General features: G+C 40.3%; 5 protein-coding genes and 1 non-coding gene across 9 annotated transcripts; 5 read left to right on the top strand and 1 right to left on the bottom strand.

Annotated features, from left to right (window-relative positions):
* Positions 1-3151: 3151 nt before the first annotated feature.
* On the top strand, positions 3152-8600 carry lipg (lipase, endothelial). 2 transcript variants are annotated; one of them, XM_058637021.1, is made up of 10 exons: positions 3152-3457; positions 4509-4699; positions 4877-5056; positions 6000-6111; positions 6208-6426; positions 6534-6776; positions 6988-7108; positions 7316-7543; positions 7670-7774; positions 7893-8600. In XM_058637021.1, exons 1-10 carry the CDS (start codon positions 3367-3369, stop codon positions 7903-7905), a joined length of 1503 nt encoding a protein of 500 aa, XP_058493004.1. In that variant the 5' UTR covers positions 3152-3366; the 3' UTR covers positions 7906-8600. The 2 variants fall into 2 exon arrangements, with proteins under 2 accessions (XP_058493004.1, XP_058493005.1); XM_058637022.1 differs by lacking the exon at positions 3152-3457 and adding an exon at positions 3609-4071.
* A 35211-nt stretch (positions 8601-43811) lies between these two features.
* On the top strand, positions 43812-48571 carry si:dkey-193c22.1 (uncharacterized protein LOC567837 homolog). Of its 2 annotated transcripts, none has more exons than XM_058636426.1 (9): positions 43812-43973; positions 45027-45054; positions 45151-45300; positions 45391-45511; positions 45801-46007; positions 46182-46265; positions 47664-47805; positions 47896-48058; positions 48183-48571. In XM_058636426.1, coding segments are annotated over exons 2-9 (1104 nt in total). In that variant the 5' UTR covers positions 43812-43973; positions 45027-45052; the 3' UTR covers positions 48418-48571. The 2 variants fall into 2 exon arrangements, with proteins under 2 accessions (XP_058492409.1, XP_058492410.1); XM_058636427.1 differs by having other exon boundaries at positions 43815-43899.
* Positions 46921-46993, top strand: trnak-uuu (transfer RNA lysine (anticodon UUU)). Its single transcript has one exon. It is a non-coding gene; the product is annotated as a tRNA-Lys (tRNA).
* A 1327-nt stretch (positions 48572-49898) lies between the features above and the next one.
* Positions 49899-80955, top strand: cspg4ba (chondroitin sulfate proteoglycan 4ba). The gene is made up of 10 exons (XM_058636627.1): positions 49899-50165; positions 55551-55714; positions 57797-61369; positions 61821-62294; positions 62961-63137; positions 67082-67280; positions 70385-70516; positions 75357-75529; positions 75995-76178; positions 77200-80955. Exons 1-10 carry the CDS (start codon positions 50075-50077, stop codon positions 79257-79259), a joined length of 7227 nt encoding a protein of 2408 aa, XP_058492610.1. The 5' UTR covers positions 49899-50074; the 3' UTR covers positions 79260-80955.
* Positions 80956-94795: 13840 nt separating this feature from the next.
* Positions 94796-106705, bottom strand: snx18a (sorting nexin 18a). Its single transcript, XM_058635978.1, has 2 exons — positions 104795-106705; positions 94796-96088 (listed from the first exon to the last, which is right to left on the bottom strand). Exons 1-2 carry the CDS (start codon positions 106326-106328, stop codon positions 95835-95837), a joined length of 1788 nt encoding a protein of 595 aa, XP_058491961.1. The 5' UTR covers positions 106329-106705; the 3' UTR covers positions 94796-95834.
* A 5432-nt stretch (positions 106706-112137) lies between these two features.
* arl15a (ADP-ribosylation factor-like 15a) lies at positions 112138-206751 on the top strand. Of its 2 annotated transcripts, none has more exons than XM_058635980.1 (5): positions 112138-112535; positions 149438-149582; positions 150902-150961; positions 163237-163445; positions 204821-206751. In XM_058635980.1, exons 1-5 carry the CDS (start codon positions 112524-112526, stop codon positions 204971-204973), a joined length of 579 nt encoding a protein of 192 aa, XP_058491963.1. In that variant the 5' UTR covers positions 112138-112523; the 3' UTR covers positions 204974-206751. The 2 variants fall into 2 exon arrangements, with proteins under 2 accessions (XP_058491963.1, XP_058491962.1); XM_058635979.1 differs by lacking the exon at positions 112138-112535 and adding an exon at positions 121280-121348.
* Positions 206752-207932: the final 1181 nt, after the last annotated feature.

Genomic DNA, 207932 nt, shown 5'->3' with positions numbered 1-207932 from the left:
CATATAATACAAAACAGCTCAGTCTGTTATGCTAAGTGCTACATTGGGAGGTTAAATCTGAAATATGTATCTGTAATGGTTAATACATCTATATGTAGAAGCTCTTTAACCAAAATGTTATTTTTAATGCTAAAATATAATTATTGTTATACATTAATTTTCAAATGTACTGTTGTACAAAAAAAGAGTATAGCACATTATTATTTCTTGATTAAGATGTCAAATTAAAGTTATTTACTTTAAACATTAGTTTTAGTGGTTTAGTGAATGTTACGCTTGATTAATTTCTGACTTCTCTGAGAAGAAATTTGGGTATCAAAAGGTGAATTCAGTTTGTTATTTGCCAAATCATTACAATAACGTTTTTACTTTTAAACTACTTTTTGAAAGATTTCTAAAATATTTATGTTTTTATCACAGGTGGTCTAATAAATGTGTCAAGCACTGTATCTACATGCGGACTTATCCCCATATCCTGTTGTCACAGATTGTCTCTTATTCTGGCTAAATTAAATTAAATTCTAAACGTATTGCTGTCCATGTAAACATAGTGTTAAACAAGGTCCCCATAGAGGAGTGAAGGTTTTTAAATCACGCTCTTTTGCCTGCATTGGTCAACTTGGTTGTTGTCGTATTTCACTGTACCTCTCTGTTGGGTCTTGACAGGCAGATCTTATAGTGCAAAGTCAGGACATCTCAGCACAGTGCAGAATCAAACTGGCCCACACACTGGCCCACACCTGGCTGAGGACTGTGGATGGAAAGAATAACTATTCTACCCTGCATAAGAAGTGACTTTGAATTAAATATAACATCCAATGTCTGGGTTCAGGTCAGTTCTTGAGCACGAGCTTCAAACAGCAGCGAGAAATCTAATAAGCTAAAAATATATTTGTCTCAAAACATAATCTAGGTCTATTTAAAGCATTTGACTTTACAAAGTTATTGTTATTTATTAGTGATGTTTCATGTCTGTCTGACACTAGAAGTTTGAAAGAGCCACAATGTGTCCATTTTCCCAGACATTGCAGTTGGGAATGCTGAGTTCTCTCATTGTCTGTGTGTCTGTAGTTCTTCATCTTCATCCTCCAGTAAGTCTACATTGAGTTCTTATGCCCGTGCCTTAGATCTGTGAACGATCAACCTTTGCATCCCTTTGATCTTCCCTTAAATGAATACCCTTTGGTAGAAACATATTTTCAAAAAGCATTAAAAACCGGGAATATGCAGAAAACTGCACTTCTTTTAAAATAATTACGAAAAACTGCATTCATGGCTGTTACTCTCAAGTAATGGTGCCAGATTTGTGGGGTATTTTTCCTCATGATAACTTTTAATCTTTGGTCTGGAACAGATGTTTCAAACATCTGGTATAACACACCCTGAAGTGCAACGATGGCATCGCTGATGTCCATGAACAAATCATTATCATCTCGTCAAATGAACTCCAGCGCCCTCAAGAGATGCAGCATTTCCATTTCCCCTCATACACATTACGCATCTTCTGCATGTGTTCTTGTGAGAGGATGGTTATTTATACACACTCACTGGCCTTTGAAGTCATTCCTCTTTTAAATATTATGCAGGTTTTTAGAAAAGATCCCTTAAAGGTCCAGCGTGTGAGAATTAGATGAAATCATTTCCATTTGGCAGAAATTGAATATAAAATATTTATATATTTATTTGGAGTGTACATCACCTGGGTGTTTGAATTGTCGTTTTATTACCTAGGAGTAGGTCCAGCCATTTTTATTCTTCTTTTTAAAAAAATTTAAACACCTTTCTACTTTTAATGATAACTTATGACTACCGTAGGTTTCCCTACATGCTTTGAAGTGAAGGGTGAGTTGAGAGATTTTCACCTGCAGTGTACAACTTCACCAACAGATGCTGCTAGATCCTACACACTGCACCTTTAAAGTTCTAGTTCTGTCAGTTGAAGTCACTCATGGAAGAGACAGTATAGAGACTGCATTTTGACCGGACACAGGCACAGTGTCACAATGTGTCACAATTTTAACAGAAAATAGATCAAATACATATGGATTCATAGATATATAGATAGATGGTGGATGAATAATGGATAGACGGTGGTGGGTGGATGGACAGATGTTACACTTTGTAAATAAATAATTTAACTACGCACACGGTTTTCCACTTCAACATTATTTATTCATTTTGATATGTACTTATTTTCAAATAATTATCATGAGGGTTAGAGTTAGGGTTGGGGGGGTGTCCTTATGTCGAGCATTTGAGTCTCTGCCCCCTGAAATGTCTGTGAACACCACTGATAGATGGATTCTCTGAATAGTCACTGGTTTTGTGGCAGTGACCTGTGTAACTCACAGACCCACTGCTTGGTTGTAACCAGCAGCACAGGCTTTTTGTTTGCACAGAGATGCGTAACTGCACTGTGGACTCCAGGAACCTGCCACCTTCCCACTGTATATAATGCTTGATGCTTTTTCCTCAACAGAGTGGTGTTATTGTAGCAGGGAGCCTCGTGTGGGTGCGCCTATTCTTCTGCATTATCAATTGAAACTGGTTGGTGAGCTAACGGATGGTTTGGCAGCGCGCCAGGCGGAGGGGAGGATGTTTTGGTGGGGGAGGGAGCCTCGGTGTTCCTCCCCCACCAACACTGCTGCTCCCAGCCCTTTAGACGTTCTATAGACGAGCTTAGAGGCGTTTCCCACTCATTGTGATACGCGGAGGGAGTTCATAATAACAATAATAATAATAATGATAATAATAATAATAATAATGATGATAATAATAATAATAATAATGAATAGTATTATTATTGTTATTATTGTGAGGATAAATAACCATGTGTAGGAACACAGATCCCCATCGCCACTCATTGGCTCATTGACTCTTTCATGATCAATTTCCCCACATTGTTTGAATGAATTCGGGCAACAAAGGTGAATGACCTGTAGTAAGCTACACTGGATACACTATAGGTCTGCTTGCGTCACCCCACACAGAAACCACGCGCATCACAAGACGCCTACTACGACTTCATTCAGTTCGCCACGCCTCCAGTGTGTACAAAATGGGGGCTTGACCAATGAGATTCGCGAGACATCAGCCGATGATCAGGTGACTAGAAATGGGAACTATTTAAAACTCTAATGACACTCTTGTGCGAGTTTATACATCTCCTGAGCGGCGTAACCACTGCAGGCAGGCGCGCACCAGAACGCACCGGCAGCCCACTTGCTCTTTGTCACCACTGGATCTGAACTCATTCACCCTTTCACCACCACGCCGCCACCATCAGCAGCAGCAGTCGATTACACAAAGACACTTCAAGTATCAAGGAGCCTTTCATTTCCCCTCATACACGTCTGGGAGTGAGAAATGAATCATAAAACCCTTTTATTGTGGATTTCCCTTCAGTGTGCTGCTGCGCTCCTCTCCTCTGCTCTCGGGGAAAACGCTGTTTTAAAAGGTAAGAAAGGAAACCGCCTTGATCCATTCATCACTATTTGTAATCGTTTCGTGTTCACCTCGCGATTAAAGACTTAAAAGAAATGTAACCCCGCATTGCAAGGACAAAGTGGGTCACACCATGCGCGCGTCATGAAAAATCATGAAGTAACGTGAAACGTCACACATCACTCGCTGCTTAGTCGCCTCCTGTGCGATAAGGCTGACTTTCAAACACGAGCAAGTGTCGCGGGCAGAGTGTGAGTGGAGCTGTTTCAAAGACGAGACTGCGACGTGTCCTTTTTTGGGAGAGCGACAGGAGCAGATTGGTGTTCATGTGCTGGGCGCACAACGCCACGTCTGTGTCTGTCTGTGTCTGTCTGTGTGTGTGAGTGTGAGAGAGACACAGAACTGTTTGCAATGATTCACTGCCGGATCCGCGCTTTAATTACCACGCAGGCTCACCGCTGCTGTCACTGTCAGCAGCTGGACTCGGGTTTTTTTTTGTCAGTACGACTCATTCTTTACCAAAGACAAAGAAAGAGAGATATGAGTTCATTTTAATCCAGACCTGACATTTCTGCGCTGCGCGGTGGAGTTCAATTAGGCAAAACCCAAGTCAGCCATTCATTTCCCGTAAGTGTCACACCAAGTGTTTTACAGCTTGTAAAATGAACACAGGCTGCAGCTTTTTTTTTTTATTTGTCTGCGCAAACGAATACCAGCATATTCCGAGCTCTTTGCCCAAGGCTTCAGCCAAGAGCTTCATTTCATTTGTACAGTTTCAGTCTAGTAAAGAAACCACAATGTGTTTACAGTTTTTCCTGCTGTGAGAGAGTTTGAAGTCAAAGTAACACAAGATGCCAGTGGTATTATTGCAGTAGATGTTGATTGTCAGTGCCTCAGTGTGGGGCATTGCACTGGCTGAGTGGTTTCTGAATACATATTTGAAAGTGAATCATTTGTATGGATCAGAGCTTATTCTTTCTCCTTTTGATGAAAAGTTGAGTTGCATTTTAAAGCTTTCCTTTTACTCAGTCTTTGTCTTAACGTTCATGGTTGTTTTCCCTCAGGTGAAGACGGTGGATTCAATGAATTATCAACAGACGGCAAGGACTCGGATGGCGTTATCAAGTACAACATGAGGAAGAGTTTAGATCTAGAACAGGAGGGATGCTATCTGCAGGCCGGCAACAAGGACTGTCTGAAGGAATGTAGCTTCAACGCCACAGCCAAGACTATCTTCATCATCCATGGCTGGACGGTACATATATGAATCATTTTACATAACCCTGTCTTGTCATAGGTCACTCCTGCTTTATCAGGGTTGCAGTTGGAAGAATATCCCGTCATCGAGGAGCTCAAGTCTTGAATGAATGCTTTTAAATAACATAGCAGTCTGCCTGACTGCCCCCTCTCTCTTTGTTTCCCTTTTTTTTAGATGAGTGGGATGTTTGAAAGTTGGATGCACAAGCTGGTGTCTGCAGTGATGCAGCGTGAGAGTGGGGCCAATGTTGTGGTTGTTGATTGGCTCTCGCTGGCGCAGCAGCTGTACCCAGATGCAGTCAACCACACCCAGGGTGTAGGCCTCGATATCGCCGCCCTGTTAAACTGGCTTCAGGTGTGTATTATTCTGCATGTACACTTGTGTTTCCACCTTATGAATCATGGTTGAGTGATCACGGCGCTAGGTAGGAAAATCTGTGTGGAGTTAGCATGTTTTTTCCCCACGTAGCCTACTCCGGTTTCCTCCCACAGTCCAAAATCATGCAATTTGGCGATTCATCCAAAATTGACGGTAGCCGAGATTGGCTCCACTTCCCCGCCACCTTCATGTGGAGGGTAAAGTGTTAGAAAATGGATGTATTGATCACTCTGCTACATCATGCATGTAGTATATAAGTGTCTTTTAGAGAATTTGTGTTAATAGATCAGTTTGTGCTCTACAGATACATGATAGTGTAGTGTGCTTTGAGCTGGGCCATGTTGGCAGATAGGTGAGTAATGCTGAGGGACAAAAGAGCAACTAATTACCTACAAAGTCTACAAAACCTGTTTCCCCTCTGTTTTTGTTTGAGCTGATTCAAAGGATCGCTGCCTTTTCTGTGTGTGTGTGTGTGTGTGTGTGTGTGTGTGAAAGAACTGCCTAAATGTGTTTGGAAAGTGAAATGGTATGCTAATGATCCATTTTGGATTTCCAAACAACGACGCATCAGTACGACAAAGTTTGCATCAAGGCAGCAGCTCCGCTTGTTTCTCTTGGTGCGGCGCTTCTTTAGTCCCATTAGCACTCGGTAGAGAATCTAATGAGGATTACTGTCTATTTAGCGCCAAGACAAAAACAACAAATCCCATTCAGCATGACGGTCACGAATTGGACGAGTTCACAAATGGCTAGTGAGGAAGGATTCAGGCATCCTGCCATGTACTTGAAAACACAGAGTATTTCATGCAGACCAACTCTTGGATTAACACAACTTGGCTCAGCTGCAGACACGATTGATGATCACTGGCCTGTTCGGTGTGGCAGCTGCTGATGTGAGATAAACTTCTCTCCCAAACAGGATGAGCTGCAGCTGCCTCTGGAGAATGTGCACCTTATTGGCTACAGTCTGGGCGCTCATGTAGCCGGGTACGCAGGAACACATGTACGAGGGACAGTCGGCAGAATAACTGGTAAGTTAACTGTAAAAATGAGTCCGCAGTGAACAATACTCAAAGGTGTTGTTGTTTAATTATCCTGACCTGATGTCTTATGTGTTTTTATAATAGGTCTGGACCCAGCAGGACCAATGTTTGAGGGTGTAGAGGAACAGAATCGCCTCTCTCCAGATGACGCTGACTTTGTGGATGTCCTGCACACTTACACCAGAGAGGCTTTGGGTGTGAGCATCGGTATCCAGCAGCCTATTGGGGACATCGACATCTACCCCAATGGCGGTGATGTGCAGCCTGGCTGTGCACTGGGTGACGTGCTGGCAGTGGCTGGAAGTAAGTGCTTAAGAAGTGGCAGCCAGTTTTGTTATTTGTTTGTAGACATATACCATACAGTTTATATTCTATGTAATGATAATGTACCCTTTTTGTTTTTTTTGCAGATTTCATGGAGGTGATGAAGTGTGAGCACGAGCGTGCTGTGCACTTGTTTGTGGACTCCTTGATGAGCAAGGAACACATGAGCTTTGCCTTCCAGTGCACCGACCCCGATCGCTTCAAGAAGGGCATCTGCCTCAGCTGCCGCAAAAATCGCTGCAACAACATCGGCTACAATGCCAGGAAGATGCGCAAGAGGCGCAACAGCAAAATGTACCTGAAGACGCGAGCACACACTCCCTTCGGTGGTGAGTTTACACTGCAGACACGACCTGCAAATGTATTGTCAGTTTTTATCTTCTACTACTGCAGACAGTAAAACTGATAAGCAACTGTACTAAGATATGGCTGAAGTCTATATCTTACATTTACAACAACAGTCCCCTGTGTAAACCACTACTGTACACATGTGCGCACAAGGTTGCAGAACCTTAACCGTCTTGGGTTTTCCTTTTTAAGGCTACCACTATCAGATGAAGATGCACGTGTTCAACAGGAAACACGCCGACAACGCAGATCCCACCTTCTACGTCAAGTTGTACGGCGCCAATAATGATACGGCCCAAATGTTTGTTGATGTGTAAGTACAAAATGGAAGTCCATAAAACCTTGGTTTCTGACTATTATGTACAGTCTGGTAGCTCTTCTTCCTTCACTGTTGACGCACACGAATCGCCAAAACCAATTATTGTGCAATTGTATAGTTTTTTGAGGCTAGAGCAAGAATAACTGTAACTTTTTTAGGCATTTCAGTTTTTTCTAACATTATTTTCTTGCCATCGTCCAGCCATGATGGCGTCGTCGGCCTGAATCTGACCAACACCTTCCTGGTTTTTACTGAGGATGAAATTGGTGACCTGCTGAAGATCCACTTGAGCTGGGAAGGTGAAGCAGAATCCTGGTCCTCCGTCTGGAAGAACATCAGAAAATCATTCTGGACCTGGAACACTAAACCTCCCAAGCCTGTCCTGCAAGTCCGTCGAATTCGCGTGAAGGCAGGAGAAACGCAGAAGAAGTAAGTTCAAAGGGCGGAAAGCTCAGGATTTATCACAAACTTATGATTGTGCATAATTAAAATTGGCTACACAGGTTTAATGATTATTAAGGCATTGATTATTATTTCTTCTTCTTTATTTTCCAGGTTTACATTCTGTGCCGAAGATCCCTCAAAAACTGAAATTTCACCAGGAGAATCCATCACTTATGTGAAATGCCGTGACGGCTGGGAATATAAACCTAGAAAAAGGTAAGAGACATTAAGGTTAAAATACATATTAAACAAAATAATTGTGAATTAAATGTATGAATCCTGTACAGTCTGTAGCATAGAGTATGTAAATATTGTTCTGTTTTTTTATCTACAGGGTGCCCATGTAACTTCTTGGCACTTTCAACAACCGATGCGCCGTCACCACAGGGGACCCACCAAGGAACAGCGAGAGGCACTGCCTTCTCTTTATTTGAGCACTTTTTGATGAAGGAGGATTGATCAGCACACAGTGGGGAGGGGCCTCAGACTCTGGAAGGTTTGCTGTGGTCCCTGGAAACATGATGGACTGGGCTCTGTCCACCATGTGATGCTTCCAGGCTAGAATTGGAGGCAATCCTAAAAAAATGACATTTTCCCTGGAGTTTCAGACGGTTACAATACACATTCTGTGCCAGGGGAAATGCACCAGCAAACCTAATCACTGTACTGTACATTTTTAAATATTTTCTATTTATGAAAGAAAAAAAAAGCACTGCAAGACCAATGTTATTTATCGGAGCACATCCCAGATGCAGTATTTGTGTGCGTGTTTGTATGTGTGCGCGTGCGCGCGCGCATTTGTTTGTTTTTTAAAATATGTGGGTGATTGTGTGTCTCTAGTCTAGTCATGTGCCTTTCTGCTGAGAGAGATTACTGATACACTGTTCAAATGAAGGAAATACCTCACAATCTCACCACACAATCTGCCTGAGGTTTTGTGTGTAGCGTTACTGTCTCTGTATGTGGCTTTTTTTTGGGTCGTGTTCATGTATATAATGTAAATAACTCTTTTTGGAAAAATAAATTCACTTATTTGTAGAAACGGTTGCCGTTGCCTTCTTCCTCCCAACTGCCAAAAGTCTTTTGAAAGACATTCTTTGTTGCCACCTGCCTCATTAAGGATTCCGCTGTGGTCCTCAGAGATTCAGGAAAACCCAGAGTTTTTACTGCTAATCCTAGGCTTCACAAATTTTGACATTGTACAAGCTATGATTAGCGTCATAAGATCGTTTTTTTTTTTATTATTTTTTTTACCCTGTACATTTTGAGTTTGCATGATCCTACAAGGGCCACGCTGGACTTAATGGTATCTGCAGAATTCAAGTGCCAGTCCTTTGTAAAAAAAATGTGCCAAAGCCACCACTTATTTGTATAAGCTGAGCAAGAGAACAATTAAAACAAAAGACATCAGATAAAAGGAGGCAGAGAATGTGAAAGAGCAAAGGGGAGGGGAAAAAAAAAAAGAGACCACTTTAACCAGCGATTAAAGAAATAAGCTCAGCTCTTGCATTGGTCAAATGCAATTGACTGTTTTCAGGGGCCCCTTCTCAGCTCCCTGTATCCTAAGCTGAGAAGGGGCCCCTGAAAACAGTCAATTGCATTTAAATTGTAAATTCTGTAAATCTATGGTCAGAAACCTGTAAGAAGGCCATAAACCAGTGATGCGTGGTTGTTGTTGGTTTGATTTTGGTCCCCGTGGGTCCCATTTGCTCACAAGGATGATTTTAAAAGTCCTCTTTTTCTTTCATAAATATCATCCATCCATTCTCTACCGCTTTATCCTCAACATGAGTGTTACGGGGGGGAGCTGTGTCAATCTCAGCTGACATAGGGACGTGCACTCTCACACTCTTTTGCAATTATGTATCAGGATTATCAATTTTATTATGGTAAATTTAAATTTATTCTTCTGTGTTTGAATTCAAATTTGTTTTATATCAAATTAATTTTGCTCCCATAGGGCCCTAGGTCAGATTACAGTTAATAATCTCATTTATCCTGCCTTATGAATTATGAATACAAACAAAAAACACGACTAACTAAACACTACTAACCAAACTATTTTAACTTAGCTAGTAGTACTGGGAGCAAGTGCAGTAACTGTTACAACATGAACTTATCTTTCAACGTAACACGAAGTTTCCTTGTAACTCACAGTTTGGACTGTGAATGGTAATAAATCAAGAATGCCACACACATTCCAAAACTGTAATGACACAACAGCATATGCTGGTGCATGTACCAGCTGAGTGACAGCATTCTGCAGAAGTTTGTTTTTCCCACTCCTGTTGCTTCAACTTAAATTCCTGAAAAACTAGATCACAGAATAGCAAATATTTGACACCTCTGATGTTTCAGCGACGTGCCTGGAAGACGAGTAAAACACCGACTGCATGCTTCACTTCACATCTGGCAGTTGTGTCACGTCCTGGACGTCCAGTCACATTCGGAGGAGCTTTTGTGTTTCGTTCTCGATTGAAATCTCGTTTTCCCCAGACGACCTCCAGTAACCCCGACATGGACCTGTGAAGCAGGCAACTCCACTACAGGAGTCCTGCTCACCGCTTTAAACGCATTTCATCATAATCATTGCCATACTATAATAACATTTACCTTGACGACAGTGATAACATCTGATCTAGACATTGATATTTTCCTCTGCTTTCCCACAAACACCGTCTTCAATTTTTACACACTTTCTATAACACACAATATTAAGCACAACCACATGTTTAGCCTTAATTTCCCTCATGCATTTTATTCTTCAGGCTGATTTTTCTCCCTCCTGAGGTTGTGGATTCTTCTTGGTCTGTGAAAGCTCAGGTTTACCTAACCCACTGTTAGGGTTAAGGGTGACTCACTTCAGATTAGAGTCATAGAGTATCTTAATCCCCTTAATAGCATCTGCCTACCACACACCTCTTACTGCTGTCGTCACTGTCTGGTCACTCACTAAAGTTCCTTTTGAGTGTTTAATTGGAACATCTGTGTGTCTGACACTGGTCACACTGTAAAAAAAGCAAACCATAGTGATTAAAGTGGCGAACTTGTTGACAGAAATTGTAATGAACAAAACTTTTACTGCTGCGTACATCAGTGGACGGAGGACATTTTGTCTGGGCCTCACAACTTTAAAGGGGCTTTTTAAGGGTTTAGACCTGGTTTTAGGGTTAGGGTGAGAATCGGGTTTAGATCAAAATAAAAATAAAATAAAAGAAGCCTTGTTTTCGGAAAATTGTTCTTAGCTTTTGCCTAAAAAGAAAAAAATAGTCTTACCATGCAAGTTCTGCACTAGAAGATTACCTAATTTTAAGAAAAAAATTTCCAACTTTGTCTCAATCAAAGCTTTAATTACCAGTAACAAGCTGAAACAATGGTTAATGGTTTGCATAAACCATTTTAACTTGATCGCGTGAAGGAAGACTCTTTTTAAGTAAACTGACCAGTTTTATCTTGTTTTTTTGCCTCTTTTTACAGTCTGAAACTGGCAAGATTTACACGCTAGTAGTAGTAAAAAAAATTTATTAAAAATGATTTAAGAATATTTGTCTTATTTCAAATAGGGCAGTTTTTGCAGTGTAGGCACTTAGTTGTGGTGGTTAAGGTTAGAGTAAGAGGCTATAGGGAATGCAGTATGTCTACAAGGGTCCTCATTATGGATGAAGAGCAAACGTGTGTGTGTGTGTGTGGGCAAACACATCATCATCACAGGTTAACATACCCTTTAGCAATGAATACAAATAGCATTGTTGCTCTTTCACTGGCCACTCAACACTGTCGTGAAAATGGTGGTGTTTTATTCGTTGGTGTTCTTTCATCTCTTGCCAGTTTACTGTTCTTCAAATGCGTTTTTGGTAAATGTGCTTATTTGCTCTCTTGGTAAGACTTAGTTTAGATGTTCGTTGATTCTCTTGTTCCATGCCAAATATGAAGCTGAACTGACCGACCAGTAAAGTTGAACAGTAAACCAACAAATTCTCTATCCAACATAAATACAGTATATGACATATGTGCTGAAAAGTAGAATAGTTGTAATAGTTGATTTCAAATATGCTCATCCCAATGGTATAATGCACACACGACTCTATGTTAAATGCCTAAAAAGACACTTTGCTCCACATGGACCTCCATCTCCTTTTCGATTTGCTTGACAAGGTGCATCTATAAACTGATAAGGCACAGTTCTGAGGAAGGTGGAATGTTCAAGTTGAAGGCAATAGACATAGTGAACTTTCACAACACATCTGTAAACAATGTGGCCGCTCTGGTTCAGAGGAACTCCACTTTCAAAAACAGCGTTTCATCAGCACCATTGCTTTTCATTGGAAAAGGGAACAACGTATTTATAGATAGGCTGCTGATGTGTCTTTGATGTAATTCTGAGAAGAGGCTGCGGATGCTGCCACAAACTCAAACAACTGGACCGTTAATTCCTCTTCGCAAGCCTAAGACGAGCACATTTTAAACAATCAAAACAATGTGACTGCAAACGTGCTTGTTTTCATGCAACAGTGTCTGTTATCGCTTCCAGATCGTTTGGCACGACTTGTCATGTGCAGGTCTGTGTTGTTGCCTTCCAGATCAAAAGGGCCGTGATGAACACCAGCATTCGCCCTGTAGATCGACAGCCAAGAGAAGTACAAATACTTCACGTATCTGTACTTTACTTTGTTATTTGTATTTCTGGCAACTTTATTCCACTACATTCCCTCTATCAGAAGAAGAAGAGTTTTTCTAGTCTTGATGAGCTGCTTTACACTACAGTTCAGTGACATTCACACGCTTCAACATGGGGTTAAGTGTCTTGCTCATGGACACATAGACAAGCAGAGCCAGGAATTGAACTCACAACCTTCCAGCTTAAAGACCACTCGCCCTACCACTGGGCGACCATTGCTCAATCTTAACCTTTTACTACATTTTATATCAGAAAATGACTTTTGATACTAAAGTACAGTACATGTCATATATACAAAGCGACTTCAACTTCTACCAAAGTCATTTTCTGGTAAGATAATTGCAATTTTACTATATTCAAGACTGGACTAGTCTAGAATATAGTTGCTCACTCTGTAATTCAGAGTGAGCAGAGAGAGACGTGTCATGACTTCACAGTGGTCAGTGTGGAAACACAGCTGTCTGTTGTCCTCCCCACACCCACTACATGTACGACACTCACTGTGATGCCAGTTCAGTGGTTGTGGCAGACCAGTCTGTGTCTGGCTGAAGTTGAAAGCACTGAGGTCATTTGGTCTCTCTGCGTTTACAAGTACGAAATCCTCCCAAAAGCAAATAGAACAATGCTAATTGTCATAGTGTGGCATTAGTGAAGATGTTTTGCTGTCCATTGCTTTACCTGACAGAAACATGGCACATTTGTTTGCAGTTGTGTTTCCCTACTGTCCATTTTTGTGCGTTGCCCTGTGTATAAGGGTGTGTCCTCCCACATTATCTTGTCCCTTTTTGATGTGATACGTCAGAGAAGAAGTATGTGACTTTTTCGTCCCTCATGTTTTCCGCTGTATCGTCCCTATTTCATTATATGTTGTCATCGTGTGAAGTTATTTTTATTATTTCATTTATTCATGGACTCCACATGTGTCTGACTAGTGTTTTTTTTGCCTCCCAAAGATTTTGTGTGTGGCCCCACCTGTTACACAAAGTTGGACATTACTTTAGTTTTCAAAGAAATGATATGAGACAATGTTTTTGCTGATAATAAAAGACAGGTTTATTCTATGCGTCTTTTTAATGAGAAGCTTCATGTTTATTTGTCTTTTCTCGCTCCCCTCCTTTTTGCAGTAAAAAGAAAGTGTGTCATCTATTTTCTGTTTCTGACGTCAGTCACATGCTTTTGCTTTGAGGGAAATTGGCTGTCTTTAATTATATTGAATCGAATAAGATTATAAACAGATCTCCCCTTCTCATATCTCCTTGTTCCCACCAGTACAAACAGGAAACTTGAGTCAAGGGCTACATGTTCCAATCAGCTGACTCACTGTCTCCAACCTTGTTCACTTCACATCATCATAAGTGTTTGAGATAAATAATAACAATGATGACACAACTTACACAGGATCTGCCTTTAAATGTGGCTTTAAAGACCTTTTGGGACTGATTTGGTCTTTTAGACCTGATATTTGCTTACTGAGTGCTGTGTTTTAGTTTCAGTATTTCTAATTTCCAATTAATTCCACTCATGTTCTAAAGAGGTTGTGGGCTTGAGTTTCGTGTCCTCTTTCTCTACATGCTAATGTGTTCCTGTGCAGCACACTTAATCCCAAACTTCTGCTGGTGGCTGAGATACAATGAGCACCGTACAGAAGATGCTCTGTATGAATGTGTTTGTGAGTGGGTGATTGGCAGTGGTGAGTGAGTGGTTGTCCAGATTAGTTAAAGGAGGGCTTACTGCTTAAACTGTTGCTTTAAAGACCTTTTTGGATATTTTGGTTTCTTTTTGGACTTTCTTTTTGGATTTGCAGTGGTACTGATTTGATCTCCTAGGCCTGACTGAGTGCTATATTTCAAATCAGTATTTCTAATTTCCACTCATGTTCTAATGAGGTTGTGGGCTTGATTTTCGGTTGTGGGCTTGAGTTTCGTGTCCTCTTTCTCTACATATTGTGGTTGTCCAGATGAGTAAAATGCTATATAAATACCATTTGTCGTGTTTTATAGTTTCCTTAATGTTGTCAGGTGTCACTTCCTGGTTTCTCCCCAGTGTGTGTCATGTCTTGGCTTTTACTTCCTGTCTTTCTCTCGTTTGTCTCGGCCCCGCCCTGATGTGTTGCACCTGTGTTCAGTTGGGGCCCTGTGCACCTGAGTCTCCTCATCCAGTTCTTCTTGTTTCAACGCTAACACAAGTCAGGATGTCACCACAAACCAGTAGGATTTTATAAAACCATGAATATGCCTCCACCAAAATGAAATGGAAACGGAAATATTGCAGTCTGGATGCTGTTGGATAAAGTGACCAGTCTACATTGTTTTTCATGCACCTGCATCATTTGAATTCAAATGCAACTAGAACACCAGCTACTGCAACATTTGGAAATACCCGCCGGATGATGTCCATACCATGTGAGCTGTGAAGACGTCAAAAGGAAAGTATGGAACAGTGCACCCATGACAGTAAATAATTTACCTTTCTAGGTGAGGTACACACTCCGCAGTGGTACACACACTCTCTCTGAGGGTCATTGTTTATGTTTTGACGGAACACATGATGTTTGTCTATTATTACACTGTCATCTGTCCTCTGTACTTGAGTGTTTGAGTGGTCGTGTGAGGGCAGACACTTTTCCATACATCTCCTCAGCCTCTATTGGTGCACACATCACCACCTGACACCGCTACTGCTGCTGCTGCCGCTGCCGTGGTGTCACATGTGCTGCCTTTTGTTTTGGAACATGTGCGTATGTCGATCGATGCAGTGTTATACAATGTTGTGAGAGGTGCGTCACGGCTTCAGCTGTTATTAGGGGCAACATGTGTTTTTACAACTTCCAAGGAAACATTCCTCAGGCCAAGTTTGTAATCTGGGGTCCAAGGGGAAACATCTTTCACATTTTAGCACTGTGAAGGACACAAGGCTCTTAAGCTCTTCCATGTTTAGTTTATCATTGGTTACTGATGCAACTGTACTTCATTTTAGGGTCAGGGGAATGTTACATCGTAATATCATTAAGAATTATTTCACAATAATGAAAATGATAACAGGGCCACACGGTTGGTGTTGTGCAGGAGTGGCCTTTTTTAGACGAGGGCCAGATTTGATAATAGATTGATAAAGATTTCTGGCGGCCAATTACCTTTTTTTAGACAGTAAAAGTTTCATATAAATGCATTGTCTTATAATAATTTAATTTTCATTGTCACCGTTATCATTTTTAAATGGCAGTGTAAACAAATCTAAGCCACGCAGGAGTGAAAAAGTGAATATAAATAAATAAATCTGTCTTTCACATCTGGAGTCGCATAACATAACAGGAAGTGAGTGCATGAATCTGTCTGTCAAAGGTGGGTTTCACACCTGGGACCCTGGTTTAAAAGCACAACTTCTTACCAGATGAGCTAACAGGGTTGACGAATGAATTGGGCCCATTTTCTGTACCAGTCTGTCCCGGGCCATAAATAATACATTATAAAACCGAAGCTGTGGGCTGTACAAAATCTAACCGAGGGCTGTGATTGGCCTGCAGCCCAGACTGTGGACATGCCTGGAGTAGTGGTTAGCACTCTTTGTCTTTGCAGCAAGAAGACCTGGTCGGAACAAGGGTCTTTCTGCATGTTTGCATGTTCTCCCCGTGTGTGCAGGGGTTTTCTCAGACTTCTCTGGTTTCCTCCCACAGTCCAAAAACATGCAGTATCGGAATTAAGCGAATTGGACATTCTATATTGACCGGATGGTTGTTTGTCTCTATATGTGTCCCTGTGATGGACCGGCAGCCTGTCCAGTGTGAACTGCGCGCCTATCACCCTATGTCCCCCCCGCGACCCTCATGTGGAGGACAAAGCGGTAGAAAATGGATGGATAATGATAATAATTATTACTACATCTAAGTATCGCTATTACAATAATAATTCATCACTTGTAGAACTGTTTGTGGTGTGCTTTGGTTTTCTCTCCCTCTCCATCATCTCCTCTCTGTCCCATTTCCTCCTCGTGTACTGGACCAGTGTGGTTTTTGCTGAAGGTTCTTTGTGAGAAACGAGAGTTTCGTGCTTACTTCATTGTGGGAACTGTTGGGTTTCAACATTGCATAATAGTAAAGTGCTTCAAGATGTATTGCCATCTAGCACTGTACAACTAAAACTGAACTGAAACTGAATTGAATCCCTTTCTTTAGAAAGTGGCAGGAACTGAGCCTATAGGAAGTGCGGTGTGTCTCTGATCCTTTGATTATTAGTATTTAGCATATTTATTTGGAGTACCATGTTTCTACTAGATAAAATCCAGCAGTCACAGCTGACAGTTAACAAAACACCACGTACACTCACTGGCCAATTCTTAAGGCATTGAGTGTACCTAATAAAGTGGCCTGTGTGGTCTTCTGTTGCTACAGCCCATCTTTTCCAGCATCAGAGATGGTCTTCTGCATCACTTGGTTGTATCGAGTGGTTGTTTGAGTTACTGTGTCCTTTGAACCAGATCTTTAATTCCCCTCTGATCTCTGACATCAAGACTTTTTCACACAGAGACCCAAACTACTGCTTATTTATTTCACTTTCTTGGACCATTCTCTGTAAACTCTGATGGTTGTGTCAAGTTTCTGAAACATCCGTGCCATGTTCAGAATCCTTTAAATCACATTTCTTCCCCATTTTAACGTAAACAGATTTTCTTAAATATTTTCCCATCTGAGAAAATTGAGACAAAGACTCATAGTTTTTGTCTCAATTTTGTCCAAAAACAGGGCACAAAATGGAAACTATGTCCAGGTTTTTTTCCAACTCTCCCCTCTCTGGTGTCAAAGATGCTGAATCGCCAGCTTCCTGCGAGTGGAATTACTATAATAACCACATGTTGGCAAGTGCAACTTCTTAACTTTCAGAAATCATTGGAATTTTTCCAATAGCACAAACCGTCATGTAATTATGGGAATGTAAAGTGGGCTTGTGCAAACGTGTCGTCTGCGATATGCTCGGTGTTAAACGGTTAAGTGTTTCACTGAATAGTTAGCATCACTGTTCGTGATAACTCGGTGTGACAGTTGTGTATTCATTTCAGGGAATGAGTCAAAGTTTTAGCTTGGAGGTTTTGGATAAGTTCTCACGACACCAATAAAAGAGCTTTATTTCTTGAATTCAAAGCTCATTTCTCAAACAAAAAGGGTTAGAGGTCAAGTGAGGCTGGGGGCTGTTGTTCCATCGTAAAGCTCCAGCTGGACCTTTGCCTAGCGGAGCTGCCCCACTCTTTGCTGCTCTCTGTCTCGATCCACCCCTCGGCAGGAAGTCACTGTATCACACCATATTAAGCAATGATCACACTCCGACCAGAGAGTGCCAACGAATGCACAACTGGAGAGACAAGTGAGCCAGTGATGGAAACCCAGATGACCCGGTCAGCTGTGAGCCAGACTCCGAATCAGTTCTCATCACTTTCGCTCTGGGATTTTTTTTTTCTTCTATAAAAATATTACTGGCTGTGACTGAATAACACTTAAGTTTGATCATTTTCAGTTTCCATAAGCGGAGGCTCTCTGATACCTGATGGCGTTCACGTGCAAAGCTCGGTTGAGGACTTCCAACTGATTTGTTTTTCAACCATGTTTTTCTTCTTTCACATAGGCTACACTGCCATTACCAGGCTGAAATGACTGGAAATGTCCTTTTTTTCAGTTAAAGTAACTTGAATCTCATCACAACACAGAAATCTGATCACCAGCCCCAATTTTCCAATCTGATCTACTGTATGTCACTTCAGTTTGTGGTCCTCGTTTAGACAGTCTTGTGTAAAAGTACAAGTATCTTACCAGAAAATTATTTTGGTAGAAGTTGAAGTCACTTTTTATAATATTACTTATAATAGTATAAGTATATGAAACTTACTGTAAGTGTGAAAAGTTATTTTCTGATATAAAATGTACTTAAAAAGTGAGGAGTAAAGAGTAACTCTGAATCTTGATGGGTAGTGTTCTTGGAGCTGTGGGTGATGCGCAGGTTACAGAGTTAATACCGACATGGCAGGACAGTTCCAACGTTCTACTTTTAGTCACACGACACGTGCATCGCACAACACACACATACAGACACACACTCCATCGCCGCAATCTCTCCCACCTGACGACACAAACATGAGGGTTGTAAATAAAACATAAATACACATTAAAATAATCACCCATATAATTTATATACACATACAGTAGGTATATATCAGTTTACTAATCGATACGTTAGATATTTCTATGTGTGTTCTATATAATATGCAAGTCACATAACTATTATATTTAATAGCCTATAAGAAGATATAATAAACTTAATATGCAATTATGTGCAACTGAAAAAGCAACATAAATCAATATAAATACAAAACTGTATATACCGTAACCAAGAATACAGTAGTATTAGTAGTATTTTGTTATTTTAAACATTTTAGGAAAGAATAAAGCTAAAAGCTATGAGACAGGAACCTGGCTTGTTCTCTTCAAAGTTCAAAAATGTGCTTACTAGTATTTGTAAAAAGGCACCAACTATGTTACATTTACATTTCATATTTAGATTGTAGGTTTATGATCGTGTTTGTGAACCTGAGAGAGAGCCGGGCTATTTTCCTATACGTCCAGGATTTATGAAAATATCTTCTTTTAAACCAGATTAGAATAATATAAAAGCTAATTTATTGCTTATAATGTTGAACTATTAATTAACTAGTAAGTCTTGTTTATTCCCAGTGTTTGTGTGTTTGTGTGTGACAGTCAAGTGTAGCCAGAGGAGTGGGCCTTAAATTGAACAGCATAGTTTTGGTTTAAAGATAGCTGACCGCACAGTGACGTGCGTCACTGTTCAGAGTCAATATTAGATGACCTCACTGATTCGGTTACTCGGTGACAAACCCGTCCACAATGTGTTCAAGATAAAGGTAAATATGACAACATGATGTTTGTGTGCCTGTAACTTTAACAGCACTCAGAAGAACTAAATGTAGTGACTGAATTGTTTACTGGTCTTTACTGTTCTCTGTTGTTTTCTATCAGGTATAATTATGCAGCTCATTTTAAGTATATAGTAGGGCAGAAATTGAATATAAGTATGTGTGTATAATAGCTTTAAAATAAAAAAATAAGTTGTTTTTTTTTAGCCTTAGAATAAGAATAGAACGGCACCACCCATATAAACCCAATGCATAAACCAATACAAATAAAATCACTAATGGCAATTATTTCCGTACGATTCTTATTTGCAAACATTTCAGCCAATGTCATTCATTTTTAGCGTAGTCTGACTAAGACAAGCAATTGGACCACTTGTTTTATTGGCCGTGCGCCTGACTCCGCCTCCGTAGGTAGCGTTGCATCTCTCTATAGACTAGTGCGTATTGGATCAGTTTCCCGTTTGACCTTTACGTCAGAGAAAAGCAAACAGCGAAGGATGAGGTAGACGGGGAGATGGATAGTGCTGTGTATGTTTTTGTACCTGCTGTACATGTTAATCATGACACAAATGAGATCGAGTCCTGGTTGCTGTGTTGTCAGAAGAAAGACGTCACCCGCGTTTGATTTCCAGCAGCAGTACTGCAGTTTATACGTCGTCGTCGTCTCCTTCTACTTTCAGGTCAAAGACCAGGGAGTCTGACTCCAGTCCAACTAAGCTTATACATATAGGAGTAATCAGACTATGAATTGCATTATCCAGGAATGCAAGTCCGACTAAGACTAGCATGATTTAAGTCGGACTGACGTGTTTATATGACATTAAGAAAACTGAATGATTGTCTTAGTCCGACTGAAATCGGACTTTCAACATGCATGGCACTTTATAATCCTAATACCAAATGCACAAAAAAATCAGAAGTTGTAATTTTAAAGTCTGTAATCGATCTTCAAGAACACGAAAACAGAAGCTTTCCCACAGAGCCACAGAGAACTTCACTCTTCAAGGGAAAGTATTGGATTGAACCCCAGTCGGCTACAGCACAGACCCACACAGACAAACAGCCTTTGACGCTGTTCGTCAGAGCATTGTCATTTCTTCTGTGGCTGTTTCATGGTTTCAGAAATGTAGGCTGACACTTTCTCATGGGAACAAGTCAGACATGAATGAGGAATGCAAAGAAATGCCCTTCTAACAGAAGAGAAAGGCAGAAAGAAAGAAAGAAAGAAAGGAAGTCGGGGGAAAAAACATAATCTGCTGAGAAAGGGATTTATGTAATTGTCACGTGTCACGAAAGAATACATGCTGGTCTTTGTCCGTGGTGAATTTCTAACTATACTCACTGATTTCTCACATTAAACTGTTTGAAATCCGCTTATGTTTTTTGGCAAATCGTCACACACTGTTAATTAACACATGATGTAGCTACACCTTTTATGTATATACATTTATATACCGTCACTGTGTTGACATGATTTTAATATTCTTACGCATTCATTTTTTTTCTCTGCCCGGCCTTTAAGATACATTTTAGTTAGTATCTTCCGTAACATTATGGGAAGTGGGTGTGACTTCATGTAGAACTGATATGACTTTGACTTTGACTTGCCTCCGTGGGTGTGGATGTACGTTTAATCATTATCAACTCTCTAACTGTTGGTTTTTCCACACTCACATTTTTAAATTACCATGAAACTCAAGGCACATACCATTCAAAACCAGTCACTTCTTTGATTATCTGCTCAGTATGTGGCCAGTTTACTGCTTACATGAGGCTGTTTTGACTGCAATCACAGTCTAACCTGCGTGTTCCTCGGCTGAATTTGTTTCAATAACACACTGACCGATGTGTTATGAGAGCACAAACATTACCCTGCAAATTCAGGTCTTTTTCTTTGACAGTAATCCATGAAATGAGTTTGACTTTGAAGTCATATTGTTTGATTTATATGATTTTCTTACAGTAGATCAACCACTGTGGATTGTCTATAGAGTGCAGCAGCAGCAGCAGCAGCAGCAGCAGCGGCGGCGGCAGCAGCAGACAGATCCTTCCTCAAAGGGAACTTCACTTTTCATCAGGGCTACAGTAGTGTGGAAGGAGGATTTAGTGTTTAATCTCTTAATACCCGCAGCCTGTATCAAAGACGGCGAAAAAGGTGCAGTCATAGTTGCTCAGAGGTCATACACTCATCACAAATTTATATCCTCTACATGTGGTGACCTACAATAAGAATTCAATAACACTTTGCACTTTCCTTTAAACAATTACTGGAGGTGCATTTGCTGTAGAAAACATTTTTGGAAAACTTCGATCATACCCACTCACAAGACAATAAAAAAAAATATCAGATAAATATAAACCTATGATAATGATTTTATTTTTCCTCACATAAACACTCTAAATAAGCATCATAAAAATGAGTTTCCATTATCTGTGTGCTTGTATATCCTCTTACTGTTTGGGATATTTTAATTTAATTTACCCATACAGCCATTTGCATACTGTTTTGGACTTTCAGTTTAAATGGATGAAAACTAATTTCATTAATTTTTTTGCTTGATTAATTTAGTTCGTAGAACATAATAGAAAGTTTTTGAGCGTATTTAACAACTGCAGTATTACATTTGGTGAGCTGAGAACCTGCTATTAAAAACATGTTTGACATCATAGTTAAGGTTCCACACTTCATACAGTATGTATTAGTTTCAAATGTTTTATTGTGGGCTTAGCGTTCTGAATATGAAAATATGTTCCACCCTGTGTTGCGGCCTTCCAGAATGAGTCATCGGTGTGAGCACAGTGAGACACACCCCTGTCAGGTAATAGAGTTTGGCTTATAACCATGGGAACTCCATATTCTGTCTTCAAGCAATACTTCTTGGCTCCATGGATCAAACAGAGTTAACAAATTGAATTTCTGAAGTTGTTTATTTAGAGACGCATGAATCCGTGCCCAAAATTTGATGAAAATGACAACATGTGACGTGAAAATTGCCAGCTTTATGGAGTTTATCATCTTCATTATATTCATAGTTTTGGTACTATATGGACTCAAACTTTTGGATAGATTCATGGTGCTGGGAAAGACAACTCAGACTTAAAGAGAACTACACCCATGAACTGATGCAATACTTTTTTTTTGCCAGTAAAAGGACTCACTATAGCATCACTATATTGCGTTCTTGTTGCTCTTTCTGCAGACTAAAAGCTTTTTGTATCCTGAAGCCTGAGAATTTTTCCAACGGAGACCAAAAACAGAGCTAAACGAGTTGGTATCGTTAATAAATTGCTGTTGATGTTATTCAGTCACGACCCTGACAGTGGCTCAAGTGTCTGTAACCAAGTGTGCATGACAATACCAACTCCAGTCTGCACATAAAAGGAATATACTCGCATAACCACTAATTTCATTTAAGTCACAAGTGAATATTTTGGATGTCGTGCAAATACACAACGTGGAGTTGTAATTTCAGCTCAGATTTCTCGATGTCAAACAGTTTAATCGAGCTAAGGCCGTAGTCCTAAGACAGGCAATCGGACAACTTGCCAAGGAGAAGAAAATGTATTGGCAGTGTACATCTGACTCCGCCTCCGTAGGTGGCGCTCTATCTCTATATCTATTATAAGCTAGTGCATGTTAAATCAGTTTCCTGTTGACTTTTACGTCACAGAAAAACAAAGATGGATCGTCCATCAAATCCGACTGCGGTCCGACTCCAGTCTGACTCAGCGTATACATGCAAGAGTAATTGGACTATTATTAACTTGCTTTGGCGACATACACGGTATATTTAATTAAACCATTCCATTTCTCCAACTTGTCATTTTATTGTTGTCTCTGTCAACTCTTCATATGCAGCGTCTCTTTTATTATTAATAATAATAATAATAATAATAATAATAATAATAATAATAATAATAATAATAACTTAGATTTATAAAGCGCCTTTCACGAAACCCAAGGTCACTGTACAGTTGAAAACATAAAAAAACAGATCAAACTCTAGGAAGGAACAGGTGTCGCAGTGATTTAAATGACTCCTGGCAAATATTTTGACCTTTTCATTCCTCTTCCCATCACTAACATTTCCCCGAAATTCAAAGATTTCCTCGTGAAGCAGTTTTGTGTTACTTTCCTGCAAAAATCTCCTCAAAACCAAACAGACTTGTTATGAAGAGCTCGCCTTTCAACCTTCCTATGCTCCCGATGTATGAAACATGACCCCTCTGCTCGACTGTATGTAATGGTATTCTGTGGGAATCAGTTGGGTAAGAGATAGAAACAGCCATGTTCCGACTTGTCATAGCTTATGCAATCCCTGAAGACAGATGATGCCGTTCCCACCTCAAATTACGCTCACGACGGGACATCTGCACAAATACCTGAGCGCACGTACACATACGAACATAATCACACACGTCTCTGCACCTGACTGCAACCTCTGTGAAGAGGACGGGGGGATAAAGGTCGCTATGAATGGGAAGCGCTTCTCTTTAGTGCAAACACAGACACGTACTCATGAGCAGAATGGATTTGGGGGGGGTGAGAGATTTCCCTTGGGACTGTGTATTTTGTGAATGAATGAGCAGCACACAATGGCGTGGCAGACACGCAATACAAGGACCAAAAACTGACTGACTAGTGCACACAAACAAATGGTAACCACCTCTTCCTGTAGCTGTTGGGTGTTCATCATGACATAGTATTAAAGAAAGAATGAAAAGGAGCCGGGGAAACGAAAAGAGAGACCACGGAAAAGGGGTGGGGGGTGGGGGGGGAAAGCACAAACGTGTTGATTGGCTCAGGCAGTGTGCCTGATTCTAGGCCTATTGTGATTGGCTGGGTGGTATGGCCTCACCTTAAAAGAGGGTTACTCCAGTTCAGTGACACTGAGCTTTCCATACATGCGTGTATCCGTCGGTGCGGCTGAAAACTGACATTCACCACAAAGACATGCCATTCAAATCAGCGGCATGTGTGGGCATTGATCTGCGAATTTCTGATCACGGCAAATCCACAGGGAACAATGACACGTTTGTTTTAGTCATCGTCAGACAATTCCTGCGGGATGTTGACGCGCTCTTCACAAGAAAACACGATTAATCCGTAAATGTTTTCAATTGAGGATCAAAGATATGGTATATGTGTCACATTACCATACATTCCTTCTCTGTCACACCATGCAGGCGCATACATGTTAAACGGGCCACTGTAATCAGGAATGCCACAGAAAGCAACCTCACAAAGTCTGAGCTTCAACTATAATTTTGTAGTTTGTAGGCATTTAAACATTTCAAACTATGTCGTGGAGCCAACCCCCGATGCCATATCCAACCCTTTTCTCACTCTCTTGCACCAAACCTTTAAACTGACCCTAATCCATAGACTGTGACCCTATGGTTTCTTTGAATGTTAACCATTGAAGGCATGACTGGCCAAACAAAGGGACTTTGTATCAAATCCAACTCGGGCACTCGAGAAAAAAACACACACACAGAGAGGAGTGATGACCCACTTAAAGAAGAAAATAGCAAACTATACATAGTACAGCTATGACCTGTGGAAAATGTTCAAAAATCATTTTTCTGTTTTCTTTTCTTTTTTAAAATGTGACCTCTAACCTCACGGCCATCTCTAAGTTTTACCAACTACTGTCAATGAAAAGTCACTGATGTCAGCCTGAAAAGATGCTAGGTATCACTCGGTATCAACTACATTTAAATTCCTTTTTTTACCGTATAGTTTTCAGTAAAACGGACATGATCTTAGCCATTACTGTAATTTCCAAAATATCAAAACTGGGTGTGATCATGTGTCATTGTAAATCTATCTACGATCACACGAATCCTGTTGCTTAATTCTAACTTCCGCATAAAAGGCTAAATCAAACATGGGAATTTTTTATTTTTCGTATTCTGGTTGTGAATGTAAGAGGAGCTTCAGGAGAATTTAATGTCGGCCAAAGGAAGCACAGACTGAGCTCGCAGGCTTTCGCAAGACAGCTGGACAACACATGAACCTGCAGCTGTCCTCATCTGCACACACACACACACACACACACAGTGGACACAGCTCGGTGGAAGATGATAAAATAAATATTAAAAAGTTAACACAGCGTTCACTGTTTGAGTCTTTAGGTGCTCATCCTACGATTTCTCCGTGAACAAAATGTCAAATATTTAAATTCTAATCAACCTTTACAGTCAGACACCAGTCTCCATTGTAGACCTAAAAACCACCACCTCTCAAAATAAAAACATTGTATTTATCTTTATTTAAAGTAAATTAAAAATGATAATTATTTGACTATAAAACCTTCACAGCGCCTTTGGTACATGGACTCAGCGGGGAGAATTTGAAATGGAAGGGATCTGGCCAGAGTCCAGACACTGCTGATGATGATTTGGAGGATGAAGACGGATGAACGTGATGATAGTGTAAACACCAAGCAGGGATGGAGACGTAGACATGTACACATCAGAGAGATTATGAATAGACAGCAGTGAGAGGACAGGTTAACAGGGACGGTGTGCTGCGACGCGATTGGACAGAAGAGATCATCAGATGAACAGCTGATCTCACCAGCGACAGCCCCAGGAAATGACAGCGTGCGTGAGAAGAATGGAAAACAGGATGACACCAAACCACAACCAAACCACAACTAAGGTGTTCACAGAGCGTCATCTGTGCTCTACATGTAAATGGGTTTCCGCTCGCTTCTTTTGCGATACATGCAGAAGTACATTGAGATAATGAAAATGACCTGAGGCTAAAAGACAATAAACCTTCAGCAGGCAGCTGCAGATGAGTATTAACTGGAATAACATGCTTCACATTTACATCATTTGCAAGCTTCTTTAAACATTCACACCTGATCGCACCAAGTCAGGCTAAGTTAAACACAAATCCAGGTGCAACTCAGCATATAAAGCTCTCCGAGTCCTTTTTAAATGTAATTGGAGGGTGTGGGATTTCAATGTCAGGTGTTGAATCGCTGCTTGTTGCTCCGTGCACTATTATGTGCAACTACATCCTCATGATGCTGATATACAAAGACTTAATTCACACTAATACCAGCACTTTGAGCGAGTGAGGAGAGCAGGAGAGGCCCTTAATTGTAATTACACGGTGAACACACAACCTGTCTGTGTCTGGTTAAAGGAAGGACTTGACATATATTTAAAAGCTGTTGCAGTGACCAGAGACGGACACTGTGCAGTTGCTTCAGGTTTGCATAAAGCATCCTTCCTATAGTCATATAGTCCTATTGTCAAAGCACAGCCGAGTGGCTCCGACATCCTTTTCCCCTCACAACTTCCTCATGACTTCCTGGGGAGACACAAAACAAACAATGGAGAAGGAGAAAAGGGGGATAGGAAATCCAGGATAAGACCATCAGGAGTTATGTTGGAATAATGTGGTGCGTTTCAAATGAAAAATATGTCCAAACAGGTTATTAGCGACAGCTTGAAGAGCAAAAAAAAAAAGGAAATGGTTTTGTTCGAATGCACATTATGTCGAAAGTCACATCAGTTCCAGTTCCCAAATTTGTAATTTATCTTTACAAACCAGTAATATAATATAAACCATGTCATTTATCTACAGCTGGTAACCATGGAAACATTTGTTCTGCTTTTGAAATGAGTGAAATTTATGTCATTCAAATTCAAATCGGGGCCACAGGTGCACGTGGCTCCTCGCGTGTTATCCCCTTGTGTTTGTCGGGACGTTCTAAATACCCTGTAGGTGTGAGTATTCCTAGTGTCCATCACATGGTGACCCCCTACTTCAGCCCGGATCGGCTTCAGCAGCACCACGACCCTCATGTGGAGGATAAAGCTGTAGACAATGGATGGATGGAAATTTGAAACTGCTTAAAAGCAACATTTAAATCTTCTTAGACTCTTGTTAGAGTCTCCCACAAGCTCAGGATGGTAACGATGTTGTCAGAAACTGTGTGGTACCCTGCATTAACCTGGGTGTAAGTGAATGTGTGCCTGCCCATTCACACTCGTATTTCACAGCCCAGACCAGGGACTTTTGTTGCACGTCATCCCTGATCTGTCCCTCTCGTTATTATCTGTCGTATGTCTACAGCTGAGGGCCACACGGTTGGTGTAGTGGTTAGCACTCTTGCCTTTGCAGCAAGAACACCCAGGTTTGAGCCCCGGTTGGAATAAGGGCCTTTCTGCATGGAGTTTGCATGTTCTCCCCGTGTGTGTGTGTGCGTGGGTTTTCTCCGGGTTCTCCGGTTTCCTCCCACAGTCCAAAAACATGCAATATGGGGATCAGGTAAATTAGGTAAATCACTCTAAATTTGTCATAGGTGTGAATATGAGAGTGAATGGTTGTTTGTCTCTATGTGTGACCCTGCGATGGACTGGATGAACTGTCCTGTCCCCGCCTATCGCCCTATGTCAGCTGAGATTGGCACAGCATCCCGAGCAAGGCATCTTACCACAAACACAGTTGTTACCGTTACAGTACAGAGTGCTGACTTTAATTCCGTGATATGACACAGCAATTGCACACCTGTGATATAAAGATTCTTCTAGAGAAGAAACTTATTCGAGTGGAAAGAAAATGTTCTGAGAAAGTCACACAGCACTAAGACTTTTGCTGCAGACTCGAGTTGCCAGGAGTACTGAGGTTGTCACAGCGAGCGTGTTTTTGGACGTGTTCACCGATCTGAAAGATGGACTGAAATCCATCACTCTGTCTGTCTGTCTGTCTGACTGTCTGTCTCCATTTCTCTCCGTTTTTAAAAATGTAAAAACAATCCTGCTGAATATTTGAATATTTGTCATCACATTGACATTTTTGTGTTATTCATCATTCTTTATTTGTTCATACTATTGCCTCCAGGTGCTGCACTATTCATTATTTTGAAACTTTCCCTCTGTCATATAACATCTGCCATATTTGTTCCACTGTGTACATTGTATGTGTTTAACATGGCCCCTGGGAGTGTAGAATTAACACACGTTACTTAACATTACTACTAATTATGTGTGTACTTTTGGGAATTGCCCAATTTTTCTAGGTTTTGTATACGAACTTGTCTTTATTGTTTCTTGACTGGTAAAAAGCATTGTTGCTGATATGGTTGCTATGGAAACCAGGTTTTGTCGAGGAGTGTTGTCTGTCAACACATTGACAGACAACAATGGTTATACGGTGCCTGCAGACAATGCTGAACAGTCTGAATGGACAGAAAAGATTCCTGCAACGCTGTGACACTGTTACAAACATGGATCCAGGCCTCCGGTTACACTCACTAATGTTGAACAATCATGATTTAATTCCAGAAGATTTGATTTTCTTTACCCCATGTCACCGATAAACAATCAACCAGTATCTCGGGGGGGGAGTTATGAAGGAAAATCCTTGAAAGGAAGTAACCGCAAAAGAAGGAGGGGGCAAAGAAACCGGAGACGCCAATAAAGTCGTAAAAACTGCTGGATTGGCAATAAACTTTTCAGGTCATTCTGGACATTAGGTCAACAGGTAATAAACATGCATTTGTGTCACCTGAGGTGAGATAGTGAATAAAGGTTGCAGGTATATTGCGTTGTATGACTGAACGTGTTCAATGTTGCACAGTTAAGTGGAGCTATGGTTGTGTCCTTGTCACTGGCAGCCCATTGATTTATTGACTGTAGTGTTCCTGTGTCTACTACATTAGGTATTAGGCAGTTTCCTGGTTTAGCTGATGGCTAGTTGTTATTGTTGAGTCCCACTTTCAGTCTTCCCACCATCCATTCATTTTAAAACATTCAATTCTTCAAGTAGGGTAGGGTAAGGGTTAGGGTTAGCATACAATCTGGGTTTGAGTTGGGGGTGAGAACTGTGGTGTGTGTGTGTGTGTGTGCGCGCACGCGTGTGTGTGTGTGTATAAGGTGCCAAGAACAGACTGACTCTGACTCCAGTCCGACTGAAGGTAGACATGCAGAAGTAGTTTGATTCCCAACTGCATTATTTGAGTGTAGTTGTGTTTCCATTACAGTTTCTTTGCAAAATAAAAGCGGCATTTCTAAAAGTTTCGACAAAGCCTAATTGCTACTTGCAGAACTCTGTCCACACCCTCCTTTGTTTCCATCAGGGCTTACTTTAGTAAATGTAATACCAGTCAAAATGAACACTGTACTGAAATAATGGCAATACTGGGGGGGTATATGACACATTTTCCCTCTGACAACTATTATTTTTTGCCTTTCATGAAATTATACTGCAATAGCAGCAAATGATTTTGCATCATTTATTGACTGTAATATATTACAGCATTAATTATGTTGTATATACATGGTCGGTGTCACAGCGTCTCATCTTGTATGAGGTCAGGTTACAGGATTCAGGATGCAATATCAGGGGATTGTTCGACGCAAACAGACGCAGTAGAACAATGGACCAAATGGGTGCTTCAAAGTGACTCATGATACACTGGGGAGGATACAAGTGACAGGTGGTGCCTCACGAGGGAAGGAGAGACTGTACAGGAGGTGTGTGTAAAGGGAGGGGCAGGATCAGGTGATGAACTGAGGTGGGAATGCAGGAGGACACTTCCAGCCCAAACAGGTATTCTTTACTGTAAGTATTAAGAGGAAATGCACAATATGCATGGGACCAAATGTCACTATGGACTGACTTCCAAAAGATTTAATATTAATATTTGTCATAGAACAAAAGCCAAGAGCTGACTCCTCATCCTCACCACCATTGTGTCATACATATTTTACCCTTTGAGAGTTATTTGTTTCAGCTGATTTGCTCCCCTGTGCATTGTATTCTGAGGCATTATTAAGATAGAGAACACAGGTGTGTTTAAAATATTATAATATTACTATTTTCCCTGTTTTGCTCCCTTTTTCTTTTTTTTCCTTTTTTTACTGTTTCAGGCGTTTGTTTTTGAATTATGAGAAATCAGAAAAAAAAAATCACCTACATCAGAAGCTTTCTGAGAGTTTGAAAGAGTCTTAAATTAGATGGATCAGTTAAAGCTTTACTTCTCAATTTTAGTTCTCAGTTTCTGCGTTTACCACTCTAAGGGGTAGCTTCCTGATTTAAATAAAAGAACCGTAAGAAGAGGAAGTGAGGGCATGTATGCAGGGAAATACTGAAGCAATTCTCAGCAGGCACAGGTTGCATGAAGGGTGTTGAGGCTGTAATGAGAATGATTTAAGTGGTGCATACTCTGACAGAGGACAAATAGTTCCAACAATGTTGGTGACATACATTTAGTTCTCCACTTTGACTCAGTTTCCTGAAATGTTACAACACAATTTGTCAGAGTTCGCTAAATGTGATGTTAACAGAAACCTTTTTGTGGACTCGGAGGCAAAGACTGATTATCAAGATGACTTCCAGATCATCACATGTATCGTATTTATGTATATGCTCACCTGACAAACTCTACGCCTCCAAAGAAAGGCCCTTCAAGCACCTTCTTGGTATTTTCTTTTCTTTTCTTTTTTAATTTCTCTACTGACATTCAACACCGGGACACCTGCAGCGCACGCTATCAGTGTCCATGTCTTATCTGACACAGCTTTATTGCTCACATCCGCTGCTTCAAAGGGGTCAGTTCTAGTTTGTTCACGACGGCCGTCTCAGAAAATCTGAATTTTTTAGGAAACACATCCCATCAGCGAGCATCAAGGAGATGAAACTTCACCAGATGAAACTAGGGATCTTTTTTGTTTTATTTGACTTCTATTGAACCCGGTGAGGTGCCCAATTTCTTCCAGAGACGCTCATTCTTACGGTGGCCCAGAATGGACAAACAAACCACTCTAGAATTGTTCGTTTGTGAGAAGAAGAAGAATAAGAAGCAACTCACCAGTAGATGCCACAGAATCTTTCACACTACACCTTTAATTGACTGTGTGTTCTGCTGATTGGGTTGAGTGAGAATGAGAGAGGAGAGGAAAAGATGTGTTAAAGGAGCTTGAGTAGATTACAACCCTCAACCTTCTTATTTATTTAACCTTTATTAAACCAGGAAAAAAATAAACACATTGAGATTAAAAATCTTGTTAAAACATAACTTGCTGTCCCACTAATCCTCCACCGCACCCATATATATAATAAAGTATTAGTTTTTAGACTGTAAAAAAAAGGGAGCGGGGTTATATCCTCTGTATATCCATTCCTGTCTGTGAGGTTTTTGAGATGCTATTAACGGAGTCTTACAGTACATCTCATTTTACATTGGCTTTTTTTAGGCCTATAGCTGACGCACGACCAGAGCGACTTGAAGTGAGTGTGCAAGAGAAGGACTAGTGTGTCGCAGAGGGCCACAGGAGTTCATTCATCGAGCAAAAAAATTAATTCAAATCAGCAAAAACATGTAGCTGATTGACGGTGTGAACAATTCTTGAATGTTCGTGGCACAAAACATTCTGCCTTTTATCAGTGGCTGGTTAATTTGACTTGTCTACAGTTATTCAAATTGCAAGGACGGCACAATAATATTGTTTCCGCTGACTTGCACTGATCTTTTTGTCCCTGACAACTGATTAGGGTTCAGTTCTGGACGTAGAAGACTGTGCAAATATTGCAAAAATGGCACGCACATGCTGTAGATGCCAAACGGTTTGTCCTGTTTGTATTTGCAGGTTGTGCAAAGACCACAAAATGCAGACCAACATAGTTTGGATGAGACACTGGATGAATGTGTGCAATTTGGACTGTTTTTTTTTTTTTGCTTAAAAGTAACTTCTCTGGCCATGCAACTGGTCACAGATTTGACCTATATCAAAATATACACCACATAATTCTATCTTGTAATTCTTTATGTGGTCCCAAGCCTGAAGGTCTGGGGACCATGATCCCTAGCCCTACATTTACAGTCGAATGACTTTAACTAAATTATAACCTCTAATTTTGACCCAGAACGTTAAGTGTCGGCAAGGAGGAAACAGATATAGAGTAAAAATAAAACTCTTTGGTGGTGAGACACCATATGGACCCCTGTATCTCTGGAAGATACAATAAACCATAACAGTGAGACAACACGTAGAACCTTGAAGGGCAGATGTTTCTGTATCAGTGACTCTGATGTTCTCATGCAGCTAGAAGGACCGTTTTTCAGCCCTGGGTTTGATACAGTAACTATCAAGAGTCTGACTTTTTGGAAGGTTTCGTTAATATTTCATCCAGCACATATCAGCAACAAGGCCCCTGGAGCCGCGGATGAACTCTCACTTGTACAACCTGCTCATTTGCAGATTACTTATACAACAATATGTGGGAAAATTTTTGCTCATCTGGATCTCATATCTCCAAACGCTGAAGTGAACTAAATGTTTTATTGTTTGGTGTTGTATAACCAATCCCTGAGCAGTTTTAAAGAATCACCATCCTTGCAAATATTCAAAGGACTGGAGGAGGAACACTGAGTTCACAGTCAGGTGTAACGTGGCTAAAGGACAGTGAGTGTGTGGACTTGTGTAATTTCTTTTTTTTCTCTGGGTAAAATTCCAAAGCTGTGACAAACCTAAGATGTTTCACAAAGAGTTTTTTGTCTCTCCGGATTACAGAATGACCTGTATTTAAAGGTTTTGCAAGGTTCTTATGAGAGACTGTTGCGTGTTCATTTCAGTGTTGTAATGTAACAAAGTACAAGTACAAAATGTACATACTTTCACTTTTACGCCACTACATTTCCTACGACTATCTTTGTTACTCGTTACTACCAAATAAAATCAGAAGAACAAGAGTTGATAATGGTTTGTATTTATATAGAGCTTTTCTAGTCTTGATGAGCTGCTTTATACTACAGTTGTTCAATTCACCCACTGCAACATGGGGTTAAGTGTCTTGCTCAAGGACAATATAGACTAGCAGAGCCAGGAATTCAACCCACAACTTGTCGTACCACTGATCTAACATGGCTCAATCCTTTTTTAATACTTTTACTTCTAAAACTTAAGTACGTATTACGTAAGTATTAGGGCCACATTGAGAATTCCCAGACTTCGTAAATTTATGAGAATAAAATCATAATATTCTAACCTGTTGTTTTAGAAGAGGAGAGTTGTTAAAATTTCGTGGAATTGTACTTCAGAATAGGTTTCACAAACAAGGAGATATTTTTGGCACATCAGCATCACATTGTCATAAGTATTAGGACTTTGAAAAGTAACTTGCTGCTTTTGTGGGGGGAGAAATAGCTGGAACTTCTTTAATAATACTTAACCTGTTTCAAACAGGCTACACTATTGTTTATATATGTTGTTATATATGCACAGCTGTGCTTTGTTGAGCAAAAAATATAAACTAAACCTAAATAAATGGTTGATGGGGTTTAGTTAAAAGTACACACTTTTGTTCACGCATATCACCATTCGAACAAAAAAAAAATCGAGATATGACTTTTGGTCCATATCGCCCAGCCCTAGTTTGAATAAATGTTTTCCCCTAGAGGCAAGAAAGAGAATTGTACAATGGTCATTCTAATCTGTGTTAGATTATGGTGATGTGATTTACATGCATGCAGCTTGCTGGACTCTGTATCTGTAGGTTGGTTGTCTCTTATATTTTGTTTTTTCTTACTATCAAGGCCTTGTTAGGTAAACTTCCTATATATATTATATATATCTAAACTCTTATCACAACAGAAACTACATAACCAGGTCTACCGCTCGACTTTTCCTAAATTTTCCCAGAATGAACTCATAATTCTGCTTTCTCCTTTTATGCACAACATCATTCCACGACACCTACCTTCTTTAAAAAAAAAAAAATCAAATAAAAGCACCTTCAAAGGTTGTTTTATGGGCCTTCATGAAAGACACATGTTGTTGTTTTTCAGGGGTTTGTATTCAGTGGATTCAGGATCTTGTTGGTATGGTCTTGTATACGTCACTTTTATTATATCTCTCTTTTTACTCTCCTTTAACGAGTTCCTTTTAGCTTTTATATTCCATTGTGAGTTGTATATCTGAAATTGTGTTCTGTCTCTGTATCTCTTCGTACCATTTGTGCTACAGGACTCTCTGGAAGAAGAGATCTTGTACCTCAATGGGACCTTCCTGGCTAAATAAAGGATAAATAAAATAAAAGAATAAATCATTCTCTCATCTTAACAGCCACTCTGCGGCACAGGCCACATTCACACACTGATTTGTACAATACATTCAGACGGTGGGAGAACATCATGCCGGGGCTTCCCTATTGTGCACCAAGGACACTTTGACATAAAGGAGGGTTTGTGGTTAAACCACTGAACTTTCCTCTGATAAGTGGAGCATGCGCTGCACCTCTTGAGCCATGCTCACCTACAGAGAGACTCTCTAGCCCGTTGGATAATATTTGGCAGATTGAGTCAGCCCTTGGCTCAACTACTGCTCACATAATCTTTCGGACAGTTCAATCTTTTATTCAGGGACTCATGAGTGTGATTGACCTATAGATTATAAAATAGTTATCATGTATTTTTCCCAGCTGGAAAACAAAGCCTTGTTTATTCTTGTCTTTTGTATCTGGCCTCATAAATTCTTCCTTTAGAGATGAGCGTAATAAGGATAAACCTCTCCTGTCTTTGTAGACCCCTGAGTCCACTGATTTCTGTTGTTGACCTGCTCTCTTTGTGGCCTCCCTGCCTGACCTGACCTGATTTCTCATTATCTTATGAGACAGGTTTAACCCTTTCAGCACAACCTATAGACAATCTGATGACATGATTATAATTATTATTTTCTTTTTACATTTTCACCAACTATATAAACACATCTGTGCATGTATATGTATACAGTATGTAAGTATATATATATATATATATATATATATATATATGTGTGTATACAGTATGTGTATATATATATACATACATATATACACATATATATTTATATATATAAACATATACTGTATATATGTATAAATATATACATACATATATACACACACATACAGTATATGTATACAGTATGTATGTATGTATATATATATATATATATATATATAAACATATACTGTATATATGTATAAATATACACATACATATACACACACACACACATATATATATATATATATATATATAGCCTGAAGATGTGACCTATAAACACCTCCCCCCAGGATGTCCATATAAGGAGTTGCGTGTTATTCCCACGGCAAATTACCAAGGGTGCACCTGCGGCACAGATCTGGGACCACAGAGGGTTAATGATATAATTCCCTATGCCACATGGTTTTAGCGATGCCAGTGTCGTTAATGATGGCATGGATGTTCCAGCACTTTCATTATTTTTTTTTTTCCATCCCATTTAGCAGACACTGTATCTTGTGTGTTGAGACAGAGTGAGTCTCCCGTTAATTTTGCACCGGAGGTATTTCGTGCACCTAAATGTCAGCATTCCTGCAGTACAGTCTCAGTCTCTCATTGTTAGCCTTTACAGTGAGCGCTCCATGACGATGGAGATCAAAGAGTACAGTGAGCGCCATGAGCTTGTCCTCCGTTGCCCACTCCAGTGACTCTTTTTTACCCATGGAGTTTTGTAAAGGAATCTAGTTGCTGGGCAAACAAAGAGTCTGGGTAGTTTGAAAGCCAAGCCCAAATAGTTTGGTGAGAGAAACACCAGTATTTATGCTGGACCTGACCTTTTTTGTCTAAAGATGTATGTATATATATATATATAAATATATATATAATACATTGCCTTGCTTCAATTTAAAATGGAATGTTTTTGTATGCTGGTTCCCAAGTATTTGATACTCGTGCCGGCTGTGGAAAGAAAATCTTGAATCTTAGCTGTGAACACTGCACGCACAGAGCTGGAAAGCAAACAAAAGGTACTGAATTAAAACATAACAGGCGATCTCTCATATTACTGTTAATACTGTTGAGTGTGTGTGTGTGTGTGTGTGTGGGTCAGTGTGAGCAAGCGAGGGAAGCAAAAACACTCTCAAACACTGGTAATGTTTCTTGGAAGACTGGTGTAAGATTCCCAGCATCTATGATAGAAAAAAGTGAGGACATACTGGATCCATGGCTACACCTGTCTTTCATGTTCACCTGTGTTTACACTGAAATCAGTTCACTTTTCTTGGAGTTGGATTACTGGAGAGCATCACAGACAATGGTGAGAATATTTTCAACAGACAAAGGCCTAAACCAGTCAAGCCAAATCCTTCTTGATGCAAGTATGACTGGATTAACCTGCTGAAAGTCTAGAGGGATTAAAAAAAGTGACCCTGTTTAGCCTTCATACTGTACACTTTCTCCACTTTATGTACTGTATGTTTTTTTTTTTTTTCATGCATCTATTTTGCTGCATGGTAAATTTAAAGGCGACATAGAATGCTTGTATCACACATATATGTTAGTTATGGAGGTCTACTTACATATATTAACTTGTTTTCATGATTAAAAACCTCCTAATCGCTGCAAACGAGCCGATCAAAATATCTCCTCACTGACGCTGTCGTCAGCCGCGCTGTTTCAGACCAAACAGTTGCTGTGATTGGCCAGCCAACGAGAGCTTTCCTACTGTCCTGTGATTGGCCAGGTACCTGGAAGTGACGTAATAGATAAGCCAGCTCTCAGATACACAGCTCCCCCTCTGGCACGGTGGATGCTCTGCATCTCAGCAGCTACAACGAGACTAGTTCTTCTTCTTCTTCTGCGGTTGAATGTACGCAACCGGATGTGCCCAGACTAGTGCCCGCACCGGGAGGCGCTACGGTGGTGAGGATTTCTGATGACGACATCAAATTAAGGAAGTGTCGATCCGCTTCGCAGAGCCCAGGAAAACAATACAACACTATTTTCTCAGCAGTGGCTGAACTGTTTGTTCTGAAACTTTAGGGTTTCATAAACGAGGTAATGACGCAGATACACACACAAACGCAGCGTTAATTGGAGCTTCCGGTCTATGTCACCTTTAAGCATTTGTAATTGATCTACAGGATCTATAGAATCAGATGTCTTTTTCTTCCATCATGGGATGGGGCAGGTTTTCCCCAAAGCTGGAACCAGAGATCAGAGAAGCTGCAGAAGATTTGTTCTCTCCAAGATCACTTCATTTACATAGAGTCAGAGAGACAAGAGTCAGTGATAGCTCATCAATAGGGGGGCGCTAGGGTGCCCCACTACATGGCCGCATTTATTCCATATCAGTTTCTTTTATTAGTCAGCTTTTAGACAAACTAGTGGCCATTTGGACCAATTATAAGGTTCAACGTCTTACGAGTTAACTAGTCAGCTGCAAAAACCCTGACTCGTGAAGTAACTAGTAACCTACAATGTTGTGCACTAGTTAACAGTGGGAACTGACATTTTCAAATGCACTATTTGAACTAGTAGGAGCCAAAAAAAAAAGCGTACTAGTCAACTAGTGAGAAGGGCAGTGTTTACTGGGTGAACTAGTAGGAGCCCAAATGCTCTCATTCAGACTAGGTGATGTGTTTTTGACGTTTCAAGTTAACTAGTGAGGCAAAAAGTGTGTACTTGTTAAACTAGCGAGTGATGACAATAGTTGGGGCACACCCCTCCTGTATGTGTCGACTGGTTAGCAGCTTTGTCAAAGACTGACTGGGTAACTGGTGCAGTGACTTGACCTTGTTAAACAAATGTTGCACACGTTGCTCACACTAGTTATGAGCAAAGCAAAGACACGGCCCAACGTGTAGTAAACATTTCCAACATGTGTGAGGAAAAATGTCTTCCACAGGTTAACTAGTGACACTTTTGGAACCAAACACGTTAACTACAAAGCATTTAAGCCTTACTAGTTAACTAGTTAACAGGCAGAGAGAGAGAGAGAGAGGGAGTGAGGAGGAGAAGAGAGAACAGCTGCAGACTGCAGAGGTGTACGAGCAGAGGAGAGCTTTATGATCTGGTGCCTCTTGCTGTGCGAGATGCCATTGTTCTTTATAAATTCCGGAGCTGTTGGGAGTCGTGTTGTTTCACGTGCACCAATGTACAGAAGTAAAGAAGATTGTGTACGTGCTCTATCAAGACATGAATGACTCACTCATCATCTGCTTTGCTTGCTGCTGCTGCTGCTGCTGCTGCTGCTGCTGCTGCTGCTGCTGTGGAGAACCCACGCGTCTGTGCCATGGATGGATGCATGTGCCAGATTTGCAGCCGCACACAAGCGCAAAAAAATATTATGCCCCAGTAGTTCAAGGGACATTTACATGTGTGAACAACGGTTAATACTGGCATATCCCAGCTATTGTATTTGGGTTATTATTGCCGCAATAAGTGTAATGCAATTACACATGCAAATACATGAGCCACGGGCTAGTTACTGGAATATTTAACTTGCATTTTGCATTTAAGTACTGCATTAAAGTACTCGGTTCAGGGGGATGGTTTTTGAATGACAGCCTTGTAGACAGTGTCATGTGATTGTCCAGTGATGCAGAAAGAGAATACAGTTAAATGCTGTTTGAGAGGAGAAAACTGCAATAATGAAAGCTATGAGTGAAAAATACTTATATACTGTAGAAGGAAAATATCGACTGTTTTCTTGCTGTTTTTTTATTGTTGTATGTCATTCAGACTGGGTCAAGACACAAGGAAAAGGTTCAGTCTTTTACCCATAATTCATTTATGAAACATACAATACACATATTTCTTCAAAATGCTTGGTTTATCTGTTCAAAAATAATAGTTTGGTGCCATTTCCGTAAACATATGCAGAATTGTTTTGTGTCATATTATGTAGACATTTGCTGTTGTAGTGATGTATGTTTTTAATTGGGTCATGTTTAAAAGGTGGTCCCCTGAATTAAAAGTGTGGGAAACACTGTCATAAAGTATGTTGTCGTAAATGAAGAATAGGTTTTGTTGGGCTCATTGTGTGAGTGTTTAATAAAGGTCATTCTAATGTTGAAGTTGTAGGGTTTTTTTTTTGCAGAAAAGCAATATCTGGCAACCATTGTTCCACACAGAGTATTTTAGATGAAGTGAGTACACTTGTGTGATGCACCAATAGCCTGCTTTGGCACATCATACAGATACATGGTCATAGCACATCTGGAAACTGATTTTTAAACACTGTGACCCCTCCAATAAAAAAAAGAAAGAATGAATAAATAAATATCGCATTAGTAGGGATGGAAAATCGGTATCAGTCAGTATCTGTATCGGTCCTATACTGATCAAAATCACTGGATGGGATATCAGACATAAAAAAATACTTCACTATGCAGAGACTGCAAACATGTAGATCAGCATTTTAGCTGAGTCATATTTGGGCTGCTTAAAGAACTATGTGTCTGAAATGACTCAGCACAAATGCGTCGTTAACAGCTTCATCATTCATAAACGGTCTTAAGTGACTCGGCATCTTGTGTGTGAACCTGTGAGAGTCTTAAATGACTGTATCGGACTTCTATCGCTATCGTTAGATACTCGATACTCGGACACAAAAAAGTGGCATCGTCCCATAGTCCCGCTCACCAGCCACCACTGGAAATAGTCACAGCAAAAATATCCTGTGTCCTCCACCTTTAAGCTGATATGTTTGATTTAATGCTGGATATTCCCGAACAAAATCACAACAACAACACAAACAAGCACTTTGCTGCTTGGTAAGTGGCTCACTCAGTCACACTGGCATGTTCGTGTCATAACAACTTGCACTTGTGTGGAGCACACAGTAGATGTTAAGTAACACATTCCTACATGCAGGCGCATATTCTTTTTGTCACTCTGTAAGGTGACCAGTCAGCTCTAACCTTATATTGACTCAGTCGGTATTGGAAGGAGACATGATGCACAGAAACCTAATCCCCGTGGACTATATAAAGATGAAACTGTTGCAGGGAGGTACCACTGCACCCTCTGAACATGTACATGCACGTACTGTACATATACAATACATGTATACATGTACTTTTATTACTTAGCCAGTTTCCCAATCAACGACTTTATCTGGCCAAACCTCTCGAGCATTTTCCTTAAGAATGCACTTGGAGCATCCTCGCAGGCTCCTTAGCATTCATCCTTTTGCATGTGACAAAGAAAGGCCACACTGTTTCTCTCCAATCAGTCAGCGGGCCCCCCTGAAAACCGCATCACCCTCTGAACGCACAGCACCTCTGTCTTTGCTGCTCTGCTGGCGACTGCAGGGCTGTGGGTGGGATTCTGGGCACGGGGATCGCTAGAAACTGGGCCCTGTGGTCAGTCAGTGCCATGGTTTCCATGGTTTCCCCCTGTCAAAAGGAGGTTCTTTCTGGACCGGCCGTGTTTCAGAAGGCTCTGTGTCCCGAGGTGCCGAGCTCACTGAGAGCAGAATTCCACGGTGACTCTGGCTGAGTCGGGGGTCGTGCAGCACAGTGGTTGGAAGGGGAAGAAAACAGCATGTTTGTGTCCGGGCTCTGTGCCAGGCACCAGTTAGGAACTCTGGCGAGTGGGTCCCAGTGGGGGAGAGAAGTAAAAAGACCAGTATGTACACATTTACACCAGCCAACACGCTGCAAAGACACACAAAATGTCCTCCGATCTTACACTTGGAACATAAACCATAATGACTCATATTTTGGAATAAAGAATGTCACAGTGTCGTTTGCATAATACTTATTTTGGGAACACCCTCTCACACATGACAGCAAACACGGCAAAGTTCTATGAATACATACAAGTGTGAGCCTTTGCCCACAGTGACTCACCGGAAGGAGCGTGTTAGGGTAAGCCCTTTGATAAATAAAGACAATAGCGCTCCAGACCGGCTCTCCCAGTAACTTGTGAACGACAAAAACCAGTGTGAAGAATTTAAGACTGTGTTTCAGTCAGAGAAGTCTCTCTCTCTCGGGTACAAATGGAATTTTCTGCACCTGAAATGAGTATCAGGAGAGAACAGAAGCACGATACAAACTTCATAATGTTTTGGGTCGATCGTAACAATTATATTCTCTACACAGTCAAAAGTGTTCTTTGTTTGCTTTAAATGTTATGCTATCTCAATGAAAACTATATCATCAGTAGTCTGTGTGTATGTGTGTGGTTTCACAGCTGCAGTGATTCAGCTTTTTGCTGTGAGAGTCCACTGTAAAGATAACATACTTGTGTGTCGGCAATAATTTCCAACAAGTCGTCACACCTTTTATCACGTCCCAGCAGATGCATACTGAACATAGTTGTGTTGTGACGTGTTGTCATTGTTTCACTCTGACCACCATAAAAAAGAACTGCTTTTTGGTGTGATTGATTGGTCGCCATGACTCCTCTACGCCTACACAGGACACAGGTTTTTTTTTACACTTGTAAATTGTTATTATCTTAATACCACCATGCATACAATATTTCCCCTCAAGGACAGTGTAATTCTTAAACAAACACTGGAAAATGCTGTGAATTGTTACCACAGCGCTCCAAACGGGCTGACGCTGCTCATCATGCCATGTAAAGGCCTGAGTTTGCACTCGGTGAACGGCTGCGTTTCCACTGTGGCTTCAGAAAACACACCTGGGACTCCCCACAACATGGCAGATGGAGGAGCAACCACACACGCAGGCTCCGCTCTGTGGGGCCAAACATAACAATAAGCCATCGGGCTGGTCAGCAGTCGTACGCTGCTCCACTTTCCATGAATTGACAATGTTGAGTCCAAGGTTTTCTGTGGTCATGGTCAATGAAGCCTCTGTCCACAAGTGCACACTCAAGTACGAGGTAAAGACGTGTAATAAGTGGATATCTGTGTGGGGGAAAAGTTTCTGTGGAATTACACTCTTTATACGTTACAATTTGTTTGTGCATACATGTGTTTAAGCCAATTTTCTACACTACAAACTGTATATCTGATAATTGGGGTGACTATTAACGTTTCCTCCACAAACACCAATGAACACTCAAGAAGAGAATATTGAACAACAACACAATGCAGTAATGGTCATCGGACATATTATCGAAGCAATAAATGTGAATGTACCTCAAGATCTTACACCCTATCTGACCATAAACACACTTATTAATAAGAGGGCCTCATCCCCTAATGTAGACTGGAAAGAGGTTATTATTTAAGGTTGTGATCAATTAAAAATATAAAAAACAACTTTGAGAATGACATTTCAAAGCCTGTGGGAATTTAATTCACTGATGTCAAAATATAAATTACATTAATCTACGAATCAACCTTATCCTGTATTAATGTGGTGGCTCTACAGGTGGCTCTGCGGAGCGACTGACGCAGTTCTGGCTCCCCCTGCTGGACATAAATCAGCAGTGCAGCTTTCTGCGCCGCATGATTCAAACAAATCAAAATACCAGTGATAATCTCCTTTGGCTATAGGAAATAAAGTATTCAAGTGGATTATTCTAACGCCAATTATACTTGATTATTTGTTATAAACCGGTTGTGGTTTGGCACAAATTTAAATAGATAAGATTACATTTTCCTGCTCATTATAAACAATAACAACTATATTTTGTTTTTATTTAGGGTTATTTATAAAAGGCCTGTTTTTTAAATGGATTTATTTAAGCTAAAAAAATTATAGTGATTATATTAGAAATCAGTTGACTAAACCACAGAATAAACATAGAATAAAGAGCATGAATGCATTTGCGTTTATTTATTGTGAACTGACGTCACCTGTAGAAAATGTATATTGACATTTAGTCGTCAGTGAACTTTAGAATGTCTACTAATAAACTGTGTGACCTAAGGTGGTCTGTCTGAGAACCTGCCCCGCAAAAAAGTACATGGAAAATCACAAGGACATATAATAGTTTTAGTCACTGGTGAGACATGATGATGAAAGAGTAAATAAGTAACCACACTTTTACATTTTAACAACCAGAGAATGAGCTTTAGTGTTGTCAAGGTTCTTTTGCATTTATGATGTGTAGTTATTAGACTGAGTTACAGTGGGTTTTTTATGTGTGTCAAAACAAATAGTCTCATCTTTACTGACGTCATAATGACTCAACAACACAACAACATGAGGTGTTTCTGAGGTTTCACAACATTATCATTCCAATGAATGTAATACAGATAATCCTTGAATAAAAAGAGGCCCTATAATCTATGAACCTAATCTCTGCCTCGTGAAAATGCTGTTTATATTGCACATATTATAATCATAGAATTATACAATCTGATTAAGATAATATAATAGATTTCTACTGATGCTTTACTTTTCAACATTTTCACTTGTAACTGTGTGATGTATTTTTACAGTGAAGAATTAGTTGGCTGATTTATTACTTATTGACAACCCTATTATTTATTTCCGGAATACCAGAGCAGAGATGTTGGGTAAGACAAGACAGAAATCTGTCACTCCCCATTATGTGCAGTGTGACGCGTCCACGGATCAAAAACCCGCCACATCTGATATGAATAATTTTGATTTAATTTTTATGATTTGTAAAATATTTCGATTGATTTAAAGATTTATGTATCACTTTTAATGCACATTCTGGAATTGTTTCCCATTGATTTCCCCCAAAACATATGATATTATCCATATGCTTTTACTAATTGTCAGCAGAGATTGTTAATAATGATTCATTTTTATATTTATTTCTTACATCATTGTTATCACAGTGTTGAAAAATCTTTTTGATTGTTAAAATCCGATTTTCTCTGCATTTTCTGACCAAAACCGGAAGCCAGTTGTTTTTTTTTTTTGTTATTGCCAAACCGGAAATTAGAATCGACACCTCTCTCGTCGCTCTCTTTTAATCTTTGTATACTTATACGACACCGGCTTCCTGAAGGACGGTTAGAAAGAAGAATACTCACCTGTTATTGTTTATCCAGTCATCCAGTTATTTATTCATCTGATTCAGTGAGTTGAACAACTAACCGCATTATCCTTGGACGTTGACTTCGACATAAATTGCTAGATTACGTTTTGTTTTGGTAGGTTTGCATTAACTTCCGGTGTTTTATTACGACCTCCTTTTCCGAAGCACATTAACTAACCAGCAAAACCGTTATTGACGTTGATGTTAATACACTGCAGATTTGGATTATTCATGTTAAAGGTTTTCAAATGTTGGGATAATGAACTAGCTAATACATAACAATGACACTGTGAAAAGATGTCGCCAAAGTCATATAGTGTATTTTCGAAGCTAAATTGTAAAATTATGTAATGTGGCCAAGATAATCTCTTTCAACATCATTATTTTCTCTTAAACACAAAGGGAGAAAAGCCATAACGACGTGTACGACTGGTGTCATTGTAAATAATGTATTGTCCTTATTCTTAGTTATATAGTCATATATACTGTTATAGTAGCCGTCACTGGGTTATAGCTTAAATTATGTTTGTGTTACTCTCTAGCAAAGTAAAAGGGTGTTTATGGTAACAAAAGGACAAAAATAAAAAAAATAACACTATACAATAACATTTATTAATCATGTATTAATCCCTGCTGTTTAGTAACAAACCATTAATTAGATTTCATTTGTTACCAGGCTGCTATTTACATCCCCGGGTAGTGTTAGTACCACCAAATCTTAATATTTTTTTTTAAATTACTAACTTGATATCATAATGATGGTAATTATAAGATTAAGTTAAAATGTGCATTTATTAAAAGCTGATATTCGGATCATAAATAACATACATGCTGAATCTGAGGATGTAGCTGCTCAAAAGTTGAAAATATTCTGTGGCCCACCAAAAGTATTTCCATATACATATAAACAACATTTGACAAGTAAATTATAATCCCTCTTTGTTGACCGTTCACGACCCCCCTGCAAAATCTTCATGGCCCATATTTTGTGAATCACTGTACTAAACATTAATTAAGCAGAATATTCGAACTCTTTACAAAATGTGCCTTGTTATAGACAGCAACCGTTCAGCTGGTATAATGCATGTGATGCATTATAATTGTACACACTCTATAACAGCATATTTAATGATGTGTTTTCTTTTATTTACGTTTTCTATGGTTGTAGGTGACACCGACAGACGCAGCCACATCATGTAAGAGCCTGTCAAATACATCACTTGTGGTGGAGAGTGCAGTGGTATTACTTTTGATGTGAAATGTGTGAATGTTTCCCTTTTTGAATTTTAAAGGTCAGGATTAAAATATCACATGTCACTGCCGGTGGCTGTGGGTGTCCTGGTGGTCGGCCTCCCATACTCCATCTCTCTTGTTGCCCAGTGGGCTTATGGATGGCCCAATAAGCCTGGATATAAGAAGTACATAGAAGCTCTAAAACCAAGGTAAAATAAATGTTATGTTTGGCTTAGTGTTTTTACTCATTAAGATAAGATTTTAATTCAGTTTTTTTCAACTTTTGTTGTCTCCGTCAGGCGAATATACTGTTTGACCATAGCTGTCCTGGAAAGTCTCAAATATCTGCAGTATGGGAGACTTTACTTTCAGGGGAAGTCGTGGTACACGAATGACAACAATCATATGCATTGTGAAAAAGTGAGTTTTTTTTATTAACCGTAAGTCTGTGTGAATGTGTGTTTCAGACGTGTCATGAAATACCTAAAATACTACAGCTTCATTCTCTGCACTTTTCAATCTCTTTGATTGTATTTCTTTATTCCAACTGACCTTATAATTGAATCATGCATGCTCGAGTCCAAAAACATGCAGATGTGGGGATTATTATTATTCATTGACTTAAATAACCACAGGTGTGAGTGTGAGTGTGAGAGTGGATGGTTGTTTGTCTCTATATGGCTAAAATTTCCGTCTCAATGCTTTGTAGGCCATTGTCTTTGGTCGTCGAGGCAACAAGCTGGACTTCTACCACCCACCAAACAAGCCTGAAGGTGCTCCTGCCCCGCTGGTAGTTTTCATCTATGGGGGTGCGTGGGGATCAGGAGAAAGAGCCACATACTGTCTGCTGGCCAGACAAATGGCTGAAGAACTGAATGCAGCTGTCATTTGTCCAGATTACTGCACCTATCCAAAGGTAGGGAAACGACACAGACACACTATTGTCGTTCCAATTATTTGATTTGTAGAGCGTGAATGATGACTACTGTGTTCATTCCACAGTGGTAACTCAAACAGCAGGTTGTTAACTGAAAGTATGAATGTTTTGTGTGGTTATCTGAAGTGATTCTGGGTTTAATCTGATTCACAGGGGAATGTTTTAGGAATGGTACAAGATATCGCTGACTGCTTGGTCTGGGCCCAAGAGAGCGGACAGAAGTTCAACTTTGACAAAGTAAGAAATATTTTGAACTGCTCTGTGGAAATTACGAAAAACTATCGGAGTATAAAGGGAAAATGTACTATTTAGGATTAACCCAAAAAGCTGACAACTTTTGTTGAGCGTTCAGTTATATAAATCCAGCAAGATGTGCAGAATTCAACTTTACTAAAATCCCTTTTTTATGTGGTAAGTGCAGTCATGTTTTAACTGAACTTGAAAGCATAATTCAATTTCTACTGTTCGACTATTTCTAAAATGTTGCATTTGTACATGTATGTATGGGGAAAATGTTTGAATGAACTATATGAACTATGAACTGTGAACTACATCAACAAGGCAATCAGAGATGGCAGACTTCACCCCATTCAGGCAACAAGCCTCTGTGGGTCACCTGAGAGGCAGACTCTACTACTGTGTGGCTGTTGGACTTCACTGTTGTTGTTGTTGTTATGTGTTTGCTTGTTGATTCTTTTTGGAAGAGAGCTCAGGACAGCATTGTAGGTGGCTGATAGTTGGTGTCTTAGTCTGTTGAGTGATGATTTCTCAAGTCTAAAACTCCCAGATGGATGTCTAAATACATCCCATTCATGAGGCTTCTGTTGCCAATTTTCTGCTGTAGAATTTGTCCCCCAATTGAATTTTGCATCCACGAAAAGCATCCTCGGAAGCCTGGGTAGCTCAGTTGGTAGAGCATCAGACTTTTGATCTGAAGGTCCAGGGTTCAAGTCCCTGTTCAGGTGGAGTTGTGGTCTCTAAGATATTCTACTCCTCTCCTACTCCATGGGGTGAAGTAATTATGAATTTTCTGCTGGAATTGAATGGGTCAGTGTTAGTGAGTAACAACAGTAAGTGACACTTCAGGACTGGCAGTAGACAGGTGGAGAAATGTTCCTCTACTTTTTGGTGTGTTTTTATACATTTGATGGTTTAATGAGAACATCCTGGTGTGTTTTCACACTGTTCTAAGGACATGTTGGTGTTTTTTGTTGTTTTTTTTTTTTAACTCTGCAATGTCCTGTTTTGTATGGAGAGGATGTTGTTGCAATGAGGTAAAAAAACACATTTTACTAATCAGGTGAAACCCAATACTCACTGTCTCTAAACATAAACATAGTCAGGAAATGTCATGCTCACACATATTTGTGGTTTGCAGAAATGTACAAGTGGCACATAGTATCCTGCTGACTGGGCTGATATTTTGTCATTTTTGCTTTGACATTTATTCATTCATTGTCAACTGCTTTATCCTCTACATGAGGGTCACAGGGAGCTGGAGGTAATCTCAGCTGGGGCAAAAGGCAGGGTACACCCTGGCCCTCAGACATATTGACCTTTTTTTGCCATCCTTAGTCATATAGTGTTCATGGTAGAAAACCTGTCGTCATGTCTTGTTTTTTTTGTTTTTTACAGGACAGTGTCGTGTTAATTGGCCACTCAGCAGGTGCACACCTGTGTGCTTTGACCACGCTGTTTCTCACCGACACAAGAGAGGAGCTGTTCATTGAGGCCAATAAACAACGGGATGTTACAATGGCGATCAAAGGAGTTATTGGTAAGGATGACTAAAAACAGCGCATCACAGTTACAACTATGTATTATCATAAAGGAAACAAAGCTGAAATCTGTCGTATATCCGGGACAGGTCTGAGTGGCGTGTACAACATCATGGACCACTATGAGCATGAGCAGAAGCGAGCAGTTGAATACGTGTCCACTATGCACAAAGCCATGAATGGAGAGGAAAACTTTCCATACTACTCACCATCACACTCACTAGAAACACTCAGCCAGGACAAACTTAACAGGTGAGGATAATATTCAATAGGTCATTTATTGGTATCAACAACAATTATATTTAAATCTGTTCTATCTGTACTAATACGAGCACTTTTGAGTGATGGTCGTCTTCTTTTTTTTAATTTCTGCCAGGGTGCCTCCGTTTGCTCTGCTCCATGGGACCAGTGACACTGTCGTTCCCGTTGAATCGTCCACAAAGTTCTCTGAACTCCTCACCTCGCTGTCAGTGAAGGTGTCACTTTACCTGCTGCCGAGAGTCAATCACGTTGAGATTGTGACTGACCTCATGGCATCAGACAGACGCTTCTACCATCCCATCTACAGCTGTGTCAAACAGGAGTACAGGAAACTGACGGGAACCTGCTGACGTCAGTCACCGTCAAAGACATTTTAACTGCTCATTCCTTACTAATATTAAATGATTGTGCCACTTAACAGTATCTACTCTTAATACCTCATAATGACTCGTTTTTAGCCTGGATGTTTTTGGTTGTGATCCCATTAAATGTGAACTGAAGAGACTGCAGTGCATATGTCTTGGAGAGGTTTCACCCACACTACAGTGTACACAAATAAGTAAACTTGAAATTAATTAATTTTAACCATACACATAAAACTAAGTCTTAATCCTTAAAAAAAAGATAGAAAACAAAAAAAACACCTTATAGTTGTGAGGACCTGTAAAATATAACGATGGGGTTTGAACCAAAATGTGTATCATCATGTATTAAGTTTTATATATAGATAAACTATATATAAAAAATTACTTGTTGTTGTTGCATTTATGAAGTTTAAGAACTATACAAAAAGAAAACACCAAAAAAATAGGCCTGTCATGAAATAAACCACATAATGTTGTTGATCTATTTCAGTCCTTCTGTATTTGTGGAAAATTGATCTTCTATTATCAATAGTTTATATCTATTGATATAAAGTAACCCACTTTGAAATAATCAAAACAGTGTTTAGATTGTATGTAGTTCATGCTCGAGAAAAGGAAAGCATCTTATTGCACTGAAAGTGCAAAACAAAATTCCAAGGTTAGATGGACAGTTGATCAGAGTGAGCACATGCAAACTTCACACAGAAACGTCCTAGACCAGTAATCAAACCCAAGCACCTCTTTGCTGTGAGGCAACAGTGCTAACCACTAAGCCAAAAAGCTATATTTGTGTGATATGTGGGTGCAAAGATGGACAGTACTCCAAATATGCACTTTACTTTATTTCAATGTTGGGAATGGTTTATCTTATTTCAAACACACAAGCAAAAGACAAATAAAAAGAAAACAGATTACATCTACAGGCAGATTATATGTGGAGTTGTCCTCAAGAACTCTCAGTTTGGATTTAAAAAACGTTAAACTCAGTTAATGTCTAGGCTTTCTGCAACATATTCCGTGCATAATATGCAGAATGCAGATGTTACCTGCAGTAGCCTTGCAGTCGTCCACTACCAGCAATTTCGTCCTCCACAAAAGAGATATTTTCCACCAAGTCTGTGTGATTCTTTATTCGAAACAGTTTCTTCTACAATCTTTAAAGTCCTAATGCTGATGATAATGTGGTGTTGATGCGCCAAAAAGATTAGTTTGTTCTTTCTTTCAACAGTTTGGTCCTAAATACTCCATCGTATAAGAGGTGTCCAATTTGAAAGAAAAAAATGAAATAGAATAAATAAATAAATAAAAATAAAAACACTGCAGAGGGCGGAAGAGCCACATGGGGCTGTAGAGCCGCAGGTTGTAGACCCCTGGCCTAACAAAACATGTACACACACACACACACACACACACACACGAGGCGGAGTCAAACACAGGTCTGGTCCACTTCACTGCCTCCTCGCTTCAGTTCAGTACAGCCGGGTTTTGCTGCTGCAGACGTCGGCTCGTCCTTTCACTACTTTGAGTGATTTAAAGAAGTCGGTGTTTGACGAGAAGAAGCTACGGCAGCTGTGAAAATATGTAACTGTGACAAACAGTCCGCTGACATCAGTGTTTGCACCGGGAGAACAAGAAGACGAACATGGACTCTTCTGTGGAGACAAACGCCCGGAGGAAGTTGTGGATAGTCGGTCTCCTCTGGTGGTCGCTCGTGGTCGAACTGGCGTCGGGAGGTAACTATTTTTTTTTTTTTTTTATCAATGAAAACAAACAAATGATGAACTTATGTGCTGCGTTCAATGACGACTTTGTTAATGTTAAGACCGCCGGGTTTCCTCCTGTGTGTGGAGTTCAGTGAGGTAACACGGTGTATGTCCTGAAGGTAACTCGAGATTTCCAGGTTATAACAACTCCAACATAATCATTAACATTTTTTTCTGACTCGTATTTCCTTCATATGTGAGTTACAGCTCTATTTCTGCACCAGCGTGTGTGTGTGTGTGTGTGTGTGTGTGTGTGTGTGTGTGTGTGGTAAAAGCATGCTTAGTGTCACTTTACTGAGGATTATTATTAAATGATTTCTGTGCGTGCTGTTGAATTACTGTAAACCTGCTGTGCAACAGGGTTAAATGTGGATAGGCAGCCTGGTTGCAGTGTCACATTTAATTTCAGCAACAGCACCAAGTCTTTTTATTTTTAAATATACATATGAATTATAGTATCTCTCAATAGTGATGTTTGTGTCTTGTACACATTGTGACATGCACAAATCCCTCCAAACATTCTCATGGACACAGTTCAAACATTAATGCCCCTGATAAAAGAGAAATCACTCTTTGAATGCAGTGTTTATTCATTTGTCCAATGGGTGTGCCTCATGGATCAATGTTGGGGATTTCATATTTTGTGTTTTGTTCACTGATGACTTAAATACCTTATTTAAATAAATACTTTTATCTAGTATAGATGGACAAAGCCTATTAAAACTTACATCTGTTCTCTGGGAAACTGTATCACTACACGTAAAGAGGTGTAGCATTCATAAAAAGAATATATTAGTATTATTATTCATTTTTATTTAACCAGTGAGAACCCACTGAGATTGAAATTTCATTTCCAAGTGTGACCTGACTGAAGAGGTCAGCAGCACACGTCATAGTAAATATTAGAGATTTAGGAGACAGGTTACAAACAATCATTTTGACAAAAACAATAATGCAACAGTGTATAAAGTTTGCTTGGCATTTAAAGTGCAGGAGTTAAGGTCACGGTAATAAATCAAATCACTGTTTACTGGTTCTTAGTTGTCTATTAAGGGACAGAGAAAGGTGTTATATTGATGGATGTAGCGGCTCTAATTGACTTTTAATTATGCAGTGTTTCCATCGTGGTACAGTACAGTATGGTAAAGCCCATTACTCTGGTACCCCAAAGGGAAGGGCACCGAAAAATAGAACAGTTAGGGCCAGTTGTTTAAGTATTATTGCTAATGGTAACGCAAATAACTACTGTACCAAACCGAACCATTCCACTCAGTGGTAACACGCCATTAGTGACCTGTTTGTTTGTGTTGTGGTGGTTGTTTTTTGTATTGTCGGTTTTTATGATGTAACTATAAACTATAAAGGATATTTACTATATTAATCTAAGTAAGTCATAGAAAGTCTATACACATCACAGAACAGAGTACAAACATGGTGTGTAAATGCTTAAGATTATGCACTCATATCCTGGATTAAAAAATTAACCTCATATTTTATTTCACTATCAGAGTTTTCAGGCCTTTGATTTCTCATGACTGAGACATTGAGATTATTTCAGACATGCCAATATGACATAACTTTTAACATTCTGCTAATTTTAGAATTTATAATGACAACAATGAACTTATTTTATGTTTATTTTAAAATGCATAATTTATTGTTTAATTATGGCTAGTATTTATATTATTTTGTGCATGCAGGGTGCACACACACACACACACACACGCTCAATGGGAAATGTAGTGAAAGCACCCACAGCACTCTCACCTTATCAGAGGCAGCAGCAGAGACGGGCCTGTGATGCCCACTGCACTGGAAGAACTATCTGACTGTGACAATGGCACACTCAAATGAATTCAAGAAAATGGACAGTCACTGCTGTGCTTCAGGACCTAAGGGAAATTTTTTTTTTTTGCTTAGCGTCAGATGTAAATTATTTACATCTGTGTGGACTTTCATTAGGTTGATTTGAGTGTGAATATGTGTCATCTATAGTCAGTGTTCCTCTGCATTGTCCGCTTGAGGACAATCTGGAATTATTTCTCTGTGTGACTCATACTCGGCCTATAACTACAATATAGACAGTCGCTATATCTCAGTGCATCACATCCTTGAATGTGTACATCCTGTGTGTTCACTTCACCTTGTAAAACAAGTCTTTGCTAAAAAGATCCACATCTCAGCCACGCTTTCCCTAACAGCAACAGAGCGCTATGACAGGCTACAAAAAAACAAGAACACACAAAGAGACAATTCAGTCAAGTTGCATCTCTAGTTAGTTGTATAAACTGAGCACACAGGCAGTGACAAGTGCTGGTCTTGCCCCTCAAATTAACTGTAAGGTGTTCACTAAAAGGTCACTGTGGCTTTGTTCTTGGAGGAGCGATTTGTAAAGTCTCCCAAAAGAAATGTCGTAGCTGTACAGAAAGTGCCCCTGCAGACACAAAGATTACAGAACAACCTTCAAACAGCCTGTTTCTGCCTCCGAAGGACCACTCTATAAGTGTTCACTGGTATGTGCATGTGTGGGCATTGCTTTCTTCAGGTCTACTGTGCTCTTTCATCATCACAACCCCAACACATCACCATGTGTGCAGATGAAAACGTCAACAAATATTCTTTCTACCATGATATTGCCATCTTTCTACAGCTTTCTAAGAATCCAGTCGCTTATAATCAACGAGACTGTTAGAAAACAAACAAATAAAACACGGCGCGCTGTCACGACATGAGCGTCATGTTTGGCGAACACCACCGAAATACAATTGCGCATGCATGTCCATCCTTGTGATTTTATGAGGAGATGTTGTTGCTTTCCTCATGACTAGTTTTGGAAAGGCTTCCTTCCTGTTATGTACACAGAGCCAGTCAGATGAATGAACATGTTGTATAAATGAGAAGGGACAACAAATTCAGTCTGAGTTGGGGTCAGAATAAGGATAAAAATAACTTGTGTCCCTATGGAACCATTTTTTGTTATTTTAGCAGAACATTAAGTAAGCTTCACACACAAAGACTTATTAATAATGATGCACTGGATAGATGATGATAATTAATTTAATACAGCACACACTAGAATTAGATTACTTGACTGCATTCGTTATGATACACAGAGTAAAGAAAACTATTTATATGCTATGTACATCCGTAGGTTCAGTCTTGAGATGAATGTTTGGTAAAATAAGCACCAAAAAATACATTTAGTAAAATTTGTGATTTGTGACGTTCCCTCGACAACATTTTGCTGATTATAAAAGTGTTTATTGAAAAATGAACAAATATATTTTAGTTAAAAGATGTGCACATTTTAATAATAGAATTAGAGGGGGAATATTGAGTTGCAGTGTTCAGTTAATAATCAATAGTTGATCAAAAGAAAATTGATTGGCTACTAATTTAATAAATTGTTCATTAATTATACTTCAAGCAAAAATGCAGCAGCTTCACTAGTTTCATCCCTTAAGTATAAGAATGTGCTGTGCTTTATATGACAAAAGCTGATGATCAGAAGAAATACGATATTTGGGAGGAAGTCACGTTGTATTTACAGAAGAGTAATGATCATTTTGACTTGCATTTTCTTTTCTACACATTTCTGGCTTTTTATAGACTATAGATAGAATGATATAATGATCATCAGAACTTTGAGCAGAATAAAAGATGATAAGAGTAATTTGTCAGCCTTAGTTGTTTTAGTTATGTTTGCTGAGAGGAAAGAAATGTGGTCTACAGCAGTTCTGTGTATTGCTACTGAATTACTGAATTTAATTCCAATTCACGCGGTCCTGATTTGATTTGATGTCTGATTTGATTTAATATAGATTTTTCAGTTTCCTTGGTTATAAAAAAGACTGATAAACACAGAACTATAGCATTTTAAGACTTGTTTAAAATAAACCTTTAAATTATTACCTGTTGAGATTTGTGTTGTATATTATTTATAAATAAATAAATAAAATGACTTGCTGAGTTGGGATCTGATATTTTCAGTGTCATAACTGAGTTTTCGGATACATCGAGATTGATATACAGTAAAATGTATGTCAGCTTCTGATTAATAACAGCACATTGGCATGACCGAAGGGCCATTTGCATGCTTTACTGCTTTAACTTGCCACACAGTCCATACAGCTTGTGTTTGATTAAGCAATTGCGTCATTATAACCCTTTTAATGTACACTAACAGATGCTCGATCAGCTCGATTACTCTGTAGCTTCACCACGTCAGTCACTGTGGCCCATTAGCAGTGAGCTGCGCTTGCCCTCAGGTCATATACTCCAAATAAATCAGATGGATTGGAAATGTCTGAGAAAAGGATGTCTGTTGTCAACCTTTGATAAGGCTATGGGACTATGGCACTCATAATAAACTAAACTGGTCGTGCCCGGGCACAGAGGCTCAGATGAGAAAGCTTCAGAGTATGTTATTCCAGATTACAGGGTGATGCAAAATGGCAGGGGGGGTGAGGTAGAAGAAACAGCTGGGTCCGTCTGCCAAGCCGTTTCTGGAACATGGGGCTATAGACAATGTGGGAACGTCAGAGCCTTTCATGTTCAGGTTGAAGGTTCCTGTCAGAGCAGGACAGGCCCAAACATGTCTGGCTTCCTGAGCCACATCCACTACCTTAGTTTTGATGCTGGGGCTGTGCCATTATTGTCAAATGACTTTTTAATGAAAAAATCATATATTTCATTGTCATACTTCTGAACAGTCTATGAACAGTATATGAGCAACTTTCTCCTAAAGCCACAAACAACCTGAAACACAAACCTGCAATTCTGGCACAGGAGTTTAGTTTCATGCTCAACGTGGTCATTATACTATAGGTAAAGCTTTAACAGTCATAATTATACTTACACTGTACTTGAATGCATGTAAACCATTACAGTTGAGCGGAAAAGTACAAACAACCCTAGCCCACCAGGAAGGCTAAGCTGAGCACATAAAGAGTCTTACAAGCATTCTTTAAGTCAGGGGGGTGTAATTTGTGTGTGTGTGTTTGAGAGAGAGAGAGAGGGGAAGATATTATCACTCGCTTTTCTCTACTTGTGAAGAACAGCCAGGATGATAATTAGCCTGGGTTTTTTATCCAAATGTCAAATGTTGGCTTTATAAAGACCACAATGCTCGACTTGACTTGCTCTGTGTTTACAGTTGTCACCACTGCTGAAGTTTATGTTCCAATGCTTCCACATTCTTCACTTGATTTGAATGACTATGATGCAAAAAGACGATTTAACAACCCTTAAAAAGGCTGTGAACACCACATTAGACCATATGACTTTCCCTGTAGTTCTCTCTTTGTGTTATAACCCCCCCCCCCCCCCATCTCTCTCTTATGTCTCTTTTTGCAGCTTCCTTCTATGGGGACGGCTTTGTTCAGCTCAAGGCATCTGAGTCGTCCAACCATAACACACTACGCGTTCGCTTCCGAACGTCCAGCACCAATGGCCTGTTGTTTCTTGCTGCCAGCCAGACCCACCACCTCCTACTGGAGCTCCATGCCGGTTGCCTCCAGGTTGGTACATCCATGGCCCCAGCACATAAGCATATGCGTTTCAGCCACAGCGTACATGAATGCACACGTGCACGCACTGCACATGAACGTGCAAGCCGCTGATGCAGATCTGTGTGCTCGACCTGATATGTGCTCACAGTAGACACACAAACCTGGACCACCTTGAGCTATAGTTCCATCGCAGCTGACAGTGTCAGTCTCTCAGCACAGTAACTCAAGCAGACAAGTCTGCATGGTGTGAGCTGTGGTGGAGGTGGTGGTGTGAGTGTTGACTCCATAAAGCCATGGAGCCAAAGTCATGTTACAGTGGCAACTAGGAAATAACAAAGCCAGTCAAATGATTCTTTTCTATTGTTTTTATTTTTTTAATAAGTCATAAAATGATAAAATGATTTTTAACAAATGTGTAAAATGCAGTTTTGCACTGTCCAAGGTGGTGACATTAAATTGCCTAATTTATCCAATTAGCAGTAGTAGAAGAAGGAAAAAAAGTGTTTAAACCAATGAACCAAATCTTAAAAAAGTAATAAAAACAAATACACTAGAAGAATGTTATTTTAACACCACTTACCACAGGTTTGGATTATCTTGTTTTGACTAACCAATGACCCAAAACCAAAAGAAACACAATTTATGACCTGAAGCAAAGAAAAGCAGATGAGCAAAATTACCATATGAACTAAATCATTATTGGCGTGTTTCCAGATTACTCACTTGTCAGCCTTTCACTTGCAGTCAGACACATTTTGAATGGAACAAAATGTATTATTAGTATCTGTCTGTCAAGAATCTGTCGATATGATACATAGCCCAATGTCCATATTTCTACCATGTTTATAGCTGTGAATGTAGAAATAAAAAATGACATGCAATTTATGTCCTGGAGATTTGCTTTTGACTTAATTTCAAAACTTAACTCCGAGAGCACTAGGATTTAATGTATGTTGCGGGCTAAAAAAAAATAGCCACAAACTTATGTCTTGCTGGATGATCTTCATAGGAAAAATATTATGCAGAAAAATTCTGAAAGTCTGAATGTGTGCATTATAATGTAGCTTTTGTTCGAGAGGCTCGGGAAATCCTTTTTTCTGTTTGTATTAGAGAACGCGGTTTTAATCAAACTGACAACTGTGTAGCATTGTCATATTTGGTGAGCACAAGGACTGAAACGTTTGCCCCTGTTACTTGAACTGCCACAGGTCACCAAACATTGCTTTCTTTTTGTTCACCCACACAAATTTTCCTCGGGCTTGGGGTCTCGTTCTGTGTGAGTCACACATCAGCGTTGCTCCGTGAAAAGCTTTGAATGAATAGCAGGGACTCGGCAGCAAGCCATGACAAGCATGTCATCTAAATACAGCATTGTTTTGAGATGGTGACATGATGCTCTCTGGGCATAACTGAAGGCTCAGAGATAATAGTTCTCTTCCTGCTTTAAATTACTGACAAGACTCACTGTTGTAACAATAGGTGACTTAATGGAATGTGCTGTCTTTCCTTTACAGATGTCTGTGGTGTCTACAGTTAATAATTTTCTTCTTAGATGTTTTTAGACAATAATTTCAACTGATTTCACCTGAAATCTTTGTAGAATCTGCACCTGTATAACTATTGTTACGCTGCAGTGAAACATTTTCTACAATACAGTCTTTTGTAAACATACTTAATAGGTCTTGGTTTAAGCAAACTGCTAATGTATGTCTACTATTCATTGGACGTTATCGTCTGTGCAAAGAAACATACTGTATGTACAAAATTTAAAGACACTCTGAAATTGTTAATTGAGACATTTTTGTCAGAATGAATTTACTGTTCTAGAAGGAAAGATATCAATGGCATACATCCAGTTATTTGATTAGCAGACCTAACACTGCCACTTCTTAGAGCCATGCCACTGTGTGGCTGACAAAAATACAGTAACAATCACATTTACTATGGGACAATTCAAACAGGTAGTATGGTGATACTGGTAAATGAATAAACTGCAATTGAAGTCTAATTGCTCCTGAGATCTATGTGTACATTTACCTCTAATTTTTATATTATATCATATTTTTAATTGAGGTTTGTTTCTAATTTTAGCTGAAACTGGACCTTGGATCTGGGGAGCAAGTGTTACAGTCTGACCAAGGAACCCAGCTCAACGACCTGGCCTGGCACTCTGTGGAGGTCCACCAGGTGCAGCACAACATCACCCTGACTGTAGACAAGAACTCTCACACGAGGGTAAAGATGCCAGGCTCCCAACATAATCTCAACATCTTGGATGGTCTCTATGTTGGAGGTTCAGGGGGCCTAGACAGACCTTATCTTCCCAGAGACCTGATTGGCTTCCGAGGCTGCATGGAGGATGTAGTCTTCAATGAGCATGACTTGCTGTCATCACTGAGGCCATATGCTGGATTTAAGAATATCCACGAGGTATCTTTAGGTTGCAGTCCCCAATTCTTTGCCACTGAAGAGGACCCTATCAGCTTCTTCAGCTCTAGGGCTTACATTTCTCTTCCATCCTGGAATACCCAACAAGAAGCCGTATTTGAGTGTGTTGTGCACACATCAGCCAAAGAGGGGATTATGTTGTACAATTCAGCCAGAGAGGGGGACTTTGTGGCTTTGGAGATTCAGGAAGGTTTGCCAGTGGCCATTGTTGGGAAAGCAGGAACCAAAATTGAACTTCGTTCTCTCACCTTCATCAATGACAAGAAATGGCATTCTATCAAGTTGCATTTCAGTTCCAAAAGCCTTGACCTAACCGTTGATGGAGAGATGGTGAAAAGTAGCATCAACTTTCGTTCAAAAGGGATTCAGCTCAAAGGTTATCTTTTTATTGGAGGTATAGATGACAGCACCAGATCAGAAGCCAGAAAAGTTGGACTTGTGTCTGTGTCTGGAAAGCGTGTCAGAGGAGGTTCCTTCAAAGGTTGTTTGAAGAACATTGAGGTTAGTGGAATGAAGATAGGTCTTTCTAATGCTTTGGTCACCAAGGATATCTCAGTAGGTTGTGAGCCAGAGAAAGAACCAGAACCATCAACCACAGTGAGTCCAACAGGGTCTCCAGGACCCCATTTTCACTTGGTGACACCGACACCGTCATTTCACATGTCTACCCTCGCAAGGGGTTTGGACAGCAGGTATGGCTCCAATTTTGTTCAGCTAAGGAACCTTGTGGTGCAGGAAGGTGGTCGGGCGTCTCTTGATGCCAAACACATTAAGATCCTCCTGGACTTCAAGAAGCTTGGCATTCGGCAGTCTCAGATTATGTTTCGAATTGTAGAGCAACCAATTCGTGGACAGATGAGGCTTGATGTGGATCAAGACCAGGAGGAGAACACCTTCAGCATGTTGGACCTTTGGCACGGACGAGTGATGTACATCCATGGAGGCTCAGAGGAACCGGATGATTTTTTTATGTTTTCTATTTATTCTAGCAGTAGAAAGCAAGTTCCTGATTATCTGAAGGACAACAAATTGCACCGTTATAACATTACTGTGACACCAACCAATGATGCACCTGAGTTGAGTCTCCCTGAAGGAAACCTCTTTGTCCTGTTGGAGAACTCAAAGAAACGCCTCACCACAGATGTTCTGAAGGCAACAGACATTGATAGCAGCTATAACGACCTTGTCTTCTCTGTACTTGGGAACATGAATGCCGACGCAGGATATTTGGAAATGGAAAACAAACCTGGCAAAGCAGTGACCTCATTCTCATATTCAGACCTGGAGGATCTGAGGGTGTGCTATGTTCACACAGGAGTTAGAAACTCAAGGATAGTTATCAGAGTTAGCGATGGGGAAAGGGTCAGCAACACTGTGGTTCTAAGGGTCATGGCTGTAGCACTGGAGTATAAGATTGCCAACAATACAGGTCTTGAGGTTATTCAAGGAGATGCATATATAATTAGTTCAAAGCATCTAGGAGTGCAAACCAATGCTGTGAAACAAATGGTTGACATCCGGTATGATATCATTGAACACCCTCAGTATGGAGAACTTCAAAGGCTTCACTCAAGTGGTGAATGGAGACCTACTGACTCATTTTCCCAAAGGCTGTTAGAAAAAGAACGCCTGAGGTATGTTAGCACTTTTCAAGATATCCAGACATCTAATGCCACTGATTACTTCAAGTGCAAAGTTAATGTGGCTGCAAGGGCGGCCACTGAAATACTCTTCTCAATTTCTGTGAAATGGGTGAAGTACCATCTAGTGAAGAATATTATGATAGACTTGGATAAAGTTAGAAAAGTAACGCTGGACTCTGAGCATATTTTTGCCACAGCGGAAGGTGTGGTCCTCTCAGAGGATGACCTTTATTTTCGGGTTCTCACCACCCCAAAGAAAGGGAAGCTCCTGCTTGACACCACAGCCTTGAGTAAGAACTCAACTTTTAGCCAAAGGGATGTTACCGATCTAAAAGTTCATTACGAGCTAGTTGATAGGCCTTTTGAAGATACAAGTGACAGGTTCAAATTTCAGCTGGTTTCCAAACACGCTCAGTCTCAAAACTATGATTTCCAGTTTTCCATTAAAGCCGATGTCAACAGCGTGTTTATGAGAAATGATGGACTCTCACTTCTGGAGGGAGAAAGTAAGCTTATCACAAAAGAGCATTTGTTTGCAGAAACTCTTAGCACAAAAGATTTGTACTACACAGTCATAAACGGCCCCAGTCATGGAAAGCTTGCCCGAATCAGCCAGTCGAATTCCAATGCTAGCTATGACAACATCTTAACCTTTAGTAATCAGGACATATTAGAGGAAAGGATCATGTATGTACATGATGATAGTGAAACAACTCAAGATGACTTTACTTTCATTGCCTCCATAACCCAAGGCTTCAAATCTTCCATTGCAGAGGATGACATTGGTTCTAAAGAAGGGATGTTTAACATATCTATTAATCTAGTCAATGATCATAAGCCTGTACGTGTTATTGATAAAGTTTTTCATGTCGTGCGAGATGGACAAAGGTTACTCACTGCAGAGGATTTGCTTTATCATGATGAAGACTCGGATTTTGATGATAGAGAGTTGATTTACACTCGCCGTGGAATCCCACTGGGAGACCTAGTTCTGGTTAATGATACAACCCATCGCCTGTTCCAGTTTCGACAGCAGGATCTGGAAGAAAAGCGGGTGTTGTTCATTCATAAAGGTGTGAGCACTGGCAGATTTGTTCTCTTTGTTTCGGATGGAAAACATTTTGTATCGAGCCTTTTGGACATCAGTGCACATGACCCTTTCTTAAAGGCTGAAAACAACACTGGTTTACTGGTTCAGAAGGGCCAGTCTGTCCCCCTGTCCACCAGTAATTTTAGTGTCATATCGAATCTGGACATTAGAGATGACCAAGAGGTTGTTTTCAAGTTGGATGAGGCTCCAAAGTATGGAGGACTTTATCTCAGTGACACAAAAATGAAGCTGTTCACACAGTCTGACTTAAAGAACGGACTAATCTCCTATCGACACAACGACAGCAAGCATCTGGCAGACTATTTCAACTTAACAGCGAAGGCTAAAGGTTTACAACTTAGGGTGATGATCAATGTGAAGGTTTACCTGGAAAGTCATCAGAGGCCACCCATTGTGTTGCATCACAACCTCTTACTGGTAGAAGAGGGAAAACCGGTGAGGATTGATGAAAGTAAACTTGAGGTGAGTTTGTTGTGTGAGAAATGTTAATGCAATTTTTGTTTCAGATCTTTCTCTTATCGCTGTAACCCAGTCAAGTTTGTGCTTATTTTCTATTAGCATTACATTTAACTCATTTTAAACCAGTATAATGATGTAATAAGAAGTATACTTATGATATGCACCATATAATTATATGCTTATTTCAGCATCATGTTTCATTAAAAATGTTTCAGGTATCCTGTTTTGGTAACAGGTGGTAAAATATATTTTATTAACACTATAAACCTACATTATTGTTATACTGTCCTGTGTTTTAAGGCTGCTGAAAGGTAAATAATTGAGTGTCGACCAGATTTTATTTTCATTTTTGCAGTGATGCCTTGTTGCATTTTGAGTAAAATGAAAACTTCACTTTGGTGACACAGGGAATATTCTAAATTTAACCACTGTCAATGTTTTTGTTTGTTTGTAGGTCACCCACGAGGACAACCTGCCATCTGAGATTGTATTCACAGTCAAGGTAGCCCCCTCTTATGGTTTTCTGCGGCGATTTGTTGAAGTGGAGAATCACTACATCGGAACCAAACATTCTCCCGTGAAGACATTTAACCAAGAGGACATTAACAAAGGGAACATTCAGTACATGCAGGCGGAGCCCAACAAAGTCAATGACACCTTTATCCTTGATGCCACCAACGGGGTCACTGATGTCGGCAACATTAGGATGTCTGTTGACATCATTCCACGTCTCATACCACTTCAGGTCTCAAATTTCACACTGAATGAGGGCGCCTCCAAGGCACTGACAGAGGATGTGCTACGAGTCACCAACCAGCACTTTTCAGGAATCAACTTCCTGTATACGTTGTCCGAGCCCCCACAGCACGGTCGCATTGAACACTCGAGACATCCTGGTGTGTCTATAACCTCTTTCACCAGGAGGCAGGTGAGACATCCTTAAAGACACACTGACACACTTAAAACTGCTTTGAAATTGTTTTATTGATGGATTAATAATTTGATTTAGTGAAGCAATAAAATCATTCAAGATCATATTCTCTATAGGTTTTATGACGTTTATGCCATTAACACATTGTTTTATTATAAATGTAATCCTTTAAACAAAAGGTTTGTGTCGTTTTAAAAGCTAAAAATGAACCTTTAGGGAACTACAGTACCTTTAAATACCAGAAACAATCTTTTTTCTTCTGTGTCTTTCTTCTGCTTGTTTGATGGCAACCCCTGTAAAGCAAGACCCTTACTTAAAGTACATATAAAGGCTTATTCTAAGTTAAGGAAAGCCATAGTCTTTTTATTTAAACGTATTACACTAATACACGTAGTATATTGAATTTCTGCCAACAATCCCTCCTAAATGTCACACACTGCATTTTAAGTTTTAGCCTAAATCATCCAGAATCTCATGGCCTTGATTATTGTTATGCTATTCCCTTTTTAATTTCAGAAAGTTAACAAAGCAAGAATGTGTTTTGTTTTTAACTCTGTGTGTTGCACCACATAGTGTCTCTACTCTAGTATGTGGGAATATAGTGACTGACATGTGTTTTGTTCTCTTGCATTTTGAATACATCTTTCAATGATCTCCCACCAGGTGGAACATGAATTTATTTACTACGTCCACGACAGCAGTGAAACCTTGGCTGACAACTTCACTGTGGTGGCCAATGACTCAGGTCTGAGGAAGCAGAGTGCAGCACAGACCGTGTACATCCAGGTTACAGCTGTCAATGACGAGCCTCCTGTTATTACAGCCAACAGGGTCCTCAGGGTGAGTCTGCACTGCTCTATATTTAAACTCTTGACTTTTTTTTGCACCGTGTGGCACCATAGCTTACTGTCAGATGCTTTTCATGTGGACATTCTTGCAAGTTGCCATAGCTGGCTGGCTGCATGAGGGAAAGTATGTTTGCTATGTGGAGGAGGGTCCAGGGTGGCGGGCAGCACAGACCACACGTCCTTTGAAATGCAGTGTGTATCGAAAGTGCCTGCAACATGTGTCGTGTTGACATGTCAAATTTAGAACTAATTATTGTACCACTAAAATATACTGCTGCTTTTAAGTGAGTTGCTATTGTATATTTGAGTCTGCGTTGACTGGAAAATAGATTACAATTATTGTTGGCTTTGCTTTCTATGTTGAATTAGAATAACAAAGACACGCAGGAATTAAACAAACCTATGATCTTCTTGCTGGGAATGTGGTGATGGATTCAATCCATTCCAGAGCATCATAGTGTTGAATGGCGTAATGGCATAGCCTGTAAATAGGATCCACTGTGACTGTATGACCTGAATTCAATTCTGATTGCACGGCATCACGACTCCTAAATCCTAAAGATGCTTTTACCGTCCCAATCGTAAGAGGCATTTTTGCTTTTATACATTGTCACATGTGAAGTGTATGTGAACAGTAAATTAGACTGATGTTGTCATGTGTATTATGTTCACTCAGCAGTGCTGAGTTGCAGTCTATCAGCTTTGGTTGGCTCGAGTTGGGAGAAGTCCAGGTGGAAAAAGGGGCTGAAGTATGAGCCTCTATTGTTGTGCGTTGCTTTGCCCCAAATGCCTCAAATTCCTTTTTGAGTCCTGCAGATTTGACGAGCGTCTGCAATTTACTGCAGTGAAGGACGTGAACAAATACAATTCAGAAACACAAACAAAATATTTGAAATTTTTGGTTTTTGAATTCAGAATTTTAGGTTGTTTCCAAATGTGACCATATCTCATTATTATATGTCGTTCCATGTTACATGGAAGGTCAGGTTTTCAGTATTCTCAGTGTCCACAAGGTGGCTCTCTGCTACTGCACATCATGCTGTTGCTTAGGGTGTGGAGGGTTTTCTTACAAGGAAGGAAGTTCTTACAATGACAGTCTTGTTTGTGTGTTTTCTTATTAAAACAGCCGTGAGTTAATAATATAAGTGCTCATCAGATTGTATTTGTGAGTGTCATAAGGATTATTGTTACATGTTGTCTAAGCTTGACACAAGCTGAAGAAGAAGCCCTTTAATTACACAAAAAGAATGTTTGTCTTAACTATGCAAATCATACATTTTATGGAAAAATACTGTAAAATAAACAACACACACAAGAATTACAATCATTTTTTTTTATTATTATTATTTAAAATAATCTTACCATTACACCAACAAACTGAGAGCAGGACTGACAAATATTTGTATTTAAGCTGCGAGTAATATGGTCACATTTTGTCAAGAGTCTTTATCTTTCATGACCAGACAACAAGAGGGAGGCTTTAGGTGGAGCTACATGAGAGAAAAGGGCCATCAATCAGCTCAGGAAATATACATTAACACAGTATTTTAGTAGAGATAGTAGATCAAAGATGTACAGTAAGTGTGGTGAGATTTGTTTTATTTAAACTGAACTGTCTCCGTCACTAAAGCTGCCATCTGAGCAGACGAGCACCCTGTCACGTCTGAGAGATTGATTTTCATTCTAAAGGGCTGTTGATGGCATGTGTCCCTCCTTTGAGTCTGGGGAAATCACGCTGATGCTGATTGTCAGACCGATCCTGCTGCGACTTCCTCTGTGTTCTTGGAATTTTAGTCATTTCCCGCTTTGAGTAATACTCATGCTCACATTTGTGGCAAGTGTTCATGTGGGCAGAGAGGGTGTGGGACTGATGCGGTGTGGCTTGGAGGTGATCATTGAAAAAGTGACCCATCATTTGCTTCTGAAACACTTAAATCCTCTTATCTATCAATAAATAAAGCTAGTGTTTATAGCCAATACTGTAATTAACATGACCAATAATTTAATTTGGACTGCATGGAATGGTCTGCCCTGCCTCAGCTCTCATAGAACATCACAACAAGCTGGTGAGGCATGAGGAGAAATGATAACCATAAATAATGATAACCAGTCTTCATACTGTTTTTACTGTGTTTTTATAATGCACCTTTTATTATTATCTTATTGTAAGACTAACTTGGACAGTTAAATTATTCTTCTTAGTCTTCATTTAGATTGTATTTTGTGCATTTAGATTATATTAGATACAATATTTTTCTTGTCTATGCTGCTGTAATGGTTCAATTTCCCCCTCTTTATCGTTATCTAAATTAGCAAGGAAGAATTTCCACCGCAGACACCAGCTTTCTGGATTTGACAGAATTTGACAAGAGAGCCAACTCATGGCCTGTTTTGTATTAGTTTGGACCCTTATTTCAGCAAGTTTATTTAGTTCTCTTAGTACTCACTTCTCTTCCCTGTGAAGTGCAGTTCTGCACCAGAGACATTTCTCACTTTCGTTTTCACAGAGCCGTAGTGAGAAGCTGTGAGTATAAATACTGTGAAGTTTGTGTGAGTGAATGGTGAGACCTCACGTCTCCCCCCTGCATGTCAAATGCTTCTTATCTTCTGGCTCCTCGTGTCACCTACTAAAATAAATGAATATTACCGACCAGTGATGGGGACGAGATCCCCTATGCCGAGTCCGATTCAAGACCGAGTCTTTGAAGGGTCGAGACCGAGTCGAGACCGAGTCGAGACCGAGTCGAGACCGAGTCGAGACCGAGTCGAGACCGAGTCTGTTGGTTTTCAAATACAGTCGAGTCCGAGTCAAGACCGAGTCTTTGAGGAAGCAAGTCCGAGTCGAGACCGAGTCCTTTAGGAGTCGAGACCGAGTCGAGACCAAGACCATAAAAACATGTCATGGTCGCAAGTTCGATTCCACCCCTGGCTAATTGTACTTGATTCCATTGTAAGTCGCTTTGGATAAAAACATCTGCTAAATGACATGTAATGTAATGTAATGTCAGTTTTCATATTTATGATTTAGTATCACCCCAGTTAATAATCAACAGTTAGGCCTACAGACTAAGCTAGATTGGGAATTGTTTAGAGGAGCAGTCTTAACGTCTTAATATGGACTATGCTTTTACTATCATTAAAAAAATCCCTACCACATGCATCATCTTCTGCCTCTTTTTATAAACCGCTTCAACAGTGCTGCTCTGTCATCAACATGTTAAGCCCACCCTGACTTTTTTAATCATAGTTAGGACATAACATGAACATAAAAAAATGCGTTGGTCTCGAGGACTCGGTCTAAAATTACGAGTCCTTCTCCTCCCACTGTGGTCCGAGTCCGAGTCAAGATCGAGTCTTTGAAGGAACGAGTCCGAGACGAGTCAGAGAAAGCAGAAATCGATCTCGAGACCGGACTCAAGTACTACATCACTGTTACTGACTCTCTGTAGTCTTCTGGAGTTTGTATGGGTCACAAGAAAATGCTGTGGTCCATGTCCTCCAACCAAATTAAATATGAACATCATCATTTTGTTGAAATGTGACTTCAGTTAGCGTCTTGTCTCCCCATCTTAAAGATCCTCAGAGAGGGAAAGATCAGCTCTTTCTGGTGGTCATTTATGTGCTTTTCTTCTGTATAATATCTGTGCAGCAGACAGTAGGTGCTAAAAGTGCTGCTCCTGAGGTGCTTTTATAATAAATACTGAATAAAATATACATAATGATAAATGAACTCTTGTATCCTCCAGACTTACGTTGGAGCAAATTTTTACCATCAATGGAGGAGGTCTTTTGTGTTTCACCCCATTCTTCACTTCTCAGTATAGAATGCTCTTAAAACCTTCATCATGAGTCACATCAAACAAAACATCACCCGGAGATCTGTTCATGCACAGTATCATGCCGGTGACACCTGTTTTCCCACGTCCATCTATCCAGGTTTGGGTGTCCTCCGTAACGGAGATCAGACCAGAGGATCTGAAAGTGCAGGACCTGGACAGTCCACTAGAGGAGGTCCACTTCATGGTGACCCCACCGAGCAATGGACACCTGGCACTGAAGAGTGCCCCCATGAAGGCCGTGCTCAACTTCACCCAGGCACACATAGACCAAGGACAACTGCTGTTTGTGCACAAAGGTAAACTGTGTTTGTCTCTCAACAACTGGATTAATGGGAGAGTTACATCAGGGCATTCGCTGTAAAAATCTCTGCCAAATAAAATATGCGGATTATCTGCTATAGTGACCCCTAGAGAGAGAGAAAGAACTTAGAGTTTTCTACAACCAGCTCAAAATAAAACACAAGAGAAACTGGTGGAGCAGGAGAATAAGCTGTTACACTTAGTAAAATAAGTAGGATTGATAGTTAAAGACATCAACAGACACAAAAAAAACTGTAAAAGTGATGTTAAAATGTAACATTCCTAAGCTATTTTCCAGATTGATATTTAAAAAATGCAATATAAATGATGCCGGGCTAAAATTCAGCACTTAAATTATGTTATTCCACAAGAATGTTTGACTTAACTAAGCAGCTGGTATATGTGTCCATTACTAGAATTTATTGCCAAATGTAATTTCCCTGTGTTTTTAAAGTAAACATATTATTATTGTTCCTTTTTTATCCACTAGATGTTGCTGTTGTTGACGATTCCTTTGGTTTGCCCTGTTCAGACAGACATACAGACAGACAGACACAACTTTATTAATCCCTTTGGGAGGTTCCCTCGGGGAAATTAACAGCTCCAACATCCACACACAGCACTGTTAAAATTAGAGTCACACTTTACAGGAGACTGGAACGATAAACACCCAAGGTACCAAACACCATAAAATATAGAATAAAATATAGAATAGAATAGAATAAAATAAGATAAAAATAAAAATGTTCATGTCTGTCTACAGCAAAACTATCAAGTTCTGAATTGCCATTAGACCTCACATGACTTGAAACGTTCGTAGTGAACATTTATTAAAGGAGCAGTGTGTAATATTTAGTGGCATCTTACAGAGACTTTCTTCTTCTTCCTTCCTCTCATGTGTGGAGGAGAACCTACAGGGACCTTGAGTCAGAAAAAAGCCAGTGTTTAGTTTGTTTAGTGGGATTTTAAATAAAGTGTTGGGGGATTTTCGCATTGGAGCATTAAATGTAAAATAAAAACTTAAGACTTAAGGTAAAGAAAACACAATAAATGTGGTGTTGCATGGGGATTAGACATTAAAAACACTAGTGTGAATGTCGTATTTATTTCGGGAAACATGACTGAATCTTACATTCTGAGCTTTTTTAAGCAACACTTACTTAAAATAACAGCTTTAAAATAATTTTTATGGGTCACCGACCATTGAATGGTGCCTCTTTCATTCCCGCTCCGCACACTGAACCTCTCCTGTGTTAGTGTCAGTAGGTTGAGCCGACAGAAACACTGTGAGTAGTGTATGGCTTCAAGAAAGGGTTAAACTTCCAGAATCAGGCAGAGACTAATCACCTGATTTTAGTGCGTGCGTGCGTGCGTTCGTGCGTTCGTGCGTGCGTGCGTTCGTGCGTGCGTGCGTGCGTGCGTGCAAATCAGAGACTGGAATACACAACAGATACACACTGTGTATCCAAAGAGATTGAGAAAGAACCAGAGGGAAATACTCTATGTCATGAAAGCTATGTGTTTTTATGCATGAGTGTAGATACTTTTGCATTAACTTTAGCACAAATATCTTGGTGCATATCATATGTACTGTTTTTTTCTCCCTCAGTCCAAAGACAGGCATTAAGGTAAACTAGAGACACTGACTTGCGTCTGAGGGCCAGGTCACATGCATTTACATGTACGCGGTTCCATTCATACTATAAAGAGGGTTCACATCAGTCTAGTGTTACATGTTACATTGTGCTACAGGGAGCGAGCACAACTCTAATTTCAAATTCGAGTTGTGCTAGCAGTCGTTTGCATAGGAAATGGGCAGATGATGAAACTTAGAAACTATTCTCCAACAAACGTTAATGTGGGTCATATGCAGGAATTATGACCCATAGGTACATTTTTAATATAGGCGCCCCTAGAGGAAGAATAAATAACAGCAATCTGGTATTAGTGTGATCGACACAAGTTGGATTCCAATGTTTGACTTTTACACAAGATACCACGTGACACAGAATCTTTTTTTATATCATTGTCTATAACTTACTGTCAAGCCCTGTCTTATTTCTTTTTTTTTAGTCCTAACGCTAACCTCAATAACACTTTGTCGTATTCAGGAGTTGACCAAAACGACTCATAATTACGTTTCAGTTGGAGGTATTTATTGGAAACTTAACTTACGCAAACCCTAGCGAACGCCTGTGTACATGCAAACTTCAGTATGACCCGGCCTTCAGTGTGAATGTTTTGTTTGTTAGTCCTGTGATGGTCTCGTGAACTAGTATCCACGTCGTACCCTGTCTCCCTCCAAACGTCAGCTGTTATTGGCTCCAACTCCCTCGGTGACACTCAGGGGATCAGCGGTTGAGATAATGGGTGGATGGGCTTTTGTCCAGCTCTTCATCTGACTTTACACTGTCTAGAGCCTCTGGTGGAGCAGCTTCCATCATGATTTTGCTTCTCATGCAAGAGTATCACTGAGTCAAAGTGTCTTTAAAAGACTTGTCTTAAAAGATCAAACTTGTGATTTGATTGTGCAGATAAAGTAAGATAAAGTTCTCCTTTAAACCCAGTCCTAGTCAAGACTGACTGGGAGCCAGGTTGGGAGTGATATTACCTGAAACTCTATAAAATGGTAGATAAGATCTGTCAACGGTCTCAGGTCATTTTTCCGCTGACTCCTCTGATTCATATCTGCTCTCATTGCCTGTACTTGCACAACTGACACTGTTGTAATAATGGTATGAAAGGTTTACACCCGAACCTTTTGCTGAAGCGTTTCCCTTTCTTTCAATGTACACACACGTCTACACAGAGGTAGACAAATGATTTTAAATGAGTAGTCACTTATTGACTTAGAATAATAATGTTGAGCTTGCTTTGCAGTTTTTCTCGGGACCATTATCAGGACTGCTGATCGGTTACTTTTATTCTGTAGAAAACAGACGCAGCTGATTTGTTCATTCGCTCACGATGAAGTATAAACAAAGAGATTCTCATGTATTTGTTTTTAGTCCGTGCAAAATACAGTAGGCAGCAGCTGACCTCATGACAGTTTTATTTGTTAATTTCCTTCTCTGCTTCTTGTGTTTTGTTTGTTTTTCAGGTGCCATGTCTGGAGGATTCAACTTTCAAGTCAATGATGGTGTGAATTTCACCCCCAGGCAGATCTTCAGCATCACGGCCAGAGCCTTAGTACTCAATCTAGAGAAAAACCGTCCACTCAAGGTGTTTCCAGGTAAATCATAATGGCACTTTTCCACTACATGGTCCCAGCGTGACTGGACTCAGCTCGCCTTGCCTCGGCACGGCATGGTTATTTTCCTTTTCCATTAGCGAGAGTACCTGGTACCTGCTCTGGCGAGGTCCCAAGCAAGCTGAGCCGATACTATGCGTGACGTCGACAGACTGCAGCCCACTGATTGGTCAGAGTGTCGTCACATGAAGAGGCACGAGCAAGACATCCGATACAAGAATCAAAGCGAACAATGCCAGACTGTAGATAAGTTAAGAAGACTTAAAAATCCTGAAAACTCGGTTAATCTACAACATTTAGCACAGATCTAAAATCTCATCATTTACCAGAGGAGTCCGGTGTATTTAGCAACAGCACTTCCAAAAGCCTGTGAGCGCGAGCGACAAGACGCATCACAACCCCTGCCGCTGTATTTCAGATCAGTGACTGTGTCTGTGCACCGGTCATGCGCGAAAATGCTCAACGATTCTATGAACAAATCTTTTTAATGAACTGATTCTAATGATTCAGTTAAATGAAAACAACTGCTTTACAAGTCACTAGTCACTAGTTTGTGCGTGTGTGTCGCGTATAAAACAAAGTCACAGCAGTTTCGTGCAGCCGTGCTGTGATGACTCCGCCCACGTTGAGCGGTATTATATTGTAATGGAAAACCAACCAAACCATGTAGAGTCGAGCCGAGCCGGGACCATGTAGTGGAAAAGCAGCATAAGCCTGGAGTTATTCTAAAAATAACAACTTACACTGAAAAGAAATATCCAGCCACATGTCCCCGTTCTGTTCTCCCTATCCAGCTCCAAAACAAAAGACTTTTTTTTGTTTTGAGTTTGTCATCTCCTAAAATGTATTATAACTGTATTTTATTTTTAGTTTTAACTATGTTATTCAAACTGGAGTAAGTAATTGGGGGACTATTTTCAGTTGCATATTAGCACACATTTGGTCTTTCAGTAAGTATTATATATACAGCAGTATTGTCACACACTAACACTGTGTCAGGCTGCCAAAATAACTCTGATGAAGAAACTATAAACTGCTTCCTCAAAGTAGGTGAAAGCAGCAGATTGTGTTGTATCTCACTCACCAACTGACAGAAACCCTTGTTAAAAGGATCTATTATTAACCTTAAGCGAGAAATGTATTTTTCTCAGTTTTAGTGTGCAGTTTTGTGCGTCCAAGACACCTTTTATGTAGTGAATATTCAAGCACTACTTCCTCTGCCTGGAATTCCTCAGTTCCTTTTCCATCATCCAACTCATTCCATTACCTGAATACCAGACTGGTGATGTTTTGGATGTACCGCATGCTACTTAACACCGAGGAGTTTAAGAATAGTCTGGCTGTGGTCTGTATCTGCAAACACATCACAGGCTTTTTCTTCCAGTTGTCTGGTTTGTGTCTTAGTGGGAAAGGATATTGTGTGGGCAGCAAATTGCCAACTGGCATGCTCTGCTGAGCTTCCCAGCCACAGGGTGAGAGTGGACTTGAAAAGCTGTGCCACTGTCTGTCTGAGGCAGCGCTGTTTGTGCTTTGTGCCAGGCAGGGCAGGGAGAGGGGGGGGGGGCGGCTTTATCTGACAATGAAGGGATCTGATGGGGGTGAGGGGTGGAAGGGTTAGGGTTAGAAAAACCTTTCACACTGTGGAGGGGAGATGAATGTTTTTCTGCTTCCTTGCAAAATCCTCAAACGTGCACTCCTCACTAAATGGTTGCATATGCCACATTGAGGAAACCTGTGTTCATTCAGGCTCTTCTTAAAGTTACACTTCATAACTTTTCAGGATTTTGTTGTAGTTGTTGATGTTATTGTTTTGCCACAGAGATGATGTAACATCATTTGTATGCTGCATCTTTCATCTTTTTGAGAAAAGCACTTTACTTCTGAAAATTCATGGCCTCTTTTTGTGCTTTTAGTTGTATTAGCATGCAGTTTGCATCTAAACGTTACTTTACTTAGAAAGAGAGAGAGTTGTGTGGAGAGGCTTAACCGTTTAACAACGAGCGTATTGCAGACGACACATTTGCGCATTTACAATACCATAATTACGCAGTGGTTTGTGCTTTTGGAACAATTCCATTTTCTGAAAGCTGTGAAAGTTGTGGTTATTACAGTAATTTCACTTGCGCTGTTGCAGGAAGCTGGCAAATCAGCGTCTTTGTCACCAGAGAGGAGAGAGTTGGAAAAACGTACATAGTTTCCATTTTTTGGCCTGTTTTTGTACATTGAGACTCACACAAATGTTATTTAAAATATGTTTTATACTGTTCAAATTTCAAATTTAACACGCAAAATCTGGTGTTCATGTACAACTACAGTGTTTTTTTTCGATATGAAACTTTTTCTTTTTCTTCATTTTAAACATTTTTTTTTAACATTTTGTACATTTTAACATTGTAAATAACTGCCAGATATTGAGAGTTATTCTGGAAAAATGGGCAAAAGCACTTAACTCACAGGACATTTTCTGGCCCTTTTATGGTTAAAATAATAATAAAAATCTTGACAGACTTTTTTAGGCTTATGTGTTAAAGGGTTTATTACAGGGGTCTCAGACATGCGGCCCTCCCAGTCTATATCCTGTGGCCCTGCACTTATTTTAAAATGATAATGAAAACTGGCCCAAACTGACCAACAATTATACATTAGGTTATATTTTAATCATATTTAATCATTTAAAAGCTTGTCTAGTGTTTTACTATTGTCTACATGTTATTTTGATTTAATGTCTGTTTTTGTTGTTTTACAGATTCATTTTGCATCATGAATGTGTTTGTGAACAACATATAAAAACAAACACTTGACCCCCTCCTGACCAGCCTAGAAGTTCACTGCCCCCCAGGTCTTTTTGAGTTTGAGGCCCCTGGTTTGTCATGTAATGTAACAAGCTTTGTTTTTAGTGAAAATGTAAGCACTGCAGTTTCAACTACACCTTATTTTCTTATATAATGTTACTTGGCCAAAATATAAATATAAAGACAGTGTAATGTCCCAAAATAACGAACAGATTCCCAAATCTGTTGGATTGCTTTGATGGATACAGGCCATGTTTTTAGATTGGTGTTCCCAATGGGGAAAACAGCGAGTGCTGTGGCACCGTGAGCCCAGCAGCTGTATGAAACTGTAAAGATGCAGATCTTACTGTCGGCTGTTTGAAAGCTAAGCAAACAGTTTATGAATGAGATGCACATATTCATGTAGGCCCAGGGTGTGCTTACACTCACGTTCTTCTCCAACTCCTAAACCTATGTTGACTGATACCACTGTGGAAAATCTGCTTGTGCTCTATAAACCCAGACAGTGTGTACACACAGAGGAGTCCTGTCTGTACTGATGGCCTTATACTGTACGTGCATTCACTACACATTCATGTTTTACACGGTGGTGCGAATAACTGAGGCTTGTCAATGCAGGTGACAATGTTTATAACCTTTTATTCAGAGGATGATGCCTCTAGTGTGGTATCGTATCGTCACAAATTGCTGTTAAGCAAGCTTGCTTATCTTCTCTTCAAATTTGATGTCTGCAAATAAAATATATTACGTTTTAAAATGTTAAAAGTCAATGTTATGTATAAATTGTAGGAGGTATACTGTAATCAGAGCGTACTAAGTTTCAGACGGTATTATTTGTAGTTTCTACATTTCTAAAGTCAGTGTTAAAATGTATATATTTAAAGATTCTATCTAAATATTCCAGTGAATAAATAGTGTATCTATGTATGTATACCTCAGTCTGTATCGGTGTACTTATTGTTAACCCTTAGAGTTCCAGCGGCACGGATGTGTTATGATTCATTTTATATCACATTTTTAGTCAAATATCAATAATAGTTTTTCCTTTCTTTTTGTTCATAAAAACAAGCCAAGTGAACTTTGAACTGTGACGTATTTCCAAATTTCACAAATTAAATACAATTTTAAACATTTTTAATACTTTTTGCTCAGGTGTGTTTTATATAGTTCGTCATAAAAAATGTTCCCATCAGATTGTCTAGGTTGTGCTGGAAAAAAGGATATAAGGTGCTATAGTGCACATTCTTATACCCTCTGTATATTCTGTATGTTTAAATATAGTAATGGAAAACCTTGGACGGAACCTTGGGTTCTAGGTCAAAGTTTTACCTGCTCTGGTCAAATGCTGCATCCATGGACCATTCACACCTCATCAAGTAAATCCATTAGGTTTTTATCAGCCTTGTCTTTTGCTTTATCGACCCTGTCTGTGACCTGACGAGGCCCATTAGAGTGAGCTGTTCGTAGGTGTCCGTGCTCACTGGTTGAGCTCTAGGCCAATAAACATTTTAGCATGCAGCGGTGAGATACATTGCTCTCAGTAAAATGTACATATACAAGAAACCCTTGTCTACCATGCACTTAATGAATATGATGAATTTCACTGTGCTTTGACCGCTCTTTCAATCGATGCTGTCCATCTTTCGTCACACAATCTTCACACTGGCAACAGGACTATGGGAATCCATGTTAATCCATCTCACAAGGAAAATAATGTCTCATTAGTGAGGCCCTGTTATCATGCATATGTTTTTCCCTATTGGATGATTGATGTGTGTGCTGATCCACTTTTTAATTTCTTGTATAACTTGTATGTGTAACAGCACAGAGCATTTTGGATAATGTCTGCAGTGCATCTCAAATTGTATGCATCAAAGGATTCTCGCCCTAAATATTCCAGTTTATGTTTGAGTCACGATGTGAATTTGTCTCTTCTCTGTTTTTTTGTCTTGACAGACACAGTTTCACGATCAATTATCCAAGACGTTTGTTCAGGACTTTTGTCTATAAATCTCATGTCTTTCCCGCAGGCTCTTCTGCACTCATCACAAATGAAAGTTTACAAGCGGCGACCAACGACATCAGCAACACCTCCAGTCGCACCATCGCGTACAGTGTGATCCGGCATCCTAAACTGGGGCGGCTGGTGATGAAGCGGCCTGATAATTCAACCGTAGACATCTCCACTTTCACACAAGACATGGTGAGTGACCACTTGGCACCTATTTTAAAAACCTACCTATTGGTTGTAATTCCTGCATATGAACCAAAGCTGCGTTTTGTTGGCGGACAGTCTCTTTAAAATAAATTAAAAAACAACAACAGGGGATGAGAGCTACCAGATTATATATCAGACTTCTTCCATTCTCTGGGAAGTTTCCAGGTTTCCACTGTATGAATAATAAATTGAATAATAAATATTTTGCTTCCTCATTATGTGAGATATTGACTTAGATATGTGTGCTGAGGGGTATTTCTCATGGTTGTCTGACATGTTTGATGCTTTATGCGCTTTATTTAATGCTGAGCCATGCAGATTTAAATGAACAAAAACAAAATCTTAAACATACTGCGATTATGTCTTTCAGTTGATTGAAGCACTTAAGAAATTGCCAATCTGCTGCTGTTGCACAAATGTGTTTGTGTCGTTGGTGTTTCTGTACCTCAGGTGGATCGGAAAGAGGTCTTATACATTCAAACCCCCATTGAGTCCGTGGGCTGGGAAGCCATGGACACCATGACATTCTCTGTAGCATCACCACCTGCTTCTCTCGACAACCAGATCTTCAAAATAGACATTTCCTACGAGAATACTGGACCTGAGCACAACACAGTCCTGCTTGCAAACACAGGTATGAACATGAATTCATTATGCTTCTCTACAGTATTTAAGCTATATGTTATTAGCGTCGTAACACACTCTGCCACACTGATGCATTGGTTTATTGACCAGACTGGCTTTAGTTTATATTGATTTATTACAAAGGGCTGGGTCATACTCTCTGTGTCCACATGTCCACAGAGGTCTGCTAGGGTACGTGTGACTTACTTTCCATCATCCTCTCACAACAATTTCACCACTCAACACCAGTAGGTGGCACACGGGTCAAAAGAGACAACAAAGAAGATGTTGCCCATCGAAAACTTGCTCCTCAATAAAGGCTGTGATATAATTCCACTTACATAGCACACACTGCATTGCGCATCACATATCGCAAACCCTGGTGTAGTCGAGCGCCAGGGTCCTGTTGTATCCCACTTCACCATCGGGTGGCGGTACAAGTCTGGACGCAGGGTATATGATGCATTCCTACCAAAGAAGAAGAGAACAATGCTACAGCTCCGTCGGACATGTCTGGTTCGAGCGGCTCACAGCTGCAAGGCCCGTCAGGCAGGGGAGTGTCAGCTAGTTCGAGGGTCGCTGGGTCAAGGCTCGGGTGACACTATCCTTGGCAACTACTTCTGTTGTCGAAATGGTTTTTCTGCTTGGTGAGCGGGGTTTATACTCCAGCTACCAGTTGGGTGGAAATTCAGTTTGTGCATGCGCTGTTCACACACACCCAACGCGGTCTTTGCGTGACCCAGCGCGCACCAGAAGTATACTAGGGCCTCAATCCGTGCTTAAATAATACAAGGAAATGCAAATAAAGGCAAACTCCTGGTGAGAAATTTGCACTACCAAAATGAAATGTGAGATTGCGCACACGTGTAGAATACTAAACTGACACAAACCCTCATTTTAGTTAACAGTATCACAACTACGCACGTATTGGAATGTGAAGCCACTCTCTGTAAATGCAGAACACAGTAAGGATGACCTGGCCCCAAGATATTAACAGTATCACAACTACTTTGTATTTTTTTTGGGAATAGGTGCGACGGTAACAGAAGGAGACAGCGTCATCCTTGATGAGTCTAATCTTGACGCTACTAACCTGATGTCCAAGCTGCCGATGCCTCAGAGGAGCTCCTATGAGGTCTGGTTTCAGGTAACGTCTCTGCCTCGGCACGGTGTCATCGTGGTGGGTGAAAGGAACCTCACCAAGGAGAAGCCAAACTTTTCCCAGTTCATTATAAACAAATATGGAATCACCTACAAGCATGACAACTCGGAGACGACACAGGATTCGTTCGTCTTCAGTGCGTGGCTAAATCCCAAGGGCAAAACAGCGCAGCGCCCTCAAGATGACGATGATTTCGTTGAGGAGGGTTTTAATATCACAGTCACACCTGTGAATGATCAGCCACCTTTGCTAAAAACCAAAGCTCCAAGGCTGATGGTGGTGCAGGGAGATACAGTAGCCCTCGGTCCTGAGAATCTCAAAGTTGAAGACTTGGACAATCCTCCTGATGATATTAAGTTTTCTGTGATCAGCAAACTAAACAATGGTTACCTCGCTCTGGAAGGACGTTTGAACGAGTCAATAGTGGCCTTCACTCAAGGCCAAATCAATAACGGAAGCGTCAGTTTCATCCATGATGGAAGTTCTGCCTCGGGGGTTTTCTATTTTAGTGTCACAGACGGTCATCATAAACCAATATATAAACTCTTCAACCTAGAAGTGACAGAAATCACCATTTCTCTGGTCAACTCCACTGGATTGACCCTAGAGCAAGGGAAGACGTCAGTGTTACTGACCCGGGACAATCTCGCTGCTGCTACCAATGGGAAAAACATCTCGATTCACTACCAGATTACAAGGCCTCCAAACTTTGGCAAAATTCTAATGGAAAACCAAGAGGTTACTCAGTTCGAACAGGAAGATCTACAGAGCGGAAAGTTGTCCTACCATATGATCTCCCTGTCCTCTGCGGAAGACAGCTTTGAGTTCACTGCCTTTACTTCAGAAGCAAATCTGACTGACCAAGTGTGCAACATAACCGTCACACCTTTAGTCCAGGTGGGCAAAGACTTGAGGATCCCCAATGGAATTCCTGTCAAACTCAGCACTCGTTTTCTTAATGCTACTGAACTAGCTACTGTCAGCAATAGTGACCCTGTCTTTGAAATGATTGCCCATCCTAAGTACGGGAAGGTGGTTCAGACGAAGCATAAAATGTCCACAAAAGCAGGACCAGCTGAATCTTTCACCTTTCAGGACGTGATACAGGGGAAAGTCTCCTTGGAGCTGAACGCCAACATGACTGGAGTTCAAGAGCTGAATGACTCGCTGGTGTTTCTACTGAAAGCTGATAACATTCAACCTGCTAAAGGGGAGTTACACTTCACAGTTTTGCCATACGATCCAGTACTTTTTCCTACCACAACAAGTCCTGTCCCGACCACAACATTGGTCCCCCAGACGCCAATCCACACTTCCAGAAATGGTACTGCCGGTCCAGTCCTGTCTACAGTTTTCCTGTCCACCCAACAACCAAGCAAAAACCAGCAAAAGTTCAAGGCACGCAACCGCTGGGGAAACTCCAATAGAACAAGCATTTACAGTACAACTGTTGGCAAAACCACACGTGGAGCAGAGGATTTCCCCTTAAGGAACACCCCAGTACGTGTAGAGTCCTACCCTCAGAAAACCTCAAATCCACTCTTGGTGATCCTGCCACTGCTGGCCCTGCTGCTGCTTGTAATCATCTTTGTAGTCCTGGTGGTGTATTTACGGCATCACAGGCAAAGGAAGATGAGCACTGCTGCACCAAAGGAGCCGCCTTTCCCCGGTCCTCCAGATGGTGAGTTCTACCAAGGCCAAACCCAGAGGAGCACAGCAGTTCCCATGGTGACTATTACGCCGTTAAACCCCAGCTGCCCCAGCAGTCCTGTTCTTGATCGATTACTGATTACAAATCACGGCTCAGGGTATAACACCGTTGATTCAGACATGTTCTTAAGTTCTTGGAGCAATGGCTCCCCTTCAGCATCGTCCCAAATTATTAGGACCGCCACGCCGACTCTTCAGAAGAATCAGTATTGGGTGTGATCTTTCACTAAACAAGCGTTATGTTTTGGAGGCTAACTGTTACAGGTTTTGATTACACAACATTAAAAATGTGGCTGTGTACTTAACCCTCTTATGACCGTCATGATAATCAAGCCGTCTGGATTTATTTCGATTTTATGGCTGTAGAATTGTCAAAAAGTGTTCAATGAGTGAGTGCGTGCTTCTGCCCCTTTTTTCCAAGATAACTTTCACTTTTACTCGATATCTGGCAGTTATTCAACTGTTTAGGAATTACAGTACTGGGAAGCTGACGTCACAAATGTGTGACGCGCTGGTGAATCTTGTCCACGATTGGACGGTCGTTCTGTGGAAGTCCTGAGGGCTACCGTAATGACAAGTATATGGGCTCAAAGCTCTATTTCTCTGCTTTCCGGTATCCGTCCATCCATCTTCTACAACTTTATCCTCCACATGAGGGTCGCGGGGGGGCGGCGTTGTGCCAATCTCAGCTGACAAAGGGTGAATTTTCTAGATATCGCGAACGGTCTAGGAGTCATGGTAAAGAGAAATACGCATGCCAAATAACTGTCGGCGACGTCAGGACGGTAGCAGTGAGCCATAATTAATTACTACCAGTTTAGTTGTTTTAATTTAAGGCTGCATTATTCATCGTTTCTGTATTAATTCTGTCAAATTATCACCCAAGACAAAGAACTGTAAGGTATTACTATATAAAATGTAGTCTTTATGACTTTCCATTTGTCCTTGAGTTGTTCTGACCCTGTTGGCCAAAATGAGATTTTTGTAGCTTAATAAATTGGCCAAAGTCACTGGAGTCAAGAGATGTTTGAGTTGTGTTTAATGAAAGCACTGGTCAACAATCCATCAGCAGCCACCAATCAGTGCGACAGACCTCAGTCACTTTAGCATTTTTCAAAATGGCAAATCTATGTGGTCAACTCTAAACTATGGTCTGGCCCTCGTGCTTGTTGACGCCATCAGAGCTGGAGCTAATGTCAACAGCATGAAACTGTGAATTACTTAGACTGACACTGGTACAGACGTGTATTGTTTTTAAGCATGTCACTTGATTGTGCATATATTTTTTTTTTTTTTTATTGTTTTATGTATTATATATTTTAGAAGAGCAACTTTCTTTAAACTCAGGTATTTTGTTATTAATGTTCATTCACTGCATATTTTAATGGTTGACAGTTTTGTCACCGATGCTTCCCGTCATAGATCTGTATTAAAGCAGGATTTTGAAAAGGTTTTGTACTTCTGTTAAAACAGTATTATGTTTTTAGCCCATGTCAAATCACACTCATGAAAACGAAATGTTTTATGCAGTATTTTTATATACCACAATACGATTATAGTTGAACATCAAGCCACTGATTGAGGATTACACATTTCACCTTAAAGTCAACGATTGGCTTTACTCTGTAATCTATTAACAGGTTGTACCACTATATATAACTTTAAGGAGGTTGAGCTGCTCACTTTAAAACTGTTACTGGGACTGGTACTAACTAAGAGGACAAGGACACCTTAGATTTATGGGAGATTTATTGACTTTATTAAGTGTTTTACCAATAATTTAACTCTGACAATCCTGATTAAACTGTGTCCTATGATATCTACTGTACACACTGGTTGTTTGACACTGTCGATGAAAGGTACTGTTCTGAAATATTATACTATGGGAGATGATATCACGTTGCTGTAACGGTAACTGTACAAAAACCACACTGTAAACTTGTATGAAGAGAAGTGTCTATCCAGTGTATCCCATGACTGATGTAGTAGCCTTCTATGTAACTGGAGTGTCATATTTATTTATATCATATTTTTAATAAACAACTTCAAAAAGTACGACCTTCTCTCTTTTTATAGTAGGTAGGAAAAGTGTTTGTGGCTGTAGCACCCAAATGATCTACTGTTTCCTCCTGTACAAATGTGTTTTTGGCAGTTAATCTCTAGCGCTATAATTTTAACTGCACTCGCATGCAAAATCAATAAAAACCTGCAGGACCTGCACCAGGGCGTCATGTGTTTTCCATCTCCGTAGGACTCTGTGTTTATAATCCGGATAACTGCATTTATCCAGATTAGAAACATGAAACGTGGTTTAGAGAAGCTCGAGGAGCATTTTTCTGCCATTACAGCTTAATTGCTGTGAGTCAGTCCTCATGACTGATGGTGTCATGCAATGAAATCCATTGTCTGTTTTCCCTGATGCCAAACACCACAGTGATGTCTGTCAGAGGTGCACAGGTGTTAATGAAAGATTAAGCCGTTTGTTTCATACACGTCGGGACGTGATTATAGTCGGTATCAATGGGCTGAAGGGGAGGGTTTTTTTTTTTTTTGGTGAACAATGGCATCACATGCCTGCTGCAGACTTAGCACAATGATGTCATGCTATAGACTCGGACAAAAAACAGGAACTCTGTTGTAAACCACAATATTGTCATTTCTAAGAAAAAACAAAAAAAACAAAAAGAAAACGGAAATTCCAACTCAACTAAGGATGAACTTCCCTGAATGGTTTTAATCTTTAACAGTGGACACACAACATGATCTGATGGGTAAAATGACTGAATCTCAAATCAACTCATGTGGACTAACATTTCTTTAAACCTTTATTTAACCAGGCAGGACAGATTAAGAACAAATTCTTATTTACAACTGCAGCCTGGTAAAAAGCAGGGCCTTACTGTATGAGGAAGAGGGAAATTCGAGGAATCAAGGCAGTGATGTAATATTATGGATGACAACTGCCATTTAATACCGCTACCAATCGATCACTACTAAAGACACAGTTAAACCATGTGGATTAATCTGCTAATATGAGCTCCTTCAATCCTAATGTTTTCATTTGTTAACTGTGAGTTAACAAATTAAAGTTTTTCCACGGACTTCTGAAAAATAAACCACAAACATGGGCAGCAACTGTATTTATGCTTTACTTAAAACGTGGATTATGTGATTAAGAAACCATAAACAGTAACTGTGCTGCCAGCAGGTGGCGCTATTCCCTTGACTCAGTTTTCATGTGCTGTCTCTTGTGTCACATATAAAGTTGTGAGATGATCGGTCAATATGTGGCGAAGTTATCGGGTACTTCCTTTTTTGATGGCCGACTTCCTGTTGAGTTGAGGTTTTTTTTGTTCGTCTTGGGCTGTGACATGTTTCCACCAAGTTTCGTCCTACCAGCTTTCACCTTTGGGGGTGCTACTGAGCCTTTTTACGTATTCTCCTTGTGTTTTAAATCATTTTCACCCGATCATAATCTGTGCTCATTTTCATCCGTTTTAAACAACGTTAGGTGCCTGAAAAATGCGATCATTTCGGAAAGAAAAAAAAGTAAATTCCAGGAAATTCCAATTCCACTGTATGAGCACTCAGGCCTTAATAATAATTTGGAAAAATATGGGAAACATGAGCAGACACAGACGGCAACGTAACGGTGGACACAGAGCTGGAAAGTATTTTCAGTAGACCATTAAATATTTTACAGACAACGTGACAAATAAGTAATCAGGGGAACCTGACATGAAAAACTAATAATTCTCCAATTAGAAAATAAAGGAAGGGGATTTTTTGTAAAGCCCATTTTATAAACAGTAACAGACAGGAAGCAGCAGAGAATGTGCCTGTGACACACAGCCAATAAAAGGCTGATACTCACAGTCTGCCTCTGGTGATTCAGACCACGCTTTAAAAGACACAAGGGAGAGGGATTTTCTCCGGGTTTCAGAGGTTTTTAACCATACGGTTCCTCCCTTTCGTAGACGGCTACACACAAATTCAACAAATGCAAACAAGACACTTGCATCATTGTCGTTTTCCTGTACTTTCCCAGTTTGGATCCAAACTGACCTCAGTCCCAAAACTGTCAAACCAACATTGTCTTAAGAGTCACGGACAGAACCTTCATCATGACAAGAGTAGAAATGAACTCATGCATCCAGACACGGACGCTAAACTAAGATTACAGAGACGACAACAAGCCAGCTCACACTGAAATCACTTACAGAGACGCAACACTTGTTTTAATCTCAGATTTACTGTCTGGTGGAACTATAGTTTGTAGAAAAACAAAGGCAGATACTGATCATAAACAGAGAATATTAGATACAAAAATGTCATTATTGACTATATCAACAGTGGCTTCAGTGTCCCACATTTCAGCTTTGTCATAATTTATATCAAAATGTCTATTCAAACCGACTTCAGTCTCATTTACAAGACCTTTTTGTTGTGTTATGTTGGCATTGATGTGGCAATTTTTGGGGAAAATAAAGACAAAATAAGTCACTCTGAGCAGTCCAGAAACTTTACACTTACTACTTATATACTACTTTCGTAATTGCAATTAGAGAAGTTGTTTTCAAATGGATTAATCTCATGTTAAGGCACCAGTAAATGCCTGTCAGCATGTTAACAGTACTAATAACCCATTAGTATTAGTACCAGAATTATCAGTAGCAGGGCCGGACCTATGCATCTAGGCAATCTGAGCTATAGGGCACCGTCCACTGTCACCAAACACACACCACAGCATGGTTTTAAGTAACTCCTCACACAAACAAACATGTTTTCCATGAAAAGGTGAAAGGTCAAAAAATAAAATAAATAAATAAGTAGATGGCGTCCTATGCGACCGCCTATATGGCCTATGCCAGAAATTGCATCCGGAGCCACAAACCCTATGATAAAGATAAAATGTATAACCTTTTTTATACAGATTGTTGAATTTATGAAATTTAAGAACTACAAAAAGAAAACTCCTCCAATGCTGTTTATACCCAACCTCTTATAAAGTGGAGAAAAATAGTGCTTTAAAATAACATAAATCGCTGATTTTCTCTATGAACTCTGATGTGGGAGAGTGTTTAGTTTCTCCCTTCAGTTTGTTATGAAAGGATTTTTAAACTATATACAGTACAATATTAGTACCGCTTTTGGTGATGTGCCACCAATGAACTATTATTTTCCAAATATCGTAAGAATGTGTTTTTGCCACTTTATCTCGCTGTAAAACAACATTTTCGAGTTTGTGCCGCTTGGTGAACTGCGCCAAAGTCCATAGAGAAAATCAGCATTTTTTAAGTCACAGGGAAACGGGAGCTGCTCGTCTCCTGCTGCCTCATTTAGTAAGTAAGTGTCTCTCAATAAATATGCACTAAGGATTTCAAACATGGGATAAACTCAATAACACATTTGAACTTCATGCCGGAGGCCGCAGTGGATCGACAACTCCTACGTGCTGTGATGTAAACAAACTCTAGTTTTGCAGAAAGCAGCCATGGCAGAGGGGCTCAAGAGCCACATGTAGCCCCTCCCTCGTCTATGCCTAGAGCTGACTCTGACCTAATATTAGAATCTGTATTATTACATGTTTTTCAAAGGAAAATCAAGACAACTGAGACGACGGTGAAGTTAGTCTCATTCTGACTGCACAGCAGTGACGCCCGACCCATATAACCCATGTACGCTCAAAATATAGTCGCAAGAAAGAGGAACCAAGTGTTGAGAAAACGCTGACATGTGTGGGGGTCACAAAATGGGGATGTCTGGCAGGAAGTGGTCACATGTCGGACACTGTTGGGTTTAAAAACTACTGCGACCTCAGCTCTCTCCAAACCACCATTTAATAATGAAGCTGATGCTCGTCACAATGGTGATAAGATATTGTCCCATTGTGTGCGAGACAGAACTGAGACAGACACACAGACCATATTTAAAAAGAGAAGGAGAGAGATAATGAGACCAAATGAGTCCTTGCTCTGAGATATTAGGTCTCAGATTGATCACTCGTTAATCTAGGGGTGGGTAATTGTGGGGCAGAGTGCGAAAGAACAAAAGGACGCGGTAAGACGAAGAGGCTCCGGGAGACAAAGCAGGCCAGGCTCGCTCACTTTAATAGTGTTCCACACAGACTAACCCAGGTGGCTAATTGAATCCCAGCCACCACTGGTTGTATTTTATAGACAAAGACTTATGTTTCACTTCTACACAGTCTCCCCCCTCTCTCTCTTTCACATTTAAAAACTATAGCTATTATAATAATAATAATAGTAATAATAGTAATATCTACTCTATACGAACACATCATCCACAAAGTATAAAACTTAATCAAGGCGCGTAAAATACTGCACTGGCTTTCAGAATCTGACGTGCTGCTGTTGAAAACGCCGGCGTTTGCCTTTAAGGTGAAAACACTTAGAGTAGAGTTAAGTGTTTTCTGTCTGTCTTTCCGGAGCTGGTTGTCCATGTGGCAGCAGCAGCAGCAGCATCAGCAGCAGCAGCATCAGCAGCAGCAGCAGCAGCAGCAGCAGCAGCAGCAGCAGCAGCAGCAGCCTCTGCTTTTATCAAGAATAATTTTATAACTTTTTTGCCATGGTTTTTTTTCCCCCTTTAGTTTGACCTCATTAGTTCCAGCATCTTGGCTGAATAAATAACACCAGGACCATTATGATAACATAAGGTTTTGACCCGTTTGTTCTTCCTGTTCAATCTCATGTCAACAACCTCTGGGTTACATCATTATCTGACACACGCACATTCACAAACATCTGCATCCATCTGTGTTGACCCCCCCGTTCGTATGGGTCAGTGAAGTGTAGTCACATGACTAACAGGTCTACTGACAGACTGGATTGTGGGCAAACTTATTATTTATTTATTTATTTATTTGTTAGTTTAGCAAAACAGGGTCAGTGCACTTTAATAAAGCGCTCTGTATATGTACCACAGTTTGCCCTGGTCAGCTGGTTCTTTGACGACTGTGGTCGACACTGTGTTCTGTGGGTAACAGTGGACCTAAAGGACCATTAGCAGGTCAGCAGTTGTGTTGAAGACAAAGAGTGGGAGTGTACTTGTTGACTCCATGTTGTATCATGAGATGAGAGAGAGAAAAAGGAAGCCCCTTTGAAATCTTTGCCCGTTTTTGGAAGAAATCCTTTCACTGTACTCGCAGTGTTGTTACTAAATAGCGTCACAAAGCTCCTGCACCTTTGGGTTGCTCTTAAAAATCCAGCTGACTGCTCTCAAAAGAAGCTTGTTTTATTTACTGTCACTTGTTTCCTTTGTTGAATTTGTTTGGTGAGCTACACTTTGTCACAATAGTATGACATGACACTATTTACACATCTGCCACTAGAGGCAGATGTGTAGTTCATGCTTGAGAAAACCTGTGTGGATCCAACGCTGGTAAGGACTTCAAATGGTTTCCCCTATTTAAAATAAAATAAAAAATAAACTTTTTTTTATTCAAAGCTACAAGGAGCCACCGCAGTATGACATGACACTATTTACACCTCTGCCACTAGAGGTGGGGGACTCAAGTCACGTGACTTGACTGGAGTCCGACTTGAGGACACTTGTGACTTCAGACTCGACGTAGACTTGAGTGAAATGACTCGAAAGGACTTAACTTACGGAATATTTACATGTTCCCAAATGTTGAGGAGTTAAAGTTGTTTTTGACACACGGAAAAAAACATTGGGCGTCTGCTTCTGCGGCCTTGCATACAAACCTGGCAACCGAGCGGCATCAACACTACTATGTGAGATTCCACTCGCTTTTTTAGCCTAATAGTTGAAATGCATTTCCATGGTTTAATGTAGACCTAATGTCAGTATTCTTTACATTGTAGTTTGATTTATTTTCATTTTATTGATGTTAATTAAATACATTTTCTAATAAACAATTCATGAAGCAGTCCTTACGTTGTATGAGTGTTATACCTTGTTTCTGAGCTATTTCTTTTCTTCAAATTTGTTTCTTCAAAATGACTGTGTTTTTTTTTGTTTTTGTTTTTGTTTTTTTTTTGTAACTTGTAACTTACTTGATTTAAAGCCGGGACTCGACTTGACTTGGTTGATTCTTGCAAGGACGACTTCGGACTTTCATGAGACTTGAAGGTTAAGACTTGAGTGTTGTTTGTGACTTGCATATATATTTCCATTCATTTATGAATCAGATTAGGATGAACCATCGAAGTTTTCTGTTCCACAGCATGATGTTGTAAATGATGGTCCCATTTGAAGTCATAGAGATGATAAAACATAGCCTGTATTGAAGTATAGGCACAGATAGGATCATCCAATAGGTGGACACTTGACTGTTTTTCATTATTTCGTTATTGGTATTATTATTATTTTGTGAAAGTCTCCTTGGTATTTCATCTTGTCATTTAGACATCAAACTGTCTCATTTTCCCTTGAGCAAATCCAGCTCAAAGACAACAAAGATGTTTCCAGCAGGAATCATGGTGGAATCATGGTGGAATCATGGTGGATACTGTAGCTTCACTAAAATACTGAAACACACATACGTCAGTGAATGACTGACAGAGATGGGATTGGTTCTATTCATGAGAGAGAGACATGTGAGCAGGGGAAGCTGCGTCTTCCCTACTTGTTCTCGGTTGTTTATTGCAATTAGAGCTATAAATGAAACTGTGATGGGACTGGGGGAGGAGAGAATGCATATCAGCCAACAAAGCCAAAAATGCGTGTGTGTGTGTGTGTGTGTGTGTGTGTGTGTGTGTGTGTGTGTGTGTGACTTGGAGAGCAGCCAGAGAGGTGGGGGTGGGAGGGCAGTCAGCGTTTTTCAGACAACATGAATGAGGCCCCATCAGAGTGAGCTTCCTGTGTGAGGACTATAAAAACAAAAGTGGGTCTAAAGCCTTCAGAGTGCACTCCCACATTCCCGAACATTCTGCCAGGTACAGGACGCACAGCACGCACGTCCTCTGCTTGTTTCCGTGCATGAATACAAAACTACAACAATTCCCACGATGATGCCCGAGTATAGACTGAATACAAGAAAACCAACAAATATTATGTGTCTCTAAAGGTAAAGCTGTGGTAGTGACAGGTGTGGTCCATGGAGCTCCAGTACACTGAGAAGCAATTGATTTTTGTTCCTGTAGGTCTTTTCATGACGTGTGGAAACAGGTTCATCCATTGAAGACCGTGAATGAACACAGTATATATATTTCACTGGTGCCTTAAATGAAACTTTCATTCATATGTTCTGCCCATGTTTGCATGTTTACTTTCCAGTTTCTCCAGGTTCCTCCCCAAGTCCAAAGAAATGTGTGAATGGATGTTTGTATGTTGGCCCTGCTGTAGCCTGACGACCTGTGTCGTGTGTATATGCTGCTTCTAAAGCTCAATGTCAGCGGAGATCAGGGACGATTGCTCTGAGATTCCTCTAAAAGATGGAACAAATGTGTTGTATTTACATTTCAATACTAAACCTGCACTACGACGTGACTAGAACGTGTCACTAGTTCATAAGTTTGACAGTGAGTGGACAAATGTGGCAAAAGCATCACTTCCACGGAAGCTCAGCTTCTCGCAGATGTCAGTGGAGCAGATGATGATTGGACGAAGCGTCTGAAAGGCGGAGCCAGTTTTTGATTTTGATTTTGCGAGGGAACAAATAGCTGGTCGTTGTGTGTTATTTGCTCGGCGATATAGCCCATTTTTAAAATAAAACACAGAATTATGTAGACCTAGTCTATGAATGAATTTAAAAGTAACCCCCTTTGAAATAAATATAGCAATATTTGGGTTTTATGTAGTTCATGCTTGAGAAAACCTGTGTGGATCCAACGATGGACAGGACCCCAAATGGTTTCCCATATTTCAAAGAAAATGAAAATAAAATAAAAAATAAACATTTTTTTATTCAAATAGGAACAAATGGGCTTGAAATGAGCTTCCTCTGTTTCAAAGATCAGCAACTGCCACTGGCTGAGATACACCCAGGCTGGATGGATGGACATTTCTTGTTATTAGAGGTTTTAGTGATTGGGTGTAGCTCTTCCATCTATCCATCTTCTACCGCTTCATCGTGGTGCCAATCCCAGCTGACATAATACAAACAAACAATGTGTCCAAATTACCTAATCCCTAAAAACTCACGCACACATGGGGAGAACATGCAAACGCCACTCAGAAAGGCTCTTGTTCCAACCAGGATGTGTGCTCAGAACTGCACCAACCATGTGGCCCGGTATAAAGTTCTTGTTTGCCTCAATTAGTGGAGCAAGAGAACAGTGCGTCGATTGTCCAAAATGGAAAACATGTCTTTGTAGGTTGTCATTCATCCAGGCCATAATTCTCCAGAAGTAATTGAATCAGTAGACATTCGGTAGTTTGGTGAACACATTTCACCTCTCATCCACCCTCTTGAATGAGAGATAAACATTCAAGAAGAAATCCTTGAAGATCCTCCTTCTCTTTCTAGTAAAATGATGACAGAAGACATTTTCTTTGTTTGTATTTCAAACCATTCCTACCTACCAAAAACTGTCACGTGCCGTTTGAGAGCAAAGTCTAAAGGTTTTGGACACATGAAAATGTGATTTTGACCCTTAAATACAGTTTTATAAGCAGGGTGTAGCATGTCTGAGCCTTTTCCAGTAGTAGGGCCTCTCCCCCAGGGTGGGCAGGGTGCTGCTGTTCTGAGGTCAGTGGATAATCTCATGGGAGCTGCTCACACAGCCCACATGTTTGTCTCCCACTGCTTCCTGCAACCTGAAAAAAATGGTTGCAACGTCAGTGAGTGAGGGCAGAGAAAACAGAAAATGATTCAGGTCTCCCATAAATAAATTCCGTCTCAGTTCCAGGAAGTTCCTGGTTTTTAATTTAAGAGAAATAAATGTCTCTGCCGGCTTTCAGATCCCTCTTTTCAATACACACGAAAAAGAGTTGAAATATAGGTCAGTGGTGAGGAGTTTCACGAAAGCCAAAGCAATCTGAAACTCCTGTGAGCTGAATTACAGTAAGTGACCTCATGTTGTCCCTCCCTTGCTGCGCAGTCAGGTGTTGTCATTGTCTCAGACAGCATGTGAAATAGTTCCAGCATGACTTAGCCGAGATGCCACAAACATCACAGCGATGACAACACCGTCAAATCATTAGCCATCAGCAGACACACAGTTTAAGATGAACCAAACCTGCTGCCTTTTCACACAATGGGACTGTAACGGGGAGCCAGTGTTGTTGGGAGGGGGTTCTGTGAGAGTGAGAATCTCTTCAGCACACACAGACTATAGTCTCTGAGCTCAGTGTCCCCGGCTGCTGTGTCAGGACAGGGTCTCTCTCTCCGCTGCTTCATTCAGGGCCAGACTCAGAAGACCAGAGCGGACGCAGCTGTAACTGAAAACAGATCCCGCCTCCAGCAGGAATATGCTGAGTACAAGCAAACGCCTCACATTCCCAAAGTAGCAACAAGGATGAAAGTTTCTGTTGCAAACTAAAGAGAGAGAGAGAGAGAGGAGCTCACTTTGTGCTGCAGAGCTGCATTTGCATGATTTCACCTTCACGATTATATTATTTAGTAAAATGTCGTTTAGATTTTGTGCTTAAAAAGAAATAGTATTTAGTATTTAAAATGAGGTAATACTCACCAGACAATACCACCATCCCTGCCTCTTTTCAACAATACAACAAACAATAATATCCAAATATAACCTCAAAGATGGTAACCACAAATGTTACTGGTCTTCAAGCTAAAATAGACATACTTCTCTAAAACAACTAGAGCAGGCTACATGTTGAATTCCCCGCTCCAACACACCTGATTCAAATGTTCAGCTCGTCAGCAGAAGCCTGATAACGACCCGTTTATTTGAATCAGGTGTGTTAGAGCGAGGCAACCTCTAAAACCCTGCCCCATAAGTTGTGCTGTCACTACATTATTCCTCCAGGATTTTGCAGATTTTATTGTGATTTAGGGCTTTTAGGGACTGCTTTGTTCTGTATCCAGAACACTCAAGAGAAGGTTCTTCACACGATATGTCCTTTGAGGGCATATAGCAGTGACCAACCAGGAAATGCAAGGTACACAAAAGTTGCTACACAGCAGGTTAGTATCCCATCATATCTGAAAAGCTATTTAATTCATTCACTTGTGATATGTGTTTGATTTGCCATTTGACTTACTCAACGGTTAAATTTGCTCCTTAGGCCAAATTCCTGAACTACTGTACACCTTCACACACTCACCACATGAACAAGGTAAGATTAGCACATAATCTGCATTTCATCTGCACAACAGTAAACCATGAGAACATGTACGGCTTTATCACTGTCACACCTTGACTTTAAATACAGTGGGATGTCAAAACTTACATAGAGAGTCTGGCATCTTTTGTAGGTTTTTCCCACAAGGCATTTCCTGGCTTTATAATGTTACAGTTGCAATCAGGACAAAGCAATGCCTGGAAGTCAGGGTCAAAAATAAGGAGTGAGAAGTGACTCAGGAAGTGTGATAAGTTACTTTTCTTCTTCCACTGTGAGCTATACCTACACATCATCATAAACTAGTCTCTGAAAGATAGAGATCCAAGTAACACAGTAACTCTGCTTGGTAATTGTTGTTATTATTAATATTGCTAAATTGTAAACCCTTACAATGCTTGTTACCGGGTCAATTACTGAGTAACACTGATGAGGAGTGTCGGGACGCCAAAAAAGGGAAGTAGTTAGTTGAGAGTGGTGTGTCCTTATTAAGTGACAATAGGAAACTATGCACAGGTGCCATATCTTCAAAGCAGGGTTGGGTGATTTGGAGGATAGTTATGTTGTTGTTGTCTTTGACAAGCGACTCGACTGTGAGACACAGAGATGAGTTTAGCTGTTAGAGGTTTGTGTGCCTGTGTGATTCTAGTATTCAGCAAATGTGGCATCATTAGACTGATTTCAGCTACTCTATGTTCCTCAGCAACAGCTACGAAAACAGATGGAAAATGTAAATACAAGGCTGAAAGCTGAAAAGTTGCACGTCAAAGCCAACTTGTGGTTATTACGGTAATTTCCCTCGCGCTGTTGTGGGAAGTCGGCGAATCAGCATCTTTGTCACCACCAGAGAGGAAAGAGTTGAAGTGAATTGAGACAAAGACTCAAACAAATCAATCAATCAATGCAAAATCTGGTGTTTGTGTACAACTACAGTAATAAAACCTCATTTTAAATTGTTTATACACTATTTTAACATGCAGTAAATTGTAAATAACTCCCAGATATTGAAAGATATTCTGGAAAAATGGCATTTACAGGACATTTTCTGGCCCTTTTTTCATGGTTAAAATAAGCAAAAAAAAGTCCAAAATGACAGTGTGAGGTTTACGTGTTATCATTTCTGGATGATGCCAACACTGCCAACAAGGTACAGAAAGTCTCTGTTACATCCAGTGAATTCCAGAGAGGCAAGTGATGACAACTTGTTTTTTAAAACATGTGATTATTGTTTTTCTCTCTCTCAAGAGCTGAAATGCCTCGATTACAAACTGTGCCCGTGAACAAAATTCTCACTCCTTTGCATATTTTCTAGTCTCAGTGATTGCACTTGTGTCATGATATCTCTGTTATCGAGCACCGCAGACACATCTGGAGGGGTATTTCCGACACCGCAGCCCTCACACGCTTGCTGTTTGTGTGTGTGTGTGTGTGTGTGTGGAATGTGGTCAGCTGTTGACTCTGTTGAAGTCCGAATCTGAATGGAGAATTGTTGTTTCCTGCGTGTTTGACTGTGCTGAGTTGGAGGCATCCTCTATTCTGCGCTCTCCATATTTCTGCACCACATTAAGCATTGATACATGTTTTAAAACTGGCTTTATTCCAAACTTGTTGTTTGTATACCTGCATGTAGACTCTACATATATGCACCAGATAACATGTCTCACTGCAACTAATTCATAAAACCATACGGTTTGGAAGAGCAGGGATGTAAAAACAGGAGCACCCATTTCTTCTGGCGTTGGCAGCACTGATATAAAGCCTGAGGGAGGAGATCGCCGAAGGGCATGTAACTGTTCTTTTAGTTTTTTATTTTAAAGCACATTAAGTTGTCGTCCCCCCCCCCCCGTGTATGAAATGTGCTGTGCCGCATCCTGTTGGGTTTATGCAGAGAATGAAATACTAGAGAGTGTGGAATAGAACATTTGAAGAGAATTTGTACACTCTCCAAGTGTAAAAGCTGCTTCATGCAATATTTCAGACGTTCTTGGCCTGATGTTTTCATCCTACATCAGAGCTGGACATTTTTAATTAGCCGGTGAAATCCACGTGATAATGTTGCCTAAACATTTGTGCAGTTATTTCCTGTTTCCCACATAATTGATCCTAATGACTGTGGGGTTTTCCTCCGACCTTTACTTTAGTGGCACAATGACGAGGGGGAGGGCAGTGATGGAAGTGAAGGAGGGGAAAGTGATTGTAATTATTGCCTTTTTTGTAATTGTATAAAAGCCGATAAAACTGTGCGTGGCAAATATTAAAATTGTGCCATGTTGTTTTATGACCTGCAAAAACTAAATTTAGCAGAGTCAGAAAGCCTTTTGGAGCTGCTAGCACAGCTATACTACATAGACTCTTAATGTTGGATTGGAATTAAAGAGCATCTGCTCACCCCTCAGGAAATGATTTCATGAACTACATAAGAAGACGCTGTTTGAGGGAACGCGTTGTGTATTTCAGAACAGCACAGAAACTTATCACAGTACATTTAATTAACTGGCTTGGAAATTGCCTCTGGGCCACACAGTTGGTGTGGTGGTTAGAACTCTTGTCTTTGCAGCAAGAAGAGCAGGGTGAAGACATGGGCTTCTCATGGAGTTTGCATGTTCTCCCCGTGTTTGTGTGGGTGTGTGTGTTTTCTCCAGGTTCTCCAGGTTCCTCCCACAGTCCAAAAACATGCAGTGGACACTCTCCATTAATGGTTGGGATTTGTACCAGTGACCCTCATGTGGAGGATACAGTGGTAGAAGATGAATGAATGAATGAATGAAAATGGCCTCTGATCTTGGCAGGAGAATACATTCTGTCAACGTGTCAGTAAATATTCTGCTTTAGAGCAGTGGCATAAGAAGACGGCACCACGCCAGACATCTAAATAGATCATTTAATGAGAACATATTAACATAAACATATTTACAGAGCTGTGTTTGGTTGAGAGCTGCAGCTTTCTGTTATCTAATCTTCATCATGTGTCAAGCGGGTTTTCAAAGTAGGAACTGCACTGCTCCAAAAACAACTCTTGTGCAGTTTAGTGGTCTCGGTTTTACTTGGCGTTTGGTGGCAGCAAAATGAAACTCTCTCTCTCTCCCTCTCTCTCTCTCGACGGTTTGTGACCTTTTCCTGTTCACTGTGTGTTCGCTGGCTGTTTGCTGTCGTCTGCCCCAGCACGTTTAACGGTGGCCAGATGTCCCAGATGGCTGGCTGAGCTCTGCGCCGTCAGCAGATCTGCGAGCTGAGCATGGGCTTAGTATGAAACATCGCCACGGCACAGCAGCCCCTCCAGGGAGGCAGCCGAGTAAACCTGCACATCCACACAATTTACACTCTTTGTCTTTCTACGCATATTAAAAGATAATTTAGCATCACATTCCGTGGCGAGAGTCTGAGGCACTTTGAAGGACATTTAAAAAGGCACATTATCCTGTCAGCACATTCAAAATGAGCATTTCCATGTGTTCATACATATTCAGTCCAATTAAGCAGAAGCTTCAAAGTATTTGAGAAAACATACAGGACCAACAGACATCTTTCTGTGAGGGAGGAATTTATTGTTGCATCTCTGCGTCTACATTAATGTCTTTGCGATGCAACGAGCATCGTAAAGGGTAAGAACAGCAGTACAACTGAACTGTGCTATTAAAACAACAGCGTTAGTAATACAGTCGAGGGAAAACCTCTACCACCTAACAGTCAGGAACAACATCCTTAAAGGAAACCTTAAAGAAACCACAGCTCGCATACGTATAACCCGCAATGTAAGTGTCCAACATACTGTGATAAAATGAGCAAGCCTGCATAAATGTGTAAGGCATGGGTTTCTATTTTCCACTTTGATCCAACAACACTCTCTTCCATAAAAGACACTGCCCTTACTCGAGGTAGAGCTATCTTTTTCTCTATCTTTAAGTAGCTGTGTAAAAACAAATATAACATATTTCAACATATACAGTATAGAAAGTTGTTTTTTTAGTAACTCATAAAAAAAATATGACAAGAGAGACATATTTGAAGGCACAGCGAGACAGTGGTGACAGTGGCTGCTCAGTGAGGAGACTGTAAACACGAGAGCGAGTGAGCCAGAGAGAGAGAAACACGCAGGAAGGGCTTGAGTGTTTTTCCAAAAGGCAGAGTGTTAGCCATAAATGCTCCTCCAGAAGTGGCAGTCACTTAAGAAAACACAGTCAAGTTAAAAAGAGTGATGTCAGGCCAAAAAAACCCCCACTTCATCCAGGAAACAGCGGTCCTGTCTGTGACTCACTGTCAGATTTAATTTACCCACCTACTGCACCAAGAGGTGAACCATTGTGATTATTCATTCTCATTAAATTATAAGGCATAACACCTTTAGTTTGTATAAGACATTGGCCTAAAGTCATTCATTTACATGTCCTCACCCAGTCATCAAACATCCCTCGAATGGCCCGTCCTGCTGGATGAACAGCATTCAGCACTTTATGGTTCTGCTGCTGTTTGTCATAACTCCACTGCTCCACTTAGAGACGGGTCTGTGGCTATCGGTCACCAAGGTCCGAACCGACCAGTTGTGATGCGACGCTACAGATTCGTCTACATGTTGTCATACTTCTGCAGCGCCTCTTCTAGCTTCCCTGTGATTTTTTGAAAGAAAGAGATCTGCTGCTGAAGGAAGTGCTGCATCTGTGCCTTGAAGTCGCGCACGCGGATCTGGTGGAAGTGCTGGATCTCGGCCAGTGTCGCGCAGGAAATGATGTTGCAGCGCTCGTTGATGCCCTCTGCCTGCGCTAGGTCCATCTTGCCCTCCTCGACGTGCTTCTGGCTCTCTTTCACCTTCGTCAGGGCTCCTGTTTGGAGGTGAAACACAGGCAGGGATTTAGATCAATATGTTCTTTTAGACTTTTAATCATGTCCATCCATCTTTAAACTGCTCCATAATGAGAGGCACATTTCTTATTCTTCATATTCCTGACATTGCTCCCTCCTTTACATGCAAAATCCTATTTCCTTTCCTTTGTCAAAATAAAAGTTGAATAATAATCTGAATTTTCCTCTAGTAAGAGTCAAGAGCAACACTAGAACTAAAGGCAAATGACCATATAAGACATAAAGACTTAAATAGATTGTTCCAAACTCCCTTCACATCTGAGCCACATTACAGTCTATAGTTAGAAAATGTGAGGGGGTGTGACTCTAAAATATCTATTACATTGTGTCACTTCAACCTTTTTTTAAAAAACAACCATTTAAGGCCTTTTGCTGGCAGTCTGATCTCATCTACTACAGTTCTGAGGAAATATAATATTAAAGTTTTACAAGACGTCACTGAGGCAGCCACAATTACCCAGTTAGTAATTGACTATTGCTGTACTAAATAACAACACTTTGCATTGTTCTCCAACTAGCTCTGCACTTAAGTATATGAAAAATGCGGTTTCTTTTAATACTCCACACTGTCTCTGTGGATCATCAACAGTGATAGACCTTTCCCTGGTCATTCAGCTTTAGCCTCAATCCTTTCGCACAATGACAAGCAGATTAACTCTGAATTTAGACATTTCCAGCATCCTGTTTGAAAAGAAATGCAATGGCATAATGTAAATGGTAAAGCATCTCTGAAAATGCAATATAAACCATGTTTGTATTTAAAATGTCATTTGGTTTTCCAGTTGTCTGGAATGTTGCATAACACTCCTTTCATAAGACTCAAATACTGATATGTACATAAGAGGAGCTACAGTTATAACAGTCAATAATCAAACCACCAGCCTGCTAATATCTATTCATGTCAGAATCAGGTAATTTCAACACAGCATGATTCAAATTACATTTTTAAAACTGTCATTTAGTGGCTATTGTGAATATAGTGAATATAAACCACTACTGGATCAGCTTACTCCCCCCCTACCACACATCGAACAGGAAACTATACCTCATAAAAAACTCGGCTAAGCCAATACAGTAGCACTCATACTGAGAGTATAATCACAGTCACGTCTGAGTTCCCACGCTGTCAGCAAGAGGCTCTCGCTGACGACACACCAACATTTTGGGGCTCAGACAAGAAATCAGCTCACAACTTTCCACACAGATGGTTGTGTGGGAGCGGAAGGCGGGGCCACAGAGGCAGGAGCTGATGACTTCTCCAACCGCTGACATTTTCTGACCGCGCAAAGGAAGAAATGTCATGAAGAAGAAAAAGAAGAATTAAAGTGAAATGAGAGAGAGGGGCAGACAGGATATGATCTTCTGCTTAAGCAATGTGTTTTCACACTCAAACACATTGGTTAAGGCAGTAAATGTAAATGTTTCTCGTCAAAAAATATACTGATTTGTAGGAGACCAATGCAACATTTCCCTGTTACAGCTACTCAAATGTAATCTTACGTGTGGCTACAGAATATAAACAGACTGTCGGCGTCGTCAGTTAATAGCTGTCGCACGTGCGATGTTTTGTGTTTATGTTTATACCAGGTCTAAAACAAGGCCTTGACCAAACAGTGAACTTAAAAAAGATCATCGTTGGAGCCTTGTAGATGTTTATAGCGAAACTTGCTGTAGGTCGATATAATTGCTCCTTGCGTGCGGCAAAAACGTTGGTCAACTCGTCACTGTGAAACAGGAAACCACCGCTGACACCCTGTGTGTAGCTGTGACTCTTCAAATTGACAGACTGTGTGCAGCAAGACACATGTGCAACAATGTGGCAAAAAAAAACAACTGACAAATAAGGTCGAGCAAACCTCCTGTGTTGACCTTTCATGAGATTCTGAGCTTAGTCGCCTCTGTTCACTGAAAGTCTGATTGAAACTAGTTGTTTCCTGTGACGTGAGACCACAGAAAGACTCCCCTTTGCTGCAACATTGCACTTAACACATAGGTTATAAAGTAAAACTTACAGGAGCAGGGAGAGGAGAAGGGACATACTCACAGAATGACCCCAGAATGACATCTCTCCATCCTTCCTCTCAAATCTGCCCGCTTTGCCTTCCGGCTGTAGCTCCCTCAGCTACAAGTTAACCCAGATCTTTGAAATTCCTCTCATGCACAATAGAGTGAACATGACAGAAAGAGAAGTGAAGACAACAGTGGAACAGGGCCGTACAAGAGAGAGCAACAGGAGCAAAAAGCAGCCGCCCATACAGTTAAATGGCATTCCCAAAGGTGTTTATTGCATCTTAAAGGTCTCTGGCTTCCTCTACTTTAAAAGCCCACTAATAGACTGTTACCATGGAGACTTAATGAGAAAGAAGAGAGTTCAGTCAAAGTGGATGGTGTCTAACATAGACTGCCATTTTATTTTCATTGCTGCTGCAACTGAACTCTGCAGGCCTGCTGCAAAATAAAAAAGGGAACCAGAAATGGGTTTGAGTGTGCTCAGCAGGGCTGTATACGTTAGTCTTTGTCTGAAGCCTGACCATATTTATTTGCCATTATAAATTACGTGCAATATTGCTGGGAAAACAATTCTTTTCACCTCATAGCTGCAGAGTAATTCTTCCCATTGCTTAAAACTGAAAGCCACAGTTTTTGGAGCTCAAATGTCACCTTAAACCAAACTTGTGACCAAACATCTCCTGATAAAAATTCATAAAGTAATTATACAACTTTTGCTCAGTCTTCAGTCACATTTGCATTTATACCAAAACATCGAAAACGTAATGAACAAACGAACATGTTGATAAATAATGACGTTTACAATTGTCTTGTTTGGGCCACAAACCAAAATGATTCAGTTTCAATGATTTCTTTGTTAAATGGAGCAAAGAAAACAGAAAATATCCACATTTAAGAAGCTGAAAACTCGAGTAATTGTTTCAGCGGTACATGCTCGACTGTACGAGTACAACAGCAGTGAAATGACATTGCGACTATTCCGTTTTGTGCGAGAATAAAAATAAAGACTATAAATATGTCTAAATATCTAGAGCTTTATACATTTTTATTCATGGAAATGAGTGTAAGCTCCTAATAATGAATAATACATAATAAAAAAACATGAAGACCAGACACCTGTTCACCTCTTAAATGATTAAATAACGCCATATTGCATCTTACAAACCCTTCACTCCTGCCATCTTTGCATAAGTAAGTGAAAGAATAATACAGGACTTTAATCTGAGATACATAATGAATTGTTTCAATAAAAATGTATGAATATCAACATATACATAGAGCTACTAGATCTCGATGACATTTATATCATTCTGGGCTATAAATAGGGAAGAGTACTGATGATGAAGAAATCCTCCCTGGGTGTATGTAGGTGGCAGCGAGCCCTCCTGGGCTCACTGGAGGCTGACACGTTCGCGCTTACGTCATTTCTGGTTACACAACACCGAGCTCATGCGAGCCTGTGACCTGAACGGCAGCAATGTCTGCTGTAGTTAATCACTGCACCACCTCAGTCCTTCATGTGTGCATCGAAGGCCTGGAACAAAAACATATGACCGAGCCCACGCGTAAGCAGAAAAGCCGAGTCAGCAGCAGGAAGACATTCTGACATCCTTCCGAAAAAAAGTGCTTTCCCTTGACGTGTCTGCCATTGTTTTATCACTGCATGGTGACTCACTTGTGACAGGACCTGGTAAAATACAGCATTTAGTAAAGTGCTGAATGGATGAATTTACAAGGAGAGAGAACTCATAAACAAAGTCAGAATACATTCGACCTAACTGATTGTTATTAGTAACCAGTTTTGTGTCATCCTCTCACAGTCCAAAAACATGCAATATGGGGATTAGGTCAATTAGACACTCTATACTGACCGAAGGTGCGAGAGTAAGAGTGAATGGTAATCTCGCCCTATGTCAGCTAAGATTACCACAGCATTCCCGCGATCCTCCTGTGGAGGATAAAGCAGTAAAAAAAATGGATGGATTGATCATCTGTGTGCGTAATCTGTGCTTTTAGACAAATTCATTGAAAGGTCCAGTGTGTAACATTTAGAAATCCTACCAATTATTGGCAGAAATTAAACATACTATCAATGAAAAATATTCTTATCTTAAACGGCGACAGTAGCTCAGTGGTAGAGCGAGTTGTCTTTCAACTTGAAGGTTGTAGGTTCGATCAGTCTACATGCTGATAATGTCCTTGGGCAAGACAATGGCAAAAGTGTAGTGTAAAGCAGCTTTGAGTGGGCATCAAGACTAGAAAAGAGCTTTGAAATAACAAATAGTTAGAAAGAAGCCTTTTATATGTACTTGCTTTTCAGTGACACAGCCACTGTACTAAAGTGTCATTCGTGTTTAGAAGCAGAAGCTTAATAATAACCAAACTAAGAATGGCTCCACTCTTAGTGTGGATGGCGCCGGTTGAAAGAGTCATTTCTTGTATACAAAAGCCACCGTAGTTCCCCTGTTACATTCTGCAGTCTCACTGCTAGACCTTTAAATTACAGGAAATAAATGTGTGGACGTTCCGACTTGCTGATGTGTGATACTGACTGAACATAGCCTGACAAAGACTTGTTTTCTGAGCTCAGAGATTGTGCGATTGTATGTACGTTATGCAAAAATACCAACACAGGTCCTGGCCAATCATATCACATTGTTGCGTATAGCTCAAACACTACATTGTTTAAGCAGAGCTCTTGACAAAGGTTGTTCTGCCTGTTGCCAATGTTTTTTGTTGGGCAAAGAACAGCCATCAATGGCTGACCTGAAAAGGGAATGATATAAAGTTTCTCTTTCTTTCTTTCTTTCTCAAACAATAAAACCCTAAAAGATCAGATTAGGACAAAAAAAAAGTACAAAAATAGGGGACATGAAGTTCAATAACTTTTTTAAAAGCAATGCCGCAATTTTTATAATGTCACGTGTGCTGGTGTTGATTCTGCCAAGCAGCACACTAATGGCTGATGGGGTGATTCTCTGGAGAGGTGGAGATCAATAGAGTTCAGTACTCTGCTGTGGAAAAGGCTCACATTTCCCTGGTCTCTTCCATGGGGACAAATAAAAGCCTGTCTGCACTCTGCGGCTCTAATGTGACAGATAAATGTGCTAAAAATGGAATCTGTCTGTTGATAAGACTGATAAGCAAAGCTTTGTCATGTTTCTCCTAAAGAGAGTCACAGCGATGCGGCTGATATGACGCCCAGAGAGAGCCTCCTAATGACCAAGATGGTTTGCATCAACGTAACCATTTCTGTCTTGATGTGAAAATCTGTATTACTGTGCCACCCTTGCACTGATATCAGATTATTTCACTCATCTGACCACCTGAATATTCTGTGCAACCCCTTTTAAAATCTGGACTTTGATTTATGACGACAAAGGATGTGACTTAGCCTCACAGCAGGTATCCAATAAATAGACCTCACATCATAATAGAAGAGTAGGACGTGTTTATCAGGTGAATTAAAACCAAACTGCGTGTGTAAACATGGATAAGAAATACTGTATATGAGAGTCTGTAAGAAAAGCAAAGAAAGATTAAGGGCATGACGAACTCAGGAATTGAACGTGACCAGTTTGCAGTAGCACAGTTTTGTCTTCTCACAATTATTTTGTTTACATGGACGACAATGTACCCACATTTATAGCAACAGGATGAATGAGACACGGCCACATAAACAGCCTTTTACCAATAATCCCATTAATATGTAGAGTAGTTCAATTGTAAGAATATTAATAACAGATTTCAGTGAGCATAATATTGACTATTGTCTGTAACATGTAAACAGGAATATGAATGGAATATTAATTTAGCGACTCATGTAAGCATCATTATCTTTCATGAATACATCAGTAAGTAAGGTTTAAGTTATTCTTAGTGTTATTCTTTAAGGTGTCTTTCTCCTTCTGTACCTTGGTGTCTGGTGCCTTTTCACTGGCTAATGACATTTAATAATCCGTGCAAACACGTGGCCAGTTTGAGTAACAGGCAGCCACTCTCTTGTCATGAACAGGAGCATTTAAGATACTCAGTGTAATGCAGCCACATTAACAGTTCCCTAACTACCGCGCAGTGCAATACACACTTATAGCCTCTTATAGATCCCACTGCATGATGGATGCAACAGGCCCAGCACAGTGTGAGTGAATAAACAAGAGTACTGCTTTCACATACATATAATAATGGAGGATACACTCGGGTCAGTTTGTCTTTGACTTTTCATATAAAAGAGATTGCTTATTGATGAAAAACAAAAAGTAAAACATTTGTTGCAAACTGGCTCAACTGTACTTATGATATACAAAAGGAACGAAAAGGACATCCCTTCATTCAAACCAAGATGAGATCCAAATGTTGAATTCAATATGCTGCGCATGTCTCCTCCTTTATCTGCTGCATGCAGTGGCTTCCTCATCAGCTTTGTTTCCAGTCTCCCACTGTGCTGAAATCCCGTTTCACAGCACTATGTCATCTTTTTTTATCTCAGAACTGTAACAACTGCGCCTGATGCTGCAGCAAGGTCTTCCATGTGTGTGTTCACATAATCAGGGTTTCTTATCCGGGTAATTAGGCCAGGCTTATCTCGCCAGACTTGTCTTAATGGCTGCGTCACCTTATTTGGGCTGTTTGCAGTCGAGGTGTCAAACTCGATTTGAGCTGAGTGGGATGTTTGTGTCCCATCGCAGCCTAAACACTGTCTGTCTGTCCTGTTTTCCCAGTGTCTCCTATTGTGGACTGAATGACTCCAGTGTTGGCGGGGGAACCAAGATGTCCACGTGCAAGTTGAGGAGTAAACAAGGGTCACGGGTGAAGAACTGGACACTTAAAGAAAGACTCATGTTAAGAGCCATGCCATTTTGACTACTGCCACACTACGACAGTATGTGTCCAGGCAAGCATTTAAACTCTGTGTCATAAATGATCTGTGTAAAGTAAGGACTGACTGAGCTTTTTGTACTCAGCTAATGAAAAATTAAAATGAAACTAGTACTAAAATGCTGGGGTAATGTGTCACACACCATAGAGTTTTGACTTATTTTCCATTACTCTCAGTCACTTTTGGACATATGTAAGCCATACGTTGTCAATATTGATAATACAATATAAGACATTATTTAATTGTGGCTTAAACTTATAACGGACTGTTTGTTTATTTTTTAAAGGGTTTGCTTCTGGAAAACATTTGATCTAATATGCTATAATGCTTTGGGGGAAACCCCAATTACATCACAGAAAAAAATATTGAGATATATATCGAGTATAAAAAATATGGAGATATGACTTTTAGTCCATATCGCCCAGCCCTAGTACAAAGCCACAATTACTGGCACACAGAAAGCAGTCAGTCAGGTAAAACCTCATTCAAACCGCAGTTGAATGTCTTTTCCTCATCCGTGTGCCACCTTTACAAACACAGCATGGTAAACAGCAGTGAGAGCTCCTCTGGATACAGTAGTGCAACAACGTTCTTCCCCTTGCATAATAACAGCGTTGCCTCTCATGAGTGTGACATTTTGCCACACAATGACATCAATCGTTGGGTAAGGTCATGTAGAAAGAGGATGGTTTGATTTGGCTGACTTTCTGTCACACTCGGACTTGTGATTTGATCCACAAACCACGTTGGGTGTTCCCCACCTCCTAAGCTCTGATTTGTAACCACTCACCAGCAATGGAAAATCAAATCCCATCTGCCCACTCGATTAAGCAGATGGGACAAATGGGCCACAGCAGCATGTAAACCAGTTCTCCAGTGCTGATTTGTTTAGCAAAGTGACATATAATCCTAACCTGGCTGCACTCAGATCCGATGAATAGAAATGTCTGAAGCTACTTTTATGCTACCGGTTACCTGTTATGGGTAGAAATCACATTTACTTATTTCCATTAAAGCCTAAAAAGTCCCTCAGTTACACATTGAAACCTTCTGATCTAAACAAAGCTTTGTAAATGGGGTAGTGAAACTTGACAGAGTTGTGTCGTTCAATTATTTTAACCATCACAATATCTCTATGTTCCTGTTTTGGGGAACTTTTTTTAGACATAGTTTTTTTTTTTTTAAATATGTATTTATTGCTTTTACTGGCCCTCTGCACAGCAGCTATTTTGTTAGTTTTATGGGGAATAGCACAGATGTCTGACACTCAACACAATAAAGATGGCTCTGTTATGTAAGTCATGTAAGTTTTTTTACCCTACCCAAATTTTTCATCCATGTTGTGATGTATATTAGCTTGAATCCAAATAGGGAAACTGTGGTGAAGGAGTTCAGTGACCAGTCAATTTCACTGAATAAACAATGTTTTCATAACATTATTATTTGATTTTATATGTATAGAGGTGATTTTAAATTACAGACAACAGGGTTATGAAGCATTTCAATAGATGAGTGTCACAGTGTCTCATACTATAGTTCTGGGATTGTATTTAAATGTGATTCTGGCAGGTTTGTGCACACTGGTAATCCTGAAACTATAACTATCTTGTCTTTGATTGAACTTTTTAATGGCAGGGTTTTTTTTAATCATCAAAGTTGGTAACACTCAAGAATAACACTATATAGAGTTTAGCAACAGACAAATCTGTCCCTCATGGAAAAGGATCAATAACAGAGACGATGTGTTCAGTGAATTTGACTTGTGTTATGACTTTACCTTTCTGGACATGGATGATATCTGGGTAGTTTGCCAAGTGTCCTTGGTAGAGGGCAATCAAATCCATGATAGGGTCCACATCCTTGCCAGGCTGCTCAGAGAAATACTCTCCGACGGCTTCATATGCATCTCCGGTGAAGGAGATGGCCTCGTTGAGTCCTGTAGAATACACCTGCTGGTCTATTTCAAAGGCCTGGCTGAGGACCTTGAATGAAATCCCCACTTTCTGATACTCCTTCTTAAAACCACTGATCTGCTTGCGGGCAAACTCATTAAGAGTGCCGTTGAGCTGCATGTCGCTCTCATCCATCCTCTTGGTGAAAGTCTTGAATCCATCTATTTTGCTCTCAACCTCCTGAAAGTCTAGTGGAGCTGCCGGGGTGCTGATGGTGAGAAAGAAATTTGAACCGACCATATCGTCCTTCTCTGCCTTCCGCTTCCCCTGCTTCCAGGCTTTCTCATCTGTGCAGCCGAGGAAGTGCTTGAAAACATCACACTTGGACAGGACTGGGTGGCTGGTCATGTGGTTCATCCACCAAATTAGGCCTTTTCTTCTCTTGGAGATGAAGTCCTCTTCAAAGCGACCCGTGGCCTGCTTCTCAGGGATGTGAGGAACCGAGATGACGGGAAACTTCTCCACCAGCCGCGCGTATAGCCAGTCAAAGTGCTTATACCTCCTGTTCACCTGATTTTGTGTGTGTGTTGGCGTCAGCTTGTAGGAGATGTAGCTTTTCATACCTTTGAACTTGGTCTGTTTGGTGGGGTCGTCAATGGTGCAGCTGAACGGATATGGGTTCTCCTGCCACTCTGGACCAAACTGACCCATCACCACACAGATCTTGTCCCCATCCTTCACAAATCCTGATGCCTCTCCCAGCACAAACGCCTCTCCCCCTGACTTCACAAAGGTTGAAAACCTGTTCAGGTTTCTACTGACTGTGGCTGAGCTCTTTGCCTGCTGTGCACTGCCTCTTGACGTGCATGTTGACACTCTGTAGGTGGATGCCCCGTTGCCTTCAAAGTCATGATACCGTCCTCCAACAGTCCCTGGCTCATCTGCAACCGTGGAGTTGTCGTCCCAGTCATCATCCCAGTCATCATCGCTCGGTTGGCCGACTGACTGATAAGCATGCTGCTGTGGCTGCTGCTGCTGCGGTGGTGGAGCTGTGAATGTGGCGAAAGCAGGAGGAGACCCTGCTTTATTAAAATTCTCAGTTGTATTCGGAGGATTGGAGGGGGCATCAAAACCTCCGGGTGGGATGTTGGAGTACCTGGAGTTCGGGTACGTGTCCACAGATGTGCTGCTGCTGCTGCAGCTGTTGTTGTTGGTGGTGGTGGTGGAGGCGGCGTCGTTCTTCAGGATCTCCACGTAGGACGCGGGGAACAGTCCCCGCTCTCCTTTGCTGTTCACCCCTTCAAGCCAGCCCTCTATGTCCTGCTCACTGAACAAAGTTAGGACCTCACTCTCCTTGACGGACACCTCCCCGGGGTTTTCAGAGTTGAAGTCGTACAGCGCTCTGGCTCTAAGCGCCATGATTTCAGCACAGCTGGAGGACGAGCCGGACAGCGGGCTAACTTACCGCAGGCTGGCCGGGGAAGGAGGGGAGAGCAGAGGGCAGTGAGACTGGCTCAGTCAGCTCACCCGAAACTACTCCTGAAACTCCGCGCACAAACTTATCACGGTGTGGGGAAAAAAAACACAAATTGTATGTGCCTCGCTGTGTACTCCTCCCTCCTGATAAACGCAGAGGAAACTGCGGTCCAGAGATGTATGTGTGCGCAAAAGGATTTTTTTCCGCCAGACTAACACTTCTCCCGGATCCCACAGCGGCGGCTTCTGTCTGATTCGAGCTGGACGCTTCTGCTCTCACTCGGCAACAGCAACAGCCAAAACGGGCAGACTGGCAAATCGAGGGCGGAGCTACAAGATAGTGCAACCCGCCCAGACATCACAAATCAAACGTGGGTGCATGCTGTGACCAAGCTTTAGTTAAAAAAACCAAAAACATACTGCACACCTAAACCAGCACAACACTGACGTCACCAGGCTCGTCCCATTCAAGAAGAATTGTTATGAAATTATATGTGGCTCTCACAAAGGTTATCATTAATAGTTTGATCAATTAAACATCAGAAAATTATTATTATTATTTTATTGTTATTGTTATTGTTATTATTATTATAATAATAATAACAATAACAATAACATCGACGATAATAATAATAATACATTTTATTTATTTATTTATTGCAAAAATACATCTAAATGTATTGTAGTTCTCCAACTTCAATCACTAAATGGAGAACAAATAAATACATTTTCAAAAAAGGGCACCTCAAGTTTGGCCTTGTGATTTAGTCACTGTGTCCAGCCAGTGGGAAGGTGAATTGGATGGAAGAAGAAGACCTCGGAGTGTGTGTGTGTGTTAATGTGAAGAAGGTTGATGATGTAATATTTGATAGGGAGCCAGTGAAGTTACTGCAGGACAGGTGTTATATGACTAATGGATGGGGGTTCTGGTAATGATGCGAGCAGCAGAGTTTTGGACCAGATGCAGACTCTTAACCTGGGGGAAGGAGGGAAATAGATTAGTTGCCAATGAGGATGGAGAAGCTGTTGATTTTTGAGTGGACTTGGTGACAACAAGAAGAAGTTTGGTTTTGTCACTGTTAAGTTTGAAAATGCTGATAGAGAGCCAGGATCTGATTTCCCTTGTTCAGTCTAAGAGGGAGGTGAGAGGGAGGGTGGAAGTGGGTTTGGTGGACAGGTAGAGCTGGGTGTCATCCGTATAGCAGTGGAACTGAATGTTGTGTTGGTGAAATATGTGGCCGAGGGGGGGTAGGTAGATGATAAACAAAAGGGGCCCAAGGACAGAACCTTGGGGAGCACCAGAAGAGAGGGGGGATTGATGGGATGGGACATTTTTTTTATTGAATAAACGGTTGTAGCTGAAGATCACTCACTCCCTTGAAAGTGTTAGAGAACCTATGTAGCCTTCAGTTAGCATCAAAACTCAATAGATGTTTAGTTTGTCCACTGTGGGCTATTGTAATGTAGTGTAGTGGTCCAAAATGGCAGCATATGTAGAGCTTACCCAGCTACGTACCTACTACCTAGGTCAGTCAGTCAGTCATCATCTACCGCTTTATCCTACATCAGAGGGTCGCGGGGGTGCTGTGCCAATCTCAGCTACATCGGGCGATAGGCGGGGTACACCCTGGACAGTTCGCCAGTCCATCGCAGGGCCACACACACATAGAGACAAACAACCATTCACTCTCACACTCACTCCTATGGTCAATTTAGAGTGTTCAATTTACCTATCCCCACATTGCATGTTTTTGGACTGTGGGAGGAAGCCGGAGTACCTGGAGAGAACCCACGCACACACGGGGAGAACATGCAAACTCCATGCAGAAAGGCCCTTGTTCCAACCGGGGCTCGAACCCGGGTCTTCTCGCTGCAAGGCGAGAGTGCTAACCACTACACCACCGTGTGGCCCTACTACCTAGGTATGAGTACTAAATAATAATAACAATAATAATAAATTAACAAGTAAGTAAATAAAACTAAAGTAAATAAATCATTCATATAAGAATGGAAATAAAGATAAATGCAAACTTTGGGGAAACTGTGAAAAAGCACTGAGCTGTGCAAGCTACAGAGATAATTATGAGATTTTTTTTGTTCAGTGCATCCTTGCGGAGAAGATAAACAGCCACCATATCCTCTCCTCCTGTTTGTTTGTCAGTGTATAGCAGATCCTCTCAAAATGGAGCATATCATTGAATTTTTTTTGACCCATTGTTTTTGCAGAATAGGAGAATGAGTTTCTTTGCAGAAAGGAGATGATGGGGTCACTTGAAGTTCACAATACGTATGTAGATGTTATCTCAACTTAGGTCAACTTGAGGAATTGCCAAAGGTTTGTCACCTGAAAGGAATGTCCTGTAAAAACTGACTGGCTCTTGTACTCGACATATACATTGTCTTTAGGTCAGCAATGAGTGGCAGAATCATTCACTGTATAGCTACAAATCCCCTTAGTTTAATAGGTGATTAATTAAAATTACAGATCTAAAATACACAAAGTGAATATAAGAAGGCAGATATTCTGACATGAATGGACAAATGTGTTTGTTGTGTTGTATTATTTTAGTCTCCAAACTGTCTCCCCAATGACTCAGTGTGGTTCTGAAAATAAATGCATGCATACAGTCAATGATATATGGCTGCAAATAACAATTGTTTTAATTAATGATAAAGTGGCCTATTATTATTTTTTTAATTCTTCCTCAATCACAAACCCCCATATGTTCACCAAATCCTGACACGTCAACCAACTCATTGGTGCTGTTCAAATGTGCAGCTTCAAAAGACCATTATTTACAGAGTGAGGGAATATTGCTTTGTCCACAATATACTTAAAGGGAGTTAAATTAATGTTTGAAGTGGGTTTTATGTGGTCATATATAAGATCGTATAGATGTTCATGTAAATGGACTACTTCTAACTCTATTGCTTAAACTGCAATGTAATCCAACCTTATGGGAGTGCTGCTACTACTACTAACAATCAATTAAATGCATAGTTTCAGTGCCTCATACTCCCTGCCTTTTATGGACTTCATCAAGTTACAGCCTTCAATATCCAGGGTCAATCCATTGAGATTGAATCCTGTCTGTCTTTCCTGTTTACGAAAAAAAAAAAAAAATCGCACCCACCTGCTGAGGAAAGCCAAGGAATGTCAGCAGACACATTTTTTTTTAGCTCTGGTTTACTTCTCACTCATAGAATCCATTCTTACTTTCAACATGTCATCCTGGTACAGCTCCCTCTGCATCAAACACAAAACCAAACCCTCTTGTATAGTTAATCAGGCCAGTAAAATTATTGGTTCACCACAAACACCACTCTTCGAATGATATCGGCGCTCTGTAATCACAAAAAACACCCTGATCACAGAGAAACCATCTCCCCCCCTCCATCACTCCTTCCAGTTACTGCCATCATACGGACTCTGTCTGTTCGTCTGTCTGTTAAAACTTTCAGTTTGTAATATTAAGATTCCGCAGCACAAGAAAATCAAAATGAGATTTATGTATTTTTTCTTTAAACACAGACTAATCAAACTAAGATAACTAAGATATAAAAGTTAATTTCACACTTCGTATTTACTTTCCTTTGGTGAAGACAACTTCACAATAAGGTATCCTTTATGCTGGTAGATACTGCCTCCTTGTGGCTATTTTTTGGCTCTTTGCCAGAGAAGATCCTTATGAATGATTTATACTGGGCATAATACTACTACTACTACGACTGCTGCTGCTACTACGACTAATATTTTTATATTATAATTTTGTATAATTACAAAGTGCTTTATGAGTTTGAAATTATAAATTGGATAATTAAAAGACAAACAAACAGACAAATAATACAACAAAAACAATTAAGACAAGCTGGCAGTAAGTAACTATAATTAGAAAAAAAAGAGCATATATTCAGAGATGTCTCTAATTTAGCAAGCTTAGAGTCCTTGAACACACAAATATAACCACCATATTACTGTACGCCACCAGAGGTCTCTCCTCTCCAGTTTGACTGCAGCTATTCAAATTAAGACAGATGTCTAAGATGAAAGTTTCACATCCTCAAAATACTCATTAAATATAAAATTAAATTCAACTGTGTCTTTCTGAAATCCTTTTTCAGCTGTCTCTGTAGACCTGTGCAGATGATATCCAATTCAGCTGACATTTAAATGTGTTCCTGGAGGTTTTTTTTTTTATAGCACATCACATGAAATATTGAGGAGGAGTGGTGTCCAGGGAACAGGAGATACTTCAGTATGCAGCTTGCACTTAAGCTGTTTGACATGGTTCCTCTAATCAGGATATAGTACATAACTGCTTTGGGTTCAGTGTTTTATCTCAGCTAGATAAATCATATAAAATAAAAGTCAGATTTGCATTGTTCTGACGTATTCTATAGTTAGCAGAGCTACTGTAACTCTTTGATTTAACTTACATTTATTTTTGCTCAATTTTATGCAATAAAAAATCCCTTCAAGGGATAACAGACTGTAAAATGTGTACGTGTGACCTAAACTTAGGATGAAACAAGCTGTTCTAATTTAATGCATGACAGAAATGAGCACACCACAGGTTTTCGAAATGATTACAAATGCACATGCTTTTCTTCACACTCCTCCTGCAACATTTAAGATCCACCCTCATTGCTTCACAAGAAGCAATCTTGGACTTTCAACTGTGTTTGTACTAAATGTTACATCCCCTTTCATTCATTATGTATTGTGAAATGTACCGTGTCAGATGATGTCAGTTCTCTGCTGCTGCAAGCTGGATAACACTGTAACTATGTGTGAATGTAGATAAATGTAAATACTATATTTGTATATATTGAATCCTCTTACTGTACACACATGCAGTATAAACACAAAGCACAGAAAGTTACAGTATTTTTGTCATAAAGCTATGTATTTGTTATTATAATTCTGATGATAGTTCAGTATAAACATCTGCCTTTTCTCTCTTGAACCTCTCTCAGCTTCAGCTGATTCATTTCTCCAGTATTTTATCATTAAACCACATATATGTGTATATGACAAAGTCTTCTCCACAAAGCATGCATAATGCACTTTTATTAGAAGGCCTACACTTACTGCCTCTTTTAAGATGCAATATCACTTTTATAAGTTTATAATTATAATAAGTTCTAATAACATTGTCATTATTGCACTTTTTATTTATATGCATTTCCACAGTCTACACTTCTACACTACACTTTTTAAATTCAATATTCAATTCATATAATTGTGCTTATGCTTGAAAAGTTCAACATAAACACATTGTTTAATACATGATAATACATGATAAAATACAGTTTTACAGTTAGTTATGTGTTTACATTAAAACTGGGCAACTATGATGTGAAATGTCATTACTAATAATTGCAGTGAAAACAAAATAAAATCTTAAAATGGAGATAATATAATTTTTTAAATAAGCTTTATTTAAGTTGAATAATGAAAAAATAGTGAGATAAAATACAAAAATGTGAATTTAAACAAATAAATAATGTGTTCTCTGTTGAATATTTAATATAATATTTTACCTTCAAATATCTTAAATGATGGGGTTGTGTTTGAACATTTGGATTTGTGAATATGAAAATGTTCCTAATATTCCTAAATTACATGTGCTATTATTTTGAAAAACAACCCCGAGTAATTATGTTTTTTCCTCCGAAGTTTCAAAATAAAAGTGGGTCCACACGAATACATGTGTTTGGTCACGTGACCACGCTACGTTGGAAAGTCGACGTGCGTGACGTAGACGTGTAGGCTTTGCTAGTTTCCTCAACCAAACAGTCAAGTGATATTGTGAGAAAAAGCTGGTCTGCCGGTAGACAGAGGGGCTTTGTACCCAGGATAAGAGGCACTCAAACCGAGCCGCTCTCATTGTCGCTACCCGACTCTGTCCCCGCTGCTCTGAAACCTGTCCGACTGGAGAAGAAGACGGCGACAAGTAGACTGCTCGTAAACGCACCGAAGAAGGCTGGTATTTATTTTGCAGTGGCTGTCGAAAGGCGGGGAATACAAAGCGACGTGCGGTCAGAACCTGTACTTTTTGGACTTGTTCAAGCAAGAACACGGGTTTTTTTTCTGCGAAAACAGTTCGTGCTGCTGTGACTAGTCAGCGATAGTACATGGATTATCTGGTGAGTAAAATGAGTGTGAACGCAGTGCTGCTGATTTTGTCAGTCAAACACTGGATTTGAACAGTTGGTGTGCGTCGCCAGCTGGGCTCCCCGACAGACAGCGACGTCGCTCGGGTTTGCATGATTGTCACTAATGTGCTACTGTGATGCTAATGTCTCAGCTGTAGCCTGTAGCTTCAGAGCTAGGTCTAACCGGTTGACCCAAACCCCAATTTGTTTACATGTGATACATGAAAACTACTCCACCACCTACACCGCTTGGGGACAGTTTGCTCAGTGATGTGACATTTAGCTTTAGTTTTTGTTGTGGAAACACTGTTGCTGCTAGAGATGACACTGTGATGTGTGTGTGTGTGTGTGTTATGAGACTACTACTCTACGTGGATATGAGACTGTCTGTAAAGTGCGAGAGATTAGTCTCTTCATTGTAGGGATTGGACTATATATGATGATGTATGATCGAACACTGCCAAAGAAAAGTATCCAACAAGTCTTTTGTGGTAAATTCTTCTTTATTGGTATCCCAACTAGTATTTTTATAATTGATTAATCTGTCGATCATTTTCTCGATTACTTTATTTGTTGTTTGGTCTATAAAATGTATGAAAATATTGATCAGTGTTTAACCTCAATTTTCTTTTTAATTATTAAAGAAAAACACGAGAAAATAGTTGATGATTAATGTAGTAATCGATTATTTGTTGCAGCTTTAGTTTAGTTTAATTTAGACCAAGTCTGATTCAAAACTGATTAATTACACATCATATGTGTAGGTGATATATATATCGTCGTGCAATAAGATAATCAATATGCCAGGGCAAATGCTAAAGTAAACACAACAATGTAAACAATAAAACTAAAGTAAACAGGCCCTACCAGTTTCACTAGCGGGGCATTGCTACCTTGTTACCTTGCAGCTGCACTTTCTTTTCTTCAGTCCGACAGATATCCTGATTTATATGATTTTCTTGCAATATTTTGGTTATCACAGAATTGTTGTATCGTGATATTGTTGGTATCTGTGTTGCATATTATATCGTATAGTGAGGTACTAGTCGACAGTTCAAATTCATAACTTGTTCATTCAAAGTGACTGAACAGAGAAATAACAAACAGGCACAAATAGTTTTTTGCACGTCATCTTTAACAACAGAAAATTTCATATATTGTATTGATGTGGGAGAACTCTACTCATCCCCCTTAATAGGAATTCAGAGATGGATGCTATCGCATGTTCAGTGCTGTTGCAGGTTCAGGACGATGATGCTCAGTGTATGTACTGTATATAGGCAAAAGGCTGCATTGAGTGTGGATGGTTGTCTCTATATTTGGCCCTGTGATGGACTTGCGATCTGTGCAGGTGTACCTCGCCTTCCGCCCTATGTCAGCTGAGATTGGCACAGCGCCCCTGTAACCCTTGTGTGGAGGATAAAGTGGTAGAGGAAGGATAGATCCTGATATAATAATTCTTGTTCATAGCCACACATTGGATACATATTTGATTTAGGGCCATGGTCTGAAGTGACACACATCTGAAAATAGTAACTGACAATCAGATTCCTGTTTCCATACAGCGCTGAAAAAAAAAGTAATCTAAACGTAGCCCAAGTTCACATAACCAGGTTGAAGTGTGAAGTGCCTTATGTCTGAAGGTGACCCAGGCTCTCCAATGTAGCCAAACAATGAAAAAGTAAGTACTTAAAAAGCCTTTGTCTAAATTATCTTTAAAAGAGGCCAACATGCTTTCACCAGAAGTCTTTTTCAGGACAACGTTCAATTCACAATTTACAATCTGATTTGATTCCATTGATGTGATTTATGGTTGAAATCTAATGGTCACAGTTTATTTTCAAACTACACTTTTTTCTTCAGTAGTCTTTGATCTGATTCATGTCCGCGAGGCAGGAATGAGAATGGTCATGTTGGAATCCATGCCTTCAGCATTTTGGTAATTGATTTGCAAAGGAGCAGTAGTATGTCCAAACAACAGTGGAGTAATGTAGTGTTTCACATGAAAGATGCAAGACACATTCAGTTATGAATGAGTTGAATCGAAATTAAACAATGTGTAATGTAATCGTAGCCAAACGTGATATTTTCCATTTACTTATTTTCCCCCCCCATTGACATGGGTTAGAGATGGCGATTTTATATCTCATAGGAGGTCATTTGTTGAGAAAAAAGGATGAAACTCTGCCTCAAATAGTTTTAATACCTGTGACTAAAAATTATGATAACAGCCCGCACTGCTTCAGCTTTAGCCTGGGAGATTATAGGTTTTGGGCCTTTGCCCACATTGTAGGGATGGAATGGGTGCTGCTAAAGCTGTGCAACAATAGAAAGGAAGCTGTAAATGACGGCTTTCCCTGGGAGTTTATGAAGCCAGAGGAGGAAAAGAAAGTACACAGAATTGTGCTGTCATATCATGTGTGGGTGGGTGTGGGGGTCAGAGTGACTGTGTGAGATGCAGAGGAACTTGCCCACCCAGTGTTATCAGTTTGTTTATAATATTGGCTCCCAAGATGTGAGACCTAAAAGGAACTTTGAACCTCCGCTTCACTTAAATCTTGTGTCACAATTACAAAGTGTGATTCTACAACTGGCACCAAAACGGTTGTGCTGTAGTCGACACAGACTGATGAGTGTGGCTTTGTGCCTTGGTGTGGCACAAAAGTGGCACATTCATAGTCTACACGAGCTATTTTGTTGTTGGAGGAAAAGCTGTTGCTACCAATGGTAAACACATGGGGTATTTTTAAAGAAAAGCGACCATGTGACATGAACTGAATGAAATCAGTTTCACTCTAAGCTCTCATCTTCTTCTGCTTCGTAAGCTGCAAAGAAAGGGCAGCCTTTATGCACACATGCATTGTATAGCACACTTTAAAGTATGTTTGTTTTGCAGTTTTTCAGCAACTGGTACTCATGAGGAGCAGTACCTGACATTTAATGTGGTAGTTGGAAGTTGGAAGAACCTTTTCCTTGTCACATCCCCCACTCCTACTTGCATTCATGTTACATAACGTGAGACCACTTGTTGTAGTACAAGAAGTACAAGTGCAGTAAGTCACAACCCTCTTAGTACTTTTTTTTTTTTTACTGATATTTGATATGAACATACCTAAATTTAATAAATACATCATTAAAAGAAGATTTTTCCATTTCACACTGTTTTCTGTTGAAAGCACAGCTGTAACTATGTGGAGTGTTAGAGCCGAGTGCTCGGCTGTCCGTAGAGGTCAGGCACTCGATGGGCGCAGGGCCTCGTTTCCTGCTGTGCAACACTGGAAACCGGGCACAAAACCAAACCCAAAATCCATGTCTCTTACTCTTTATAAATCAATAGGAACTTGAAAAGATTTGCGCCTTAATGGGAAAGAGGAATGGAGCCACATAATTATTGTACATTGCTGGGTAATAATAACTTTGTCTTGCCAGTGTTATGACTGTAGTACACAAAAAAATCTGGCCTGTGTTGCATTCTGTTCCAACATGGAGTTAGAGCATGAAGGACTAAACTGCCAGGCCAGTGCAGTGTTCGAAAAGACCACACAATGTGGGTTCACTGACTGAGGAATTTGGTGCTAGCTGTTGCCATGATACTGTACAGCCCTGCCAAATTACAAGTGTAAAGAGTGACCAACTCTTGGATATGGGAAGAATTCTTTGCCACTAGGAACTGAAATTTAATTCTTTATATCTGAATGGGATTCTTTCAGTTTGAACCTGAATTTAACATTTTAAAGCGACATAGCATGGTCCTATCTCACTTATATGTGAGATATGGAGGTGTACTTACAAACATGAAATCGTTTCTATGGTCAAAAACGTCCTAGTCGCTACAAACGAGCCGATGTAAATGTCTCATCACTGACGTTCTCGTCAGCTACGCTGTTTCAGACCAAAACCACACCCGCAGAACACGGATTGTCTTGTGATTGGCCAGCCCACGAGAGCTTTCCCACTGGCTTGTGATTGGCCAGTTACCTGGAAGTGACGTAATTGGCACGTCAGCTCTCAGACCCGCAGCTCCCCCTCGGGAAAGGCGGATGCACTGCTAGCAATTATCAAAACATTGAGTAATGCCGTAATCCCTTATGCATTTGATCCGGAGTCTGACCCAGAGTCAGAAGACACTGTGAAAAGTGAACCACCTCCATCGCAAAGACTGCTGCAGGATGCCTGTAGCTTGGATAACGTCGTGGTTACCAAGATGATAAACACACATGCAAATGAAACACGAGCATTAGCGATAGCCTGTAGCCGGCTATCGCTAATGCTAAACGACAAAACAAGCACACAAAAAAAGTTTTACGGTTTGTAAAAATTACAATATACGTATTGTTGGCACTGCTCCTTCCTTTAGGTGAAGTTTGGTGCCGTGTCCTGCTTTATATTGCTACTTTCAACCATAGTAGAAGAAGAAGAAGAGTGTATCGGTTGTACGGAGCTCAGCAGCTACAACAAGAGTAGTGCCCAGACTAAGAGGCGCTGCTGTTTAGAGGAGTGGTGAAACTCGCCAGTTACGTAACTAGTCAACGGAAGTGCCGTTCCGCTTCGTAGAGCTCAGGAAAACAATCAAACCCTGCGCTCTCAGCAGTGGCTGAACTGATTGTTATGGACTTTTAGGGCTTCATAAACAAGGTAATGACGCAGATACACACAAAAACGCAGCGTTAATTGGCACACGGGCTGTGTCCTCTTAATAATGTAATAATTGCATTAAAATGTGAATTTGAAATAGGGCTGGGCGATATGGCCTTTTATTAATACCGCAATATTTTTAGGCCATGTCACGATACACGATATATATCTCAATATTTTGCCTTAGCCTTCATGCAAAAAAGGGGAAATCACAACTAAGTCAAAGTTAACAAAACTGTATTTATTAAACAGTGAGTGGCAGCACTCTTCATTTTCTAGCGGGTGGTTTCTCAAATGATGACATAAATTTGATGTACTGCTACATTTTAAAGCGACGCTTTTGCGACATATTTTGCATATCACCGTTGTTTGTTCAACATCTTCCTTCTTAAAACCAAACCACCACCAGACGATGGATCCTGTGCTTTTTTTCTTCGGAATTAATTCGTCCTCCATGTGTTACCGTTAGCACCTGCTACCGCTACCTTTCTGCTGGGCGAGGGCGTGTGACGTTGCACGCACGACAGACTGACGTATGTAACTCGGTGCGCTTGTTTTGTCTCTCTGTGAGAGGGAGAGACGAGAAAGAGTGTGAGAAGCCTGGAGTTAAATGTCCACGGCTAAAAGCAAATGCGTGACAACGTATACTCGAGTTTCACGATATAGTCATTTTCTACATCACACAGACAACAAGCCCGCGATATATCGAGTATATTCGATATATCACCCAACCCTAAATTGAAATATGAATTTAAACATTTTAAACATTTGAAAACATTTGAAATGTAATCTATTGGTTTGAAAGTGTATTGTAAAAAATTTGTATTTTATTTAGTTTGAAAACATCAGCTCCCTAATTTGTTTACTTTCTCTTCTCTCGATTCAAATTCAGTTCTTAAAATTAAATTTTTGTGTTGCACATCTGTGTCCTGACAGTAAGGCAACACCAATTATTATAAACATATTATGGGCCACAGATATAAATAATAATGTCTAGTGGCACAGAATTCTCCCCATACTTGGAACTTGCAGACTTCACCAGACAGAACACCCTGTGCATGAACAGTGGCTGACATCAAATAGAGGAAAAATACACTGTTCTTGCATAGATACATTTTAAAAATTCATACCAGAGAATATGAGAGTGTTATTTTGAGGTTTAACCACTGTTGTAATCCCATTGATGTAGTGGATTTTCCATATTGTTATCTGCCTTATGCTTGATTACCATGATGTCAAATACAGAAACACGTTTGGGATTATTCTGCTCTTGTGAATCAATAACATTTTAACTCTAACTTTTCTGCCCGATGGCTAAACCTTTGCTATTATGTGTAACTTACCTACATAATACCTAAACCACAAACCTCAATTGTACCATGTAAAAAAACGGAATCTGTTGTGCTCAAGATTAAACCAATAATTTAACGTTTTTTAAGTAGTTAACTCTTCCCCACGTTTGAACCACAGGTTTACAGTCACCTGTTTATTCTGTATACCTTTTGGACAGTTTTTAAAATTGAAATATATTTTTTTTATTCAGTCTAGTCTAAATGAAATTGGTAAATGGTAGGTACCCAGACAGTCATTTAAGACTAAATGTGCAGATTGTAAAGAAGACACATCGCCAAAATAAGTAGGTTAGCTAAAAATGATAATGGTTAGGAGAGTCATTGAGATCAAGCTCTTTTTTTTGTACGTACGTATGTTAGAGTTTTGCTTGTTGGCCTACCACAGGATACAAAGCCAGTGTAACTTATTTGCTCTGTTTTGTCACCTGTCTGATTGTGTTAGACATTTCAGCCAATCTCTCTAAAAGGCAAATGACCTACACTGAGGAGAATGGGGTTGTACCAGTTTGGCTCTCCACTTAATTTAGGATACAGTAATTACTGAACCACTTCTAAAGCCTTATGAATTACTAGCTAGTTTGCACCAGACCAACATACGCAATTCCATAGCTCATAAAATCATATTAATCTACAAGTGGTTATGAGTCGCAAGAAATGACGACAACATGCTGGCTATCTTATGCTGTCATAAAGCCACCGTAACCACACTGTGCATTGACCCCTGAGAAAAATATATCAATGAAATGCAAACTTGAAGATGGAGGCAAAGCCCTGTTCAGCTCCGAGCAGTACTCAATTACCGGCGTTAGGAAGTTTGGGATTTTGATTATTTGGCCACGTCTAAATGGTGGATTCTGTCTCTCAGAACCCCTTTGTGCCTCTTAGTGCCATCATCCTCTCTCTGTGTTTCATTCTGCTGGCAGTTAGCTAGGTTATGCTAGACTTACACCACCTATGGGGTTGGTGTAAATTACGAATCTCTACGCAACTGCTAGTAAAAGTGATGCAACCCATTTTAATTTAGAAGTGACTAAAATGATGATTAGTATTAGTAAACTGATGATTTAGTAAACACTGATTTCTAAGGCTAGTATACATTCTTACTTGAATTAGTGCTGAACTTACTAAATGGAGTGGTCAGTCAAGTTGGCCAGGTTTTCTCTTTTTTAACCCAATCCTATTATTTGGACTGTGTAGCCTCCAGCTGTAAGGTCAAATATTTTTCTGAGCGCAGCAGCATTCTGGAATGTGTTTCCCTGATGTTTAACATGCCAGCAGCACATCAGCTAGGATTTGTGTGCACAGCATTGTTAGCTCAATGCTGTGATTCTCTTGTGTCTGTGAAGAGTTTTCATGAGTCAGAGTCATGGGCTCATGCAACATCAGTGTTGATGTGGTAGATAAAATAATATTTATGGGATTTTATAATGCGATGATCAAGCACAAGCACTTTGAGATCCTTTTATATTGACATTCGCATAGGTTGATGGACTGCTCTGAACATGCTCTCGTCAACTGTTCTTTAAATATTTGTATTACAAGTCATTTCCTGAGGAGGTTTCACAGATGAGCAGCACAGTGAGATTTCAATCTCAATTGACCAACAGCAAGAGTAATATAAATAATATTGTCACATTTGAGTGTGAGAGGGAGGATTCCTGAATCTTGCAAGGAATAGTGTGTCGATCAAACTTGATTTCTTTGAAAAACTACACAATACATGTATTGTGTTGATAATGGTTAAAGCTGCTATAGACGGGATCACTTGGAAAACTAGGTTGTTAAAAAAGGTATCTTTGGGGATTGTGGCTCTCTGTCCTGAGCTTGAAGTCTAAGTCCAAGCAGTTGGCAGAAAGCAATCCAATTGCTGTATTCACATTTTGCTGAAAGGTTATTATGGAATTAATATTATATATTTTTTTAATGGAATTTACATTTTCATGATCCAACCAACCAGTGGGATTTGTCAGCTTATGACAGGTGGGCCCCATGTTTGAGTGAGCGAACCAGTGTGTGTTGTTGTTTTTGGCGATATAATCATACAAAGTATATTTCCTAAATGGTTGTCAAGTAGTCTTATTGCATTACAGTGGGGCTCTCTGCAGTTTGTCATCAGCTTTTGGTAGTAGCTATTACAAAGTTGTCTGAGCTGACCAAAACAAGTTATTTGAACATGACTCAAACTTCTTCATGAACACAAAGACTTCTGACAAAGTGTCCCACAGCTGTTAGAAATCCTTGTGACCACTGTAAGCTCAAGTGGTGGATCCTTTAATCCTCCTACATTCATAGGAAGCATTGCTTAAATGCTTTATGAAGCTTTGCGTACTATATGGGAATAGTGTGTGGGTTGGTAATGGTGACTAATCCAATTTGCAGTCTTATGCTGTATCCTTAGTTGTCATTAAGTCTCCATCTCTGTGGTGAGGGAGATTCTCACAAACTAAGCTCTGGCTTGTGTCCGTCCACTGATCCTTATGAATAGTTTTATCTTTCTCTGAATGGATTCAGGTCATAAACACAAGGAAACCCTTAGGTTTGATCATTGACAATCTTTCACACCTCCTCTTTATTCAGCTCAGACTTGAAGCTAAATGGCTTTTAGATGAGCTCTGTACTGACAGTTGAGACGGTGAAGTACTGGACTTGTGGTTTTGACCTGACACGGCTGTGCTCAGATACTACTGATCCTCCTCCACCCATTCACTTACTCCAGAGGCTTGGCTTGTGTGTTGCCGTTGGTTACGCTTGTTGGTGAGCACAATGTCGGAGCACATGCAGCTCTCCCTTGCTTTGTGCAGGATTGGGCTTTACACGGTAAGAACATATAAACATGCTGCTATCTGTTTGTCAGAGACTGCAGGGTTGTGGTGTGCTGTGTATGTGAGCTTGCTGGATTTCATTTTCTTATTTTCACCATGGTTTGATCTTTTATTTTTATGATTTGAAACAGATACTGACCAAGCAACAGTGGCTGCTGCTTCCCTGTTGCTTAGTCACTGAATAGAGTGCGCTTTGCTTGATTCTAGTGGGTGTCAACACAATATTAAGGTAGAGCAGGTGGTCATCATCACTGTGATGTAAATGAAATCTACAGAGAACAAGTGTTTGAGTAAATGCTGGTACTCTTAAAATAGAAACAAAGATGGATAATGGCGCCTTATTCCTTAGCTCCATGCAAGTGGCCTGGTAAGTGGTTTTCGTTTCACGCAGTCCTAAGCACAGAGCAAGTTGTGTTTGTCTCGTTGTCACCTAAACATTAATGTTAATTTACCCTGTGAAATGTACGTAGGAAAATGCAATTCAGACAAATTGTTCGTATTGAGATTTTATTAATAGTTTCATGTGGGGTTGTGTGGCAAGTAAATCTGCAGTTTTTGTAGGGAATAATATAGCCATGAAATCCCTCCCCCCCATTTCAAGCTGTTATATTTTAACCAAGGCTGATGACTCATGTTGCATATTGTCAGGTTTGACATTATTTCCTGACTAGCTAGTTACATTTTCTTCAATGAATCAACAGAGTGGGTTGTTTTTACGAATGAGCACTCAAATAAGATTAAGCTTTTGCTTGACATCAATGGTATATATTTAGTATTTATACTGTATCTCTTCCGTGGTTCATCTTTTCGGCACATATTCAAATGACAGGAAATACAGCAGAAGGCTATGAATTCTATTGGAACAGTATAGGTGTCAGAAACCAGTAATTGTTTTGTGGATCATGGTGGCAGATGTAGTTGACACTTTCCATTAGTGTAAAAAGCTATAACACAAGGTGAGCACAGCCCAGAGCTGTACTGGTCACAAGCTGAATAGTAGTCACATCCACTGTACTCAAGCAATGTAAAATTCAAGCAATACTATCCCCTGTGTTTGGCTGTATCACAATGTGCAGGTCGGGTTCATCAGTCAGAAGGTTGGGCAATATTAAAATTGAATGCAGTTTTGTTGCCAGAACTATTGTGGCATGAATCATTTTAAAATATGAGTTATGTTTTATTATGAATAAACCAGTTAGACACTGCATGCCATGTCACGTACGATAGATGCTTCCATGAAATGACAGCAGTTAAAAGCTGCTAGAGACAGGGTTGCTTGGAAGATTGTTGAGTTTCATTTCCAGGTTATTTACAAACTCATGTTTTTGGATTACACCTCTTTGTCATAAGATCCTCCTATCAGATGAGCCCGGACAGAGACACTCATTTTATATGTTAAAGATGACCTGAGGAAATCTTTCCATCTCTGAAAATCTGCTAATATGACTCTCTGTTAGGCTTTGCTTTTTTAAGGAGGCTTTGCAGCATAGAAACTTTATGACTGTGCTGCAGCATCAGAAAAGATGTGTATTCAGTGTAAGTGTGTAGTGAAACAGATGAACAGGAGAACCCTGTCTCACTTTAAGGTTGCATTCACACCAGCCCTTTTTAATCTAACCTTAGTTTGTTTGCTCGGAAAGTCTGGTTACTTCTACAAACGTAGGTCTTGGTTCGCTTCAAGTGAACCAAATGCAGGAAGCGGACTACAACGCAGGGCATTGTAGGTAAACCAAAAATACACCAGTGTAGAACAACAGCCAGGAGAAATAGCTGAGCCCATTGTTGCAGTGTATATGGGATGTATGTTAGCATAAAACAAAATACCGATGGGATTTGGCGCAGCTCCATGTTTTGCTCTTATGTGGCGGAAACAGAAGTTGTCCTGCATTAACCAACAGATCAGCGAGTTTTTTTGTTCATTGTTTGTCTTGTCTTCTCCTTCAGTAATTACTGTAGCAGCGCCCCCTCAGGCGAGGAGGGGGAAGTTATTCTAAAGGTTCAGTTTGTTTCACTGAAGTGCAGTGTGAAAGCAAACTCTGGCCGGCTGAATGTTGTAACCCCCAATTGAACTGAGTCCCCAATCTTACCGAGTCTAGCAGACTATTATGAATAATTTGCCCTCTGATTGTTTAAAGCCCTTCATCATGCTACATTTTTATTTGTGAGGCTGTTTACAGGGACCAGAGGAGGTGCAGCAATGTAATGCTCTTTCTGATTTACATGTTTTTTTTTTATGAAATGTTTGATCAGTAATGTCAAAAATGTTTTTTGCCTACTGTACCTTAACATAAGATCAGGGCCAAATTATCATCTGTAAACACATTCAAAAACTTAAAAAACTAACTATATAAACTAAACTAAACTAATATGACAAAAAGGTGAATTTGTTGTCAATTCAGGCCCATACAATAAATGATGTATGCAATACAAATATTAAAAAGAATATTAATATTAATATTAAAAAGAAAAAAAAAAACATTAACACAAGCATTACAATTAAGTCCATCATTTTATACCAGATGTATATCTTTGCTTTGTTGTTATATCTTATCTTTATCCCTACGCTGCATCAAAAACTCCCACTTGGATTGACACTTTGGATTCTCCCATGTTCCTGTTGATTGTTATTTGTGAAGTCAGTCACTGTGTACACCAAAAATAACAGAAGAGCCAGCTTGTTTTATGCTCTCTCTATCAATCTGTATAGTTGTAGTCTCAGTGCTGTCTATATAACAGTTGCAGAGAAAGCCTAGGAGTTAGTTTTAATCAATGTTTCTTTCAAACATAATTTGAGGTTTGCCAACTCTCTTTTATCTTCTGGGTCAATCGCCTAATGGAGCCACATGCCATCTTTATAACCTCAGAAGCAGAGGTCAGGCAAATTTAAAGCCAATTAGCCTGTTTTTATATTCTTGCTATGTCAGTTAGTATACTGGCTTAATCTGCATGCTGCCATCATAATGATGACTCTTTCTTTAAGAATACTACATTAACCACAGTAATAATGAGATGAGAGGTACACACATTCAGCAGGTGATTGATTGATTGATTGATTGATTGATCACACACTGGCTTCACAGTAGTTGCTTGGAGAGCTAGTGTTGGCTACTTCAAGTTTCTGTAAGCGATTGTTGAGAATAACTAGAAACCTTCCAGCTAACCACAAACCACACCAACTATCACAATGAATAAAACAAAGGCAAATCCAGATACTGTGGGTAATCTAATATGTTGTGGTCAGTGTTCAACAAACCAGTAGTGATCATTAGGTTGTCAGTGTGGAAAATCTGACAATAAACTATAAATACAAACCCAAGCCTATAAAGTAAACAGTCTCATCAGCACACAAGAATATTCAGAAGAATAGTATAAGCATGTCAGAGTTTTTGCTGACTATGTACATTTTTATTCATAACACAAGGTGCAGCATAAATAATGCTGTATAATTTTAATTCAAACTTTGACCTCGATTTTGTTTAAGTTTCTGGGAGCAGCAGGTGCCACGGGACATTAGTATAATGGACCGTGTGCCATGGGCATTGGGCTCCATAGCTACTGCTCTTAAGACCATGTCTTTGCATGTTGCCTTAACCTTTAAGGGTCTAAGTGATCGTATTAGGCACTTTGTGGTCACCTGATTATGTTATTAATGGGGTGGAAAATGTCTCCTCCATTGGTTTGCTTGCTGTATGCCCCAGGCCCAGGCCACAGCATTTAGAACAGGGGTCTCAAGGCTGTTTAATGCCTAATTTGGAAAGAAACCCAACAGAGTGTGTCTGGTGTGAATGGCCTCATTGTAGTTAAAATGCACACTGGACTGGACCCCACATTACTGAACCCACACTGATGCTGCTACAGTACCTCCATGAAGCACTTAAAAATAAAAGAATCGGATTTCAGAGCTGAAATATTAGATTAGGTTGATCAAAGTTTTGAAGTTGTTTTTTATAATTGTATTTAAATACGTAGTTTTACATTTTGGAAATGAAAACTGTGTCCTCTAATAGGTCCCACAAGCATTAAAGTTCAGGTTTTGAGTAGTTTCAACTATGGCCTTCCTGGAGGCTGCAGATTGTGGTGTACTGTGCTGTCCATTCACATAAATAATGAATGGCTCAATATAAATACTTCATTATTGCAATAATAACAAAAATACGTAGCTTTTACAGATAGAAGTAGTAGTAGTGACTGTAGATGTGTGTGTCTTACAGCTGCCACCACAGTGGTAACACCTGTATCCTGTTTACTTCAGGAAAATGAAATGAATGAGCATTATACCAAATATTTATAATATAATATTATGTAACTGTCTCTGGTCTAATGACAACATATCAATTACCTTCAGGCAAGTAACAGAAGCCAAAAATTATTTTGAGTCAAAACATCGTTGTAAGAAAATACAGTAATTGCTATGCTGTGTTATTCACATGTAATGTTTATGTGGAGTCCAAAATAGAACTGCAGCCTTTTCTTTTTTCTTCAACATGATTGCCTCTGTATCATTTGACTTAGGCTATATTTGACACCTGATTGATGTGATTTTGTTTTTTGTCTTCTGGATATCCATGCTCTGTCACTCTAGAGCTTTCTCTTCTTGTTACCACTGGTAGCATGTTTGTCTTCACTTATCAGCTGTGAGTAACTGCCTTCTCCTGTTACCCTTTCACACATATGCACACATACGCTAATGTGCGGTGTTTAATTGATAACAATTATCCCCAGTGACTAATTTAACTAACTAAGGAAAATCCACACCCAAGGGTTTTTATCACACACATGTTAGAATGTGTAATAAAATAACACTTAGAAATTGTATTTTATGTGATCTTTAGAGACCATCTTTTTGAATTTTGTTTCAGAACAATTCTCTCCTTAAACTGTAGAAGTAGGAATATGCCACTTGTAATGTTTGGTGTTGGTCTGAATAAGAAATTCTGTCAGCACTTTCCAGGGGTAATCCCAACAACTACCTCTGAAATGTTTGTTGGCAGAGAAAAAAGGGCAGCCCCGTTTTCAGGAAGAGGTATTTTTAGCTTTCTCAACTTGAGATACTTCAGGCTTTGAGTTTAGTCTACTCCTCTTGTTAAGACCTTATCTCTAACATGAACTTGTAAAATCTAGACTGTAGAAATGCTCCATCTGTTGTTTCTGGAACAACTACATTTGTTATTCATTAAGTACAGTGTACAGCAGAACAATTCTGCATGTTTTTTTTTTTATTTGTTTCAAATGGCCTCCTAAAGCTTTTTTGAGCTAAGGTGGAACTTTAGAATTAAGTACAATAATGTATTAAAGTATTAATGTATTTTTTTAAACCCTTAAGGCACATTAACCTGAAAAGTGTGTAATGTAAAATGAGTCACTGACAGGTTTTTGCAGCACAAATACATCCCTTTTCTCACACTGTGTAAACAACGTACATTTGTAATATGCTTCCGTTTTTTTGAAACGCAGGATGGGAGCAGCCTTTGCCCCATCCTGGGCCACAAATATCCCACACTTCCAAATAACCACACGGCCTGTTGGGATGATGATTGTGCGAACACTAAAGGTCACCCACCCAATGGAGCCCATCCTCAGTGGTTTGTTTTGTTGTGTCAAGGACATTTTAGGAAGGAATTTGTGAACAACAAAGAATAGCTTCCTGTTGGAGATGTATTGGCTGATAAAGCAGGGGTGACACCACCTCTGGGTTTTGTGTGCCACGTATACCAGGAACCAGGACAAGACTTCTTTTAGCACCACATCCTTTCCAATTGCATTTATTAGTAGTCACACCAATTAAGTTAAAGAACATTTTGTGAATTTCTATATGCAGTTGTTTATGATCTCTTCCATGCCTTCCTTGAACGTAAGATGCTACACACACTAGATGACTCTGGTTTATAAGGCTCTTCTTGGCTTGGTTCCTGGTTATTTATGCACTTTTCTTCAGAGAACGAAAAGCCATTATGCCTTACATCTCCCTGTTTTTATTAACTATGACATGTGCTGCTGCTTTTCTTGGCCAGGTCACCCTTGTAAAAGAGGTCTTGATCTCAATGGGTCTTTTATCTGGTTAAATAAAGGTTAAATTAAAAAGAAAAAAAAAATCAGTACAACTGAAGCCACATCTTGGTTGTATATTTGTTGGATTGATGCATGATGAACAATTTTGACGGCTGGATAGTTGGATAGATTGGCGTCTTTTATTTATCCCAAAACTGGGATGTTTTCGTACTAGCTGTCAATCACAGTATCCCAGTACATGTCGTGTGATTTATGGTCTATTTGACTATAAATGGGACCATAATTTACAAAATGGACGTCATGCTGTATTTAACCAGCAGACCTAAATTTAAAAGCCGTATACCAGACAAGTGTTTCACTTGTCTGTTGGGAGTGAATACCTAATATAATCCAAAACATGACATGACGCACAACATTTGGCCGTAGGATGTGGTTTATTGTGTAAGGGTGCCAAAATTGAGGCAAAGATCAAATTTAAATTTTGATTTTTTTTTCAGGCACCCAGACTCAATGGCAGCAAAACACTTATCTGAAAACTCGGACCAATAAGTCCAGTTCCCTTTTGATGAGTTAAGACTTGCATGTTAATATATGCACATTTTTATACCTTCTATATCTAGTCCTAACTAGGCCCAAAAACTGCCACAACATTGATTGCTTTGAAATACTGCAGCGTCAATTGTCAAAATACTGTATATTGAATATCTTGATATAACGTATTATTCCATGCCTGTAAAATACTGTTTTGCTTTCTTAAACCAGACAAACTGAAAAGAAAAAAAGTATCATCTCTTTATCTCTGCATCACCGCTTGAGGGAAGCAGATTAGCTGGAGCCCTCAGACATTTTATGACCTTTTAAATGCTCTGCTTTGAAAAAAATGTTTGGCAAATTGGATCTCTCTACTATTAAATAAATTGACTTAGGGGTTTAAGAGGTTTTAAAAAAATACATCTGCCCATCTTTGATGTTGAGATATACATTTTCAGGTGTTTAATTGCTGGACATTAAGCCTCTCCTTCTCAAAGTAGTTGTGATGTCATCATGCACACACATGTCTCAGATGGTGGGTGATAAAAAAAAAAAAAAGCCTTCAAGTGTCTCTGCTCGGTGAAGGACAATCATCTATAAAATCGTTTGTCTGTCCACCTGTTAATCGCTTGACATGCTTCAAACTTATTTGATATAATAAACACATATAAAACAGGTGCATATTAAAAAGGCACTGCACTACTCCACATTAAAAAGCCTAACTTATTTTTGAATGTAGGAAGTTGATTTATGAGTTATAAAGAATAAGGAGGCCCTCTTTCTTTTACCTAGCTGTTTTTATGGCTACCAGTCATTGGTAGTGGACTAGTGGACTTTTTTTGCTGTTTTAAAAGGTTTCCCGTAAACATAACATCGTTTCAGGAAATGACTCCATCCACACGGAACTCCCCCCACGACTCAAAATGCTGTTGTGCACATGCCAGGCCTGTAGGTGGCGCTGTAACGCTAACGGAAGATGTTATACACATTACAGATATAATAACACAGACAGACATAACTCAGCCAGGAGAAGGGAAATAAAGAAAGAAAATACTCAGATTTTTCTAAATAGACTCCATCTACACAAGAAACTGTTCTTCTTTTAGACTCTTTTCATAATCATTCTGCTATTCAACTGCTTGAAACGGTGAAATGTTGAATTTCAACCATCGCAGTTATTACACACAGTTATACATTCTCTTTCCCCCTTTGCCTTTCTTTGCAAAGATATCGACCTTGTGTTCCACAACATGTCATTTTTGTATCTCTCTAAAGACACTTATGACCTGCCACTGTAAATAATTATATTGAAAATACTTTCACTCTTGGTATCTGTTGGCATCTTATCAGACTCTCCTTCACTTTTGTTGTTCAAATTCTCTCCATGACACAAGAAGGAAATTAAGTAATAAGGAAATTCAAATTATAGTAATGTTAAATGACACTGGTTTGTGAAAGTGTCAACTGTCAGTCTGTTGGTCGTCCTTTCGAAATAAAATAGAATTTGATCATTAAATGGAACATGATAAAATCCTGTTCATGCATTTTAACAGTATAAAGGATTAACACTTTATGAACACTAAATGCTTTTTCCCGCTTGAGTTAAATCACAGATCAATGTGTGTGTGTTTCTGAGGTAAATCAGCTCTTGCTAGATGGCTGCAAAGTATTTTAGGTTATTTAGGTATCTCACAACACAGGAACAGAAACTTGTCATTCTATGTTGGTTTGATTAAAAAAACAAAACAAAAAAAAAAACATTCTGATGGCGACTGAGGGCAAACATTGCACTCTACCTTATGTGTAACCACTGCCTATTCGCAGCACAGAGACTCACAATCTCCCAGGGATTTCTAATAATTACGAGGAGCTGATGCAAATCATGCTCCAGTTACCATTTCTGACAGCTCTATTTTGCAGCAGCATAAAATAAGTGTCCCTCTTCTTTCAACACACAGTTAGACAGGTCACTGCTGTGCCAAAATCAGGTCACAGGGACCTTTTGAAATTTTGGTTAACGTGTTAAAAGTCCATTAGATGAAAACACGATACAGTGCTGTCTGTTCCCACTGTGGGCTTATTTCCCTGCAGATGAAATCCTCTTTGACAACAGGGGATCAGACACAGACCCAATCACTCATAAAGGGGTTTCCTCTTTCACTTTTATTCAGTGAGTGCAGATATTTTTATGTTTTTATCCACATGTGGAGGAAGTGTGACGAAAGGTGACGTGGGGCGGCCACACTGTAGATATGTGTGCAGTCAATTGAAAATTAAAAAAATTCTGTGACTGTTTAATTATGATTTAAATTAAAATAAACACTGCATTTATGTCAAGATATTTTTACTCCTTCTGTCCTGTAAACTCAATCATATGTTTTTTGTCTGGGTCTGCAAGGATGATGCCAAAGTGTCTTTAGCACTGAGCTGTGAAAAAAGTAGTTATAGAATATCAAATTAAGTTTGTAGTTACATTATATGTCATAGTTAGTTTAAAATAGGCACAAGATTGTCATTCTCTTTTAATTTATCAAGGAAAAGTTAGTATACATCAAATTAAGGTAATGACAGAAGCACTTGAATAAAAAATGAACAACCAAGATAATCAACAGTCAAAAAATAACTACAAATTCCCTGTGTTCCCACATATATAGGTTAGAATTGCTGGCATTTTTTTTAAACTGTGCTTCTTCACCCACTGTTATTTTGTTTTATTATATCTTCTTAAATACATCTGTTTGTTCATATTCCTATAGTTTGTTAGTTTTAACATAAACAGTACAAGATCCATATACCTTCATATTACTGTGTTACATGGGAGTCGGGTAGGGGTGTTTGGGTGTGAGTTCTAGAGATCTGACCACTGATCTCAAGTTGCCACTGACCAAAATCTAAGAGGTATTTAGATGTTCCAAGTGCAAGTGATTCTTTCTTTCTCTGCCTTTGCTACCTCATGGTTGTTGTTTCAGCCTGACCTACATTTCATTAATTTTTTTGTCAAAAAAAGCACAACATGGTGTTTCCTGTCTGGCCCAGTTAGGCCAAATAGATATTATAGTGCTGCTTTTGTACTTTTTTATTTTTTATTTATGCTATCTTTTAGTATAATACTTTTCACAAATACATGTCATGTAAATAGGGATTATTGTTCAACAAAAGAAAAAAAAAAGAGAACATGATGTGTTAATGAATTGTCCTTATACTCTTAATTCCCATTTTTGTGTTGTGGAAACATTAGAGTGTCTCTGGGAGTCAAGTAGCATAGTGGTTGGTCCTCAACTCCTGCGGAAGCACTTCCCCCGAATGACTTGTGAAGCCATATAAGCACATCACAAGGGATCAGCTGAGCTCAAATCATCTCTGTTTGCATTGTGACTTCTGCCTATAAGGTGACAAAGCATCGCTGCTCTACAAACGGGTGGCTGTCTGATTTAAAGAAAGTGTGTTGGCGCCCTCTGTTGTCATTTAACAGACACTGAGAGAACTGAAAAAAAGAACTGTTGAAGTTAAATTGTTTTTCATATCTCACTTCAGATGGCCCTGGACAAAGGGCATTGCATACAACTATATATAATTTTTCACATCAGTAGGTAATGATAATTATCAGACTAAATGTCAGATGATTTAAGATGGATGCTTTTTATTGAAACTTAAATAAACCTGTAAATTGTGGTTTTAGCCTATTTTTCATAAGCAGAAAACTACACATAATCTATAAAAACAGAAATATTTCCTCACACGTGAAGTGTGTTTGTGCAGTGTATTAGCATTATGCGATTATATATACTGAACCTGCTAGATTATGATTGAAGAAACTGATATTGTTGCTCGACCTTTACTGAATGACGTAACTTTTGTTGTAAACTAGTCCCACAGTTACAAAGAATTAACACTGACAAGTCTTAATTGTCTTAATACTTTAGAGCACTGTTTGTGAATTGTTCTTTAATGTTGTCACTTTTACAAGTTAGAGTCATCAAGTCGGGCGACCACAAGGTATTTAAGATTTAAAGGAAGACAAAGTTTTTTATTAGAAAGAAGTCATTAAAAGTGTATCTTGGACTAGTATAAAAGGGGTGCCTCATGTTCCCTGTTGTAAGAATTCTAGTAATATGTTAGTGATCTGTTCCTCATCTCACTGGTATTTGTTTTAAATCAAAGTGGAAAAAAGACACAAATGAAAGCAGCAGGATGAGACTATAAAAATGCTTTGGCTCATTATGAAACGTATGTCGAGAAACTAGATTGTGACAGGCTGTAACAGTTAAAGTCATTATTGTCATAGACTGCATCTGTTGAAAGAAGACTTCCAGGTTTTCAGAGCGTTTACCTCACCTGTATGCAAGCGTTTTTTTTTTTACGCTGTGTTGACTAATATTCTAACTCTGACTAATGAGTTAATTATTTACTTTTGAATTTAATTGAAATTCATTGTCTGTCTTTTGGTCTGTTGTTTTACAGATTTTTTAAAGGGAAAAACAAGTGGTTGCTTCAGGTTGCTGAGAAAAACGGGAATTGTTCACATTTGAGAAGTTGTATTAAACATTTATTATGAAATCATTTCAATCTGAACCCACAGCTAGTGTGAAACTTAAGCGGCACCATTCAGTTTCATATAATTTTCACGACAAACTGATGCAAATGGAATCAAAAGGTGCTTCTCTGTGGCAACATGTCAAGTCTACAACGTTCTCATCTGTGTCCTCTAGGGGGAGCCATAGAGTTACAGATCAGCTCATCAGCTCAGCAGCTAATTTCTTAGAGAAGGTTGTGGTAAAGCTGTTCCCTGAAACATATTTCTGTGAGAGATGCGTCACGCATGACATTAATACTTCATATTCTTTTTATCTGACAATACACATGGCCATGAATTAAACTTGCTAAGAATGTAGGTTTTGGATGTTTTTGTGGTATTAGATGAAGATAAAATGTTAAATGAGTACAAGGCTTAACATATACTATGCACATAATATCCTATTGTATTCAGAGGTTAAATTGTGTTCACATGGCCCAGTAAAGGATATACCTTTTTAATGTTTTGAAAAATATATTCCGTCCTTAAATGTTTGTTGTTTTGAGAGGCATTAACAGTCATGATCCTAATGATCCTCTTTTTAGTTATGGGCAAATCCTAAGTGTTGTTTTTTTTGTGGTTGTTAAGGCAGAATGTAATTGCCATGCAAATGCCATGTCAAAGTATTCAATTTGAAAGAGTTTTGTCTGATGAGACTATGCTGTTCTCTGCTCTCGTGTTGGTGTCATTTGCAATCACTTTCACTCTTTTAAAATTAAAAGTGCAAAATCACAAAGCAGAAGTGTTTTATGCAGACCATATTGTCGAGGCTGAATTGGAGTTAAAGATTATTTATCCTCTGCAATATATATATATAAAATCAACACTTTTCAGAACTAAAAAAAGGAAAGAAAGACCCACTCAGTTGAACTTCAGGTTTTTCTTTCAAGTTCATCTCTGTGGTACTTTCTCACATGCAAATAATAACAGGTAGGCTAGATGCTCCCTGTGGGTCAGCAGGCCTCAGGAAGGGCTTAGGCTACCTCTGAATCAGGTTGTGCTGTACAGTGTCATAGGTAGGCCTGTGATGGATCACGGCACAGTTGGCCTTTGCCTGTTCTTTCCTGTCATCCACTAAGTAAACGTTTCCCTCTGTGTGCAGTCATTTATGAAAGCTCCTTTGCACAATACTGGCATACACACAACATCTGTCCATCAGCCTTGGCTTTTACTTTGTGTGTGTGTGTGCGCATGTTCTCTTATTTGTCTGGTGTCCATCTCTTCGTCTGGCAAAAGTAACATGAGGTCTTGTTTCAGAACTTAGGGGATCACAGCAGAGTATCATATTGCACTCACTGTTTGTCTTTATGTAATTATTTATTTTGTCATTTACAAGGGGTAGTTGCACAATAATTGTTTGCATAATTATGTCATAATGGGCAACATTCACAGTCATCAACTATGTCAGCACTTGCATATTGTTTATTTACCACACTGTCTACTTTAGGCCTGTGTGGTCCGCAGCTCAGCAAAATATCTGTGGTTGACACTTGGCAATGTTGTTTCACCGTACTGCGATAAGAAGTATTTAACTTTAAGAGACTTTTTTAAGATGGTTTCATCACCCAGAAGGTGTCAGGATAATACAGAGAAAAAGGAAAAGTTAACATAAATATCTGAATGGCTTCTGATACTTACAGATTACTCCTTATTCTGTTTGTAGTCTGTTTGTTATTGTAGAAATTAGATTATTAGCTGTTGTGATGTCGTCAATGACATTTCTAAGTTGTATTTGTATACATATTCTGAGTTCTACGATTGTCCCTGTAAAGACGGATGATGTTTTTTTCAATGTGATATGATTTTGTCCCCTTTTGAAGTTGGAAAAAACATGTGGAGTCCATTGGCTTTAGTCAAAACTCCCTGTGTGGGATTTAGTTTGTGCAGTTTGTATTGTGGTAGCCTACACACTCATTTTCCTGATTCAGTCCATAGCCTTTTCTATCTTCACCATCTTTCGCACACATGTTGAGTGCAGTCAGAAAGTATTAGGACAGTCAGTGGCACATGTTTTGTGGTGCTGGCTTTGTACATAAGCACATTGGATTTGAAATGAAACAGACTTTATGGTTAAAGTGCTGACTTTCAGCAACAATTGAAATGGTTTTTACTGGTAACTTAGTGAATGAATCATAGCCCTGTTCATGCATACCCCAAATTCTAAAACCGATAAAAAAAATTATTTGAGTTAACAGAAAATAAAATCATCAGGTTCAACATTTTGGTAATGGATCATGCGTTTTCCTCCCTGGTGATGATCTTCAGAGCCTGTTTTGCAGCCGTCTTCACTTGGGACTTTTTTTAAGAGCTTTTTACCATATGATCACTTTTTTTGTTTTTTTCATGTCAGCAAGGGCTTAAGGACAAGCAAAGACTTGGCCAATCATGTGTGTTCCACTTTGTCTGCAAACAAATTAATACTCACTCTGTGGACGCCTTATTTGATCTTTGATTATCACTGTCCGTAAAATATTGGACCGTGTATAAACATCTGTACACCATTCACATCATAAACTAATAGTTGCTGTTTTATTTGTAAACCAATGTGCCGGATTCCTCAGCCAAAAAAATGATGAGCAACCTTTTTTTTGTCCTAATACTTTACGACTGCTCTGCATACACACATTACAGGTCAGTTAGGAGCAGATGAACCGCACTGACCCTTGCTGTCTCCTGACCAAAGCACAGTCCTCGGCGCATGCCTGTATCATGTGAATATGCCATATATATCACCTGGATATTAGACCAAGCACATATTTTGCATTTATTAGATTTGGCTGTGTAAGCATGTCACTGGATAGTCCCAGTGAACATGCAGGCATCATCTTCACTAATTTTGATATTAGAGCTTAACTGAGGTGGGCTTGGACTCATGAAGATCACAATCTGGTTCTAATTTACTATTACATAAGCACTTTGAAAGAGTTGTTTTTGAGCAGCTGGTTGCAGGAAAAATACCTAAGAAAAAGACTAACAAGGAAGCAGTTCAAAAGCTAAAGCGATGTGTAAACAGTTTTCAGGGTGTTGTTTGATTAGTTTTCACTGTGTCCGCCATTCCACCAGCGCTCCAACAACTCTGCCTCTCCGTAGTTAGTGGGAGGTGAACAAGTTTAGGAGGGTTGAGTGGGCACAGCTGAAAGTGAAGGATAAGGCATGTACCTGATGTAAACATCGCATGACAACAAAGGCATTTACGAGGGAGCAGGATGAAAAGTAGTGGGTGAGAAAGGGTAGGTGAAAGTGTATTTGGGGTTCCGAGGCTGGCCCTACAAAGAATCCGCCAGTCACAACGAAGGGGCCCAAAGCGTGTGATTATTAATTACCGATGGCTTTGCAGCCTTTGGAAATCAGGGGGCCGCACACATCAAATGTGTGGAATAGGCAGAGCAGCGAAAAGCCTGTCATTATCATCACAGAAACAATGCTCGAATTTGGCTGTCATGCATTTTTGCCTAATTGACTGTTTTGATGCAGAGTTTTTTTTCTTTCTTTCTCCATTTTGTTTTTGAGGGGGCACCGATGCCTCCCACTCTCTGGTCTTGATGAGGAGAACTTGGTGGGCTTTCAACTTCACGCAGCAAGAACCTTCCGGAGGTTCTTTGATGGCAAGAAAAAGCCCCTGGAGATCTCAGGGGCCTCATTGGCCTCCATTTATGTTTTGGCACCGTAACACTCCATTTTTGATTCCTGACAAGAAATGAGTGAGGAGGATAAGTTATGTTTGTAAGGCGTAACGTCTGTCCACGTGAATGTATGTGCTATATAGTGTGTGTGTGTGTGTGAGCTGTGGAGTGGTACTGTATGGGATATTGTGATAAAAGCGGGAGGCCAGGGACCCACAAAACACATGAGGGGTCTTCTAATTTACATAATTAACTGTTGACACTAACTGTGCTTAATGAAGGCCTATTGAAGTCATTGACCCTTTTACACAGCCAACCCCTGGGAATGAGACAGAAGCTCCTCCAGCAAAGGTTAAAACAATGTGTCTGGTTAACTTCCGACAAACGCGCCGAAACGCTCCCAAAGTTTCAAAGATTCTTGCTCAATGGAAGAGGTTATGGCACAGAACGACCTATGATTTCCCAGAGCTGAAATGCCACCAGATATTTGGCTTTGGTGTCTAATCCCTCATTATTAGCTTTTGTTCTACAGAATTTGCCCGGTCACTTGGTCTTCTCTGTGGTACACTACTTTGATGAGCTGAGTTGTAGAGGCTGTAATGGAATTACACATTCATTTATTACAGTATTTAAGTTCCAAAGTAATGTGTAACAACAATACCAATATTGTTATCAATATTTGTCAAAAGAACATTCATAATATAAGGACCCTGCACCATGTTTTAAACGTAGGCCTATAGCATTTCATTGTACTCCTGACTTACATGCTATAGATTGTGTTGTCTGTGGGGAGCAGATTATATTTGGGTTGCCTGTCTAAATCTATTAATAGAGGATGGTGGCACCAGCCCCGCATTGGCCATTAAATACAAGGAATTAAGCAAAGGCTAACAGTGCTTCTGACCACTTAGCATATGGCTGAGATCCCCTTATACATCCTTGTAAATAAATGCTTGTGCTGTTGAAAAACTACTCAACTACTACTCTATCTACTTTTAAATAAAAGGCAGTCTGCTCTGATGCTTTTTAGAGGCATTTTGGTGCCAGGCATAAAATGGAATCTGGCTCAACATGGACACCGTTAATCTGGATCCAGGACATTAAGGTCTTCCTGACCTGGAGGGGAAACGCTAGCTGTTGCACACATGTAACGTTTCATCTAAATGTAATTGTATGTCATCCAAATTAGCAGTAAAATATTATGGAAAATAATATAGAAAAAAAGAGTAGCCAATATGTCATTTCCAGTATGTTTAGTCACTAGAGGACTTTGGATTGCAATGAGAAGACAAACACCATCTGTTGTACAAAGCTGTCAAACATCACAACATTTTGTTTTTGTGATTTCTCCAGAAGCCAGACGTCTTTAACCTGTTATGACTAATTGCTTATTATGCTTCGGAGACCACTTGGTGCTCCCTTAATGTCTATCAATACTCAAAAGTCACGACACTTCCCTTTGTGAAAATGCCACTGTTCTCCTTTTGGCGTCACTGTTAATCATTGACTGCTAATGGCTTTTCCATTTTGTCGAGCTTAAAAGCCTCCAGAGTCATATCTACCAGTGTAAAGTTGAGGGATTCACTCTCTCCATATAGTTTGCCACAGACAGCCAAAGGAAGCTTTTTTCCCCCCTTCCTTATATTCCACACACTTTACCGTGTTCAACGAGGTCATTGGGGATGTTATGAATGATCATTGTGAATCTGTTTGCATTGAAAAGGCCTTTCCAATCTTCCCACCCCCTACCCACACTCATCAACCTAATTCTCGGCTACTGCTCAATGTATAAAAAAACAGATTTATTGTTCAGTTGGTCCCCATCAGGTTTTTTTTTGTCTCAAAGGGGCCTAGCGATAGTTGATGGGAATGGGTCTTTCATATTTAAGGACAATGTCCTAAAGCTTGAAACTTTCCCACACTTGTTTAAGGAAGAATGGGGGCCCAAAGACTCTTTTTAATCAAAAATGGAGTTTGTCATCGATAGAATGATGCTGTATGATTATATACTATAACTGATGTAAGTGGGGCAAGTACCCTCCCTATCCACCCACCCTTTTTATGTCTATGAGATGGGGCGCCCCCCACCCCCCTTGGTTCTTGCACACTGGTTTGAGGGCCTTCAAAAGGGGGCCCCTCAAGCTTTGATCCTCTATATGGGTGCGGAAAAACATCTTTTTGCCCTACACTTTGCCCAGGAAACCAAAGTTTTCGCCGCCGCAGTATGCTAATGCGGCCAAGCTAATCACCCTTCCCAATTACAAGATTTATATACCGTAATGGCACCCAGTGGTACCCCTTTACCCCTCAATTGCATGGCCCCTTATCTACCCTCCGGATATCCCATGGAGCAAAGGTGTCTTCTGTCTATGAATGCAGCTGCCTTGCCACCACCTCAGCCTCTTGCTTTCTTTGACAAAAGGGGGTAACATGAAAACAGTTCTGTGGGTGGGCCACTTAATGCTGTCCCCTCTTTCTCTACCTAATGTACTTTTCCAGTATATGTCGTGAAACACACAGTAGCTCCAAGGTATGCTCCAGACAGATAAATGGGTGCGAACTTGGGGGACTGTGGCCCCTCAGCCTCCTCAGCATGTCGAGAGTACCCACTGTTTGGATTATATTTCTTCTATCAATATCAAACCCAACAAACCTACTTCATCCCTTGCCCATGATATAAGCGAGCACTCTTAGTATTTCTTTTCCGTCTTTTGCTTCCGTTTCTGCTTCTTAGGTCATTTAAAATACTGAATGTTTTTAGGGGGCGTAGTGTAGAGGTCACAAAGAATATGAACTTTGATGTACATTTCTACATCAAAGAAATATACTTGTCAAAATGTAGGGTAACATTGTTAAACCCCAGACTGAACTACAGCACATTTAAAGGTCCCTTTGAATGGGACAAACATGGAGCCTGTGAAGTGCTGGCTGAACCCACCAGAGCTCTTGGATCTGTCCCAGGTTCTCCTCAGGTGAACTTTTGTCCTGCTTGTTGAGAGCGGGAACATGTTCTTTCCCCCTCAAAAGAAGGATACTAACTCAAAAGATAATCTGTTTGTTTTTCAAACTTCAATTAAAGACAGTGTGAAAGATTAAGGGGAACACTCTCTTAGGAATCGGATTAAATAAAGCACTGCATACTAAAATCGGGGAAATGTTGGATTTGAGCAATCATAATTCCTAATAATTAAAGCCTCAGAGGGAGAAGGTTATAGAGAAAGAATGTCCAGATAATGCCCTTTTTCCTAAAGGTGTGTGAAGGTTGGCCTACATCAGTGAGTCTTAGTGATAATCAGTACACGGCCTCCGGATGGAATTGTTTTTCAAAATTGATTACACTGAATTGGGCAATTGAAATTTTCTTTTAATAAATTGTGCCCATGAAACTTTTCATCCATATGTTGCCACAACATTTTTGTATTTGTGTGGCTATAAACTGTTGGGATTTGATATTAGTATAGTATGCATTGGTGGCTTAACATGGTGCCAGTTACAGAAAAAAGAAGATACAATTGGACATAATGCTCATTTATGCTCACATTAGGACTAGGTAACGAAAAAGAGGTCATGTTTGGCAGCGACACTTTTGGCCACTGTATATTGTGTTTCATTATCACTTAACATTTAATGAATGTTTTTTACTGTACAGGAATTCACCTTGACTGATAAAGTACTGTACTGTCATTCCATTAAAACTAGATACATTGTATTGTTTAGGCAATATAAATGCAAGAGCCTTTTGCACGTGGTTAAGGAACGTGTACTTTTTGTTATGCCCACACACACACACACACACACACACGCACGCACATGCCTTTTGTATGTGTGTCTGAGTGTGTATGTGAACCATATCAGCGGGCACTTACTGCCACTTCCAGATGGTGCTGAAAACAAACAGGGCTACACTGTAGGACCCCTCAATAGGACCGTCTAGACTGGTCCCTGACCAGACAGATACAGCCTCCCATCAAATTAGCGTTTGTCAGCTTTATGGTAATGGTCTGCAACAGTCTTCCTGTCAGTGACATCAAGATTTACAGCACTGACACCCACCCACATCCCCCTGCTTCACACTACACATATATTCCATCCTGACTACTCCCTTTATCCTACAAATGCACTAACCCCAGCCTCAGTCGCTTTCTCTCAACGTACTTCTTTTCTTAGTCGCTGCTTATTGCTGCTGAACAACTCTTGCCTGCCACCCCGGCCTTATCTATGCAAATGGGAGGAGAAGTTGTGGAAATGGTTGTTTGTCAGGGAGTTTTGTACAAATGCTGGGACCATCAAACTCCTCCTGTCTTCCTTTCTGAAAGTATCACAACTGCAGCGGCAAAACCACCCAAGCCCCCTCTGCCTCTGTAACAATAGGTTGTGTCAGAGTTTCCTATTAATCCCCAGTGATGAGGCTGAAGTGTTTTTGCGGCGAAGGGTTGGGACTGGGGAGGTGGTAGGAGGCTAAGGTGGTGGTGCATTGAAGTTTTGGGGGTGATGTAGAGATATTGAGTGCTTGAGACTTTAGAGGGTGAGGAGTGAGGGGATGAGGGATACATTATTTGGAATGGTGGTGGAGTGTGAGTAGAGGACAGACAGAGAGCCCCATGTATGCGGATTAGCGTCACCCCCCTCTTTCATGTCGACGTTTTTTTGGGAGGTAACCCGATCCGTGGGCCCTAGCACTAGTGAACCCAGTGGGAAAGGCTCCCTGACAGATATCCCGTCCATTCTCAGCCCAAATGTTTTTCCAAGGCTACACAACTGCCTTTGATCTGGCCTCCTCCAAAACCAAGTAGGGTCACAAGCTACCATGTCAGGCAAGCGCTGGATTTGCTTAATGACGAGGGACATAGAATGAAAAGGGAGAAAGTAGAGGGGGTTACTTTTCATTCAGAAATCTTGCCCCATAGTATCTGTCTTGGTTATCTTTCAAACTGGACTTTTCATTCAGTTGGTCACGTCCCCTCATTCAGTCAGACGAAACACCACCTCAAACCTCTGCTCCTAAATAGGACATTTCTCTCCTTCATCATGATTCTTGTGGACATTTTTGGTATTCAGATTAGACGTCCTTCTAAGTGAAAGCGTGTTATTTAATTGGAGCTGTGTGTCTCACTGTATTTTGATTTCTCTTTATTTGTGATTTGAAAATGACAATTCATTTACAGTAACCAGTTATAATAATGCACTGATTCTCCCTCTGCAGTGCAATATATGCAGTGTGCTCCAGCAGAAAGCTGGGGGGCGCTCTAACTTCACTCTATAGATTTCTCTGTGTGTGCGTGTGTGTGTTCCAGCTTGTCTCCTTGTCCAGACACCTTAGCATCAGGGCAATAGTGTTGTTCAAGCTCTGAAACGAGGGCCAGACAGGCAGAAGTGGGATGAATGAATTGGGTAAGGGGGTGATAGGAGAGAGAGACTGAGAGGGAGAGAGAGAGGCGAGTAAGAGGATGTTGCTTCAGAATAAGGGGATAATATGCCTGCAAAACAGTGACAAGCAAATCAGCTTTAAAAACAGGGCCTCCCCTACACTCGCAGACACGCAGCCATAATGGGTTATGGGTTGTTTTGTCAACTTAAGTAAGACACGGTCTACTTCACTAGATGGGATATTGAGCTGGTGCAGACAGGGTCATCTTATTATTGCTGTATGTCTGTCATTTTAGTCCAGTAGGTCCCTGTGATGTTGCGTTAGAGGTGTTGAAGTCAACAGTAAACATATTCATCATTCACTGCGTCAAAAAAAATTCCACATTCGATAGGCATTGTCAGACATGGAATGGGAGCGATGCATATCCCTCAAATTTTTCAGTGTACCCTGTTGTGTGTGTTTGTACAGGGATCTATTTCGGATGCGGGAGTAATGAATGGCACCTGTTTAGTATCTTTAGTTGGCTATTATTTTTGAAGTGCAATAAATCTTGCATTTCGTCACCTGTGGCTACAGCTGAAAGCATATCACAGTGTTCGCTGCCAAATTCACATTTCATGTGTATATCTTGCAATTAAAGTTTTAAGAAACCAGTCAGTCACGCATGTAGCGGCAAGTTTCATGCCTCCAGGATAATCTTGCTTGCATCCTCTGGGAAGAAAATGTGCTGTCATGAGACGAAAGGCAAGTGGTGACAGTGGTGGTCATCACCGGGTTGGCAGAAGAGGTTTCCTTAACACATAAGGAGGATATAAGTAACCAGATGTCCTGGTCTGAATAAAACATGCGTTATGTTGTGAAACTAAAGAAGGTGCGGTGGTGCGTGGTTTGTACCTACAGTAGGTCTGATGCTGTATGTGGTTGGCGCAGTAACAGCGAAGCATGGGAAGGGTCCTGTGTGCAGCCTTGTGTGTCTAGCATATCTCGCTCGGCCCTTAACCAGAATGGCATGCAGTGCGCCCCCACACCCCCTTCCCCTCACTGTACTAAACCACACTGTGTCCCACAGTGCACCCCCATCCTGCTTCAAAGCGGCAAATAACAACAACAACTGAAGGGGAGAAGATGAATGAGGATGAATGAATGTGCCCCCTCCACCACCCCCTTGTGCGCACACCCCCTCCACCGCCCTTTTCCCCTCTATCCTTCCTTCTGTCCCGGACGAACTGCCTTCCTGCATGCCCCCCTCTGCTCCCGCCCTCTGCTTACCCCTGATTTTGCAAGCCTGTGTTATGACTGTGACCGGTGTGTATTACACACATATCTGTTAGCACCACTCCTCCGTAGGGACGCCCATATAAAGGACTGTCATTTCCAAAGGTCAGGCGTGAGCCCTGCACACAAGTGTTGTCCCGACACTTGGTCTGGAAAAATAAAAACGGCTTGCTTGACCATCCGTGTCCTGTGTCTGTCTACGGCGGCTATGACTCTCAGACACCAGTGTCTCCGATGTCCTTTCCATTTTTTTTTTCCCCTCCCTCCTCCCACCTCCTCTTTTCTTTGCAAGCATTTTACTGTTGGTGGAAAATCATGATACCCAGCTTGTGTAATTTGGCAGCCAAAGAGGAAGTCATTTATACCTATCTCTTGGAAACTGTACTTAAATGTGATACGGCAGTTTTTACGAGGCATTATTAAACTCATTAGCACCATCACTGGACCCAGTGCAAACTGTTTCAGCACATCACTTGATCTGTAAACTACCTTTTGAGAGGAAGTGTGGTACGCCACCGGTGTATTGATCAAGGATGTGACCATGTGGGGGGGTTAATTCTTAACACATAATTTGTGTGCCTGAGGCTGATACAAAACATGTCGTAATGACTTGGTTTGAGAGTGACACATCTGCATCCCAGCTATAGGATGGTCATAGTTTCCAGATTACACACACACACGATGTTAGCCCAGTTCAGGTGACTCAGTCATCAGGCACTTACCCTCTTATAAACAAACTGAAGATCCAGTGCACCCACTGAACACTCCAACATCAAACCTGTTGAAGTTTTCCCATTGGAAATAATGAACCAGATGAAAGGTAAATCATAAATTATTGCTGAAAAACCATGTTCTCACACTGTGTGTGTTTAGTCTGTGTAAAAAAAGAAGAAGCAAAAATCCACATTATGGAATAATAATAAATGACACAGAAGAGAGGCTTTATTATTTGCAATGCGATATCACTTATGCAACTATTTAACAAGACCAGATAGACCTCAGATCCATTTTCTAATAATTGACAAAAATGTACGTGCCATACTTGTGAAGTATGAAGATCAACAACACCTGATTCATAGTAGTTAACATAGTAGTGCAACTTATGGTTAACTTATCTTGTCTATACCCAAATTAAAATAGTTATCATTGCCTTTAACTGTCTTGTCAATCTCTGGGGATAAAATAAGTTTTCTTGTCTCAAAATGATGTGTATCACACTCAGCAACCTGTCTTGGCGTAGTCAAGTTGAACATCTTAGGCTTCAGACATCTTTTACATGTCGGCTCTGTTGTGTCCATGGGTTTGTCCAGACTGTTGGATTTGTAATGGAAATAGGAAAGTACTTTGTGGACAAGCAGTCAGAAAGAGCACACCTGTGCTCTTTTCACTGTGGAAGCTAAAAACAATTGCCCCACCGAATTTGTCTGTAGAAACAGGAAGCCCATTATTGCATATTAATACCACCCATGGAAAATCACAAATTCTTAAGTATATAGACTGATTGAATATGTTATACTGTTTTTTTATTATTATACAGCAGATTATGCTATACATTTCTGGTATACTTCATTATATGAAATATTAAACATTTAAGCAATTCCCCCTAGGAATTAATATAGTATTCTAATTATGTTTTATATGGCTGCACCAATGGTTCAAATGGAAAATAAATGTGTACACCATTGTTTATAACTCACTTACTAAAATGTCCATGGTGTTATACGTTGCCAGTGTGTTCCTAAGCAGAAAATCCAAATGCATCGTGCATATTATTCTTGCAGATTTGGCAGAGAATGTCACCTAGCAGGAGCATGTGTGGGCCATGCACTACTTTTAATCATTTGACAACCCCAATGTTTAGTCCTTAATATACAACCGAAAACCAGTCCAAAGAAACTGGAAGCTTGTTGGGGTGCCTCAATTTGGATCATGCTGTCATGCCACTGCCCGTTTTCCTGCCCTGTGGTCTTCATGACGGCAGCCATGGAGTACGAGAGTGAAATATGAACTAGTCTGCTGCAGTGAAAGCGGCCGCCTCCAACTCACATTTATTACCTCTAAAAATACAAAGTGGTTTTCTAAAACAAGCCTGGCTCCTGTTCTGTCCAACTACATCAGGTGAACTTGCAACACCGTGGCTTATGACTCACTGACAAAACAGATTTATTTGAATGGTTCAACATGCCTTTTATTGTGGCTGAACACGATGTCTTGATCTCTTTTCCATGCACACTATCCAAATATGAATAGGTCGGTGAACATAATGCACATCAACTGAGGGTCATGTAAGGTCAAACGTCTACATGCTGGTGCTGGTTCAGGTACATAGATCTGTTTCTGAGGGCCTTTGCATTTTTACTACTTAAATATTAAGTAAGTAAATGAACTATAAAATTAGTGATTGCCCGGTGGTTTGGCTCAGTCTTTGTCATTTTTCCTTTTTTTATGGCAGTGTAAATAGGTTGTCAGTCTTCACATCAGGCTTGGCAGAGGCTAATGTGAAGAGAAAAAAGGGATAACTTGGCTGTATCAATCTGTTGTCTCAATAATCAGTTACTGCTGATCATGCATATCAAGTTTTTAGTTGACTGTCTCCATATGTCATATTCAAAATGTAGCTTTGGGCAGCTGGACTTGTTTTAGTTTAATTCAAAAAGTCTCAAATTACAAACATTAGTACGTAATTGTACTAGATTAAATTTCTCAAAGCTATTTGTTAAACCTGAAACTGCCTTATCTTATCTTACAAGTGCAACAAAGCAATTAAAGCAGTCACTTTTTCTGATTCTGGAAGTATCGGAGGGGGAAAAACTGCAAGTAAATCATGAGAACATTTTATTCATTTATAAAACTTCAACTTGTCATAACATCGTCATAGAACTTAGCCTAGGAACTTGTCACGGCAACACAAGTGATGGGCTACATAAGACTTAATAAGTCTGTAAAAGTAATTGAAAAATATTATACAAACGATAAATAGGCATAGAACAAACTGAAACACTTTAATGAAATGTGTATGAGATGAAAAGCTTTGTATGGGAATAGATCACAGGCTTTGAAGAAACACCGGTCGCAAGGCAGTGATGCATTTCTGTTGCCCGATCATCTGACTATTATGGGTCTAGCTCCACCCGTACCATACCATTACTCTGGTACTCCAAGGGAAGGGTACTGTAAAATGGAACTTTGGCATCGAAACAGCAACACATCTTTCAGTATTAGGTGACACAGGAAGTTTGATCTATACCACAGATGTTATGAAGTTTAAAACCAACCCTATCAAAGGGTTAAGGTTGGATTAACAATGAAGTGCTGATAATGGATGGATGGATGGATGGATGGATGGTATTTACTGTGTTTTGCAATTTGTATTTGTCAAAAACGGAGGTGTTGCCAAACTTTTGATTTGACTGGAAATTCTTCTTAATGATGATCTGACTTGCCTGGACACTCCCTCAGCTTGTATTCGTGGAACTTGTCCAAAAGACATGAGAAGAATTAGCCACTGACAGCAATGGAGATGAGAGAACTAGAGAAACAGTTTAGAGAGCAGGAATGCCAGTCAAAACCTTGACTAAGTTGTGTTTTGCTGATGCAGAATGTAAGAAATTATGCATTCCAGGTTCGTCACATACTTTTAAATGAAAGACAGTTGGAGTATGAGCTTTAATGAAAGTGCACCATTGTGAATCTGTGACCTGGAGAAAAAAAAGTACTGCTGCGAAATATTAATTGAGTAACTTTGAGTGTTGCAGTTTCTGTTCTTGTCTACTTGAGCTCGTGTCTGTTGCCAGGAAGACCAGTTATGTCACCCATTAAATGGCTTGACATATTTTTCAAATGGGAACGTTTGTGTGTGTGTGTGTACTTCTATCTGTCATGCATCTTTTGAGCAGACATTTCATTTAGAAAAATACTGCCTGGCTATGTCCTCAGTGATATTTATAGTCGGCAGTGTTTCCCATTTACATAAAGCCTAGCTAATCAGCTTTTGCAACAACAGTGAGGTAATGTCTTGGCCGGTCTGTCTGTGAAGCACGATTAAAACATGTCCAATCCTATAAGAAGCACCCGATCGATTGAGTCTAGGAATTGCAGACCTTTTATGGAGAGTGTAATGGCAAGGAGTGGCAAGTTGTTGTTTTCTTTTCCAATATTGCTGTTTTTAATGCACAGGTGGCCTCGTAGTAGAAGTTATAGGGTAGCCTTAATATAAGAGGAAGCAAAGCTGATAAGCCTCCATAAGCACAGGTCTTTATGGCCCCCGATCATACCCGGTATTAACGTCCATCCTAAGTGATCTGATCACAGGTTCACAGCTCGAAATAGAGATAACAGTGCATACAAATGCATCCTAAATGCTTTTTCAGATCTGATCACTCAGACCACCTTCGGACGTGGCCTAGATACGTGTGGCCACATGAATTTACATGTGTGAACACAAATACATCCTCAGGATTCTTTTCAGAGCTCCTACTCAGCTGCTGCCGTTTCTAAATGAATCGAAAGTATTTTTACACTTTATTTGTATTATTACTGATGCTGATTTACCACATAATTTCTTAATTCATGGTAGCACTCATTGTTGTGAAGGAGGACATGAGGACAGTTGGTCTAACAGAAGAGGACATAAGGTACAGGGCAGAAGAAGATGGTAGCACACGTTATAGTGCATCGGTACAGTCAGCGGCTCTCGACTTAACTCTCTCTTTTTCTCTACCTGTCACTCATACATACACAAGCATATTGAGAACACATATGTACATACTGATGTAGTTGACGGAGAAGGGGCACACCTAGAGGTAAGCAAAGGCCTTTGGACATATTTATTTTGTCCTCTGCCTTTTGACCATACTCTCCTCGTCAATCTTGTGCTGTCAAAGAAGGATTCTACACATCTTTCTTTCTCACAGGGTTCACTGTGTACACAGAGACCACAGGGTCAGGACCTGGACGCTCCTTTGGAAGTGTTGTGAAAACTGAAATAGCTGGTGGGAGCAACAGCAAACAACCTGCTTTACTATTTTACCCTGAATAATAATAAGTGGCTAAATAAGGTAAAAAGTCCCAAATTGACAGCAACGTCATTGTTACTTCAGTTGTTCTTCTCTCCCCACCATCAGCATGTGCGCCCTGACTGACAGCAGATTTCACCTTCTACAGGAATCTGAACATGTAGCTTCAGGGAAGGTAGACCTGGGGGCAGAGGCAGCGAAGAGAGCAAGAAAGAGAACAGAATGACCTCATCAAACCAAGTTTTTACATGTGTTCCCCCATCTGAAACAAATGTGTTTCAGATCTTTCCGTTTTTCTGGAGAGGGGAATGTTTCCTGTTTGAGTAGACTGCTGGGTTCACCAAGGAGTCGGGGGGGTCAGGTTGCTCAGCCGACGTCTGGTTCTATTGAAGAAGATTCCCCACATTTCCATCAAACGGCAGCTCTGTTTTGGCACGGCTCTGAAAACTGACCCTGGTGGTCACTTGTGTCTGGGGGTCTATGGAAGAATTGAGGCCTACTCACTCTTTGCTGCTCTCGTCATGCTCGAATTTGAAGAAAGTGATGGTTGCATGTCATAGCTATTGTGAGGAAAGTGCTTGTTTTTGTTTGCTTAAGCCATCTCAAGATAAGATTTGAGCTAAGTCATGGACATTGGCCAAACATTCTTGAATCATAACAAGGAACCCAGGTTAATTTTCTCATTTGTTTGTCTGTTTCTTCCCAGTCTCCCTCCCTGCTACTTTTTGATGCACGCCCAAGCACACCTGGAGTACGTGCGCACAGATGTTCAGCAGTTTGTGTACACATGTCGCTGTGTTTTCTTTCCTGTCAGACTCCTTGATTGAATAGAGTAGCAGTGCACTGCACAGGTTCGTCCGCTGACATGAGCATTAAGCAATCTTATGTTGGTGTTCTTCCAGCTGAAATGTGATAGCGTATAAGAATGTGTCAGACTACGTGTGTGGATGTGTGCCTGCAAACACCCATGCATGTGTTGGTGTGTGTGTGCGCCTCTGCTCCACCTTGTCCAGACTGGTTCCTGTCTTCCTAATAAAAAGAGATTTCTCTTTAGTTTTGGATACTGATCTCTCCACACTAGTTTAAAGATCTCATTCACGGTTCACACTGCATTTGCCCCTTAATGTCTCACAGCAGGCCCTCAGTCCCAGGCTGTGATTCATGGAGTGACAGGTCTGCCTTTGACTGCCCTAAGGGCCCAATCAGACAGGGTCCACCCAAACACACATGCAGACAAAAACATGTTACAACAGTGCTTACATGCATGCATTTAACACTCATATTTCCCTCTACAGCTTTCCACGTGTAGACTTTTACTCTGTATGACATAATTACATTAAAGCATACAAGTCAAATATCTTGCTATTTCAATCTTTGTCAAACTCATTGCCTTTTTTTTTTTAATTTTTACTTTCTGGTGGAGCACGGTTAATCATTTTGTTCCTCTTGCATCAGCTGACCGTTTCAGAGTCGGTAACTGTTTTTGACGTGTAATGGGATTTACCGCTCGTCACATTAAGACAGACAGCTATAATGCCGATTCCTGCAGAGTTGGAGAGACATGAGAGTAAATACTTTAAGGGTTACACAACTTGTTGTGATTCCATATGCACAATCTAAATCTATACCACATCTTCTCCAGGGGTATTTTATTCGCTTGCAAATGCAGTCATTGTTTGTTTTGTTTTAGTGTTTCCGGGCACTGTGCTGTAAAGGACCCCCGCCACCGAGACCCGAGTATGATGTGGTATGCATTGGCCTGACAAGTGCTGGAAAGACCAGCCTGCTCTCACACCTCTGTAGTGAGGGCAGTGACCACATTGTTCCTACAACAGGTAGGTGCACATTTGAAAGAATGATGTCCTTAAAGAGGATCCTCCACCAACATGCACATCTCTCACTGATATACTTTCATATTTGAAGGAGTTGTTGTCCCCTGGATTAGAACATATGGATCATTTTATCCAGGTATTACTGCTCACCAACAGGGGGAAGCAAGTCTTTAGTAAGTCTTTCAAAGTCTAAGTGCACATGCCAAAAAAAAAACCTCTGCTCTATGTCTCTAGCCAAAACACATCTTCTTTCTTCTAGTCAAGTGGGAGGCTGGTGTTAAGTATGTCCAGAAGAGGAGGCTTTAGGGTTAGTACATCATCCTCCTGGTAGTCAACGCTATGCTTTCGACATACAATGCAATTCCTCAAGGACACTGACATTCCTCCTTCCTCCCCTGGCTTTGTCAGCAGTCAGCTTTGAGCTGTTGCAGAAATCCCGTTTTAGCTTTAGTCATTGTGCACATTCACCAGTACAAAATAATTCCCAAAGGTGCTGCCTGTGACTATTAGTGTGTCTGTGGCAGGCAGCGGTTTAAGGGCGTGAACACCTGTCGCCGCCTGCCAATAAGTAGACCTTAATTGATAAAACATGTCGATTATGTGCGGAGAATTATTTGAGTGAACGTCTCTAAAATGTGATTTAGTTGTCAGCCCAGTCTGCATCTGCCAACATCAACAGAGGGAAGATCATGTAGAACAATGAGGGGGAAGTCTCCTGTGGCTCCACCCACTTCTTACTTCATGATTTATCACCGTTGTAATGTGCACAAACCCCACATTTAACAGTTAATTCAGATGTTAAAAAGATCATAATCACACGTGTTCCTCTTCCCTCCTAGTTTTTGAATGTTACTGGCAAAAGATTTCCCATCAAGTCAATTTTCCATAATTTGACCAACTTTAAATTTTTCACTTATTTTTTTTGTTACTATTTTCCGTTGTATACAACCACATAAACAAACCACATAATACATGGTAGCACTTTAGACATCAGTTCCATCCTACCTCCAACGTAGAACAAAATGCTTTTCTTTTTAGCTCTTTTTGTTTTTCTGTTTAGCTTACCCAGACCTCACAAAGTGTCATATTCTTTTGATTTTACAAGACAAATGTGATGACAGTCCTCTTTATGATCCCCAGCTGCTAGTTTGGGAAAGGTACATCCTCTCCTACAGAGTCTAAATGATAAAGTGTTTTTTATTTATTTATTATTACAAAGCACTTCAGCCAGCATTCTTAAAAGCTAACTCTCTTTCTAATATCTCTCTCTTTCTCTCTTTATCATTACAATGATGGACTTTTATTTTTTTTTCTCCTGTCAGGTTTCAGCATCAAAGCAGTGCCATTTCCAAATGCTGTCTTGAATGTAAAAGAACTGGGAGGTAAGAAACTCATTCTTTGCCACATGAAATTCACAGTGTGAATGTGTTTACATGAAATGAAGTCCCACCAGATGTCAACAGGTTCATTTGCCCCAGAATAACTTAAAGGTTTAGTGTTTAACCTCCGCAGCGCCCCATGAGGAACTTTTAGTAATCATCAGAACATTGCCAATGCCTCTCTGACATTCCCTTAGGTGATCTAGCTCCACCCCCAACCCTCTGCTACCCATTTGCAAGTATTACCCCCATCAAGCTGCTGAACGTCAGGGGATTTATTAGCAGTAGAATCCACTTCTTTTTGTAGGCAATTCTTGCCATGATCTGACACACTCCAATCTGCTGCAGCTGTCATGCTTTAATAGTGCTATGTTGCCGTGGAACTTACTCCTTTGCTCTGTCAAGGCCCTGGTATACTTCCCCGCACATGACACACGCACGCCGAAGTGTGCATCGCATATCGCGGACCCTGGTATACTCGCATATACCAGGGTCGTATACTAATCTCGTGTCACTAGCTCGTATACTATCTTAATCATCGTGTGGGCGGTACAAGTCTGGACCCCGGGAATAGGACGCGTTCCTACCAAAGCAGAAGAGAACAATGCTACAGCTCCCTCGGACACATCTGGTTCGAGCGGCTCATCAGCTGAAAGGTCCGTCGGGCAGGGGAGTCAGGGTATCAGCTGGTTCGAGAGTTGCCAGGTTGGAGGCTCGGATGACAATCCTTGGCGACTACATCTGTTGTCGAAAAATCTTTTCGCCTTGGTGAGCGGAGCTTAATACTCCACCTACTGGTGCAGTGGAAATTCAGTTTGTGCACGCTCTGTCCACAAGCACCCAATGCTGTCTTTGCTCACGGTTCCAAAATCTGGGCTGATGACGCAAATCACGTCATGTGTACAATGCACATTGGATATACCAGGGCCTTGTCTGTCTTGATTGTTCCTGCGCTGGAATGACGCAGATTCATAACACTGCTATACTGAGAATAGTGGAGATTTGTGTTACGGACTGCAGCTTTAAGTATGTATTGGAATGTGCTTTTGTGGTGCAAAACTGCATTAAACAGAGAGAGAGACAAAAATATTTTTTGCAATCGGGTAATAAAGATTTGCTATTTTTTTTAGCAGCTAAACATACTAGTACACTCATTTTTTAAAAAAAAGTATTGTTAATTATTTTTTATGCAACACAATTTGTCAGTAAGTTACCACAGAATGTTCACAATATTTTTCACCAAAAAATGGGGTTTGATCTTCTCATAAGAAGCTAAATTCCATTTTGAGGCTTTTTTGTGATGATACCATTTCAACTCACCACTGAATATACACACAATTGTGTACGCTATGCAACGAATGTGTTTGTTTTTTACACCCGGTAGCATCACACCTTTCGTTCACGCAGGCATTTGTGTACAGACGTCAGAACTGTTAGCGTGTTTTGAAGTAGTTCTACAATCTGCACACTGGTATTCCTGGAAATGTCCAGCACTCGAGGAAGCTGTTTAATAAGCACAGATGAGGGATCTTGAGGTGGAGATACGTAAACAGAGCACATGTACTGGGAGGCCTCTGCTTCTCAGAGGGGAGCCATGAGAGTGAGATCAGTGCTGTCTCTTCTACAAGCAGCTTAGTGACACTGTGATAATTTATTGTTTTTATGTTGTTTTCCGTGCACTATTGGCACATGACAGGTGCAGTGTGTATTTTCGAGGCTCACCCAACCTAGCCTCCTAAAAACATGAAGCTTGCTCACACACACACACACACACACACACACACATACACACACACAAAAGAGGCACCAGGGGACCACCAACGAGGGTGCTACCAAATTTGGACAGAGTGCATACGGGGGTTTTCAAAAGAGGTTTTCTGGATTGGGTCAAAGCCAGTCTGATGGGACATTATTGTGGTTGGAAAAACACTGGTCCCATGGATGACACGTTTGATTTAGGGAAGTTAGTATTGGCTGCCACCACAGGATGATGAAATCTGTTCTCTTTTGCTCCCCCCCCCCTTCCCTGGACCCTCACTACATTGCTCCTTTTCTTGTAAATGCACAGAGCACAAGAATTTGAGTAATTTATCGTGCCATCCATTATGGATGAGTTGGAGTGAGCGAAAACAAGCACGTGATGTTTTGACGCCTTTAGTGACTACTTTTTATGTGGAGCACAGTATTGAATGTAGGTTCCTGTCTGGGGTGATTTGTTGACATGCAGCCCCTTTGCTTGGCTGAGTGAAGGCATACACATATTGTTCCAAAGGTTAATTACACAAACATGGAGTCAGGACAGTTGGTGCACTTTTTAGTAGAGTTTTAGTAGAGTTTTGATGTATAAGTGTTTTCTGAATAAACAGCCCCTTACTGCACTTTTTGTACCATAATCAAGACTTCCCATTCTGACCCTGTTCCATTTTCTTACTCTGTCCTTGTGGCCTTAAAATAAACAAAACATGCTTGGTTTAGTGTTATTTTGCACAGCATCAGTGATGCAGCAAAGTGATACAAGATGTGATGCACACACAGTGGTATTTATCACCCCCAAAACTTTACAATACCTCTGTGGCTTTAGTAAGCCTGGACTAAGGCGGACAAAGTAGCACGTTGAGGAGCATGACAAAGTGATGCACTTCACATGTATGTCCTCCCTCTCCCACCGATTGTCAATTTGGAATCCTGTCTTTATATTATATATTATTAAATGGAAAGCAAGTGTACATGTGACCCTAAGTGCTGGAGCTTTGGCAAGTAAGTTCAAGCCACTAACACCAATAAAGGTCCCATGTGTAAGATTAAGTGACATCTTATGGTGAGACTGCAGGTAACAAATGTTGGACAAGGACACTCCTGCTAAGCCCTCCCTTTTCACAAGAGCGTTGGAGACACTCTTCATTTGCATAGTAAGACACTGCTTCAAAACACAACACAAACATAGAGACACAAAATGGCAGCCTCCGTAAAGCAAGGTCCCTAGAAGGCTTATTCTAAGGCTATAAACAAACAATTTTATGTTGGCGATTATGCACTTACAAACTAACTTGTTGATCGTGTATTTAATATTTAACAATAAACGCTTCTAAACGTTACACACTGGACCTTCGACTCTCTGCTGCTTCTGACAAAGTGAGAGAGTTCAAGTGAAAATCATTCATCATGCTGTAAAGTACGTGTAAAGCAAAAGCAGAGCATCGGAGAAACATGTGAAAACAATTACAAGTGAGGAGTAAATAAAGACCCAACAGTTTCTCTCCAGTGTTCTCTTGAGGATTTTTTGGGTGTGTCTAAAAATATGGTTTGAAGACGCCCCCAGATCCATAGTTGGCATAACTCCTCCTTAAAAGCTGTAAGTGTATAAAAGCCCTTGGCGCGCTTTATCAGTGGTTTGCCGTTCAATCGTGAGTCACCTCACGTGCACCTGCTCCAACATTACACTGCTGCCTTTGGTTTGCTAGCTAGCTGAGGTTGTCTTTGACCAGAAGAACAGAAAGATTGTTTGTGTATAACATTTCATTAATCTATAAAATAGAGCCCTTTTATTTAAATATATATATATATATATATTTTTTTTTTTTTTTCCATTTTAACTTTGCTCAATTGATTTAATTGAGCTCAATTCCGTGATTTGTCCAAATTTTTTGCGTCACAGATCCGACCGCAGCGGTAAAAATGTTATTTTTCTACATGTTTGTTCAACAAGTGGTTAAACACTCCTGGAGCGCTTGGGTTTAAATTCTGTACAAACACTGACGAACAGTGACGTTCACCTGCTTTAGTCCCCACTAAAGCACACATGTCCCACACACATACACACTTAAATATTTGTAAACACGCTGCTGCTCGTCATGCACCTGTTAACAGCTGTGCTGTAGCAGAGGATGCAGCTCTGAAACACTGCTCTTGTAGGGATACCATGATGTGTTTTAATGTAAACATGACTTTGATATATATGTATATATGTGTTTATATATTTGTATATATATATATCCATATATATATATGTATATATATATATATTTGTATATAGATATAATATTTGATTTTTCCATGTATTCAGGTTCAGCCTATACAAAACTGCTGCGAGAGGTGTCAGTTTTAGATAATAATGCTGGTAGAATGTCACTGTCATTATCAACAGAGGTTTTCTATTTCTATTATAGGGAACACTGCCCTGCATGTTTTAGATGTCGCCCTGCTCCAACACACCTGATTCAGATGAACAGCTCGTTACCGGGCTTCTGCAGAGCTTGTTGACGAGCTGTTCATCTGAATCAGGTGTGTTGGAGCAGGGTAACATCTAAAACATGCAGGGCAGTGTTCCCTGAGGACCAGGGTTGGGAAACACTGCGCTAGATCACACAAACAGCACAGTGACACAGTAAAAGTAGTCGCACGGCCATCTGATCCACGCATTCTGTGCGCCTCAGCTGCCGCCGGCTTTAGCTTTTCCCACTTTCTCTTGTGCGGAATTCTTGTTTTTTTGAAAAGTGCACTTTACTGTACATGTTGACTGTTAATGTTACAGAGAACTTCAATAAAAAGTTGCTTATTGTTATGTTATTGTTGTGGAGCTGTGTTCCTCCACTGTGCGATGACGTAATCCTTGTCCAGGAAGAGAGGAAATTGTCCTGTGCTGTGTCATTTTCAGTGTAGCGTGTGGTACCTTGTATTAAATCTTCATTCATTTGAAAACTGTAACCATGTATTAAGCAAATACCCAGAGATTATTAGGAATGTTCATTTAAGGTTTGTACATTTACTGTGGTAAATGTACAACATTGCAAAACGAAATGTGCAGATTCAAATAAAGTGTTGGAATCGATTTTCATTTAATTTGAAATTGAGAATTTGAGTGGGAAGGGCACCTCTGTGGATGCAGGGAGCGTGCATGAGTGTATGAATGTGTGCATATGTCTGGACAGTGACATGACGTCGAGTCTAGACAGACCATTTCACAGTGTGCATTCATGCCACGCAATGACAGCTGATGAAGAAGTGGCCCTAATAAGCACTACTCGCTGCTGTGGTTATTTAGTGTTGGGGCTTTTGATTTGAAGTAGACTGGTTGATACGTGCTGGTGCAGTGTTCTTGCTGAAACAGTATTTGCCACCAGACAACACTTTTCTATATATAGTACATTTGTGCTGCATGGTGGATATTATACAATACTTGGTAAAAGATGTTTGTTTCAGTTCAGAGGAATTCAAATGAACATATGGACGTACTGTACATGTGGTACATCAACTAAAAACGTGACAGGTTTTGTGTAAATTTAAGACTTTAGATCTTATCATACGTTAAACACTGATTGGACACAACATTCATGCTGGTTTCCGTTTTTAATTTTATTGCTGGTCCACCAAGCCACAAGGCCATGAAGCTGAAACAACAATATAAAGCCTCCTCTCCACTGGTCCCACTAACACCCTCTAACATCTGGCCTTTGTCTGTGGTGGGAATGGATACCATTGGCATCCACTCATGGGTGAAATGACTCCGCAGTGGACATGGCTTTTTACCGGCTTCATCTTTGAGCAGAAGTAATGTCAATGTGACACCTGGGTGAACATAATAATTTCATCCTCTACTACTTAATTCTTTCACTGTCTATACTTTTTCCATCCCTACATGATGATGTGCACTGTGCAGGTTGTGATCTAAAGTTGTTTAGTTGCTGCTCAGTTTCAAAGAGGGCTTGCGGCAAAAGACACACAATTTTGGTGCAAAAGGGATACTCCAGTCTTCCACAACATTATAAAATACATCGCTAGTTCTTATGTTCCTGATCAGTCTAAGTCCACAGATGACTCATAAAGAGAACACAAGGGAAGACGACCAAGAAGCAGGAACATCACAGAGCATTTACCAATTGTCAGTGGCCACCAACAGGCAAAGTATGCATGTGAGCACATCTCGGAACGAAACCACTACATTTTAGTCATTACAGACCCAATGTGGTTCTTATTTGTATCAAACAGGACCACAGTGTGCGCTACTTTGCCCATCAGGGGAAGCTTTTCTTTTGCACAGGAAGAGACCTGACGAAAAAAGTGAATTTGTAAATCGTCACTGGGGTTAAAAAGCATATGGTTGCACTAACAGACTGGTTTGATTTTTGACTTTAGAGGATGGCAGTGTAACTGCTCTCCCTATTTTAGGCCTCATTCGAGAAATATTACCCCCCACTTGATGTTGGGTGTTTTGTGTTTTGGTGCGCAGACATTGTAAGACGGTGTTTTTCGAACGTTTTATATGGGGACCCACTTTTTAAAAGTGATACATTTTCCCCCCAATTTACAATATGAATTATAACAAGAGCACATTTGAATGTGATATGTTTCTATTTCTTATTAATAACACCTATTATTATGAATTGGTAAATATGCCATGTGTATTTAATAAAACATAACCAACTGGCTGGAAACAAGTAGGCAATATAAGTTTTGCCTATAAAAAAAAGGGAATGACTAATTTAATGGACAGTTTATTGATATCTCGAAAGTATCAAATCAACTCCAGTCAACATTCTGCTTTTAAAGGTTTGGTTTAGTAAGTGCAAGAACAAGCATATTACCTTGTTCATATAGATCCTTACAGTGGATTGGAGGCTTGGTTAAAGTATATTATAAATAGTGAGAGTGTGGTGGTTAATAATTATTAAGACACTACTTGGTGGTCCATGATGAGATTGTTTCTCCCAATTCGTTGGCAAGGCACAAATGCCGTACACAGCTATGCCATTTCCTAGAATAATGCAACCTATATGTCAAGACATTGAGAGGGGGTGACTTTTCTGTGAACTAGCTCTGTCAGCTGCATAAATGAGGGTCTGATGTGTGTTTTGTGCCAGGCCTCACGCAGGAATTGTTTGCTCAAAAACAGACACTGCTGAGACTACAAGTTGATGGGTGTATCAACAGCTGAAGTGTTTTTCACCTCACTGCAGCTTCAGCCCCAGCTCATTCCTCAATGAAGTAAGCAAACTTTATTACTAGAGGCCTCCCTCACGAGCACCAGCAGTCCCTCCCATCACTGTATTATAGCTGTGTTGTTCAGGTAGAAAGAGACAAAAAAAAAGAAAAGAAGAAAAGCTGTCTGCTTTTTGTTAGAAAGACTTTAAAGAGTTTTTGCTTTCAGTGTTTCAATTTTCAAGAGTGAAAAAAGACAACAACATGGAGTAACATGTTTGTAATTTGTTCTAGGTAAGAGCTGGCAAACGCGTTAACAGCAGTAGACAGAAAAGTGTTGCGTTCAAAAGATCTGGGAATATGAATAGTTGCTTTAATGTAACTAAACCGAGTGGAAATACAGGCTAATATACTGTGATTTAACTCCAGATGTAGATTAAATGTAGATGATCACATGCTGTCTGTTGCAGATTAATTCAGAAAAACATGAATTTTGAAGCCTAGCACCAGACTTAAAGGGCTTTTATTTTTTCGCTGTCTAATTGGTTGCTCATGTTTTACTGAAAAAAAGTTTAGTTCATTAACTAATCGTCACACTTTGTAAAAAATACGTAACTCGAACCTTGTTGTCACTTGTGTGTGGCCTCGGTTGGATTCATACACAGAGGCGTGTCCGTGTTCCACTTTCATTTCAGTCACAGCTATTTCTCTCCAGGTGTTTCCCCCATTTGTATGTCCCTGTATTCTTTGGGCCCTGGGTTTTATATTTGTGGATACTGGCTGACGTCTTGGCACAATCTTTACGTAGTCACATACTCAACAAGAAGACAGTGACGTTTGCTTCTAGATTCTAGTACTTCATCAATTTAATACAGATATATATATTAGTCCTTTATCAGTTCCGCAGGGGAAATTCCTTCTCTGCATTTAACCCATCCTCTACTAGAAACCTTCCTAGAATTACACCGAGCAGCATCTAGTGGGGACTCGAACCGTTAACCCGGAAACACAGCCAATCATTTCTTATCACCTCACCGACTGGGCCGTGCAATGGACTGGCAACCTGTTCAGGGTTTTCGCTGCCTTTTACCCTGTGTCAGCTGGGATTGGCTCCAGCTCCTCGCGACCCTCATGTGGAAAATAAAGCAGTAGACGATGAATGAACGAGCTAGGCAATCGATTGGTTTTATGTTTTCTTAACCATTTGTTCCAATATTAACAAAATAATATATAAATTTCGCTTCAACCATGAATCCAGTATTTGTGCATCTCTAAACCTACAGATTTTAGCTTCAGTTAACAAGAAAAGCACATTTGACATGAATTGCCATGTTAACACATCAGAAAAAAGACTTGGCTGCATCAGTAATGTGTTATAGAGCTGCAACTAACGATTATTTACGAGATCTATTAATCCGTCGATGATTTTCTTCATTAATTGATCAGTTTGGTCCATAAAGTCTCAGAAAATGTTGAAAAATAATACTTGGTCTTTCCTGAACCTTGAAATGATGATTATTTTAAATGACTTGTTTAGATTTCAAACCAAAATGATTCATTATTTTAAAGATTCCTTTGTTATATCGAGCAAAGGCACCAGGAAATGTTGACATTTTGCACACTGTAAAACCAAGGATGTGGTTTGAATTATAAACAAACATCCCAAACGATGCATCGTTGCAGCCCTTTAGAGTTATACATTCGCTAAGTTACATAACTTACAGTACATTCTTCATGAGTCATGTCTTTCGAATCTCAAACCATGCATAAATGTTGCATATTCATGTAATGCATGCAGCACGTGGATGATGCTGTCACGCACCTTGTTCAGTGTCACCAGGAGGCTGAAGAAGTCTTGTTTGCAAAGATGGTAGGGCAGTGTTTTTCCACATTCTCATCCCAGAGAAGGTTATTTGACATCACACACATATTATTGTAATGTAGTAATGTTGTCAGGAATTTATGAATGGCACAAAAATATTAATCGTGATTTTATTGGGGTTTTTTTCCCTGTATTTACAAGTCACACAAAGAGGGTTCATCCCACAACAAGGTATCAAAAGGAGCAGCAAAGTAAAAAGAGAGAATAACAACGAGCTATGAGGTCTTACTCATCGTGCATGTATTGGATTAATAATGTGTTGAAGGGCTGCCAGCAACGCCCCACCCCACTTCAAGAATCATGACGTCATGTTTGAAAGGCCTCCTGTGAGACCCATAGATGGCAGAAGTTGCCAACGAGATCCAATGAGAGCCGACGGACATTCCTCCCATTTCCAAAAGAGAAACTTCCGAGTCAATCTCTCTTGTGTCACTTTGTCTGATAGCTTTCTACTCCAGTGAGAGGTGTGAGCAGAGAGAGTGGGGGAGGAAACGAGAAGGGGAGGGGGAGAGCATGAGGTAAATGTCACTGAAAGCACGTCGTGATGTTTTAAACATTTGCCAGCCTCACAGTTTGTCACTTCCTGGCAATTAGTTTGCCATGAGCCACAACAACAAAACAACAGCAGTAAGATTGTCAAAGGAGGTAACCTTATGAGACGGAGGAATGATCAGCCTTTAAAAGCAAATTCAGTGGAAAACGCAACAAAACGTAGCACGCAGCTCAGTCGGTGAAACTTAAAGTGTAAGAGCAGAGGAAAAAACCACCAACTTTGTTGTTTATGTTCAAATTCTAAAATAATTAGGAAAAAAACTTTTCCACAACAGATATTTTTCAACATGAAATAATAAGACAATCACATGTTTAACCAGTAACATTAATTAGGTTTGAGAACCAGGATCATGCTATTGTTTTTATTTAGTTTTTTTTATTATAAAACTGCATACATGTTTCTTATATGTTTCCTTCTTAGTTCCAATAAAATGATTGGGTAATATTCATACTGAATAGGCATTTTGGCATTGCTAATACAGCTCTAATAGACTTTTACACAATACTGTATATTTGTATGTATTAAACGTTAATTAGAAATAGCAAATGTCTTCACTGTACGACAGGTTTAATCACCTCAATCAATTCAATTTGTGCTGTATTGTGACCTCCTGAATTATATGGATTTTCTTCTTAGTTTTCTTAGTCTTTTCCCAGTTACAATGGATGGTTCAATACTCATGAGATGTCCCAGTGCCAAATGAGCATGTTAGGTTTTTGGTTTTAAAAGAGTCTGTCAACATTGTTGTATAGATCCGAGCTCCAGCTGCCATCACATATTTCTAATTTGAAGACGCAGTGCAATGAAAGTTTTCCATAGATGTTTCCTGCTGTAGATGAAGAAGAAGAAATGGCACGTTATTGCTAATTATTCAGAGGTCAATTTTGATGCAACCTTCACTAATTATATTAAGCACAATGTACAGGGGCTACCGCAATGACAAGTATATAGGCGCAAAGCTCTATTACTCTGCTTTCCAGCATCCATCCATCTTCTACCGCTTTATCCTCCACATGAGGTTCACAGGGGATTCTGTGCCCATCTCAGCTGACATAGGTTGAAAGGCGTTGCCACATCCTGTACAGATCGCCAGTCCATAGTGTTTTGAATTTTTTAGATATCACAAACAGTCTAGGAGTTACGGTAATGAGAAGTACGCAAGCCAAATCCTGTTTGTGACGACAGGATTGGTAACAGAAGGTGTCACAGCAATTTCAGACTTCAATTTGAATGTCTCATTGTCAACAAAGCATTGTCTTGATTGCACAGATGCTTTCTTCATTAGGTGAGCATTTCTCAGTCCTGGGTATTATTGGTGTGCAACCTGCAGGCAGGAAATTAAGTCTGAGTTTGTTTATGCAGCTACAAAACAAATCAAATTGGGAAATTGTGTTCAATTTAGATGGGTTGTTATTTGAGCGTAGGAGTTTATTGCCCTAAAATGTACCTATCAAGGTCTGTTGTAGTAAGCACATGATAGTGTTTTGCTTCAAGTGGGAATGACTTAAGTCTGTGGCTGGTTTAGGTTTCCAAACCTTTTTAAACATTGTCGAAAATTGTCTCTTGTTCCTCAAAAGTATCACTTACACGGCCATAAAGTGAGAGGATTTGAAGGAGGTGGTGGTAAAAACAACACATCTGACTCATTTTGTGAGTAAGTAGGTCTCTTCTTTTGATTTGCTTACATAACAAATTAAGTTGAGCTAAACCATCGTGAGTGGACGTTATTGATCCAAATTCTCACATAGAAAAGGAAACATGTGTTGTTCCCAGTGAACCCATAGTCAGGGTAGCCTTGAAGTAAGCCCAGACTCCGAGTGAGGAATCCAGGCCGTGAGTGTGTGTTTTTACTTTAGACTCTGGGGATCACTCCTGTGTCTTAACAATGACTTGGGGAGCTGCTGGGAAATTTGGCATGGGAAGAGTATAAACTTCATACAACAAAAATGTGTTGTTTTGGTTTTACACAAAGTGATACTATAGACATCGAACTAAACTCTACATGCATGTAACAAGACTATTGTTTTCTATTTGTTTTTTAAGGTCACAAACGAAGGGAAGAAATCTGTTGGAAAAATCTAAATGAAGTTATATTGGTGATAATCATGCCCTTATTCTTTTTTATCCTCATATTCGCCATCTTTCTCTCCCCGCACTCACATTCTCCCTTTATTTATATATATATATATATATATATATATATATATATACATATATATGTATGTATATATATATATATATATATATGTATATATATATATGTAGAGAGAGCACTCCGCCTTCTGCTGTGCAAGAGATTTTTATTTTAAAAGTCTGTGTTGTGTATTTTATTGTAATTTTCCAAATAATGTTTAATCAATCAATAATGCTGTCCAGACTGCGTCTAGGAAACTTCGCGCTTCGTGGAGGTCGAACAGCAGCAGCTGTGATTGGCACGCACAGGCACATAGTCACGCAGTGGTTTTAGGTGCGCTTGAGTTCCTATGCTACTAGTAGAGAATGGTAGAGAATATCGCCGGCGACACAAACCACTGCTATACTGAGGAACACAGAGAGAGTCGTGTAGTAATCAACGCTGTGTGAACTCATTCGGCCGTGGTTTGACTGCAGCGGACATTTGTTTGTGTTTAAAAGTTATGCACTAGGGCTTTAATGTGACTTGATGTGCTTTACTTATAATGGTCCAAAATGACATTTAATCTCTGCAGATTCAATTACATTCTTAAGTAGTTATGTAAGAACATTGCTTCATTTGGGGGGCAAATCTGTTTCTATGTAAATGATTATTAGTTGTTGATTCTGCACAGGATTCTTCTACTGCAGCACTTGGTGTTATTGTTGTTAGGTCTTCACAGTAACATCACTCATGCCAGTGACATCTCCTAGAGGCTGACTGGCACCTTTTAATGGTCTAACATCTGTCCACAGGAGCTGACAACATCAAGAAATATTGGAGTCGTTACTACCAGGGGTCACAAGGTGTAGTCTTTGTATTGGACAGTGCGTCATCAGATGAAGACCTTGAAGCGGCACGAAACGAGCTCCACTCAGCTCTACAGCACCCACAGCTCTGTACACTGCCTTTCCTCATCCTTGCCAACCACCAGGACAAGCCTGCCGCAAGGACGCCAAACCAGGTAACCTAACCTTGTTGTACGGCTGTTTGTTTATTCCATCCCATGCATCGCCAACTCAAATGAACATTTTCCTCGCAAATTCATACAACGTGGCATCTCAGACAGAAACAAGAAGTCCATTTTGCATTTATTAAAAATGCTGGTGCAGAAAGGTTATACCGGGACCAAAATGAAATCCAAGATACCACACAGCTCAGGAATGTAGTTTGGCCTGGGCCCAACAGATGAGATGTTATAGTTAAAAGCTACAGATTTAGATGCACACACACACACACACACTTTTGCTACAATGTCCCTCATGGGGAGCCTTATGCAGTATGACAGTGGGATGTTATTACTATCAGTTGCTGTAGAATACTCAGTCGTGTTCCAGATGCACATGAAAACACAGGCGCACTTGTGTGCATCATCTGCCTGGAGATGGGACTGTTTGCAGTGACCACCACTCTTCAGTCAAGTGAATTCTGCTGTAGGACGTGATAGAGACATGTTCTACTGGATTCTATCGTGAGCCAAACTGAATATAAATGAGGGGGAACCTGTGAACCCACCTCAATCAGGTTAACCAACCTGAATGAATTGGTTTTTACTTGGGCAGCCTACTAATCTTACTCATATTTGAAATGGCAACAGTTTGTTTTTAAACCTCTTAATTTTCCTTCATAATGTAGCCAATTCAAGCCAAACGGGCTACACTTTCCTGCTGGTTGTAGCATGACGTGTCCTCTGTCATGTCTGAACCTCTAATTCATCAGTTTATGATAATATGGACTTCTCTGAACCATGTTGTGAAGGGCTTCTCCAGTTCACATTGACTAACATAAAGTAAGCTGATCGAGGTGCTTGGTAAAAGCTAATTCCCATATTGATGCAGTTGTGTTCATACTATGTCTTCCTATTTTTAAGGTGGACTCTGTTATTGTTGTTTATTGTTGCAGACCTCAACATCAATTTCAGTCTATCAATAGATTATTTATGACAAGCTGGTGATTTCTTTTGAAATCGGCCGTTGGGGCCAGGAAACAGTTAAATGTAAGTAATGAACTAGATTACACTGACAATTACTCACTTGTTGAGTCTCAGAGCACTGAACTCGGTCGCGAGTACAAAAGTGATGTTTTTTTGTTCGCCATGTGTGCGCGCACATTCATTATTTGCAATCCCTCCGTGTATTTGAAATGACACGGTCCTTTTAAGTGTTACATGCTCATGTGTGCATATAATCATCTGAGTCACGGCTGTGTCACTGAAGAAGCTTAGTGTTCAGTGAGTCATAGGTAATCTTTGCTAAGATGGAACAAAATTTATGATGAAAGATCTGATCAACTCCTCTTGGTCTCCTCGTCTTTATATCCAACTCATGAACGGACTCATGTGTGTTTTCATTAGTGGCAGCTTAGCTCCACTTCCTGTCATAAGTCACGCTGTTATAATAAAATAGAAAAAGAGGTGTGAATACTAAGTGCGAAAGGTCAAAGCTTCTGTATGTTAACCAAACATTGGCAACACCCAGGTGTTTGTTTTCACTCCGCATGTTTCAAAGATACTGCTTTTTACTTTGTTTTAGGGCACTTTTCACCTCAGGTAAGGGAATAGAATCGATAGTAAATTGTTACATGCCCTGTGATTACTCAGAAGTTATACAGCACACTAATGAAAACATTAAATAGATGTAGATCCACACCTCAAGTCTCAGACGGCTTAGTAAAGCTTATTAAAGCTTATTAAAAGATAATTATTCATTCAAAGCGGCGTAATGTGTTATTTAAATTTCTGTGGCATTGTATGAATGTTTCAGCTTTCACTCTTTTCCAAAATGGGGATGAAAATAAAAAAATTTTTGAGCTTTTTGTTACTCTGCTACACATGAGGCCCATAGCTTCGGTATAGTTTGTCTCCAGGAAGTTTGGGAATATTTATGTCTCCATATGACTTATTAATAAAGGCTGTCAAAATGCTTTACTGTAGAGCTGAGTTGCTTAATATTAAATGAAAGGTACATGAAAAGTAGCAAGGTACATGTAAGAGACAGGTGGTAAACCACTCTTAGCACTGGCCGGGCTCCTCCAGTATAAGTGCGGTGTGTCTCCTCAGCTCAGGATAAAAGCCGAATTGAAGAAATACTACATTTGTAAAACCGTATCATTCCGAGACACAGGGTTGTCGGAAGCTTACACTGCTCGGCCTTGGAGTGAACTCTAGACAGGGATGCAGTATCTCCCACGACACGACGACAATTTATAGCGCATCACTTATTTATTTAGGTTATGTGAGCTCGCACTGCGAAACACCAAATGAATTAGTTGAACGGCTGCATTAATTGACACGCAATGAATCATTTTTTTCAATGCAAGGTATTATGTTGTGTTTAAACTCAAGGAAATCATTCCAACTGTTGCACAAAATGTTCACATTTCTGTCAAAAGCAAATGTTCTCAAATGAGTCTTCCGTAGCTCGCACACTGATACGGTAGAAGTGGCTACATCAGACGTCCAGCCTCGTCTTTTTACACAAGACCCAAATAGTCATACATGTGCACGCATCCTCTAAAGGTCTCATATAACACACCGTATATAACCGCTATGCTATGTGTGTTTTCATTATTCATGAGAATTTCCATTAGCTTTTTCTTGAGTAAACGAGTCGTGCTTAAGGTCAATGCACATTGCGTTGAGATGTCTTGGGGCAGTGGAGCTACTTCACTGAAACTTTTGCTTTATAGAAGCTTTGCATAGTTCACTAGGTCATCACTGGGTTAGGAGGGTAACAGTATACAAACTTTTTAGACAAGGTGAATTATTTTCTTAAGATATTTCTCATAATATTACAGTGTGAATAGAATGCAACCCTCTGCAATGTCGCGTAGAATTTTCTTAAAGTAAATAGTTTATCTTTATGAGTAAAGGTTGTAATAATGCTCAGGATTACAGTAATTCGTAACACTTAAAAAAGATCCTTTGAAAAAAAAAAAAAGTGTCATAACCTTGGATGTACCATAACAATTTGCTTTTGGAGGACTCGGTGTGGTTTCATCCTTTGTGATCCCTTTGAAATGTTAAAATGATTTAAGCTCGTCTAAATGTTTATTCCAGGGATCATTCTAGCTTAAAACAAGAAGTCATACATAAGGCTTTGTATATACCATAAGTGATGCATGGACTTAAAGCCGCGGTGCTCGACACAGTGATATAAATGGATTTCTAAGGAACTCTTGTACAATGGAAACTAGTCTGCACTTTCTGCTCTCGCAGAATATTAAGGCTATGAATGCCTAAAATTAAACATATATTATGTTTAAAATGTATTTTAGCTGCTATACTCTAACCATCGTATGACACAAACAGAAAATCATAAAAGCAGCTTTTAAACAAAATAAAACACAATGGTATATTTGAAATTGGTTAAAATTAAAATATAAAGTTATATGTAAGAGTCCACTTTAAAAAATTCAGACTCTAGACGGTTTCTCTGTTCGGGCTACTCTAGTCCTCCTTAAAGCAGGGCTCTTCCCAAAACTATACATAAAGACTTATTTTGAGGCAACAAAAAAAAAAAAAAAAAACATTTAAATTTTTAGGCAATTATACAGTAATATAAATATACTTATGGTTAGTATATTCAATTTCTTTCAATAGGCCCTGCTAAATGCTGCACACTTGACCTTTGGCAGATCTGTAATGTTAAAATTCTCCCACGTGGTTATTATGGCTAGAAATGCACTATACACATTTAATACAGACCATTTTTCCATTTAAGCAGAAATATCCTGGGGCATTTTCCTCCTTTTAAATTTTGGTAATTTGTTTTGATAATTTTGTCATCACAATCTCAGTCAAGAGTTACTGTTGACATACTTTGACATTATTTGAAGAAGAGAACATCAAAATATAAAGGTTTTAAATGATCCCATGTGTAAATATGAAAGAGCACTTTCCCTCGGTCACTTTTTATATGGTGTATAATGTTACAGCCTTGGCTGGAAAGGAAGCGTGTAGAGGAAACCATGCAGTGTCTGTCTCTGTAGGTCTGCATGTGAACGAGATTGCAAAATTGGATAACACCCACGGACGAATGAAATTATGTATTCATGCAGAGTTTTATTGGAACACATTGAGGTTTTGCAAGCGTCCCGCTCCAGATCCCGGACTTTGCCTTTTAAACTCTGCAATCCTCCGAAGGCAGCAGCTGCAGTGCAGGTTGTTTCCTCGTGAGTGTTTGACAAGCACCACCCATGAAACAAGCCCAAATTTAGTTGGTCTGAATTCTACTGGCAGCTCCTCTGGCGATGACACTATACACAAATGACGTCTCCATGTTGGCTTTCTTCTCACAGCAACCGCTCTGTTGATAGAACAAGGTGGCTCACTTCCTTAACACACACACGCTTGCAGTTGCTAGTGCTGTTTTCTGGGGCAGTCCTTGTTTACGGGTGTCATATTAGTGACTTAAGGTGTTCCTTGCACTGCCAGAGTGAAGGGTCAGAGAGTGTGCCGGTGGGTCAATACAGCGTAGCCGGCGTAGGCCTGTTTAGGCCTCACTGGGGCCCTCTGTGCTGGTGCAAGTGTTTTTTAGGATCAGGGTAGGTCTGGTGGAGGTAGAAGGAAACGTGGGACAAAATTCCTTGTTGACATCAATCTCCTGCCATTGGGGGGCCCAAGGAAGCTGGGGAGGAGTGGAGGGGAGGTCACCCTGTTGATATAACACCTCAACAAAGCAGGTCTGTTTGGATGGCTGGGCCTAATGGACTGCGTCCATGAAGAGCTCTTGTTTTTAAAAGTTCTGTTTGCGTAGTGAACAGAGGTAGTGGTCCTTTTGCTTCTATTGAAGCCCGTGTTATCAGAGGAAGAGACAGCAGACAGGAAAGATACTGATGATAGGAGCCCACATAGAGAGAGAGAGAGTGAAAGAAAAGTGGGTAGAGCTGCCATACAGAATACAGTAAAGAAGAAGATATGGGGGGGGGGAGTACAGGAAAAAGGGGGAGGCTGTAATATCCAACCTTGAACCATGATGTGGTTCCCCTCCAAAATTGAAGACAGAAGCACTAAAACAGTGTGGTCAAGTCCCCAGAGGAGTCACACCCTCATACTCTCTGTCCCTTTTCTCTTGTCGTTGACAGGCTGTCCCTCACTCATTCGAACAAACACTCCAACTCTAATTAATCCAACAGTTCCCCCATTATTCAGTCCACTCTGAGGAAATTTAACAATTCCTGGTATGAACTGGAACACATCTGTTTTCAGTGTACCAAGACTAAATCTAATGTGGCTTATGCTTTTTTGACTGAGCTGCACCACACAGGCAAGCATCCACTCGAATGCGTCATTCGCTCGTGTCACATCAGCAAAAACAATCAATTGAATTACACATGGTGTTGATGTTTAAATAGTTTTTGCCTTGATTTCAGGAAAATCGGGGCAACTGTAGCAAGAAATACGCTGGAGGCAGTGACACATTTTCACCTCCTCCCCACCGCCATGCAAACAATCATAAATCATCAATTTGCCGTGTTTTGACAGAAGCAGACACACACTAATACTCAGACACATGTGGCACATTGATGCAGACATTGTTTTGTTTTTTTTATCCATATAAGCCTCGTTTTTTTTTTTTTGCTGTCAGCTGATCCTAGCCGGTATAATTTTCCACAAAAATAATATTTTTTATTTTTAAAAAGCCCCTCAGAGGTTGAGCCCTACTGTAAACCATGAATGACTTTTTAAGCCATTTAAAAGTTGATATCATCATACTGCTCTGTGCAGTTGGTGAATGAATGGGATTTGGAATTTTGACAATATTTTTTGGTTTATTTGGCTGCGCTGTGAAAATCTCTCTTTGAGTACGGCTGCCATCAGGTGTGTTCAGTTAAACATGTCTGCGTCTATATTCTGCATTGTAACACTTGTATACTGGGTATGTACGAATGTGTCAGAGACACACAGAAACACACGGACGGGGGTGATCCTGTAATGCCATCTGATGAGTGGTGAAGTGAGACTTTGCATCTGCACTGCATAGATTAAGTCACAGTTGGCCAGTCACCTTGAAACAAAGCCTTCATTTGCATGCGCACATTCATTTTTATTGAATAGAGAATTTATACTCGTCAGACACCGCGCTATGCATTATGTATCGTATTTGAACAATTAATCAAAGTTTTATCGAAATCGCAATACAGCCAAAATGTGTGTCAAAATAAAATTTTAGATTCATTATTGTCTTGATCTCACAGTTATTATTGTAAATGTTTTTTTTGAATTAAACTGAGAATAATGATTACCATACCCTTTGATATCGCAAATCATATCGCAATCACACTTCCTGTCAAACTTATCGCAATTAGATATTTATTCAAAATCGTTCAGCCCTAATTTGATTGTGCCTTTGCTGGTTCTTAGTTTCTTCTTAATATTTAGTGACATTCGTATTTAATTAAAAGCCTCTAGAGCTTTAGGCTTATCTTTTTAAGCCCTGTTTTATGAGCTTTTTTTTTTTAAAGGTCACAGTACAAAGTTGTGTCATGACTGCCGTGTTTTTAGCTTCTTAACAAGGTAGTTGTGGTAAGAGGGTGTGCCAATTTCATCATCCACGTTTCTCCCTGTTTTAACACTGCAGTGTTAGAATACTATCAGTTCCATTGATAAAACACTTGTCAGGAAGTGTCAAATCCCAGGCCTCTCTCACTATCACCACTCCCCTCTCTTGCTCTCTTTTAGCACTCATTCATCTGCATTCATTCATCTGCCTGGCTGTGATTACTGTTTCCTTTCAGAACATTGTGGTAAAAAATACTGGTTGTTAACTGTAATAGTTGCTTGTCGAGTCCAAGTGACAAATTGTTCAACTCTTGACTCTGTTTTGGTAGATCGCTGTGAATGTAATACATGCACCCACTGGGTTATTCCTTTATGGTCTGGCAAAGTTCATGTCACTTATTCTTTCATCTCCTTCCATGTCCTCCATTCTCTTACCTCACTTTAAAACTCCCAATTTACCTTTAAAAATGTTGAGCCCACTCCAGCATATAAAAATCTTTCTGTAACTCACTGGAAGGCTTGTTTGCTGGAGGGAAAAAACCTCATCAGCCACACACCTCAGCGGCCAGTTTCAGTTCTCCTGTTGTTCCACAGGAATGTGGCTCAGGCACTGATAGAAAACCCACAACCAGCAAGCGGTTCTTCCCATGTCAGACGTCTCATTTGTTTCCCCAACCCCAGCCCTCCTGAATCCACACAATAGTACAACCATACTACTACATTTTCAATGAAAAATTTCCAGATCGAAACAAAAGTGTGATTAGTTTCAAAAGTAATTTGCGTCAATACTAAAATGTCAAAAACATCCCTTGTGTGACCATACAGGTACACTGCGCATGTGTAAACAGGGAGTTGATTGTCTCCTCTGTGGTTGTTTGTTTGAGAGAGTATTCAATGAAAAACAACCAACTGAAACTACAAGACCCCGCCCTTTTATTAAAATTTGCACTGATGTTAAGACTGTGTGCAAGAACAGAATTCTGTTTTTCAGGAGTTGTGACTGCTGTCAGCGTCAAGAGACGAGGCGAGAGGAGCTGAGTGAATCACCGTCCTTCTTGTCTGAAAACAGTTAAACCATTAGAAAAAGGAAATTATATGGACCATAGGTCTGAACGAGGGTCAAAGTCTTAAGTGAGCTTTTTGTTCTTTTCGCTCTGCGTCTCAGTTTTCAAATGAAAATGGAGGCAGTTTTTTTTTTTTTTTTTACTTCTTCATTTTTGGATTACTAAAATGCCGGGGTTGTGTGGATAACAGGCGTAAACAAAAACAGAGTTATATGGACTTAACCTACAAAAATGCATGTTCAGTTTGTAAAGTTTTTCCATACTTGCTACACCTGTCTTATTCAAAATATTTTGACTAGAGTACTCCATTTCATGTCATTGGCTTTGGTAACTAGTATAAACTTTCATTTATGCTGTAATTTCTGAGAGTCTTTCACCCAATTAAAGTGACACAATGTAGGATTTCAACCGTCGAATAATGTTTATTTTGATGGCACATGAACTTACAACAGGCAACGGAGAGAATGGCAGCCCTACTTAATGGCGTACTAATATATGGAAAAATAAAAAACTGTATAATAACATATTTGTATACAATGCTGTAGGCTATTATACCTGGTCTGAGGTCTGAAGTCCTGCTTCATCATTCACCGGTATTGTTGACTTGTCAACACTTGCACATTACCTCAAGATATATTTAGTAACAGCTGTAACAAACAATACCGTTTACTAACTGTAGGGGGACCCCGAGAGCAAATCCTGCATTGTGTTACTTTAATGGAGATGTTCTGATCACCGATTGGTGGAGCTGTCAGTGACAGCTATAGGTGAGGCCACCAGCTGAGATTAAGAGGCCAGTTGGGTCATGGCGTCGGGAAGTAATTGTTAGCCTGTCTTTTTGTCTCTATTATGGAGCTTCCTAAAATAAAGTGGGTGGAGTAAGGGTGTGGGGGCTGGGCCTGGTGCTCTGTTTGATCATTGAGCTCCATGACCCCATTTGAAGGGTCTTAATCTCTCAGTTGACCTCCTCAAGGATTTTTTTTGGGGGATTGGCTGGGTTGACAGGCGTGGATGTTGACTGGGAACTATCAGAGTGAAAGATGCAGTGTGGAAAGTGATGGGTGTGTATTTCCTCTTGATTGGATATAATGTGGTGCAATGAACCTAGACCGTGTGTGTTTGGGTACATATGTGTATGCAAATCTAAAAGAAACCCCGAACAAGCTTCTTTATTCCTTCTAAACCACAAATATTCACATGCCAGTAAATCACGACTTTACACAGGGATAGTTCACTCATCCTCAAAGATTGAGCTTTTTTTTTTGCCAGTTCTGTACTTTTCTGTTTTGAGTTTTTGTTTTGCAATTCCTTATGTTTGTCTGGACTGCATCAGGTTGTTTGTGAAAAATAGGTCTCCCCTATTACTTGTCCCTTTTCTTCATTTAAAAGCACATTGAGCTGTAAAATTATTTTTATTACCAGTAGTAGGTTCAGTAGTAATTGTTGTTATCGCAATCCTGACGGCATGAAGGTGATTTTATAGCCTACGTCACTGGATAAACATGACACCTTCCTCTGAGGATTTTCCTCCGTCACACAAATGTCTATAACTCTATCTCCAAAGAAGATTTGAGCCTTTTTGTCTCTAGTCTCCAGGCACTACTGTCTGTGTCTTCAGGGCTCAAACAGAGTGTTGTGACAAGACAACCAGACTGCACCCTTTCCGCACAATAAACCTTAAGTATATCCTCATGATGGTGCCAAATGACGGTGGACTGTGTGGACCTATTGCTCTTATCTTTTTTTTTTTGTCCGTAAGAGTTGTGTGTTTACTTGTCCATGAAATTGTTTCCTTTATAAAGGTTAACAATAATGTTACATTTATCTATTCTTGTCGGCAAGAAGGCTTCTCACTTTGACTGTTGGATTCATGTGGATTAATACTCATATGTATACAGATGTTGGAAAATGTTGGCGTCACTCTCCAAGTTTGAGAGAGTGAGAGCTTTGTTTTGTTTCGTTTTTCTGGAAAAAAAAAAAAATATTGCAAACACGTTCCCTGTATTTTCGGGATGTGCTCCAAGAAAGTGATTGAGAAATTCTTAAACTAATGATACAGATCATTTTACAAAGCAAACACCTTGTTAGCTTATAAACCATGAAAGGCTCACTAATTAGTTTATCACGTGTCCAAAACTGTGTGGCCAAATCGAAATTGTTTTCCAGAACCTGTAGAAAATAAATGGAGGAATTATGTTTGCTTTCAGGAAGAAAGAAACTAGATACTACACACCCTGTTTCCATTTATCAACTCATAAATGTGATTATCTTTTTACCCCAGGATTAAATCCCTGAATCAGAAATCAAGTAAGAGCAAGTAGCAGAGTGTAGTGGGAACACACTTATTTCAGACATTTAATTAAGTCACTGTGACGTCATTTTGCTTCATTTGTGTAAAATCAACAGTAAACCGTGCAGTCGCAGCTCGACTCATTCAGCTCCTTTAATTGCTGTGACGCAGTTAACTAATGACAAGGTGTTGTGTGCACTTTGTGGATTTCATGTGATTTGCAAACGTTGACCTGTTTTGCGAGGGAGAAACACAGTGACAAGAAAAGCAGAGATGGGAATATTTTTATTTCAGTGTCTGTGGTATTCAGGCCAGATAATTAAGCTGCTCATTTGACTTGTCTTTTGTTCAAACGTCCAAATGCACCTGAGTGGTGTCAGACAAGGTGTGTCGCTCCAACACGCCCATCGACAAGCAGCTGTACAGATGTGCCCATTTTTTGCATGCATGCCCGTGAAAATCAAAACAGTTGTGTTTTACATTAACAAACCGTTTCACCATAATCTCCCTTCTTTGTTGTGTCACACTCCCCCACACACCATGGTGTTATGTGGTCACATACCCTCAAGAATGCAGCTGCAGTACGACTACACACATACACAGTTGCCGTAGTCTCCCTCTCTTTTACTGTCCTCAGCTGGAAAGGTTTAAAAAACAAACTTACCCGAAATCTCTGGGAAGAAACCATAAAGAATTGATTTGATGTAAGCAAGAAAACCACAGGGCTGGCTGAATTGTGATAATGACAGACGGAACATTTCCTGGCTTCTTGTTTTGAGGGAAGATACTGATCTCAAGTAGTGTTACCTAAGACTCAGTGCGCCCAGGCACTGAGATTACACCACTGAGGCTAAGGAAAAGCGAGAGGGCCAAGGAAACACAAAGCTGCAAGTGAGAACAGTATTGTGGCACAATGTCCGTGCCCCAGACCTCCCCTTCAGCTTATCTCCCTGCCCATCGTCTGGGTCTCTTTTATCAGCACCGCAATTGTATCCAGGCCACAGGCATTAGCTATGTTTTTAAATGTAGCTCAGCTTTGTAGTTAGAACACAGTCCCACCAAGCTGTTGCATCAGTGATGAACTGATGGCCAACAACTCCCCCTTTTCATTATTTTCTGTGTATTATCTTATCTTAAGATAAAAACGTACACTTACTGCTTTGCTTTTGGACGATGGATGCATTCATCTTCAAATATATCTGGTAATAACCTGATTATCTGTCTATGTGAACACTTTGTACTGCTGTTGGAACACCTTTTATTTCCTGTGCTTCATCACTGTCTAGTTGTCTTGCTCTTATTTTGCATCTCCACGGTTGTCAAAGCTTTTGTTGGCCCTAATTATCACTCAAATGGTGCTTTTCCGCTGCATATTCACGGCTCGACTTTACGTAGTTTGGTTGGTTTTCCATTACTATAGTACCTCCTCAACGTGGGCGGAGTCATCACTGCACGGCTGCATGAAACTGCCATGACTTCTTTTTACACACATGTGACACACACAAACGAGTGACTAGTGACTTGTAAAGCAGCTGTTTTCAGTGTACTGAATCATTAGAGTCAGTTAAATAGAAAGATTTGTCCAGTACTTCCGGAGCGCAAACTGAAATACAGCGGCTCGCTGCTTGCGATCGCTGGCTTTTTGCTAAATACACCAGACTCCACTGTTAAATATTGAAATTTTAGACATTAATGTTGGCGATTAACCCACATTTTCAGGATTTTTAAGTCTTTTTAATTGATCTACAGTTCAGCATTGTTCACCTTGATTCTTGTGTCGGACGTCACGCTCATGCCTCTTCCTGTGACGGCGCTCTGACCAATCAGTGGCCGGCAGCCTGATGACGTCACGCATAGTATCGCCAGAGCAGGTACTTAAAAAAAGTACCAGTACCAGGTACTATTGCTAATGGAAAGGCAAAATAACCGTGCCATGCTGAGGCGAGGCAAGTCGTGCCGGGACCATGTCGTACTGTTTTGTGTGCATTTTGGCACACACATATATAGTAAACTCACTTGCATTGATATAATGATGCTCTGCACTCTGTACAAAGTCTCAGTGTTTTAGCATCTGCATTCCTCTGTGACATAACCACCTCCAGATGTCCTCTACCTAAACTACCCGTGTATATTTTTCCTGAAAAGATAGGAAACCCCTGCCTGGGTTGGATTCCCCCAATAAAGCCACTTTATTTGAATTTTTTTTAATCTGTGAGGCCCTCAATAGAGCATTCTTGATCAAAAAAAAAAAAAGAAATTTTTCCTCACAAAACATAATTTTATAGAAACCAAGAGAAAAAAAAATTAAAGGTCCAGTAAGTAAAATTTACTGGACAAACTAAACATCTCTTGATCTTTGATGCTAACTGAAGGCGACATAGGTTCTCCAGCACACTTGGAAGGGAAGGGTGAGGTGAGGGATGTTCAGCTGCAACTTCATTCCATTAAATGTTTTTAAATCTTACACCAATTCCTTTAACAGGTCCGTAAGACTTTCTTTTAACTTTTTCCCTACCACCTCAGTGTAGCTGTAGAAGCCTAAAATAACATACAGTTTTTTTGTGTGCATCCTACATCAGTCTACATGGATATCTGTTTTATGCTACATATTTGTTTTCCCGTTCATCTTGCAGCCAACCCCCTGTGATGGCAGACATGACATATCTGTGAGCTTGTCAGGTACCATCAGTGCAAAGCTGGTGCCATGTGACACCACCGGCAGCTTGCCAAAAGCTAATTGTGCTAATTGGTGAGCGCCAATCCTGTAACAAGGCTTTGAGGGGGCGACCCACCGACACAGATGAAAGCGCTCAGATTTGTCTTGTGTCAAGGACTTGCGGGTTATTGGCGCGTCTGCTGACCTGCAGGCCAGTAGGGCACAACTACAGCGCCAGTTTGTGTGTTGGGAGAGAGGAGAAAGGGGGGACAGAGCATGAAACAACCTGAATTTTCTTGGGATTTCTGTACATACAACATAATGCATTAAACACAGACATATTTTAACGTGTTAATTACCCTTTTTCCGTTCACCCATTCACACCTATTCACTCACGCATTCATGCAGCTTATTGTTCTATCACACATCTTTCTTAGCCATTCACACGCTGCCGACGCAGCCGTCAGGAGCAACATGGGGTTATGTGTCTTGCCCAAGGACAAATTGACATGGAGACTAGCACAGAGCCTTAGAACACCACATCTGTGCATCTATGATCTGTCCAACGCTGTGGAAAAACAATCAGGTATATATCATCAATTCTCAGGATTGATAGATGAGACCAGAACCCAGACAGAAACTCTCTCAAGGGCTTTAACAGTCAACAGGTCATTTTACTTTTGCAGCTTTAGATGTCTGATAGTCTTAGCCTGGCTTTGAGAGTGGGGGGTGTTTGGTGTTGGCTGTCTGTCTTTGGTGGTGGAGGAATCGGTTTAAAAACAAAGATGAACATATGCTTCTGTTTGTTCCTTCAGCTGTTGGTTAGTTGTATCCAGCTCACTCTGGTGAGCTGTAACACCCTTTTCTTTCTCAAAAAGGAAAAATCCTGAATTCACTTTTCATACTGTCTGGGAACTTACTCAGCTACATACTGACCGACACACTGCCAGAAACAGGCAAGGTCTAAAATCATTTGACAACCAGGTAGATTTCTTTAACAAGAAGACTGCAATTTTATATTTATATCCTTCATATAAATCAGAGCGTTGATGAACATTAGAAGTGGGATTAAAATTGTGTTGCTGAAGGTGACATGTTGAAGAATTTGAAGATTTTGTGCTGGTGCAATGAAATGAAACGGGCGCCCCAGTGCAACCAATGCTAAATTAGTCTGGATTGTAGCTCTGGTGTATAATGTTTTTACTGCCCATATGTGTCACCTTGTCGTCTCCATTCATGTGATAAGTCTCTGCTGAGTCTCACATAGAGACACTTTCACTTTTAATCTCTGCTTTTAATCTATGTGCAAAAATGAACCGAATAGCCTCAGTGTTGATAAAAATAAAACGGTCAGTAATGCAGTTATGTTTGTGTGGACATAGTGTAATACCAGGTATTACTGCTGCTCCATGTTTCCGTGTTCTGCAAAGTTTTGCAGTCACGCTCTCCAATGTTTGGAATTGGAGGTTTTATTGAAAACATTTGATACTCGAATGTACAAAACGGTCATGTGATCCATGAGGTCTGTGTGCATCAACACCGGTCGACATCCAGTCACCCTTAGGGCAGCCGTGATTAGTGAGTAGCTCAACTTCCAACGAAAAGCACCGCGATTCCCTGGTCCTCTACTCTTTCTCCTGGCAGCTATTCTGGCAACGTGCGCTAAATTGGTGCTACATATAGATGCACTGTGTGAATGTTTGTGTGAATAGGTGTGAATGGCCAAACTATATAGTGAGACACTCTGAATGTGTCAAGACTAGAAAATGAGCTCCCACCTCACACAAATGACACACCACACAAATAAACGTCATTCTCAGATTACATTTTGTAAGGAATGTTGTTTTTGACATTACTATAGTGATGTAGTTCACAACTATTTGAGGTGAAATTCGAACCCTGGAGGTGGAGGGGGTGGGAGGTGACGTGTGACAAGGTGAGTGACAGGGAGAAGTCTGCCAAGCAGCAGACTTACAGTTCAAGACCAAACAGTGTTGTGTGTTTTTACGCCAATATGTGGACATCCAGTGTGTTGTTGTACTTAACACCACGACATTTAAAGTGGTGTGTGTTTTTCTTTTTTAATGGAAAGGATGTTGACGGTATGAGGGGAAAAACATCCTCATTTCTTAACTCTAACCAGGTGCTTTGTTTGCTCAAACCTTACCACAGTTTACTCACTATGCCTACACATAACCACATTCATAAGTAGGGAATGGTTGCAATCACCCTTATTTCTGCCACTGGTGCTACGTACTAGTTTATTTTTGTGTCAGAATAAAAGGTCCCTTGCTTTTAGTTGGGTGGGAATGTAATCCTGAGAAAATTCTTATAGTCTCTTCTTTTCCCAGAACCCAATTATAAGCTACTTTATTAATAACAGTTTAATTAATGAACTTTACAATAAACTGCACCAAGGCAATGCAAGTGAAGCAATCTGCTCTCAACTGTGTTTTTATCTTGTCTCTTGTTTTTTTTGTTTTTTCAACATAGGTGGTATGATACTCTGTTACTGTAATATACTGGCACTTGGCCAGAGGCTTTTGAAGTCTTAAGTAATCATAATGATGTGGCTTTCTGGCATTCACTGTATTTCACTGAAAACATGTTACATTTCATCACAGATTTAAAAAAAAAACCCTCAACTGTCAGAGATCTGAACGTCCTGACTTATATTTTGGAAGATTTAATTAAATGTTGAGTGATTGAAATGTATTTTTCTACATTAGTACTGTAATCACATGTGAAATACAATATAGCCTTATTATGGAGTTTGTTTTTTTATGTAGAATAGTGTCTGGAACATGATACATTGTTGTACTGTCACTGCTATAGCCAGATTCTGTAATTTGGCTCAATTTAAATAGCAGTAAATACGTATTAAAATGTAACAAAGCATAAGACTCAACAGTCACTGAAGCTTGTTTGCTTTTGGTTGCCATACAGTGAGCTGGAAAAAGATCAAACACCCTTTGACTTGACAGTCGATGTGAGAGGGGTTAAACTGTGTGCGCGCCAGAAATTAAATGAATGCACTGAATACTTGGCAAGTCTCTCTTCCCCAGTGCAATGTAGCTACATGAACATGTAAACTGTCTGAGTTTTGCAGACATTGCTGCAGGGCAGAGGGAATTACACTGTCACACAGAGGATATGGAGCTGTCGTGATATCCTCTTGGCACATAGTTGAAGACCATCCAGGTGGAAATTGGTATGCTCTGCCAAGAGGGAGGTTGTGAGGGTGGTAGTTGCGTGGGAGGTGTTCATCTGCATCAGAAAGCATTGTCTTTCATGTAAACAGTATATGGCTTCATCTGCCGTGGCTGTCAAAGACACAAGAAGTGGTTTGCGTGTGTGTGCAGGTGTGTTAGGTTTTGCACATCTGTACATTTTTTGGGATTCATTAACGTCAGTGCACGTCTGTCAGTGCTGTAATGTTAATATAGACCTTATTTTTTGGAAGTGGCACTTCCAGTATCTCTGAAGGGAGCGAGTGTGCTTTCTTGGCGATGAACTGAGTGGGAGGATGACGTAAAAGTATTTTAATCATTTTGTGCTGTCGCTCTGTGTGGACGGTCGAACAAATGAATGAAATTTAATAATGAATTAATGACAGTCGGCTGTAGAACCCGGTTTTAATTGTACAACTATACCAAGTGTTACTTGGGACACCAACTTGGAGCACTTCATCATCATTAGCTGTGGTTTTACCTGCGGCTGCTGATGTTACCTTGGAAGATTTACTGGCATTTCATAGCGTAGCCACTTCTCTGGTACTGTATGTTCTCGAAGGTTTATTTTCAGTGGAAAAAAAGTGAAAAGAGCAGACGTATGGATGCTTCAACGCATATTTAAGCGCATTTCCTTATTCAATGGAGGAGTGAAAAAAAGTTTGCATCCACATTCCCGCCTTGTTAATGGAGAGTTTTTACAAAAGCAGCTAATTTTATGTGTCACAGTTGTTGTTTTTTTACATACCAGCTCTGGTATTCTGCTTAGTGAAGTTCAAGGGACTCGTTTATGCTGCATATTCCTTTTCATGAAACGTTTCTGCTTTTCAACCTGCCAAAGGGGAACAGCTTAGTCGAGGGGCTATAAATAATATTTAGTATCCAAGGATTATGCGAGTCGAGTATTACTAACACCTCCTAAAACAGCTGTTAATTTAACTCTCATGAATGTTGACAGACAGAAAGACAACCGTAAAAAGAAGATGCTGCAATTCACTAGTAAATCATCGCCTGAATTAGACTGTTGCACGTTTCTTTGTTCATAGACGGTCATCATTTATCCAGCGCAACACTGATCTGCCAGAATACTGTGATTTTAATACATTTGCAAATACTGCATAAAATGGATTTGGTGCAGAGGAGTCGGTTTGTTTTTGACTTCAGTCTTTTGCTCGAGCCAGACCTGGTAAATGGCCATGACCACCCTGTCTGCAGACTCACAGCAAGGCACATTTAATGGCTCTAAAAAATGTCTACCAGAAATGGAGATGTGACCGACGGGATTTGCAAACCAGGTGTCTTGAACAACACAGGCCTGCCTGCGTGTGATTATACTCACGGCATTATCTCAAACATTCTTCAAGGGAGATAACATCAGACTAATGGAGTTATTAAACCGTACGGGCTACTGCTTTCTACTCATCGAGTGTGCATGCCATTAGCCCCTACTCATCATCTCCAGTTGGTGGATATGTTGGATATCCTTGCATAATGTAGGTTTGGCTTACAAATAGAAACAGTCCTATATTTAGAGAGGACTTCGGTGTGGTCTACTTACATGTGTTTTTTGTTTCCATCTAAACAGTACACTTGGAGCCCACACACCCATGGGACGAGAATGTGATCTTTGTCTAGAGATGCTGTTTGTTTTATCATTAATCCGACCACACCATATGTGTTTACACATGCTAATTGGGTTGTTGTCTGCATTCTGTCCACATTGTGATCGTGTGTCAGGTTTTTCACGCAGACCACTGAAAGAAAATGTGATCCAACCCTCATATAAGGAGGCTCATAACAATGGTTACACTTGTTGTGGGAGAACCTTTCAAAAGTAGGGAAACAGTATAATGATGACTGGTGACAGAGTATGTGAGCCTAGAGTGTATATTTGATAAATGTTTCAAAATGAGAAACTGTTAGCTCTGGCGAAGCTAACAGTTAACTAACAGCAGTTTTGTTTCATTTATGTACGTGGTATGTAATACTTGTCCACTCAGGAGGACACTTTTGTTTGTTTGTGTCCTCAGCTGTCACCTCAAACCAACATAACATCACGTCACTGTTGTCTTCTTCTGACGAGCAGAGAAGGCATGGATACAGGCCAAGCTGCACTCACAGCCCCCTCTGCTGGACAACTTGTCACTTTTAAATGTCTGTAGGAGATTGTAGGATAGTCATTTTTAATTTGAACAGGTTTATAGTTTGAATTATCATCTACAACTACCACATGAAGGTGACGGGAGGCGCTGGTGCCAATCCCAGCTGACAGGGCGAAAAATAAGAAGTGCATTAATGTAAATACTTGATGCACCAGGTTAGAGACATTGAAATCTTTGTAAAATTTGCAGCGTGAATACAGTGAAAATATCTCCCATCAAAATTGGTATGGGAATCGATTCAGATTCAGGAACTTAGCTGTGATTCCCAGCCCTACTCACCATACTTGTAGTTCATTGGAACCACCATTTCTAGGGTTTTTAATCTGTGATAGACCGTCACATGAACGTATTTCAACTTTACTGCAATCTAAATTGTGAAAAACAACACAATGGACAAAGGTGATGTATTTTGAATTCCTGCTAACTAAAATTGTGTCATTTGTTAATGGTCAGTTATCAGGTTATGTGGCTAAAATGAGTTTTTTCCTCTTGTCCCCATATTTTATTGAGCTCCTGTGTGCCTGCCCGCTGCTGCATCCCGGCACAGGCAGTGCTCAGAGCATTGTCACTTGTGTAAAATACAACAACCATGCCCAAGTATATATTATATTCATATAATCACATTTCAAAAATCCTTTTAAGTTGACTGCTCAGAAACTTGGAACTCCTGACGAATAACAAGTCCCTGGAACTCTCATGACCTGTTCCAGCATAATAGAGTAAAAGCTGCTGACAAGAGAAGGTGATTTTCATCTTCTGTGGTCATCTTTTTCGTCCTAAACCTTTTTCTAAACTCAGCTTGCATCAGCGTGTGCACCAAACTCACTCCCACACACATCCTAAGACCTAACCGTCCCTGTGTGTAGTTCACTGGGCAGTTTTCGCTCTTCCTGTGTGATTTGTGTCTTAATCGTGCCAGATGAAAGATGAGTCCCCTGGGCTGTCTGGGCCATGAGACACTCTTCCTCAGCTCTTGTGATCTGGATTACCCCTTAAAAAAGTGCCTAAGAAGAGGGTTTAAAGAAGAAAAAGAATGTGGTAGTACGACCTGATTTACCCGATTACAGATCATTTAAGAATAAATAATGTCCCGACTCCACCACAACTTAAAACTCAGTTATTTCACTAAATACAGGTTAACTTTAACCAAAATCATTCAATTTTACTGCAGCAGCTATACAATACAATTTAAAAGCAAGAGAAAGAAACATCTCATGACATTCTTTGATAAACGTGGTCAAATGATTAGCCTTACAGCCAGTCTTTTGCTTTACCATTTTGACTTAAACAGAGAACGCCGCTTTTCCTGCACAAACGTTCCCCTCTGGGAACAGTTAGATGCCGTTTGTTGGAGCTGATGTGGGTGGTGTGAGCCATGCAACCCTGCCACCCTGCTCCAGTGTCCTCGTCTGTCCCTGTCTGGTCTGCCCACCCCTCCACCTCCCTCCTGCTGTGTCCTTTTTGAGGACCAGCTCCTCTGAACCCAAACAACAGTTCCATTTGTCCTGCCAGCGCTGTGAATGCACTCAGCCATCTTTAGCTGTGTTTCTGCCAGCCCTACAAGATGCCAAACCTGAGGACCTTACTCATATGCCAGCTCTTGTTTTTTTTTTTTGGTTTTTTTTTTTGCTTTCTTTCACTCTGTCTGTCTGGGTTTGTGACTGTGCCAGTGTCTAAGTCGGCGGTGAAGAGGCACTATTTGTGTGGCTTTGTGAACGTGTATGCCACAATCAGCTGATTGTGATGTACATATAGTGTATATAGATTGCATACAGATTAATACCACTGTAGTTAATGAATTACTGTAGAATCTCCTGCTGTCTGGATGCAAGTTTCTCAGGCTAATGAATTGCTTCTAACAATTTGCTGCCGAGACAGACTTTCTTTTTGGCTCTTGTTGCTTTTAAAGTTTCATCAGGGCAATTTTTTATGCTTCACGTTTGTGTTATCGTGTGTTAAGCTTCCAAAAGGTGTATTGTATGTTATTAATTTTTTTTTTTAAACTTGTAAATGATAAATAATAAATACCCTTAATGTGTCATTGCCAAACCAATCCATGTTTGTGAATGGGTCTGAACCCTCTTGTTTGACTGCCGTAAACATGTAGATTCTTTTTTATTATTTTGGGTTTTCACACCAGTGGTATGTCTTACTCAAGTGAGTGAAGAAGCATGTAATCAACGTTTTTAAGCCATTGACATTTGTGCAGCCACTGCTCATTGGAGACAAATAGGCCATGGACTAGACTAGAACGCCTCATTGCTCAACACTTCTCCATCACCATTGTGAGCAAGATGGATGAGTGAATATATGTAAACATTGCATTGGCTCCCGGCACTGACCTTAGAGCATTAGGTTGCTTTTTAAGCACTTTATTTGTTCTCTGTGATTTAAAGGAACTACTGTATTTATTTTGTAATTATTTAGACCATATTTGACTGAAATACCTCAGTATTTATTTTTTATTTTTTTTAATCTTACATTCTGACAGATTTTACATTTCCAGATTCAGGCAACTTAGCAGCATCTCTGTCAACTTGACAAACAGGACAACAGAGAAAGTGGGTGAAAAAAAGGCATTGGTAGGGAGGGCCTCCTCGGCTGAGCGGAGAGGATGAAAAAGGGGGATTAATCTGGTCTGTCTGGTACATTACCCATGAATGAGGCCTGAGCATGTCAGGGGACTCATAGAGGATGCACTCTGGCCTTAGAACACAAAGAGAGGGCATGGCCAGTCACTTTGTAGCACTTAAATCCACCACTCCTGCTTCCACACATCATTCACTTCAGTCATTTCTGTGCTTTTTTTTTTTTTTTTCCTTGGATGAGGTGGGGGGTGGGAGTGGAACAGTTTATTTAACATGGCATTTAAGGCATCTTGGGAACCCCAACAAACTGATGAACGGCTCTCTATTCAGGTGCAACGTTTTTAATCACATGACAAACCAACATATAATGTGTTGTGGTCTAAAAGCTCCTTCTCCTCTCACTGTGTCATCTTTCTCAGAATAAAATCAAGTGCCTGCTTTCCTGTCTGTGAGGTTCTTGTCTATGTTAGTGGCCAAACACATTGTAAACAACTGGCCATTTGATCCCCGTGCCCCACCTCTTTTCTACTTTTAGAACCAAGTGGCCCCTTAATGAGGATGCCCTGGCTGGCATGAATGTGTCCAGACTTGTCACACGGCCCCCCCAACCCCCCCACCCCCAAAACAACAGGAGCCATCGCCGTGAATCATAGAGATGTCTTAGAAGAAACATGCTCATCACCGAGTAGACTGTGCAGTGTTATTCTCTTGGTCGTATTCTTGACAACTGTTGCCATGTAGAAGATCTGATTATAGCCCCACGCTAGGTGTTCATGACTGCCTCCTCTGTGGTTATGATGTCACTGGCATCGTGTGTTCATGATTCAGTTCAACATGTTTATGGGCCAGGCTTAATCCAGCACACCGGTCGGGGGGTGGCCAGTGTCTGCATTCCTTTGTACAGTGTGTGTGTTATGATCTCATCACATGTATGGCTACTGTATTCTGACATTGATCCAAGTTTCTTTGATATGGCTTTAACATATACTATTATATGTGATTAAAGATATAGTAGTGGTGAAAAAATGAGATGTAATGACACAAACATGTACATTACAATTATAATAATTCACTGAATGTTGCAAATTAGGTGGTGCATTACTGAGACATACAGGTATTCAGTTTTGGACAGTTTCAGAAGATTTCCTCTGCCCTGAAGTAGATGCAGCCAGACATTTAAAGGTGTTTTGTTCTGCAGTGCAGTGCAACTGCAACAGAGACATTCACTGCAGACAGCATTGTGTGGGACTTGGCAGACACCCCCTGAAGCATCTTTTGAAAGAGGTTACCTTGTTTGCCCCTTGAGCTATTTTCACTCGGCTTCTCTGTCTGAACTCGCCAGTCTGTGAAAATACTCTTCACTAACCTTACCTCCTCCTCTCTCCCTCCCACCTCTTGTCTGTTGTGACATCACCAACTCCAGGTATCCAAAGCAGACAGCAGTAAAGGCACGTTTGTTTAATAAGCATTATTAACACACCTGTTTGCAGCACATTCCTGATTACTTGGTCTAATGGACACACACTTTAGGGAGGATTAGTCGAGCCTGGGGGCCTACACCAGAACCCTCCCAACTCAACGTTGCGGAAATGTCTATTGCAACAAGGTTTGACGGTGTGTTTGATTCCCATACACACCAACCACTGATCCATCCTGTTCATCTGGAAGTTGTTTTTAAAGTAAAGAAAAGGGAAAAAATGTGACTTACAAGAATAATTGAACCCTAAACCAAAGTTGTGTCTTGCAAAGATTGAGATGTTCAAAACTTGTTTTATATTTGCAGCATTTTGGAACAAAAAGGGGGAAAATAAATGATCTTATGTTAAACTATTGCAAGTTCACTTTAGTCCAAGTGATCTGAAGCTGCAGTGCATTTTCCCGAAGAGGTATAAAAACACATTTTGATATTAAAAAAGTGTGTTTTTAAACACTCTCCAGTTTTCCCTCTGCGTGGGTATTTTTCATATTCAGTGTCTCTTTTTTTTTTAAAAAGAAAAACAAACAAACTTGTTTTTAAACATTAAGCTTAGCTTCTAACCTCAAATATGATCATGGTGTTGCAGTCAAAATAGAGGCAGATGTAGTTTTGCTTTCTGAGGACGTAGATGCTGCGTATTCTTGCTTGTATTCTGGAGAAAAGGCCAGACATCTTTAATTTTCTATCATGCAAAGTGAGATATTAAAATTGCTTTACTTAGAAATACTGCACTCAGAACAGAAGGGGCTCTCCATGATAATGGAGATAATCCTAGCCTGTGGAAAGTTGGAATCCTTGTTCACCTGTGGGAGTGAACTGGAGACAATAGTGTCCACATTTACACAGTTACTGCTTAAGAATGTATCTGGGCAATATGGCACGTTCAATGGCAACATTCACGCGCAGTAATCTCCTGTAATGGAGGCCTTTTGAAGTAAAGCATGGGTGCTGAGGGCATGCATTGTTTACTTGACATATACTCACACCTCCAGTGGAGTCACTTCACCACAAAGCGTCTTGCTGAGCCATATATATTTTCAGCAGTGTTTATACCTGTTAGAGAAATGCAGGTGATACCCCTGTAGTTCCTCTGTGCAGTCCGACTGGTCTGAACAGACAGACCCAAAGGGTGTAAATATAGATGGATGACAGCAGTGCGGCGACAGCCAAACAAATCAACGAGAGGTTTTGGAAACGGTCCAACTCCCGTAATGCTCGCTCAGCAAACTATGCTTTGTCTACTTTGATTTGACTTTGAGTTGGCAATTCATGTTGATTTGACTCGCGTCCAAAATGTACTCATTTACTGCCTATGGCGAAAGGATTCACTCAATTGCTTGAATTTGTCCATGGCACTTGAGAAGCACCTTTGTTTACTAAATGTTACACAATGATATATACACCCTTGCCTTTGAATGATAACCTCTGCTCCCATGGGCATTTCATTACCTCTTCAAATACCTTCTCAGTCATTCGATAAAGGTGTTGCACTTTCACTTAATTGACCGTGGGTGCTGACATCACTCAAATAGACATTTCACAGAAACTGTACCAATGTTTCATTTGTAAACTGGACAAGTGTGTGTGTGTGTGTGTGTCGTGCAGACATCCCTGTTTTCTTTTGTTTAATACTCATCCAAGGCGTTTTGTTTAAACAGGATTCCAAGATCCTGTTGATAATGACTTTGAGCTCTGCAGACTGCAGACTGCACAGTCGTAAATTTCAATTTGAGCATAATGATCTCTTAAAATTTAGACATTTATTTGACTCCCATTCATCAAAAGAAAAGAACACAACAATGGAGACATTTTGTCTCTGCCATGTGCTCACTCTGTTTGCATTTTCATGAAACAATTTGAGTAAGTAACTGTTATAAATATCACAGTAAACTTTAGTACAGGAGACCTCAGGGACTCAGCATTTTGTATCTAGTCCAGGTTTGGTCTTGCTATGTGAAGGCTCATGCAAATCATCTATTACAGTGTTCATAAAACATTACGACAGTGTATGATATCAGTCTGTAGTTGAATATTGTTCAATGATATCTATCAGTAGCAATGTTACAATGACCATACTGTCTAATTCTCACTCACTTTATGGGAAAACATCCAAAATAAATATGGGAAACGTGTTTCAAGATCCAAAAAAAAAAATTCAGAAAAAGACCCAGCTTCTACACTTGCTCTTTAATAATAGCACGACCCTGGCTTTCTTGAAACTGGAGTGGAACCCCAATTCATTTTATTGGTAAAACCTGTGTAACTCAGGGGTCATGGGACTCCAGGGGCCTCATTTATAAAACTGTGCACAAAGTTGGCTTACATCCGAAACACGCATAAAAGAGGAAAAAGGGTGAGTAGCCCTCGCTCGAGTGGCTATTCTCTGTCACCTGCAAGGTTAGTGAATTGGTTAGACAGTTACCATTATACCTAGAAGTCTAATTTCTCTCCAACAGGACAGCGCTTGGGATGCAAATCAGAACCAGCTCACAAACCATTTGTCATCACTGGCCACCAGATCTGAAAATCTCTGAAATATCTCTCCCGCTGAAGCCTTCCGTTTGTCACGTCCTCTAGCAGTGCCAAATACGCCATTTTGCGTCATTGCATGTTGTGATTACTCTCCTTTTCATACACTCCCCATTTTGACTGAGTCTGAACAACTTTAGGTGTGGCAATTGAGCTGATCATAAACGACAAGACAATACTTATACATTTAATGTGTGCAGCGCGGGATCTGAACATTGTCTATACCGTGACAAAAAGCAATAACGCAGGGTTGAAATGAAACACAAAACTTGAAAACATGATTTAAAGCACAGTAAATCATCATCTCGCATGGAAAATGCACTTTGATCTTCTCCGCTGAAGCACGCAAGCAGCAAGAGTATGAGTCTGTGCATACTTAATCTACCTAGTAAAAGTATTACATTTAATAATTATGGCATTAATAATATTTATTTTATTGTTTTGTGGGTGTGTATGTACATGTGTGTGCACATTTCAGTCAGAAAGATTTGTGCAAAAGTATTTGTTTTACACTGCGTTATCACTTTAAACAGTTTCTAGTCATTCATCCTTCTGTCATCAGAGTTGCCGTTTCTCCTCTCTCTTGTTTATGTGCATATGTCAGAGTTTCTTTGAGGACTGCACATTTCCTGTCAAGTTTGTGCATATGAAGCTTTTTAAATGAGGCCCCAGGTCACAAAAGATACTGCCAGCTACATATTTTACAGCTCAGAAATTAAAATAAAATGTTAAAAATAAAGTAATAGTCAAGCGATGTCTTTTTTTTTTTTTTTTTTTGAGGGAAGTGAGGTACCGTGATGGTTCGCAGTGCTATTAACAGAAATCACAACAACTAATAATAATGAATATTTTGTCCTGCTTTCGTTATGATTCACTGATTCATAATTTAGAATTATTGCCCCGAGCAGATGCTGTTTGTCTCTCTCTCTCTGCCACTCTCTACGAGTGTGACAGCTCACGCACGTCTTTACCCTCGCTCAAAGAAAACACAGACTTGGCTCTGCGTGCGCTTCACTGCTTGTGTGCCAGTTAAAAGAGTTTGAACCTTGTCAGAGATTTTCTGAACACACTGTACCGGGCTCAAGTCAGCACATACTGCCCTTCTGTCATTTTGGTTACCAGGTACATATTGCAGAACAGGAAATACGTTTAGTTATAATCCAAAAAATGTTAAATCAGTCCTCAAAATATATATCCGTTCACACATTCCATACATGGCTTTGTTTTTGGCTGTTTGTTGTGCCATCCTCTCCGTTTAGCTTGACAGGGGGAAGTGATGGTGGTTGATTGGTCAGAAATGCTCTTTAACTATTGTGGTAATGGACATAGTTGGTAGAAGGAGGCATGACTTTTGTTTGAAATATGACGCATTTCTTTCCTGGAGCAACAGTGTTCTTACTCACCCATGGCGGGTGGTAGACATCCAGATGGCTATTTGAATGTTACATCCGATAGACGACTTGCTCTTAGCCACGAAACAGTTCAGAAGTTGTCAGCGTGTATTATGTAGGTAGTTCCGCTGCCAACTGAGTGAGGCGCTGCAGCGTGTGCTACCATGCACGATTTATGTAACGCAGCACAGGCTGAATCTTGCCCGCACTATTTTATTCTACACAGACAGTGTTTGTCTATTGATCTAAATGCTGAGTATGTTCCAAATGTTTGCACATGACCTCACAGTTATGAATCAAACAGGTAATTTGTTAGAGTCGGTGCTTTCTAGGTGATTCATCGACGAGTCTGTGACAGACGGCATAATATATTGTGCCATTTTAAATACTCCGCATTATCTGCCAAGGGCTTTTGGTCATTAGCCACAGAATATAATTGTAGCATTTCTGACATTTTCAGAAAGTATGGTTAATAACCGATGCAAATCATCATCGCCTTGGAGCCCAGAGATTTGATTCATGTGCTCACAATAGCAGTGTGTTGGTGTTGCCGTGTTACACCGGCACAGAAGCTGTAGGTTTTGGACACCTCATGTATCCGGAGCTCTGTTTTCAGGCGCCATTTCAGTCATTTTCATACAGAAAGTGCGTCGATAACTTTTCACCAGTCTGGGTTGGGAATATAGTCTGAGACGGAAGTAGCTAGTCAACCACTGTCCTCTGTCACATTTTGCACATGGTGAACTTTAAGGTCTTGGCACACATTGGGTGGTGGCTGTGCTCAATGACTCATGTGGTGCCCAGTGAAACTTTCGTCAAACGTCTGGCACATGGTGTGTGTGTCACTGTGGCCTGTGACGCTCGTGGCTCTAAATTCCCCGGTGGCATCTGATTGGTTGTTGTAGGAGATGAGGCCCAGGTAAGGGCCAATCATTGAACCTGGAGAAGGGAAACAACAGTGTGAGCCACTCTGTTACCAAATGGTTTTCAAAGAACGTGCAAAGATCACCCTTACAATACCTTGCATTTGCGTCAATACCGAGTGGAAATGTTTTATTATTGCCAGCTAATTTTTGAATAAAATCAACACGACGAAAGTTTTACATTAGTCATCAAAGGAGAATGTTAAATCGTATTTAGTTATTTTAACTTTCAAGTACGTGTTGTGTGCCTTCTGTTCATGTTTAACAGGGCTTAAGGACTCCTGCTATCAGCAGCTTCCAATGATACATTTATGTAGTCAGAAAAATAGTGTGTCATTTGCTAAATCAAAAAGAGGAACATTTTTATTAATTAAATTGGATAAATTAACTTTTTGAGACAGCTGTGGAATAAATAAGAACTAAGATTAGACAGTCAACAGTTACGTGTGACTGCATGTGTTCTATCTACAAATAACATCAAAACCGTTTGAGGAATGATGTCAGCTAAGATGTCCAGTGAAAGATTTTGAAAGACAGCAATGTCACAAACACAACAAGATATTTAAACACAATGTTAAAAGATCCCATTGAAATCATTGTCACTTTTTGACTACAATTATTATAGGACACCAAATTAAAATGTTCATATGGGTATTTTCTTTTGTCTCACCATCAAATGTACACAAATGCATGGTTCAGAGCAATTAATATCAAATTAAATAATGCAGTGTCGCACGTCTGTTTGGTAGTGAAGTCATGGCCACCGTCTGTCTGCCCTCAGCTTGTTTTAATCGTTGCAAGTAGATTTCCTTTATTTCAGAAAAGAGCTGGTGATACTAGGACGCTGCTCCATAAGCACTGCATAAGCATAAGCACCTTTTCTTTTTCACATACCTCATCACTGGAATAAGCACTGGTCAGAGATGAATCATTATGGCCGGGGTCTGTGAGCTTCAACCTCTCTTAGTCTTTTCATCTAGATTGAATCATCAGTAGTAAGCATTCAGACACACCAGGCAATCAATAACAAATTGCTGCAGCCCTGTCAAATGATTCAGCAGATGTCTGTATCCTTTAGGGGTGGCTTTTGCCTTAAGAGAGTTAAGTAATTTTGCAAAATTAGAAGTGAGCCAATTTCATCTTTCTCGTTCTCTCTGCAGAATAATCATTAAGAGAACTTCCAAAAGGGCTCATAGCCAGTCTTGTAAAGATGAGATCATGCTGCAATGTCAAATCATTTTAAAATTGGGACTAATGAAAACTGCAAATCGAGTGCAGTCAGCATTTTAAACAGACATGTCTTTTGCTAATTTCCCATTAAAGCATTTCCTCAAGATGCCAAATGAAAGTGAATGTGCTCTAAAAACTGAATGGTTCAGCTTCTGCCTCAGAGTTTGAAAACGGGATGCACACAGAGACTCGTATCTTTGTTTTTCTTCATAGATTCACAGTGTTCGACAACATTGTAAGCTACGGACTGGTCCTTTTAATGGTCATTACTTAATCTGTAATATATATATATATATATATATATATATGTTTTTTATATATATATATATATATATATATATATATAATGTATATTCTGGTGTGATTTATATGAAAATATTTGTGTGGTGACTGAATCCGATTCTCTCCCCGTGTATGCTGAGTGAGCAGACCAGACTGATGGAGGTACTGAGGGGGAGGGCGGGGGATGAACAGCAGGAAAGCAGACAGGCGGAGTGGATGGGGGGGTCAGGTGGCGTGACTTCTTATTCCGCTGCTCGCTGACCTTGACAGTGGAGCCCCGGCAGTGACTGGAATGGCTCTGCCGTCTCTCTTCCTCACTGTCTGTGTCTCTTTCGCACCGGCTCCCTTCTCTCTCTTCCGCTCTGTCCCTTTCTCTCTCGCGCTTGTTGCTTGTTCGCGGCAAGTGTAGTCTGCTGGCTGTGGCAGCCAAAATGCACCACCAGCTCTCTGCTGCAGTTCACCCCCCCTCTTACCTCACGTCTGCTCTTTTTCCAGACAAGCGGGTTTAAAAAGTCAACTGCGTATTGAGCCGTCTAGACTGAAGCTGGTCAGCGAACAGCCCTCCCCAACCCCGCCCCCCCCTCCCCAACCCCCTCAACTCGTAAGTTGCTGGCTGCAGTGGAAAAATGGATGAGGAGCAGGTGACCTTGCTGAGCTCTGTCCCCTCGTTTGTAGCCAAGAGGCAAATGACTCTATGGCCATAATATTTAAACATACTGACCGTAATGTAATACTGAACCGAAAGCCAAGCTGGAGGAAGTTGGCCTTGGACATGTCGACAGGATAAGTGACGTGATGATTTGTCAAATATTCAGTGAGTCTTAATTTGTTCACAATACCTGATGCATAAAATCACTTATTTTTCTGTTTAACCTGTAAAATACATGAACAATACTAGTTGTATACACTATGTATGTATATTTAGGATAGCTCTGTTCCTTTTCTTCATTAAGTGTTGACCTTTTCAATGCCAGAGCGAGCTTCTCACTCAGCTGCCTGTATTTCTTTTGATGTTTAGTTTTACAAGAAATATTGACCTTCCTGTTTTGGATGCCAGTAGCGACTTGGTGATTAACTTTACTGCTTGTCATAATTCATGCCACTTTGCATTGCACAAACAAATCATTTGGTGAGGGGACTGGCAGTAGGATCAGCAGACAGAAACCTGAAAAAAAATATGTTTTGTGGCACCGTGCGAGCTCTCAGGTTTTATTAGCCCTGAGGAAGAACGCCAGACTGTTCCTGCTGGTGTACAATTTGCTGAGCTGTTAATAGTGAAAATGAAATTCTATATCTTCTCCACGGCACTCCGAGGTTTTATTTTACACAGATGTTTGCAAACAATTTGTACAAACTGCAGAAGATCCAGTAGTTTGTGATAGTGTTTTCTGTCCCCTGCTGTCGGTTGATGAGGTGTGTGGCACCCCGAAGTGTGACATTCCATGTTAAACGGCACGTGACAGTTTTTTTTAAGAGGTGTCTCCAGCCAGCCAGTGGCCATGGCATATGTTCTTAGATGATAAAATGGTAAAGTAGCGTTGACAGCTTTATCTCTCGACAGTTACTGTTACAATCAATATATTTTTAAATGCATGGGTCTGCCTTTCAATCTTGTGTTTAACATCACCTGTCTCTGCTTTTCATTTTGTGGGGGGGAGAAAAACAAAGGTTTCGCTGTACGTCTATAATGTAAATGGGCTTTGGAAAGCTCACGTGATCATATGTGACCTCTGTGGAACGCCGTGGTCCTCAACAAGCACGATGGAAAATTGCCAGGGTGGCTAGTGAGCAATACCTTTTGCGTTTTGCATAATGGAACAAAATGCCCGACTCCTGTCTCATTGTTTCATCCTCTTATATTGATAGAAGGAAAGACATCCATGAAGCAAATTCATACGGATACAAACTTTTCACCTTGTGTGTCTGTGTGCTTGTATGGACGGGTAAAGGAGACCTACATTGTTAAGTGCTTTAAGTTGCATGGACTAGAAAAGCACTATAAATGTAGTCCATATAATTATATTTCCATGAACTCTTTTTTTTTTTTTTTATGTGGCCCTGATGTCAAACTCTGCTCCTCAGGATGTTGTTGTTGAGTCCAGATGTTTTCGCCAGTAAGCAGTACGTTTTTTCATAAATGGTTAACAACTTTTGCTTGTTCTGAAGCAAAAACGTCCAAGCACCTATTAACTCCTGAATGTATAGCGGGTGTCGGTGATCAGACAAAAAAAAGACTGCAGACCATCGCTGCCAGGAGAAATCTCACAGACTTGTACCTAGTGTTTTAGCCCCTCCCACTTTGGGAGATGAGGGTTAAACCAGGAAAGCTGCACGTAGTACCCTCTGGAGAATGTGTGCTAGACCTTCGGTACGCAATATGTGAAGCTACTTAGAATCGTCTTGTTTCTTTGATGGTTTCGTCTCTCACATCTTTCCCACCCACCTTCGTATCTGCCGTCCTTTCTTTTCCCACCCATACAGCCTTTCTCGTCCTGTCATCCCTGGGCTGGTGGTCTCTGTCCCTTTGGGAGGTTAAGGGGCACCGTGGGTGAGAGGGCAGTCGGCAGGTTTTGTGGGCACCGCACTCGCCTTTTCCCACAGCCTGCATCAAATAATGCTGAACCCTGACCTCGGTGGGTCCTCACTCTCGAAATCGGAGTGGAACTCAATTCAGAGAGGCAGACCCTATTCAGGACTGGACTTTCCATTGGAGGAGAAAGGAATCCCCCCTTTCAATTGTCGTCACTGCCCTCCCTTTGTCCGCTGGTCAAGCAGGGTCGAGCGACCGGCCACACTGGCCAGGACAAGACTTCCGAAAAGCCTATTCAGCGTGTGATTTGACCCCCAGGTTCCATTGCTGACTCATAGGGATCAAACGCTGGGAATCTCCAGGGGCTCTATTCCATAGAGATTTTCTTCCATTGAAACTTACCCCCTTTTACGAAACACAAACTGACTGTTTTTTTTTTGTTTTTTTATCAAAAAGTTTCCTTGATGGCATGGCAGTGTTTAAAAAAACTGTCTCTATGGAAGTGATTAGGGAAGACTTGAGTTGCAGTCTGCTTTCTTCCCTCTGTCTTGCATACCGTGTTGCTCATTATTAAGTTTATGCAATTAGATGAAACAGAGCGCACATGGGGCAGCTTTCATTCATGACAGTTGTGGGATGAACATGTTTGTCAGTGTTGTGGCTGGGGCAGCTGTTGCTCAGGCTGGGCCATAGTATTGGCTGTGCACCCTTGATATCCTGGTAGTGATTAAAACCAGTCAGGAGCGGCAGGAAATAATAGGGCATAAAAATATTTAAGTACATTGAATGTCATTTTGAATGCTGAGGGCATTGACCGCTGCAACTATACATATAGTGAAAAGGGGATGGCTTATGTGTGGATTCAATAACATTCACTTTCATAGAGTGATTTAATATGAATTAAAGATGGAATGGAAACAGCTGGAGAAGGTGCATCTAAAGTGTGTTTTATATTCTGTCCAAACAAGCTGTAATTTCATTATTTCCTTTGTTCTCTCATTAGTTTCTGTTTTCTCATTAGTCTTTTGTTTCGTTGCTTTGCTCTCTGTGCTGTAGGAAACCTACAGTGTGTGATTCATTTACAGGATGCACACAAATATGTATACTTGCACAGACACATGAAGAAACCATGTGAAGATGTGGTCATGATTACGATTTGGAGAAGGTATGCAAGTCAGTAAAAGTCAATAAAACCCAGGAACCTTGAATTTCAAATGTGATGGTCCCATGGTGCGTGTGTGTGCGTGCGTGCGTGCGCACAGACTCCAACGCAACTTGACGCATGGTTTAAATCTTCTGCAGAGGGGGGGAGCACTTTGATTGTAATGCCGCGTGCTGTGTGCTGAAGTGGGGGCCTGCTGCAGCTTTCAAGCTGGTCAACTGTCAGGACTGGAGCGTGAAAGGGGGCCTCAGAGTGAAAGGAGTGGAGGGTCCCACTAGGGGGGTCTTGGAGGAGGAGGGGTGGCTTGTGACAGACCTCCTGGGCTTTGAGGGCCCTCTGTGTGGGCCGCTTCAGCGAGGCGGCCCTCTTCATAAGAAGATGACCGAAAGGGCGGGGTTCAGGGGAAGGTGCTGGCATATTGGCCCCTGCAGCAGTTAGTACGGGCAGGACGCCAGCTCACCCGTACGAGTTCCACAGACCAGATGTTACTTGTCAGGGAGCTCTTGGCCTTTAATAAATTGAGTTACTGTAAATCTGTTATACGGCAAGGCAAACACGAATCCAACCCCCCCCCCCACAGACACACAACTACTCTCACATCCCAGATATTCTGACCTCGCAGACTATTCTTAGTGTGCCACAGGTCAACCCCTGGGGACGGGGCCATGTCCCAGCTACTGAACCTGCCAGTCATTTCCAAACTACACACGAGGACGGATGTTTTCCTTCGCCTTTGCCCCCCAACCTACACTCTAACTATAGAAAATGTCATTCATGCCTCTTAGACTGTAACTTCGCCAGGTTCCTGACCTTCAGTCCTTGCATCTCGTTTAGGAACCTGACCTGAAGTTAAATGTATTTTGAGATGTTTTGGTATAACAGAAGTAATCTTTGGCCAATTACTTGCTGCATGTGCCTGATTTTCTCCGTGCAGCTGCTCATCTGTTCTCAGACTGTCCTGAGAACTGGGCCAGACTCAGTTAAAACGTTTTATCATAGAACAAATTGCATACTGGCCTCAACTTTGCGTTAACGCTACATATAAGTGTTGTTTTTTTTATTTGATGTGCTTAATACATTGTCTGTAGAAAAAAAAGGGTTTAATTGATAATAATACAGTGTCATTCCATCAATTATTCTTCATTGTTTAAATAGTAATATTTGACTTTGATTTGCAGACAGAATACATCTGCTGTCGTCACTACAGAGCGATTTTTCCATGCAACAGCATTTAGTTTTCGGATTCATTTAATCATCGTCAAGTAAAATACAAATGTCTCTGATTTAAAACAAATAAAATAATAAATAACGAAACATAAAACTGTTCCTGTTCATTGTCCAAGATCTGCTCATTCTCTGAATGTTGTCAGGCACATCTTTTAGATATATTTTCAGAATCGCTGCCTATATGGAAAGGACATTATCACTGTGTAGGCTCTTAAGTGCAATAGCATTGTTCCAAAGAGCACATTGAAAGGGCCTGGCAAGAATGTCCCCAGTGCAGTCTTGCTTAGATTTACAGTGCCTCTGAGGATGGCTCTGATCTGGCAGTGGTCAGTTGGCTTTGAAGTGAACTGTTCCGCAAGTGAATCACTTTGAACCAGCACTGAGCTGAGCCTTGGGGAGACCCAGGGTCCCACGAGTGGAACATGACAGTAAATCTAGTAGCAGCTAACTTTTAGCACTGTGACATGGGGACTCAAGTCTTCATTTTCTGCCCGCTGAATCCTTCGGCCCAACTGTTTTGCAGCTACAGCTTAGTTTCAGGGTGGCCTCAATGCTTTATGTGCCTAGTAGGCCCGGGGTGACCATGTCCAAACTTCATATCTTTCTGTCTTTCTCGTGCTCCCTCTGTGTGCTCTGGCTTCAGATTTTTTACAACTGTTACCACCATTTGTTTTTTTAATCCCTGTTGCATAGTTCTGCATGGGTCTTTTCACTCATGTGCATCCACACTCCAACACAAGCACTTAATTGTGGCTAGTGTGAAGAACATTTTAAAGATTGAGGTCTTCAACTACCAACTGTAAACTAACAGACGTTTCTTTAAGAAATGCACTGATCAAAAGATAACCAACACTCACATTAAAAAAGAAATCAACATGTATCATGAAAAATGCTGTGGCAATAACTATAGTGTACAGAGTAGCATAGAGAGCTAGTACTTCATTATGTGAATTGTGGCCAACATGAGCTGCAGCAGCTTTTGGCACAAGCACATGCTGAGGCTTTATACTCCCCCTGTACGCGAGATATTCCTACAACATTTTATGGTTGGGTCTGATGTTTTGGAAACATTGGTAGTAGCGTACTGTGTCTCACTACGTTTTTAACGCAAGTTTGTTTACTTGTGGTGTGCGCTGACCTCTGACATGAAAGCCAGAAATGATGCGTGCGAAACAGTCGCTTGCCTGCAGTCAGTCAGATACTGTAGGAGAGACTGAGATAGTAGCTCAAGGTGGAGAGAGGTGAGGGATTGTTGGGCGGAGGGTTTTATTTTTAAGTGACGGAACCATCGATAAAACCAAAGTTACTTGGGTGTCCCCATTTTTTGACAATGACTGGAAGACCTGCACAGAGGAATTCCTCCACATCTCCAACGAGTGGAAAGTAAGTGGCAAACTAACCACTCTAGGCACCTTCTATTTGAACACCTACCCTACGTGGCTGACTGTGCTTTCATTCTCTCTCTCTTTCTCTCCGGATATTCTCAGGTGGATTTTGTTGTTGCGTTGTTAACACATGTTCTTGTTGCAGTCATCCATGTTGCGCCTTTATTTTAAGATGACCTGGTTGGCACTTGATAGGCCTGAGTCTCTTTGAAATCACATAGTTCTGTGTTTAAGGAGAAAGAAACAATTAAACAATGTCTGATTACTCATTAATTTAGTCATTAGAAGAAAAGCAAACTTTTTTTTTTTTTAATCTATTGACTATAATCTTATCTATTTTTTTTTTAGCAATTACTTGATATTCAGCAATGAAGTGGCAGACAGACAACAAGAAGAGAAAAAAAGACGGGGTATGACATGATGTAACACAGCTGGAATCCAGCCATGGTTATTGGAGGATGTGCTGCGCACCATAACCAGTCATAACCATTTCATTCAAGCCAAACCACGGAGCCGCAGGGTTGCTCCCTACAGCTAATGCTTTCACTTTCAACAGTGATCAGTTATCAACCTTTGTTTACGGCTCGGGGATTGTAATCCCCACAGATGCATGACTGTGTGTCCATTGCTCAAGGTGTTATAGCCTTTTTTTTTTTTAAATAGGATTGAGGTTTTACTTACTGGCCTGTGGGTTGTTTCATTTGACACCTCCCACTGTTTGTGGTGCAATGTTTGTTTTTTTCACAGGATTTCCAAGTGTTCCCCTCTTGGGGACCTTTGTGCTTTCTTGTGTCTTTAAGGCTTTTTAGCTAAGCCGGAAAAGCAAACAGAGCCATATCTATTATATGGTAAGTGGATCTCACATTACCCTCCCATTTCAATGCAGTCGCCAGTGTGGGCCACTTTTCAAGTGACTGATATCTTCACAGGGGCCAACATGTCAAGAAATGGTGTAATTGATTGTCTTGGATATTTGAGTATGCCCACTTTCTCTTGTTCAGAGATCCCCTAATTCTTCCTTCTCCGGTTGTATAGCAAACCACATGGAGAGATTTTGACACATGACAACCACGTGATAGACTTTTGGTCACATTGGTTTTTGGACTTATAATGGCGCAGGGAATTCAAAGTGAAACTGTGAAAACTCCCGTCTAAAATATCTGAGGGCAAAAGATGTGTCCGTCCACTTCCCCTGCCGTTACCACAGGTCACTTAAGGCACATGTGCTTGTCATTAAAGAGAAAACTGTAAGGTTGAAATCATTAGTTCTTCAATGAGTTTGTTATTTACCCTTGGCCCACAGAGAAGTTAAGATAGTCGCCTGCAGACACAAAATGTTTGAAGGGCAATTTATCTGTTCAAACAATTATTTTTTATCAGTGTCTGTTTATGTTTTGGCTTTTCCAATATGGCTGAAAGGCAAAATCTTCTCAAGTGAATATTTCCTGCTCCTCTCTTTATGATCTTATTACTTAAACAGGAAGAAATTATTATTATTATTTGATATCATTAAATTTACATTTGATATTTTTCTCAGACGTTTGGAACCCGAAGCGGCTGCGAGAGCCAAACTTGACAAAAAAGCTTGCCCTAGATGAGAAATTGAGAGTTGACAGCACAGGTCACTGAAATTTCTTTGACGATACAGATCTGCCGTAGGAGTGTTTCCAGCAAACCTACGTCTGGCTTTGCTCTTAACCTCTGCAAGAATGCTCAAACTAACTTCAGATTTCCAAAATACGTGCATAGCACAAGTTCATTGAACCACGGCAAGTCTTTTTATCTGAACGATCCTGTACATGGCCTGTTAACTGAGCGTACTCTGTTGCCTTGGACCTCTGCCTTTAGAACAAGAACCTGAGTAACTTGGCACAATCTCAAGAGGAAAAAAAAAAGAACACACACAGTAATGATAAAGTTATGATAATGGCCCATTAAAATAACACTTGTATTTGAAAATCATAAATCACCATTCAAACAGTGTAGCATAACATAGCATAATGGAACATATCTACCTACTTGACCTTAATTCAGATCTTGAGAATGATTTTTTTTTTTTGTTTATATGGTTGTATCTTGTTTTGGACTGACAGCAGTAGTGATGGTGCAATCTGTTTTTTGCATCAGCTATGCCAGTAGTATCATCACTGAAAACACAAGGGGTAGGGGTCTGTGCTGTCTTTTTCCACTTTAGATAAATGTTGACAAGATGGTTTAACAATTAACCTGTAAATCTAATGGTTGAATCTAAATGACTCCAAACACTACAGTAGGTATGTAATATCTAACAACTGGACTGCTCTATGCCTCAACAGACAGGTCGTTTATTTGGATTGATGGGATGCAGGTCAAACTATGAACCCCTTTTTTTCCCTTAAAAAATAGGTCTAAATTCTGCTCAGGACACACCTGTCATCCAAACTATTCCAGCGTTATAGAGCCCAAAAATGGAGACATTCAAAAGCCCTGCGGGCTCTGTTTTAGTTTAAAAACGTTGGGGCTACATTTCATTATATACAGGGAAAAAAAACAGTGAACTTTAGAAACAGCGGTGCACTGACCCACATTCACGTCCTGACTGGTTCTTATCAGCGACAACTTGACTATAAGCCGTAAATGAAAGGTTCTGCTTAAACACTTTCACATTCACCTCGTCTGTCTGTCTAAATAAAAAAGGCTTGTTCTACTTTTCATCATTATTGATGCTCCCTGAATGTAGGCAAATAACTGCAGAGGAGAGCATCAACTTCCTGCACATGCCCAGTAACCTGAATGGTCATGTTATATACGAATATATGTACTTTTTAGGTGCGTTAGTATTGAAGCAGATTATTTTTAAAAACATAGTGAAAATGCTGGACCCTTCTTATCTGAAAATGCCATTTTTATATGATAATGTTGTAATATAGCTGTAGCCTAAATAGCAGCTTATCATTTTAAGAAGCTGGGCTTTGGATCTTTGACTATCACATGCTACCTAGTTTGGTTTGAAACAAAAATGTTAAGGTGGACTCCACTGCAGAACAAGGAATCTTTAAAAAAAAAAAATATATATATATATATATATATATATGTATATATATATATGCTTTTGTTTTTAAGGAAATGATTTTGACATGCTGCATTTCGTAACCTGGCGTATGGGAGCCACCAGGTGCACCTGAGGGTGGTGCCAGGTTTGCAGTTTAAGCTTCGCTGATGAGCTCTGCAGATACTGAGTCACAGATGATCAAAACTCAATTGTACATCTTTAATACAAAGACTTTTTCCACACACACAAGTTTGGTTTCCGTTGCTGCGCAACAAATAGTGCTTAGACAAATGTATCTCGGAATTCCTTTTAACACTTTGACAATGATCTCGTCCTCCAACCATTTAACCATGTAATCATTTGCACACTTCAACGCTAATTTACAGCTCAAGTCTAATCTTCTTATTTCTGTGAGTAATTGTTTGAATCATCTGTCAGCTTTTTACATAGAGCATGTGAAGTGTTTTTATATATGTATGTTTTTGTTTTAATATAATTTACTGTAATTTGTCACACATCTACCTCAGTATTGCTTTCATGAGAGTTTGAAGTACTTACAAGTAAATACATGTGATAATGTGTGACAATAGAATTGTTCACTCAATAAAACTACAAGAGCAACACTCTGTAGTGCTTATACTACATATATACAACATATTTAACATTACTGTAAGAGTTGATCTCTCCTTTAATATTTAGGAGGTAGAAATTCATCATTGAGTACCTGACACAATTACTTTCATAATCGATTAATCAAGTAATCGTTTGGTCCATAAAATGTCATAAGATGTTTAAAAATATTGATCAGTGTTTGTCAAACCTGTAAATGATGAGCAAAGAAACCAGACAATATTCACATTTAAGAAACTGAACAATCACAGAAACTGGTTTTAGTTCTTTAGAAAACACTCAAACCAAATAATCGATTATCAAAATAGTTGACGATTAATTTAGTAATTGATTAATAATCGATTAATCGAGTAATCGTTTCAGCCCTACTTAAAACATAATGATATGCTGCATTGGAGACACTGATCACGCCAACTTTGGAAAATAGGTCACAAATGTCATGTGTGTCATTTATACTTAAAAGTGATCACTACAGTAATACATAAATATGATTTTTGTAACAAATATATAAAGGTAATCATTGCACGGTTCACTCTGCACAACTAGTTAGACTCAGAAGTCAGTGTAACTATTCAGGTCTGTTGTCAAAGACTTCAGCTTCCCTGAGTTTTATGGTTTTCCCCCACAGCAGTTTACCTCAGTGGTTAGCAGGGCTGGATTCCAGCAGTGTGAGATAGAGTTGACACAGACACAGGTGATTAAGGATTTTTTTTTTTTTTGGTCACCCTTATGCATGTATAAGCCGCTTTCTCCCCCATGTACACGGCCAGGCCCCTGGTCTGTATGACCTAGAAGAAGCTAGACTGGATGACCCAGTGGTCATCCCAGGAGCCATCTGGCAACTCATGTCTGGTGTGGCTTACCCTTCGCACCGCCTCACGCAATTCCTTAAGCAAGCATAAGTGTGCTTAGGGAGACTTTATCTCAGAGAAACTGGTCTGGGCCGTACTGTTGACTGACAGTGTGGATGCACCCGACTGTGAGGTCATGGGGTTCCTTCAGTCGTGTAGCACTGCCCCAGTGTTTTTTGGCAGCGTGTCCCAGCAGCCTGTTCTCTGAATTAGATGTGCACCGTCAGTGAAATCTCACCTTCACGGAGACGTTCATACCATCCAAGGTATTAAGTCGTGTTTATGGCAAATTGCTTGGTATGTCACGACTGTGAGGACGCACTGAAAGCTTAATAAGTCACTGGTGAGATCAGTTGTCTACAGGAGGTGTTGGCCGCACAGAGAGAGGCCCCCGGGTGTGTTCCATTGGCCTGTGAGGCAAAGGGGATGGAAGAGAAGCTTGAGCCTGTCTGCACATGCACAGAGGTCACTGCTGGCCTTTTGATTGCCTGCCAGTGCAGGGGCCACAGTCTTCCAGAAGAGGGCCTTGGCTACAGGCAGACAAGTGAGCCAGCCAGACAGGCAGCCAGCCGCATCGTCTGCACTCTAGGTCTGGGGCTAGAGCCTGGGCTAGGGCAGGTCAAGTTACCCAGACAGATTTGTTAACACTGTTTGGGTCCGCTCGGCTTTCTACCCTGGCCTCTGAGCCAAACGCGGCTGAGGTGACTTAATCTGTCATTAAACTCACATTACACCCGGACAGAGACTCGGCTCAGGGGGGCAGAGACAGCACTCACTCTCCCACTCGCTGGCATGGCTGGCTGGATGTGAGCAGACACAAAGAACACCTCCTCCCTCCTCTCCCCTTCCTCATCATGCCACACACCATGGCACAGCGAGACAGCCCAGCACGGTCTAGACAAAAGCAATTTCACTTGAAGTTGAAAAGTCATTTGACTGTGTGACGGGCACCCGTGTGGATTTGGTGGTGTTTACAGCGAGCACAAATCTATTTGTCTTTCTCGTGTCTGCTTGTATCGCTGTGGAGAAGAGTGAGGTTCGATTGGAAGAATTCATTCAATCAGTCTGTCTTTGTTTTTTGTTTTTTTTCTGTGCAGAAATATGGAGACACATTTACAGAATAACAGATGAGGATTGAACTCGTGTTTTCGAAGGGCATGTGTTTCAAATGCTTGTCCGCGCCTGTGTTCTTTAACAAATGTGGAAACCATGTTAAAGCCATTTGTGAAAAACAGAGAGAATGGGAGTCCATTGTCAAGTCGGCCTAAAATGAAGTGATTATTAATGATTTCTTATTCTTAATAATACCTTTACTATGTACTGATCATTTGTAGATGTTGATCATTTTTGTTTTATTGCATGTCAATGACACGTGTCTTTAAAATTGTAATTTCCCTGTCAGACGAACGTGAACTTTGTTCACTTCGGGCAAATGAAATATCTTCCATTACTCTGTGCGCGAAAATGTCAGGGACCCAAACAACCTGCAGGACCTTCAGAGGAGGTCTAATTTTTTGAGGTTTGTTTTTACATAACAGCTGGTTCTGGTTCTCCCCCCAGCGTCACCACCTCCCACTGACACAAGCTGCCAGAAGCGTACGAGCGTAAGAACTTTATCGTCAACTGTTGCAGAGAGCGCTGCCAAACCAGCAAGCCACATATTTCTTAGATTTAAGGACTGTTTCACTTAATGATTATTATTCAGCTTTTTTATTCTGCTTGTCATTTGTGTGTTTGGTTGCACCCTGGTTGCAAATCTGTGTTTGAATAGCTTCATGGCTTTGTGAAGAAAACACATTGTGCATGGAAAACTTGAAGAGTGGACAGGGATGATACCCAAGAATCTTCCCCTTTTCCCCCCTTTGAGTGTTCCTATCCTCAGAAGATGAAGAGTGTGGGATGATTGCGAGATACTAACGAAGCGCCGGCAACAAGAGAAACTTGAAACCCGAAAACACAGAGAAAGCCTTGAAGCGAGTCCTACATTAAAAGCAATAAAACATGTGTCAATGTGCGCAGAGCTTTAGAAATGTAGAGATCTGTCGCATGTCTGTTCATCTGAGGGGAGGAGCTCTGGACGCTCTCTAAACGATAGTGTTTCCTTAACCTGTGAATTAAATGAATGACTGAACGTGATCATTTCTGGATTAGTGACACTGAAGGTTTTACCTAACCACAGTCTTTTTGTTTTTGTCCACAGATCAAAAAGTACTTTGAACTGGAGCCACTCGCCCGGGGGAAGCGCTGGATCTTGGAGGGCAGCTCCACCGACAACATGGAGGCAGTGAAGGAGAGCTTCGGTCAGTTCATTAGCCTGCTGGAGGACAAAGACACAGAGCCTGCGAGGATATGACGACGATGATGATGATGATGCTGATGCTGCTTCTGCTGCTAATGTAGAGACATTAGTGGCCCGATGACAAAGAAATGCCACATTGTGCTGGTGCCCATCGTCACACTCACAAACACAAACATGCACATACATGGAAATACTGCAGATGTCAGCCCCCTCTCCGTCTGAAATGTGTATTGTATGTTATGCTACTTTCACTGTGGTCTCGTTTTTTTGTTTTGTTTTGTTTTGGTTTTTTTTCAAATCGCAAGACGGAGCAAGTCAACAGTTCAGCCACTGCACAACCCGACAGAGGAGAGGCCCCAGCGAAACCTGCCCAGTGGGAAACAGTTTGTCAAGAAAAGTCATCCAACTCTTAACAGATTTGGAAATGTCGTTCAGCACTGTTTGTGGCATTGTAATTAAGTGGCGTATGGAATTCCTCATCAGTGGACACTATCTCTCTCACACACACACACACACACACAGACATATTGGCTGTAGATATGTTTAAGGTCTCCACTAATTACATTTCAGGATGTTTGGGTAGGCACAGTCGATATTCTTCCCACTGAGAAGAACTAAATGTGCTTTTTTCCTCTCTGGCCTGGTAATCACCAATGTTGCCGTTGGATTGGAGTGCATCATCCGAAGCCTTGTGTTATGTACGGTGGTTACATATTGATGTGTCACACTATATCTGAGTATCTAATCTGAATAGTGTAGTACTACGACTTACCATGTGACTAAGTGCTACAGTAGGTGACTTAATGGCAAAGTGAGTCCATGTGAGAAAAAGTCTTGAATTTTGTTTTTATATATATATATAAATGTACAATTTGGGTATATTTTATAGCTCTGTGTGTTAACATCATAGAGCTGGATTTTTTTTTTAATCTATATATCATCATACCGCTCATTCAAAATAAATGACCAAATGAAAAGAACAACGACACGGCAATGATCGAGTGGACGGGGCCACGAGGTAGAGAAGACGTACTGAATTTAGACTCATTTCAATGTTTATTTTGTTCTTCTACATTTTGCTTTTTCTGTCTCTCTCTCTTTTGAATTTGACACAATCCCTCGCAGCACTGGCCCGCGACTCCAGCCTCCCGTCAGGCTGGAATACAATCTCTATCAATCAGCCACAGCAACAGCTGCATCTGACAAGTCCCTGTCCAACACCCTAATGCCTTCCAACTGTCTGTGTGTGTCTGTGTGTGTGTGTGTGTGTGTGTGTGTGAAGACCCCTCCCTGTGTGTTGTTTATCATGGACTCCTGCCCCACCTCATCCCAAACTACACTGTCCCTCCGCTCGCCGGGCTTCGTATCCCACGTGTAAACTCCAAAATATGAGTCTTCTCATATTCAGTGTGTTATTTGTGCCACAGGTGTGTGTGTGTGTGTGTGTGTTTTGTTCCCAGGATGTGCTTCACACACCACACCTTCTCCCTTCTCCCTTCTCTTTCTCTGTCGTGTCCAGTATGTTGTATGGTTTTTAGGGATTAAATCACTTTTTGTACCTTACCTGAGAATCTACCAGGTAGTTTTTGTATAGTCTGGATGGAATCGATGCATTCCATTGATTGAATGCAAAATAAAAAAAAAATAAAACAAATCTGTTGACAAGGAGACATCATATCATCCACCAACACACAGGTTTTAAAACATTATTTGTTTTATTTGTCTCAGTTTTTTGGGAGGTTGTAATATAATTCTTTTTTTCTTTTTTCAATCATGCGTTTGTTTAAAATAGGAATTGAAATTTGAAAAAAATTAAACTTAAGCAAATTCAATTATGTTGCAGTTTTTACTTACATTTTGGGGGATTTCTCGTGTATAAATGCAGTAAAATGTTTTATATACACTGTATATCTACATATATTATGAGTATGTCACCATGTGCCATTGTACTGTTTATCTTGGTTCAGCAAAACCTGTTATTGTTGAAATTCAAACCTGTAGTTTAAAGGTTTGATAATGTAATCTTCACACACTCGGTGATCAGTTCTTTTCTGGAAACACTTTTGTCACGGTGTCTCTGATTTGTGATTTCATTTGACCTGATGAAAATGATGAAATCTGAAAGATAATTGAGGGGAAAGTCAGATGATCCAGTGGAGGTCAAGACTTTTTTTTCTCTCAGTGCTCAAAGTCAAAGTGAAGCAGCAGAAGAAAGTTAACTGTGTGAGACAGGAGTTCCTGATGAATATACTCTACTCTGTGCTACCTCTCCCTCCCCTTTTCTTCTCCTTTCGCCCTTCTTCCCTCTCTTTCAAATTAACCGTGTGGCTTTAATACAATGTGTGTCATGCAGGTTGCCCAGGCGACTCTTTGATCCTGTTTTCCAGTCTCTGCCTCTGGGGCAGACGTGCTTCTCTTCAGTCTGCTGCACACCAGCTCTGGAAGCTGCTGCAGCCCTGAGACAAACCATGGACTGCTGCGCTTGTCTCACTCCTTTTTTCCTTTTTTCTTTTTTTTCTTCCTGTCGCTCTCACTTTCTTTCTGTTTTCTATCTCTCTTCTCTCTCCCCTTTCTCAGGTTCTCTCCATTTCTGTCTTTCTCTTGCTCGCTCTGCTTCCCTTTGGTCACGCCAAAGCAGCCCTCCCTCAGCATGGGCATCCAGGATGCCCAGGGGAAGGGAAGAGGCCAGGACCTCAGCGAAGCAGCCCTCCTGGGAGGAAAGAGGGAGAGACGAGGGGACCTCGCTCTCTTCCCTCATCTTTGTGTCTTTCTGTCTGAACTGTTGATTTTATTTCCCTGAAAAAGATGCAGACAGTCCTCTCCTCCCACCACACTTACCCTTTACCTGCGTTACCTGTGTAATTGCTGGCGTCTGGCTGCAGTTTTCAGGAAGTTTTTTTTTTTTTTTCGGCATGTGGCTTTCAGTCAAGAAGCTGCAAAGTTATATTATTTATGTTGTGTGGTAAAAAAAAAAACAGTCCAGACTTTTCTAATCAGTCTGTGCTCACAGATG

Source organism: Solea solea, chromosome 8, assembly GCF_958295425.1.
Source record: "Solea solea chromosome 8, fSolSol10.1, whole genome shotgun sequence".
Taxonomy (NCBI): Eukaryota; Metazoa; Chordata; class Actinopteri; order Pleuronectiformes; family Soleidae; genus Solea; species Solea solea.
This window is presented reverse-complemented; position numbering and strand designations above follow the sequence as displayed.

Coding starts and splice junctions, on each gene's coding strand:
- si:dkey-193c22.1 (XM_058636426.1), top strand. Junction 45,301..45,390: donor ATAGAAGCTCTAAAACCAAG/GTAAAATAAATG, acceptor TGTCTCCGTCAG/GCGAATATACTGTTTGACCA. Junction 46,266..47,663: donor AGAAGTTCAACTTTGACAAA/GTAAGAAATATT, acceptor TGTTTTTTACAG/GACAGTGTCGTGTTAATTGG.
- lipg (XM_058637021.1), top strand. CDS start 3,367: ATGAATCATAAAACCCTTTTATTGTGGATTTCCCTTCAGTGTGCTGCT. Junction 6,112..6,207: donor GACAGTCGGCAGAATAACTG/GTAAGTTAACTG, acceptor TTTTTATAATAG/GTCTGGACCCAGCAGGACCA. Junction 7,544..7,669: donor GCAGGAGAAACGCAGAAGAA/GTAAGTTCAAAG, acceptor TTTATTTTCCAG/GTTTACATTCTGTGCCGAAG.
- cspg4ba (XM_058636627.1), top strand. CDS start 50,075: ATGGACTCTTCTGTGGAGACAAACGCCCGGAGGAAGTTGTGGATAGTC. Junction 55,715..57,796: donor TCCATGCCGGTTGCCTCCAG/GTTGGTACATCC, acceptor TTCTAATTTTAG/CTGAAACTGGACCTTGGATC. Junction 67,281..70,384: donor ACTGCTGTTTGTGCACAAAG/GTAAACTGTGTT, acceptor TTTGTTTTTCAG/GTGCCATGTCTGGAGGATTC.
- arl15a (XM_058635979.1), top strand. CDS start 121,295: ATGTCGGAGCACATGCAGCTCTCCCTTGCTTTGTGCAGGATTGGGCTT. Junction 121,349..149,437: donor GCAGGATTGGGCTTTACACG/GTAAGAACATAT, acceptor GTTTTGTTTTAG/TGTTTCCGGGCACTGTGCTG. Junction 150,962..163,236: donor GAATGTAAAAGAACTGGGAG/GTAAGAAACTCA, acceptor ATCTGTCCACAG/GAGCTGACAACATCAAGAAA.
- snx18a (XM_058635978.1), bottom strand. CDS start 106,328: ATGGCGCTTAGAGCCAGAGCGCTGTACGACTTCAACTCTGAAAACCCC. Junction 96,089..104,794: donor TATCATCCATGTCCAGAAAG/GTAAAGTCATAA, acceptor ACCTCCAAACAG/GAGCCCTGACGAAGGTGAAA.